Source organism: Erythranthe guttata, chromosome 11 (assembly GCF_056151865.1).
Source record: "Erythranthe guttata isolate IM_541 chromosome 11, IM_541, whole genome shotgun sequence".
NCBI lineage: Eukaryota > Viridiplantae > Streptophyta > Magnoliopsida > Lamiales > Phrymaceae > Erythranthe > Erythranthe guttata.
The window spans coordinates 569,736-832,140 of NC_142543.1; the positions used below are offsets into that span (position 1 = coordinate 569,736).

The 262,405-nt window shown below is 36.3% G+C and overlaps 67 protein-coding genes and 1 long non-coding RNA gene across 86 annotated transcripts in view; 37 read left to right on the forward strand and 31 right to left on the reverse strand.

Moving 5' to 3' along the window:
- Nucleotides 1-567: 567 nt before the first annotated feature.
- Nucleotides 568-1,643, reverse strand: LOC105976531 (Calcium-binding EF-hand family protein). The gene has a single exon (XM_013001767.2). The coding sequence runs from the start codon at nucleotides 1,438-1,440 to the stop codon at nucleotides 814-816; it is 627 nt and encodes a 208-aa protein (XP_012857221.2). The 5' UTR covers nucleotides 1,441-1,643; the 3' UTR covers nucleotides 568-813.
- Nucleotides 1,644-4,044: 2,401 nt separating this feature from the next.
- LOC105976707 (triacylglycerol lipase SDP1) lies at nucleotides 4,045-7,186 on the reverse strand. The gene is made up of 3 exons (XM_013001967.2): nucleotides 5,744-7,186; nucleotides 5,104-5,247; nucleotides 4,045-5,032 (listed from the first exon to the last, which is right to left on the reverse strand). The coding sequence occupies exons 1-3, from the start codon at nucleotides 7,184-7,186 to the stop codon at nucleotides 4,352-4,354; spliced, it is 2,268 nt and encodes a 755-aa protein (XP_012857421.2). The 3' UTR covers nucleotides 4,045-4,351.
- Nucleotides 7,187-7,514: 328 nt separating this feature from the next.
- On the reverse strand, nucleotides 7,515-11,594 carry LOC105976705 (N-acetylglucosaminyl transferase component family protein / Gpi1 family protein). 2 transcript variants are annotated; one of them, XM_013001966.2, is made up of 9 exons: nucleotides 11,173-11,594; nucleotides 10,243-10,617; nucleotides 10,013-10,153; nucleotides 9,839-9,939; nucleotides 9,544-9,762; nucleotides 8,766-9,260; nucleotides 8,229-8,647; nucleotides 8,007-8,103; nucleotides 7,515-7,921 (listed from the first exon to the last, which is right to left on the reverse strand). In XM_013001966.2, exons 1-9 carry the CDS (start codon nucleotides 11,359-11,361, stop codon nucleotides 7,786-7,788), a joined length of 2,172 nt encoding a protein of 723 aa, XP_012857420.2. In that variant the 5' UTR covers nucleotides 11,362-11,594; the 3' UTR covers nucleotides 7,515-7,785. The 2 variants fall into 2 exon arrangements, with proteins under 2 accessions (XP_012857420.2, XP_088681227.1); XM_088825101.1 differs by having other exon boundaries at nucleotides 10,243-10,605; nucleotides 11,173-11,532.
- An 8,291-nt stretch (nucleotides 11,595-19,885) lies between these two features.
- On the forward strand, nucleotides 19,886-21,947 carry ERD15 (dehydration-induced protein (ERD15)). Its single transcript, XM_013001986.2, has 3 exons — nucleotides 19,886-20,265; nucleotides 20,832-21,167; nucleotides 21,569-21,947. Exons 2-3 carry the CDS (start codon nucleotides 20,864-20,866, stop codon nucleotides 21,709-21,711), a joined length of 447 nt encoding a protein of 148 aa, XP_012857440.2. The 5' UTR covers nucleotides 19,886-20,265; nucleotides 20,832-20,863; the 3' UTR covers nucleotides 21,712-21,947.
- A 451-nt stretch (nucleotides 21,948-22,398) lies between these two features.
- LOC105976506 (putative F-box protein At5g04010) lies at nucleotides 22,399-23,411 on the forward strand. The gene has a single exon (XM_013001743.2). It carries the CDS (start codon nucleotides 22,556-22,558, stop codon nucleotides 23,324-23,326), a length of 771 nt encoding a protein of 256 aa, XP_012857197.2. The 5' UTR covers nucleotides 22,399-22,555; the 3' UTR covers nucleotides 23,327-23,411.
- Nucleotides 23,412-23,568: 157 nt separating this feature from the next.
- Nucleotides 23,569-26,622, reverse strand: LOC105976661 (zinc finger CCCH domain-containing protein 39). Of its 3 annotated transcripts, none has more exons than XM_088825338.1 (3): nucleotides 26,235-26,622; nucleotides 24,646-25,518; nucleotides 23,569-24,025 (listed from the first exon to the last, which is right to left on the reverse strand). In XM_088825338.1, the coding sequence occupies exons 2-3, from the start codon at nucleotides 25,457-25,459 to the stop codon at nucleotides 23,757-23,759; spliced, it is 1,083 nt and encodes a 360-aa protein (XP_088681464.1). In that variant the 5' UTR covers nucleotides 25,460-25,518; nucleotides 26,235-26,622; the 3' UTR covers nucleotides 23,569-23,756. The 3 variants fall into 3 exon arrangements, with proteins under 3 accessions (XP_088681464.1, XP_088681463.1, XP_012857369.2); XM_088825337.1 differs by lacking the exon at nucleotides 26,235-26,622 and adding an exon at nucleotides 25,848-26,005; XM_013001915.2 differs by lacking the exon at nucleotides 26,235-26,622 and having other exon boundaries at nucleotides 24,646-26,156.
- On the forward strand, nucleotides 26,290-30,106 carry ARP (apurinic endonuclease-redox protein). The gene is made up of 11 exons (XM_088825336.1): nucleotides 26,290-26,415; nucleotides 26,491-26,611; nucleotides 26,944-27,029; nucleotides 27,976-28,169; nucleotides 28,269-28,591; nucleotides 28,678-28,788; nucleotides 28,890-29,027; nucleotides 29,127-29,174; nucleotides 29,313-29,393; nucleotides 29,506-29,665; nucleotides 29,771-30,106. The coding sequence occupies exons 1-11, from the start codon at nucleotides 26,369-26,371 to the stop codon at nucleotides 29,890-29,892; spliced, it is 1,431 nt and encodes a 476-aa protein (XP_088681462.1). The 5' UTR covers nucleotides 26,290-26,368; the 3' UTR covers nucleotides 29,893-30,106.
- Nucleotides 29,950-31,506, reverse strand: LOC105976663 (AAA-ATPase ASD, mitochondrial). Its single transcript, XM_013001917.2, has one exon. It carries the CDS (start codon nucleotides 31,504-31,506, stop codon nucleotides 30,109-30,111), a length of 1,398 nt encoding a protein of 465 aa, XP_012857371.2. The 3' UTR covers nucleotides 29,950-30,108.
- A 937-nt stretch (nucleotides 31,507-32,443) lies between these two features.
- LOC105976771 (uncharacterized) lies at nucleotides 32,444-35,611 on the reverse strand. The gene is made up of 10 exons (XM_013002037.2): nucleotides 35,207-35,611; nucleotides 34,438-34,525; nucleotides 34,124-34,215; nucleotides 33,907-34,025; nucleotides 33,692-33,807; nucleotides 33,475-33,602; nucleotides 33,303-33,389; nucleotides 33,108-33,168; nucleotides 32,727-32,888; nucleotides 32,444-32,613 (listed from the first exon to the last, which is right to left on the reverse strand). The coding sequence occupies exons 1-10, from the start codon at nucleotides 35,554-35,556 to the stop codon at nucleotides 32,554-32,556; spliced, it is 1,263 nt and encodes a 420-aa protein (XP_012857491.1). The 5' UTR covers nucleotides 35,557-35,611; the 3' UTR covers nucleotides 32,444-32,553.
- A 2,226-nt stretch (nucleotides 35,612-37,837) lies between these two features.
- Nucleotides 37,838-39,951, forward strand: LOC105976507 (protein IQ-DOMAIN 12). Its single transcript, XM_088825339.1, has 5 exons — nucleotides 37,838-37,966; nucleotides 38,062-38,322; nucleotides 38,395-38,529; nucleotides 38,630-38,716; nucleotides 39,448-39,951. Exons 1-5 carry the CDS (start codon nucleotides 37,889-37,891, stop codon nucleotides 39,865-39,867), a joined length of 981 nt encoding a protein of 326 aa, XP_088681465.1. The 5' UTR covers nucleotides 37,838-37,888; the 3' UTR covers nucleotides 39,868-39,951.
- Nucleotides 39,952-40,222: 271 nt separating this feature from the next.
- Nucleotides 40,223-41,853, forward strand: LOC105976508 (UPF0481 protein At3g47200). The gene is given in 2 exon segments (XM_013001745.2): nucleotides 40,223-41,807; nucleotides 41,810-41,853. Coding segments are annotated over 2 exon segments (1,500 nt in total). The 5' UTR covers nucleotides 40,223-40,351.
- Nucleotides 41,854-42,041: 188 nt separating this feature from the next.
- LOC105976732 (pentatricopeptide repeat-containing protein At5g66520) lies at nucleotides 42,042-44,063 on the forward strand. The gene has a single exon (XM_013001992.2). The coding sequence runs from the start codon at nucleotides 42,125-42,127 to the stop codon at nucleotides 43,988-43,990; it is 1,866 nt and encodes a 621-aa protein (XP_012857446.1). The 5' UTR covers nucleotides 42,042-42,124; the 3' UTR covers nucleotides 43,991-44,063.
- A 143-nt stretch (nucleotides 44,064-44,206) lies between these two features.
- P5CR (pyrroline-5- carboxylate (P5C) reductase) lies at nucleotides 44,207-47,059 on the reverse strand. Of its 2 annotated transcripts, none has more exons than XM_013002025.2 (8): nucleotides 46,778-47,059; nucleotides 46,344-46,550; nucleotides 45,987-46,035; nucleotides 45,507-45,598; nucleotides 45,296-45,368; nucleotides 44,822-44,942; nucleotides 44,627-44,732; nucleotides 44,207-44,547 (listed from the first exon to the last, which is right to left on the reverse strand). In XM_013002025.2, exons 1-8 carry the CDS (start codon nucleotides 46,955-46,957, stop codon nucleotides 44,365-44,367), a joined length of 1,011 nt encoding a protein of 336 aa, XP_012857479.2. In that variant the 5' UTR covers nucleotides 46,958-47,059; the 3' UTR covers nucleotides 44,207-44,364. The 2 variants fall into 2 exon arrangements, with proteins under 2 accessions (XP_012857479.2, XP_088681466.1); XM_088825340.1 differs by having other exon boundaries at nucleotides 46,802-46,902.
- A 1,204-nt stretch (nucleotides 47,060-48,263) lies between these two features.
- On the forward strand, nucleotides 48,264-49,732 carry LOC105976714 (S-adenosyl-L-methionine-dependent methyltransferases superfamily protein). Its single transcript, XM_013001977.2, has 2 exons — nucleotides 48,264-48,859; nucleotides 48,969-49,732. The coding sequence occupies exons 1-2, from the start codon at nucleotides 48,710-48,712 to the stop codon at nucleotides 49,611-49,613; spliced, it is 795 nt and encodes a 264-aa protein (XP_012857431.2). The 5' UTR covers nucleotides 48,264-48,709; the 3' UTR covers nucleotides 49,614-49,732.
- A 22-nt stretch (nucleotides 49,733-49,754) lies between these two features.
- On the reverse strand, nucleotides 49,755-52,176 carry AUG1 (HAUS augmin-like complex subunit). Its single transcript, XM_013001976.2, has 7 exons — nucleotides 51,902-52,176; nucleotides 51,125-51,471; nucleotides 50,750-50,882; nucleotides 50,528-50,662; nucleotides 50,304-50,427; nucleotides 50,092-50,229; nucleotides 49,755-49,993 (listed from the first exon to the last, which is right to left on the reverse strand). Exons 2-7 carry the CDS (start codon nucleotides 51,420-51,422, stop codon nucleotides 49,886-49,888), a joined length of 936 nt encoding a protein of 311 aa, XP_012857430.1. The 5' UTR covers nucleotides 51,423-51,471; nucleotides 51,902-52,176; the 3' UTR covers nucleotides 49,755-49,885.
- A 64-nt stretch (nucleotides 52,177-52,240) lies between these two features.
- Nucleotides 52,241-56,427, forward strand: LOC105976698 (protein MAIN-LIKE 2). 3 transcript variants are annotated; one of them, XM_013001956.2, is made up of 8 exons: nucleotides 52,241-52,484; nucleotides 53,425-53,534; nucleotides 53,746-53,858; nucleotides 53,939-54,583; nucleotides 54,670-54,837; nucleotides 54,908-55,297; nucleotides 55,391-56,018; nucleotides 56,121-56,427. In XM_013001956.2, the coding sequence occupies exons 3-7, from the start codon at nucleotides 53,763-53,765 to the stop codon at nucleotides 55,955-55,957; spliced, it is 1,866 nt and encodes a 621-aa protein (XP_012857410.1). In that variant the 5' UTR covers nucleotides 52,241-52,484; nucleotides 53,425-53,534; nucleotides 53,746-53,762; the 3' UTR covers nucleotides 55,958-56,018; nucleotides 56,121-56,427. The 3 variants fall into 3 exon arrangements, with proteins under 3 accessions (XP_012857410.1, XP_088681468.1, XP_012857409.1); XM_088825342.1 differs by lacking the exon at nucleotides 53,425-53,534 and having other exon boundaries at nucleotides 52,247-52,484; nucleotides 56,103-56,427; XM_013001955.2 differs by lacking the exon at nucleotides 53,425-53,534 and having other exon boundaries at nucleotides 52,247-52,484.
- Nucleotides 56,428-56,641: 214 nt separating this feature from the next.
- Nucleotides 56,642-59,653, forward strand: LOC105976745 (putative disease resistance protein RGA1). The gene has a single exon (XM_088825341.1). It carries the CDS (start codon nucleotides 57,076-57,078, stop codon nucleotides 59,494-59,496), a length of 2,421 nt encoding a protein of 806 aa, XP_088681467.1. The 5' UTR covers nucleotides 56,642-57,075; the 3' UTR covers nucleotides 59,497-59,653.
- A 59-nt stretch (nucleotides 59,654-59,712) lies between these two features.
- Nucleotides 59,713-60,235, reverse strand: LOC105976744 (uncharacterized). The gene has a single exon (XM_088825344.1). The coding sequence runs from the start codon at nucleotides 60,103-60,105 to the stop codon at nucleotides 59,959-59,961; it is 147 nt and encodes a 48-aa protein (XP_088681470.1). The 5' UTR covers nucleotides 60,106-60,235; the 3' UTR covers nucleotides 59,713-59,958.
- A 1,167-nt stretch (nucleotides 60,236-61,402) lies between these two features.
- Nucleotides 61,403-64,627, forward strand: LOC105976675 (cystathionine beta-lyase, chloroplastic). The gene is made up of 13 exons (XM_013001930.2): nucleotides 61,403-61,609; nucleotides 61,875-62,025; nucleotides 62,144-62,274; nucleotides 62,397-62,467; nucleotides 62,545-62,636; nucleotides 62,770-62,857; nucleotides 62,938-63,049; nucleotides 63,144-63,240; nucleotides 63,338-63,419; nucleotides 63,528-63,645; nucleotides 63,841-63,948; nucleotides 64,037-64,139; nucleotides 64,275-64,627. Exons 1-13 carry the CDS (start codon nucleotides 61,541-61,543, stop codon nucleotides 64,448-64,450), a joined length of 1,398 nt encoding a protein of 465 aa, XP_012857384.2. The 5' UTR covers nucleotides 61,403-61,540; the 3' UTR covers nucleotides 64,451-64,627.
- Nucleotides 64,628-64,725: 98 nt separating this feature from the next.
- LOC105976676 (uncharacterized) lies at nucleotides 64,726-68,268 on the reverse strand. The gene is made up of 8 exons (XM_013001931.2): nucleotides 68,052-68,268; nucleotides 67,239-67,301; nucleotides 66,474-66,579; nucleotides 66,071-66,253; nucleotides 65,532-65,867; nucleotides 65,281-65,358; nucleotides 65,128-65,195; nucleotides 64,726-65,015 (listed from the first exon to the last, which is right to left on the reverse strand). The coding sequence occupies exons 2-7, from the start codon at nucleotides 67,287-67,289 to the stop codon at nucleotides 65,134-65,136; spliced, it is 816 nt and encodes a 271-aa protein (XP_012857385.1). The 5' UTR covers nucleotides 67,290-67,301; nucleotides 68,052-68,268; the 3' UTR covers nucleotides 64,726-65,015; nucleotides 65,128-65,133.
- Nucleotides 68,269-68,748: 480 nt separating this feature from the next.
- On the reverse strand, nucleotides 68,749-70,917 carry LOC105976770 (two-component response regulator ARR9). The gene is made up of 4 exons (XM_013002036.2): nucleotides 70,380-70,917; nucleotides 70,092-70,258; nucleotides 69,278-69,348; nucleotides 68,749-69,179 (listed from the first exon to the last, which is right to left on the reverse strand). The coding sequence occupies exons 1-4, from the start codon at nucleotides 70,480-70,482 to the stop codon at nucleotides 68,876-68,878; spliced, it is 645 nt and encodes a 214-aa protein (XP_012857490.2). The 5' UTR covers nucleotides 70,483-70,917; the 3' UTR covers nucleotides 68,749-68,875.
- A 5,257-nt stretch (nucleotides 70,918-76,174) lies between these two features.
- Nucleotides 76,175-82,349, forward strand: LOC105976633 (nonsense-mediated mRNA decay factor SMG7). The gene is made up of 8 exons (XM_013001885.2): nucleotides 76,175-76,524; nucleotides 77,383-77,538; nucleotides 77,673-78,284; nucleotides 78,378-78,500; nucleotides 79,005-79,237; nucleotides 79,357-81,238; nucleotides 81,433-81,553; nucleotides 81,766-82,349. Exons 2-6 carry the CDS (start codon nucleotides 77,470-77,472, stop codon nucleotides 81,209-81,211), a joined length of 2,892 nt encoding a protein of 963 aa, XP_012857339.2. The 5' UTR covers nucleotides 76,175-76,524; nucleotides 77,383-77,469; the 3' UTR covers nucleotides 81,212-81,238; nucleotides 81,433-81,553; nucleotides 81,766-82,349.
- LOC105976634 (uncharacterized) lies at nucleotides 82,300-83,286 on the reverse strand. Its single transcript, XM_013001886.2, has 4 exons — nucleotides 83,205-83,286; nucleotides 82,975-83,098; nucleotides 82,795-82,867; nucleotides 82,300-82,701 (listed from the first exon to the last, which is right to left on the reverse strand). Exons 1-4 carry the CDS (start codon nucleotides 83,227-83,229, stop codon nucleotides 82,453-82,455), a joined length of 471 nt encoding a protein of 156 aa, XP_012857340.1. The 5' UTR covers nucleotides 83,230-83,286; the 3' UTR covers nucleotides 82,300-82,452.
- Nucleotides 83,287-83,567: 281 nt separating this feature from the next.
- Nucleotides 83,568-87,199, forward strand: LOC105976723 (Transmembrane amino acid transporter family protein). Its single transcript, XM_088825345.1, has 12 exons — nucleotides 83,568-84,386; nucleotides 84,591-84,868; nucleotides 84,967-85,181; nucleotides 85,347-85,370; nucleotides 85,467-85,647; nucleotides 85,730-85,946; nucleotides 86,049-86,184; nucleotides 86,277-86,294; nucleotides 86,404-86,551; nucleotides 86,631-86,674; nucleotides 86,793-86,855; nucleotides 86,951-87,199. The coding sequence occupies exons 1-12, from the start codon at nucleotides 84,166-84,168 to the stop codon at nucleotides 87,041-87,043; spliced, it is 1,638 nt and encodes a 545-aa protein (XP_088681471.1). The 5' UTR covers nucleotides 83,568-84,165; the 3' UTR covers nucleotides 87,044-87,199.
- Nucleotides 87,200-91,896: 4,697 nt separating this feature from the next.
- Nucleotides 91,897-95,350, forward strand: LOC105976777 (nudix hydrolase 16, mitochondrial). The gene is made up of 4 exons (XM_013002042.2): nucleotides 91,897-92,145; nucleotides 93,104-93,218; nucleotides 94,560-94,643; nucleotides 94,752-95,350. Exons 1-4 carry the CDS (start codon nucleotides 92,075-92,077, stop codon nucleotides 95,043-95,045), a joined length of 564 nt encoding a protein of 187 aa, XP_012857496.1. The 5' UTR covers nucleotides 91,897-92,074; the 3' UTR covers nucleotides 95,046-95,350.
- A 2,561-nt stretch (nucleotides 95,351-97,911) lies between these two features.
- LOC105976621 (transcription factor-like protein DPB) lies at nucleotides 97,912-101,643 on the reverse strand. The gene is made up of 9 exons (XM_013001870.2): nucleotides 100,729-101,643; nucleotides 100,210-100,289; nucleotides 100,036-100,079; nucleotides 99,622-99,684; nucleotides 99,377-99,523; nucleotides 99,147-99,215; nucleotides 98,963-99,061; nucleotides 98,520-98,590; nucleotides 97,912-98,437 (listed from the first exon to the last, which is right to left on the reverse strand). The coding sequence occupies exons 1-9, from the start codon at nucleotides 101,001-101,003 to the stop codon at nucleotides 98,242-98,244; spliced, it is 1,044 nt and encodes a 347-aa protein (XP_012857324.1). The 5' UTR covers nucleotides 101,004-101,643; the 3' UTR covers nucleotides 97,912-98,241.
- Nucleotides 101,644-102,265: 622 nt separating this feature from the next.
- On the forward strand, nucleotides 102,266-105,477 carry LOC105976620 (transcription factor TGA2.3). 4 transcript variants are annotated; one of them, XM_013001868.2, is made up of 10 exons: nucleotides 102,266-102,682; nucleotides 103,070-103,173; nucleotides 103,257-103,321; nucleotides 103,415-103,606; nucleotides 103,786-103,863; nucleotides 103,958-104,017; nucleotides 104,135-104,252; nucleotides 104,415-104,686; nucleotides 104,774-105,013; nucleotides 105,114-105,477. In XM_013001868.2, coding segments are annotated over exons 1-10 (1,281 nt in total). In that variant the 5' UTR covers nucleotides 102,266-102,680; the 3' UTR covers nucleotides 105,264-105,477. The 4 variants fall into 4 exon arrangements, with proteins under 4 accessions (XP_012857322.1, XP_012857323.1, XP_088681932.1 ...); XM_013001869.2 differs by having other exon boundaries at nucleotides 103,260-103,321; XM_088825806.1 differs by having other exon boundaries at nucleotides 102,317-102,463.
- LOC105976618 (pentatricopeptide repeat-containing protein At1g80270, mitochondrial) lies at nucleotides 105,426-108,627 on the reverse strand. Its single transcript, XM_013001867.2, has 3 exons — nucleotides 108,414-108,627; nucleotides 107,398-107,959; nucleotides 105,426-106,927 (listed from the first exon to the last, which is right to left on the reverse strand). The coding sequence occupies exons 1-3, from the start codon at nucleotides 108,446-108,448 to the stop codon at nucleotides 105,683-105,685; spliced, it is 1,842 nt and encodes a 613-aa protein (XP_012857321.2). The 5' UTR covers nucleotides 108,449-108,627; the 3' UTR covers nucleotides 105,426-105,682.
- A 543-nt stretch (nucleotides 108,628-109,170) lies between these two features.
- On the reverse strand, nucleotides 109,171-112,297 carry LOC105976729 (pentatricopeptide repeat-containing protein At1g80270, mitochondrial-like). Its single transcript, XM_013001988.2, has 3 exons — nucleotides 112,042-112,297; nucleotides 110,912-111,488; nucleotides 109,171-110,648 (listed from the first exon to the last, which is right to left on the reverse strand). The coding sequence occupies exons 1-3, from the start codon at nucleotides 112,074-112,076 to the stop codon at nucleotides 109,395-109,397; spliced, it is 1,866 nt and encodes a 621-aa protein (XP_012857442.1). The 5' UTR covers nucleotides 112,077-112,297; the 3' UTR covers nucleotides 109,171-109,394.
- Nucleotides 112,298-112,791: 494 nt separating this feature from the next.
- Nucleotides 112,792-117,144, reverse strand: CRK1 (CDPK-related kinase 1). 2 transcript variants are annotated; one of them, XM_088825347.1, is made up of 12 exons: nucleotides 116,809-117,144; nucleotides 115,707-116,472; nucleotides 115,243-115,373; nucleotides 115,119-115,160; nucleotides 114,919-115,027; nucleotides 114,638-114,716; nucleotides 114,254-114,550; nucleotides 114,067-114,179; nucleotides 113,861-113,968; nucleotides 113,674-113,736; nucleotides 113,349-113,516; nucleotides 112,792-113,274 (listed from the first exon to the last, which is right to left on the reverse strand). In XM_088825347.1, exons 2-12 carry the CDS (start codon nucleotides 116,199-116,201, stop codon nucleotides 113,137-113,139), a joined length of 1,743 nt encoding a protein of 580 aa, XP_088681473.1. In that variant the 5' UTR covers nucleotides 116,202-116,472; nucleotides 116,809-117,144; the 3' UTR covers nucleotides 112,792-113,136. The 2 variants fall into 2 exon arrangements, with proteins under 2 accessions (XP_088681473.1, XP_088681472.1); XM_088825346.1 differs by having other exon boundaries at nucleotides 116,649-116,953.
- Nucleotides 117,145-121,105: 3,961 nt separating this feature from the next.
- On the forward strand, nucleotides 121,106-122,547 carry LOC105976610 (uncharacterized). The gene is given in 5 exon segments (XM_013001853.2): nucleotides 121,106-121,166; nucleotides 121,169-121,454; nucleotides 121,593-121,822; nucleotides 122,045-122,257; nucleotides 122,259-122,547. Coding segments are annotated over 5 exon segments (861 nt in total). The 5' UTR covers nucleotides 121,106-121,115; the 3' UTR covers nucleotides 122,340-122,547.
- Nucleotides 122,548-122,996: 449 nt separating this feature from the next.
- Nucleotides 122,997-124,555, forward strand: LOC105976609 (uncharacterized). Its single transcript, XM_013001852.2, has 3 exons — nucleotides 122,997-123,442; nucleotides 123,640-123,869; nucleotides 124,026-124,555. Exons 1-3 carry the CDS (start codon nucleotides 123,088-123,090, stop codon nucleotides 124,302-124,304), a joined length of 864 nt encoding a protein of 287 aa, XP_012857306.1. The 5' UTR covers nucleotides 122,997-123,087; the 3' UTR covers nucleotides 124,305-124,555.
- Nucleotides 124,556-125,713: 1,158 nt separating this feature from the next.
- On the reverse strand, nucleotides 125,714-128,421 carry LOC105962432 (uncharacterized). Of its 2 annotated transcripts, none has more exons than XR_001173207.2 (5): nucleotides 127,688-128,421; nucleotides 126,992-127,060; nucleotides 126,783-126,915; nucleotides 126,126-126,191; nucleotides 125,714-126,010 (listed from the first exon to the last, which is right to left on the reverse strand). It is a non-coding gene; the product is annotated as an uncharacterized LOC105962432 (long non-coding RNA). The 2 variants fall into 2 exon arrangements; XR_016034329.1 differs by having other exon boundaries at nucleotides 127,692-128,420.
- An 812-nt stretch (nucleotides 128,422-129,233) lies between these two features.
- On the forward strand, nucleotides 129,234-130,662 carry LOC105976509 (uncharacterized). The gene is given in 4 exon segments (XM_088825738.1): nucleotides 129,234-129,685; nucleotides 129,862-130,091; nucleotides 130,256-130,480; nucleotides 130,483-130,662. Coding segments are annotated over 4 exon segments (843 nt in total). The 5' UTR covers nucleotides 129,234-129,351; the 3' UTR covers nucleotides 130,537-130,662.
- Nucleotides 130,663-131,317: 655 nt separating this feature from the next.
- Nucleotides 131,318-133,151, forward strand: LOC105976529 (uncharacterized). The gene is made up of 3 exons (XM_013001765.2): nucleotides 131,318-131,732; nucleotides 132,123-132,352; nucleotides 132,662-133,151. Exons 1-3 carry the CDS (start codon nucleotides 131,387-131,389, stop codon nucleotides 132,938-132,940), a joined length of 855 nt encoding a protein of 284 aa, XP_012857219.1. The 5' UTR covers nucleotides 131,318-131,386; the 3' UTR covers nucleotides 132,941-133,151.
- An 864-nt stretch (nucleotides 133,152-134,015) lies between these two features.
- Nucleotides 134,016-137,870, forward strand: LOC105976717 (DNA/RNA helicase protein). Its single transcript, XM_013001979.2, has 4 exons — nucleotides 134,016-134,519; nucleotides 135,005-136,206; nucleotides 136,413-136,704; nucleotides 136,826-137,870. Exons 1-4 carry the CDS (start codon nucleotides 134,204-134,206, stop codon nucleotides 137,629-137,631), a joined length of 2,616 nt encoding a protein of 871 aa, XP_012857433.1. The 5' UTR covers nucleotides 134,016-134,203; the 3' UTR covers nucleotides 137,632-137,870.
- Nucleotides 137,871-139,243: 1,373 nt separating this feature from the next.
- Nucleotides 139,244-142,072, forward strand: LOC105976734 (putative mediator of RNA polymerase II transcription subunit 26b). 2 transcript variants are annotated; one of them, XM_013001994.2, is made up of 9 exons: nucleotides 139,244-140,009; nucleotides 140,101-140,169; nucleotides 140,273-140,355; nucleotides 140,625-140,680; nucleotides 140,773-140,897; nucleotides 141,016-141,043; nucleotides 141,198-141,421; nucleotides 141,516-141,606; nucleotides 141,739-142,072. In XM_013001994.2, the coding sequence occupies exons 1-9, from the start codon at nucleotides 139,509-139,511 to the stop codon at nucleotides 141,849-141,851; spliced, it is 1,290 nt and encodes a 429-aa protein (XP_012857448.1). In that variant the 5' UTR covers nucleotides 139,244-139,508; the 3' UTR covers nucleotides 141,852-142,072. The 2 variants fall into 2 exon arrangements, with proteins under 2 accessions (XP_012857448.1, XP_088681865.1); XM_088825739.1 differs by having other exon boundaries at nucleotides 139,297-140,009; nucleotides 140,767-140,897.
- A 2,835-nt stretch (nucleotides 142,073-144,907) lies between these two features.
- Nucleotides 144,908-147,587, reverse strand: LOC105976670 (tubulin beta-5 chain). The gene is made up of 4 exons (XM_013001925.2): nucleotides 147,378-147,587; nucleotides 146,356-146,753; nucleotides 145,987-146,256; nucleotides 144,908-145,790 (listed from the first exon to the last, which is right to left on the reverse strand). Exons 2-4 carry the CDS (start codon nucleotides 146,747-146,749, stop codon nucleotides 145,111-145,113), a joined length of 1,344 nt encoding a protein of 447 aa, XP_012857379.1. The 5' UTR covers nucleotides 146,750-146,753; nucleotides 147,378-147,587; the 3' UTR covers nucleotides 144,908-145,110.
- A 276-nt stretch (nucleotides 147,588-147,863) lies between these two features.
- Nucleotides 147,864-150,556, forward strand: LOC105976767 (G2/mitotic-specific cyclin S13-7). The gene is made up of 8 exons (XM_013002032.2): nucleotides 147,864-148,140; nucleotides 148,431-148,584; nucleotides 148,705-148,762; nucleotides 148,867-149,124; nucleotides 149,216-149,317; nucleotides 149,422-149,829; nucleotides 149,908-150,086; nucleotides 150,179-150,556. The coding sequence occupies exons 1-8, from the start codon at nucleotides 148,104-148,106 to the stop codon at nucleotides 150,345-150,347; spliced, it is 1,365 nt and encodes a 454-aa protein (XP_012857486.2). The 5' UTR covers nucleotides 147,864-148,103; the 3' UTR covers nucleotides 150,348-150,556.
- Nucleotides 150,557-150,961: 405 nt separating this feature from the next.
- Nucleotides 150,962-152,490, forward strand: LOC105976751 (transcription factor MYBC1). The gene has a single exon (XM_013002014.2). The coding sequence runs from the start codon at nucleotides 151,284-151,286 to the stop codon at nucleotides 152,124-152,126; it is 843 nt and encodes a 280-aa protein (XP_012857468.2). The 5' UTR covers nucleotides 150,962-151,283; the 3' UTR covers nucleotides 152,127-152,490.
- A 234-nt stretch (nucleotides 152,491-152,724) lies between these two features.
- On the reverse strand, nucleotides 152,725-156,025 carry LOC105976691 (uncharacterized). The gene is made up of 4 exons (XM_013001949.2): nucleotides 155,541-156,025; nucleotides 154,136-154,724; nucleotides 153,189-153,471; nucleotides 152,725-152,998 (listed from the first exon to the last, which is right to left on the reverse strand). Exons 1-4 carry the CDS (start codon nucleotides 155,707-155,709, stop codon nucleotides 152,945-152,947), a joined length of 1,095 nt encoding a protein of 364 aa, XP_012857403.1. The 5' UTR covers nucleotides 155,710-156,025; the 3' UTR covers nucleotides 152,725-152,944.
- Nucleotides 156,026-158,146: 2,121 nt separating this feature from the next.
- LOC105976641 (bZIP transcription factor 17) lies at nucleotides 158,147-161,272 on the forward strand. The gene is made up of 2 exons (XM_013001893.2): nucleotides 158,147-160,135; nucleotides 160,634-161,272. The coding sequence occupies exons 1-2, from the start codon at nucleotides 158,272-158,274 to the stop codon at nucleotides 161,077-161,079; spliced, it is 2,310 nt and encodes a 769-aa protein (XP_012857347.1). The 5' UTR covers nucleotides 158,147-158,271; the 3' UTR covers nucleotides 161,080-161,272.
- Nucleotides 161,273-161,336: 64 nt separating this feature from the next.
- Nucleotides 161,337-163,353, reverse strand: PPD6 (thylakoid lumenal protein (Mog1/PsbP/DUF1795-like photosystem II reaction center PsbP family protein)). Its single transcript, XM_013001895.2, has 3 exons — nucleotides 162,899-163,353; nucleotides 161,786-162,102; nucleotides 161,337-161,701 (listed from the first exon to the last, which is right to left on the reverse strand). The coding sequence occupies exons 1-3, from the start codon at nucleotides 163,218-163,220 to the stop codon at nucleotides 161,531-161,533; spliced, it is 810 nt and encodes a 269-aa protein (XP_012857349.1). The 5' UTR covers nucleotides 163,221-163,353; the 3' UTR covers nucleotides 161,337-161,530.
- Nucleotides 163,354-165,185: 1,832 nt separating this feature from the next.
- Nucleotides 165,186-168,816, forward strand: SEC15A (exocyst complex component sec15A). Of its 2 annotated transcripts, none has more exons than XM_013001954.2 (2): nucleotides 165,186-165,681; nucleotides 166,085-168,816. In XM_013001954.2, the coding sequence occupies exon 2, from the start codon at nucleotides 166,118-166,120 to the stop codon at nucleotides 168,485-168,487; it is 2,370 nt and encodes a 789-aa protein (XP_012857408.1). In that variant the 5' UTR covers nucleotides 165,186-165,681; nucleotides 166,085-166,117; the 3' UTR covers nucleotides 168,488-168,816. The 2 variants fall into 2 exon arrangements, with proteins under 2 accessions (XP_012857408.1, XP_088681816.1); XM_088825690.1 differs by having other exon boundaries at nucleotides 165,391-165,681; nucleotides 166,089-168,816.
- Nucleotides 168,817-170,352: 1,536 nt separating this feature from the next.
- LOC105976692 (protein NRT1/ PTR FAMILY 3.1) lies at nucleotides 170,353-174,380 on the forward strand. Its single transcript, XM_013001950.2, has 4 exons — nucleotides 170,353-170,760; nucleotides 171,420-171,637; nucleotides 171,743-172,305; nucleotides 173,013-174,380. Exons 1-4 carry the CDS (start codon nucleotides 170,610-170,612, stop codon nucleotides 173,905-173,907), a joined length of 1,827 nt encoding a protein of 608 aa, XP_012857404.1. The 5' UTR covers nucleotides 170,353-170,609; the 3' UTR covers nucleotides 173,908-174,380.
- Nucleotides 174,381-177,507: 3,127 nt separating this feature from the next.
- Nucleotides 177,508-180,061, forward strand: LOC105976774 (WAT1-related protein At5g07050). Its single transcript, XM_013002040.2, has 7 exons — nucleotides 177,508-178,039; nucleotides 178,143-178,205; nucleotides 178,315-178,431; nucleotides 178,541-178,793; nucleotides 179,218-179,376; nucleotides 179,455-179,606; nucleotides 179,703-180,061. Exons 1-7 carry the CDS (start codon nucleotides 177,843-177,845, stop codon nucleotides 179,926-179,928), a joined length of 1,167 nt encoding a protein of 388 aa, XP_012857494.2. The 5' UTR covers nucleotides 177,508-177,842; the 3' UTR covers nucleotides 179,929-180,061.
- A 1,200-nt stretch (nucleotides 180,062-181,261) lies between these two features.
- LOC105976540 (3'-5' exonuclease) lies at nucleotides 181,262-181,927 on the reverse strand. Its single transcript, XM_013001776.2, has one exon. The coding sequence runs from the start codon at nucleotides 181,925-181,927 to the stop codon at nucleotides 181,262-181,264; it is 666 nt and encodes a 221-aa protein (XP_012857230.2).
- Nucleotides 181,928-182,582: 655 nt separating this feature from the next.
- Nucleotides 182,583-185,709, forward strand: LOC105976677 (70 kDa peptidyl-prolyl isomerase). 2 transcript variants are annotated; one of them, XM_088825123.1, is made up of 12 exons: nucleotides 182,583-182,899; nucleotides 183,172-183,258; nucleotides 183,356-183,616; nucleotides 183,717-183,797; nucleotides 183,884-183,964; nucleotides 184,050-184,244; nucleotides 184,311-184,397; nucleotides 184,497-184,630; nucleotides 184,713-184,836; nucleotides 184,984-185,132; nucleotides 185,230-185,357; nucleotides 185,456-185,709. In XM_088825123.1, the coding sequence occupies exons 1-12, from the start codon at nucleotides 182,743-182,745 to the stop codon at nucleotides 185,553-185,555; spliced, it is 1,584 nt and encodes a 527-aa protein (XP_088681249.1). In that variant the 5' UTR covers nucleotides 182,583-182,742; the 3' UTR covers nucleotides 185,556-185,709. The 2 variants fall into 2 exon arrangements, with proteins under 2 accessions (XP_088681249.1, XP_088681250.1); XM_088825124.1 differs by lacking the exon at nucleotides 184,311-184,397.
- A 181-nt stretch (nucleotides 185,710-185,890) lies between these two features.
- On the reverse strand, nucleotides 185,891-186,911 carry LOC105976678 (3'-5' exonuclease). The gene has a single exon (XM_013001937.2). It carries the CDS (start codon nucleotides 186,800-186,802, stop codon nucleotides 186,110-186,112), a length of 693 nt encoding a protein of 230 aa, XP_012857391.2. The 5' UTR covers nucleotides 186,803-186,911; the 3' UTR covers nucleotides 185,891-186,109.
- An 887-nt stretch (nucleotides 186,912-187,798) lies between these two features.
- LOC105976756 (phosphatidylinositol 4-kinase gamma-like protein) lies at nucleotides 187,799-190,476 on the reverse strand. The gene is made up of 4 exons (XM_013002019.2): nucleotides 190,267-190,476; nucleotides 189,793-189,848; nucleotides 189,513-189,578; nucleotides 187,799-189,417 (listed from the first exon to the last, which is right to left on the reverse strand). The coding sequence occupies exon 4, from the start codon at nucleotides 189,297-189,299 to the stop codon at nucleotides 188,070-188,072; it is 1,230 nt and encodes a 409-aa protein (XP_012857473.1). The 5' UTR covers nucleotides 189,300-189,417; nucleotides 189,513-189,578; nucleotides 189,793-189,848; nucleotides 190,267-190,476; the 3' UTR covers nucleotides 187,799-188,069.
- A 573-nt stretch (nucleotides 190,477-191,049) lies between these two features.
- On the reverse strand, nucleotides 191,050-197,043 carry DPE2 (disproportionating enzyme 2). Of its 2 annotated transcripts, none has more exons than XM_088825348.1 (23): nucleotides 196,726-197,043; nucleotides 195,836-196,217; nucleotides 195,588-195,717; nucleotides 195,439-195,494; nucleotides 195,224-195,351; nucleotides 195,002-195,128; nucleotides 194,729-194,925; nucleotides 194,555-194,633; nucleotides 194,442-194,480; nucleotides 194,175-194,294; nucleotides 193,983-194,084; nucleotides 193,812-193,895; nucleotides 193,492-193,734; nucleotides 193,208-193,408; nucleotides 193,040-193,111; nucleotides 192,825-192,944; nucleotides 192,623-192,720; nucleotides 192,369-192,528; nucleotides 192,179-192,277; nucleotides 191,847-192,044; nucleotides 191,611-191,704; nucleotides 191,215-191,481; nucleotides 191,050-191,162 (listed from the first exon to the last, which is right to left on the reverse strand). In XM_088825348.1, exons 2-22 carry the CDS (start codon nucleotides 196,190-196,192, stop codon nucleotides 191,276-191,278), a joined length of 2,910 nt encoding a protein of 969 aa, XP_088681474.1. In that variant the 5' UTR covers nucleotides 196,193-196,217; nucleotides 196,726-197,043; the 3' UTR covers nucleotides 191,050-191,162; nucleotides 191,215-191,275. The 2 variants fall into 2 exon arrangements, with proteins under 2 accessions (XP_088681474.1, XP_088681475.1); XM_088825349.1 differs by having other exon boundaries at nucleotides 191,050-191,163; nucleotides 191,220-191,481; nucleotides 195,002-195,124; nucleotides 195,220-195,351; nucleotides 196,726-196,996.
- Nucleotides 197,044-197,639: 596 nt separating this feature from the next.
- LOC105976715 (hydroxyproline-rich glycoprotein family protein) lies at nucleotides 197,640-201,661 on the reverse strand. Of its 2 annotated transcripts, XM_088825147.1 has the most exons (6): nucleotides 201,125-201,498; nucleotides 200,491-200,603; nucleotides 200,041-200,391; nucleotides 199,006-199,645; nucleotides 198,843-198,917; nucleotides 197,640-197,655 (listed from the first exon to the last, which is right to left on the reverse strand). In XM_088825147.1, exons 1-5 carry the CDS (start codon nucleotides 201,363-201,365, stop codon nucleotides 198,847-198,849), a joined length of 1,416 nt encoding a protein of 471 aa, XP_088681273.1. In that variant the 5' UTR covers nucleotides 201,366-201,498; the 3' UTR covers nucleotides 197,640-197,655; nucleotides 198,843-198,846. The 2 variants fall into 2 exon arrangements, with proteins under 2 accessions (XP_088681273.1, XP_088681272.1); XM_088825146.1 differs by lacking the exon at nucleotides 197,640-197,655 and having other exon boundaries at nucleotides 198,513-198,917; nucleotides 201,125-201,661.
- Nucleotides 201,662-203,459: 1,798 nt separating this feature from the next.
- LOC105976684 (nascent polypeptide-associated complex subunit alpha-like protein) lies at nucleotides 203,460-205,665 on the forward strand. The gene is made up of 4 exons (XM_013001941.2): nucleotides 203,460-203,649; nucleotides 204,226-204,295; nucleotides 204,907-205,034; nucleotides 205,137-205,665. Exons 1-4 carry the CDS (start codon nucleotides 203,593-203,595, stop codon nucleotides 205,476-205,478), a joined length of 597 nt encoding a protein of 198 aa, XP_012857395.1. The 5' UTR covers nucleotides 203,460-203,592; the 3' UTR covers nucleotides 205,479-205,665.
- Nucleotides 205,666-206,239: 574 nt separating this feature from the next.
- On the reverse strand, nucleotides 206,240-210,776 carry LOC148766730 (putative receptor-like protein kinase At5g38990). Its single transcript, XM_088825797.1, has one exon. It carries the CDS (start codon nucleotides 210,628-210,630, stop codon nucleotides 206,431-206,433), a length of 4,200 nt encoding a protein of 1,399 aa, XP_088681923.1. The 5' UTR covers nucleotides 210,631-210,776; the 3' UTR covers nucleotides 206,240-206,430.
- A 1,410-nt stretch (nucleotides 210,777-212,186) lies between these two features.
- On the forward strand, nucleotides 212,187-215,325 carry LOC105976708 (putative disease resistance protein RGA3). Its single transcript, XM_013001968.2, has one exon. The coding sequence runs from the start codon at nucleotides 212,401-212,403 to the stop codon at nucleotides 215,161-215,163; it is 2,763 nt and encodes a 920-aa protein (XP_012857422.2). The 5' UTR covers nucleotides 212,187-212,400; the 3' UTR covers nucleotides 215,164-215,325.
- Nucleotides 215,326-215,516: 191 nt separating this feature from the next.
- On the reverse strand, nucleotides 215,517-216,758 carry LOC105976709 (putative E3 ubiquitin-protein ligase RHC1A). Of its 2 annotated transcripts, XM_088825289.1 has the most exons (3): nucleotides 216,587-216,717; nucleotides 216,438-216,482; nucleotides 215,517-216,341 (listed from the first exon to the last, which is right to left on the reverse strand). In XM_088825289.1, the coding sequence occupies exon 3, from the start codon at nucleotides 216,334-216,336 to the stop codon at nucleotides 215,668-215,670; it is 669 nt and encodes a 222-aa protein (XP_088681415.1). In that variant the 5' UTR covers nucleotides 216,337-216,341; nucleotides 216,438-216,482; nucleotides 216,587-216,717; the 3' UTR covers nucleotides 215,517-215,667. The 2 variants fall into 2 exon arrangements, with proteins under 2 accessions (XP_088681415.1, XP_012857423.2); XM_013001969.2 differs by lacking the exon at nucleotides 216,438-216,482 and having other exon boundaries at nucleotides 216,587-216,758.
- A 4,508-nt stretch (nucleotides 216,759-221,266) lies between these two features.
- On the forward strand, nucleotides 221,267-222,175 carry LOC105976549 (VQ motif-containing protein). The gene has a single exon (XM_013001783.2). The coding sequence runs from the start codon at nucleotides 221,323-221,325 to the stop codon at nucleotides 221,977-221,979; it is 657 nt and encodes a 218-aa protein (XP_012857237.2). The 5' UTR covers nucleotides 221,267-221,322; the 3' UTR covers nucleotides 221,980-222,175.
- Nucleotides 222,176-227,124: 4,949 nt separating this feature from the next.
- TFIIIA (transcription factor IIIA) lies at nucleotides 227,125-229,828 on the reverse strand. Its single transcript, XM_013001993.2, has 6 exons — nucleotides 229,526-229,828; nucleotides 229,235-229,366; nucleotides 228,179-228,467; nucleotides 227,846-228,081; nucleotides 227,597-227,740; nucleotides 227,125-227,504 (listed from the first exon to the last, which is right to left on the reverse strand). The coding sequence occupies exons 1-6, from the start codon at nucleotides 229,652-229,654 to the stop codon at nucleotides 227,349-227,351; spliced, it is 1,086 nt and encodes a 361-aa protein (XP_012857447.2). The 5' UTR covers nucleotides 229,655-229,828; the 3' UTR covers nucleotides 227,125-227,348.
- A 1,028-nt stretch (nucleotides 229,829-230,856) lies between these two features.
- LOC105976750 (Transducin/WD40 repeat-like superfamily protein) lies at nucleotides 230,857-241,442 on the forward strand. 2 transcript variants are annotated; one of them, XM_088825059.1, is made up of 17 exons: nucleotides 230,857-230,893; nucleotides 235,299-235,588; nucleotides 235,692-235,747; nucleotides 235,875-236,027; nucleotides 236,572-236,686; nucleotides 236,841-236,940; nucleotides 237,062-237,232; nucleotides 237,412-237,470; nucleotides 238,220-238,307; nucleotides 238,405-238,480; nucleotides 238,858-238,957; nucleotides 239,485-239,536; nucleotides 240,144-240,281; nucleotides 240,498-240,585; nucleotides 240,748-240,815; nucleotides 240,981-241,036; nucleotides 241,140-241,442. In XM_088825059.1, the coding sequence occupies exons 2-15, from the start codon at nucleotides 235,531-235,533 to the stop codon at nucleotides 240,793-240,795; spliced, it is 1,302 nt and encodes a 433-aa protein (XP_088681185.1). In that variant the 5' UTR covers nucleotides 230,857-230,893; nucleotides 235,299-235,530; the 3' UTR covers nucleotides 240,796-240,815; nucleotides 240,981-241,036; nucleotides 241,140-241,442. The 2 variants fall into 2 exon arrangements, with proteins under 2 accessions (XP_088681185.1, XP_012857467.2); XM_013002013.2 differs by having other exon boundaries at nucleotides 230,866-230,893; nucleotides 240,951-241,036; nucleotides 241,134-241,442.
- Nucleotides 231,594-233,049, reverse strand: LOC105970647 (uncharacterized). The gene has a single exon (XM_088825058.1). It carries the CDS (start codon nucleotides 232,984-232,986, stop codon nucleotides 231,646-231,648), a length of 1,341 nt encoding a protein of 446 aa, XP_088681184.1. The 5' UTR covers nucleotides 232,987-233,049; the 3' UTR covers nucleotides 231,594-231,645.
- LOC148766731 (uncharacterized) lies at nucleotides 233,691-234,888 on the forward strand. The gene is made up of 2 exons (XM_088825456.1): nucleotides 233,691-234,021; nucleotides 234,100-234,888. Exons 1-2 carry the CDS (start codon nucleotides 233,725-233,727, stop codon nucleotides 234,673-234,675), a joined length of 873 nt encoding a protein of 290 aa, XP_088681582.1. The 5' UTR covers nucleotides 233,691-233,724; the 3' UTR covers nucleotides 234,676-234,888.
- Nucleotides 241,443-241,467: 25 nt separating the features above from the next.
- On the reverse strand, nucleotides 241,468-245,350 carry LOC105976772 (alpha-L-arabinofuranosidase 1). Its single transcript, XM_013002038.2, has 17 exons — nucleotides 244,824-245,350; nucleotides 244,601-244,655; nucleotides 244,295-244,506; nucleotides 244,090-244,211; nucleotides 243,852-243,999; nucleotides 243,680-243,749; nucleotides 243,446-243,591; nucleotides 243,312-243,357; nucleotides 243,185-243,237; nucleotides 242,953-243,097; nucleotides 242,736-242,854; nucleotides 242,579-242,650; nucleotides 242,391-242,494; nucleotides 242,253-242,309; nucleotides 241,968-242,166; nucleotides 241,755-241,901; nucleotides 241,468-241,674 (listed from the first exon to the last, which is right to left on the reverse strand). The coding sequence occupies exons 1-17, from the start codon at nucleotides 245,001-245,003 to the stop codon at nucleotides 241,528-241,530; spliced, it is 2,022 nt and encodes a 673-aa protein (XP_012857492.2). The 5' UTR covers nucleotides 245,004-245,350; the 3' UTR covers nucleotides 241,468-241,527.
- A 690-nt stretch (nucleotides 245,351-246,040) lies between these two features.
- Nucleotides 246,041-249,534, forward strand: LOC105976645 (histone-lysine N-methyltransferase, H3 lysine-9 specific SUVH1). Its single transcript, XM_013001899.2, has 3 exons — nucleotides 246,041-246,300; nucleotides 246,603-248,893; nucleotides 249,212-249,534. The coding sequence occupies exon 2, from the start codon at nucleotides 246,705-246,707 to the stop codon at nucleotides 248,832-248,834; it is 2,130 nt and encodes a 709-aa protein (XP_012857353.2). The 5' UTR covers nucleotides 246,041-246,300; nucleotides 246,603-246,704; the 3' UTR covers nucleotides 248,835-248,893; nucleotides 249,212-249,534.
- Nucleotides 249,535-250,187: 653 nt separating this feature from the next.
- LOC105976511 (putative protein S-acyltransferase 1) lies at nucleotides 250,188-252,938 on the forward strand. Its single transcript, XM_088825290.1, has 5 exons — nucleotides 250,188-250,630; nucleotides 251,122-251,301; nucleotides 251,409-251,714; nucleotides 251,989-252,210; nucleotides 252,303-252,938. Exons 1-5 carry the CDS (start codon nucleotides 250,523-250,525, stop codon nucleotides 252,753-252,755), a joined length of 1,269 nt encoding a protein of 422 aa, XP_088681416.1. The 5' UTR covers nucleotides 250,188-250,522; the 3' UTR covers nucleotides 252,756-252,938.
- Nucleotides 252,939-253,549: 611 nt separating this feature from the next.
- On the forward strand, nucleotides 253,550-255,918 carry LOC105976512 (putative protein S-acyltransferase 4). The gene is made up of 5 exons (XM_013001748.2): nucleotides 253,550-254,102; nucleotides 254,362-254,556; nucleotides 254,643-254,954; nucleotides 255,044-255,265; nucleotides 255,368-255,918. Exons 1-5 carry the CDS (start codon nucleotides 254,046-254,048, stop codon nucleotides 255,755-255,757), a joined length of 1,176 nt encoding a protein of 391 aa, XP_012857202.2. The 5' UTR covers nucleotides 253,550-254,045; the 3' UTR covers nucleotides 255,758-255,918.
- Nucleotides 255,919-256,734: 816 nt separating this feature from the next.
- Nucleotides 256,735-259,645, forward strand: CRD1 (dicarboxylate diiron protein, putative (Crd1)). The gene is made up of 5 exons (XM_013001865.2): nucleotides 256,735-257,288; nucleotides 258,028-258,092; nucleotides 258,186-258,513; nucleotides 258,617-258,715; nucleotides 259,223-259,645. Exons 1-5 carry the CDS (start codon nucleotides 256,830-256,832, stop codon nucleotides 259,484-259,486), a joined length of 1,215 nt encoding a protein of 404 aa, XP_012857319.2. The 5' UTR covers nucleotides 256,735-256,829; the 3' UTR covers nucleotides 259,487-259,645.
- Nucleotides 259,552-261,111, reverse strand: SIP2;1 (small and basic intrinsic protein 2;1). The gene is made up of 3 exons (XM_013001866.2): nucleotides 260,599-261,111; nucleotides 259,966-260,226; nucleotides 259,552-259,866 (listed from the first exon to the last, which is right to left on the reverse strand). Exons 1-3 carry the CDS (start codon nucleotides 260,887-260,889, stop codon nucleotides 259,714-259,716), a joined length of 705 nt encoding a protein of 234 aa, XP_012857320.2. The 5' UTR covers nucleotides 260,890-261,111; the 3' UTR covers nucleotides 259,552-259,713.
- A 563-nt stretch (nucleotides 261,112-261,674) lies between these two features.
- Nucleotides 261,675-262,405, forward strand: part of LOC105976757 (putative cytochrome c oxidase subunit 5C-1) — a 1,973-nt gene continuing 1,242 nt past the window's right edge. The window contains exons 1-2 of the mRNA XM_088825419.1: nucleotides 261,675-261,757; nucleotides 261,836-261,889. The gene's annotated coding sequence lies outside the window, so the exon portion shown is untranslated. The remainder of the gene's footprint in view (nucleotides 261,758-261,835; nucleotides 261,890-262,405) is intronic.

Here is a 262,405-nt window from a genome sequence, read left to right on the forward strand (position 1 = left end):
AATGGTAATCTCAATGGCAATGGTAATGGTAATGGTAATGGTATTGGTATTGGTATTGCTATGGCATTGGCATTGGCATTGGTATCGGTACTGGTATCGGTATTGTTATTGGTATTAATATTAGTATTGATATTGATATTGATGTTAGTAATGGTCATGGTAATGCAATGGCAATGAGACTGTAATGTAATGACTATGGTAATGATAATGGTAATGACTATAGTAATGATAATGGTATTGGTATTAGTAATGATATTGATTTTGTAAGTGTATTGGTATTGAAATTGGTGTTGATTTTAGTATTAATATTAGTATTGTTATTAGTAAATTAATATTAGTTTTAACATATTAGTAATAATATTAGTATTAGTATTAATTAACATTAGTATTAGTATGAGGATTATAATTAGGATTAATACTAATAAAACAGTATTATGATATTTGTTTACTACTTTGTGTTGCATATTAACCATTCATTTCACTATTTCGAGAACGTTTTTATTATCGAATATCAGTTGAATCATCAATGCTCCGTGCACCGCACGGGTGAAGTACTAGTTTATTTAATTTTGTATGGAAACATGTATACATAAATTTGAAACTTTAATACAGAGCCATGCACACCTATTAGACCAGGTTGATTGTAACCTGCCACGTGGAAGGTACAGCAGATTGCCAAATGCCACGTGGAGAGCGCCAAAGCCAAATGAAATTCCACAATATCAACAATTGAAACGTACATCATTAAAATCCGAATCATCAACTTAATTATATAATTAATAATAATTCATGATGCTAATTAAATCATCTTATCTAATTGGTGCTGCGGTGCTGGTCCATCATAAGGCTGAAGTCCTCGAAGCACACGAACCCGTCCCCGTTTCTGTCCACGCCTCTTATCATGCGCCGGCAATCCTCTAACGTGCACCGCGCGTCCCCGATTGTTTCGAACACCCTGAACAGCTCCTCCGCCGTTATCTTCCCGTCGCGATCGGAGTCAAAGAAGTCAAACGTGCTCCTCAGCTCGCCGTCGCAAGTCGGCGGCGCGAAAGCCGACCCGATCGCGTAGAACTCCTCCAGGCTAATGCACCCGTCGCCGTCCCTATCCACCTCGCTCAGCATCAACTTCAGTTCCTCCCGGCTTGGCGGCTCGGCTCCGAGCCGGCTGAGCAGCCCCTCCAATTCCTCCTTCTTTATCTTCCCGTCGCCGTCTCGGTCGATCATTTCGAACGCCTGTTTCAGCTCCGAGCACAGGTCGGCGGAGGGGAGCACGCTTGTCGGAGTCGATAAGCCGCCGTTGGGATTCATGAAGGCGTCCTCGGTTGAAGATGAAGACGCCGTCGTCTGCGAGCCAAACGACGACGCTTCCGATCTGGAAACGGAGCGGGATTTCTTCTTCGATTTGAATAGGTTTCCGGGGATGATCTTGCTGAGTTTCATGGTGTAATTAACGAAAAATCTGAAAATCCAACACGTTGGAGAAGAAAGAAAGATAAAATTAAATGGAGTAATTGGTGGAAGAAAGAAAGAACAAGGGAGAGTTAAATGGACGGAGAGTATTACTGTAGGCAGCCATAGCCAGCTTCCTGGAAGTTTCTTAGAGAGAGAAAGAGAAGAGAGAGAGAGTGTGTGTGTTGTGATCTTGAAGCAAAACTAACAAAAAAAAAAAAAAAAATTCTAGGTTTTTTTTTCTTTGCTTTATATTTTAAGTTACAAGTATATATAAGATAAAGGGTGAAATTCATTTAGCACCCCTGTACTATGAGAAATGTATCGTTTACCCCAACCCCCCTGATGTATGGAAAACATCAAATACCCCCCTACATTTGACAGTCAATGGTCAAATTTTTAACAGTGTTAAATTTGAGTGTGCAATTACTATTGTACCCTGTTTTAAACGCCTTGGAGAATTCCTAAAGTTTTTCACGTTATTTACTCTCTATACAACTTTCTCTCTCTCTCTCTTGGTCTTCTCCATCTTTTCGATTTTGCAAGAAAACAACACCCAAAAGATTCATATAATTCTCAAGATTTTTGTGAAATTTGTTGAAAAAACTGTATGAGCATATTCGAGGGATGCTTACCCTAGAAGAAGGTACGGATTTTCGTTTTAGGTTTTTTTCTTTTTCTTTCCCAATTACGGGATTAACATTTGGGTGAACTGATTTTTTTGGGGTTCTTCAACACGATGAACTTAGAGGATTAAGGGCACGTTTTTAACTAAAAATAAGGTGTATTTTATGGATTAGTGACAATTTTCAGAATTCGTTCAAAGTAGAGAATTTTATCGATTTTAGTGTTAAGTTTGATTTTAGGGGTTTATGTTTAATTTCAAATAGCAGATGTAATTTTTTGCATTGCTATATAAATAGCAGGCGTAATACCTTGTTTGAATTCTCAACTTTATTGATTTTTTTAGTTTTGCCATAGTAACAGATTTCTCAACCTGTATGACATTTTTTATGCTTGGACTTAAAATGAATTTTTATTTTCAATGAACCTGTAATGTTTTTTTTTTCTTTTGCTGAGTGTACAATCTCTCCAACTCAGATTAAAAAAAATCTTATGCAAATTAAAGTCTGTAAATCATTGTTTTAAGTTTGCGGTTCATTAGAGTTTTCTTTTGATTTAAGATTTCTTTTACATTTTAGGGACTTTCACTTTTTTTTTTTGGGTATTGGGATCATAATTTGCAAAGCTTTATTTTTTATCGATTTGATTTTTCTTTTTTTATGCAGGAATAATGAGTGACCAATTGTTTACTATTAGGATTCATCATAAATGGAGATTCACAAATGGTGGTGAAAAGTATGTCGGAGGGGTAATGAAGAATTCAAGAACGAAAGAAAAAAAATGGGTGAAAAGAGTGAAAAAAAATGTTGAAAAGAGTAAAAAAAGAAGTCCGAATAAGTGGAAAAATTAGGTCTTAGGGATTATTGGGGGTAATTTCGTCAAAAAAAGTCAACGGGTCTTTATAACGGTTGGTCAAAGGATTTGACTAACTGATTCAAGAAAAAAGTTAACGGCAGGGGGGTATTTGATGTTTTTCGTACATTAGGGGGGTAAACGATACCTTTCTCATAGTACAGGGGTGCAAAATGAATTTTACCCTAAGATAAATGTTGTTCGAGCTTTAATAATACTGTTACGACTTCAAACGTGATTTTGATTATTTTTAATGGCGAATTTTGCAAAATCCGAAAAATAGAATTTGTAGTATTCTGAGTTAGTTTTCTAATCCAACTTGAATCACCAAAATTAGATGTCGGACGAGAAAGATATACATGAATCAATGGATACTGTCCACAACTTTGATGTATTGAAGTATCTAAAATACAAAATGTGACTCATTCATGCATAACTTTGTCACACGACATCCAATCTAGCGGATTTAAATTGTATTAGAGAGCTAACTCAAATGGCTACAATATTCATGTTTCGAATTTTGTCAAAATCAAAATAGAAATATGTCAAAATCAGGTTCGAAGTCAAAACGGCATTAGTAAAATTAAAACGACATTTAACATTTCAGAAAATAATTTTAACATGTGTAATAAATGTATTCTTTTGGTTAATTTTAAATTGTTGTTTTCAATTATAAATGTACACTTATAAGTATGATATATTATGAATATTAATGTATAATATAATTTCAAATATAAATAAATAATAAGCTAATTATACTCTAGTACTTACTAAAACATGTTCCCGGATTAATGTTGATAGGTACCTAACAAGAAGGTTCCTAGTTGTTATGCTTGAAAAACAATTTTATCTAATCATAATTCTTTTTCTATTTATTTTTTATATGAATATTTGATTCTAAAAGGTTTTGTAAAAAAATATTTAGGATTGATTTATTGCCAAGAGATTACTATTCTCACATTGGGGTACTCACCGCTCGATCGTAGGATTTTGCACCAACTTATCATTTCAAAATCAGTCGAGTTATATGCACGCTGGCTGTTGAATACATATGCTCTTGATTAAGCTTATTGTGTGTCATTAATAATTTATTTATATATACAAATACTTGTATGAATGTGTGTAAATGAATATATTAGTTAGCATGGTTAGTTTGAAAAATCGATACACTTTAATTTCATGCAAAATTGAAAAGATAATTTAAAAAAAAAAAAATCAAAATCAAAATGTAAACAAAGCTTGGAAGTATGTAGGGGGACTAATCCACAGTAGCAAACAAAAGGCGCCAAACACTGAATTATTACCAAATGACAAAATGCAATACATACATAGATTGATGTTTGACTACTCTCTGTCCATACCCTTTTTTCTTGGAGCTTCTTTCCTTGAACCTTCCTTTGATCCATCTCTTCCAACCAACAAGTTGCTACGTGGCGGTGTCAGCATCAACACAAACGTCGTCTTCCCCGACAACATCGTCTCCGTTTTCAGACATGGATTCATTCTCAAGGCTGTCCTGTTCCACAAGATCAGCAGCCGAATCATGCGGAGACGATCGCCTCCTCACGACGTTGAAAACGATTCCGTTTTCGATTCTCTCCGGCTGCAAGAGATCACCCTCACCCACCGTAATGCTCGCTGTCGGACCCTCCAAATTCCGCACGAAGTCGATGAACTTGTCGGCCGAGGTCGTCCTCATCAACGGCCCGCCGGTCCTCGTCCAGGAAGCGGGGTCCACGACGCTAGCCTCCGATTCGCTGTCGCTGTGATTCGACCGCCAATTCCGTCCGACCAGGTCTTCCTCGAGCGATCCGGTGGAGTTCTCGCGGGCGATGACGTTCCATGAAGGGATTCTCTTGGAGGCGTTAAGTTTCGCTACGCTGCTCGTCGGACCGTGGGAAGAAGATGCGGCTGCGGCTGCGGATGCTCTCTCGGAGCTTCTCTTCAGCCTGCGCATGTGGTTCAAAACGGCGACGCATTCGTCGAGCGCTAATTCGATCCCGCAGTTTGCTTTTATTGCGGAGAGCTTCTCCCAGGTGCATCTTCTCCCCTGGTTTGCCGACTTTTGTAGCTCCACGTACGATGGATTCTGTATTACTTTCGATAACTGCAATCACAAGATTACATTTTGTCTCAATCAAACATTATATATATACATATATATGTATATATACATACCTGGGCTAAAGTAGCAGGCATTACAACAGTAACATGACCTTCCCAATCCTGAGCAAAGAGTTTGGCAATACCACCCAATGGGAAACCAAGCTCCAATATCTGATTGCATCTGTGTTTTACCTCCATCTCAGCTAGTTGAGCAAGCTGCATTAATGATAATACTATTTAATTGCATAATCAATCGGGAAGTTAGATGCTACATCTAGTTACTTATACCGGGTGGATTTGACCTGTAGATTTGATTAAATAACTACGCACTAAGCACACATACACATGAGTGTGTGTGTGATTATGTGTAGATCTACGGTTTAAATTCACCAATTGTAAATAACCAGGTGTAGCATCTAATTTCCCTGATCGATCACAAGAATTAGGACATTATTTAAGATAATGGCTCAAAATTGTTTCATCATTAACATATATAAGTAGAGTTTATTGCATTTAGTACCCCTGTTTGCAAATAACTCCCTGTGATGCATTTTTTAAGCACACAACTCCCTAAATGGTGCATTTTTTGGGGGTACTTTGCTAATAAAATTGAATCACATGGGCAAAATTGCTAATATCTATAACACGGGGAGCTTTTTGACAATTAGAGTAAACACAAGGTGTTATTATAAATGTGTATATATATATATACCTTAGCTGCAAAGTTGCCTCCATAAGCTCTAACCATCTCCTTCAACCTCAGCAAAGGTGCAATATGAGGATTGGCCTGGCTCACAATGAAATGATTCACATTAAATAATTCCTTCAACTGCATCATAGGCAAATCAATCTCCAAGCTCCCATCTCTCCACCGTCTCGACGAAAACCCCGTTTTACCCCCCTCTTCAACGGGCCCCACATTAAACGGGGGATGATAAGGCACAATCTCGCCACTCCTATTCTTCGCCATAAGCTCCTGCGCCTCGTACAACCCCGGAAAGGCGCACGAAGCCGTCACGGCGCTCCATATCACGACATGTGGAGAAGTCAGGTAGTTGAGACACCTAGGCGGCTCGTGCTTACGTGGCGAACACACTGTAATACCCAGCACCCGCCCCGTCATATCGTACGCTTCTTGAAAAGTCAGATTGTTGGTCAAATGCCTCAACATCATCTGCAACTGCCGAATCTCGTGCACCGCCCCATGCATCATGATTCTCTTGAAAGCCGTAAAAATCCCTCCGATTTGATCGAAGAATTGGATCGAATGCCAGGAATCCTCGAAGAAACTCTGTAGCTCCGGCCAAGATCGAGTTGCCAAAACCGAACACATAGCGGACCCCACACTCGAACCCGCAATTATTCTCGGTAAAAGCTTGTGTTCGACTAAAGTTTTCACCACCCCAACATGAAAAGCTCCTAAAGAAGCACCGCCACTCAAAAGCAAAGCCGTCCGGCCAAAAGCGTGCCTCGTTTCGTGCATGAAAGCGAGCTTCTCTTCTAGAAGAAGCTCGTTCGAATCGGAGTCGCACACCATTCGCAACTGCATGGTGACTTCATCTATGTACTCCTTAATCAATTTAGGCACGTGGAGTTTTCCTTTATGGAGCTCGGGGTTGCACATGTTACCGAGGTTTCGGACCAAATCGGCCCTCATGCAGAAGATGATGTCACGGAGGGAGCACTGCTGGCGGCGGTGGCGGAGTTCTTGGAGCTTGTTTTTAACGAGCTCTTCATCGTAGAGGTTTTCTTGGTGGTTGTTGGAGGTTGTTCTGAGGGTTTCCTTTTCGAGCATTTTGGCGGCATGGGCCCACTCGTCGTGGGTTAGGGCTGACCTCATCATGTTCCTCCAGAACTTTCTCCTGTAAGCCATTTCTGCTCTGGTCTTGACGTTTGTGCATCGTTTTAGCAGGAAGGCGATTAGTGTGACGAGGAGTAGTATGCCTTGTGGGTTTCGAGGGTGAAGCCATGAGATTAGAGGGGAGAGGTGGTTCTTCAGTTTCTGAAGATGGGAATATAATGTAATGAAGATTTGGTGCTTCAAGTGTGATATGGATTTGCATAGTAGGATCCGGAACGCGATGGTTTGACCCACGAGGGTCGATGGCCCGATCGAAAACGGGTCGACACTTGCCTCGTTGCTTATTACATCCATGATTTCGTTTCTGCTCAAATATATGTGTTCTATCCTGCAAATTGGTGATTAAAACAGAGAGAGAAGCAAGAATATGTATGTATACACTATACATAAAATAAGGAGCAGCTTGGATAATTATTGAAATAAAAATAGTCAGACAAAAGTATTGGGATCTGCAAAAATAGGATCAGATTAGATAACGATATATCCTTTTGCAGCAATTTATATACAAAACAAGTGACGCCTGCTGGACTAATACAGCATGTAAGAAAACTACAGATAGATATATGATGGAAACAAACATAAATAAATAATAAATAAAAAGAAAAAAGAAAAAAGAAAAAAGAAAAAACAAGCATTTGATATATTATTACAGCAATGGTTTTGTCAGACAAATACATGACAGGGACAGTGATCATCGTGTATATATATATATGATTCTGAAATCTGATATTAATTAATATTTTTGCTAATATATATTAAGTTGAATTCTAACTAAAAAACTGATATTGCATCTGAATGGAGGATTTGAAACAAGGGTACATATCAAAACCATTATGAACAAAAAAAATCCGACATTCAAAGAAGTGGCGAAAAAATCAAGAACCGATATTTTGTCATTGAAGTGAATTACTAAACGGATATTCCCTGCATGCATAAACTGAATCACGGCAAAGACGCCAATATTCTTTCCAGGGTATTACTATCCACGGCAATTTCATAGGGAAACTAGGCCCAGGAGCGTATAGAGTGCTGCACGTGAAAAAAACATCGGGAACAAAATTAGCACCAGAGGAGACGGTTAATTAACTTTTCTAGAAGTTTTCTGGATGAATACCTTTTTCCAACGAGAAGCCCGTAAGCTGATGAGCCAATAGATGACTCCGACAAACTTGAATACGACAAGTATCTGTATTCTGGCCAGGCTACCTCTCCTGTAACACGTGTCGCAAATGAGCAAACTAATAAGACGAGGCACAATTGAAGGTTTCAAAAATTAGTTACCATCTAGACAATAGGAAAATAACTAGGTCTAAAGCAATATTCAATTTTGTCGTACCTAAGTTCAAATAATTGCTTTGCAGAAATGAAACCAAAATAGTGGATTTGCTAGTGCTACTTCCGTAATCTGCTTTATGCAGCTCCCCAGGGGATGAATTACTGCCATTAACAGCTTCAGTATCCGAAATTTGACATGATGCAACTTCAAACCATACACCAGATGGGAATCTTTTTCTCGTTTTCAACCAAAGGAAGACTTTAGCATATGTAGTGGCGTGGATAAAAGATATAGCAGCCTCGACAACTATGCACATAAAGCTCACAGATGTGTGCAAAATGGTGAAAAAGATATAGAATGCGGATGTTGTTGGTAGTAGAAGTAAAATCGGGGTGAATAGGAGGGAGCCCACTACATGTTGCTCAACTGTAAAATCATAGCTATCCAATCTGTGGCGCAGAGGATTACCCTTTATACCCCTGCAATCAATTTAACAATTTTCTCATTAGATTGAATACCTGGGTGTTGATGCAGTGACTGGAGACAAGCATATCGTAAACACAATTAATGTTACATGTTTTTTTCTACGTTTGTTACCTGAAAAGGCGCCACAAAGCTGATACCGCCTGTATCTGAGTCGAATAGAGAAGTGAAAGAAATAAATGAAGAGCCAAAACATGCATAGTTACTAGTGAAATTATGTCGACGATTAGAGCTGCCGCTGAAGTTAAACCAAAAATAATCCCACACAGAGCAAGTCCTTTGGTGAAATAAGGAAAGAGAAAACCCATAAAAACCCAAAGTGTAGACCAAATTTGAATGGCGTTAAGAGAAATCATGCCAAGAACTCCTGCTAGCTCGGTATTCAACTTAAAACCAGCTGGATTGCCCATCAGCCATACACACCCAGAACGTAACCAAACGTTAGTGAAGTCATGAGCAAAGTTCGTAACCCATAACCAAGTAGGTTCTGCCTTAAACCATAGGGGAATGCCAAAAAGATTTCCTAGAAGAACATCAACCAAAACATTTGACCATGTTAAGTGCTTGTGTAGTGCAGCTTTCTCTGCGAACTCAACAGATGACCAACTCCTACATAAATGGAAAATATTAATAAAACATTTCAACATTCCTTTTTTTTCTGGAAACGAGAACCATAGAAAGTTAACAAAGCATCACAAAATACATGGTTTGATTAATAATAGCAGAACACCATTTTGTTTAAATGTTTTAGTAATTATAATCAACCAATCAATAGCACGAGCATATTCAGTTAACATGAAATAGTTCACTGCTTAATACACTTAATTATGATGTTCACAAAAAATAATTGATGTTCACAAAAATAATTGAAGAAGCCAGATTGTTGTGTTACCTTAGACTCTGATCCTGGAGAAAGATAGGCCAATACAAGAGTTGACAGCAGCGGAATTGAATATTCTTCACGGTACTATGAAATACTTTGGCCAATATGACATCTATATATGTGTGGGACAACAAACTAAAAAGAATACTGGAAGACTGAAGAACAACGTAAATGGCAGTCGAGAGTGAAGCGACAAATACAGCAAATAGTTGCCATGTGAAGGAGAACCTGACAAGTCATAAAGAAGCTGTCACGTTGATAACAAAAAATAGAGGAAAATTGATGAAAGGTTTATTTTAGTTACATGCAAACAATGAAGAACTGAAGACCATGCTCAGCATGACGATGTCCATGAAACAACACTTGAGCTGCATTCGCGCTGTTAATTGCCTGGATGACGCTATCCTTTTCATAATGACAATTAAACTGATTCAGATAGTGAAACTCGTATTTGACAGATATTATTAAGAATATTTACCAAGTCAGGCAGTGAATCTCTTTGGTGAAGGTCGTCAAACCACTTCGGTTTCTTGCAAGGAGATCCCACTAGGTTGGATGAACTACGAGTAGCCAGGGAATAGTGGTGAAGACCAAAAGTGGGTACTTCATAAAATATTACCTAGAATTAACAGGAGACTGATTTAATCTATAATAAAACTACGGAAAAAATAAAAAAGCTTGTTGTACAGGTGACCATGACTTACATACGTGGAGATCTAGATGCGATATTCTTTCACTGTTCAAATGTAGATGATCCAATTTGGGGATGACAATGACTCTCCCATCCAATGTTTCAGAAAAACCGAATACAAGCTCTATCCACATGTTTTCTAGAGCAACATGTTTACATTGTTCTAATACCACATCATGTTTGGAGCACCCACGACTCCCACTTCGATGATTACTCTTGCATGTATTTTGATACTCATCACTAGTTGAGTTGACGGATTTATTTTTATCATTTCCACTTCCGACCAACTGGCTGTCTCCACTAACATCTCCTTCCAAATATCCCAGTAGAGAGAATTTGCTCTTATCTTGAAGAAGTGAAGGCATTTTCTCATTTATCCTCTGAAGGATTTCCTTAAACAAAGAAAGCAACGGAATACAGGTTAATTATCAAATATAACAGAATATCCAAGTTAATTATCAAATATAACAGAATATCCAAGTTAATTATCAAATATAATCCATATTCAGCAACTGTTTGGAGAGTCACTACAAATTCAAGCTGAGGAGAAATTCATCCACCCAAACCTGCACATGCATGCACAAAAGCCCGCAAATGTAGCCCAAATAAATTTTGAAATTCTCGCCGGAAGTAATAAATTTGCTTCCGACGGAGTGAAACTCAAACAGCATTACATCTCGAATATCAAATTGAGACCTCCAACTCCCAGAAAACAAACTCCAATCAAGATAAGCGTATAGTTCGACATCTCGGACAGTACCGGAACACCAATGCCGAAAATCGATAGTGCAATTGGAGTTTCAATTTATGAAAATGAACTGAATAAACCTACATATTAAGCTAACCCATACAAAATGTCGAGATATAAACAACATCTAACACCATCAACCAACAAATATGAAGAATAGCTATATTTAATAATTTCAAACTGGAACCGAAGTGTGTACCTGAAGATCAGAACGGCGATTCATCGAGGAAGTAATTTTCGGTTCGTCGGAGGCAAAAGCCACGACAACATCGAGTGAAACTTCCGATGAGGGAAAAAACCACCCGAACAAAAAACTGGAATTAGGCGGAGTTTGGGAGAAGAGATTATTCGGCCACCAGAGCCTACACTTCTTTCGTCTTCTTCCCATTTCTGCAAGCTCAATCAATTACCCTTCATCCGCCGCAAAACCTAGAAACTTGAGATCGGCGTGATTTTGCTGCGAGTATTGCCGGCGGCCAATAGCGGATCGAGGGCCGTCAAACCCGAGTCTAGCACATGTATTTTTATTTTATTTTTTATTTAATTTTGTTAAAGTGCTAATATAATTATTAATTAATGAGTTTTATTATTATTATCAAAACAATTGAGTTTTGTTGTACTACTAGTATTTCACCCGTGCGTTGCACGGAGGTCAGTTTCAAAATAAGAAAAATAAACTTATGTAAACGATTATCTCTTTATAACAATACCAATTCAAGTAAAACAAAATAGAACGAAATAAAAAACAAACTTTATCTTTTAATTTAGAATTGTAACATATAAAATTAAGTTAAATATTACAAATAAAAAAACATGAAGCGCGCAAAAGACGATATCAAGATTCAGTGAAATCGTTTAAAACATATGGTATCACTCTATTTCTTGGATTGCAATCTACTACACCATGTGAATCTTCTGCAAAATAATTAAGGTAACAAACAACAAACACGGTAGCAGAAAAGTAACACAATAGATATTCAAATAATCTGCAAGTTTATGACTAATGACGTTCAATTAGTGAGGCACGATACTCAAACAACAATAAAACTTATAAATATTGCAAGAGATATGATGTATACACCACTATTAGTACTGATACCAATGTTAATACCAATACCGATGCCAATACTCATACCAATATTGTAACCAATAGTGATATTAATTCAATTAATATTGATACTAATACTAATACTAATACTAATCTAATACTAATACTAATACTAATACTAATACCGATACTAATAATGATACTAATACAAACATTAATACTTATACTGATACTGATACTGATACTAATACTAATACTAATACTAATACTAATACTAATACTAATACTAATACTAATACTAATGCTAATACTAATACTAATACTAATACTAATACTAATACTAATACTAATACTAATACTAATACTAATACCAATACTAATACTAATACTAATACCAATATTAATACTAATACTAATACTAATACTAATACTAATACTAATACTAATACTAATATTAATACTAATACTAATAAAACTAATACTCATACTCATACTCGTACCAATACTAATACTAATACTAATAATAAAACTAATACTAATACTAATATTCATATTGATACTAATACTAATACTAAAAATAAATCTAATATTGATACTAATACTTACAATAATATTAATACTTACACTGATAATTATAGTGATATTGATACTAATACTAATACTAATACTAATACTAATACTAATACTAATGTTAATACTAATACTAATACTAATACAGATATTAATACTAATACCGATATTAATACTAATATTAATACTAATACTGATACTAATAGTAATACTGATACTAATACTAATACTAATACTCATACTCGTACTCATATCAATACTAATACCAATATTAATACTAATACTAATAATAATACGTACTACTAATACTCATATTGATACTAATACTAATACTAAGAATAATACTAATATTGATACTATTACTGATAATAATACCGATACTTTCATTGATAATGATAGTTATATTGATATCAATATTAATACTAATATTAATACTAAGAATAAGACTAATACCGATACTAATACTAAAAATAATACTGATACTTATAGTGATGCTAATAGTGATATTGATACTAATATTAATATTAATAGTAATACTAATACTAATACTAATACTAATACTAATACTAATACTAATACTAATACTAATACTAATACTAATACTAATACTGATACTAATAACAATAATAATTATGATACTGATACTAATACTTATACTCATATTGATACTCATAGTAATATTATATTAATACTAATATTAATACTGATACTGATACTGATATTTACACTAATACTGATACTCATAGCAATATTAATATTAATACTAATATTAATACTAATACTGATATTGATATTGATATTAATACCGATACTCATAGTGATACTCATAGTAATACTAATACTAATATTGATACTCATACTAATACTCATACAATACTGATACTCATACTAATATTGATACTCGTACTCATACAGATACTCACAATCATATTGATACTCATACTAATACTGATACTAATATTGATATTGATACTGGTACTAATATTGATATTGATAGTGGTACTAATATCGAAACTGATACTGATATTGATATTGATACTGATACTGATATTGATACTCATACTGATACTGATATTGATACAAATGTTGATACTGATACTGATACTAATACATATACTGATACGGATATAAATACTAAAACTGAAACTGATATTGATACTGATACTGATATGATATTTATATTGATATTGATACCGATACCGATACCGATATCGGTACCGATGCCGATACCAATACCGATACTAATGTCGATACCGATAATAATACCGATACTGATATTGATACCGATATTGATATTTAGACTAATATTAATATTAATATTAATATTAATACTAATATTAATACTAATACTAAAACTAATATTAACACTAATATTACTACTAATAAACTAATACTATTACTAATACTAATATTAAGACTAATACTAATACTAATATTAATACTATTTCTTATACTAATATGTTAATATTGTTAATGTTAATGCTAATGTACATATTCTAATGCTAATAATAATTTTAATGTTAATGTTAATCTGGATATGCTTATGTTGATTATGATTGCAATACTAATATTATCCAAATCCTTATCCTATTCCTAATCCTATTCATATATAACACTAATCATGATTCTAATCATAATCATAATTCTAATCCTAAACCTATTTTTAACATTAATTATAATCCTAATAATTTTACTACTAATAATACAATTGCTAATGGTAATGTTAATTCTAATTATAATTCTAACCATAATCATAATCCTAATGCTAATCATAATTATAATATTAATACATGTCACTAATTGTAGTACTAATCAATAATCATAATCTTAATTATAATTATAATAATAATCTTAATCATAATTATAATCCTAATCCTAATATTAATGATAATACTATATTAATCCGAATCCTAATCATAGTATTAATACTAATACTAATTCAAAGAATATTAATTATATTTTTATTCTAATGTAAATACTAATCACAATCCTAATTCTGATTTTGCATCAATGTTGTTGCAATTATCTATTATTTTGTATCAAAAACAATTATATTGAATCGCGCAACTTTTATATCAAATTCCGTATATGTGGTACCTGATACATGAAGAAACACATATTAAATATATTAGAAATTAATATTTAATTATATTATCAAACTGACATTTAAATTATTTAAAATAATATAAGGGTATAAGCAAACGTTAAGACGTGAAAAGAACGATAATTGTTGTTAATATGATAAATTACGAAAATCCTCATGAACTTAGGCTAAATTACGGAAAACACACCCCACTTATCGGTAATTACCAAAATCCCCAGATGTTTGTTTATGTCTTACACGACCCCCTTATGGTGTGATTTTTTACGGAATCTATTTTATTCCATGTAATATGTGGATTCTACCCTTGCAGACGTGACATTTCTTTTATCTTACCTTTTAAATACAAAAATTATCCTTAGGGGAGGTAATAGTAGTACTAAAAAGTTGTGAAAATGTTATTTAAGAAGAATAAATATTTCGTGTAAAGTCCCCCTCACGGTAATTTTTGTCTTTGAAAAGTACCATAAACAAATGTCGTGTCCAGGGTAGAATCTGCATTTTTCGGTGAATATTCCACATAATAAAAAAAAAATGCCGTGAAAAATCATACCATAAGGGAGTCGATGTAAGATGGAAGCAAACATTAGAGAAATTTTGGTAATTACCAATATGATATTAAATTAGTAAAAAAGATAAACATATTATCTGGTCATGTTCATGTAAAATGTATAATATCAAATGATTTATTATGCAATATTTTGTTTATATAAATCCAAGTTTATGAATTAAAATACACAATTTTCGTAACACCATCAATCATACAATTTTAATAAGTGAAGATTTTAAATTGAATTTAAATAAATTTAAATTAAATTAATTACTATTAAAATTAAATTAAAAAATAAAACTATTTAGAATTTCCAATAAAGTTGATATATTTAGAGCATTTTATAAATGGTATGATATAAATATATAATAAAATAATTAAATATCTTTTTAATTTTGGAAAATGGTGACATGTTTTTTGATGATTTATTTTCACCAATCAATTTGCCACATGGGATGAAATTAAGGACATGTCATCATTTGAAATTGACAAATGTCAATCAATTAGGCATGCAATTCAACTTTTATATATTATATAGATACTAATATTAATACTAATACTGATACTAATACTAATATTAATATTAATACTCATACTCATACCAATACTAATAATAATATTAATACGTACTAATACTAATATTCATATTGATACTAATACTAATACTAAGAATAATACTAATATTGATACTAATACTGATAATAACACCGATACTTTCATTGATAATGATAGTTATATTGATACTAATACTAATACTAATACTAAGAATAAGACTAATATTGAGACTAAAACTAATAATAATATTGATACTTATAGTGATACTAATAGTGATATTGATACTAATATTAATACTAATAGTAATACTAATACTAATTAATACTAAGACTAATACTGATACTAATAACAATAATAATTATGATACTGATACTAATACTATACTCATACTGATACTCATAGTAATATTATATTAATACTAATATTAATACTGATACTTACACTAATACTGATACTCATAGCAATATTAATATTAATACTAATACTAATACTAATACTGATATCAATATTGATACTGATATTAATACCGATACTCATAGTGATACTAATAGTAATACTAATACTAATATTGATACTCATATTGATACTCGTCGTACAATACTGATACTCATACTAATATTGATACTCATGCTCATACAAGTACTAACAATCATACTGATACTCATACTAATACTGATATTAATGTTGATGTTGATATTGGTACTAATATTGATACTAATAGTGGTACTAATATCGATACTGATAATGATATTGATATTGATACTGATACGCATACTCATACTGATACTGATATTGATACAAATGTTGATATTGATACTGATACTAATACTAATACTAATACGGATACAAATACTGAAACTGAAACTGATATTGGTACTGATACAGATATGATATTGATATTGATATTGATATTGATATTGATACTGATACCGATACACATACCGATACTGATGCCGATACTAATGTCGATATCGATAATTATACCGATACTGATATTGATACCGATATTGATATTTAGACTAATATTAATATTAATATTAATACTAATATTAATACTAATACTAAAACTAATATTAACACTAATATTAAGACTAATATTAATACTAATACTATTACTAATACTAATATTAATACTAATATTAATACTGATATTAATACCATTTCTTATACTAATATGTTAATATTGTTAATGTTAATGCTAATGTACATATTCTAATTCTAATACTAATTTTAATGTTAATGTTAATCTGGATATGCTTATGTTGATTATAAGTGTAATACTAATATTATCCAAATCCTTATCCTATTCCCAATCATATTCATATATAACATTAACCATGATTATAATCCTAATCATAATTCTAATCCTAAACCTATTTCTAACATTAATTATAATCCTAATAATTTTACTACTGATAATACTAATGCTAATGCTAATGTTAATTCTAATTACAATTATAATTATAATTCTAACCATAATCCTAATCCTAATGCTAATCATAATCATAATACTAATACATGTCTCTAATTGTAGTACTAATCAATAATCATAATCTTAATTATAATTCTAATACTAATCTTAATCATAATCATAATCCTAATCCTAATATTAATTATAATACTATATTAATCCGAATCCTAATCATAGTATTAATACCAATACTAATTCAAAGAATATTTATTATAATCGTAATTCTAATGCTAATACTAATCACAATCCTAATTTTGATTTTGCATCAATGTTTTTGCAATGATCTATTATTTTGTATAATAAACAATTATATTCAATGTCGCAACTTTTATATCAAATTCCTTATGTGTGGTACCTGATACATCAAGAAACACATATTAAATATATTAGAAATTAATATTTAATTATATTATCAAACTGACATTAAAATTATTTGAAATAATGTAAGGGTATAAGCAAACATTAAGACGTGAAAAGAACGATAATCGTTGTTAATAGGATAAATTATGAAAATCCTCATGAACTTAGGCTAAATTACGGAAAGCACCCCTATTTATTGGTAATTACCAAAATCCCCCAGATGTTTGTTTATGTCTTACACGACCCCCTTATGGTGTGATTTTTTACGGAATCTTTTTTTATTCCATGTAATATGTGGATTCTACCCTTGCAGACGTGACATTTCTTTTATCTTACTTTTTAAATACAAAAAATACCTTTAGGGGAGGTAATAGTAATACTAAAAAGTTGTGAAGATTTTAAGAAGAAAAAATATTTCGTGTAAAGTGCCCCTTACGGTAATTTTTGTCTTTGAAAAGTACCATAAACAAATATCGTGTGCAAGGTAGAATCTGCATTTTCGGTGAATATTCCACGTAATAAAAAAAATTCCGTGAAAAATCACACCGTAAGGGGGTCGATGTAAGATGGAAGCAACCATCAGGGAAATTTTTACGATACACATTCTCTGGTCATGTTCATGTATAATGTATAATATCAAATGATTTATTCTGCAATATTTTGTTTATATAAATCCAAGTTTATGAATTAAAATACACAATTTTCGTAACACCGTCAATCATACAATTATAATAGGTGAAGATTTTAAATTGAATTTAAATTAAATTAATTACTATTGAAATTAAATTAAAAAATAAAACTATTTAGAGTTTTCCAATAAAGTTGATATATTTAAAGTATTTTATAAATGGTATGATATAAAAATATAATTAAATAATTAATATCTTTTTAATTTTGGAAAATAGTGACATGTTTTTTGATGATTTATTTTCACCAATCAATTTGCCACATTGGATGAAATTAAGGACATGTCATCATTTGAAATTGACAAATGTCAATCAATTAGGCATGCAATTCAACTTTTATATATTATATAGATTGTTTAATCTCGCATCGTAAATTAATACCTGACGAATTATTAATTTTGTTTAAATAATATCGTTTTTCGGTAATAAATTAATACCTGACAAATTATTAATTTTGTTTAAATAATATCGTTTTTCGGTAAGAAAAATATACGAAATTAATAGTTAGCTAAATTTATAAAATAAAACATATTTAAAAAAAAATATATGCCCCATCTAAATATAAATTAATAATTCTCGGAAATACGCTTCAAATATATAGTTTATTACATTTTTGATAAATTTATAAAGAATCTATAAAATATGATTCAATTTTTTTTGTTTCTTCTTGAAGTTGAAAATGTCACCTTCCATATCATTCTTCATTTTTTTTAAGATATTGTAAAAACTTTCGGTGTGTTTTTGTCATAGTTCAACAAAAGAATATTTAGAGAACATTGCTCGTTTAGAAGCTCCCGCCCGAGATACGGGCATTGTAGTAGAATTATCATCTTTTTGCTTCATCCTCTTTATCAGCTGCCATGATGTTCTCAATTACTATTCGTTGGTCAATTATCTTTAAAATAATGTTGTTTTCTGCAGGATAGTTTAAGAGACATTCAACTTCCATTGTTTTACAACAATTCAACTCACAAATTTCTAGTGATTCCACCGTCCAATGGTTCGTCCGTAATTTTGGAAAAATATATTTATTGAGAATAATAAATAATAAAAAATATAATCATAAACTAAAAATAGTAATTATTTATTTTATGAATGAGATTCTAATCGAAAAAAAAGAAAAACATGTCAATTTTTGTTAGTAAAATTAGATTTGAGGACTACTAATAAATTTCCATTTCTTTTACAAAAAATACGAAATTTCTCGGCCCAAAGCCCATTCCCTTGGCCCGATAAAATTTTCGGCCCGCCCGTTAGCTTCCTATGAATTTCCATTTCTTTCATAATCCCAATTTCCAAGTAAATAAAATGCTTTTTAGGCCGTCTACCGACCAATCCAACCCAAACACATGCTTTCAGCCAAAGACCCGGTCCCACCACCAAACCAAATTCTTCCACTTTCGACCGTCAGATCAAAAGCGTCACCTCTCCTGGCCGTCGATCCTTCCCCAATCAGAAACGACAATTATTAGACCTGTTTGGTGGGGCCCACCCGGACCCACTAATAAATTCCAAATTCATGAACCGATACGCGCTTATCCTCTTGCGTCACCGGCTATTCCCGGTAACCTGACCGACTCATTATTGATAATTTGATGTACAACTTTTACAGGGTAATGTACAGTTCCTTATTACGGTGTTCGCTTTTGGCGTGCTACGGTCTGTTTGGGTCCGTAATTATTTGGAGCGTCACAATTGGATATACAGAGAGCAAGTTGCAGCTTCCAACCAAACGAGACCCTCTCTCTCTCTCTCTACTTTAAAATCAATCAGTGGGCAGGTTTGGGAAATACTCCAAACCTAAGGTTCGGTAGACTCAGGCTTGGATTTTACGGCCTATGTATATACTATTTCCTTCGTACAAGTTATCGCTCTTTACGTGTAAGCTCACAACTCGACGCTAGAGAGAGAAAGAGAGAGGAGAGAGAAAGAGGATATTTTGCCTTTGAAGGTACTATTCGTGGACTCAAATTTCGTCTGATTTTTTTCATTTTTATTGATGAATCTATGGATAGCGTAATGAACCTTTTGAATGCATAGATCTCGAGATCGATTACTCGTATTGATTTTTTGTTTTTGATTTTATGAATAAAGCATATTCAGCTGTTGCCGATCTTCTCATAGTTCTTCTCGGAACAGTTTTAGCGCACTAGAACAGCGTTTTAGTGTTTGTTAGCTGTAGTTTGTTTGGATCTTTTAATGGAAGTGAAATTTCAGAAGATCAAGTAATTTAGATTACTGAGGGTTTACCTCTGATCAGTAATCCTGCTGGAGTTTTTTTTTTTTTTTTTGAGTAAAATTATCGTTAAAAACAGGCTTAAAGCTTTGAAAAATTGAAGTAGTTTGTGTTAGCAAAGAGGGGAATAGCACTGATAAAAGTGGAATTGAATTTTTTCATGGATTTAATTTTCGATTTGGTGGTGGTTAGTTCGTCGGGGCTTTTTTCCCGGTGTGTTCTGCTTCTTAGTGATGGATTATTGAAGAGAACAATTATCTAATAAGTTTTTCTTCTGTTAGGTGTGTTTTGATCAAACGGCAGCAAATCGATCATGGCTCTTGTATCCGGAGGAAGGTCGACGCTGAATCCGAACGCACCTCTGTTCATTCCTGCCGCTGTGCAGCAAGTGGAGGACTTCTCGCCGGAGTGGTGGAACCTTGTCACCACCGCCACCTGGTTCAGGGACTACTGGCTGAGCGAGCACCATGGAGACGACATGTTCGGCGAGGAAGACAATGCAAACGATGTTGTCGGCTTGTTGCCTGATACCATCGATGTTGGTGTTGATGAGGATATCCTGAATATGGAAGCACAGTATGAGGAATTTCTGCAGTCCGAGACGCATCATCACAGGGGTAAGTTTTTTTACAGAAAATCGCTGAAAATAGTATTTAGTTCTGGATGAAACCGTATATCATTGTCGAATTGTAGTAGTTGTTGCTTTCTATATCATTTGATCTCGAATCTGAATTAACACTCAAATCGTTGTAGTTGTTTACGTTTCACGTCGCCGTAAGCTTTAGGTAAACACTAATTTTGAAAAAAAAAGGAATATTGCTACTAGTTTGATCAGAAAAAAGCCTCGCTATCAAATTAGGAAGGAAATAAACAAATCGGTCCGATTATATTACCTCACTTTATGAATATTATATCTTGTATAATTGGTAGATAAAACGATTGGAGAGTTTCAGTTATTGGCTTTTCTTCTTTTGGTAAAACATGAATTGTAGTTAATCGTACTTGGGTTGATGTTCAGGTTTCGGCAAGAATGCCGGGGTGCTAGTGAAGAACATGAGCTTTCCGAGAGAGAGAGGCCCGATATCTCCAAATTATGGGGAGAAGCCTGCGAAGATTGTTAGCCCAAGATGCGGGCCCCGTTTCATCCAGCAACCCCGTTGAAGGCCTACTATAGCCTTGTTTAGGGTCGTGTTAGTTCGAAGTATGGCTCAACAAAGCAGCAGCAGGTTTCTTTTTAGCGTTGTTTTTTACTTGTAAGTTTTCTGTATAGAGCAAGGTTTGAACTCTCTCATGTACTTTAATAGCCTTGTTCATATTCTGACGTTCTTCGTTTAGTTTTAACCGTTAAGAAAAATGTAAAAAGGGTGTTGTAGAAATGAGAAAAAAGAATTCCGAAACATGTCCGTTTGTTTTATCAATCTTGCGCCTGTAAAGGGTTTAGGTTAAATATTGCTCGAGCGACAATTGAATTGCAAGAGAGTACAAAAACAACACCAGTTTGAAAGAATTTTTTGACAAAATGTCGACAAGCCGGGAATGGACGTTTAAGTCAATTTACGTCAAGAAACATATGCATAGCAAAAGCCAAAAGGAGTAAGCAGAGCTGAATGCAAAGTTCGAATATTTTATAGAGCTTTAAAAAGTCCTGTATGAGATTGATTCAGTAAGCAATTGAGTCGAGCTCAAACGAATATTTTATCGAGTCGAACGCAAGCTTTTGATGATCGATCTTGATTCAAACCAATTGAGGGATTGTCTTTTTTCCCTTTTCTTCAAGTAATTTGGTTTAATTTTCAGTAAGATTCAAGATACGAGGTTAAATTTATACAGACAAACACATCCTTTTGGTAACACGTGGCAGATCCCAGAATCTACTTAGTCATGAAAAACCCAAGACGTGGCAAACTAGCACACAACACCACTCTAGCAAAAGACACCTGTCGATCGCTCATTCATTCCAAAATATAAATCTATTTAATCGACGGATTCGAAAAAAAAAAAAATAATGGTTTTGAATGAAATGATGAGAGAAGGTTCATCACCACCATGGCAAGTTCTTGATCTTATCGGCGACCACCTCGACCCAGAAACCCTAGCCACCGCCTCCTGCGTCTGCAAATCTTGGTCTGTTTCCATGTCCTCCGACCACCTCTGGCACCCCATTTGTTCCGCAACCTACCCATCTCTCTCCAACCTCCGCCGCGCCGCCGCAGTACCCTACAGCAAGCTCTACTCCCTCGGCCGCGCCGCCGAGAAGCGCCGCCTCCAAAAGCCCCCCAAACCCCGCCTCTCAATGGCCGACTTCGCCTTCGCCGTCGACATCCAGAACACCCGCGGCTCCTTCGCCACGGTGCTGAAGCCCGGCGCCCAGCTCAAGCTCGATAAAAACGGGGTCTTCCGCTTCGATATTGACGTGGATCAGAGCGGCGAATTGACGGCGTTCGACGAGCTGGACAGCTTGAGGATCACGTGGAACGTGGTGTTGCATGGGTTCGACGCCGTTTTCACGGTGATGGACTGCAGGGGGAAAGGGAGCTTTATACTGGGGTTGGAGGGGTGGTTCTCCAAGGAGCTGCCGGCGGCGGGGTGTTGCTCGAGCGGCGCCGCTAGTGGGCTGGTGGCGGATTTGAGATTGGGGCTGAGGGAGAGCGCCGCCGGGAAGGTGGTGGCGGAGAAGATGAGCGTAGGGCTGTTGAGTATAGTGAGCTGGAGATATGTGTGTGTTGATGATGCTCTTAGGTATTTGCAACATTTTCTTTTACCATGTAATTATTAACATCATATTTACCAGGCTAAATTACATCTACGTCCCTAAGGTTCACTAAAATAACTTTAAACTCCATATAGTATCGATAAATTACAATTATTCCCGAAACATCGTTGGAAATATCAGGGGTGTGGGGTGTAGGTTCAAGTTACCCTATTTATGAATTATGTAAAAAAAAATTGAATTATTTTCTTAATTAATTGAATTAATAATAAAATAAGGAATTTGAAAAAGAAAATGCAGGTATATTGAATAATCAATAATGAATTGAATTCCTTATTGAATAATTTTACAATATAAATCAAATAATTCAAGAATGAATTGAGACAAAGAATCAACTGGCAAAACCAAAAATCACTAACAACCTGTTGCTGCTAATTCAACTATGAGATAATATTCAAAAAATAATTATAAAAAAAATAAATAAAAGAAAGCTTAGTTAGATGTCTTCTTGGGTAGGAGAGTTGTGAGGAGGTGTCATATCATCTAACCAATCAGCATAGATTCGATTAATCTTTTTTGTTAGTTTCCATTTGGATAACTTCTTGCTTTCTTCATCTCCATTTGAAGTAGGTATAGCTGCCACTAGATTGTTAGCTGGTGCTGCGGTAAATGCTGAAACCGGGACGGGCTTTCTCGGAATCGAGACGGCTTCTTTCGCCGGTTCGAAGTGAACCGAGTCGCTAACGCTGACATGTGACTTCAATTCTGCAGACAAATCAATAAACCGTATCAGAACTTCTGTTTTGATCAGCCAAACAAGTAACATTGTGTATATAATAAAACAATGGATTAGACAAAGTTAGAATATGATAGCAAGAATCAAGCAAAATATCCATCTTCAATAAGCAAAAGAAACATATAAGGATGCTGGAAATCGGATGGATCGGAATTAGCACTCAAAAAAAATGCGGATGTCAATTTGGTTTAGAAAAAAAGCAAAATCGGAAATTGGAATGAAAAAACATGTTGCAGAATCAGAAATTCTTGAATCAGAATCAGCGGGATCCGGAAATTCCAAAATTTTAATCACTATCCGGAATTTAATAGGAAATTTTGAAAACATTTTTGGAAATTTAAATCGGATCGAAAATCAGAATATCAGAATGATCTAACATGTATCCCAATCCCATTTTAAAAAATGGAACTTTTGAGAATTCAGAATGAAAAATAGTTCCAAAGTCCGAAAATTTCAAATCTTAATTCGTTGCAAAATTCACCCCTAATCGTAATCATTCGACTCAGACTCCTATACAACCATAAAATCAATACAATCAATCAGATTGAAATACAATAAGAAAACTTATAAAAACAATCTCGATGCATACCTGACTGCCCGTGAGCATAATGGCAACGATCACCAAACGGACACTGCCCCATCTCCCATTTGCTACACATTCTCGTTTTCCAGAAAACCTTATTATGATCAACATCCGCACCGGCATTCCCCCTCGAAGCATCCCATGTCATTCCAACGTTGATAGCAGAGCTCTCCCTCTGCTCGGGTATATCATCAGCCCTAAATTTCCGCACCGGAGGGGACAAAGGGCGCTCGTGTAGGAAGTTGCACTTGTCCCCGTACGGACACTCCTCCCCATTGTAGAACTTCTTGCAAATCTTCATCCTATGAATCATCGTTCTCCGATCATCGCCGCCATTGCCTCCGAAAGAAGTCGCGTTGTTCATCGACGCTCTGTCCTTTTCTCGGATAAGCTCTTGCCAGTTTGGAGGGGGCTGACGTAAGTCTTCGGGGCCGTGAGCGAACGAGCATTGGTCTCCGTTCTCGCACTTGCCTTCGTTGAATTTGGAGCAGATTCGAGTCTTGAAGAATATGTGGCTTGTTCCTTTGTTAACCGGAATGTTCGGTGGATTCATTCTCGGATTCGTTTGTTGTACGGGAGGCGGGAAATTCGTCGGCTTTTCGGCAATTCTCGGTCTTTTGTAAGGTGGGCGGTCGAATTGGGACATTAAATCAGGTTGTTGTTGTTGCTGTTGCTGTTGCTGGTGCTGGTGGTGTTGATCGTTGTTTCCGGTCCAGAATCCAGGCCAGAATCCGGCGGCGGGGGCGGCGCCATCGCCGCCGGCGAAAGGTGGTGGTATGAATGGATACGTCGGAGGAGGTGTAGGATCTGGATAACTCATCGCGGAGAATTTCGATCGGTATCCAATTTGCTTGTTCTGAATGATTTTTTTTTTTTTTTCTGGAGAAATCGATCAAAATCAATACCAAAAAGGGATCTCGAATCAACAATCAGAAGAACAAAACAAAAAATTGTATATGTAAAAATCACCCACGAAAAATCATCAATGGCATGGAAATCAATTGAATAATAACAAATCAGTATATAAAAGAATCAATCAAAAATCCAGAATCGCAATCCAAAATCCAAAATCCAAAATCCAAAATCCCAAATCCCAAATCAGGATACGCGATCAAAAAATCAAAATTTTAAATCGGTAATTAACAAAATCATCCAATTTTTTTTCTTCCTACTAACAATTCCTATGAAGGATTCAGGAATCGACGAACCTGAATCAAATCCAATCAAATCAAATCAACTTCCCCAAATTCAAAAATAAAGAATTGTTTTTTTTTTAATTTTGGAAATTGATAATCCAAAATTAGAGAATGAAGAGCAGATTCTGTACAAAAAAATAATTAATAAATAAACAAGTATAAGAAGGGGCGCCGCCTCAAACCCTAAATCGAAGGAATTAAAAAAGGAAAGTTGAATTTTTCTATAGTAATTTGGCGAAGAGATGGAATACCAAAACCCTAAAGACGCCTAAAACCCCCCAACAGTTTCCTCGTATTAGCCTTTTGATTAGGATTAGGATCATTAATTAAATCGGATTATTAATTTTTAACTATTTTTCAATCAATCAATAAAAACTGTTTCTTTACAGGCCCGATCACCTAAAGATATGGGCTTTTTAGCCCAGGATAAATAAGCCCAAATCCAACTTCTCCCGCTCGCGCCACTTATTTTTTTTGGCGGTTTTCCCTCGATTCCCGATGCTTACGTAGCTCTCCATCTTTGGAATTTCCAAATGGTTTTTGCTCTTAAATTAGGGTTCTTCTGTTCAAGTGCAGGGTGGTACGTATTATTCATAAATTTCTTTTTTGAAGAGCTTTCCATTTCTCTGGCGATTGATTGAATTTTTTGTCGCAGTTTTTATGCAGTGAATTCTAGGGTACCTAAATTTCACAGACCGATTTGTTTGAACTTCAAAATGTCCTCAAAACGACACCGTTTCAGCTCACCAGCATCAGCTACAGAGAGTTTGGACGAGGTAACATGCATATATTTACATAAGTTTCGTACACTGATAGTTTTATTTGGGCAAATTACGGTCACTCCTTGAGGTATTGTCAAATTACGAAAAAACCCTTCATTCGGTAGATAAATCTAACACAGTAAGGGTTCGATGTGTAAGAAAATACATAGTTGAAGGGTGATTGTAATTACCCAAACATGAGGGTTTTTTTCGTAATTTGACCTTAACTCAGGGGTGGCCGTAATCTGCCATTTATTTTATGTGTGTTTGCATTTTGCAAGTTGAATTAGCTTCTAATTGGGAGTTCTCTTGATGTAATAGTGACTGTATTTTTGTTTGGAATATAGGCAAGTATTATTAAAAGAGGGATTCTTGAGGATGATCCTGCAATTATCGAGAAAATGACTCTTCAGGAGATTAAAACAAAGTTAAGGTAAATGAAATGTTAAGGGTTTTTTTTAGATGTTTGTGTTCTTAATTTATGAATTTCGATTTGGGTTTGTTGGACGGTGGTAAGAAGAGAGTCGAGAGAGGCTATATGAAGTTTGAAAACATGTTGTTTACGATGACGCTTACGAAATAAAAAACGGAAAGTAAATGCTAGTTGCATATTTTGGAAAGTGGTTATTAGACGCTCGACTATGTGAAAATGTAGTTGTTTTTATTTACTGTTGCGATTTGGTCATTTTGTGAACCGTAATTTCTATTGATTGAACGAGCACAACAGAGTCGTATTGCATTGGGTGGTCTTGTGGATTATATTTATTAATCAATCAGATGTTTTGCAAGCTTCTATTCTATTGTTCACATCGCTATTTGTTTGCCTCAACTTGGTTTTGTTCTTCTTTCGACTAAGGAAAGAGCTGGAAAACTACGTTTGTGCTTGATAGTTTGCATGCAGAATCGATATCTCGGACGGCCGTCCGAGTTTCATGTACAAATCTCGGACGGCCGCCTCACTTTCTGAGACGTTCTGCCAAGTTTTGCAAAATCGGACGACCGTCCGGTTTTGTAGTGTAATTCTGGGACGGCCGTCCGAGGCTTCTTCTTTTCTTCGGTTGGCTTTTTGTCCATTTTAGCTCGTTTCCGCCCCGTTTTTTACCGTTTTGCTCTTATATCGCCCTATTCTCTATTTTGCACCTAAAACATATAAACCAAGTCTTTAAGTACCATGTATTTGCTAAAATATTACAAAAATCTTCGTAAGAGAATATAAATCGAGTGTAAAATATACACTCATTCAACTTCACAATTGATTGCTTTAAGACGATTCGTTATGCGTTTATATATTTGTTTTCCTAGTATTTTGCTTCAGGTAAATTTTTTTTGCACCAGATTGTTTATTTGAGTTGTCGTTCCATTTTTTTCTGTACTTGTAGAAGTATAGGTATCCCTGCGAAAGGTGCCAAGTCTGAACTCGTCTCTGTCCTGAAGAGTTGCATTAAACGTCCAATGGATGGCACTAAAAGCTTATCAGAAAGCGATCATGTTCAAATAGAAAACGATGTTAACATCAAATCCTCACACCACACAACCGAGCAGGAGCTCATCATCGAATCAACTAAAACCGAAGGTGCTGTAATCTTTCTCTTGGGATGTGCTAAAGCCGAAGCATTGTATTCTTCACATTCTGCAGAGTGAGTATAAACGATTGTTTTGCTAATAATATCAGGTGAAAAATCCATCCAATCGAGAAAGAGAATCTCTTCAAGAATCAGCACCACCAAAACCGACACGCGTGTCAATGCCGATCTTCCTATTGTGGAACCTTGGACAGTTCTTGCTCACAAGAAGCCGCAAAACGGGTGGACCGCGTACAATCCTAAAAGTATGAGACGACCTCCTATTGGTGCCGATACGCCACATATGAAGCTAATGTCGTGGAATGTCAACGGTTTACGAGCTTTGTTGAAGTTGGAGAGCTCCCCTGCTTTTTTTCAACTTACACAAAGAGAATCTTTTGATGTATTATGTTTGCAAGAGACGAAACTACAGGTGAGTTTTCATTTTGTTTCTAAACTGTCGATTTAAGTTTGTTTATTTATTTATAAATATGATCGTAACTTCACTCTCTGAATCAGGAGAAAGATGTCGATGCAATCAGACGGTCTCTCCTAGAAGGTTACGACAATAGCTATTGGACATGCAGTGTCTCGAAATTGGGGTATTCAGGAACAGCTATCATTTCCCGAGTAATTTTTTTTTTCCTTCTTGTTCGCTCTGATAGTTACTGTTGCATTTTATTATTGAAGGATAAACGTAGTTTACTTTCTACTTTCTCGATCTTTGGCAGATAAAACCACTTTCTGTACGATACGGTTTGGGCATATCGGATCACGACAGTGAAGGACGCCTTGTGACAGTGGAATACGATAGCTTCTATTTATTGTGTGGCTACGTTCCTAATTCTGGTGATGGTCTCAGACGACTGGTATAAAACTCGAGAATTTGTATTACATACACCTTCTTATGCTAATTCACAGTTCTTTAGACTATAAAATGGAGGATGATTAATCCCGTTTTTCCATAGTCGTACAGGATAACTGAGTGGGATCCTTCTCTCAGCAACTATATGAAAGTAAGTCTCGGTAGTTATTGTCTTGTGTTCATTTCTTTGGAAGACGATTTTTTTATACGAGTTCTCGTTGAATTGTAACAACCGATGGACGTAGATTTGGTTCGTTAAATATTTTATTTTGAAATTGTGATTTTACAGGATCTGGAACGGTCGAAGCCTGTGATTCTGACCGGTGACTTGAACTGTGCCCATCAAGAAATTGATATTTATAACCCAGCAGTGAGTAACTTGCTTCGTGAATATTAGCCGATGAATTTCTATTGTTTTGGAATTCTCGTCTATAAGGACTGGCTGATCTGAAATTGCCGATTCTCGATTTTTATTATTACAGGGAAACAAAAGAAGTGCAGGTTTTACTGACGAAGAGAGAAAATCATTTGAAATGAACTTTCTTGAAAAAGGGTTTGTTGATACTTTTCGTAAACAGCACCCTGACGTCGTTGGCTATACATATTGGGGCTACAGGCATGGTGGACGCAAGACAAACAAAGGTGTGTTCCGTCGTTTTTTTCTCTCTTTAATATCGACCAATTAAACAGTAGACACGTTATTTTGCTCTTTCCGTCAATTTAACTTTATAATTGTGTTCTAATTAGGGTGGCGGCTCGATTATTTCCTTGCCTCGGAATCAATTGCAGACCAAGTACACGACTCGTACATTCTCCCTGATGTTGGTGGGAGTGATCATAGTCCAATTGGCCTCGTTCTCAAGCTATAGGCTCGTTTTTCGCTCTTCTTCTACGATATTAAAAAACACGATCGAATAAAACGCAACTTGAATCGAATAGCATTTTGAGATTGAATTCCTTTGGGCCTTATATTAAGGAACGCTAATTCCATCGGAAATTCAGTAATGTGTAAATTTTCACCGAGTTTTGTTATCTCATTACACTCTACTCTCTCGGGCTTGAAAATTTAACGAGTTTGCGAAATATCAGGGCATAATCTTGTCGGAAACAGAGACTTGCTCTGTTTCAACTTGTGCAGCAGTTTCCATGGCTGAAATCAAATTCTTCAAGCAAATTTCGGCATCCCCCACGATATTTCTCGGCATCAAACACTCGGCAACGTCAGCCGGAGTAATCTTCACTTCACCCAACAAACCCTCGATCGTATCAAACAATTCGTGCCGCTCCAAATCGAGATAATTCTTCGCCAAAACCTTAAACCCTTCGAACCCACAATAAGACAGCTCCACGTGCTTGTCCATACGCCCTCTTCGAATCAAAGCCGGATCCAACTTCTCGACGTAATTAGTCGTGAACACAATAATCCTCTCACTCCCACAAGCCGACCAAAGCCCGTCTATGAAATTCAACAACCCTGAAAGCGTAATCTTGCTGGCACTCTTCGACTCCGTTTCCTCTCTCGCCATTCGCCTCAGAGGGTCGCTTTCGTCTTTCTTCTTAGCAGGCGGGGACCTCTGTCCGGTGAGGTCAGCCGAGCAGTCAATATCCTCGATAACGATAATGGCTTTACTAGAAGTGGCGATCAGCAGCTTCTTCAACTCGGTGTTGTCCTTAACCGCGGTTAGTTCGAGGTCGTAGATATCGTAGCTTAACAGATTAGCCATGGCGGCAATCATGGTCGATTTGCCCGTTCCGGGCGGGCCGTACAGAAGGTAGCCTCGTTTCCATGCTCTGCCGATTCTCGAATAGAAATGCTCGGCTTTCGTGAACGATGTGAGATCATCGACAATATCCCTTTTCTTGATGGGATCCATTGCTAGGGTTTGAAACGTGGCGGGGTGCTCGAACGCCACGTGGCTCCAGGATGAGCCGTTGTTGGTGAAGAGCTTTCTCTGTCGGTTCTTCACCTTGATTGCGTTCCCCTCTTTCATTACATGGCTGAGGTAAGTTCCGATGATGAAGTTTCTGTGTTTCTTGTGGAATCTTAGGCTGTAGAATCTTTTCTCGTCGGTGATTGGCTGGAAGGAGAAAGTCTGGTTCTTGGAGGTGGTTTTGCCGGAGGCCCACCAGAGTTTGACGCCGTTGAACTCGTCGGCGACTTCTTCGTTGTCGTCCATGCTCAGGGAGAGGGTGTGGGTGCTGTTCTTGAGTGTCTCCGCCTTGAGCCGCCGCGCCTGGGCGGAGGAGGTGGTGCTCAGGTAGGTTTCTATGGCGGAGTAGGCCTCGCTGCGCATGAGACGCTCGCCGGCGAACTCGCTGAAGGTGATTTGGATGTACGGTGAGAGGAAGCTGAAGAGCTTGCCGGAGTGTTTTCCGACGGAGATTCTGAGCTGGGTTGGGATGTATTGATCCAGAATCGCTTTGAAGAACATGAAAGCGGCGATTGCGGAACCCAATTGAGCGAATAATTCTCCAAACTTCATTTCTTGCAGCAATTCTTTATTTTTTTCTTTATTCTTCTTGAAATTAAGTTTTCGTTACAAAAAATGATAATTGATAAGTGTGAAGTCAGCAGATTGAGGAAAATAATATATATAGAGGGTAAATGGTCACACGTGAGGTGATATCAAATTACAAAAATACCCCTTGTGTTTGGGTAATTACAATCACATCCCCAACTACAAATTTAATGGAACCTTATAGATTATGTGAAATATTATCCAGTTTATACTCGTTTTAATCCATTTCAGCTCCAGATTCTGAAACAAGATGATTATAAGATGTGACTATTGGCTTTTAACTATCAGATTGTGGTGCATCATAACCTATATTTTTACACAAAACAAGTACATTCTATAGAATCTAGAAGAATATCTTGAATTTGACACCACAATAGTGGGCGTGTAAGAAGATTCATAATTTATGAGTGATGACACCACAAGAGTGGGCGTGTAAGATTCATAGTTTCTGGATGGTTGTAAATTTGTAATTTATCAAACAAGAGGGGTATTTTTCGTAATTTAACCTTACTCATTTTTCGCAATTTAACCTTACCTAGGGGTTGTCGTAATTTATCCAATATATATATAGTTAAACCTCTATAAATTAATACAGTTGAAACTTGCAAAATTCTATTAATTTAGCGAAAATTAAATTATTGAGTTAATAATTTAATATATTTTTACCGAATCGGAGTATGTTTTTTTCCGCGGTCATCACATGTTTGTTATCTAGTGTGAAAACTCTTGTACCAAGCAATAGAAAAAAAAAAATCAGTGTCGTTGTCTTGTCTTTTACGTACACTTTATATAACATTATTTTGAGGTCGGTGAGGCAGAGAAATATCAGTTCGTGTTGGATTTGGTTTCTTCTTTTTTGCTTTAAACAATAAATTTGATATTTCCTGTCAAGAAAAAAAAGAAAAGAAAATTGATATATTATCATTTAATTTATATCATAAAATTCACAATATAAGTAATGCAGCCACTCTGGTACTTAGTTAAAATATATCTGGAAATAGCAGAAACCAATCACTTGTACCACCCTGTGAGGAACCACCTCAGCAAGAAACAGAATCCGCAGCACACGCCCTGTAATGTAACCCATAAATCGAGTTACGTCACTTCGTTCGAATGTTTCTCCATCAGTTTATATTCACATTTGTGTACAATGATTCCAACAAAAAACGGATTGATGAATATACCTGGAAAACTAAGAGTTGAATACAAAGGGTTTTCTCAGACATCCGACCAAATTGTCTTAGGAATAAGTTGACAAGTGTCCCGTCATTTGTCCCTGTTAGAAGTCCCGACTTGGGGTCGAACTTTGGCAGTCTATGCCTCGGACAAGGTATAATACCAGCCAGCTGGCAGAATTATTAAAATAATAGTCATTAATCTATACGTTTTCTTTGGTCACTCATTGTGACTGTGAGAAGTGTAGTGTGTGTGTGTGCGCGCGCGTGTGTGTGTGTGTGTGTGTGTGTGAGAGAGAGAGAGAGAGAGAGAGAGAGAGAGAGAGAGAGAGAGAGAGAGAGAGAGAGAGAGAGAGAGAGAGAGAGAGAGAGAGAGAGAGAGAGAGAGACCTGAGGGAGAGAAAGCAGAAAGTTCAGAACTTGTGGAGCGAAGAATACCAAAAGTGTTTCGCTGAAATAGAATCATAAAAAAATTCGACGAGTTATCCAAAAGTTAATTTTTAACGAAGAAAAACCACAAATAGAAAGAAAGTGCGGTCTAAAACGACTCATAAAGTCAATCAATAATGTATGAAGAAACAATACCTAAAATGGCCTAAAATTCCAGCAACAGCCATAGCCATCCCAGCAAAGTAAGTGTAGGTGTCCCCAACGAAAACCGAAGATGGATACCTTTCACAAAAAGACGAAAACTGGGGATAATTAGCACGCAAATACGGCTTAAACTCTAAATCAAAGGAAGAGCAAGAATCATTACCAGTTATAAGAGAGTAAAGCTAAAGAAGTTGCAAGCAAAGGTTGAACAAGGTAAATCGAGAATGCATGTGCTTGTTTGTATTCCGGATCGCTAGACGCCCCTATTTGTACGATATTATGTATCAAAATCTGTAAAAAAAAAATACTATGTTAGATTCAACACAAGCAATCAGGTCTAAATAATGCAAAAAAAAAAAAAAAAAAAAAAATTCGCTTACAGCACAAGAGATAACGACTGTCTGTCCAACTTCGAGGCCATTGATGCCCGCATGAATGTTTATCGAGTTTGTGCAAAATACAGCTAATAACCCCATGTAGAGCTTATATATCCACCCTATTAGCCAAAAAATACGTATTTAATTAAGGTGAAATATTTTATTGAGAAACGGGTTCTTTATAACATCTAACTAAAAAAGGAAAATTGACAACTTACCTAAATCTAAAATCTCTAATCCAACATAAGGAACGAGTGGCTTTGGTATAATTATAGTTGTATGTCCAGCGTAAGCCATCAATAACGGGAGAGCGGCAATAGATGGCAACACTAATTTCCTGTCTTCAAAAATTTCACAAGGGCAGATAAGTTATTAAGCATATAACGCAGAGGTTATTTCGAAATACTGCTGAATGGGACATTCGAGAAAACTCACACTCTCCAAGGTACATCAAGAACGTCGTCGACAAATCCAAGAAGAATCATGAAGCAAATTGACGCTAGTGCAGCGTTGTATTCAACGAGCCACTTAAGGAAGAAAAAGAAAACAAGTTCAGATAACGTAAAAATATCGAGTAGGGATTATAACTTAGGTCCCACATCTATACACATTCTCATCCACTATTGCTAACAACATCTACGACACTACGATACTAAATTACATCATCCCGATTATCCATACATGTTTCATTATGTAAGAAACGCAAATCTTGACAAAGTGTGCAAGCGTAGGCAATAAACGATTCTTACATTTGAATCTGCAGTGAAGTTGAAGTACTGAAACAAGATCGCCACAACTAGAAAAACTATCCCGACAACAATGCCCAACGATTCAGGCCTGCGAATCATCAAATTACAAACTTAATGAAAAGACATCCACATCGAAGGTTGAACTCCAATTCCGAGTTTGTTTTTTTTTTTTTTAAATTTGCACCGGTCGAGAAATTCTTGCTAAGTCAACTGCTATATTAGTTCATTTAACTAGCGAAACCGATGTTTAATACAGATTCAACCAAACAAGATTAAACTCCAAAAGGCTAATGTAAAATAGTCCTTAATTATCTTGATGCACTGAGAAAACCTCTGTCAAATCAATTAACAAGACAAAATTTTCAGTCGATGAATCCACATTTCAATAGCTCATTTAATTTAGAAAAAAAAAAATTGTAATTACAGACATTTCAACTCAAAACTCAGTAAACCCACAATTCATAATCATAATTGCAAACTTAAAAAAATAAAAAAATCAGCATACTAAAATTCAGTAAACCCACAATTCATAATCATAATTGCAAACTTAAGAAAAAAATTAGCATACTAAAATTCAGTAAACCCACAATTCATAATCATAATTGCAAACTTTAAAAAAAAATTAGCATACTAAGATTCAGTAAACCCACAATTCATAATCATAATTGCAAACTTAAGAAAAAAAATTAGCATTCTAAAATTCAGTAAATCCACTATTAATAATCATAATTGCAGAATTAAAAAACAATGATCAGCAAATTAAACTTACACTTTAATGGATCCATCAGGGGTACCTTTCTTATTAATATCATACCCAAATAAATTCCTTCTCAATACATATTTAGACGCCACAGGAATCATTTTTACCGTAACGAAGAACCCCATCATGCTGACGAAAGCACTGATCGAGATCGATTTCTTGAGCTCATAATCAATTTTGCAGTGATAGAAAATCAAGTAGGAATATGGGATCAAAAATACGAGCAAAATTTTGAGAATTGTTGGGAATTTCGGAGGTCGAATTGGGGGATCCGATGGCGGGCTTTCGGGCTTGGGTTTCTCGGGTTCGGGTTTCTGGGTAGCGTCTGCAGTTGCTGAAGCCCGCTTCCTTGCTGCCATTATTCTTCTCTGCAACTCTTTTCACTACCGATTAATTGTTCAAATGTTTGACAATTTTTGATTAATTTAACTTTTTATTTATTTATTAAAATTAGTGAATTAATTAACTTTTACCCTTGAGGTAATTTTTTTTTGAAATTTGGTCCAAAACGGCGTCGTTTTGGTATTTAAAGGAAAAAAATTACCAAATTGGAGATGCAAAAATTGCATACATAAGCTTATGTATGTAATGTACCATTAACTAACACACAAAGTTTGCAAAAATTAAGTCTGAATATGAGAATAAGTTCCTCTTCTCACGGTGTACGCTCGGTTTACGGGCCTCCGAAATCACCGAGAGTGCACCGTAACCGCACTGTACCTGCACTTATAGAAAGCGCAAATAGCATGTGTTAGTGCATATGACAAAAAAATGCCAAATATCATAAAATCATCACCAAAATCATGGAGAGTTACGATAATCCAAACATAATTCAAATCAACCGAACAAACAAGTCCTCGAGCTCAAAAAACACTTATCCAATCAAGAAACTTCCGTAATTGCCATGCATTAGGGTTCACGATATTCTCAGCACAGTCGAGATCCATGAACAAATCGGAATCAGTATTATCGATTTCTTGGATGTAAAGATTTGGACCGGCCGTACAACTGTATGCCACACGAAATCCCGTTTATGTTAACCAATAATACTGTTTTTTTAGCATTGTTGAATGCTTCTTCGCATGCTGATTCGTCCGGTTATAATGACATTATCGAATAGGTGCATGTACGTAACTCTTTATCTGCAAGAGTGTCGTTCCTCACTTCATCGATTTGCAGAATTCCTTTTCCCATGAAGGTAATTCCCATTATTACTTTCGGTTGGCTAACCATGCATATATAAATATCTAGATAAAGTGAATCTAGCAATCGACAAATATAAAATGCACTTCAAAGTCGTTGCAAAAATATATTGTGAATGAGAACTCCTCTCATGAACAACTAAAAAATAAATTCGAGCTCGAAAAACTCGAGTTCGAGTTTTTTTGAGTCGGCTCAGCTCGTTTACCACCTCTAGGTCCAATTAGTATACACTTATTTGGGCTTCAGAGGCCCAAATATGTTAGATAATCAGTCCGCAAATTCCGCATGGGCCAATATTTAACAGTATTTGATGGGCCCATCCAAATCACGTTAGTTATAAAATTATTTAACATTTTATAAGTTATAAACTATTTATTTAAATGAAATAATTTTGTCCAACTCCTAATTTTCTCAAAACAAAAAAAAAACTCAAAATTATTTTTGCACCATGTACTAATTTATTCAACTCATCATACCAAGTGCTCAGCTCCTAAAATTTTCTTGGTTAAGAAACTATTTTATATATTAAAAATACATTTTAAATGTGCAATACAATGTGAAAGTACCAAAATAACCTCCTAAACAACACGTTTTTTGTTCAGCTTGAAACCTGTCATGACACCTTATATTAACAACAGTGCCACGTGGCAAAAAAATGGGAAAAGGAATAAAAAGACAAAGTAAAAAGAAGAATCTTTCACTTGAAAAGGTTGGTAGAGTGTATTTGTCTTTGGTTAACTAAAGTACAACAACAAGAGTATCATCAGAAGAAAAAAAAAAAAAAAAAAAAAAAAAAAATCTTACCTTATTTTTTTACAGTAATTAAATAAGTGTTGTCCTTCATCACTGTACTATGATATTACATTTACACAGATTCACTGCAACACATTTTGTCTGAGAAAACAATTGTCTCAAGGCTCCATTTACTCTTGTGGTGAAATTGACCCTTAGAAGAAAGCACAATGCCCATATGGTAATTAAAGCAACTGAGTCATTTTAGGGTAAATTACAACCATCCCTGAGGTATGGTCAAATTACAAAAAATCCCTCGTGTTTGGATAATTACATCTACTCCTCAACTATGATTTTTTTCTTACATCTCCACCCTTATGTTGTCAAATTCAACATAATCATCTAAATTTCGTGGAATGTGCTCTAGTTTGTACTCGTTTTGTCTGTTTTCCTCTGGAATTTTTCAGAAAAAGGAGCAATCTTGCACCATCACCATTGAAGAGTTACATCCAAGAAAATGTTTGCACATATTTACCAAAATGCTTGACTTTATAAATTGATGACGTGTCCTTTCTTTTGCTTTTCTTTGTCTCTTGCATGCATCAAATGAATTTAGTTAGGTGTATTTCCCTTCTGTCTTCTTCTCATCCCCTCTTATTAATTCAGAAAAAAAAATGTTTTTTTTTTTAAAAAAATTCAAGAAATAAATAAATATAAATAGAGATTCAAAAGATTAAAGCCATAAACACAATTGAAATGGGAAATAAGAAAAGCTGGTTATTCACTTATGTCAAGAAGCTTCTCTCTCCTGATTCACAACCAAAATCTCAAGAGGTAAAAAGAAAATATATATTACACCAACTTTTGATCTTCACTTAATTATTTTTTATTATTATTATTTTTTTTGTGATGATCAAAATATTTAGCAGGACAAGAAATCCAAGAATCGGAGATGGTTTATTCCGAGGTCGAAATTCAGACAGTATCCTGTAACGGAAGCCGAAGAGGAAAGGCGAAAGCATGCAATGGCAGTTGCTATTGCAACAGCAGCTGCTGCAGAAGCTGCTGTGGCTGCTGCAAACGCTGCCGCAGAAGTCGTACGCCTCACTAACAACATCCCGCGTCGAGTCGAAATGACGCATTTGCCCTTGCCGGTTATCAAGATCCAAAGCGCTTACCGGGGGCATCTTGTAAGTTTTATGTTATATACAATAGTCTAATATTATTATAACTTCAAACAAAAATTGGAATACTTATTGCAGGCAAGAAAAGCACTAAGTGCACTTAAAGGAATAGTGAAGATTCAAGCATTGGCTCGAGGCGAACTAGTGAGAAGAATCTTCGTTAGAAGACGAGCATCGTTAAAAGAATATGCCATTTTTTCTCAAGAGCTCAATGTAAGTATTTTTTTTTCCTCATCAATCAATCAATTCAATCCCTCATATTTGAAGTAGAAAACGTCGTCTCATTTTGTTCCCTTTTTTTTTTTCCGGATAGATTCACTCGAATAAAAAATTCTCGAATCGGGATTTAAGCTCGTTTTCGATCGAAGCGGTTACTAAAAAGGACTGCATGAAGAAAAGGGTAACTTTGATATTCTAGTTATTGGAGATATTAATATTAAATGATACATTTCACTAACAGCTTAAGCTTTTGGTTGAGATGGTCATTCAACATGGTATCAGAGCCAGGCCAAATGAAAGGTCCTGAGTTCGAATCCCACAGCCACCCATTTAAAAAAATATTTCAAGTGCAAGGCCTCAAATGTAATTCGCCTGCACTTGAGGGGGCGTATTGGAGATATTAATATTAAATGATTCATTTCACTAACAGCTTAGGCAATGTTTGGAACCGTTTTGGATCTTATTTTGAGGAAATATGTTTTGGGGGAATAATTTGAGAATGAAAGTAATGTTTGTTTGTATTTTGGAAGGAGACAAAATACACTGTAGAAGTCAAATCATGTTTAAAGGTGTTAGAAAAAGATATTTTTGAAGAAGAAAATTGAAAGGTGAAGTGATGTTTATTTGTTTTTTAGTGAAGACATAGCAGTCACATCATGTCTGGAGGAGAGAGAAACTTTTGAAATTGTTTTGAGAAAATGATTTGAAAAGTGTAATAAATCCCATTTTGTTTTGGGGAAACAATGAGAACAAAATAAAAACAGTTCCAAACATTGCCTTAAGCTTTTGGTTGAGATGGTCATTCAACACTAGTACGTGCTGCTATACATATGACCAACACTAGTACGTGCTGCTATACATATATGCTATAGTATCTTATTTTCCGATGATTTCTTGATTTTTCGGTTGAAGGAAAGGAGTAAGCGATTTGATCGTGAAGAAACGGAGAAGTTGAAGCCTATGTCTTATTCAGACACAGTTGATACAACTAGGCTGGCACAACTGAAGATGAGAACTCCAAGAAAACATGGGATTACAGAGGATTCGACGTTTTCGCTACCGAGGAGATCTTTTTTTAACGTGAAAGAGAAGTCGATTGGAGAAGAAAGATCTTTACCGAGTTCACCGGTTCTAGCAGGGTACATGGCTGCTACGGAATCTGCTAAGGCTAAGTCGAGATCGCTCAGCACTCCGAGGCGGAGATTGAGGTTGTGCGAAGAATATTCCGGTCAAGATTCTCCTCGCAAACTCAGTTTTTCTTCACGGAGTGATGAAATAATCAGCAGCCCTTATAAAAGAAACAGTGTTTCGTTGCGATTAGCAAGAGAATAATCAGTCACTTTTTCGTTTTTTTTTTTTTGGTTCTTTTCTGTATTTTAAAGTGAGGATGATATATATGAGAAGACTTTTATTGAATTTTCGCATTGCTTCTTACACACCATTCAAGAATCTCGACTCTTCAACCGCATTTTCCACCGTAGATGCTGATCCTAGTACCTAAGATCACATTTACATTTTGGGGGCAGAAGAAAATATTATAAATAGTTGACATCTAAACACAATAATTGACATCGTGTCCTTGTCGACAATTTATAAAAAAAGACTTTTGAGGAACAAGTTGAAGAGGAGAATAATAATAATGCAGAGTCACGTAGAGGATGGATGTATGATCTGTACGAACCTCTCGACGGTTTTGACTTTGCCATTTCCGTAAAATAATCTTACAAATCTTGCTGCATAATAGGTGCTTGCTGCTGCACCGTAAACTCAGGTCAGGTCGTGAGCAAAACCGAGTGCTTGTGATATTGATTTGGCAATGGAAGAAATCGAACGAGCAAGTGATGACGAAGAAAGTCAACAAACGGTACGAGCTGTAGTAACTATTCAAGAATTCTCGGAACTTGTTGAACCCTTGGCAAGAAAATGGCTACCAGGATGGGGGAAGCGGTTAATACACGGAGTGCCACCACACCTACGGGAGAGGCAGCCCAACAAGCACGTGTACGATCCGGAGATCATTTCCCTTGGCCCTTACCACCACGGAAAAGCATCGCTCCGCGAGGCAGAGGTATTTAAGTATCTTTGCCTGGATTGGTTCGCGGAGGGCGACGAGAACAAAAAGCTCCATCTATACAACAAGGTTCTCGAGAAAATCGATGACATCAGATCCTGCTATGCTGACGTCACCATTGTCGAAGTCGAAAAGTACGATGACAAGAGACTAGGTATGATGATGCTTTTGGATGGATGCTTCATAATAAACTTGATGAACAACTGCACAGGCATCGAGAACAACAACCACTCGGATTGGCTTGCGTGTTGCGGTATGGCTGCATCCATCCAAATCATGATTTCCGATGTCTTTGTGCTCGAGAATCAAATCCCTTTCCAGGTTATACAGTTGTTACTACAGGAGCGCAAACAAGAAACCGTCGAAAGTTTAGTTCAGCGTTTCATCGGTTGGACCATGAAGATGCAGGTCCAATATCAGTTCAACATTGTCAGAGAAAACGAAGAGCCTCCGATTCACATATTGGAAGCTTGTCGAAGAGCATTTGTCGAAACACCCAAATCCCGACACAAACGCAAACCCAAACCAAAACCCAAACAGCACACCGGAGTAATCAGGGAAAATGAAGAGCTTCCGCCTATTCACGTCTCGGAGCAGTTGTCCGAACACACAAATCTCCGCGAAAACGAAGCCAAACAGCCGACTGGAATAAGAGCGCACAAGTGGTTGCGGTGCGGATTATCAAGGAAAATCTCAGAAGTCGAAGTATCCCACACGTCGTTTCGTTCGGTCATGGATCTGAAAGCAAAGGGCATTCACTTCAAGCCTAGACGTAGTCACTCGGTCGTGGACGTTACATTCAAGTCGCATGCTTTATTTGGCCAACTTAAACTCCCGATTCAATACGTGTCCCCTCAAACCCGAGTCACATTATCCAATTTGATAGCGTACGAGGTATCGCCAAACAGTGGGGCGACGCCTGCCGTATTGGCGTATGTCATCTTCATGAAATCGCTGGTCGAAACCCCCGCGGATGTGAAGGAGCTGCAGAGGAAAGGGATACTGATAAATAGTTTCCCCACTCACGAAAAAGCTGTCGAGGTGTTTAGTGAAATCGATACGTTTGGATACGGGGATATCGATACCTTTGCACAAGTCAAGTCTTACGTCGAAGCGCATTGCAGAAACCGAGCAAAAACGTGGCTCGCGGATCTGATTCATACCCGATTCGAAACTCCTTGGTCTGCTATTGCATTGTTTGCTGCACTTTTCTGCAGACATGGTATACCATGCACCCTGTCAAATAATGATCCTTTACGTACGGTGTTCTTCGTATTCCATTATGTAGTGTGGTTTGCTGCGGTTCCTTCATTTAACCAAAAAAAAAAAAAGAAAAAAAAAATGTTTTATTGATTGATTTTGAATTCTGTTTTTTGTACTTGTTTTCTCTTTTGTTTCTCTGTAACAAAAATGAAATTTTAAGCCCTTCTATATATATATATATACACACACACACACACACATAAGCCCTTTAATTATTAAGCACTTCTACACCTCTCAGCAGAGAGAGAGGGTCCCATGTCTGCAATCCATTTCTTCCCAGCCACACCCATGGCGACCATATCTACAGCCAAGGCCACACCGTTCAAGAATCTCGAATCTTGCTCAACCATGGCCGAGCTCAAACAGCACCACGCCCAAATCATCAAGCTCGGCCTCTCCTCCGACAACGACGCCGTCGGCCGCGTCATTAAATTCTGCTCCCTCTCCCAATCCGGCGATTTGAACTATGCCCACCAGCTGTTTGATTATTTGCCCCACCCAGATGCTTTTATATACAACACCATGTTCAGAGGCTATTTACAAGCACAATTGCACAGAAACTGCATTATCTTGTACGCCCATATGCTGGAAAGATTCGTCACCCCAAATAAGTTCTCTCTTCCTCCCGTTATACGAGCTTGTTGCTCCGACGGTGCTATTGAAGAAGCTAAGCAAGTGCATGCTCATGTCGTTAAACTCGGGTTCGCCCGGGATTCGTATTGTCAGAACAATTTGATTCATATGTACGTAAATTTCAATTCGTTGGAGGAAGCAAGAAGGGTGTTCGATAAAATGGATAAAAAGGACGATGTTTCTTGGACTACGTTAATCAGTGGCTATTCGCAGTACGGATCTGTAGACGAAGCATTGTCCGTTTTCGAATCGATGCCCGTTAAGAATTCTGCAGCATGGAATGCTGTGATTGCAGCACACGTGCAGAATAACAGATTTCACGAGGCGTTTAGTTTGTTCAGTAGGATGAGAAACGAAAACGTGGCGATGGATAACTTTGTGGCCGCGAGCATGTTAGCAGCTTGTACAAGGCTCGGTGCATTGGACCAAGGCGAGTGGATACACAACTACATTAAAACCCGTTCGATCGAAGTGGACCCCAAATTAGCAACTACAATTATCGACATGTACTGCAAATGCGGTCGCATAGACAAGGCTTACGAGGTATTCGATAGCTTGTCTAGCAAAAAGGTTTCATCTTGGAACTGCATGATTGGAGGATTAGCAATGCACGGTAAAGGTAAAGACGCAATTGCCCTTTTAAAGAAAATGGAGGCGGAGAAAACAGTAACTCCCGATTATGTCACGTTTGTAAACGTGCTTAGCGCTTGTGCGCATTCGGGTTTAGTACAAGAAGGAAGGTACTATTTCTCTTACATGACTGAAGTTTATAGTATTGCTCCAAGAATGGAGCATTACGGATGTTTGGTCGATTTACTAGGAAGAGCTGGATTATTAGAGGAGGCGAAAAAAGTTATAAACGAAATGCCGATGAGAGCTGATGTAGGTGTTCTAGGTGCTCTTTTGGGAGCTTGCAGAATCCATGGAAATATCGATATAGCAGAGGAAATAGGGAAGCAGGTCATCGAACTCGAGCCAGAAAATAGCGGGCGCTACGTTTTATTGGCTAATTTATACGCGAAAGCCGGTAGATATGATGAGGTGGCGAGTATTCGAAAGTTGATGAACGACAGAGGAGTGAAGAAGGTAGCTGGATTCTCCATGATCGAGTTCGAAGGTACCGTGAGTGAGTTCATTGCAGGTGGGAGAAACCATTTACATGCGAAGGAGATTTACGAAAAAGTCGAAGAAATGATGGCTCGTATTAGAGAAGAGGGCTATGTGGCGGATAACGATGGAGTTGTGTACGAGGAAGATTTGGAGAATTCGTTGAATTATCATAGTGAGAAATTGGCTATTGCGTATGGATTGTTGAAGACGAAAGCAGGGGAGACGATTCGAGTGACGAAGAATTTGCGTGTGTGTAGGGATTGCCACGTGGCGAGTAAGTTGATATCGATGGTTTACGATAGGGAGATTGTTGTGAGGGATAGGAATAGGTTTCACCATTTTAGAGGTGGATTGTGTTCTTGTAATGATTACTGGTAATGGTTGTAATATGATAGGTAACCAAGGATGCTCTGTTTTACTATTGAAAAATGCGCTCCGATTTCGATCGCTAGTCGAATTGATCAACATCGGTACGTAAGAATTACCAGTATAAGATTTCGATCGCTAGTCTAAAAGAGGAAACAAGATCAATCCATCTAGCGAACCACCATACGAGAAAAAAATATAAATAAATTTTTTTAAAAAAAATGAGGATTTTCGGGGAAGAATTACTATGATGGTTCAATACAATGTCATAAAAGCCAATGGAACTATTTTATTAAATATATAAGAATGAAAAGAAAAGGAGAAATAAACCTTATGGAAGCATCGAAATGTCAAACATAGAAAGAAAGGAAAAGACAAACTTAACCCTAAGAAAGTTCCTTGCTTCGTTTAGCAGCAGCAACAACTGCATTCATCAGAATTCCACGAAAACCTGCCTTTTCCAGCTCATGGATTCCTGCAATAGTTGTCCCGCCTGGCGATGCCACATCATCTTTCAGCTGACCTGGATGCTTCCCCGCATTTCCCACCATTGTTGCTGCTCCCAATACCTTCACCACACCATTCAATTATTAATAATAAATTAATTAATTAATTAATTAATAATTTCATGTAAATGCAGTTGCTTACAGTTTGAGAAGCTAAACCGAGAGCAAGTTCTCGAGGTAGACCAGCAGCTACACCTCCATCGGCTAAAGCTTCTATTGCTAAGTATATATACGCAGGTCCACTACCACTGCACATTTCAAGAAAACGGGATTTTATTAAATACAATTATGAGTTATTTAGGTTTAAAATATCGAATCATGGGATAAAGGGTGTTACCTTAGGCCGGTGACAGCATCAAACAGTTTCTCATCGGCTTTCCACACTTTACCGATTGCTCCAAATAACTCGGAGATTAATTCTCCATCTTCGTTAGTTGCTGCGGCCCCCAGGCTAATAACTGTTGCATAAAATAAATAAATAAAATTAATCTAAAATGTGCACAAAAAATATTTCTTGTGATTTGGTGAAGATGTTGACTCTAAATTGTAATGCACTTTTTAGTCGCACATTAAACTTGTTTTTTTCTAAAATGGCCAATTTGGCAGGGATGGAATTCAATAATCGAACTGATATTTTTATTTACTACGAAAAATGATCCAGTGAAGCATATTATCTTAATCGAGACGAAATTGCAAGAGAAAAATAAAACGAGAGTCAGGAATTGATATATATATATATATATATATATATATATATATATATATATATATATATATATATATATATATATATATATATATATATATATACCTGAGGCAGCCACACCAACAGCAGCAGGGGTGTTGGGCATTACTCTTATAAACCGATTATGACCCGCCCACTCCTGTATAAATCAAGTTTCATACGTCACAATATTGAGAAAAAAACTTGCAGCACGAAAAAAAAGAAATTACACCTTTTGAGGGTGTCGTGTACACATACGAAATGGAGAGAGAATATGGAAAGAAGTCTAACGAATAACCTGCAAATCCTTTAGCTTTACTCCGGCAACGACAGATACCAAGAGCTGCTTCTCTGACAGGAGTGGCTTTAACTGTAGCACCACATCTTTAACTACATATTTGAAACGAAAAAAAAAAAAATCAAGAGTATACAGGCAAGATGGTAGACAATCGTAGCTTGCTCGATAAGAACGGCATTAACTTTTCAACGCACATTAGCAAATGAAACTATACATTATACATTAGGAAATAGTCTTTCCTTGTTGAAAATTTTGCTTGCAAGAAAACGAAAGAAAGAAAACGATTTTCTTTTAATTTTTAATTTGTTGATTCTACAGTGTTGCTTAGGCTAACATACACTTCATAAATCAAACGACACAAACTGAAAGTACTAGCGTTTCTTATCCTAACAGTAAAGCAGACAGCTTAAAATATATAGGAAGAGGAAGCGACAAAATAGCAAACAGGAGCAAAGCGAAGCAACGAGATAGAGAACATACCAACTTGAGGTTTCACAGAGAATATAACCACATCGCTCTGTTCGACAACCTATCTTCGAGACATAAAAGCGAACTGAATTATAATCATAACAAAAGTAATAAAACTCTTTATGAAAATTATATTAAGAAAAAGAGCCAAGAAGTTCAGATAAATTGGTTAATTTTAACAATCCCGATCGGAATAAGAACAAAAATGCCCAATTTATTACAGGTCTACAGACAAATGGAAAAAAGAAATCGGCACTATACGAGGATTCAACAGCACATGATCATCTAGGTTTCCAAATGAAACAAACACAACTAAATGTAACAAATGCACAACCGCACCGATTGAAACAGTCCAAGTATCGAGAATACCTGACTGTTTTTATCGAGGACTTTGACGCCGAACGATTCGAAGGCAGTACGACGAGCGGTGCCGAGGTGTGCAGTTCGAATATGGGCGGCGGGCAATAACCCCGATTTGACGATACCTCTGGCAATGCTCTCAGCCATTTTTCCAGCACCAATGAATCCAAGCGTGTAGGGTTCAGTTGTAACTGGTACAATTTTAGCCGCCATTATCTGAGATAATAAAAAGCCATGAAATTTAATTCATGTTATATTTGAAAAGAGAAGATAAAACATAAACCCTACTCATGAGTTTGTACAATCATGAACAGAACAGAACAAAAGCAAAGGTACAACCTTTTTTAGAATCAGGTACAACTAATTGAGTATTGTTGCTCAATCAATACAGCATCAAAGAAATTTAGATGAAAACGGAAAAATAAATCAACAAATAGATGTACCCTTCTTTCTTCTTCAACGGCTACAACTGATTGTACGGCGGCGGCGGCGGCGCGTGGGCAGGAAAAACTGGACTGTGAGGTACATGCGTGTATAGAATATATATATACACAAATATATACGTATATCATGGGGCAAAATTCAAAATCGCCCCTGAGGTTTGCTCCCAACTTCAAAATCATCCCTGAGGTTCTATTGAACTTCAATTTCGTCCTTGAAGCCTTATTTCTTTTTTTTTTGAAAAAAAAAAAAAAAAATTATCAAAGAAAATTTATCAAACTCCCAAAACTGCCCTTTACCCCTTTTACCATTTATTTGGCTACATATTTTCAAAAGAAAAATAATATTTATTATTTTTCTCTTTAAACATTATTTATGATTTGATGTTTTAACATGGACACTTATTACAAATCAATACACATTTTTTTAATATAAAAACTTAATAATTAGTCTCTATAATTCTACCATTAAAAAAAAGTAAGTTGTTATTTTGTTCCAATTAATTTTCAAATGATACACATTCAACTACTTCCTCTTACATAACCCACATAAATTGCATAATCATTAACCTAATTAAAAGAGTTTCAATAATCAGTTTTTAATATATACTGTTTTAATTAAAGTTTATAAATATTTATTTTTTATGGCAAATTTTAAAAAAGTCAGGATTCTGCCTCTAAACCCCATAGATATTTAGTTTATTATTCTAAGTTTCGGCTCGACGGTAAAATATTTATGGATGAACGCATGGTGTATTTCGATGGATTGTTTGTGTTCATATTTATCCCAACATCTATTTTTTCCAACAACTATTTTTTCCACTAAATTAAGGTCACTTCTTAATAAAAGGGCAGTCTTGGTATTTATTTTATTTCTTTCCAAATTTGCCGATGAAATGAGGTTAAATGAGGTAAGGAAGGATGAAATTGAAGTCAAATAGAACCTCAGGGATGAATTTGAAGTTGAGTGCAAACTTTGGGGATGATTTTGAATTTTACCCGTATATCATGTAAATGCCGTTTGGCTCCAACAAAGCAATCAAAAAAGGTAAAACACTGAATTACCCAAAATAAAGCCCTAAAAATCACCAAAAAATAAAAGCACTGATAATTTATCAATAATATATTAATTTAAAATTTTAGTGATTTTCTCTTATTTTTTTCCATTGACCAGTCAAGTCATGAACTGAAATAAATAATTGTTCCGATAACCAAACTTGTTTTGTTTTGATATATACTAAATAGGGCCTTTCTTGATTTATTGATAATTTAATTTATTTATTATTTTGCTTTTATTAATTAATTGTCTTTTTCTTATTTATCTACTAAAGTAGTAGGTATAAGTCACATGTTTTATAGTAAACAAATCGAGTCCACCCAAACGTTAGAATTGCGTAGCAGGCATCTTTATGGAATAATCGTGTTTGAGCTTAGATCTAATAAGCAATCGAGATTTAATATATATTTTTGTAATTTCTTTTTTCTAATCGAGTTTGAGTTCGAGTTCGATGTGAAGTTATTATTCAATAACTCATCAAACAAACCCTAAATATAATAATAGAGAAAGAAAAGAAGAAAACAAAGTCTTGTTTCTCCACCAATAGACAATTAGGACACTCTCATCTCATCTTATCCCCACTATGACTAGTCAAACCTCGAGAGAAGGTTTATTTACAAAAAAAATCCCCTCATATTTTCATAATTACACCCACCCCTTGAAATTTTAAGATTTCGTACACCAACACTCTTTTGTAGGGGGTGGCTGTAAGAAATTTATAAACTGCAAGGGCCAACATGTAATTTCTACAAATCAAGGGTTTTTTTGTAAATCGACTTTACCTGAAGGAGGTGGTTGCAATTTAGTAATTTACCCTCCTATAAATAATAAACTTCAGATCCCACAATCTCACAAAAATCCCACAAAAAGAGTGAAAAATGGCAGATTTGTTCATCAAACAGGCAAAGCAGTACTCAGAGGGCAGGCCTTCTTACCCGCAGCAACTCTTCGATTTCATTGCTTCCAACACCCCGTCTCACGACCTTGCCTGGGATGTCGGCACCGGCACCGGCCAGGCGGCAAAATCGGTTAGTTTTCCACTTCCGTTTCACCGTTTCACTGTGTGTGTTCTTGTGTGTGATATAGTGACATACTACTGTGTGTTATACTTGTACTAACAAATCAATAACAATACAGCTGGCTAATTACTACAAGAATGTAATAGCAACAGACACAAGCCCGAAGCAACTAGAATTCGCAGCCAAGTTACCAAACATAACATACCGTTGCACTTCCGCCACCATGTCCGCCGATGAACTCCGAGAAAAAGTCGGATCCGAATCCAGCTTCGATCTAGTAACCATAGCTCAAGCCATGCACTGGTTCGATCTCCCCACATTCTACCAGCAAGTGAAATGCGTTCTAAAGAAGCCCGATGGGGTCATCGCTGCATGGTGCTACACTACGCCGGAAGTCAACCCTTCTGTTGACTCACTGTTCCAGATATTCTACAATGTTGGTGCCGGTCCGTACTGGGAGCCGGCGCGTAAGTTGGTTGAACAGAAATATGAAACCGTTGACTTCCCGTTCGAGCCAATAGATGGGCTCGAGCATAACGGGCCGTTTCGATTTAATTCGGAGAAGGTGATGGATTTGGAGGGCTACTTTACGTACTTGAGGTCATGGTCTGCTTATCAAACTGCTAAAGAGAAGGGTGTGGAATTGTTGACCGATAGTGTGGTCGAAGATTTTACGAGGGCTTGGAATGAAGATGGTCAATTACAGAAGATTGTCACGTACCCGGTTTATTTGAGGATTGGGAAAGTTGGCTCATCTATTTGATGATGTTTAGGGAAGATATATTCATCTTCTTGTAATAAAGATGTATCGTAATTTATGTGTGTTTTCTGAAAGTACTATATATGTTCGTTTAGAATTCTGTGTTTTTCCGAAGATTTCCAGAACAATGCTAAAAACATCACGTTAACACAAAAAAGGATCGTAAAATCGAGAGGTAATGTCATTTCTACAAGAACAACGTAATCAAGAAGTAAAACTTACATCAAATCAAGAGTGAAAGAATAGAAGCCACATATAGTAAGTAGTCGGGAATATCACTCGGAAGAAGCGAGAGCTGACTGTAATACATCTTCAAGGTATTTCTCAGCAGCAGTATATTGCCTCTTCTTATCCTCGATTGCCAGTGCTGCCAAAGCCTTGTCCTGGATGAAGTAAGAGTCTCGAGATCAATATCCGATAGTTTCAGAGTTAGGAAACGAGAAAAAAAAAATTCAGATAATTAGTCGGAAATGAAAATTACGGGAGGCAAATCTTGGTAGCTTCGTAGTGTGTCGAGAATTGGTTTCGTTTTCTTCTCCAGGTCCTTCTTGTGCTCTGCCATTTCAACCAACACCCCGTGACTAATCTCGGGGCTATACCCCGCACGATTGAGCATTGCCTGTGATAAACATGTAACAATTAATACGCGTAATACTTTTTCTTTGGCTCGAAGCACAACTAACATGATTGTACCTTATAGTTAGAGTACTGTTGCAGATATTGTCTTTCTTTTGATTCCATTATCGTCAAATTCGTTTTCCAGTGTTCCATTTGAGCTTCGCAAGGAGGAATATCATCTTCCAATTGTGCAAATGTTCTGACAAGCATATAAAAATAATTAAAGAAATTTAATATTGTTCGGATTCAGATCAATCGGAGTTTAAACAACTATAGAAAGAAAGAGCTCGTAGATTCACCTCTTTAAATAAGTCAATCTTGCTATTGCCTTTCGTGTATAGTCGAGAAGCTCTTTGGATTCTTGCTGCACTTTAGCCCTCTTCTCTTCCACTGCCGTTTTTCTCAAAGATATATCTGCCATTGCTACAAGAAAACTAAAACATTTCTCCTTGTAAGTCGGACGTAACTCCCCCGTGTAAATACTTTATATTAAAATATAATTAAAACGGGAAAAAACCCACCTACTTAGTTCGGTATCCCGAATATTCAACAGATTCGCCACACTGGCAAGAACTTGGGAAGACGACACCACGTTTGATGGTAAACTCTCTTGCACTAACCCCACATGCTCTAGAATCTCTCTTATCCTAGCAGCTGTGGTCAATAAAAAATGCATTAAAAGAAACCCAGAGCAAAATCAACGAGGATCACTATGAAATAATTCCGATTAGTAAAAACCACACCGATTAGAGTGATAAACCGAAAGAAATCAATCACTAATCCATTATTTCCAGACTGTAACGCAAGCTACATTAACATATACGAGAATGGAAAATCGCTCAATACAAATGAAGCTAGAGAAGAAAGACAATACAGCATATACTAGACAAATGAACCTTGCGAGCGATATTCTATGGCTTTTTGACGAAAGTCATTTGCAACAATGGTAGCAGCCTGAGTTTTGGCTTGGGAAAGGGTGGCAATATTGTGTAAGTGGCTAATACTTCGAGGAGTATATTCGAACTCGGGCACGTCTTTTCCAGCTGCGTCAAATTGAGAAACGAGCCACGCTTTCACTTCTGCAATTCGATTAGTATCAAAGCCCGTGTTACCACTGCTCTTCGACGATTCGGACGAGGCAACCGAAAGAGGAGGAGAAGGAGGATCGGATCCCCCAACAACAATTTCACTCATTCTTCGGCTCCGATATTGCTTCGCACTTTACAAAACCTCGATCAAAACCCTTCACCACAAAACAAAATAAACGATTATACGTCAAATTAATACAGCACTCTTCAAACTTAGACTTGATTTTCACCAGCATTATAACTAGAAACACGACGACACGACGCAGTTTATCAAACGAGGAAATATACTGTAACATTTCTTCTCTCAGGGTTAATCTTTTTCTTTACTTTTATTTTTATTTATCAACAGAAATTTAATAAAGTAGATCGAACACAAAACTAAAAAGGCAAAAATCAAAATGCATCAATCAACCCAGGTTCGAAATTCACCAGAAACACTGTGAGCGAGACAATTACAACCTGAACCTCGTATGAATTGGATTGTCATTGTGTTTAAAAACAACAAGAAAAACAATAATCATGAAAACTGAACCTCAAACTTGAACAAACGTTGCAAATTAGAACTGAAGAAAAAGTGAGAGAAACCTGTAATTGAAGAGCGAGACCGACTGAGATGGCGGATCGCCGGCCGGTTTAATACTGTATGTTCGGTTGTTCCTTGTTCAGTGAAACTTTCCTTTCTGCAACTTTTTTTTGAATTAGATGAATCGGAAATCAAAATTGGGCTTTAAATTTTTATTTTTTTTAATTCTTGTATATAACTAATTGGGCTTTTTTTAATCGATCAAAATCTGGGCTTTATTTCATTCAGATACATATTGTTTTCACATAACCCAACCCATCAACCAATACCCCTCTCTCTCTCTCTCTCTCTCTCTCCTCATTCACTCTCTCTCTTCTTTTTTACCTCTCCGTCTCCTCCTCATCGGCGTATTCTTCTTCTTCTTCGTCTTCTACCGGCGTCCTTGTTATCTATATTCAACCCTAAACCTTGTTCGGACAAACCATTTGCTCTAATTTTTTTTTTTTGGGTTTTGGTGCATTATTTATTGTCAAATTCCGCTTTTATTTACGGCATTTTTATTGGGGTTTCCAACAGAAGAAGGGCGAACGAACCAAAAAAACCAATGCACTGTCATGAAGTCCGAAGATTATTACTATGCATCTAGTAAGTCTACTCTGTCTTTTAAATGAGAAAATATTTACTCTTTTTTTTTTGTACAGCAATTGTCTCCTTTAACGTTGTTAATTTTATTAATTTTTGCTTTGAAATTATCGGGGTTGGAGTTCTAATTGATTGTACCAGCCAGAAATTTTTACATGGGGGGAAGAATTAAGGTTATACTGCCCCATTAGTTATAAATCATTTGACCGTTTGTTTTAAATCTGTATCCTTTGAATTGGTAGTGGAATTTCATACTGATATGTGTGTGTGTGTACAGTTGAAGATAGTATGAATCCGTTGAGTGCGTATCTTTGCTTTATAACCCGATTATACAGTAGTTGTGTTCTTGGTTTTATATACGTGTGGATTGTGAGCTCGGATTCTTATTAGGGGTTGTGAGTTGTGACGTAATTAGATGTTTTGGATTGTGCTGCCTGATTCGTGGTAGGAGTGAGGCTCGTCTTAGGATGTGCAGGATGCTGAATCTAGAAAATTAAGTTTATGCTGTTATGAAATATTTTTTTGTTTTGGTTTTGCGTATCTTCATAATGCCTTGACGGTTCCATGCATGTGAAGTTCAACTCTGTTTATTAGATACACATGTCAAGAATATGTCTGAATGTACAATGTCGAGTGAAGTTTCGAATGGTGAAAGATACTATTTTCTTGAGAATTTTAGTGGATAGGAGAAATAAAATCTAATGGTTTAAAATCTGATATCTAGATTTTATTATTCTCTGGATTCTCGAATGAATGTTATATCAGGGGTTTTATCCTTCAATGATGTGTGGGAGGTATACGAACAACTGTTACAATATAATAGGAGAACGGGTTGTGTTGTGTGACGTGGCCTTTTTTTGCCTGTTCTTGAGTTGAACTACGAGATATTCTTGAATTTTCGAGATGAAATGATTTCATCTAATGTGACAACATATACATACAGGATGTCGGTGAAAAGTGGAAGAATAACACGCACTTCTTGTCTGGTCCGGTATATAGGATATTAAGCGAGGAAGAAAAAATCAACGTAGCATCCATAGGGTATCAAACGAGGTTTAGTTTGGTATCAATGCTTGCGACGAGTGAATATATTTAGTTACCTAATTTGGCTTTTTGATGTTTTGCGTAGTATGCTATGTGAATAGACAACTCTCAGCCGTGTCCTGTTTATTTTTTATTTTTTCTTCAATGTATGTCGTCTCTCCTGATAACTTCTGTATATCGTGACATGTTCTAAATATCGCCTTTTCTACATTAACTACAGATGTAACCAATATCAACATGATGGATTACTATGCAGCCAACCCTGGTCCAGTTGACGACTCCGTTTTATATGATCAAGAAAAGCATGTTTCAGCTGCTGTTTGGGAAGGGCAGGTGTTCATTATGAAACCATTTTTAATACTCTCGTGTATTGTTTCACTCGCAAAATTATTTCATTTCTCATTTATTAACAGGAGCGAGGTGCACTCAGGTGCCACGAACACACTTCAAAGCTCGACCGCTGGTTACTCACGGACAAACAAATCGAGTTAGTGAAAAAGGCAGGCTTTGGCTATCTGAGATTGATTCCAGCTATAAGTCTCGATAATCCACTTATATCTGCACTAGTCGAGAGATGGAGGAAAGAAACAAACACATTTCACATGACAGTTGGAGAAATGACAGTATCGCTCGAAGACGTTGCTTATTTGCTCGGACTACCAATTGATGGTGAGCCTGTCATAGGGGTAACTTACACCACATGTGATTCGATTTGTGTTAAGTACTTAGGTAAATCACCGGATTCTGGTTACACGAGCGGTGGAATGGTGAAGCTGAGCTGGCTGAAAGAGACCTTCTCTGAATGTTCTGAAAATGCCTCGATTGAAGAGATTGAGTGCAACACACGTGCGTACCTTCTTTATCTTATTGGAAGTACGATTTTTTCGACTACTACTGGTAATAAAGTTCCGGTTATGTACCTCCCTTTGTTTGAGAATTTCAACGAGGCTGGAAAGTATGCGTGGGGTGCAGCTGCACTGTCTTTCTTGTACAGAGCATTAGGTAACGCCGCACTTAGATCGCAGAGTACTATTAGTGGATGCTTGACATTATTGCAGGTGAACGAAAGTAACTTCTTGTTTTGTTTAAAAAAAAAATTAATAAAAAGTATTGCCGTTGAATATTGTCTTTTCGTTTCTTGTAGTGCTGGAGTTACTACCACCTGAATGTTGGCCGGCCTAAACTTCACCACGACCCAATCCATGAATGTTTTCCTTTTGTACTTAGGTGGAAAGGAAAACACAGTGGGCCCACTTCGAATCGTGACGTAGCTTTCTATCGTAAAGCTTTGGATTGTCTAAAGCCCACTGATGTGAGTTTAAAATATGGTTGTATATATAAGTATAAAAACCATCCGACACTTAATATGGTTTTAACTTCAGGTTGATTGGTGTCCTTATGCGAACATAAGCCATACTGTAATACCGGAGAATATCTTAAATCAACTCATCCTAGGAAGATCGAAGACAATGTTGATATGCTTCGACAAGGCAGAAAGACACTTGCCCGATCGTTGTTTAAGACAGTTTGGCATGCATCAAACAATACCCGAAGAAGTGCATATGTGGGAAAGGAAAACTCGTGGTGTTGATGGTGGTGTAAATCTCTCTGGTAAATTGGAAGCAGAGCTTAACGAATGGGCAAATCGTCGTTTTCACGTTGTTGAGGCTGAGGAAGACCTGGACGAGGGTGAATACATGAACTGGTACTTTCGAATTACACGCAGAGTCGTGGGGAGGCCTGTATCTATCGCAGCCGAGTTTGAAAGATTGGTAAGATTCTAAATAGCTCACGTGTATGTATGTATATATATATTTTCAAGAAACGAGTTTTTATTTGAATACAATTTGTTTTGCTGAACGTAGAATGCTGCATTGAGGGATATTGCACATATAGCGGACACGCTTTCAACGCACGGGATGGATGAACAGCAAATACAATCTGTGACGAGGATTAGGTATAAAGCGCACGAGTGTTTGCGGGATCAAATTGGAAGCTCGATAACGGTTAATGTGGAAAATTCGGAAAACGATGTGGGAAAACGAATTAGAGGGAAAGAAAGGGTTAGAAGAAGGTCCGTGAGTAAACGAAGAAGGAAAGATGATGACCCTGACGAATACTATGCATTAACCAGTTGCACGAATAATAATAATAATGCCCAATCCCACTTATATTCGCCAGCTGTCGCTGATGACGTGGATGGAGGACAATTGTACCATGTGGAAAACGAGGTTGTTCTTCCTCCTCAGCATCTTTGTCTCGACGTTAATGATGTGGCAAAGGACTGTGAAGAAGCAGCTGCTGAAGAAGCTGACGTGGACCAACTTTCTCATGGATCGGAAGAAAGTCCGGGTGGGCCCCATGCTGCACACTCGTCTCTAGAAAACACCGAGGACGTCACTTGCCAGACGGATAATACCGTTGCAGCTTAAGACAGTTGACTTTTGCAGTTCTAATTATTTGCTGGGTGATTGATTTCTCCGGTTCTTTAAGGTGCGTCTCTTTGAATTTATTTAAAAAAATTATACGGTCATCTAAATTGATTATATTATGCATCTGGATATAAACGAAAAAAAGAATCATATGTTCATGCAGGCATTGGAGTATCTAAGACAAAGTGCCGAGTTACTATTTTGGAGCTCCGTGGGAAGTTTTAGTTGGGTGTAATTAGGTTTAGACCATTCGGATGATTTTTTTTTCTGGTTTTCTTCCTCCAATTATCAAGGGTGTAGCAAATTTTTTTCGACAAAAAAAAAAAGGTATGCTTTTGTAATTAATTCGACGATTTTGCAAATTGTTTTGCAGAAGCCAATATCTAGTTAATGTGTAGCTTTTTGCTTCTGTAATGAAGGTGGTTATTATTTACAGACACTGCAAAATGAAAGCATGTGAGCTTTTTACAGTCTGTAATGTTTGGTATTACAAGAAAACCATGATAACAGAATCTTATATTCGACAGTCATTTGTAGCCTTTTGTTAGAAGTTTGTTTCCAGATTGATCATACTTGATGCCATTTTTCGTTCGTTTTCCTTCGACAAAACGTATTGAAACACGAACAGAGAAAACATGGAATTGATAAAATCAAATCAATATTTTGTTAAAACTCAGTGAAAACACAATTTAATTACTTATTATTATACAACATCAACACAAAGATGGAATTTTTCGACCTAAAAATGTAAAAAAATGACGAATACCGCGAATACATATATGAATCATCTATACACGAATTAAAATAGAAGAAAAAAAACATTTCTTTTGAGCTTAAATGACATCAAAATCGCCGATGTTAGTCGTTTTTTTCGAGTTTAATCGACTTATTTCAGAAAAAAAATGAAAAAAAATTGGTTCACATTATATTATGGGATGAAGGGCAAAATAGTCACAACCTATTAATCAAAATGTTCCTCATCTACTCCTTGAGCAAGTCAACTCCACCAACCAACAGCCAAGAAAATTCCTTTTCTGGATGAATGATCTCATTCAAACTCAATTCACCAATAATTGAATTACTAAAAAAATCACCATCTTTTTCTTCAGACAACAGCCATGGCAGAAACATTCTTGTTCCTAATCACAGAGAGTGTCTTGTCCAAAGTTACTTCCCATGCTCTAAACCACATCGGCACAGCTTCGAACATTAAAACAGAGGTGACGAAACTCCACAACACTCTCTCCACCATTAGAGCAGTGATCCTCGACGCAGACGAGCGGTCCGATAACCACGAGGTCAGAGACTGGCTCGACAAGCTCAAAGACGCTGTCTACGACATCGATGACGTCATCGACGACCTCTCCACGCAAGCTCTGCAGAGGGACGCGGATTTTCGAGACAGGATTTTGATCCTGAAAAAGGTGACGAGATTCTTTTCCAGCTCAAACACTATTGCCACTAGATTCAAGATTGGTCGGAGAGTAGAAGCGGTGAGGAAACGACTAGACGAGATTGCAGCCGACAGGAACAAGTTCCACTTCACCGAAAAACGCCATTTATCGATACTGGTAGAGCAAACTCACTCCTACGTAAGACCCTCTGACATCATCGGTAGGGACGACGATAAAGAACAGATTGTGCAGCTTCTTGTTATGAGCTCGAACGATGAAGAAGAGGGCGTTTCGGTCATTCCTATTGTAGGAATAGGCGGTCTTGGCAAAACAACCGTTGTTAAACTAGCCTACAACGATGATCGGGTGATTCAAAGCTTCGATCTTGGGATGTGGGTTTCTGTGTCCGAAAAATTCAGTGTCGGAAAAGTTGTCGAGAAAATCTTGAAATCCGCGACGGGCGGTGAGAGTTTCGCCCATCTTGATATGGACCAAATGCAAATTCGATTGGCTGAAGTTTTGAGCAATAAAAAGTATTTGCTCGTGTTGGATGACGTGTGGAACGAGGATCGGAACAAGTGGATGGATTTGAGGGAGCTTCTGATGAATTGCCGCTCGGGGAGTAAAATCATAGTCACCACGCGAAGCAAGAATGTAGCTTCGATTACAAGTACAAAGCCACTGTATAATTTATCAGGTCTTTCGGATGAAGACTGTCTATCGTTGTTTCTGAAATGCGCTTTCAGAAACTCCGACGAATATTGTCCCCCTAATTTATTACCGATCGGAAAGGAGATTGTGAAGAAATGTGGTGGTGTCCCGCTAGCTGTCAAGACGTTGGGAAGTTTGTTATACATGAACACAGATGAACAAGAATGGTTATATATCAAGGAAAACGACATATGGGAAATTGATCAAAAGCAAACCGATATTTCACCTCTGTTGAAGCTGAGTTACGAGCGGTTGCCGTCTTATTTGAAGCAATGCTTCGCATATTGCTCGATGTTACCAAAGGGCCTCGAGATTCCAAGGGAGGTGTTCATCAACCTTTGGATCGCTCAAGGTTTCATACACTCGATAAACGGGACTAGACAAGTCGAAGATATCGGGAATCAGTACTTCAACGAGCTTTTGTCGAGATTCTGCTTTCAAGAAGTGGTGGAAGCTTTCGATGGGGAGATACTGGCTTGTAAGATACACAACCTCGTACACGATCTGGCACAATCTGTGGCGGGCCCGGATAGGGCCCGCCACATCTACTTACACGAATCACCACCTAAGCCGTTGATCGGATCGAAAAAGGTGAGATCTTTGAGATATGCGTTCAAGATTAAACCTTCTAAAGACGAGGCCTTCATTACAGCGATTGCTAGGAGTTTCAAACGACTGCGTGTCTTGATATTGAACTTGCTCGAACTCAAGGAATTGCCGAGTTCTATCGGCGAATTGAGACCGCTGAGGTATCTTGATCTGAGCCAGAGTAGTAACATCAAGATTCTTCCGAATTCGATCTGCAAGCTCGTGAATTTGCAGACACTGAACCTTATCAACTGCGAAAGCTTCCAAGGTTTGCCTAGGAATTTTGGCGACTTAATCAGCATGAAAACACTTTACTTGACTTGCCAGGAGATGTCTCTGAGAAAGCGAGGTCCGAAAAGCTTCGGTTCTCTACAGTTCTTGCTTCTCTACAATTGCGACTTTGTGCAGTTGCCATCGGAAGGATTGCGCCACCTCACCTCTGTTCGAGTTCTACGCATCTACGATTGCCCAAGATTAGCTTCACTTCCGAGTAGTATGAAGTGTCTTTCTTCGCTTGAGAAGTTGTGGATTTGGAACTGTGAAGAGCTCGATTTGTGCGAGGGAGACGGATTAAAGGGGCTGAATGGACTTCGATCGTTGCTTTTAATGGGGCTACCTAAATTGGTCGATTTTCCGGTGCAGCTGAGAGAGAACGTGTCGAAAAGGATACAGTTTCTACGTGTTGCGAACTGTGCTAATTTTACGGAATTCCCAGAGTGGATTACGAGCTTCACATTACTCCAAAGGCTTTATATTGAAGACTGTCCTAATCTCTTCTTTCTTCCAAATGGTGTCCGCAGAAATGTGTCGAAAGTGCATATTAGTGGCTGTCCAAAGATTTCATGAAATTATCATTCTTGATTTATTCGGTTTACAGATTCACCGATAAACCGAAACTGAAATTTCCTTTCGATTATAAACACAGAACATAAGTTCTAAGTTCTAATCATGTAATCATAAGTTCTCGACAATAAAAAAATCAAAGCTTTTAGCATCATTCCACGATATACTCTTTAACGGTTACGCATCGTGAATAAATCAACAAACGAACGAAATCGCAGCTAGAAAACCAACATAATATACTCATTAAAAAATAAACAAGACAGAGTTGAGTTAGCATTGCAATTTCTATAGATCTAAGTATACATTACATAACATTTGTTTCTGATCTGAACAAAGAAATTAAGACAACTAAAATTCAGACACACAATCAAAAGAAAGAAAGGAAAACAATGTATGAAAAAACAAGTGGATCATCAACAAGCAAACAAGAACTAGTGATTGTAAAAAAAATCGTATCTTTGTTAATCAACCAGCACCGAAAGGACCGATATCACCAGTTCGAATCGAGCCCGCGATTTCATCGGCAACGATTAAGCAAGAAACCACCCAAGTACTCAATGCCATCCATATCATTCTTCCCACCCAAACTGTCATACTCCACCCCACTGCCATTTTTTCCTAAATCAAATCCTCCCAAAATTCTTTTTTTTCTTCTTCCCAATTATTCAAATGCTTCAATCAAATTAACCGAAAATCGAAAACCCACGTTGCCTGATCGACCTTCCAAGAAATCATCAATCAATTTAGTTTTTTTCCTTTTTTCTTTCTTCCTCACAAGTCAACCCAATATTTTCTCAGACATAAGATAAGGTTATGAACATAACAGATCAGTTTCAAGACAACAGCTTTTCCCACTTGATTCTCTTGTTTTCTTCATGAATCAAGAAGACAGCAGCAAATTTTCTTGATTTAAGAAATAACCCATTTCAAGATTTTCCATTTTCACCTACCTCTGTCACTGTGGCGGCAGCCCCACGAAGATATTTTCCCCAAATTTGAAGAAAAGTCAGCCGAACCAGAAATTCCTAAATTAATACAATATTTTTCATGCGTATTACTTTGGCAATGGGTTTTGAGTGTAGACAAAATTTGGTAGAAATTATGAACAAAGATCACAAAACGAGATGGCACGAGTCATCGTTCGTAGTAGCTCTTTTGTCTTATCTTCTCGTTTGAATATTGACTTCCATTTTTCTTTTCTTTTTTTTTTTTTCTTTTTTCTTAATTATTATTATGGCAAATTACCGCCAGCCCCTTGAAATAAGCTCAAATTATAAAAAATCCCCTCATGTTTGGATAATTACAACCATTCTCCTCAAATATGTATTATCATATGAAAAAGTCCCTTCTTCAATAGGTAAAGTTGACAACGGAAGGATAAACGTATAAGATAATACATAGTTCAGCGGTGCCCGTAATTTGCCCTTCTATTATCAAGAAAATTGAATTTGAATATATGCTAACTTGGTTTTTGTGACTTGAGCCGACATCATAAATTTCCACCCCTTGCCTCAGGGCTTGTCTTGGACAATACGAGGTTGAAATAAATTGTAAAACAGGCTCAAACGTTTGAGTTTGAGTTTAATTGAGTTTTCAAAATAAATTGTGTACGAGCCCTAGTCAAAACAATAGCTCCGAATGAAGTCGTAAAACGGGCTTTTAATATTTTTAACGAACAATTACGAATCAAGTATCAAATGATTTGACTTAATTTTTAGCCATAATCATAATACTAATGATTTTTTTTAAATAAATGAGATCATTGTCATGTGTAAGAATTCTAAACTCTAAACAACAATATTTCCAAGAAATAAAAGGAATTGTGAAAATGAATATAATGAAAAGAGGGGGTTATGTGCTCTTTATTTTAATTCTTAGGGAGCTTGTAGTAATTTATTATTATTTTGGGGGTGCAATTGCTATTTCTCCAAAAATACCTTGCCCTCAAAAACATTTCCAGCTCTTGACTGGTTCCATCAGACACACACAGATAGATACACATATACATACATATACAAACACCCCCAACGGTTCTCTTCAGCCGACAATGGCGGCATCTACTCTTTCTCTCAGATCATTCTTCACCCCTCTTTCTACTGACCTAACTGATCAACATGTAAGTAATTTCTCTACTATTTTCCGCATTAGGGTTTATAAATTTAAGGGTTTTGTTTGATTTGCGGAAAAAATCGCTGCTTTAGCTTAGGTTAGCGCCATGGGTATTCAATTTCATACTACAATTGGGGATGAATTTTCTGGCTCAGTGATTTTATAAAGTGAAATAATGATTAAATATATTTCATAATAAAACTGAAATATCATATTCATAATTTCATATCCATTGAATATTTTTCTAATACAAAACTGTTAATGGTTTTTAGGCTGTTCTGAACAGTAATCTTCCCTCGCATTTCGGGTGCAAATCGATAGCTCCGAAAAAGGGAAATTTGAAGTTAAATTGCTTGAGAAACAAAGAAATGGATGTCAGTAGATCGGCTGTGGTTGGCAGTAATGCCGACTGTGCTTCAATCGGTAAGTGCAGTTCAAAATGAATACAGTCTCGTTTCGACTAAACAAACAGTATTTCAAATTTCGAATATCGTTCGGTATTTAGTGAATAAGCGTAACCGTATTAATTAATCTATGGCAGAATCGGAGACCTTACGGACGAGTGACGAAGTGGAGCCGAGTGTTTCGACGATGTTGATGAATTTCGCCTCTGAGTTTGACCCTTATAGTGCATTGAGCACGCCTCTGTATCAAACAGCAACTTTCAAACAGGTCAATTTTCAATCCGACATGTTATTTTTTTTATTTGAGTCTTTTGGTTCAGTAATTGATGATTTGATGCTCTGTAACGAAGAAATCTCGTAATATTTTGTATACTTGTGACTATTTTGCAGCCTTCTGCAACAGAAAACGGGGCTTATGATTATACAAGAAGTGGGAATCCAACTCGGGATGTTCTAGAAAGGTCTCGAATTCACTTATTTTACATTGCTCGTTAATCGTTATAGCTGCAGATTTCAACTTTTCTTTCTTTGTTATTAGACTTCTTGCGAAGCTCGATAAAGCTGATCGAGCGTTATGCTTCACTAGTGGAATGGCCGCCTTGTCGGCAGTTACTCATCTTGTTCGAACGGGTATTTCACCTTTTTTCATCTTTTGATTTTTCATTTATTTGTGTCGGATATGAAGTCCTTGTTCGTAGCAATTTCGGTTTGTGTACTTAAAAATGATTACAGTTGTTTTGTTTACCGTTTTTCATCATGGCAGGTGAGGAAATAATTGCTGGAGACGACATATACGGTGGTTCTGATCGCTTGTTGTCGCAAGTAGTTCCGAAATCCGGAGTTGTGGTTAAGTTAGTAACTACTATTTTATTGTATTTTATTTACTGAAAAAATCTATTTTATTTTTCTGAATAATGTATTCATTGTGCAGGCGAGTGGATACAACAAATTTGGAAGAGGTTCGATCCGCCATTGGCCCATCTACAAAGCTTGTGTGGTTGGAAAGTCCGACGAACCCACGTCAACAGATTACCGATATTCGTGTTGGTCCTATTTAATTTATTAAAAATATATATTTTCTTCATAGGACTTGGCATTTATTTATTTAATATTTTTTTTTTTGTGATTGTCATTTAGAAAATAGCTGAGATGGCGCATGCTCATGGTGCACTCGTATTAGTGGATAATAGCATCATGTCTCCTGTATTGTGTCGACCATTGGAACTTGGAGCTGGTAATAATGGTTTATGTTCGATATTTTTTCTTGGTTCTCAGAAGAGAATATTATGTATGAATTATGATGTGAACAAAATATGTCAATAAATTTTCAGATATTGTGATGCACTCGGCTACTAAATTCATATCTGGTCACAGTGATCTCATGGCAGGTGCCCTTGCTATTAAGGGAGAAAGGTTTGACCGACGAATTTCAATATAACGAGCACTTGAATTCTGCATATATTCTTCCTTTAGCGCATAAACTGATTCGTAAATTTGTTTATTTCGTTTGTTGCTTATCAGTTTGGCGAAAGAGCTGTATTTCCTACAGAATGCAGAGGGCTCGGGTTTAGCTCCATTTGACTGTTGGCTCTGTTTAAGAGGCATCAAAACTATGGCCCTTCGTGTCGAAAAACAACAGGTATTTTGTCTGAACGTCTTTTTTTTTTTTTGTCGTCTAATCATGGTTTCTTGTAGTAACTACTGTCTATTTTCTCCCAAATTAATCACTTATTGACTTCATAAGATTGAAATAACAATTTATGGGATTTACCACTTAAAAAATTCCCATTTTTCCCCCATGTTTCGAGTCTTATAATATTTGACAAACGAGCAGGAAAACGCACAAAAAATTGCCGAATTTCTGTCATCTCATCCGCGAGTTCAAAAGGTCAACTATGCTGGCCTAACCAGTCATCCAGGACGATCATTACACTACTCTCAGGTAAACAAAAAATCACACCCGACTTTCATTTCATCGGATTAATCTCGACTTTATTATATATTAATTTATATATTCATCCTTGTTGCAGGCAACGGGTGCAGGGTCAGTGCTAAGTTTCTTAACAGGTTCATTAGCACTCTCTAAGCATATAGTCGAGACAACCAAGTATTTCACCATAACCGTCAGTTTTGGTATATTCTTCTTTCTTGCCCACGTATTATTTTGATGCGACAAACTATAACGTTTTTTCTTAATTCGAATTTGATATCATTAGATTATAGTTTTATGTTTTAGCTAATGGTTATTTGATTTGGTATTATTGGCAGGAAGTGTGAAATCACTCATCAGTTTGCCTTGCTTCATGTCTCATGCAAGTATACCTGCTGCTGTACGAGAAAGCAGAGGTTTGACTGAGGATCTTATCCGTATTTCTGTCGGAATCGAGGATGTCAATGATTTGATCGCTGATTTAGACAACGCCCTAAGAACGGGCCCCGCGTAATGCGAATATACTCTCATAATTTGAGTTGTAGGATATTTCATTTATATCCGGTATTTGGTTTTTTCCCAAATACTCGGAGAATGTTTGGAAGCATTTTAGGGATTTGTTTTCATTTCGTTTCGGGGGAATAATTTGAGAACGGAAGTAATGCTTAATGAGAAAGAATTTTTTTTTTAACTGTTTTGAAAAACTTTATAAATGAATATTCGTTTTGATGAAACAGGGGAAACAAAATCAAAATGCTATCAAACATTGCAAATATTAACAAAATCAAGTGAAGTTGCAAATCTCAAGTCGAAAAAAGGGAATATAATTCGACACTGTTTGCTCATGTCGAAAATTAATCCTGCTAATAATTACAGTTAATATCTAACTTGCAATGGTTTCTATTGTTCAACACAAGAATAATTGTCCAAAAAAAAACTAACATGGGCAAGCTTTTGCTTGCAATGTATTCCGACTTTATTCTACGACTAGAATGGGCATTAATCATGTCTAAATTATCAACTTCGATCACGGAAGCTTCTATAACTCTAGAACCTATTCACAGAACAAGCTGTTGGCCCTGCAACAACAATCACAAACAAAAATGTTCGATTTTATTATATATGTATATGTATGTATGCGTCTACGATTTGTGATACAATTATGTAAATAATTGAAAGTGAGAGGAGTACCATTATTTAATCACTGCCGAAGTCTTCATAGCTCAACCGCTCTGATATTGTGTCCATCCTCCTAATATCTGTATACATGTAAATCATAAACTATACCATTTTTTTTTTTTTCGATAATCAGAGACAATTTATCGTGTATGTCAAAAATGGTACCTTGTTCAACCCTGATATGAGGGTCTAGGAAGTTTGCATCTGTTCCCCGATATGGAGATCTCATATAGCTCTCTATATCTGAAGAGGTTAAGTTAAATACATCAATTCATATTGCACTTTCTTCTTGTCTCATAGAGCGCGTGTGTGTGTGTGCGCGCGCGCGTGTGTGTGTGTGTGTGTGTGTGTGTGTGTGTGAGAGAGAGAGAGAGAGAGAGAGAGAGAGAGAGAGAGAGAGAGAGAGAGAGAGAGACCGGTACTATTAGAAAAATCAGCTGTCAAATCCGATAAACTGAAGTTTCGAGGCATCTGTCCCACAAAACCAAAGGAGTTCATTTCAGGGTCAAAAATGTTCTCGTTGAGAGGTTGCGAACTGGACTCACCGCCATTGAAATGAGAAACCGATGCTTCTTCTCCCATTACATTACCACCAAACATAAAAGGGGAGTCGCCTGCATAATAACCCTCTGGTTTAATCATAACACCATTGGTGTAAACATTAGGTACAACACTAATAGCTTGGTGCATGTTTTCCGGCCCTATAGCTGGTCCCACATGTTGTGGAGCCTGGTAAGCCGAGTTGTTATGCACTGCCAAATGTAATAAAAAGTATTAAAACTCGGATAAAGTCAAAGAACCAAGAACATACAGCACATACGAGTAAAGCCATAAATGCCAACAGAATATACAGTCGAATAGTCCGGATATACATTATACAAACAACTAAGCAATGTGTATGTATACGAGTTATTTTCTATATGAAATTACCATTAGCATATCAAAGAGAACTTACTTGAATGAATCTGAGATCCATTAGACAAAGAAACGGAAGCAACTCCGGACTGGCATACTTGGTGAATTAGATCAACCTGTTTCTCAAGCAACTGATTAAATCGCAATATCTGGTCCTTCACTAACAGCCTCAGATGATATGCCCGGAAAAATTCCTGATTTTCCGTTTCAAGTTTTTGCCACACTGGAAGGAGAGCCAGATGTTAATGTCTGAATGATATAACGTGAATTACCAAGGGCGTCAATAACAAATCAATACTGAATATCTAAACCCAATTTTATGATATAATGTTGATTGTAGTCGTTTAAATTTTTTGTTTCCAACTACTTCATTGATTATAATACGCATGAAAGTAAACATTATATTAAAAAAGCAGATAGATGAAGACAGGAAATTTAATTACCAAGTTCAGTGAAACCAGGCTCGATTTCCGCCTGCTGTAACAAAGTGCTCACAACTTCCCTCTCACTCATGTAAAGCTGAAGACACCTTTCTATAAGATTTTGAACCTGATACCAGAAAGGAAGACAATATTAGCAGCAAATATATATAAATATAAAACAAAATCAATAAAAAGGCGGGAACGGAAAAGAAGGCTACAACTATTGAATACAATAAATGCAGCTCGAATGCGACAAATTTAGCTACAGAGAACCATCATTTATTGTATATGCCAGAGTAGGTGAATGGCTCAAAATGCTTTGATTAAACCAAGGTAAAAAGAATCCACCTCAATCAAAGAGTAATTTTAAGGAATTTGATATTCTTTATATAAATAAAAAATAGGACAAAACAGTGATTAAAGATTTTAGCATCACGGGAAAAAAGTAATTGTTGCACCATGAGAATACCTACACGAAACTTCTTTATGCAAACACGAGAAGGGATATGATTGTTCTCGTAGATCCAATGGGTTATAATGAAATGGAAGATCAGCTTCAGTTCGAGTTATCAGTCATAAGATTCTATCCTATCTCAAGTGTTTGAGGATTTCTTATCTTTTATAAACTTGACTATACTGAATGAACAATGTACAGTTCATCTACTTAATGATTTACAAAAGGTACAGTTCATGCCCTTCCTCCCAGTTTAAAAGATACAATTTATCATAATTGCAGAAAAAACGAGATATATAAATAATATATACACGCTAGAGTAGAAAACTTACCAACTGTATATCCTGTCGTGAGACTTTTCTTCTGACTTCTCCATTTGACATTTTGCAAGTTCCCTAAAAAGATAAGATTTATTTTAGAAGGCCAATTTATCACACCACAACAGGTAAGATACACGCTTCTCAGATTCGTAGTTGCTTATCAATGTATGTCCAATGCATAAACAGAAAGAATAGAGACAACGACGCGAACCACTTAATAAATGGTTTCAAGAAATGCATTCTCAGATTCTTGGAAGAGTACTTTCGATGTCAAGAAATGCATTCAAAACCGAAAGAATGGTTTCATCGTGAAAGGAAAGCTCAAATTTTATTCCAGCGCATTAGTTTCAATTTAAAACAGCTTGCTACAATCTAATCTTTCCGACAGCTTCTCGGAAACGACAAAACAAACATTTTACACACGTGTAATTCGTGTTTTCCGGACCGACATAAATACAATTCAAGACATAGTTATGTTCATGCCCCTCCCCTTCCGCCCTAAAAATTACGACCCCAAAAAATCCCATGAATCACTAGCAATTACATCATAGAAAATCAAATTATTATTGAATATCACACAGCCCTTCAATTTCAGCTGTGATCATCCCTGAAACAACCCAACCCACCACCCCACCGCCGCCGCCCAGAATTTCGACTTATCAGCGGCGTAGGGCAGGGAAAAATTGATCATTTTCAACAGGAAAATCACACATGCACGTAATTCAAGCAATTGCGCGACAAAAAGATAAAATGCAGCAAATAAACTTGAAACAATTACATGAAGAAGAAGAAAAAAAATGAATCTTTAATTTTGCAGAAGAATACCTAGGGTTTTTCAGACGGAGCTTTTGGTTCCGGTTGCAAATAGAGAGAGAATTCAGAGAGAGAAAGTGATGGGGCCGGGGGCCGCCGGGCTGCTTTAAATCATTAACCAGCCGCGTTTCAATATTTCCAGGTAGACTTTCGTTAATACCTAATCAGCGTACAACGCCTGCTCCCTAAGGTACAATACACTCATTAGGTTTACTGTACTGGCAGCGACAAACGCCAGATCATAACTAATTTCCTATTCTATTCTCAAATAAATGTACCACTATTTCTTCGAAACGTACAACTTTGTTATGCTCGTTTTGTTCTCAATTGGTTGGGTAAGTGGCATTTTGGTCCCAAACTTTAGTGTCGTTTGCACATTACCCCCTGAACTAATTTTTATTTACAATTTTTTACCTGAACTCGTAAACTGTTGGCACGGTGCCCTAAATTTGCCGGAATTGTTCAATTTTCACCGGAATCACACTCACATTAGTTGCACATGAGATATTTAAAGGTATAATTGTTAATTTATATCAAACTAAACCCTAGCCCTCTTATTCTCTTATAGGGTCTAAATGAGTCTAGTTGAAAGTATGACTGTTCAAGCTTTAAAAGTTGTGTTTGATCTGATATTATAAATAAACAACCGAGTCGCACGTAGTTAAGCTTCTAATCGAGCTCGAGCTAGAGCCAAATATGCATATCAACATTGAATACCAAATATAAATATGCCCAAATGCCATTATAGAAAATCAAACACCTCATATATATATATACATATACATTTTCTCCTTGTACTAACTACTCAAAAAAAAAAAAGGATGACGTGTCAGGCATTAATTGGACAAAACAGTAAGAGCACCATTGTATCTGGGCCTAGCTCTGTCTAGTGGAAGACCATCATCCATTGATTTCCTCTTATTATTATTATTATTGCTGTTGTGTTGCTGCAGAGATTGTTCTTCTGTCGGTAATCTGATTAAATCAGAATCTGATTGCTCAACTTTAAAATCATGTTCTTGATTTTCTTGAAAATGATTCTTGTTTTTCATCATCATAATCATATGTGGCTTCAGTTTATTCACATCTGTTAATCTCACTGGCTTCAGGAAAAATTCCTCTGCTCCTTCTTCCAAACATCTGTGTTCAAACAAAAAAAAAAATCAAACATTAATCATTTATAACAATATAAATAAATACCCTTTAATTTAATAAATACAAGATAATTAATTAATTACCTGGTGATTCTTGATTGCACATTCTCAGATGACATGATCACCACTGGTATGTTTTTCAGATATGAACATTCCTGTCAATTTTAAGGATATATTCAGCATGTAATTAACCATAAAAATCAAATATTTTTTTCATTTATTTATTGAAACTAAAATCGGAACAGCATGTAATTAACCATAAAAATCAAATCTTTACTTCATTTATTCATTGAAACTCAAATTGGAACTATAGATTTATGAGATTTAACCATAAAAATCAAATCTTTTTTTTTTTCATTTAAGCTCGGATAAGTAATTATTGTTGGCAATTTGTTTATCTCTCACACACAAACAAGAGAGAGATAATTACAATACCTTAATTTTAAGGTTGCCCTTGTTATATTCAGCATGTAATTAACCATAAAAATCAAATCTTTACTTCATTTATTCATTGAAACTCCAATTGGAACTGTAGATTTATGAGATTTATTAACCATAAAAATCAATTCTTGCTGGCAATTTGTTTCTCTCTCACACACAAACAAGAGAGAAAATTAGAATACCTTAATTTTAAGGTTGTGCTTGTTATATTCAGCATGTAATTAACCATAAAAATCAAATCTTTACTTCATGTATTTATTAAAAACTCAAATTGGAACTATAGATTTATGAGATTTACCATAAAAATCAATTCTTGCTGCCAATTTATTTCTCTCACACACAGACACACACAAACAAGAGAGAGAGAGAGAGAGAGAGAGAGAGAGAGAGAGAGAGAGAGAGAGAGAGAGAGAGAGAGAGAGAGAGAGAGAGAGAGAGCAGCAAGAAATTAGAATACCTTCATTTTCTTGAGCAAATCATAGCCAGTCATCCCAGGCATACAATAGTCTGTAATAACAAGATTAACTTCCACAGAAGTCTGATTAGAGCTGTGTTTCCTCTCACCATCTTCATCATGCCACCCAAGAAATTCCAGAGCTTTGCTACCAGAATCAACTGTAGTAACTGCCACAACCAAATTCAAGAATCCCAATTAAAAAATCAAAACCCCAATTACAAAAATCCACTGATTTCAAAAGAAAATCAAACCCCATTACTAAAAAAAATCAAGAAAGGCAAAAATTACCTTGGAAAGAAGAGATCTTGAGCAACCTCTCAATGAGTTTTCTGTCAATCAAGCTATCATCAACAGCAAGAACATGAAACTGAGAATCAGCAGCCACCCCCATTGCAATTAATTGATTATATGATTTCCTTAAGAAGGCCAAATTAAAGCAAAGATCTGATTTTTTTTCCAAGTTGCAGATGAACTGGGAGCTAAGAGAAATAATAAAAAAGGAATCTTGAACATGGCCTCATTTTCATTTCTTCTGTATCTATATCTATACTAATTCAACAAGGGTATATTTGACACACACAAATATTCTCTCTCTCTCTCTTACTCTACCATTTTCTTGTTTTCACAGGTGTCTTTTCTTTTTATCTTCCTCTCTCTCTCTCTCTCTCTCTCTCTCTCTCTCTCTCTAGAATTTGTAGTAAAAATTAATTGTGGTTAGGGACCCAAAAATCAGGATTAGATAGAGATAATGTCAGCAAATGTAGCCTTTATTCATAGTGAAATCATGTGCGTTTACCATATCTTTGAGCAGGTGGGGAAATTCTCCAAAGACACCCCAAATTTCTTTTGATCCTCTTTTTAGATTTGCTTCCCCACCACTCCCTATTGCAATTATTATTTACTTATTTTTAAATAAATTGTTTTGTCATTTTTTTCCATTTTAAATATTATTATATATTTATCATCTTATCCACTTAACATTAATAACTGTCTTTTCTTTGTTTAAAATTAAATGTAAATAGATTAGAGCAACTCTAACGAAGTTATTAAACGGGATATCAAAATTTTTAACCACTATTTTTAACTTCAATATAGTTGGTTGTATTCTGATATTTCATCTTTTGGGTGTAAAAAAATTACTTATTTATCAAATTAATTAGGCACATATTATTTGTTTAGTTTAATATAAATCACTTTCTTAATTGAACAAAATTTAAGTGCAGATAAATAATAAGATCTCATGATGTGACATTATTTCCAGAATCTACCAAACAATTAAATTTGAGTGTTTTTATTTAAATAAAAATAAATAAATAAATGGAACAATTGCTTATACAGATCAATATTTATATCAGGACCACAAAAGACTGTGACTGGTATATAATAATAAGGGACAAGATCCAAGATTGCAGATTTTTTCTTCAAAGGGTAAATTTCAAGAAAATTACTGTTAATTTTCTTGAAATAAAATATGATTTTTTTTTTTGAATTATTAAATTGCTTTATTTTACTATTTAAAATGGTGACGAATTTGATAGTAGCCCTTTTATTAGGACAGTGTCCCTCAGAATTTAGGACAATGGAATAAATCAAGAAACAAATAGATCCCTGCTAGATTTATGTCCACACATTAGGAACCTTACATATGTTAGCCAATCAAATTTCATCATTGTTTTGACCCTACATTAAATTTACTATAGATACTGACATTCTTCTGCGCTGCTAAATTTAATGATCATTAAAAATAAAATTTAAATTAAAAACATTTACTCCCTCCTTCCCCTATTAAGTGTCGTTTTTTGATTTGCACAAGGATTAAAAAGTTCAATAAATGTGTCTTGATTTTAGGTAAAATATATTAGAAAGACTAAAATAACCTTGATTATTTAATGATGTGATAAGAGAGAGTTAATATTTATAGTTGAATTAATAAGGTTTAAACAGGAAAAAATGCATTTAATGTAGTATTGGAAATCTAAAGTGACAGATAATATGGAACAAGAATATTTTTAAAAAGAGACAGTTATTATGGAACAGAGTAGACACGGCCTCGGGTCGGGTCGGACCCGCCGGGTCCGGGTACGAGTTTTAGAGGACCCGAAACCGACCCGCGGGGAGGCGGGTCCGGGTCCGGGGCGGGTCCAGTCGGTTCCGGGTCGGTTCCGGATCCGGTCCGGATTTTTTAATTTTGGCCAAAATGTAATGTGTGGGATTCCAAACCACTGAGACAAGGCTAATAATTGTGAAATTACTTGCAAGAAATATATATAACATAAACAAATAGTATAAAATGATTATAATAAATAATGTTAAAAAAATTGTTAATTATCATATTCATAATTATTAAATAATTTTAATTAAATTATTAACAAATATAATATAATATAATAATTGAAAGGACTTGAGATTAATCCATTTAAATCATAGGATTCGATTCTAATATTTGAATAAAATGTAAATGTAAAAAAAAGGATTAAATCATATGATCTACAATTTAATTCTTACATTTTTTAGAAATTAAACCAATTATTAAAAGAGAAATTACATCATAATATTTTGATTATACTAGTCATATATAATGTTATTTTGTAAAGTAAGAATATTAATTGAAATGAGATATAATCTATTTTTGTTAAAATAAACATCATTTATAGTTTTAAATAATCATCTTATGATAAAATACTCAATAATATTAATAAGTTCTTGTCAACAATAGAGGTTAATCGATTTAAATTAATTGAAATGAGTTATAATCTATTTTTTTTAAATAAACATATTATTTTATTTTTCATTCGATTTTTTCACGCTATCGATTTTAATAATATAAGTGAATTTGTAATAAGTCAACACATTTGTTTATATATTGAATTGATTCAATACTTTATATTTTTCATAGTGGAGATTATATTGATATAGTAATTAATAATAGGTGTTTTGAAGTATTGAACCGTGATTATATATATATATATATATATATATATATATATATATATATATATATATATATATATATATATATATATATATATATATATATATATATATATATATATATATATATATATTAAAGTTTCTTATATTGCATTTGCTAATTATTTTAAGGCGCAATGGTCTTAAAGACCAACTATCTCCAAGTTCAGAAATTTTCAAATCCAATATCGGGAAAACGAATGTGACATGAATTAATATGTTTGCGTGAAATAAGGCGCAATGGTCTGAAAGACCAACGGTCTCCAAGTTCGGAAATTTTCAATGCCCTTGCCATGTGTCAAAACGGATCGAAGGTGTGGGTCCGCTGAATGGGCCCGGTGATTATAGGAGTAAAAAAGTGGTGCTCTAATTGGATTTTTCTCTTAATGGGGCCTTTATCGGGCCAATCGGGTTTAATGTTCAATTGGGCACGATTTTTAAATGAAAAACACTTAACTATGTTCATATGAGTTGTTGAAATGATTTCTTAAGTAAGATGCATTGAACCTTCCTAGGTGGGGCTATTTGTTTAAGAGATATGCTTTGTGCATGAAATCTACCTTAATTAATAATTATATATATTAATTGACTTCATTATCTTCAACATTTTTTTAATCATATTATTATATTCTACATATTAAATAAAATATGATAATATTTTAATCCAGCTTGTAAAACAATAATATAGTCAAATATACACTTGTCTTCCAACAAAATAATCCAATTAATTCAAAATAATATTAGAAATAAATAATAAATAAAGAAATAAATAAAAATAATAATCATGCACACCACCAAAAAGAGGGAAAATGAAGGGGAAATAAAAAGAGAAACATACTCCATGTACAGTTGCTTTCTTTCTTTTATTGAAAGTAAATCAATTCTTCAATCACAAATTAACACAACTTTTATTGTTAAATACTCCATCCATTTTTAAATAGGTGTCGTTTTTTTATATCAGCACAAACTTTAAGAAACTCAATAAATAAATATTTCTTGATTTTAGGAGAATATATATTGTTAGACCAAAATACCCTTGTTTACTACTTAATTCAGAGAAAGTATTCGAGAGTTAATAAGGGCATAATTAATAAATATGTAATGAATGCAGTATTTGAATTTCTGAATTTCTAAAATAACAGATAATACGAAGTGAATGTAACAGAGGAAGTACAATTTAGTTGATTTACAAAAAAAAAAAAAAGTGGTACATAGTAATAACAAATTTTAATTGTGCATATTATTATGATTGAATTTTATTATTGTTTGAAGAAGAGTTAAATGAGATGGTCCCAAAAACTCACATTCCAATGAAGGATTTGGTCTTAAAAACGAAGGATTCTTGCCGGGTATTGTGGGTCATCTCACCTTTCACTAAAGAACATGCCCCAAAAAATAGAAAAGATAAAAAATAAATATTTAATTGTAATTCATATTTTCTTAACGATGAAATAATATATATAAAAAAAAGTTTATTCAAATATTCGAAACACAAATGTATAAGTGGTTGGGCAGATATGATATTCGATATTCAGCAAAATTGGGTGGTCGGGTTGGATAAGTAATCGGCCGATAATTGCCCGACCCAACCCATGTTCAGCCCTAACTGCAAGACCTCTTCTTATTCATCGTGACTTCCATTTATGATTTGTGCGGTTATTTTTGTACAAAATTCAACTTAGGCTCGGGTTAAGTAGTAATAATGAACATTATGAGAACAATAATTGAATGATTTAATATTGATTTAAGTATAATTTGTACCCCTTGGAAGAGATGTTGGGGCAAATGTTGTCTCTAACAAGTATTAAGGAGCACTTTCTATGTTACACACATGTGATAATTATTTTATTTAACAAAATTGAAAATTCCGAACATTTAATAGTGGTTATAAGAATAATTAATTTTAATGTGTTATGATTATATTAATGAGGTATCATGGGCTTAATTGTATTATGGGCTTAATTTTATATTATGGGCTTTATTGTATTATGGGCGTTTTGTAACGAACCATTTACTTTTGTATGTATAAAGCCCATTTGTTAAAATTTGTTTGACCTCGATTTAGTAACATAACGAACAAATTAAACACTTATTTTTTTTAAAAAATAAAAAAATAAATTAAGGTTGGTTCAAATTCAATTTATAAAATACATAAATATAAACTAGCTATATACGACCAGTTCGATTTAGAGAAATATTGAGAAGTAGATCGAATTTGGTCAAATAATATCTCGTGCTTTTGCTTCACTAACTAGGCTACCCTGCACCAAAAGTGATTCAAAATAAACTTAGAATACCTTTGATGAGGGAATTACTAATATTTTGGTAAAGATCGATAGTAATAGTGGTTATAGCTTGATGGGGTCAGATCGGCAAGTTTGGGACAAATTTCCTCTAAAGTTGGGCATTCAATAATAAGTAAAGTGGGCCATGATAAATAAGGGGATTTGTGGGGCCGAAAAACCCATTAACGTAAGTTATAGACCACAAAGAGCTTGCAGTTTAAACAAGATGAGCTCGCTATCAGAAAAAGCGCCAAAAGAAGAGTTCGTCGGAAATGTTGAAGGGCACCAAGGAAATGAAGATTCGGAGGAAATCAAAGGTGTGGTACGTGGCGAGTTGACGAAGAGCCGTTAGAAGAGCAAGACGTGAGATTATAATGATTAGAAAAGTAAATCAAGCAATATAAATCTCGATATTCCGATCGTTAGATTGTCTTCGCCGGTCATAGTTCCGACGTTACGTGATCTTTCCCAACAATCAAGTGAGACGTAATTTGGAAGAATGTCTTGAGGGTACAGATTCTACACCATAATTACTTTCGATACCCCTGTATTTAACAATTAAAAGATGATTGTGGTAAGTTGTATTAAAAAAAACATGATTAATGCTCTTCTTAATTGATCAGATAATCCGTAACTACTCAAAGTGCATTGAATAAAATTAGTTCGAAAAATTGTTTTTAAATATTTATAAATCAGTAAATATATTTACAATCTTGAAAAATTCAATCACTCAATAGTAATATTATAGTATACTGTATACTACATAGAGAAACATAAGAAAATCAAAAAATAGAATTAATAAAAATTCACTATAAAATAAAATCATTGGTTCGATTATTTTCACACTTGGAAAAAAAATAAAAAATAGAATTAATAAATGCAATTAAAAAAAGCAAAAAACACCAAAGAGTCATCCCCATTTCTTCGTCTCTTTCTGCCACAAAAATCATCCGCTTCTATTCTTCTTCTTCGATTCCTCGTCAGAATTAATGGCATCCGAAAACCCTTGTTATTTTTTGTTTTTCAGCTGAGAATAAAAGAAGACCCGTAAAATTGAATCCCCTAATTAGAAACCCTAGCCCAGATTCTGTTTGTCTGCATGTTTATGTATTGAATTGGGGGTAATCAAGTGCGCTCCTGTTCGGATCTTTGCAGATCTGGTGCTGTTTTTTGTTGGGGTAAGTTCCTTTTGGTTTATTTTTTTTCTTTTAATTTATGTTTTGTTTCTTGATTTCTCGTTTCTTATTGGAAGATTATGTTTGGATTTTCTCGTTTTGTTGATTGTATGAAGTCGGTTGATTTTAGGGTTTTGAATTCGTTGACTTATATGTGTTAATTCCTGTGATTGAATTTGATATTCTTTTTTTCTGTTAGTTTTCTGAAGTTCTGCGCGGTTTGAATTTTTCCTATTGCTTTTCTTTTTTCACATGTCGGTGGATTGATTTTAGGGTTGAAATGGCGTGTTTTTGTAGGACAGTTGTTTTGTGAATTTGTTGATCTCAAAACTGAATGAGCACATATGTTTGTTTCTTGTGGGGTGTAATGACTGAATGGGTTCAATATTACAATTGTTTTGGAATTAAAATCTTTGCTCGATTGTTTTTCTTTCAACTCAATCTATAGGAAGTCTTGATTAGCGCAGTTACATGGACAAATATGTGGATATTTTGTCATTTACGCCCCTGTTTGAGTCTCCAGCTGTAAAGATACATTGGATAACGGCTAGTCGCATTTAAACATATAGTTACTTAATCATTGGAACCCGTATATATTTTGGCTATTGGTTTATGAAAGGTAGAATTAAATGCGTTAGGTATCTGCCAGAAATCGAAATAGCAGTTTGTAACTTTGTATTCACATTTTTGGAGTTACTGCGATAAGTTTTGGCTTTATTCCGTTTACTTTCTGTGTTTCAACTTTATTTCATATTTAGTTTACGCTTGTCTTTTTGGTGCACGTGGAGCAGAATGGCTATATACAGTTTTTTCTTTATTCTTCTGTCAATTTTCATATCTAATTAAAAGTTAATGCCACAGGCAGTTTCTTGTGGATTAAATGTTGTATGTTTCTGCGGCAGCAGCATATTGTGGACTTCATTTTTGTGAGACTTCGTTTAATGGAAGATGACCATGCTGATGGATAACAACATAGAAAATTCCTCAAGAGAGCGTGTGCAGCGCCTCTTAGACAAGGTGTGTTATCGTGAAGTTCCATTTTATGGTGGATTATTCTATGCTGACACTCTGCATGTTGATCCGCTATCTTTGTGCTTTCTTAGAAACTCAACATACTGTCTGTTCTGTTGTATGATTTTCTCTTGGTGTAGAATACTGAGTTGGAAAACAAAAGAAGGAAAGCAGCACAAGCCAGAATCCCATCAGATCCTAACACATGGCAAAATATGCGTGAAAATTATGAGGCCATTGTCCTTGAAGACCATGCCTTTTCTGAACAACATGAGGTGGAATATGCTCTGTGGCAATTGCACTATAGGAGGATTGAGGAGCTAAGGGCACTCTTTAATGCAGCTCTAGCTTCAGCAGGATCAGTTGCATCCCAAAATGGGAAAGGTTCAGTTCGTACTGGACCGGACCGACTTTCAAAGATCCGTTTACAGTTTAAGACCTTTCTTTCCGAGGCTACTGGATTTTATCACGATCTGATGTTAAAAATACAAGCAAAGTATGGTCTGCCATTGGGATTTCTTTCTGACGATCAAGACAGTCAGATTCCGATGTCAAAAGATGGAAATAAATCTTCTGATGTGAAAAAAGGCATGATATCCTGTCATCGATGTCTGATTTATCTGGGGGATCTTGCTCGTTACAAAAGCTTATATGGAGAAGGGGATGCTAAAGCTCGGGATTTTGCTGCTGCTTCAAGTTATTATATGCATGCTTCTTCCCTTTGGCCTTCAAGTGGCAATCCACATCATCAGGTGCATTTTTTGACTTATTCCTATTAGCTTTTATTTGACTTGATTTTTGTTTCTGGGTTATCTAACTTGGAAGTTATCCTCAACAATTTTCAGCTTGCTATACTAGCTGGATATTCGAACGATGAACTTCTGTCGGTTTATCGTTATTTTCGAAGTCTAGCAGTTGAGAATCCTTTCATTACTGCAAGAGACAACTTGATTATTGCATTTGAGAAGGTAAACTCAGTACTAAAGAACTGCAAATGCATAAAGTGCATTAGACTTGTATCCTATAATTCAAGTCTTGATGCTTATAAATTGCTCTTTGCCCCGTTACTGGTCATTATTTTTTGCCTATATCTGCAAAGCATATATTTAGCATAAAACCAGCCAGCCAAAACCCCAGTTTTAATTTTGGTTTGGTACAATTAGGGAGGTACAAATCAAACTATTAACTGCAAGTGTGCGAATCATGCATTTTAAGCTAATATCTCTGATCTTAATCAACGTTTCTTTTTATTCCTTTCTGCCACATTGAAATTGTTTTTGCAAGGATATTGGTCGATGATTTTTTCTTGGGTGTTAGTGAATGATAATTGCTGACTGTTTATTCACTAAGCAGTTGGGTATTTTTGAGCATTATGTTTTTTTGAAAGACAATGCGATGGATGCAATAAAACGAACATGACTCCTTTATGTTGTCAACTGCAACTAAACATATGTTTTCCCTTCGCTGCGCAGAACCGTCATTATTATTCTCAGTTGGTTGGTGATGCCAAAGCTGCTACAGTGAAGACGACACCTTCAAGGGTGAATGGGAGATCAAGAGGCAAGGGGGAAACAAGGCCTTCCCTCAAAGAAAATAAGGTGGAAGCTAGTGCAGTCAAGGAGGGTGCTTCAAGTAAATTTGAACTCTTTAGAGTCTTTATGACACGATTTGTTAGGCTGAACGGCATTCTCTTTTCACGTACAAGGTTTGTTCTGATTTCAATAGTATTAGAAGATTGAACTGCAATTTGATCATTTTTGACTGATACAACTAACATCAAAATGGTAACCGTTTACTGATATTTCTTCTCATGGTTTAATTCAGCCTGGAAACTTTTGATGAAGTGTTCTCAATGGTTAAAAAGGATTTATTGGAGCTTCTTCCTTCTGGTCCAGATGAGGAGTTCAACTTTGGTTCAGCTGCTGCTGAGTGCAGACTTGCAATTGTCAGGATGGTCGCTGTTCTAATATTTACTGTACATAATGTCAATAGGGAAATTGAAAACCAATCATATGCCGATATTCTACAGCGTCCAGTCCTGCTTCAGAATGCTTTTACTGCGACATTTGAATTTATGGGCTGCATTCTTGAACGATGCAACAACTTGAAAGATCCCTCATCAAGCTTTTTTCTGCCTGGAATTATGGTTTTTGTTGAATGGTTGGCCTGTCACCAGGAGGTTGCAATTGGCAGTGAACTGGAAGAGAAACAAGTAAATGCAAGAACCTTTTTCTGGAAGAGATGTATCTCTTTTCTAAACAAGCTTTTATCAAGTGGGTGTATCTGTATTAGTGAAGATGAAGACGAAACATGTTTTTCTAATATGAGCAAGTATGATGAGAGTGAGACTGCAAATCGTCTTGCATTACATGAAGACTTTGAATTGAGAGGGTTTCTTCCTCTTCTTCCTGCCCAGCTCATCCTTGATTTTTCAAGGAAAAACTCATTTGGAGGCAATAAAGAAAAGATGGCTCGCGCTCAGCGGATTATTGCAGCTGGAAAGGCTCTTGCTAACATCGTCCGAATTGGTCAGGAGGGAGTGTATTTCGACGGTAAACTGAAAATATTTGTTTTTGGTGTTGAACCTCAGACACCTGATGATTATGTGCTCACTAGTCATTTGGAACCCAATTTGAGTGTCGTGTCAGACATTTCAAAGACAGATGTTGGCAGAGAAGCTGAGGACGAGGACGATGAGGTCATTGTTTTTAAGCCATCCACTACTGAGAAGCATGTGGATGATTTCTCTTCAAAATTGGCTTCTTCAGAGGTTCTTGCTTCTGTTGGTGGGACTTTTGGGAATGAAAGTGGGGTATTCTCTGTTGCACATGGTAACTTCCTATTGCAGGGTCCATTAAATGCAAGCTTGAAACCACTTGCAACCGGTACCGACACTTTTGCTAATGGCACTTCTCAATATCTGCACCCTGTCCAGCCCAGCATGTCAAAATGGCCGGTAGAACAAGTACCAATTGTGAATGGTTTGGCCCACTTGAATATGATGGAAAATGGATCTTTGATGAAGTCTGAGCTGCAAGATAAGTTTGGAGTTTCTCAACCGGCTTCACATTCTGTGCCCTACCCCCATTTTGTAAATAATGGGATCAGCCATAATTATCCGATTCAGATCTCACAAGGCTCGATTATGTCATCTGGAGCATCTTCTGGCCTATCTGTGAGACCCTTTTCTGTCATGCCACCACCAGGCTTGAAGAAGAATCCAGTGAGTCGACCTGTTAGGCACTTTGGTCCACCACCTGGTTTTAGTACCGTTCCTTCTAAAGTTGTGGATGAGCCATTGTACAGCACGGCCTTGAATACCGAAAATCTCATGATTCCGCAGATCGATGATTATAGCTGGCTAGATGGATACCAGTTGTCTACATCAAATCAAAGTGTTGGATTCACTAATTCAATCAATCAAGTGGGCCCCAATTTACCTTCTGCGAGCAAGAGCAATGAGCCAATGGGGGTAGCGGCTTTCCCTTTCCCTGGGAAGCAAGTCTCAACGGTGCCAGTCCAGAGTGAGAACCTGAACGGCTGGCAGAGCAACCATTACTTTTTTGAACATATGAAGGAGCAGGAGCAACCATTCCAGAACGGAAACCAACAACAGTCTGTCGGGCCTCCGCAGCAGTATAATGGACAGCCTCTCAGGGAAGGTCGTTTCTTTGTGTGATGATTCAAAGAGGATTGATGCCAAAAGGTAATCTCTCTATGTTCTTTGTGTAATGTATTTTTCTACTTTATATTGGTCAGAAAAAAAACCCTTTTTACTATGAGTTGTTGTCTTGTTGAAATCATGCTATCAAGTAGTTGACTCATTTTAAGGTATTTTCTACCTGAATATCTTTTCCACTATGTTTTTCCTGTATTGAGGCTGTCACTTATTTACTGCAGCCAATATCCATGGCGGGGGGCTATTATGTCAATTATCGTTGTTGAGGAGTGGCCGATGTTATTAAGTTTTTAATGGAGCATCGTTGGTCTGGGAGTATTGCAGGCACCTGCTGTTGAATAGGTCGGTCTCTCTCTCTCTCTAGTAGTTCATCATCTCAAAACTTCCGAGTGGCACATGATTTGTTCGAGGAGAACGAAATGAACTATTTAGGCTGTTACTGCACTTAATTTCTAATGGATCTCGTATTTTGCAATCTTGTTTGCAGTTGTCGAATTAATTTGTTTGCATACTAGTTTAACAAGTGAAACTGTGTTTTCCATTGCCCTATGCAGCTTGTGCCGAGCTTTACCAGATTGGTTGGATGAAGATAATGATTTCAATAGGTGAAAGTACGTGGAAACTTTATAAACTGGACTGCGTATTTGCCTTGTCTGGTTTGCCAAGTGATTCTTGAGGGATATCGGATTGTGGCGGACAGTGATGCGTATCTGTAAGGAATTTGAAAACAAGTGTTAGAGAAAGAAAAGCCTTTTTATTACAACACCTCTTACGGCTGGTGGAGGTTTTTCATCTGAAACCTTTGTGTAGTAGTGTCTGCCATGACAAGATTCAAAAGCTTAAAATTTCTGTGATGCAACTCTTTGCAGTTGTATCTCAACAAGTTCGAGTGGAATTTGCTTGAGTCGTTTTTTTTTTTCAATGTTAAAATAAGTATGCGATTATGGACGCAATTAGGTATTTCGACTTTTTCGTGGTTGATGTTTTCTTTTTGTTGTTGAATGTTTGAAATACTTTTGCGATGATGATGCTTTTATCGGTTAGGTTTTGGCATTGGTCTTCTTACGAAATCGAGTCTATGTAATGAGTTACTTCAACGACAAGTATAATAACATAATACACCGAGGTTTGTATCTAATATTTTCGTAAATGTTATATAGATTTCAAAGATATATATATAAGCCAAATCATCAATCAAGACATAATTTTTCAGCAATAAGGAGAAAAAAGAGTGGTATAACTTAGATCTTATTGAACTTGGCAAGAAGAAAAACGGTGGCAGAAGTAACGAGAGGGATGAAAGCTTTGTTCGGGATTAGATTAGGAACCAAACGTTGCTTGATGAACAAGGCAGTTGCAGGCACCCCATATAGGTAGAATAACATGTCTTTTGCACCAACATTTGTAACACCTGTATCAAGAATCACTTGTTGAAGGATCTTTTGAAATTCTTCTTTGGTTAGTGATTTTCCTTTGCCTTGGTGATGTTTCTGAACAAATAAATATAATAAATTGGAGACGAAAAAAATCTGCATCTTGATCGGTAAATAAGTACATATAGTTTCGGATTGATAGTTAGTTACTTTGTATGCATGCTCGAGTGTGCTGGTCTTTGGCACACGAAATTGAGTGCTACCAAGGGTTTTGTTAATGTCTCTGGAAAAAAAAACGAGTTACAACAAAAAGAAAATATGTTTCTAATTTCCATAAATAGCTATCTTTTTTTCGTACGTAAACTAAAAAATGAATTATGTAAAATATACTCGACGGTTTGGCAAACGGCATGGCAGAAGTCTGCTGAGTTCCAATCGTTAGTGTTTACGAAGTATCTATCATAGCATTCTTCGATTACAGGCCCGATTTCCATGCCCTTCTTCTCCTCTTTTGCTGCAAAATAAGAGTTCAAACATAAATAACACAATTTGTGATTAATTTCATGAGTTAATGTATGTATTTGTGCATGAACTATGCAAGTATGGAAGAAATGAAGTACCAAATTTATTGAGGGATTGGCCCATAATTAGAAAAACTTGGCAAAGATGAATTTAGAAGATTGAGGGTTGTTTCTTTTGTTTTCAAAGTTTTGGCTTTTGAGTCTATTTGTTGAGATTTGGAAGAGTATATTAAAATAGATAGTTTTAACACCAAACAAGGAATATATTTTCTTTTTTTTCTTTTGATGATAGGTTAAGAAAGGAATAACTATGGGACTGAAGAAAGTGAAAACTCGGTAGAAGTTTATCGTAAAATTATGCTGTCTAAAGGTTTTCCTTCGTCGCTCTTCGAAACTGGATCTCTTTCCTCCTTTTTCTTTTGCTTTATTCTTCTTTTACGTCTTTGTTTCTTCATTTTCGTTGTTCTGGTTTGCTTCGTTTGTATTGATTCAGGAGTTTTTGTTCCTTGCGTCTTTTCGTTCGTTTTTTGAAGAAAAATAACTGAAAGTTGAATTTTGAATTGTAAGTGACAACGAATAGGAAAAATAGAGAGAAAATGAGGAGATAGAGAAAAGAAAGAAGAAAGAGAAATAGAAAAAAAAATACAATAAGGACCTTATAGGGACTCATCTGGATGTTAAACTTCTGAAATGGGGCCTGATAATGTTTTCGGAAACTATATGGGCATGCATGGAAAATATTTTCTGACCAGTTGTGTAAATAGCGTAAATACAAAGGGCACAACTGCAAAATCAGAAATTATCACCTAATAGTCATTCTCCCTCTCTCAGGCCTCAGCCACCCGTACAAGAGCCTTTCTCTCTCCTCTCTCTCCTCTCTCTCTCTCTCTCTCACACAGACACACAGTTTGTTAGATAAGACATCTTAAATCCACGTGTTAACTGCATGCCGAGCAAAAATCGCCCTCCATTTTTCTTTTTCTTCTTCTGTTCATGATTTACCTGTGATTGAAACCGGCTCTCGAATTCCACTATCTAGAATATAATCAAGCCTCGAGAAATGGCGGCGGAGAAGAATAGGTATTCGTCGGAGTATTTCCTGGAAGACGGTGAATATGGCTGTGACAGTAGCTCGGAGGTGGCGGCGGGGGAAGGCGGCGGCATTGAAGAAGATGAAGAAGAAGACGATGATTACGAGACGATGGGTTCTGTTGATAATGAAGGTGGTGGTGGAGGCTCCCCTTCTTCCTTAACTTCACAGCAATGGCCTCAGAGTATCAGGTAAATCAGCCTTGATTATGGATTAGGGTTTTAATTTGGGGGTTTTTTACCCGGTGCATTTATATATGTATAACTTGTGTACATATATGTATATATACTTTTTTCCTGAGCTCCATACATATGCAAATCTCAAAAAAAAAAAATGCAAATTAGTAATATTGTCTCTATCTTACAGCTTCCTATAAGCATATAATTTCCTTGCAGAGAAACAACCGATATATATTCGATAGCTGCATCGCCAAACTTTGGGGGACTCCTACGAATATCCGGTGCTGGTTCGTTAATCGGTAGCCAGCATTTCTTGGAGGGTAATGTAAGAGCGCCCTTCCTTTCCGATTACAAGAAGGGGTACGTGGGCCATGACATCGAGAAAACTAGAGCACATTCCATATTCTCGAATAAATCTTCGTTCCTAAAGCCGCAGCCCACAGGAGAATATCCTATTACCTACGGGTGTAGCGTTGTTCAAACCGTATTTAATTGTGAGCTATATATAATAAGATCACGAAATTCAATTCTTCTACAGCTTCTTTTTTTGTTTTGTGTTTGTAATATTGGTGGTTATACTGTTATGGTGAAGGTATTAATGTTATGGCTGGTGTCGGGCTGCTTTCGACACCGTACACGGTTAAACAAGGTGGATGGGCTAGTCTGCTTATTCTTGTTCTGTTTGCATCTGTGTGCTGTTACACGGCAACTCTTATGAGACGTTGCTTCGAAAGCAGAGAAGGTATTTTGACGTTTCCCGATATGGGAGAAGCAGCTTTCGGTAAATGGGGACGTATTTTCATTTCAGTAAGTTGATACATATATACATATATACATATAACTTGTTTAAATTTTCTTGCGATTGGACAATCGTAGGCACACACTCTTCTTGTTAGAACAGAGTAGGAAAAAAAAGTTTGATGATGCTGGTTTGTGTTGTACTAAAAATTGATCTTGTTTTTAATGTTGCAGATAATATTGTACGCAGAATTATACGTAAGCATATAGTCTTTTTGCTCGATTCTTCGGCAGATTGGTTTGCCTTATATTTTACTCGTGTCCGTTTTTTTTAACCTGCGATCGATAATGCAGACATCTTGTGTGGAGTTCATCATCTTGGAAGGAGACAATCTTACCACAATATTTCCCGGAACATCGTTAAATATATTTGGCTACGAACTAGATTCCATGCATTTATTCGCAATTATCGCTGTTCTCGTCATTTTACCAACTGTCTTGCTGAAAGATCTTCGCTTGATTTCTTATCTTTCAGGTTCTTTACAGTACTCAGCTTCTCCTTCTTCGTCGTCACACTCTTATTTTACTGTAATATTTGAAGGTTTTTTTTTTGGCAGCTAGTGGAGTACTTGCAACAGTTATTGTAGTTATATGTTTACTTTTTATCGGCACCACAGAAGTTGGATATCATCAAAGTGGCAAACTCGTAAATTGGAGAGGTATTCCTTTTTCCATCGGTGTCTATGGGTACTGCTACTCGGGACACTCGGTTTTTCCCAATATTTACCAATCAATGGCTGATAAAACCAAATTCACTAAAGCACTACTTATATGGTACGGAAATTAAAATCCTTATTTCGTGCATTTTGTATATATATACACACACACACATACATACACACAATGAATCTTTGGAAATTTTGATTTTCCGTGCAGTTTCCTCATTTGTGTGGCGCTCTATGGTAGTGCTGCGACTATGGGATTTCTTATGTTCGGTGAAAGCACACAATCGCAAATTACTTTGAATTTACCTCCGCATACAATCGGTTCCAAAATTGCACTATGGACAACAGTGAGTACCAAATATCTACAGCAGAATATTGCATGAATACTCGATAATACACGATATTGATATTGATCGCTTTGCTCATGTATCTTTTTCAGGTTATCAACCCACTTAGCAAATATCCTTCTCGAGATTTACGTACTTTCTTCCTATAAGTATACTGTTAAAATGTTATAATTTTGCATTTGTTATATAGTAATTATTCTTTTTCCTTAGCTGAAAATTAAGTATGCGCTGTTAATGAATCCACTAGCCAGAAGCATGGAGGAGCTGCTGCCGACTAACTTGTCTAATAATTATTGGTGCTTTCTTTTTATTCGGACTGCTCTTGTAATATCTTCCCTCGTTGTCGCTTTTCTTCTTCCGTTTTTCGGTATGTGTTTCTTTCGACATAGATCATACATTAAATAATGCAATTAGACAAGATTTATTATTAAATGTTTTTTTTGCAGGAACTGTGATGTCTCTGATTGGTTCTCTCTTCAGTATTCTTATGGTAATCTCTGATTGGTTCTCAATTTTTATTTTCTTTTAATTCTCTTTGGTTTAAGTTTCTTGAATATTATGATGATATATAATATATATATATATATACACGTGGGATTTCCACGCAGGCTATAATACTACCGACTGCGTGTTTTTTGAGAATTTTGTGGAAGCACACCTCGTCGGTGCAGGTATACTACTTGAAAATTACACAACAGAAAAATGCTTTAATATTTGTTCGTCGTTAGCATACCGACGTATTCGTTATTTATTTGGATATTTGCAGATTGTGGTGTGCATTGGGATTATTGCATTGGGCAGTGTCAGCTTAGTTTTGGGAACTTGCAGTTCATTGTTAGAACTTGCAAAGAAATACTGATGATATGTTGTACTAATACTCTCATTTTTGGATAATTAATTGAATTAAATAGCTGCATTTGAATTATATTCTTGAATATTTTGGAGAGGGATGCTAGATTACCTGTTTATTATATTTTGATTTCATTTTGTATTTATTAAATCTGTAATTTATTTATTTACCTATTGTTAGGTCCGGTGGATGCAAAATCCAAAACACAAACGATTTTGTTTCGATGATCACCATGATCAGCATCTCGTGCTGATTACGTGTCGTAAAATGACTAATTTAATCTTTTTGGGTTTGATGAAAGTGGAAATACATAAAAACGTATATAACGAGAATAGGAAGACAGTAAAATCAACAATACAAGAGAGACAATTCGTAGAGAGATTTTATAAATTATTGCAATAATCTAATATTTTTTTGATTTTTTATCACTCAAATGTATATATGTATATATATAATTTGATTTTTGAATACTTTAATACTCAAATATATGGTATAAAATATATTTATTCGTATAGGGTCAATAAATTATTCTCTGAAAAATTATTTAATTTCAATTTTTTTTAATATTTGTTAACCCAAAATATTATCGTAATTCTGAAAAAATAATAAATTAAAAATTTGATTCGCCAATATTTATTTTGGATATATATAAAAGTAAAATAAAATAAAGAATAGTAAAAGTATATTATAAATTTAATTGAATGGAGTGAGAACAGCAAAATCGAAAAGGGTTTATTAGAAATAACCCCTTGTTCATATTTTCTAATGAGGTAGATCCAATTTTTTTCCCCCTTTTTGAGATAGACCCAATTTTGCCAACTTGACAAAATATATTATATAATTTTCCTTTAATACCCCTGTTTTATTTTTGAACGGCATTTATTTCCTTAACTACGTGATATGAGATTTGCTGATACGTGATTCTAAAATCACAGAATAAATTTACGTGAGATCATTGGCCGTTCTATCAAATCGTGTAGAATTTTTTTTTTGAAGATTTATCCAGCGTTCCATCGTTTTAATCGCCTTTGAAGATTTCTTCACCGTCAAGCGGGTATGAATGCGTCTTTTTTGGCTTTTATTTTCGCTGTATGTACAGGATTGTCGTGTACGGTGGTTAGACATTTTTAAGAGTTGTGTTCATACTTGATTCTATTAAGTAGAACGTTTTTTAACAAAATTACGTCGTCATATATACATCGTTATTTTTGGCGGATGATGTTTGTTTGGAAGAGGATTGACAGAGTTAGAAGAGGATGGTTCACGCAGATCGGACCAGAGTTGTTTTATATGAGCTTCGTAGTTGGTTTATGCAATAATCGGAATAATTGTCCGTTGTGGTCGAGTTCATGTTTTTGCACCCGATCGATAGTTGGTTTATTTGTTTATAACAGCCGATTTAAGTGTGTTGGGTAGTACATTAAAATATAGTTCGTAGTCTTTTTTAATTCAGTTTCCATATATATTATTATTTTTCCAATAGTCAATTAACTAAACCCATAGTCGAATTAGATACATGGAATAGTCTATTAAAATATATGGGATAGTCTATTAATTTTAAAACACCAATCCGCCGCCGTCACTTCTCAAATGTAGGGTTTTGATGATTTTTCGGCCCATAGTCGATTAACGAGATCCATAGTAAAATTATACCAGTGGGATAGTCTATTAAATGATATGGGATAGTCTATTAAAAAAATGCATAGTCCCAAAACATAAAAACCCGAAACCCCTAAAACCCTCCTCTCTTCTCGCGACAACTCTGCCTCAATCGGCGTTCAGTCCATCCCGATGACAATGTTAGCTATTCGGAGAATGTTTGGAATCTCGTCTCCCTACATCCGTCATTACTCCGCCAAGATCTCCCACGAAGCTCCGATCTCCTCCGGCAACCCTCCGATCCACCCTTCCGAGCCCGCCCCCAAAGTTCTCTTTTTATGTATTCATCCCCACCGCATTTCATCAGCTCATGTTTTGATTTGTTTATTCATTTTTATTTTGAATAAAAATTGAAATTAAAATTTTTAAATTTTTATTCTTGTTATTGGGTCTCAAGTGGGAAGCCCCACCGATGGGAAAACTCAAAATATCGATGGATTATTCAGCTAAGTTTATGGAGATTAAGGATAAATCAAATTCTACAAGTCAGGGCCGCATCGTAAAAAAAGCAATTCTTATGGGTGAGGGCGGTGGTGCCGTAATCAGAAACCACCTCGGGGAGGCGCTTCGTAAACAAGTTTGAAAAAACACATCGGGCAAAACCAATGAAGGAGAGCTAGAGGCCTTTTCGAATAGTTTGGTGTGGTGCTTAAAACGTTTTCCGAAGAAAGAAGACAGAGAGAAATTAATTTTTGAGACAAATTCCAAAAACTTGGCTTATGTAATCAACAATGGGAGATGCTACAGGGATGCGGATGCTCAAGAGATATTAGACAAAGTGCGAATTGATATGACAGAGTTCAATGTTACTAGTATTCTCCACGTCGTAAGGGAGAAAAATCAAACAACAGACGCTTTGGCCAATCTAGGCCGACTTGGTGCAGATATCACAGATAGCACGAACATGGAGGTCGATGAGACCTCTAAATTTGAATTTGATGAGATAGATCACTATAAAAAAAAAAATATACCAAACAGGTTGAAGAAGACAAAAATGGCTTGTCGCTTCTCTTTTGAAATTATGAGATTATTAATGTCTCTGTTGAAAAAAGGGTTTCATAATTTCAAAAGAGAAGCGACAAGCCCTTTTTGTCTTCTTCAACCTGTTTGGTATTTTTTTTTTTATAGTGATCTATCTCATCAAATTCAAATTTAGAGGTCTCATCGACCTCCATGTTCGTGCTATCTGTGATATCTGCACCAAGTCGGCCTAGATTGGCCAAAGCGTCTGTTGTTTGATTTTTCTCCCTTACGATGTGGAGAATACTAGTAACATTGAACTCTGTCATATCAATTCGCACTTTGTCTAATATCTCTTGAGCATCCGCATCCCTGTAGCATCTCCCATTGTTGATTACATAAGCCAAGTTTTTGGAATCTGTCTCAAAAATTAATTTCTCTCTGTCTTCTTTCTTCGGAAAAAGTTTTAAGCACCACACCAAACTATTCGAAAAGGCCTCTAGCTCTCCTACATTGGTTTTGCCCGATGTGTTTTTCCAAACTTGTTTACGAAGCACCTCCCCGAGGTGGTTTCTGATTACGCACCACCGCCCTCACCTGTAAGAATTGCTTTTTTTACGATGCGGCCCTGACTTGTAGAATTTGATTTATCCTTAATCTCCACAAACTTAGCTGAATAATCCATCGATATTTTGAGTTTTCCCATCGGTGGGGCTTCCCATTTGAGACCCAATAACAAGAATAAAAATTTAAAAAATTTAATTTCAATTTTTATTCAAAATAAAAATGAATAAACAAATCAAAACATGAGCTGATGAAATGCGGTGGGGATGAATACATAAAAAGAGAACCTTGGGGGCAGGCTCGGAAGGGTGGATCGGAGGGTTGCCGGAGGAGATCGGAGCTTCGGGGGAGATCTTGGCGGAGTAATGACGGATGTAGGGAGACGAGATTCCAAACATTCTCCGAATAGCTAACATTGTCATCGGGATGGACTGAACGCCGATTGAGGCAGAGTTGTCGCGAGAAGAGAGGAGGGTTTTAGGGGTTTCGGGTTTTTATGTTTTGGGACTATGCATTTTTTTAATAGACTATCCCATATCATTTAATAGACTATCCCACTGGTATAATTTTACTATGGATCTCGTTAATCGACTATGGGCCGAAGAATCATCAAAACCCTAGATTTGAGAAGTGACGGCGGCGGAGTGGTGTTTTAAAATTAATAGACTATCTCATATCTTTTAATAGACTATCCCATGTATCTAATTCGACTATGGGTTTAGTTAATTGACTATTGGAAAAATAATAATATATATGGAAACTGAATTAAAAAAGACTACGAACTATATTTTAATGTACTACCCAGCACACTTAAATCGGCTGTTATAAACAAATAAACCAACTATCGATCGGGATAAAAAACATGAACTCGACCACAGCGGACAATTATTCCGATTATTGCATAAACCAACTACGAAGCTCATATAAAACAACTCTGGTCCGATCTGCGTGAACCATCCTCTTCTAACTCTGTCAATCCTCTTCCAAACAAACATCATCCGCCAAAAATAACGATGTATATATGACGACGTAATTTTGTTAAAAAACGTTCTACTTAATAGAATCAAGTATGAACACAACTCTTAAAAATGTCTAACCACCGTACACGACAATCCTGTACATACAGCGAAAATAAAAGCCAAAAAAGACGCATTCATACCCGCTTGACGGTGAAGAAATCTTCAAAGGCGATTAAAACGATGGAACGCTGGATAAATCTTCAAAAAAAAATTCTACACGATTTGATAGACACGATTTGATAGAACGGCCAATGATCTCACGTAAATTTATTCCGTGATTTTAGAATCACGTATCAGCAAATCTCATATCGTAGTTAAGGAAATAAATGCCGTTCAAAAATAAAACAGGGGTATTAAAGGAAAATTATATAATATATTTTGGCAAGTTAGCAAAATTGAGTCTATCTCAAAAAAGAGAAAAAAAAATTGGATCTACCTCAATAGAAAATATGAACAAGGGTTATCCCTAATAAACCCAATCGAAAAATCCCAAAACAAGCTCCTAATCTTTCGGTACCCTCCCACCGTTTGTTAACAAACACTTAATTACCAACTTTTTTTAAACTCCTTTTCGAATTAATGCGAAATTATTCTATATTTTTTTTTTCTTTAATTATTATTTTTAATTTTTTAATTATTTTTTTTTTGGGGAAAACAAGTGAAATTAGATTTTGTAGAACCCAGTTTCAGTAATGATTTCTTCTTACTTCGTCTACATCAATCAAAACGGCAGCTTGTGATTCGTATATATCTATACATATATATTTATAGAGAGAGAGAGATACAGATATATAGGGTATTGATTCATATAATTTGGTTTTAATATTATTCTGAATAAATGTCTGAATTGGTGGCTCGGACTGGCCGGCATCAGCAGCGTTACGAGGGTGGCTACCGCCTCATTGCTGGGTACCTTTCATCTATTTCTCTTTCTCTCTCTCTATATATATGTATGTATTTTTGTATGTACGTGCATGCTTATTTATCAATTGGGGTTTTTTGTTTGTTTGTTTGCATGAGGGATTCCTTTGTCCGCGTTTTAATTGGGGTTAATGTGTAGATGTTGGAGTTGGGTTTGTGATGTGCTTCTCGATTCTTTTACCGGTTGGATGAAAATCAAATTGGATTTCAATTTATTATGCTGATGATTTTTTTGGGGGGTTCTGTTTATTGGATTTCCTGGGTAGTTGTGGCTACTAGGTTTTGGCGAAATTGGAGAAATTGAGTTTATTTTTTGATGAATGTTGGGTGAAATTTATTTTTTACGAGTTTGTCGATGTGGCAGGTTTGTTTTTATTGGCAATGATGTAAACGAAAATGACGTAAAATCCGAACCGGAGATGATATTGTGTTTGTAGCTTAATTACTGATTTTCGTTAGATGGTATACTTGACAGTAAAAACTGTACACATCAATTGAATCTTCATTGTACCTGCAGTACATTTTCGGTTTTTGCAATTAGGGTTCTTTCTGAAACATAAATAAGACAGAGCAGGAAAAATCTCCAAAGTTTCGTTTTACCTGCAATATATAATCTGTTGGCACGGTTAGTTGTTTTTGTGTAGCTCAGAATTTTTTAAGGTGAAAGATACTTTCTGGCTGATCTTTTTTTTCCAGTGAACGTATAAAGAAAAAGAATGGGATGCATTGAGTTGTAAGCACAACGAGCAGTTAGAAAAAGGAAATTAGGAAATCATAAATTGTCTCTGCATATGTGTCTGTCCTAAACTATTACCAGGCATGTAGTTCATAATTAGACGAGAAGGCGGATGATTACGAGTTTTTTCTATAATTTCTTCTGTGCTAAGAAGTTAATTAGGATAAACACGCATCATATTCTGTTCTGACCTGTGGAGTCAACTGCCAGGTGTATTCCCTTCAAATATAGGAATGTAACGGAAAATGGTGATGACACATCTGAAAAGATGGTTGAAGTGCTAATGATCAACTCTACCGGTGGGCCTGGTCTTCTATTTCCGAAGGTGAGAATTCTGGATTTATGTGTCCATAAATAATTGTTGCAGATTGCGTAAATCGTTTTCCAGTTCATTTTTCTCCTTGTGTGGGTTACACTGTGTTGGATTCTTGATGATAAGATTGTATCGGGAACATTTGTTAGCATTCAACGGGACCTCAAATTTTGCTTTAAATTAGAAGGATGTTGTATTTTACTTTTAGGAATTGTGAGTTGTAATCTTATGGCAAATGATTCATTCCAATAGCCTTATGTTCTGAATTTTCCGTTTGGCTGTCTCCAAAAGATAGGTGCTGAAAGATTCTTTTATTTATTTATTTTTTGCTTCATGGTTGACTTTTTACTTCGCAGTCTTCTTTGTTTTCTTGGGGTACGGTGAAATAACTGTCACTCAACTACTCAACTAGACTGGATTAATATGTAAAATGTTAACTTCCTTCTTGCTAATTCTAATTGGGTTTCGATAGCATTTAAGATTAAGGTTCTGGGATTAATACTTGACACGGGGTTTTCTTGAGATACGGTTGTTTGACTTCTTTCAGTAGTAGCTAGCATTGAGTGTCTTCTGTGTGTAAGATCATAGAGTTAAACATGAATTTTGATAGCTGTTTCGGTCTTTGATCAGTTCACCGTAGATGTTGCAAATTTCGTTTCAATGTCACCGTCTTTATTATGATTTTGTCAATACTATCACATATTTTCCACTTCCATTTATCTCGCTCTAGGAGCAAAATCTAAAAAAATAAGAATCCGTGACTTTTGATTTATTCGTCTCTGTACTTAGAGACGTGGTGCACACAAAAGTTTGGGAATAATTTATGTACTTAATTGGATATATTTATCGATTTCAGATTTTCGAGTTATTTCTGGAAGAGATATGTAAGATATATGAATGGGTATATAGATATTCTTCTGATTGGCACTGAAGCTACTGAATACTGTTGAATGATGCCAATTTAGTATCCATTAAATGATGTAATATGTATATGAGATGAATTTACGATACAGCTAATACATCGATGGACTGGGAAAACAAACTTGATCCGGCTATCCAGTTATATTTCTTTTCTTATATTTTACCACATTGACGTATTCTTGTTTTATGCCATGTTGAAGTTCGGTCTTTCAACATTATTTAAGGAAAAACTGGAAGTACATGTAAGTTGTCCTAGTGTCCTAAACAGAAGATTAAGTAGATGAATTCCTAACGAATCTTAGGTTGTATGCATCCAATTCAACCTGCCTATGACGTAAATAGATTAACTTATTTTACCAAAGATTAATACATAATAGTAATTATGTTTAAGATAAAAAAAAATCCCGTTTTTTTTTTTTTGGTTTTCGATAGGGTGGGTGGGAGAATGATGAAACAGCTGAGGAGGCAGCGGTAAGGGAAGCCATGGAAGAGGCTGGAGTACGAGGCGATTTAGTGGTAAATTTTATATCCATCCTTTTTTTTTTCTTTTTTTTTTTTAATTCTTGGTTATATATTTTATGCTTCGATTTCATAAACCGTTCACCTCTTTTATTTTTTTCCCAGCATTTCCTTGGAAATTATTCATTCAAGAGCAAAACCCTACAGGATGAATATAGTCCAGAGGGTTTATGTAGAGCTGCTATGTATGCTTTGAATGTGGAGGAGGAGTTGGAGTGTTGGCCGGAGAAAAGCCACCGTCAAAGAAGTTGGCTTACAATTCCAGAAGCAATTGAATGCTGCAGACATGCTTGGATGAGAGAAGCTCTCGATCAAGGTTTCTCTAAATGGTATGCCGATGGTATGAACCGTACTTTGCCGAGACAAGGTTCTCCCGACTCATCTTCCGATCCGCAATGAGATATATTCATATATTTTATATATATATATTTTCGTAAAAGAATTCTCTAGTTATGATACCGTCCGAAGCTGAGTTTGTACGTACATACGTACATTCTTTGTTTTGGCTCTTTAAATTTCGTTTGGAGATTAGGGATTGGGAGTAAGATGCAAATACTTTTTCGTTGGTTTTTTTTTTAGGTGTTTTAAAATGTTCTGATGATCGATGACGTTTTTTTCTTTTTAATATTTTTTTTGGGGGGGCTCTTTCGAGTTTTAATGGAAAGAGGAACTATTGCATTGAATTCTCTTGTCATTCTTGATCATCTCTTCTTAAGTGTGTATGAGATGAAGTTTATCATTGGTATCGATAATTTTCTTTTTCTTTTATTCTAACTTGTGACTTATGAAAAAAATGTTCTTCTGTCCCTAGACGATTTTGGGCCTTCAAGTTGAATTTATGGGCCCTTTATGAGCTGAATTAAGGCCCGTAATATGAAATCATGGCCCAATTTGAGTTGAATTTAAGCCTTCAGTTTGAAGTTATGGGCCCACAAGAATTAAATTTGGGCCTGTAATTTGAAGTTATGGGCCCATAAGAGCTGAATTTCGTTTTAATTAATTCATGTTTCGTTTAGTTGTCGAGATAAAATTATGCAATTAATCTTAATTAATCTTTTAATTAATTCAGAATTAATTAATTTAATTCTTGTGACTAATGAAAATACAATAAATCACTATTTGAGGAAAATTCTAACTCCTGACTTATGAAAAAGATGTGGAAATTAATTCCCACCACCAATTTTTTTTTAATATTATATAAATAATTAGAAAATGGATATGGTTTTAATTTCCAGATTTGCATTACTCAGATAATGACTTCATATATATCTAAACCTTTCAATTTTAGTAAAAAAATTGGTCTATGAAATGCTACATCTGCTGTATTTCATCAGATGATTTTAAACCGTAGATCTATATAAATAATTATCCACTAAACAAATATACACCGATACACAAGGGTATTTGTGTAATTATGTGTAGATTAAAGATCCAACATTAAAATTATACTGCAATTTTTTCCCCAAAGGCTCACTAAAATTTGTAACTATTAACAAACAAGCAAAACAAAAAAAACCTCAATAAAAAATAAAAATAAAAATCAACAAACATAATATACATATACATACCAAAGCATATATATATCAAAATAATATTATTACATATGTAACAAAGGTTTTGAGAACATGAATCAAGAAGGTTTGAACCCATTAATCCATGAAAAATATGTATCATCTGTGGATAAAAAAAAGACATCATTGTATAACCCGATAATCGACGGGTCGGACTCGGATCCATATTTGTGCACCGCATCAGTATTAGCAGGGTGCCCTAGTATATAATTTTCCGACGTCGTCGTCGTCATCGTCACTTCATCATCATCTACCGCAACATGAATATCGTTCTCATCAGCCACTTTCACGGCGTCGTCCGCCGCCTCTCCTCCTCCTCCGCCATCATCCGCCGGAAAACTGTTTGGCTCCGGCGGCGGCGTATCGGCGGCGTATTGGCCGGTGAGTTGTTGCACGAGGGCCCTGAATTGAGAAGCGCTGGTTTTGAACTTGATAGGGTTCGTTATGTAGACAATCTTGAGTGGCGGCGGCTGTCTTTTCTTCTTCTTCTTCTTCTTTGTGTGTTTGGTTGCGCTTGTCGGATTCAGGGACGCCATTTTTTCCATGTTCAAAGCTCAAAATGTAAGAGAGAGGAGAGTGGGGAAGAATAAACAAGTGGGATTTTTTGTATCTTTTGATTTAAAGGAGAGATCTATCTGTTTGTTATAAATGCATGCATTTGCTTGATGCCAACGCGCCTGCATTTGTGTGTAGATAGATGAGAGGTGCTCTAAGTATATACCTTTTTTTTTTTTTTTTTAATTATTAAAATTATCAATACCATTCACAATTTAAATATATATATATATATATATATATATATTTTATTTATAGATAAGTCGGTCTTATCGTTCTCTGCAAATGAATTATTTTAACATATATACTCCTCTCTACGATTTACGAAATTTATGAAATAATTTTCTTGTATTGAAGTGCTACGGAGATAAGTTAATTGGATCTGAATTAATTTGAATCTTGTTTATAATATTTAAAATTTAAATATTTTATCCAATAAATGAACACAAATCGGACTGGATATATAACACTTTCTTCCAAATGGATACTCGGTGCAAACTTGTGTGTTCCATAATGTCATGATTCGTCGTCTGATTAAGTGAATTACACCAGATTTGGACATTCACGAAAAAAAACGATCAATTTTACGTATGATTAATTCTAATTATAACAAAAATAAAATATTATTGATAAAAATGAAATGTAAGAAATGTATATATAAAAAAAATTATAAGAAAAAGATAGACATCATAAATGTGGCAGTCCCAAGTCATTTATATTAAAAATGGAATTTTTTCTTGAAAAGAAAGAAAAAATAAAATAAAAAATAAAGTGGAGCTGGAAAGTAGAGACACGCGCAGGTGCAGAGAGTAGCATTGTTCCAAACGTTGGTACCACTTGTTTGAGCATGCAAACGTGGCGACAAACCAACGGAAGAAACTCGGTGATGATGTCATCAGATCCGCAGCCGATGACGTTATCAGCCGAGTGTCGGCTTCCTACTTGAGCTGGTGGCCGACCACATGACCACATAAATAAATGAAATATTATATAGAGATAATAATATACATCTATTTTTATTTATAATATCTGCAAATTAATTTCCTCTTGATTTTTATTTATTTATTTAATTATTCAAATTATAAATTAAAAAACAAAAAGGATATAAAAAATGGTAAATTACGGTTGCCACCCTAAGATTTTATCTAATTATAAACAAGCTCTTCTTATTTAAGGAAATTACAATTACTCCCCAAAAGTTTCTAACCAGGAACAATAGTTAAGAAAAGATTAGCTAAAAAATCAAATAAAATAAAATAAATAAATACATCCTCCAGATTAAAAAATCTATGATCCAATCAAAAGTATTCAACAAAACATAGGGAAGTGACAAGATAATCCCTACTTCTTTTACCTCCCATTCCAACAGCCAATACAAAAAAACCCCCTCACCCCCACGTGCGGGTCCCGTTTAGTAAATTATATACATCACCGTCAAATTCAATTCAAGATTCGAGGGGGGGTCCCACCTAATGCTCGTGCTTAAAGCGAGCCTTGAGTATTCCGGGAAGAGGGGGTGAATTCGGATGCCTACCCTGAGTATTATTGCGTTGGGCATGTCTCGAGCTCTCACCTCCATTTTGTGATGCCCCGCTAATTTCGGGCTTTTCACAAAATTTCATCGCCTTTAGAACGTAGTTATCATCATGCAGCTCGAACGGGGTGCTGCGGTTAACAAATTTTTGCGTTACTAAATTTATGGTGAGAGGGAATCTTCATTATCACTACATTTGTATCATTGGCTTACCTATTGAAATCGAAATGAACCAGCTGCATATCTTCCGATATTTCAACCTCGACCGTTGCATGAGGACGAGTCTGTCATTTCAAAATAAGTGCAACGGGAATTAGTTCCCGAAGTAATGTATCACGGAGGTTCAAATATTAATTGTTATAAACTATAAAGTATTTCACAAGCATGACAATGAACTGGATACAGATTCATGGGTGGTAAAGCGAAAGTGTGTCAACGTAATGTATCGAAAGCAGAATTAAAGATTAAAAATATATCAATCATATCGAACAATAATGTCTTACTTTTACAGTGGTCAAAGGAACTTTTGGGTTGCAAAACACATATTTGATGCACTTTTTTACGTGTAATAATAACCGACTGAGAATGTAAGAAGTCTAGTTTGTGGCAAGAATCGATACCAGAGGGGATTATCTCTGTATACCATTCAACTCTACCTGGACTAAAATAAAAGGCAATGCAACTCCACCACTCGGAGCATTTCCCGATCCAAAGAGTTGATTATTACGCTCTACGAGGTTTTGAAGACCAACGTGCTGCACCAAAACATTTAGTGCAGAATGGTTAGATTATTAAATTTGATTCGATATCCTTGTTATATATCATCTGAATAGTTCTTACTTGTTCCTCCAGCTCATTCAGATATGCTGCTTTCTTTTCAATTCGGTTTCGAAGTCCGACACGTTCACTCTGCAATCAATTTTATGTTAAAAAAAAAGATATTTGGATTCGTTGATGCAGGTCAACTATATTTGACACATTGAGACTTACTTTTGTAGTGACGGAGAAAAAAAAAAGTTACGGAAGGGAAAAAACGAAGGCATAGTCAAACGAAGGAAGAGAAATCGAACCTTGAGTTCATCCACGTCATCGACACTGGTCCGAGGTAGACCCTTCCACTGTATTTCCTTTTTATCTTTAGAGATTATATCCATCGCCATTAGCACATTTAGAGCATCGTATACCCTCCGACGTATATTCTTCTCATCGTACTGTTGCTGCATTGTATATTTTGACAATCGAAACTATAGATCGACTACTATGTTTCACAACTAATATACGCACATGACATCAACAACTGAAAACTACAATAAACCTGGTCCGGAGTTGTGACACCATTCCCAGGTTCAGCAAATTCAGCAACAAGTTCATCAGCCACCTAGAAATAGACTACTATGTCAGATTTAAACGATACCCGATAACACGCATTTCAAAATAATAAAACGCAAAATGCAAAATTAGTCGAGCATCACATGACTCCAAACTGTTTGTATTCCCAGAATGGATGCATTATTAAATCAATACTGCAAAGTGACGTGAAAGCTATTGCTGCATGAGGGAAATAACCAAATCAAAATTAAATAAGAGAGAAACACGTATACGTGTGAATTTATCAATAAACGGAAGGGTCTCCACGCCCGTGTTAATTTCAGCTTACTGTCTATGCAACACCTTCCGAAAGATTCTAATAAGGATCGTATAATCAAAGATTGAACTGCGAAGCTCTAACCTCGTTATATGTAGTTCTCCCTTTGCTTTCCACTTTCTCGCACACTATCCATATCAAGAACAAGAAGTTAATCACTGTGAAACTTAGAAACTATGTCGAGGAAAAATACACCTCAAAGAGTTCTGACACACTATTGACGAAGAAAACAGATAAGGGGAGACAAGGAACAAAAACCTTTCATGCTAAATTGACGAAGCCCTCGACCACTCTTATCACCTCCTGTTGCACGTTGTCCTCTCTTCTTCTTCTTGTTGCTGTTCGGATTATTCGATTAGATACACTTGCAGATAAATAAGAATTAACTTTTTTCGTAGACAAGAATAAGTTTTCACACTTGTGCAATGAACATCTAAAAGACTTGTATCGTGTAAATAAGAGATGCATGCCACAGATGCTTTGGTGCAAAACATGTCTTACTAAATTCCGATCCCAATTATCTCCCATACACTACATAATTCAATTTAACGAAGTATTGCTCTTATCATATGAAAATTTAGAAAACGAGATCCATTCAGCTTCATCTTCAATGATTATTATTCGCTTACCAACAACCTAGAATATATTTTTCAAAGTATACCGTTGACATATCAAAACTTCACATATATAATCGACAAAACAACAAAAACAAGTCAACAGAAATCATGCTTCTGAATAAAAACACGAAAAATTGAAACTAAAGGCACAAAGTCTCACTTAGCAATCCCCTGAGATCCTGCATCGTCAGCGTGGATATCAAGATTGTCCAAACGGAGGAACGTACTGTCGCTGGCAGTAGCCGCCACGGCAGCCTCACTCCTGCCGGAAGGGGAGCCCACACTGCCGCTAGTCGACATAGATTGACCAGAAACAGTAGTGCCCCATGACCTGGTGGCTCCTCCACCACCACCACCACCGCCTCTAGAAAGTGCCGATCGATTCTTATCCTCATCTTCCATATTACTACTGCTTTTATTACTATGATTCACCATTTCCACATAAGACCATATAAAAAACTTGTGAAAAACCTAGACAACAACTCACAAATTCAGCGAATTTCGACGAATCTATGTGTGTGAAGTGTGAACTAAAATACTGGAATCGAGATAAACCTAAAATACTAACTAAATAATGAATTCGATAAAAAAAAAAAAAAAAATCCTCCAAAAACCTATGCACAATTTAACAGAACCGCATTACGAAAATGTGGCAAAGTAAGCTGTATCAATGCCTGAATCGAATCGATAAAAAAACCTAAACGAATTTCAGAAAAATCCCCAGGTCAATTTACCAAGCAAAATTTTCTCAAAAAAAAAAAAAAAAAAATTTACCAAGCAAAATAAGGAAAATTAATACGACTGAAACTGTTTAGAATATCTATATATATGTGTGTATATATATAGAAAACAAAGAGGAAAAAAAGAAAAGAAAAGGTAAAATCAATTGTCAATGGTGGTTCACTGGAAAAAAGCAAAAGGAAATTGGGGGAAAAAAAGTCAGAGGGTTGTGTGTTTGATCTGTTTAATAAAAGGAGAAAAAAGAAGAAGAAGAAGTGCGATTACAGACTCTCTCTCTCAAGCAAAGAATCATAAAAGAGACGGTCATAAAAACTTCTGCTTTCTTTTTTATTTTATTTTGGGGCAATAATATATATATATATATATATATATATATATATATATATATATATATATATATATATATATAGCTATCGCTGAGGTAAAGTCAAATTACGACAGAACCCCTCGTGTTTCGATAATTACAATCAACCTTAACTTGTATTTTCTTACATGTCCTTTCTTATAGTGTCGAATTTGCTTAGCGAAAGAGAGTTTTTTTTGTAAGAAATACATAGTTGATGAGTGGTTGTAATTATCCAAATAAACGAAGTCTCTTCGTAATTTGATCTTACATCGAGGGTTGCCGTAATTTGCCCATTTTTCTAGTTTTTTCTTTCTCCTCCCTTTAGTTGGTACTTGGTAGGATCAAATTTCAATAATATTAGTAGTTTCTATTTTTTCCATGGTCAACAAAAAAAATTGTAATTAATATATTATTATCTTATATATTAGAGAAAAATACGATTACATTAGATACGTAATCGTATATTTGGCTTTTAAAACAATTTATCGAACATAAAAACTTATTAATTATTAACTTATTAATTATTTAAAATAAATTTAGCCAAACGAGCTCCTCTATAATTTTTTCTCCATTGACGAGTATATAATGTTAGAAGTATAAAACACACTACATATTTAATATATATCCAAATAAAATAAATTCTCTCGTTTTTTATATTATTAATTATTAAAATCATAAATTGCTATTTATTGGTTTCAAAGGGTCAAAAACGATCCAATCTTACCTTTTGAAATTGAAGTTCTTGAACAAATTTCAGCGCGCGTGGGTTGATTATCACTCAGTTCAGTCGTATGAGTTGATTTATCAGGTGGGACTTAATTAATTTTGTAAAACAGTCCGATTTGTTTCTGAAATTAGGTTTTCCGGAGCAATTACTCTTCGTTTTTAGTCCAAAGATTTAATCTTTTTTTGGGTTGAGTTCGTAATTTCTGTGACCCATTTGAGTTGGGGTTTGATTCGTGGGCGCAACAGTCAAAAATTGCGATGGCGAGCTTCATTTCTCAGACTGCGGTTTCGTAAATCATATGTATGTATAATTTCATTTGTTTTTTGGTGATTATCTGATGTTAATTATTTATTAATCAAGAACTCTGAGTTTTTGTTAACTAACCTAATATTTAGTATTATTTCTTGCTTTGCTGTTGTGAAAAAAGTGATATATAAATTCAGTAGCTATGTTATTAGGTTTGGTAAAGAAACAGAGGTGGTAGATACACAAAGTTAAAAAATCTTGTTAATCGTTCGACCGGCTAATTGTGTTTCGATTAAAATTCGTTGCGACTTTTCTGACGTAGTTTTGGCATATAATTTTGTTTTGGTTTGTTGGTCTTGTATCCACTCAATGTAGTGTTGTTGCATATGCTCGAGTAATTTATCGGTTTATTGGATTTAGTTTCGTGGTTTGAAATTGCAGGGATAAAGATGTAAATAGAACACAATCTTCAAGAGTTTCTGATTTTGGGCTACTCAATCCGTATCTTGGGTTTCGTATTGGAAATGCTGCTAATGTCACTCGAAGTAAGTTTCACGATAATAAATCCAATCGAGCTTGTTTTTAGACTTAATTATGTTCGATAATAAAACAAGTTCTTCTTATGCAGCAGCTCCAGTGCTTAATCCGAGCCAAACAATGAGCCCCGATCTTCAATCTGGTGCAATCAATAACGTAACTATCACTTATCTCAATAATTTGTAACTACTTTTACTTTTATATGTAACTTTTTGACAAATTCTTTTTTACATACATTTGAGAATGCAGCCTCGTGCTTCGACCAACACAAACTTTCCCGTAGCTTTTCTGGGATCACAAGCAGTACAAGCGCAAAACCCGAATCTAGTAACTGCATCGGGTTTTCAGCTCGAGAATTGGGGAGAATCTAGCATGGCGGCAGATTCCAGTTCCCGTACAGATACTTCAACAGATGCGGACCCCGATGATAAAAATCAAATGGTGATTTTTCCTTATACCCCGACATTCTTTTTTTTATTTTTTAAATCGTCTCCTTTTTCAGAAATTGCACCGTATCAAAGTGGGATATTCAGAATGGGATTTGTTGGTTTATACTATTATATGAATAAATTTCCTTCTATTGTACTTCTGCCTATAATGTATTCGTGCCATGTCTGCAGATTGAAATGGGTCAATCTGCGGGTCCCGCAGTATCGGATTCCAGCGACAAATCGAAAGAAAAAACCCTAGATCAGAAGGTTGCACCTTTATACTTACATATATCAGTATACTTCTGTATATCAGTGGAGTGAATTTATGATTCTTTTCTTATGAGATTATTTATATATACAGACACTGCGAAGGCTTGCACAAAATCGTGAAGCTGCTAGGAAAAGCAGACTGAGGAAGAAAGTACGTTTTCCGGAGTCGAGATTCAAAGTTCATTTCTTTCTAATTTGATTTTGCTAAGAAATATATGTATATATTTTTTATTCCGAGTAGATTTATCATTTACGTGTTACTTTACAGGCCTATGTACAGCAGCTGGAGAGTAGCCGTATGAAGCTAACTCAATTAGAGCAGGAGCTGAAGCCGCCACGTCAGCACGGTGCATTCGTTTCCAACAATGGAGATCAATCTAATGCAGGTGAGAATGTTATGATTTTTTTTATTACCAGGCATATCGAGACAATATGCATTATGTTTCAGTCGTGTTAAAAGGTCTATTTAAACTTTATGCGCTATAAAATGGGCAGTGGAGTATTATTCGTCTTTTATCTTTCTGATTTATCAGCTTTTCGTAATGTAGGGGCCTCTGCTTTCGATGTGGAATACGCGAGGTGGATGGAAGAACAGAGCAGACGGATAAACGAGCTGAGGACAGCTGTCACTTCGCATGCGAGTGACACTGAACTTCATAGTATCGTGGACAGTGTTAAAACGCACTTCAACGATATTTTCAGGCTGAAAGGCAATGCAGCAAAAGCCGATGTTTTCCACATCTTATCGGGAATGTGGAAAACACCTGCAGAAAGGTGTTTTCTGTGGCTCGGTGGCTTTCGCCCGTCTGAACTTCTCAAGGTGGGACCCACAATGTGTATTTATGTATTTATTTATAAAATAAAATTATATCGACACAATAATAAAAGAAAGGTTTTTTTTTTACAGCTTCTTGTGAACCAATTGGAGCCTCTGACGGAGCAGCAAATGACGGGATTCTACAATTTGCAGCAATCGTCACATCAAGCGGAAGATGCACTTTCACAAGGTATGGAAGCATTACAACAATCTCTAGCCGAGACTTTAGCTAGTGGGACCGAAGGCTCGTCTGGAAACGTAGCTAATTATATGGGACAGATGGCAATGGCCATGGGCAAGTTGGGTACTCTTGAAGGTTTTCTTCGACAGGTAAATTAATTGGTTACCGTCGTGCAATATTATATTATATCTCGAATAAATTAATTAATAAAAAAATATTGATTTTTCTTTTTGTTTTTGAATGTGCTAGGCTGACAATCTGAGGCAACAAACGCTGCAACAGATGCATCGGACATTGACAACAAGACAATCGGCTCGTGCACTTGTGTTGATAAACGATTACTTTTCGAGGCTTCGAGCCCTTAGTTCACTTTGGCTTGCAAGGCCACAAGAACGATGAATGCTCGAAAACTAACAAAAAGATTTGAAGATGAAAATGCTCTCTGCAAGATTACTACACACACTTTTGAAATATTTGTATTGTTTATGGCTGTGTTGTGTGTTTATTGTAGTAGAATAGGAATCAATAGTTTGTGCTCTTGATTTAATTGCATACTTTATGTCCGTAAGCTTTGAGGATGTCTGAATAAATAAAAATTCTAGGTTTTTTCCCACACCAGAGAGATAATAGGAAAACAAAATCGCAAACGAATCTCGCCAACAATTCGTCGAGCCCGTCGCAGCCAGTGCAACTATGTGGTCGCGGTTCAAAAAGAAAAAAAAAAAATTAGCAAGAATAAATGAACTATATATAACCCATTCTAACAAGCTAACCTTAATTTGCAATCTTATTAATGAAACAATCAATCCCGGTTCCCATTACTCGAGCAGCTCATCCAGTGGCGACTTTCTAAATGCATCCGTTCGAGCCAAAAGTCCAACCAAAGCTGCATTAGGTACAACATTATCGCCCTTCATTCTCTCTCTAAACCCGTAGGATGGTGCTTTCGCGTTTATGTAAGCATAAAGAAGCGATCTGTAAGGCCGAACCCTTGAGGCGAATCCAGCTTCTCTGATCTTTACGAATATCTTCTCCGCGTTGTGTATATCTCCTCTGTTTGCATATTCATCCAAGATTGTCAAGAAAGAGCTACAAAGAGGCTTTGTCGATTTCTGCTTCACAGCCTTTTCGAGTATCGAATCAGCCTTTTCCACTTCTCCAGCTCCGACGTACAGCTTCACTAACGCATCCCATGTCAGCGGCCCCACACTGCACCCACTCTCCGACATTCGTTTCACTAAACCCTTCCCTTTATCCAACATTTTGTGATCTGCATAGATTTTTATCAGAGCAGCAAAATGCTTCGAAGTGGGCTTCTTCAAAATTTTCATCATCTTATCGAAAGCTGACTCAGCATCTTCGATTCGCTTGAGCTGCCCCCAAGCTTCGATGGCAGCAAGACACTCCTTCGTTCGAAGATCCGATTGACATACTTTCCAGATTCTTTCGACTTCGTCTTCCATTCTTAGTGAAGCATAAATCGGGAGCAACACTCCACAAGCCCAGCGGTTCTTCGTTATATCTTCTCCTTCTATCTCCTTACATACAGCTTTGGCTTTATCTTTCAGACCAGCAATAGCATAGTATCGAGCCAACGATACTTGGATTATAGTATTAGGTTCCACCCCTTCAGTCTTCATTTTCTCGACGATTTTTTCCATCCCACTAATATCATTGGACAACCCTTTGGCACTTATCAAAACGTGGTAAGTGAAATAGGATGGCTTGATATTTTCTTTCTCCATCAACGACAAAACGTTGGAAATTTTCTTGTTGTCGGTTCTCTTGTACAGAAGTAACAACTGATTGCAAGAAAAGCATGTGATAGGGAATAAGCTCTTCATTTTGTTGAAGAGATCTTCGGATTTCTTCACATTGCCTGTAGAGACGCAGTTTGCCAGTAGAGTACGGTACACAATTTCACCTCTAAAAGATTCGGGGATTCGCTTAATGTACTCTTCTGCCTTGGGTATACCATGAACTTTGACAATTAAATCAACACGAGAGGCGTAATTACTCTCGTTAAACTCAAGAAGCTTTGTGTGCTCCAACCACTCCGACATCTACCAAAAATATAAAGTGGAAAAGTTAATTCCCCATCCAAATCTCGTATATCCAGAGACAAATACATGCATATTGCATCAGCCAACTTATAAAAGTAGAAAAACTTTATACGATACCCATGCAAAAGAAATCTGAATCTTGATTTGGAAAACAAGCTAAGCCAAATTATTTCTTTCATGAGAGCATCCTACATCATCTTAACTGACTATAAGTTTGTCAGTAGCATGTCAGAATTACGGGACACAAAATTGATTGATTCTAATCGAGACTGAGGGATCTCTCCAGCCAAACAAAGGCTCTCAATTGGCTACAAAGTGAAAGATTCGTTCACCGTTCTTATATAAAATAAACTCAAGAAGTTCAACCACATCACCGTAGCTACCTCTTAAATCTTGAGTATGATACAACAAAAACCGAAATGAAGACTAAAATTTTATACAGTAAAAAAAAGTCTGAAAATAAAACACACCTTCAAGGCCTTGACGAACATTCGCCGCTTCCGAAGATTAACCATGGTTGACGACACTTCTGGTTTAGTCAGCTCGTTTCCTTCTTTGACCCATTGATCCAAAACCTTGACCACCGATACAATCGGAGCACCCAGTACAGCCTTTGTGAATGCTGAATGAGGATTAGTTTTGGGAAAACTTTTCTTTTCAGCATCACCCTCAGTAGTGACACTCTCACCCTCGTACAGATCTGATTCAGACATTAAATCATCTATGTCATCTGCAGAAGCAGCTTTTCCGACTGCACCAAGTGGAGCTTCGAGTTCAGAAAAAGCATCCTCCAAATCATCATCTCGCTCGACTCTGCTCTTTGCACCGGCTTTGGAAAAAAGAGTGCGTACATTCATATACGAGTTTGAAGAACTTGGTGATGCGTTGAAAGATCTCGTTGAATACACCGATGCATCTAACAGGTTTCTATGAGATTCCACAATTTCAGTATTATAGTTTTCGGAATAACATATTGCCGTATCTGATTTCACAGAGCGTATTCTAGCAATCCCTGAATTTAATTCTCGATTCCTGGATAGAGAGAGAGAGAGATGTTTTACACATCACAATAATGACATTACAATAAGCCACCTAATTTCAAACGAAAATCAGATAGGAATACATAAATTAACAGAGACATCATAAATAATTAAATCTGCAGGTCGAGACAAAATCAAGATTGGGTTTCATCATAAATTGCTCTGCCTTTTATTAATGGAAAAGACTTGCCCAAACACACACACACACACACACACACACACACACACACACACACACACACACACACACACACACACACACAACACAACGTTGAAAAAATGGTCGCAGCTAACAAATTAACAAAACCCTCGCCGCGTATGTAAAATGGATCACAAAAATATCATGAAATCGCACATCAGAATATACGGGGAAAGAAAATTGCATTTCAAGCACATAAATCAGCTGACAGATGCATATATGTAAACAAAGATAAGAAATGATTTACCTGATATGAATCGAAGCTCTGCGAAATGCCCACATTCTGATTCTCGAAACTTCAGTAATCACAAGAAATTTGAGAAATGCTACTGAGAAATCGTAAAGCCCTAAAAACCCTCAGTGAAATTACATATTAGTCCATCTCAAAGTTTTAATTATATTTCTGATCCTTTTTTTTTTCCTTTTTTCTTTCTTATTTTTAAAAATAATTTCTACTCTTTTCTAAAATTTAATATTTTTAGCCTAAAATAGAAATTTTCATATTTTAAACATGGTTTTTATTTTCTTTTTTTTTTTATATAAATAAATTCATATCAAATAAGTGCACACTTTTTTTTTTAATAATCAAACATCCACCGAGCTTCGTTCCGTAAATTCATTTTGCAACAAATTTGGAATCCATGGCTATCAACGACTGTCGTTGAGTTCGTCGCAGCGCACATGTGCAGCAAAAAAAAAAAAAAAAAAAAAAAAAAAGCTGAGTTCCCTTTATTCCGGCAACTCGGCTACTGTCGACTCTCTAAATGCATCCGCTCGAGATAATAGTTCAACCAATGCTACATTCGGTACAACACTATCCTCCTCCATTCTCTCTCTAAAACCGTAAGGCTGTGCTTTTGCATTTATGTACGCATACAGGAGTCCTCTGTAAGGCCCAACACATGAGGCGAATCCAGGTTCTCTAATCTTAGCGAGCATCCTCTCGGCATGTGTTTATTCATTTCCCGCCATTTTTTTCATTTAAAAAAACTGCCATAAAATCATATTCCCAAAATACCCTCTCGAGTTTCATCTGACACAAGTCCGTATACAAGATTTGAAGAAAAAAAAACAAAGGAAAATAATAAATACACATCCATCGAACCGAACCGGACCGCCTGACCACTGCCACCAGACCTCCGCCGCTGACGAACGCCGCCGCCGGCCCACCATGGAAGCACAAGATTTTACTTACTATTCTAATCTTACTATGGCAACATAATAAAATCTAAACGTCCAACAAATTTTGACTGGACTTAGTCAAAGCCTTCTTCCCGAAAGCATCAACTCTAGCTAACAACGCACCCAAATCCGCATCAACATTATCCGCCTTCAATCTCTCTCTAAACCCATACGCAGGCGCTTTCGCGTTTATATAAGCATAAAGCAGCGATTTATAAGGCTTAGCACGCGCAGTATACCCAGCCTCTCTAATCTTCATAAATATCTTTTCAGCGTTATGCACATCTCCCTTATTTGCATATCCATCCAAAATAGCCAAAAACGAATCACATAGCGGTTTCCCCTTTCTACCCTTGATCGCCTTCTCTAATATAGAATCCGCCTTCTCCACTTCTCCGGACCCCACATAGAGCTTCACCACAGCATTCCACACGAGCGGGCCCACACTGCATCCACTCTCAGACATCCGTTTCACCAAATCCTTCCCCTTTTCCAGCATTTTGTGGTCTGCGTAAATCTTTAGCAAAGCCGTGAAATGCTTCGAAGAGGGCTTCTGCAATTTCTTCATCATTTTATCGAACGCTGACTCAGCATCCTCAATTCTCTTGAGGTGGCCCCACGCTTCAATACCTGCCATGCACTCCTCGTGTCGTGGATTGGATTCGCACACTTTCCAGATTCTCTCCACTTCGTCTTCTCGTTCGAGGGAAGCGTAAATCGGAAGGAGATACCTACATGCCCAACGGTTTTTTACGATATCTCCCCCCTCCATCTCTTTCAAGACAGCCTCGGCTTTGTCTTTCAGACCGGCGGAAACATAATTTCGAGCCAACGATAGTAGAATCTTGGTATTGGGTTCCATTTCTTTAGATTTCATTGTCTCGACTATTTGTTCCATCCCAGTAATGTCCTTCGACTGTCCTTTCACGTCGATCAAGATTTGGTAAGTGAAGTGGGACATTTTGACATTTTCTCTCTCCATTAGCGACAAAACTTCTGCTATTTTCTTCTTGTCGACCCTCTTGTACAGTAGCAACAATTGATTGCAAGAGAAGCATGTGATCGGGAATAAGCTCTTCATTTTGTTGAAGAGCTCCTCTGATTTCTTCACGTTGCTAGCGGCTATGCAGTTAGCCAACAGGGTGCGATAGACTATTTCGCCCCTGAAAGATTCGGGTATCTTACTAATGTACTCTTCTGCCTTGAATATACTACGGACTTTGGCAATTAGATCAACACGGGAGGCGTAAGCGTTCTCCTTGTATTCAATGCTCTTGGACGACTCCAACCATTCCGAGAGCTGCAAAATATACGAAAGTGACAAAATAGTGAATTTCCTCTCAAGCTAGGCCAAATTATACGGAAAATGGCGAGTTATGAATTGTTTATGTTCTTTTGTTGTATTACTCCATTCAGCACCGGGAAATTCAAGAAACGGCATAATATACTATAGCATGATGCAAAGCATTTAGATACAACAAACTTCCAAATCATATGATAACAAAAGCCAAGATTGAGTAAACAAAATCAATCTGACACGGTAAAAAAGATTAAAAGACACACCTGCAAGGCCCTGACGAACATTCGCCGCTTCCGAAGATCAAACATGGCCATTGATGCTTCTGTTCGGGTCACTTCATTTCCCGCTTCAACCCATTTATCCAAAACCTTTCCCACGGGTAAGTTGTTAGAAGCGAGTATAGCCTTAAACATTGCTGACGTAGCCCTAGTTTTAGATCTTCTCTCTCCAGCATCAGTCTTGGTCTCTAAGGTATCTAACTCGTTTTCTATATTCTCACCCTCGGATAGCTCCGCTTCAGACATAGACTCGTCAGCTTCATCTGCAGAAGCAGCTTCTTTGACTGCAGTAAGTGGAGTGTCGAGCTCGGTAAAAGCATCCGCCACATCATCAGTTTGCTCTTCGTTGCTCTTAGCACCAGCTTCTGAAGAAAATGTGCGAGCTTCCATGTACGGATTTGAAGAACTCGATGTGTTGTAAGCTCTTGTCGAATGTACGAATGTGTTTGATAGGTCTTTATGAGAATCGACAATTCCAGAATTACAATTTTCCAAATAGCATCTTGCTATCTCTGGTTTCGCACAGCAGATTCGAGCGATCCCTGAACTTAATCCTCGATTCCTGGAAAGGAAACAAGATACAATATCACAACAGTGACAAGATGATATTAAGTATAGAGCATTCCCAGTTTCGAACTACATAAGAAAGAACCAAATATAACAGTAACAACTAACGCAGCACACATTTAACCAAAAGCTGGTGTACAAATGGAAAAAAACAACCTCCAAAGCTGAAAGAAATCCAAAAACAAAAGGAAACACACACACACACACACACACACTCTTCCACAGCACACATATACATATAAATATACATGAATTGCAGAACTAATTTAATTCCACGGTGTGAAGTACGAACACTAAACTTCTATCATTTAAATCAGTTAACCAAAGAAAATGAAATATAAACTCCAGATTACGATAACTATCTCTCACTTATGCTTCTTACAAATACCTGCAACGAACACAAAAACAACCCAAGGCACGTACGTATAAACCTGATTACAAAACGCCATTAAAATGCAGAACAGAAGAAATAAATTGCATTTCAAGCACATAAATCAGCACACAGACAACAAGAGGCGCGCATATGATTTAAGAGAAGAACGAATTACCTGAGATTAATCGAAGCTCTACGAAGTGCCCACATGCTTATCGTCGAAATTTCCAATTTCTGTTCGCAAAAGGTAACAGCAGTACAAGAGAAATTGCAGAAATGCGAATCGGAAGTCTTAAAACCCTAAAACCCTAAACCCCTTTTGGGAGTGAAGAGAGTATTATTAATTTGCAGGGTGCTCAATTTTATATAATTACATAAAGGTCCACCCTCAAGTTTGTATTCCTATTTATTGCCCCCTTACATTTCTTGATAATTAGTTTTATTTATTTTCCATTATTTAACAACATAGAAAATATGAGAAGTTAATTTCTTATTTTCAAATTAAAATCTTACTTATATTAGAGTGTTCATTAATTTGTTTGCTTATTGTTTTTCTTAGGTGATAGATGAAACCTGCAGCCAACCAGATAGGTGCATTGGTTGAACTTCAAGGTAACTTCTATTGCCGAATATTTACATTTTTGCCAAATCTTTTCCGAGCCTGGTGTTTTTCGTTTTCGAGTTATTACCGTATTTTAAGATTTTTCATGTACAAGTTCAAGAAGTTTGCGTCCATGCGCGACGAATGGGCTATGAAAAACCAATACTTCAATCCAGGTAAATCCAATTGTAATTTATATCGTGTAGCAGCTACGTACGTAGCCTTAAGTTCGTACTTTTGGCAATTAACTTCGAGCACGCAAGTTTTTAAATTAAAACTTACCGATTCGATTTAAATGAAGGTTGAGATAAAAACCGTTCGGCAAAGCGTAAAAGAATATACGATTTTATTTTAAAAGTCACCACACACAACCCCACTAGAGCTTGCATCAGTCTTCTTGCTCTAAAATACACTCTTTTTTTCCCATCTACACTCATCTGTACAACTCTCACCGAAAGGAAAAAAAAAATTACACGAAAACGAAACATATTCTGAACCGAGTTTTGCTGCAAATGGCTACAGCTACAACTTCCATCGACCTTCTGTGCAAAAATTTAACATGCAATAATAATCCCATGCTTCTTTCTTCCAAACGGCCCTTTTAATCGGGGCAAAAATACTGTTGATTTTCAGGGGCAATTATGTCCCAAAAGAATAGAGAATTCAGTTTCACGCCTTCTGAAATGTTCGTGCGGACACTCCATGCAGAAGTCTTACAAAGCCCAAGAAGCTTAGTTTCCCGTCTGAGTGTCTTATCCAATCCTGCAGAACTACGTGCACTGGTACAGATGGACTAAGTCCGAGCTCCTGTTTAGAACAAGAATCGACGGTCAGGATTTTCTTAAAATAAACAAAAATTCGATCAAGAGAGAGAGGCGTACAGAGGCAAGTTCTTCGATCATAATGGGCCGATTTCCGTTCTTTTCAAAAAGTTCGTAAGCGTTGCGTGCGTGTTGCTCCCAGCCTTCCGATCCTTCTAGCTGATGCACGCTTATCGCTGCAGCGCAGTATTCTTCGAAATCCAATTTTCTGTACTGAAGAGAACTCACCTGCACGACACAAGCAATAACATTTTTTTTTTTTGATTTTTTTTTTGCAGTTAACTCAATCAAGACGAAGATGCAATGGTCCTTGTCGGTTTGGTACTTATCAAACTATTTAACAACATTTGAACAGAAAAAACAAAAAGACAACCGAAAGTTTTACCACATTGACATAATCCACAACACGTGATTCTTTCATTGCATCAGTCGAAATCTTCGCCATAGCCTGCAGACAAGTGATTCAATTGCAAAGTAAGGTACAACCCAAAAACAGCACAAAGTTTGTGTGCGTGTGTGTGTGTGTGTGAGAGAGAGAGAGAGAGAGAGAGAGAGAGAGAGAGAGAGCTGACAGTTTTGAAGTTTTGTAGGGATACAAAACCACTCTTATTTGGTCCTAACATTGCAAACTGATCTCGGAGATAGGCTAACTGCGGTACTGTCAATGTTCGTGCAAGAGCCTGTACATTAAATAAAGGAATTAGTCGAATAAGATGTCTTCCTCTTAGCAAAGAGAATTTTCTCTAAATCCGAAAATACGCATTGCATGCATGCATACCCCTAAAGCTGTTTTCCTCAAAGAAGTCGAACATATATAAGCTTTCACAAACTTATACGTTATCATATCCATTGGAATTTTCTCTTCGTGGTGTCCAGTCAGCCATGGATGACCTATACACGCAACAATCCGTTTATAAAAAAAAATCGATAAATGAAAAAAAAATAATATTAATCGAACTTCTTACAGAGAGCCTGAGCTGCAGTTAGCCTTTTACGATAGTCCTTGTTTAATAACTGTTTCACAAAATCTATGGCTTCGAGAGAAAGTGTGGGCCATGGGGCTTCCTCGAAATTAGGGTCAGCCTTTATTACAGCCCGGAAGATTCCGGATTCTGTTCTTGACCAGAACGGTCTACTTCCACAAAGAAGAATATAAGCAATCACACCAATGCTCCACATGTCAGCCTCTGTGCCGTACGATCTATGCAAAACTTCGGGCGCCACATAATACGCACTACCAACAATATCGTTCAGCCTTTCATCTGTCGAAAATTTATTCATTTCGTCAAAATCTAAATTCCAAGAAAGTAATTAGAAGAACAACGGAAGTATTTAGAAATAGAGTTAACCTGGCTTTACGTAATCAGAGAGTCCAAAGTCGATTGCCTTCAAAGAGGAATGCTCGTCTTTCGTAACAAAGAGAAAATTCTGAGGCAATTTTGAGAAAAACCCATGTCAGTTACATACAGATAAGTGAAAGCTGTTACGTAAACTTTCGAGATATGACATTATTCAATTAATAACCAATGCACGGTCGATACTCACAGAGATATGCCTAACCAGAGCCGAATTTAATAATTGAATAAGATAAAAATATCTGTCAAATTGTTAGGTACAATAGTCAATGTACCTCGGGTTTTAGGTCTCGGTGAACGACACCTTGAAGATGGCAATATGCCACAACACTCAAAATCTGCACCATAATGATTTTCGCATCCTCTTCCGAGTATTTTCCACCCCTAGTGAAAAGAAAAAAAAAATAATAATTGGAAGGCCTGGACAAACTGTGATCGACAGTTAAACATTAGTATAATAAATGATCGAGCATACCTCGAAAGTATACGATCAAGTAGTTCTCCTCCTTTGCATAACCTGAAAAAACGAGAAAAGTTACATACTTTATCGAAACAGAGCCCCGATAGATGAGGTGAAAGAGTCCAAAATCGAAACTTACTCCATCACTGCGTAGACATTGTCTTCATCTTCATAGGCATCGTAGAATTGAACTAAGTTCTTATGTCCAGTCAGCGCTTGTAGAATCTTTACTTCTCTTCTCACATCTTCTATGGCAATTGCTGTAGTCATCTGCACAAAATACAAAATATTACACTCCGACCTCGACTATATATATGATAGTCATTTCATGCAATCCCTTACATAATTTTGTATTACACAAAGATTATTCAAGAAATTTATGATAAATTGGATATTACATCAAATCCAATTCCTTATAATTTTGCTTCATGCAATGATGCATTCAATGATGTCCGCACCTATGTTTACGATTTACTAATGCACACAAAACGTAGTAATGAAAAGCGGACATAAATTTCGAGAAAAATCAGAGGCAATCAATCCACAGCAAAATTGTCACATTCAACATAAATCTTCGAAAACGTAAATCAAATCGAAATTGACCTTTGATTTAGGAATAACTTTAACAGCCACATCTTGCCCTTTCATGCTTCCCTTCTTTCCTTTAGCATAACAAGTGTACCCAAAGTGCCCTCTACCCACTTCTTCCCCAAGTTCATAGTGGCTAACGAAATTCTTCGAAAACCCGAAATTTTTATCCAACCCAATAATCTCACACTCACTCCCTTCGGGTATAGTAGCCTCGTTCGGCTTAACGGAGCCATGCCTCCTTGCAAGCAAGGCCTTAATGTGCTTAGCTGGCGATGGGGGCGGAAATGGACGCTTAAAGAAACGGAGAGGGGTCGAAAGGGCACTGCTCGAATTAGCCGGGGAATTCTTGAATGCACTGTGGAGTGGACTTGGGCTGTAAAATGGGAATTTGGGTGTTTTCCCAGTTGAGGGATTGTTCAGTGTTGGATCATTGCTTTCAGCTGGGATTATTGGGTTTTCGGACAGGTTTTTCGGGGGTTCGTTGGGTTTTCCATGACAAAGTCCCATGGAATCAAGAAAGTATGTAATACAGCAAAAAAGTTGGAAAATTAAACAGCTTGTGAATTCAAGAAAATGGAGGAGCTTCAAACCATTTGAAGGGAAGTTGGAGCAAGAAATAGATTATAATCAAGAACAGTTTTTTCCCCCAAATTGCTTTAAAAACTTAATCTTTTGGAACAACAAATAGATTAGAATCAAGAACAGTTTTTTTTCCCCCAAAATTGCTGTAAAAACTCAATCTTTGGCACAATCCTTTCAAAGATTGATCAGCAGAAACCTGAAAACAACACAAGGGGATTCACAACTGAAATTAAAACACAAGTAGGGGCCAAAAAGAAAAAACAAAAACACAATTAAAGATCTTGTCAGATGAAAAAAGGGGTTCTTTTGCAAAAAAAAAATATGGAAGAAACAATCAAGAGGAAAGAATGAATGAATGAACAACTGGCTTACAGCTGAAGAAATGGGTAGAAATAGCAACTTGAGTAGAGATAATCTTGACCAAATAAAAAGAAAAAAAGAAAAACAAAGAAGAAGGTAAAGAATGGGAACTCTGAAAAAAGAAAAGTGATGCTAAGCAGAGGCTGCAAGAAAAGAGAAGTGGAACCACTACCTCCTTTCTTTCTTTCCCCTGCTTTTTCACTCCTCTCTCTCTCTCTCTCTCTCCTTTTTTCTTTTTCTTTTTCATTTTAATTTTAATTTCTTCTCCCACTTTAATTTATTTTTTAATTGGGTAGTTTGTGGAGAATAGATACATCAATTTTTTTGTTAGAGGCCCTATTATTAATTATCAGCAATCGATTATAATTTTGTGGTGGGGTTTGTGTTTGGATCCTTCCAGCCTGTCCTTGTTGAGAGAGAAAGTGTGTGTGTGTGTGTGTGTGTGTGAGAGAGAGAGAGAGAGAGAGAGAGAGAGAGAGAGAGATTATGTGTATAAACATCTGAAAACAAGTTAACTAACCACCATTTTCTTTTCTTTGACTAGCTTTTTTTGGTTCTTGAAATATGGAATTTTCTTTTGGGAATTCCCAAAAAAGAATTGATTTTTAGGGTTTTTATAAATTGTGCAAAAAACAAGACTTTCAAAATTCCCATTCTTGATCTCGAGGGCTTAAATTAATTAAGCAAGATTTGTTTTTCTAAATAGTAGTAATATGTTTCCAATTAAGTGTCATTTATTTACACATGGGACGATTGCATGTGGGAAAGGAGTTGGCTAAGGGCCACTTTGCAATTAATTTTGGAAGCCTCCGGTGGTATAAATGCTGGCTAAAAACTTTTTTTAGGTAAAACTGTACATTGTAAAAGTTTTGGGGCAAAAGTGTGATCTTATACATTTGTGGTAATTTCATAAAATGTCTAAGAAATATAAATATATAATATTATGTATTATAAAAAGTTGGTGCAATATGGTTGCCTTCATTAATTAGTAGGTATAGCTACTTGTAATCTTCCCTTAATCCATCAATATCAATTGGTCAAAAACCTTTAATTAGCAATTAAATGAGTTATCAAAAAAAATTGAGTCTTTATTTGAATTATACTAAACTTCGATAAATTAATATTCTTGTTTAAATAATATTTTCTTCATGTCTCAACTCGGTAAAACGTATTAAATTATTAGTTCGATAATTTATTTGCTAAATTAATAGAATTTTATTAGTTTCGATGTAATTTTTACCTTTCATAAAAATATTTAAAATTCAACTTTGCTTTTTTCAAATTAAATTAAATTGAGTCAATATATCAAGTTTCAATAATTAAACCACGACCTCTTCATTAGTACGTACGTATGAATTGGGCATAGTCAAATGACTAAAAACTTTAATTTAATTAAGTGTAAAATGATGACTAAAAATAAAACAGCTCGACTACATAATTAAATAATTAATTATGGATTAATTGTTTGGTTTGCAAAATCAATGCTTGTCTCATCTTATAATAATATAATTAACAATTCTTTATATTACAAACTTTTTTTAATTGAAGTTGGTGACCAATATACATGTTCCTCGTGATTGTATTATTTATATAATAATATCCAAATAATTACACCATTTGCATGTAATGTAATGATCCAAACCATATTCAACTATCTGACAGTTGGTGCTAACATGTATCTCATGATTTAATTATTATAAATAATTAATTTTCCATTATTGTCATTGTATTTCTTGATTCTATCATCAATTATATCAATTGTATTTTAACTATTGACAGCAGAATAAATAAGACAAGAATTTAAGTCGGGTACCAAAAGGTTACGATCGACTTATGCATCCACGGGGACTTGGAAACAAAATTTTATCAGTTCAGAGTTTAAATTTTCATTAGGTTTGGACATGCGTATACGTGGCATTTACATGGAAGTTGGAACAATTACGAGTCATATTTTTTTGTATTACTTGTAACTTTATTGTGTAATATTTAATTATTTATAGTGTGTTAACTATTAAAAATTTATTTATTGTAATTAAAAATAAAATAAAATAAAAATGGTTGAAATGAAAAAACAAAAAAGTTGGTCTTTACTCTTTAGAAGTGATGTGTGCATAGGAATTTATTCCCCGTTATCATGATTGAATTTCTTTATTGATTCCCCAAAATACCGATTCTACCCTTTCAGACGTGGAACAAATCGAAGGTAGCCAAATTTTGTGAAAAACACACTGTAAGAGGGTTGGTGCAAGACAAAAACATAAGTGGAGATTTTGATAATTACTGATGGGTGAGGGGTTTTTTTTTTTTTGTAATTTAGCCTAAGTTCAGGGTATTTTTATAATTTACTATAATTGTTATCGGTAATTATTTAATACATATTCAAAGTTTTACAAGCAAAAGAGTTGCACATTTTCAGAAAAAAAAAAGAAGAAGAAATTCTTGTCATATTTTACACAAATTAAAGTGTGGAGAAAAAGGTTGAAAATACAACAAGTTGATTCTGACTGCTTTTTGTTAATTAATCCATTTTTTCTCTAAATTAAGGAATTAATTATTAAAAAACGATTAAGACACTAAACAACTCGTTAAAAATTGAGTAATTAATCTTGTTTAGAAGCAAGTGATAGAATTAGAAAAAAGACAATCCTTGTTTTATATGATTTTTTTTTTTTTTTTTTTGAATTCTCTCTTTTGAAGGTCCCTACACATAAAGACTAATTTAATCACTAAGTAAGATTAATTAACATCCTCATTCACAATGTAATGACAAATCTCTTGAAATTAAAAAAGGGAAACCCTAATTAATTATGAGAAGAAAACCCTAATTATAGTGAAAGCAAACAAAGAGTTGCCCCCCTTTTAGGCATAGTGGGAGCTTTTTGTCAAAGACCAAAAAAGAAAGAAATTCTTATTCTTTGATGCCCTTCCTCTCTCCTCCATATCTTTAATTGAGGAATAAAGTTAATTTAAAAAGAGGGAATAACATATTAATAATACTAATAATAAATAAATATATAAAAAAAAAAGATGTTTTTTTTGGATATATATTCCCTCACAAACACAAATAGAATAAGAAGTTGTTGAGTGTTATTAATTAAAGAATTGGAAATGAACATGGAGGAACATGGGTTACATATGATTTTCTATTTTATATTTTTTTGTTAGAAAAAAAAATTATAATATTTTATTAATTACTTCATTTTTCAAGAGACAATTTTTCAGACAATATCAAAAAGCACGAGGTGAAAAGTGATTAATTAGCTATCTCAATGGTCTAATCACCATTGATTAGCTCACAATATATGATTCTATGCAGTGGATTTCAATTTACAATAGTCCTAATTAATCAAGTTAATAATATCATTTGTTGCAAGAAAACATCCGTTAATTACTCCATTTAACTTAAGAAATTTACTTATTTTTTCCCCCACCACATCATTACAACACTGTTAGGTGACCCGCTTTGACCGGTCAACACCGGTTAGTTGGAGCTCGATCGTAGGGGATAAAAAACGGAATCATTAATCAATACATAATAACACAAACACTCATATGTATGTGTACTTAGTGGATAATTATTTATACAGATTTATGACATAGGATCACCCGATGTTTTTCACCGGGTGCAGCATCCACCTAAAATTACTCATAATTCCAATTAATTCATATTTATTAATTACTTGAAATATGATTTTTGTTAATCTAAAATAAAAAAACAAATTTTTAATGTTTCGACCAATAAGAGGCAAGCCCACTAGTGAATCTTCTTAGGACAAAAGACCCACTAGTTATCATAACAGAAAGCCCATTAAGACTTTGAGGAAAGCCCAAATTAAATTATTTCTCACCAGAACCCAATTTCATTAAGGTGGTGTTAAATATCAGGACAAATTACGACCACCTCGAAGGATAGTTAAATTACGGAAAAATCCCTCTTATTTGGATAATTACAATCACCTCTTCCTTTTAAATATTTTTACATAAAATTTATGTAATTCGGTTATTTATCAAACCATATCGTATATTCAGTTCGGTAAACGGTAGCGTACCGAAATTTCGGTTCGAAATTACCGTTTTAACATCCCTAAATTTCGCTCTCGTACATGCACAATAAGTTGCAACACGTGAGCTTTTAAGTTATCGAATGTTCAGCTGATCATAGGTAATAACTAGCTTTAACTAACCTTTATAGTTAATTATGAGCTAGCATATAATGCACAATAAGTATTGTTTAACCTAATTGTACGTACATGCATGCAGTTGGTGTAAGTACGTTGCAACACAACACGTGAGCTTTAAGTTATCGAATGTTCAGCTGATCATAAGTCATAACTAACTTTAACTAACCTTTATAGTTAGTTAATTAATAAATGCCTTTGTTGCAGCTGTAGTAAAACCTAATACAATGTACAAAGCGTCGTACTAAAGACATAAAAATAAGAAGGGAAAAAAATTAAAGCTTCGTTCGTAAACGAAACGATGATACTCGAGCCATGGAGTCGGTTGGAGGGCAAAATCGTCATGGTCACCGGATCGGAGCATCTTCCGGTCTCGGTTTTTTTTGCCTCGACTTGGCTAAGGCCGGTTGCAGAATTGTGGCTGCTGCACGTAGAGTCGAGAAACTCGATTCACTTTGTCAGCAAATCAATAACAACAAAATGGAATATTCGATGTCGTTAACGATATATGGGACCCGTTTAGCTGTTGCGGTCGAGCTCGATGTCACGGCCGATCCCGCGGCGATCGAAGCTTCTGTTTGGAAAGCGTGGGATGCATTCGGGCATATTGATACTTTGATTAATAATGCTGGTTTCAGAGGTTGAGTTTTTTCCATTTAATTAATTAATTTGGTTTCTTTTAAAAAAAAAATTAATAGTATTGAATCTTATTGATACTATTTACTAACAATACATGCATAATGTAATTCTAAATAAATAAATAAATAATAATAACTAGGGCAAGTGAGATCTCCTCTAACATTGTCGCCGGAGGAATGGAATCAAGTGGTGAAAACAATCTTGACCGGATCTTGGCTTGTCGCCAAATCCGTCGGCAAACGGATGCGCGCCGCCGCCCGTAACGGCTCAATCATCAACATCTCATCAGTTTCCGGCCTTAATCGGGGCGTTTTCCGCGGCGGTGTTGCCTGCGATTCCTCAAAAGCCGCCATCGACACCATGACCAAGGTAATTATATTAATTTCTATTTAATATTCATCTGTTCTATAATATCTGTCACTTTTGAAACACTTTTTTTTTTTTTTTATTATTATCTGTTACTTTAAATTTTATGTTCTTATTAACTCTTTAATTTCCAACATTTTTTCTAAAACTAATTTCTCTTTCTGATTAATCGTAAGATTACAAGGTCGTCATTTTAGTCTAAAAACATACATTTTCCTAAAACAGATAGTGGCACTTGAATTTGGGGATTACAAAATTAGGGTTAACTCGATTGCTCCGGGGCTATTCAAATCGGAGATAACAGAAAATCTTTTCAATAAGAAATTAGGGCTGAAAAATGCGATGAAGAAATTAGTGCCGTTGGGAGAATTTGGGGAAGGCGATCCGGCGCTGACATGTCTTGTCAGATATTTAATCGATGATTCATCGGAATACGTTTCCGGCAACATCTTCCGGCAACATCTTCATTGTTGATGCTGGTTTTACTCTCACAGGCCTTCCAATTTTTTCTTCTCTCTAAAATTAACGGAGCTATTAATTCATTAATAAGCCCCTTAATTAATTTTTATGTTGCAAAAAAACCCCCATATTTTACTGTTTGTGTTTGGTCTTGTTTGGTCTTATGATCTTATCTTCTATGTATTGATTGTCACATTGTTTTGGTTGTGTTCATTTTTGGACGTTTACCTAAACATTGTATTGAAAATAAATTAGGAAATGATTTAAATGAATATACAGTTAAATATCTATTAATTAATATAATTAATAGAATTGAGACTAGCAAGATTCTACTAATTTTGTGTAATGTTAAACTATCGAACTAGTAATTTAGTAGATTCTTCGTATCGAATTGGGACCGGAATTTACTATTGTTTATTAATTTATCGAGTATTAATATCTTTTGTATACTTTAAAAAAATCATCGGCCGACCAACTTTCAAATACATTAAAAATCGCCAACCGACCTGTGTAATATGAGTCGGTTGAATTATTGGCCCGACTATAGTGGGTCGGGTTGTGGGATTGATTATTAACGGAGGACGACAAAATAGGGTTTTTATAATGAATCGGTTGACGGGTTTTATAAATGATTTTTCAAGAACATATTCACCAAACTCGAGGATACAAAATGTGTGGTCTATATATAACCTCAAAAGTAACTAAATTTGGCCTATATAATGTACAACCTTAGTACTCATTATATATAGATGCACAAAGAAATTTAATTAAAAAAAAAAAGAAAAAAAAAAAGGAAATCGAAGTACGAAATGGCAAGTGGAAGCCTAGACCGATCAACATTCGAGCCATGGTCTCAGCTGGAGGGCAAAATCGTCATGGTCACGGGTGCATCGTCTGGTCTCGGTTTGGAGTTCTGCCTCGATTTGGCTAAGGCCGGGTGCAGAGTTGTGGCTGCTGCACGTAGAATCGAGAAACTCGACTCTCTTTGCCAACAAATCAATCACGAAATGGAATATTCCGATGCCATTTACGGTGGGGCCCACCAAGCTATTGCGGTTGAGCTCGATCTCACGGCCGACAGTACGGCCATCGAAGCTTCTGTCCGAAAAGCTTGGGATGCATTTGGTCATATTGATGCTTTGATTAATAATGCTGGTGTAAGAGGTAAAGTAGGGTTACATACATACATACATATATATATATATATATATATATATATATATATATATATATATATATATATATATATATATATATAGACATATATTTTATACATATATATTGGATTCTTTTTTTTAAATTTTGTTATGTGTATACTGTATATTAATACTTGCAAGTACATTTGAATGCAATAAGTATAGGTTCGATAAAGTCGTCTCTGAATCTGTCGGACGACGAATGGAACCACGTGGTGAAAACAAACTTGACGGGATCTTGGCTGGTCGCCAAATGCGTCGGCAAACGGATGCGCGACGCTGCCCGCGGCGGCTCAATCATCAACATCTCGTCGGTTTCCGGCCTTAATCGAATGCAGGTCCCCGGAGCCGTCGCCTACAGTTCCTCGAAAGCTGGCCTCCACCTCACGACCATGGTAATAAATATTATGATAAGGCCTAATTATTATTATTATTTTTTAAATAGTACATTTAATTAATAATATTTAAAAATTCTTGAAAAATATGTTGGATGGATATATGAAGTTAGTTATTTTGTTTAATGCTAGAGTAACAAACAAACAAACAAACAGGTAATGGCATTGGAATTGGGAAATTACAAGATTAGGGTGAACGCCATCGCTCCGGGATTGTTTAAATCGGAGATAACCGGAGATTTGTTGGAAAAGAAATGGATGAAAAACGTGACGGAGAGAACCGTGCCACTTAGAGTGTTAGGTACAACCGATCCGGCACTGACATCTCTCGTCAGATACTTAGTTCACGATTCGTCAAACTATGTTTCGGGCAACATTTTCATCGTCGATTCCGGCTACACTCTCCCAGGTTTCCCCATTTTTTCTTCTCTCTAACTCTATTTTGTGATGTGATAGAGAGCTTTTGTCCCTTTCTAAGTGTGTGTGTGAGTGAAAGAGAGAGTGTGTGTATTATTATGTTTGTGCATTTGTTTTCGACAAGACATTGGATCGAATAAGGACCGTTTGTTTCAGGTTTATCATATCCTACACTCGATGAATTTAATCGAGTAATATTTCAGATGCATATTTAATTTTACATACGTTTGTCTGTGTGATGCATTTTATCGGATGTAACATCTACAAAGACGGTTGATTTGTATGTATTGTATTTGTACTACATTTTTGTATTCAAGTTTAATTTACATAAACAATTCAATCATTAAATATGAGGTATGAAATGTGGAATACAAATTAATACAGTATCGGAAGTAGGGAAATTCTATTAATTTAGCGAATTATTGAATTATCGAGTTAATAATTGGACACTTTATCACCGAATCGGGACCGAGAAAAACTATTATTAAGTTATTAATTTATCGATGTTCATCTAACCTAAAATTACTCATTTTTTTTTTTTTTGAGTAAATTCAAGTCGATTACAAGGGGAAGTAGGGGAGGGGGGGACTCGAACCCTAGACCATTACCCTATTGGTAAAGGCTAGGTACCAACTCTCCTAATGAGGGTTGGTTACCTAAAATTACTCATAATTACAAATAATTCATATTTATTACTTGAAATATGATTTTTGTTAATCTAAAATAAATAAATAAATGACACCTATAACTTTCGATTACTATACTGAAAATCTTGAAATAAATAAAACAAAACATTTTTTTTAATGTTTCAACCAATAAGAGGCAAGCCTACTAGTGAATCTTCTTTGAACAAAGCCCACTTATTATCATAACATACACTACAAGAAAAAATGGTTTTAGGGACGATTTGTTATGGTTGCTAAAAGCAAGATAATGGTCGCTGAAACTTATAACGACCAAATTAGGCTTGGTCACTTGTGGTCACAACAGGGTGGCTACTAAAAGTATTAGTGACCAGCAAATCAGTTGGACGCTAAAGACATAGATCTAGCGACCATTCAATAATGGTCATTAAAGATGTAATTATGAGCGACAAATTTTTTACTCGCTAATGTTAAAATTTATGGTCGCTATAATATTAATATGGTTGCTATAGGTATACATACAGTAACCACATATTTTTGGTTGATAAATGATATTCTTTTAACAACCGAGTACGTGGTTACAATAGATTTTATATGGTCACAAGCGTAACATATTTTAGTGACCACGTTGCGACCAATAAATTCGTTGCTCAATATAATAATTTAACTACAAGAATAGTTGGTTGCAATAAATTTTAATTTGTCACAAATATACCCCAATTGTTTGCATATAATAACCAAAAATAACAATTAATAATTCTTATTTGCAAAACAATCAAATAATGAACGAAAAACAATTGTTTATTGCTACTAATGACAAAAACCAAATAATAATTGTGAGGAAAAAAAATTGAATTGATAGCTGGTTACTACATATTAGCACATAACTAATTAATTGTTGACAAGTGAATTAAATCAGTGATCAATCTATATACAGTAGCAACCAAAGAAACCAAACACTGCCTCGCCGATTAAATTGAACTTAAAACCGCTGACAACATTCACATCTGGAACTTGATTGAAGTAATATCATTAGCTTCAACTGCCTCTGCCTCTCTACGGGTGCCTGAAATTGGGTGCCTGGAATTGGATGCCACAAAGAATCAGAAGATATACATGCAATTGTTTTCCAAATGTAGTGATCATATAACCAACAAAAGCAACAAGGAAAATCTTATGTAATGAATTGATTTACCTTATCAGTAGAGCCACCAACTAAACTTTAGCCTCAACTGCAAATTTGGCATTTATAAGTTATAACCTACATAAGAGATGAAAACAGGGATTCAAGTTTATGAGAAACCAAGTCCAATGAATTTATCATAAGGAAACATGAAACCAAGAGTTGACTCGTGTTTGTTTGACGAGTTCTCGAAACAAAGGTTTAAAACATTTGTTTCCAGAATTTCTTTGAAAAATCATAACAATTGGTACGATTATCCAAATTGGGAACGTAATATGCCAAATGAAAGCTAACAACTGCACCTACATGTTCACTGAAGACTCTCATCACAAATTATGATCCTAGCATATTCAAAACAGGCCCAAAAGATGATTACAGAAAACTGCCAGAATTTCGGATAAATTCTTTTCTGGTATAGTTTATTGTAAAATTCATAACTATTTGTAAAGTTATCCAAATTGGCCAAACAATTTACCAAATCAAAGCTGACAACTTCATCTAAAAGTTTACGAAAGAAATATATCCCAAATTATTATCCTAAGACGGTAATAAAACCCAACGGAGATGATTCATCAAAACTGCCCTTTTTTTGGCAGACTCACTGCCGTCAAATTCTCATCTCTAAAAGGCTATAAAACTTGCTCGAATTAGAAGCAATTTAACACTTACATATAATTATCACGGTCCTCGACGAGTTTTGTGAAGAGACTGATTCGAAAATCTCACTCCAAACCCTTCGATTTCGACTCCAAAAACAGGTGCGGCAGAAGGTTTACTATTTCTCATAATTTCGCCAACATAGCTGTCGGGTTAAATTTGGTTATATAACTTGAAGAAATAACTAACAAAGTCTTTCTCAAATAACAAAGTCTTCTCACCTCGAGTTAGCACCAAAAGCAACATCATAGACCAAAATTTTCTTAGGTACACAACCACGAATGACACACCTGAAATAAGAATCCATTAGTTTCTTAAACTTCACCTTCGATCACATTACTTTAAACTTGTTGCTCAATGTGCATAAGACAAATTTCAAATAACTAATGACTCAAATAACTAATGACACATATAGATGCTAACTATGGACAGTAAACTAGAAGCCAACGATATTTGTTGTCACATTTTCTTCCAAAAATCGTAGCAGGCCGTACGCTTATCCAAATTGGGAAAACAATATACCAAATAAAAGTTCACAACTTTATCTACAATTGTGATGAAGATACCAACCCCTAATTACTAAGATAACACAACAATAACAGCCCATAAAGTTGAATACATGAAACTGCCAAAATTGTTTTGGACAAACTTGTTTGCTGTCACAGTTTATTTGAATAATCATAACAATTTGTAGAGTTATCCAAATCGACCAAATAATATACCAAATCAAACCTCACAACTCAATATACAAAACACCAGAAGACACATAGCCTAAATTATTATTCCAACATAACAAAAACAGCTCCGCATGATGATTAGGAAAAACTGCCCTGTTTTTTGACAGATTCGTTGTCGTCTGATTCCGACCCCTAAAAGGCTATAACACGTGCTCAAATCGGAAATAATTAAACACTTACTCACAGTTTTCGAGGTCCTCTACGAGTTTCGAGATGGAATGATTCCCAAATTCACACTCCAAACCCTTCGATTTTGGCTCCGAAAACAGATGCCGTAGCAGATTTTATTTCCCTTTCCGGTGAGCATGCTGAATTTCACACCAAATTTCGGCGACCACCGTCGAATAAAACTGCCTAGCACCACCATTAATGGGAAGCTAACTTCTCGAGGTTTGTAACAGTACCTTCTATCATCAATACTCCACCGTTAACACCTCCGTTCATTTAATTCTTTGAAGAGCCAAAAGTTGAACACCAGATAACGGCCACCATCGGCGACCTCTGCTGGAAATCACCAACACCGGTGTACATTTGAACCCACAATTATTCCAAAGGTGGGTCCTGATCGACGAGATTCATTCTCGAAGGTCTCCAAACTATTATTTTTCCTTAAAACCCAAATCTGAAATTATCTTTTCAAATCCCCAATTCTTTTCCTGTAATCAAATCTTCCGAATCTCCTGAATGAATTCGAGAATTCTCGAACAGGGGTAGGAACTAGGGCTTGGAGAAATTGGGTGAAATAGGCGAATATTTTTGGGGAAAACAAAAGAGGTAAGATAAGAGGGATTTTGGTGCAAACATAATGAAGAAATTAAGAGAATTTTTTCTTGATTTTCTGTAATATTATGCGAGAATGGGTAGAGGGAGAAAGAGAGCGTAAGGAGAGAATGAACGGAGTAATATTCTGTGATGAAGAAACGAAAGAATTATAAATGGCTGTATTTTTTTTATTATTTGCATTTTCGCCCCCATCTTTATTTTATTTTCTTTTCTTTCATTGATTTGTTTAAAAACTAAACTAGTGACCAAATCCATTTGATTTCCGTAAGTAGTTTCATAGTAACCAAATTCAAGTAGTTGCTAGCAACCCAATTAAATGGTTGTTAATAATTAAATTAAAGACTCGTAGCAACCGTAAAAAAAATTGATGTTAACTTGGTCACTATTGACACTAAGTTATAGTGACCATAAAAATTGTCGCTACAAACTTTAACTTTAGTTGCTACAAGATGTCCAACTATTAGTGACCACATATAGCTACCAAATGCTCGCTGGTCGCAAAAAGATTTAACCCTTCCCACTTTTGCTACAAAATTACTTTTGGTCACTAAATGTGAACATTCAGTGACCATTTATTTATGGTCGCTAAGAATTTGGTCGCTGAAACTAGTTTTTCTTGTAGTGATAAAGCCCATTAATTAGATTTTGAGGAGAGCCTAAATTTAATTAATTTCTCACTATAACCCAATTTTATTAAAGTGGTATTAAATATTAATTGTATTAGATAAATTTCGCTCCAATATATGCACAATAAGTATTATTTGACCTAATAATACGTACATGCATGCAGTTTGTGTACGTTGCAACACGTGAGCTTTAAGTTATAGAATGTTCAGCTTAATTATCATAACTGACTTTAACTAACCTTCATAGTTAGTTAATAAATTAATTAATGCCGTTATTTCCGCTGTAATTAACGCTAATATAATGTACGAAGCTTCGCAACAAGAGAGAGAGAGAGAGAGAGAGAGAGAGAGAGAGAGAGAGAGAGAGAGAGAGAGAGAGAGAGAGAGAGAGAGATTAAAGCAAAGGACAACTCATCCTAGTACGTAAACGAAACGATGATACTCGAGCCATGGAGTAGGTTGGAGGGCAAAACCGTCATGGTCACCGGAGCATCTTCCGGTCTAGGTTTCGAATTCTGCCTCGACTTGGCTAAGGCGGGTTGCAGAATTGTGGCTGCGGCACGTAGAATCGAGAAACTCGAATCACTTTGTCAGCAAATCAATAACAACAAAATGGAATATTCCGATGCCATTAACGGTGGGGCCCGCCGAGCTATTGCGGTGGAGCTTGATGTCACGGCTGATCCCACGGCCATCGAAGAATGTGTTCGAAAAGCTTGGGATGCGTTTGGGCATATTGATGCTTTGATTAATAATGCTGGTTTTAGAGGTAAAGTAGAGTTATATATATATATATATATATATATATATATATATATATATATATATATATATATATATATATATATATATATATATATATATATATATATATATATATATATTGGATATTTTTTTTTAAATTTTGTTATGTGCATTTAATTTGTGTGAAATAACTATCTATAGGTTCGGTAAAGTCTTCGCTGAATCTGCCGTCGGAGGAATGGAATCAAGTGGTGAAAACAAACTTGACCGGATCTTGGCTTGTCGCCAAATTCGTCGGCAAACGGATGCGCGCCGCCGCCCGTGGCGGCTCAATCATCAACATCTCATCAATTTCCGGCCTAAATCGAATTCAGGTCCCCGGAGCCATCGCATACAGTTCCTCGAAAGCTGGCCTCCACCTCATGACCAAGGTTATGATAGTAAATATGATAAGACCTAATTTTTATTTATAAAATTAAAAAAAAAATCATTTATTTAGTACTGTTTAAAATTCTTGTATGTCGGATACATGAAGTTATTTTCTTTAGTTTAATGGTGGAGTAACAAACAAACAAACAAACAAACAAACAAACAGGTAATGGCATTGGAATTGGGAGAGTACGAGATTAGGGTGAACGCCATCGCTCCGGGAATTTTTAAATCGGAGATAACCGGAGTTTTGTTGGAAAAGAAATGGCTGAAAAACGTGACGGAGAGAACCGTGCCACTTAGAGCATTAGGTACAACCGATCCGGCACTGACATCTCTCATCAGATACTTAGTTCACGATTCTTCAAACTATGTTTCGGGCAACATCTTCATATCGTCGATTCCGGCTATACTCTCCCAGCTTTCCCCATTTTTTCTTCTCTCTAACTCTATGTGTGTTATGATAGAGAGCTTTTGTCCCTTTCTAAGTGTGTGTGTTTGTGTGCGTGTGTGTGTGTGTTTTGGCAAATTATTGGATCGAATAAGGACCGTCGGTTTCGGGTTTATCATATCCTACACTCGGTGAATTTAATCGGGTAATATTCAATTATACGTTTGTATATGTTCGGTGCATATTTTACACGTGTGAATAAATTTATGGTGATATACCACGCATCCGATGAAGTTTATTAGATCTAGCATCTAAAAGACGGTCGATTTGTATGTATTGTACTACATTTTTCTATTTAAGTTTTAACAATTAGAGCCGAACATGCAACATCCGATCGATTATCACTTTGGTTATTGAATGAGACAGAAAGTTTTAGTAAATTACACCAATTTTTATTGATAAACGAGAGAAATTTGATGAACGGAGGCAAGATGGTCATTTTTCAGACGACAATCGACTTTGAATTCGAAGCAAATTTATTTAAAATAAAGTGAATGATCAATGAATGCCATCTTTATTCGTGAATCAGAGTAGGTTCACCACGCATGTATGACAAACTCGACCTAATGACTTTTGATAAGGATCTCGAACTCGGGTCAATTAGCACAAATTCACTTGCTACAATGTTACGACATTCGTTACATTTATACATATGAGGTAATCTGACTAAACCATGACTTAATTTCTTATTCTCAAGTCATAATTTAATACTTTTTTAGTAATTTGGTATGAGCAATTATTTCATTTTGGCAAGGGCATTTCCGTCACACGCCAACTATTTTAAACAATTCAAAACTGTACAAACATTATTCTTAGAGAGAGAGAGAGGAGAGTGAGAGAGAGAAAATGGAGGGGAGAAGCCAGGTGGCGAGCGAATTGGAGCCGTGGCGCCGGCTGGAAAACAAGGTGGTGCTAGTGACCGGCGCATCGTCCGGCTTCGGTCGCGAGTTCTGTCTGGACTTGGCTAAAGCCGGCTGCAGAGTCGTAGCCGCGGCTCGGAGGACGGACCGGCTGCAGTCACTGTGCGACGAGATAAACGGCGCCGGGATCGGCTCGCCAGAACACCAACCGAGAGCCGCGGCTGTGGAGCTCGACGTCAGCGCAAGCGGGCCCACCATTGAAGCTTCCGTTCAGAAAGCCTGGGCTGCGTTTGGACGAATCGACGCTTTGATCAATAATGCTGGTATTAGAGGTCAGAATTAAACATGAACAAATCAAAAACAAAATTCAACGAAGATTAATTTGTTTTATGTTTTTTTTATTAATCCTTGTTCAGATCAATTAAATTAAAATGCAATTAACTTGATTGAATAGCTAGTGCCGTGTTTGGTTGTACAGATCTCCACGGATTTGAATAATTCCCATCAGAAATTTTGACTAATCTTTGACTAATTGGAGGATTATTTATTTGGTTTTTATAGGATTATTTAATCTTAGCCCAATCTTATTTCAGAAACCAAACGAGGTCATAAGTTTATATGATTCTAAATATCTAATAAATAAGACATATAAATTAGCTTGTGTTTGCTTATTCGATCACTCGATCTTGTACGATTTCACAAAAAATGTATTGTAATCGTAGGTAAGATCCACACTCCACTTGATTTGACGGAGGAGGAATGGGACATTACGATGAGAACAAACCTAACCGGAACATGGCTCGTCTCGAAATACGTATGCACGCGTATGCGTGATGCTAAGATAAGCGGGTCCCTCGTTAGCATCTCTTCCATTGCCGGTCTCGAACGTGGTCAACTACCCGGTGGCCTCGCTTATGCTTGCTCGAAAACCGCCATCAACACAATGACTAAGGTATTTATTTTTTTTCTCGATTTTTTCGACATGTGATTTGAATTGACCTCGGGGGCCATGGCCCCCACCATATTTCAAGAATCTGTTATTTTTACGTAGAGATTTGTTATGTTTTGAATAGTGAAGTACGATTTGTTGTTATAAGAATAAAAGTGATAAGAAATAAAGAAGAAGGATGGTTTTAATGAGCTTTCTTTCAAATTTCAAATGATTTAGAGAGATTTTTCGTCTCGTCTATGAGTTATAAGACGAGAAATAGAATAGACAGGTTCATTACATTGTCTTGCTTTTGATTTGTGTCTCGATTAGGTAATGGCATTGGAATTGGGGATTTATGGAATAAGAGTGAACTCGATATCGCCGGGGCTTTTCAAATCGGAGATAACACAAGGGCTAGTGGAGAAGCATTGGCTAAAAAACGTGGAAAGAAGAACGGTTCCTCTGAGAAGTTACGGTACGTTGGATCCAGCGCTGACATCACTCTTGCGATACTTGATCCATGATTCTTCCAAGCAGGTCACGGGGAATCTTTTCATTGTCGATGCGGGGACCACGTTACCTGGTGTTCCCATTTTCTCCTCCCTTTAGAATGTTTGTTCTGTTGAAGGAGGATGAGAATGGGGAGGAAGGCTGTGTTTGGCTCATTTTAGAAAAAATCTTTTCACTCTATACCTAAAAATAAGTTTGTGTTTGTTTAAATTTCCAAATTGAGAATCACAATTCTTTTGTGGGGAATAAGGCCCCCTAAACCGGGCCAAACAGAGCCCAAAATTGAATGAAATTTTGTATAATTTTGTCCCGGTATTCTCTGAAGTGGTTAAATACATTTTGCACCCCTAAACTATAATACTCGTAAAACTTACCCCTCAATCACCATTTAACATGTATCTTAAATTTTAGTAAAACTCTTAAATTTTCTCCTCTTTTATTAAATCGAATTATTGAAATTAATTCAGTTAATTTATTAAAAAAAATAGGGCAAATTACTGTCAGACCCTGATGTAAGGTCAAATTACGAAAAAATTCTTCTTATTTGGATAATTATAATTACTCGCTCAACTATGTATTATGTTACGAAAGAATTCTCATTTAGTAGGTAAATTTAGACACCGTAAGGATCGACCCGTAAGACAATACATAGTTGAACGGAATAATCATAAATACCCAAACATAAGAGATTTTTTTCGTAATTTAACCTTGCGTAATTTGCCTTTAAAAATATTAATTGAAAGTTCAAAGATTGTCCCACCCAGTTTTATGCTGTGGAAAAAAATGTTTATTGGGTGGAAAATTCATATAAGAAAATAAAAATATTAAATTAAATTTAAATCCTCCATCAAATTGAAATATAGAGAAATTAATACAATTGAAACTTGTTTCAAAAAAAAAAAATACAATTGAAACCATTAAAATTCTATTAATTTAGTAAATTATATATGAATTTTTTAATTCTTGAATATGTATTTTCTTAGCAAATTATTAATTTAACACGTTCTCTTTAAATTGGAAATGGAAAAAAAAATTATTTACGGGGCTATTAATTTATCGATGTTCTACTGTATCATAATATTCACCTACTAAATATAATATTTTAATGAATGAATTAATTAATTACTTAATTTGATAAAACCCACAGTGGTGACGTGTGTCATCCCCAGTCCCTTTCTAGACCCGCCTTATTCCCTTTTTTCAAAACCTTATTTTCTCCAAAAACTAACCGTTCGGATTGGAGAAGAGAAAAATCAAAATCAAAACCCTACAAAAATCCCCTCTTCAAAACCCTCTCCAAAAATCAAAATTAAACCTCGAAATCGAAATCAGGATCGAAAACCAGCTGCCCGCAGAAAACAAATGGTGGAAATTGAATCGGAATCTGAAGATCAGCAGGACCCAGTGGAGGCGTTCATGAGCTTGGACCGGTGGCCGTCGTCTCCGGTTGAAACATTTCTCGTCGGCTTTGTGATTGTCAATGTGGTGGGGCTCCGCCACTACGAAGGAATCATCAGCGGCCGGGAAATCGTGGGGTTGGTCCGGGAGGAGTTGAACCCATACGACGAGAACGCTATCAAAGTTCTGAACATGAGGTCGGTTCAGGTGGGCCACGTCGAGCGCTCCGCCGCCTCTGTGTTGTCCCCTCTGATCGACGGTGGTTTGATTACCGTTGAAGGTGCTTTGTTTTTACTTTTCATTTGATTTTGTGTGGGTTTATTTTGATTGTTTAATTTTTTTTTCCTTTTTAGGAAATTAATTTTTGCGATTGCACTTTTTCTGAGTGTCTGTGAGCTTCGATTACTGGTGAATTTGGAATGGAATTAGGATTTAATGGATGAGGTTCACTGATTGTTTGTTCCAATTCTTCTTAATTCGATCATTTTATGTTTATTTAAGGGCATGTGGTAAAATTGTTATTTCGGTGCCATATTCACGATGGATTTGGAGTGGGTTGGTTTGCATTATGTGTGTGAAGATTGATGGGGTGAATAGAAAATCACACCTTTTGGTCTCGTAACTTTTTTACCCTGAAGTGACTGTACTCTTGCTATATGTTGGTATCTGAACTTGAGCTATCACTTATCGTTGAGCTTAAAGGTTCGTTTTCTCCTTCTCTATTCAGTTCTTGTTTGACTTTAACATGTGTCGAGTGTGTGACAGGTATTGTCCCAAAACCACCAGGCAAGGGAAGTAGATTCAAGATGCCCTGTCAAGTTCACATTTTTGCTAGGATAGAGGAATTTGAGAGAGTAAAGTTGGCCATTGCGGGAGGCGGGCTGCAGTTAATTGCGGATAATAATGCTTCTTTCACATTATCAGAGGCAATGGCTGTAAAAGAGACAAAAAGTACTCTTGGGGAGAAGAGTGTCGATGAGATATTCAAACTGTTGGACATGAAAGTTGGTAAGCAAGGGGTATCGGAGGCGTTGGACCCACCAAAAGACATGATAAAATCAGAGCTTTTTTCTCATCAGAAGGAAGGACTGGGATGGTTAGTTAGTAGGGAAAATTCATGCGATCTGCCTCCTTTTTGGGAAGAAAAAAACGGGGTGTATGTCAATGAGTTGACCAATTTCCAGACTGATACAAGACCCGATCCTTTGCAAGGTGGCATTTTTGCAGATGACATGGGCTTGGGCAAAACTCTTACATTGCTCTCATTGATTGCTCTTGATAAATGGGCTCATCTCGGACAATCATCCGGGAATATTAATGGTGAAGATGAGGAGGAATTGGGTGAAGAGGAATATAATCCAATTCTTGATAAAAAATCAAAGAGGGGAAGAGGGAGCAGAAAGGCTGATAATTCAAGAAAAAAGAGAAAAACCGAGGATCTTAATGCTAAGGAAATGGGAAAAAGGCCCGCCTTGGGTGAATCCTCTGTTTTGGAGCCAAAGACAACACTAATTGTTTGTCCCCCTTCTGTCTTTTCGTCATGGATAACACAGTTAGAAGAACACACAAGACAAGGCACTTTTAAGGTGTACATGTACTATGGTGAACGGACTAAAGATGCGACAGAGCTTGGGAAGCACGATATTGTACTGACAACATACAGTACACTAGCTAGTGAAGAATCTTGTGAAGGATCTCCCATTAAGAAGATTGAGTGGAGACGAGTTATATTGGATGAGGCCCACGTGATTAAGAATGTAAACACTCAACAAAGTCGAGCGGTCACTAATCTGAAAGCTAAGCGTAGATGGGCTGTTACAGGGACACCCGTGCAAAATAACTCTTTTGATTTGTTTTCCTTGGTGGCTTTTCTCAAGTTTGAACCCCTTTCAATGAAAAGCCTTTGGAATAGTCTGATACAACGCCCACTTACTCAAGGAGATGAGAACGGTATCTCTCGGCTGCAGGTCAGTTCACATGAAACCATCTTTAGTATTTGAGATCGACACTTTCTTATTCGTACTTTTGTTTAATGTTTTCCTTTTCCCAAAATGTTATGCTGTACAAGTTCGAGAACAGAAAAAAGAAGAAGATCAAGACTTAATCTCTCTAATCTGCCCTTTAGATATGTATCTATGATATCACAATATATTCCTATGCGTTGGGCTTTCAGGTTCTTATGGCAACTATATCTTTGAGGAGAACAAAAGATAAAGCCATGGTTGGTCTGCCAACTAAAATCATCGAGACCTTTCTCGTGAACCTCCACGAAGAAGAGCGCAAGGTTTATGATCAGATGGAAGATGAGGCCGGCAAAATTGTTAAAAACTACATTTCCGATGAAAGTGTTGTCAAAAACTATTCTAATGTTCTTAGTATACTTTTAAGGCTTCGTCAAATTTGCAGTGATTTGTCCCTCTGCCCAGCAGATCTCAGAGCTCTACTTCCTTCAAGCCAAATCGAAGGTACCCTCTCAGATTTGATTACATTATACTCTGTGTCATTGTATTTTAGTTTGTTTACTTATTTATGTTGATTTTTTATTTTTTTACGTGTGATTGATTGATACTGATGGAATCTATGCAGATGTGGCGAACAACCCAACATTGCTGCAGAAATTGCTTTTAGTGTTACAAGATGGAGAAGATTTCGACTGTCCAATCTGCATATCTCCACCCACAGACATCATAATCACATGCTGTGCTCACATTTTCTGCGAATCCTGCATCCTTAAAACAATCAAACGAACAAAACCCTGTTGTCCAATGTGCCGCCACCCACTTTCCGAATCCGACCTCTTCAAAGCCCCTCCAGAATCTTGTCACTCATCTACTACCGAAAAGGGTTCTTCGTCAAGATTATCATCCAAAGTTACCGCACTCTTAAAACTCCTCTCTGCAGCAAGAGAAGCAAGGCCATCTTCTAAATCAGTCATCTTCTCTCAATTCCGAAAAATGCTTCTTTTACTCGAAGAGCCATTGAAAGAAGCTGGTTTTAACGTGATTCGCCTAGACGGTTCGATGAACGCTAAAAAGAGAGCACAAGTGATTAAAGACTTTGGAGTGCCAGCTCCAGTGGGGCCCACGATCTTGCTTGCGAGTTTAAAAGCTTCAAATGCGGGAATAAATCTTACAGCTGCTTCGACGGTTTATTTAATGGAACCGTGGTGGAATCCTGGGGTTGAAGAACAGGCTATGGACAGAGTTCATAGGATCGGTCAAAAAGACGATGTAAAGATTGTGAGGTTGATTGCGAAAGATACTATAGAGGAAAGAATATTGCAATTGCAGGAAAAGAAGAGAGTGTTGGCGAAGAAAGCTTTCGGGAAACGGGGGCAAAAGGAACAGAGGGAGATTAATAGAGAAGATCTCAGTGCCTTGATGAACTTGTGAGTCTTGATTTTTGATAACTTAACATTTTGGACAAGAGTTTGTCTTGTTTTTTGAAGTGGTATCTGATAATTGCAAAATACCAAAAAGAACCCTAATGTTTTTTGAGTTATTTTTTGGGTTGTGAAGTTGTATGCTTTGATGTATACTGATGGAATGTGACTGTTCCATTGGTGTATTAGCATTTTTTGCCTGTGAACAATATGAAACGGTGTCGTTTAATACAGACCACAGTTAAATTACATTTGTTGGTTTATGGAATTTTTTGGTTCCAAATTATTTTACACTCTGAGATTTTTTTTTTTTTTATTATATATAATTGTATTTTGGTTCATCACACCACCTTGGCCAACCGTACATAAACCCTTTCGCCGAACCCGGCCCGAACCCGACCCACGTATTAGGTCAATTAGCTTCTAATATATCTCTAATACACCTCAAGAGCAAACGTGAATCCTTTTAATGAGTCGAGACATGGTAACAATGCGATTCCAGTCGCAATAACAAAACTCGTGTTTTGACGACTTGAGCACTGCTTTTGTCCAATCCAGCGAAGTCGACCGAAACAGAACATCCATATTACGTTAATCGGAATTTTTCGTTATGCCTTCCGCCAGAAATTGGATACCGTAGACAACCCTATATTCCACTTATAAACATATAAACATCTCATAAAATAGTTTTGGATAAATAACACTTAACCCCCCCTGTGGTTTGAGTTTTTTTGCACACATGACCCTCTTGTACTATCAATACAAGTACATAACTCCTATGTTATTCCACTCTGGTTTGAGTTTTTTTGCACACATGACCCTCTTGTACTATCAATACAAGTACATAACTCCTATGTTATTCCACTCGGTAAATAATCATGTTCATTAGAGGAAGATATAATTTTTATTAGTCATAACTAGGGGTGTAAACGAGCCGAGCCGACTCGTGAGCTCGAAGAGCCGGCTCGTAAAAAGCTCGAACTCGGACTCGAGATTTTCGAGCTCGAGCTCGCGAGCTCGAGCTTTCTGATGAGCCGAGCTCGAGCCGGTTTTTAGTTGTTCATGAGCTCGCGAGCCGGCTCGCGAGCCGGATTTATTATTATTTTTTTTATTTTTTATATGTTATTTTTATTTAAATAATGTATAATAATGTAAAATATTATAGAAATAAATACAAATATTAAAAATATATATAATTACAATTTAGTTTTTATTTTTTATTTTTTTAAATAATTTTTAATAATAAAATAATAATTAAAAAAATATTAAAAAAAAAAAAAAAAAGACAATGGGCTCGAGCTCGAGCTCGACAAAATAAACTCGAGCTCGAGCTCGAGCCAGCCAAAAGAGGCGAGCTCGGCTCGTTTACACCCCTAGTCATAACTATATTGTGCTTAAATTAAAGGGATCATAAGTCATAACTATATTGAAAATACAAGGGTTACATCCACAAAGTTCAAACCGCCAGGTAATTGCTATTTTACCCAATAGTTTGTTTTCAAATATATACAATGAAAATATTATTATACAAAATAAAATCATAAATAATAAACCTAAAAATAAAATGAAGAAAAATAAATATTATATATCTTTAACCCCACGGAAACCCGGAAAAAAGGGTTAAAACAAAATCCTACAACGAATCATTGTATCGTATTCTAGAGAGAGAAAGAATTTAGAGAGAGAGAGAGAGAGAGAGAGAATATATATAGTCAGTCGCTTTTTCTTTTTCTCTCGTCCGAATTTCCCTCAATTAGCCGCACACAAACCTTTTCCTCTGGATTTTCCCCCTTTGATTTTCCAACAAGCATACTCCAAAAGTTCAAAACCCTTTCTCCGATTAGGCAAAAAAATTCTAGCTTGATTCCTCTTCTTCCCCTATTCGCCATGGCGGCCAACACCCCGGCGGCTCTTCTCGATAAGTGGAGGGATTATTTCAGGGGGGCGAATTCCGATATATTCAGTATAATCGAGCACGCGATCATTGTCGCCGCTTCCGATTTCCCCTACGATTTCAAGTTGAATCGGGACCGAATCGCCGAGATGCTCTTCACTTGCAAATCCACCAAGTGCTTCGGCTGCGACAGAATCGAATTGTCGGTGCCGCCGTGCGCCGCCGTCGGTTCAACCAAAAGCGGCGGCGGCGGCGATTGCGATGATAATCAGCTCAAAAGTGGGACAACGGAGAGCAAAGTGAACGGCGCTGGGAATTACGACGAAGACGATGATTATCACAGAGAGGTTATGGTAATGAATGTGAATCAGATTAGCGACAACAGTTATGGAGACGACGACGTCGTTTTACTGACGGATTTGATCGATGAGGAGAATCAGTTATTCGAAGAAGTTGTAAGGATCAAAGAAATTATTGAGAGAAGTGAACAAGAGGCATGTTTTATCATTCATTCATTGCTGTTTGGTTCTTAGTATTGAAATTATTGATAGATTAATTCAATATGTTCTGTTCTTTTATCGACAGTCTGATGAAGCGTTGTTCGATTCACTAAGGAGACTTCAGTTGATGCGTTTGTCGGTCGAGATTTTGAAGGTGATTAGTGGTGTTTAATTTGTCTTAGAAGCTAATTAATTGTTAGCTATTTGATCTACATTTTGTGATTATTCGGAACTGATGGTTTTGTTATCGAATTCAGGTAACGGGGATTGGAAAAACCGTTAACAGTCTACGGAAGCATAAATCGCTGGAAATTCGGAATCTTGTTAAGACATTGGTCAAGTACGTTTCTCGTTTCGAAATTCTAAAAAAAGTATATGTTGTTTGATAATGAAGTTAATTTGACTTGGTATAATGTATATTCTCTTAGATTTCTCGAGAAATATTAGCCTAAAAAGAACGGCTTTGATAGCACGAATCTTGATCTTAATCTGTTCGAGTAATTTCATTCGTTGCTTTATTCTCGTGTAGTGAATAATCTTTAAATTAAGTTATTTTAATTTTAATATTTTTGTTGGTGCCGTAATCTGATCCTTTGCTCGGAAATGTAGGGATTGGAAAAGCATGGTTGATGATGCGTGGGCTGATGCTAAAGCAGCCACATCGGGTATTTTTTTATGACTCGAAGTTTTGTTTTTATAGCAACGTAAAATTTGCTAAAATTGACATTAACGAATTAATCGTATTTGGAAGGTGCAGATGTTACAACAGAATGTGGGAAAACATCGGCCGTTCAACAAGAGGAAGAAGAAGCAGGGCTTCCATCTCCCCCGTTGGATGAAGGAGCTTTCTTTGCTACTCCCACTTCAATGGAGTTTTCTAAGGTGTTATTATATTCTCTTTCTCGTTTATAAAAAAGTTGAGCAACTTTGGAATCTTTTTTCTTAATGGGCTGACGTAAATTTCCTTTTTCTTATTGTTCCTCGATCGTGATCCACAAAGTTCTTTGATGGCATTGATGATAATGGAAGTGAGATTCTTGATCTTGATCCTTGACTATTCCTTGAACTTTATACTCTGTTTTTTCGCTTCGACTTTTTGCCATTCGGTTCTTTATTCGAATTCCCCACTAAGAAGAAAAGCGAAAAGAAGGTTTATGATTTATGGTTGGAATATTGTTTCAGATCCGCAAAACAGTGGGGAATTCGACAAGAACCGAGAAAATGGCAGAGAGCGAAGCATCGAAGAATCTGTATTGAACAAACAAGTTCGCCCCGTTAAACCGAGTGGGCCCCACAATGGAGAATCTGGTCCAGGTAGACCAAAAGTAGCTTTGCAATCGAAGGTACAGCAAAAATCCGATGGAGACGCAGTGCAGAAGAAACCGGTTCCTAATCATCAGCAGGCGGTGAGTATTGACTATTGAATACAAAAATATCGGTATTTTGTAGTTGCTACTTCGATTATTAATCTTACGGCTATAAAAAAATTTCTTGTTTTAGAAATTAAATTTTAGCAATGAGGATTCGGTTCAGACGAAATTAGAGGGTGCCAAGAGGAAACTACAGGAGCGATACATGGAAATTGCGAACGGTTAGTTTGCCTTATCTTTGAAATTTAGCAAAATTTCGCCAAAAAAAATAAATTAAAATCAATGATAGTTTATTAAGTGTGACGATTATGGCGTTAAATTTGATTCGAGTTATAATATTTCCGAAACAACAGCCAAGAAGCAGAGAACAATACAAGTAGTGGAGTTGAACGATCTCCCGAAGCAGAATCTTCAGAAGAAGAACCAACATACGAGGCCTCGCAACAATAGATTACGTAATTGCTGAATGTAGTTCCAAATAATTGTCGAGTTTGACTATATTTCGGATTAATTTAGTCACGGGAATTGATAATTCCGGTCGATTGATCGATTTTCTTTGGCGGTATTGTTTAATTCAGAACAGATGTAGCAATTTATTAGTTGATAATTAACTTAATTGTAACTTATAACATAGACATTTATGTAATTACTCAATAGTGATTAATAAGTTTAATGAAATTGAGTGAAGAAGTATTCCAATATTTTATAGACAAAACTCGTCATACATGATTTATTCGATATTTACCGTTGATTTACACACACCAACGTGGGTGTGTGTATATGAATAATCGATATATCTGGTGTATTTCACCCGATGTAGCATAATATAAACCAATTATGAATATATTTTTTTTGGATTTGTTCAAAGGTCTGCAAAGTTTTGACCCCACATTTGGCTGAATTATTTGTGAAGAATTAGTATTGAATGTTGATGCATGAACAAAAGGGTACTAAAAAAAGGTAGCTTTTACTCTACTATTCAACTGTATTTCTTTATTGCCATACTTTTTTTCTTTTTTCTTTCTTATTTTATTTTGTCGTTTCTAAAAAAACTTCAACTTAATTGTAACTAAAAGCTGGCAATAGGACATCATTTTAATGATTATAAAAGTGAGGATGATTAAAAGAAAATAACAATGTGCATTCTCTTGAAGATGAAATATTAGAATCTAGTCCGAAAATATAAAATTAGGTGGACGGTAGACCAGACAAAATAAGGTGGACCATATTATCTTTTATTTTATTTTATCTCCTAAAACATTAAAAAATAAAGTCTTAATTACAACCATATCCCTGAGGTAAAGTCTATTTACAAAAAAGACCCATCATTTTTTAGAAATAACATACACCTTTCCAGTTTGTAAATTTCTTGCACCGATCCTTTAGAAAAGATTGTTAATGCAAAAATCTACAAATTATGAAGGATGGATGAAATTATAAAAAAATAAAAGGATTTTTTAGTAAATAGAATTTGAGGCTTGGAAATATATAATGTTAGGTAATGATTTTTGTGCAAGTGTTTTTGTATTGTCTTATCTTATTTGTTGTCAAATCTCCACTTTGATATTGTAAATGGATAAGGGTTGGGTACCATGTTTATCCTTATTCTCTTCAACTAAAACAAGTAACAACTCTCCCTTCCAATCTCCTATGTTACATAATTTTGATTTCATGTAATTATGTATTTCACACTTTATTGTATTGCAATAAACTACACAATAGAATTGTGGTGGTCTTAAGAATAGACTGTTTAGACTGAAAATAGACACCTTAGATGGAGAATTTGTTTTAGATGAACGTAACTTTTTTTCAGTAATATTTGAGCGGAAATTAGGCAGTCGACGGCATGGAACTAATGAGGAGAGGCGAAAGAATGGATAAAATGCCATAATATTTTTAGTGAATGTGGTTCTAAGGACGGATAAGTCGGAGAATAATAATGTATTTTCAGTTTAAAATAATTATTTTCTAATCAAACTCTATAACTAAGTTGTCCGAGAATTTTTAAACAAAATGCGAAAATATGAATACCCTGATTTTAAAGGATATTAGTGGTGAGGAGTATTTAGCAAATTGCCCCTAAATGAAGAAAAGGTAAGAGTAACAAATCCATGAGTACTACTTGCACCAAAAGGCGAAATCCCTCGCCCCCAGGGCCCCCATCCCTTGGCCCGACAAGGATTGATGGAGGAATGTAAATCATGGTAACTCAACGGCCCGTTAAGGTAGCGGACCCGGACCTGGTGCCCACAAGGAACCAACTCATTGAAGTTGAAATTCCCACACTGCGGCTGCCAGGATTCGATCCTAGGACCTTGCACCAACTTACCACCTCCGGAACCAGTTGAGCTACACCCATGCGGGCTCCATGAGTACTACTACCATAGTGGTTCCAAGTTTGCTGTCTTCCATCATCAATAATGGATTCATTTGCTTTTTGTGTGCTGCACTGATTTCTTAATACTATGGTCTTTTTTTTTATGATTATAACATTGATTATATTATATTACAAAGTAAACTAAAATGAATGCCTACATATTTTTTACCACATAGAATCTTTACACGACACCTTTTGACTTTAACAAATCTACATTATCACATATACTTTGACTTTTGTATTTGTGTGACCCTACAAATAATCACATGTTATTTATTGGGTCTTGCCGACATGGACACCAAGCACGTGTTCTATTTTGATTTGTTTATTTAATTTTTCTTTTTGTAATTAGGAGTGGTTGAAGCAAATGTTCTATTGACTATAGTAATAAATAATAATCCATAATGAACTTAAAATTGATATAATTATTATTAAGATTAATGGGCCTATAGAACAGCCCATCAACAGTTTAAGAAGCCGAACAAAGCCCAAACATAGTGCAAAGATCAACCTACCACCACTACGAACGCCAAATAATTTACAATAGTAAATTAGTCAATTGGTATACTATTGGATCCGGGGTGAAAATTGGAACGGAAATTTCGAATTCCACTTATTTTGATCCAATATTTTCTAGTTTTCAGAAAGGTTCCGATTCCTATTTTTCTGATTCATTTTCGGAACGGAATTGGAACATAGATTCCGATGTTCGATTCAATTTTAATTTCCAAAACATTGCACTTATAATATCAAAAAAATTATGCATTTTGTATTAAAGATGACTAAAAATTTGGAATTTTGGAATTATGCCAATCCCGATCCGGACATAATCGGAATTTCAATTTTTTGAACAAGTTTTTTCGATCCAATTTCCAAAATTCTGATTTTCTGATTTTCTTGGAACGAAATTGAAATTAATTTTCCACTTCAAAAAAAAATTGGATTTTTTTTCCTTTCAAAAATGCTAATTTCTATCCAATTTGTCCGATTCCACCCCTAATTCTATCTAAATAAAGAAAAAAAAAACCATTTAAATTGTTTAATTTTCAAGCTCAGATTACTAATTGATTTAAAAACTGCACTACCAATCCAACATCAATAGACTTTCACAGCAGAATGCAAATGTTGTTTAGCACATTAATATGTAGTAATAAAACACATAATGGCAATAAGTGAGAGAAAGCAAGTTTTCCAGACACATCAAAACACAGCCAGGAAAAAACAACCAACAACAACACAGATATAAGAAATTCCCAAATTACATACTCAAGAAAAAAACAAAGCACATAAAATGCAAGAAATCAGATAAAAGGGAGTTGGCAAAAAGAGATCTTATCTTATATATTCTTCAAATGTCCTCCACTCCATCTTCTTCCTCATCCTCGTACTCGCCTTCATCGTCCGCTGTAGCATCCTGGTACTGCTGGTATTCAGACACGAGATCGTTCATATTACTCTCTGCCTCGGTGAACTCCATTTCATCCATACCTTCACCAGTGTACCAATGCAAGAAAGCTTTCCTTCTAAACATAGCGGTGAACTGCTCGCTCACTCGCCTAAACATTTCTTGAATCGAAGTCGAGTTTCCGATAAATGTCGAAGACATTGAAAGCCCTCTTGGTGGAATATCGCAGACGCTCGATTTCACGTTATTGGGAATCCACTCCACGAAATAGGATGAGTTCTTGTTTTGGACGTTGATCATTTGTTCGTCTACTTCTTTTGTGCTCATTTTGCCTCTGAACATGGCGGAGGCGGTGAGGTAGCGGCCGTGGCGGGGGTCGGCTGCACACATCATGTTTTTGGAGTCCCACATTTGTTGGGTGAGCTCTGGTACGGTGAGAGCGCGGTATTGTTGTGAGCCGCGGGAGGTGAGAGGGGCGAATCCGACCATGAAAAAGTGCAGACGGGGGAATGGGATTAGGTTGACTGCTAGCTTTCGTAGATCGGAGTTGAGTTGACCGGGGAATCGGAGGCAGCATGTGACTCCACTCATGGTTGCAGAAATCAAGTGGTTGAGATCGCCAACTAGATATTAAACAAAAACAAAAACAAAAACAAAATTCAAATTTTCACCGGGTGATTCTCTAGAACCAATATAAACTCAAGCATAAATCAGTTTACCAATTAATAAAAAGAACTAAGAGCGATGCAGAGCAGATAAAAATAAATTCCCAACCAATACGACACCTAAAGACATTGACTATCGATGAAATATACTCACAGCTAGGAGTGGTAAGTTTGAGCGTCCTAAAGCAAATATCATACAGAGCTTCATTGTCAAGCACCATGCATTCATCAGCATTCTCAACAAGCTGATGCACCGAAAGGGTCGCATTATAAGGCTCGACCACTGTATCCGAAACCTTGGGTGAAGGGAAGACAGAAAAAGTCAACATCATTCTATCAGGGTATTCTTCCCTTATTTTCGAGATGAGCAAGGTGCCCATTCCAGAACCAGTTCCTCCACCAAGTGAATGGCACACCTGAAAACCTACATACAAAAATGAAGCATAATTTAAAAAAAAACAATTACATTGAAAATTGAGGCAAGAAACTAGTAAAATCCAAATTTATATGTTATCCAATTTACCTTGAAGGCAGTCACAATTCTCAGCCTCCTTTCTGACAACATCAAGAACCGAGTCAATCAGCTCAGCACCCTCGGTGTAGTGCCCTTTCGCCCAGTTGTTTCCAGCACCAGACTGACCGAAAACAAAATTATCGGGCCTGAAGATCTGACCGTATGGACCAGTTCGAACACTGTCCATGGTTCCAGGCTCAAGATCCATGAGCACTGCACGGGGCACAAATCTGCCGCATGATGCCTCGTTGTAGTACACATTGACACGCTCGATTTGCACATCTGAAGTACCAACATAACGCCCAGTTGGATCTATCCCGTGCTCTTCACAGACAACCTCCCAAAACTTTGAACCTATCTGGTTCCCGCATTGGCCTCCCTGAATGTGAAGGATTTCTCTCATTTTCCTGTAATTCCAGAAAAATATCAGAAATCAATTACAGCATTTCGTTCAACTATCAATGAAATTGAGACTTTGTCTCGTAAATTCGCAATTACACCCGTACTAACTTGAATTCTTACATCGTAAATATTTATAACACACAGTCATTAATAAGCAGCCAAATCTGTGGTATGAAAGTTAAAACCAACACGTACGACAAGTCGATAACCAGAAGAGTGTAAAAACTAGCATTAAACTACAATAGCTGAGTCAAAAACTGAGTTCACTCATAGATTTCTGCCAGAAAATTGCTAATAATCACATCAAATATTAATTACTTGACAGATCTCAATTGGATCTGAAGATTTCTGCAACAGTCGACTTAGCATATTAATCCTCATTCATTAATCGGAAATACGACACTAAATCACTTCAGAAACCATGAAAAACTTCCAGAAATATGCGATAAATATCTCGATCTACGAATTCAACACGATCCACCAGCATTTACAGACAAATGCAACCTCAAATTCCACGAAATATAAAATTCCTTAAAAACAGAACAATTAAGAAAATGCAGATTATCACAAATTGATCTAAATTTTCATTAAATAAAAAAAACAAGGAGGGAGAAGAAGAAGAAGTATACCGTTAAATTTTGCAGATGAAGAACAGGGAAAATGGAGATCCGATGGAGTGAAGAATAGCTACTCGATTCGATGAAGTGAGAAAGTGACGAAATGTTGAGCCAAAGAGGGAATTTATATATTTGTGGAAAGAGATCAACGGCTCTTATTTTTTCCCTCCTATTTCTGGGTGGTATTCGATGGCAGGCGATTGCAGTAATCTAACGGCTGTTATTGGATGCTCAAAAAAAAGTGTGACGTAGATTTCAAGGAAACGTTTGGGGATGTAAATTGACGGATTTACCCTATTGATTAAAAGACTATAATGCCCTTTGACTAGCAACAGTGGAAATGAGTCCGACGAATGTCTGTCCATTTCTGAATTGGGCCTGAAGGATTAAGAATAAATATATATGGGCCCACACAATTTATTCATTTGGAGCTCAACTGCTAAACGCAGCGTTTTGATCTTTTTATGGAAACATAAATTGACCGTCGGATCTACTTCTATCCAACGGCTGCAGAATGAGACAAAATAAGACCGTTGGAGATTGGAGAAGTAAAAATATAAATTGCCTTGTACTACTCCTCTTCTTCAAGAAGGCGCTTATTTCTCTGAGATCAGAAAGATAGAGAGATATAGAGAGAGAAACAGAGAAACAGAGAGAGAGATAGAGAGAGAAACAGAGAAAGGGAGAGAGATAGAGAGAGAAACAGAGGGTTCAATCTATTTTCAAAGATTTTGAGTAATGGCTTCAAGGCAGGTGATCCAGCAACAGAAAGCAGGTACAGAAATTCATCTGTGATTATAGAAGTGCGTGCGCGTGTGTGTGTGTGAGAGTGTGTGTGTGTGTGTGTGTGTTTATTCTCTGTCTGGTTTTTTTTTACCGTTGAAAATGGCCTGATTTTCAAGAATCGGATTGAAGAAACGATTATGATCAGATTCTTGATTTTTTATTTTTCTAGCTTGTTATTAAACGATTTTCATTCAGTTTTTGGATCGAAAACGGCGTTTTGTTCGTAAATTTTGTTTTGGGGTTTCTGTTTTTTTGTGATGAAATTTTTGTACCGTACAGGAGAGGCAGTAGCTCCGGCAGGTATTAAGCCCAAGAACATGGCGGCGGAGAGGAAGAACCGCCGTGCCCTTGGAGATATAGGGAATGTAGTAACAGTTCGCGGTGGTGTAGAGGCCAAGCCGCTTCTTCCTCAGGTTTCTCGACCAATTACAAGGTAACAACTAATCTCTTACAAAATAAAAATAAAAATTAATTAATTAAATTAACTAATCTTGAATGTGATTATTGATTCTTGATCATGTGTTATATTCTTTCGGCGTGCTTAAATTTTCAGGGGTTTTCGTGCTAAGTTACTCGAGAATAATACACATACCACAGCAATCGAAAACAAGGTTCATTTCTTGAAATTTGTACATGTTCTTGTTAATTATATTTAGTTTTTTTTATTTATTTATTTTGAAATAATGTGTTTTTATTAATTCGTTTGAATTTACAGAGTTTGTTGGTACCGAACGGGGCTCTGCAGGAGAAGAAAGCCGTGGCGAAAAAGCCGATACAAAAGAAAGCTGTTGTCATTAGCAAACCTAATCCCGAGGAGAAAATCGAGAGTAGCTCCGATTCTAATGTAGTTGGTGACAAGGCAAAAAAGCCGGTTATCATTATTCGCAACGAAAACGATAAGCCGGTCGAAGAAATGTCGTCTTTGAAAAAGAAAGCTCCAACTCTTACTTCAACTCTCACTGCTAGAAGCAAGGTCAATTTTGTTAGAATAATTCGGTTGTCGATTTTTATTAATTAAAAAAAAAATCGTATATGATTTAATTTTATATTTTTTCGATTCGCAGGCTGTTCTTCAGATAGTCGACATTGATGCTGATGACGTGGACAATGACTTGGCTGTTGTCGAATATGTCGAAGATATGTACAAGTTCTACAAGTCAGCTGAGGTGAAATAAGCAATTAAACCGAAATTCGTCTATTTTTATATATATTTTTTTTTTATTCAAATGTTGGGCTGATTTTTTGTATCTATATATGATGTTATATATAGAATGAGGGAAGAGCTCATGGTTACTTGTTCATACAACCCGAGATAAACGAGAAAATGAGAGCGATACTCATCGATTGGCTTGTTCAAGTACACCAAAAATTCGATCTTTCTCCCGAAACACTTTACCTCACAATTAACATCATCGATCGATACCTCGCTTCGAAGACTACTCCGATGAAGGAGCTTCAATTAGTCGGGATGAGCTCGATGCTTATAGCTTCGAAATACGAAGAAATTTGGGCCCCACAGGTTAACGAGCTCGTGTCTATCTCGGACAAAACTTACACTAACAAACAAGTCTTGACTATGGAGAAACGGATTTTAGCCGAACTGGAGTGGAATTTGACTGTCCCGACGCCTTACGTTTTTCTCGTCCGGTTCATTAAAGCTTCCATGACAGGCTTGGATGTAAGAATACTTACTTTATCGATTATCCGACGATTGAAAAAAATTACCGTGTCTGAAAATTAATAAATTTATCGATAGGTGGAGAATATGGTGTACTTTCTTGCGGAGTTGGGAATGATGAACTATGAGATACTTACGTACAGCCCTTCGATGATTGCTGCATCGGCGGTGTACGCAGCTAGGGCGACGTTGAACACGACTCCACTGTGGAACGAGACGCTCGAAATGCACACGGGCTTTACGGAAGCGCAGATAACGTAAGAAGAATTTTTTTCTAAAGACTCGATTTTTATTACTCGACGTGTCGTTTACGATTTCTTTGTAATAATAATTTGTTTGTTTTTATTAGGGATTGTGCCAAGGTTTTGGTTAGATTTCATTGGATGGCAGTACAAACACAGCAGCAGAAGCTGAGAGGGGTATATAAGAAATATTGTGCTTCTGAGAGAAGAGGTGTTGCAGTTTTGCCACCAGCTAAATTTCTTTTGGATGCTACTCATTTATCTACTGATAAATGATTTTTATTGTATTTTTTGATTTTTTTGATTTTTTTTAATTTTTTAATTGTGTGAAGAAATATAAAGATATTTTGTTTTTTTCTTGATCAGTGTCTGAAATTGAGATGGTGTGTTGGATTTGATTTTCATGATGTTAAGTGTTTAGTAGTTAACATTGGATATTGAAAATATAGTGCAATTTTATATATGTTGATGTGATGGTAAATAAATAGTTGGGTAAATTACCGACACCCCCTTGAGGTACGGTCAAATTATGAAAAGACCCTTTCTGTTTGTGTAATTACAACCCTTGCGGTGTCAAATTTAGTAGACTATTCTACAGTTTGTATCCGTTTTTACCGCATTCGAGCTCGCACATTTTTGAAACAAGATGATCATAATTGGCTTGTAAATATCAGAAACTATGTTTTTACACAAAACGAGTACAAACTAGAGAACATTCCACGGAATCTACAAGTTTTTGTTGAATTTGACACGATAAGGGTGGACGTGTAAGAAGATCTTTAGTTGAGGGGTGTGGTTGTAATTACCTAAACATGAGGGGGGTTTTCGTAATATTACCGAAAATATGAATAGAGTTTTTAACTGATTAAAATGTAAACTGTACTAAGAAAAATGTACACAAGAATGAGAATAAAAGGGCTACAGTAATAACCTTAATAAAAGCTGAAATGTAAGAAATAAAAAGAAAAGAAAAAAACAAGATCCACCTCGATCCACACACGAAACCGTTCTTACAATCTTTCTTCACCAAAAGAAGAACTGTTCTTTCTCCCACTCTCTCTCTCTCTCTCCTCTCTTTCTCTCTCTAACTATGAAGATCTTGAAACTGTAAAAAAAATGAAAGGGTTTTTTTTCCTTGTTTGTTAGCTTCGAGATACCAAAACTTCTGCTAAAGACGAGATTTTTATTTATTTATTTTTTTAATAATCGGAGATGAGGGAAGAAGATTCCAATTGGTTTTCCAAATGGGAAGACGAATTGCCGTCGCCGGAGGAGCTGATGCCCTTATCCCAAACCCTAATCACCCCCGATCTTGCTATCGCTTTCAACATTCCCACCCCCCACCACCACCACCACAACACCCTCCACCACCACACGCCGCCTCCGCCGCCGCCGCAGGAATCCACCGCCGTCTCCTCCCAGCCCAATTCATCCCCCGATTACGACTCCCCGGAGCTGAGCGGAGCCGGAGGCGGAGCAGGCGGGTCGGACGAGCCGGCGAGAACCCTCAAACGGCCCCGCCTCGTGTGGACCCCACAGCTGCACAAGAGATTCGTCGACGCCGTCGCCCATTTGGGGATCAAGAACGCCGTCCCCAAAACCATTATGCAGCTCATGAGCGTCGACGGACTCACCAGAGAGAACGTCGCCAGCCATCTCCAGAAGTACCGCCTCTACCTCAAGCGGATGCAGAGCATCTCCAGCGGCGGAGGCGGAGGCACCGCCGCCGCCTCCGGCATCGACGCCGCCACCGACCGCTTGTTCGCCAGCTCGCCCGTGCCGGCCCATTTTCTCCATCCGGGTAGGGCGAATTCCGACCACCACTTCATGCCGTTTGTGCCGGTGGTCCACCACCACCACCAGTACCCACAGCAGCAGCAGCAGCAATTCCGGCATTTCGGTAATTCACCGCCCAACGGGGGGCATCAATTTGACAATCCATTTATGAGACAATCGCAGCAGCAGCAGGTGCAGCCGAGGAATACGGCGATGCCGCCTATACATAGCAGTAATGGCTCGAAAGTTCTCACCTTGTTCCCGACCGGTGAAGATTGATTATGTTAATAATCGTCGAACAATTCGGCTTCTTTTCATTGTGAAAAAAACAAAAAAATCCAGTCTTTGGTGGGTGGTAATAAGTAGTGACATAGTTTTTGTTCCAAGTCAATTTGCTGTGTTTTTTTACTCTGTTGTTCTTGATGCTATAGGTTGATTACTGTTTTTGTTTCTTTATTCTGCTCTTGTTGTTGGTGTTTATGTAAGCTCTATTGTCAGTGAATTTTGATTTGATCTGTCTGAAGTGTGATCGTGTTTTCGGTAGCACTCTGTTAGTTTGATCTATGTAGTAGACGTTCAGTTGTACGATGGATTGTATCGAATACAATGTAATAAAATTTCGTGACGAAAAGCGATCAAGAAAGCATGAGAAGTAGCCTTGTTTCCTGTGGAGTTGAGGTTTTTAACTGATTTTGAAGCGAATTTTTATAACTGTCTGGATTTTTTGAACGATACTTTCGACAAGAACTTAAGTTGTACTTTCGACAGCACCCGTTACTCATGTTCGACTATTTTATGGGCTATAATGCATGGCCTAATCACTATTAATGCAGGTACATTACCATAATAACGCCTTGTCGAATAAAGAACAACATAGTAAGAATCAAGAATAGCAAAGAAGCTGAATAGAGATATGTGTCTGGTCATCCAACAAACAATATTACTTTTGTGCATAAAATGAAGTTTCAAAATCACCTGATAGAACAAAAAATGAAACAAAAAACAAAATGGCAACTGTCTTCAACACACTAATACACCTAAACAAATGACCTCCCTAAAGTAACACAGACATTCCCCGATTCTAACTTGCGCAGCCATCACCGGAGATTGTGGGAGTAATCAAAACTTAGAGGCTGCTGACAGGTAGGCGCCTGCAATAAAATCATCACTTTATAAATTCCAACACAAATCATTAATTTAAAAAAATAAAGGGAACATAAAAATCTGTAGCTAATAAGAGAAGATACGCGTTAATTGTATCCTTGAATAACATATAATCCACTGGTTATTTCAATATGGCAGTTAAGAAAACGAGAAATAGACGGGGAAGCTGAGAACTACCTGAAAATAGGCATGTCTTAGTTGATCGTACGACTGTGCAGCATACATCATGGATTGAGTTGGCCACTGGACATACAAGGCATCTCTAGAGCTATGGTTCAATCCCATTGCACAGTAAGGGCTCATTACAGGGCTCCTGTAGTTAAACGAGGGTTGTGGGGCAGGCATCTGACTCATCTGTGGGACAAACGAATCGTAATGCACAAATGGAGGCTGGAATTTTGGCATATGTAATAATGGTCCTTGGTTGAAGCTGTATGTCTCGGGAATGCTCTTAACATATCTACACCATGCCAGAAAAGGGAAAAAAGATGTGATGCAATGGATTAATAGCAATAATCTACCAAAACAGCCTTTGGTTTATAAAACAAGTCATGGTTAATTAATGGGATGTGCTAAATGTTGTTTCAATTTTATTTATACCGTTTCGACTTTAGATGTAATTTTGACCCTTTTCCGTCCGAATTTAGCAAAACTTAAATACAAAATTTGTAGTTCTTACTTCTTTGAAATGGCCTTTAATCCAACTTGAATCATCTAGATTCGATGCCAGGTGAAAGAGTTGCGTGAATGAGTTACAATTCGAATTTGGAAAAACTCCAAACATCAAAGTGTAGCCAATGTTCGTTCATTCATTCATAACTCTCTCACCCGACATCTAATCTTCCTAATTCAAGTTGAATTAAAAAGTCAACTGAAAGAACTAAATGTTTTTTTCTTTTTTTTTTTTGACTTTTGCCAAATTCGAACTAAAGAAAAGGTCACCATCACAGCTAGGGTCGGAATGGTACCGTAAAATTAAAACGACGTTTGACATTTCAGTTAATTAAACGTTTTGTTTGATTTTTGGTTAGTGCAATTATACAATTGGAATCTCACAAGATTCAATAATTTATCTTGCTAATCTGATACGTTACTCAATCAGTACCGAGTTTCTAAGCACGTACCTGACATAATTGCGATTATAATCAGGGTCAGTGCGATCTTTCTCCCTGTCCCTCAAAATTGCTACTCTAGAAGTACCATCCACACCATAATTCCTCAAAACTTCATCGTCATTTACATTCACATTCAAATTCCTCCCTTCAGAAGAAACACGAGTCAAGGCATCTTCGGAATCGGAACTACTTTGACTACTGAAGATGCGGGCCCGCGCTCTATCGTACTCCTCTTTCCTCTCTTCTACAGATCTCACTGGGCTGCGTTTAAGGCCCAGTTCATTGGGGTCATTTGAGGAAGATTTAGGCCTCGATCTTATGACAATTTTCATTTGATCAAGTTTGTCGTTTTCTGACTTCTTGGCTGGTACATCGGATAAACAAACTGCAGGAAACTTACTCTCGGGTCTTTTTATTACCAAGATCCGGATTCCTTGGGCATCTATTGTATTATCCTGAACCATGGTCTGCAAACCGTAGTGTTGAGCAACACGGTGGGCTGCAAGACGAAGATACGAAGTAGGGAAGTGTGGGAACTCAAACTGATGCATATCAGGATTCTGCAGGAACTTCTGCATATCGAGCTCCATTCGAAGAACTGACAAATAATAAATAGAGTAAAAAAGGTAAGAAATAAATTTACTTACCAAAAACATAATAAAGAAATTAACCAAATATCAAGCACGTGCAGATCTCAACAGCCACGTAGAAGGGTTTTACAGTCCTCGACACAATGTGCAACGTGACAACAAGAGATGACAGTTTGGAAGTTTGGATTTCTACGTACGTTGAGGAAAAAACAACCAAAGCAAAAAATTACTATGAGCAATTAAAGAAATATATCGGTAGAAGAAACGAATGTAACATAACTATAGTTCTCTTAGTCATGGTTATATACATGTGATTTTTTTACGTTCTTCTTCAAGCTATAGATCATGCTCGCCTGCATTTCAACTCTAGCATTCAAATAATCGTTACTAAATACGGAGTATCACAAGCATCACACAAACAAGATTTTGAGATAAAACAAGAAACAAATACATCAATATTAGCTCTAGTAATTCGCTCTCCCGTATCAAAATTCTGTTCTCAGTATCCCTCGATTTTGTTTGCCAATTCAGAGGGACCAATAAGCTCAATGGTACATAATTCACATTTTCCAAATCCGGATCTACATCAACTAGCACCTAAATTAAAATAATTAAATAAAACGAAGAAACTCATTCGTAGAATCAAATCCCATTAGATCCAAGTGAAACTAATTCAAACTTCAAATCAGCTCCAACCCTAACAAGTAACAACATATAGCAAGATACAAATCTCAAACAAAACCACCAATAAACAATTAAGAAAAATCAAAGCAAAATTGAACTAAATTTAAAAATAAATTTTAAGGGGAAGAAGAAAAGCTAACTAGTTAAACGATGACGAGGGTTTTGAAGAGCCTCGACGAGGAACGGATCCACGGCTGAAACATAGAACGGCAGCGGCTCCACCGCCGCATCCTCCACCACCTCCTCCGCCGCCGCCTTCCGCCCCAGGAAGGCACCAGATTCAACGGCTGATTGGGAAGTCAAATCCATAATCCTAGATACTAACACAATTAAAAAAAAAAAACTATGAAAAGTAGATACGGTGACTCATCCCACAGCGAGCAAGAGCAGAGAGAGAGAGAGAGAGAGAGAGGGAAAAGGGGAATTGAGAAAAGGGAAAAAACCCTTTTCTCAATTTTCCTCTTTGGTTATCCTCCCGCACCACACCCACAACGATCGAAGAGAGAAGAGTACGAGCGGTGAATAATTGGGGTTTGATTTTATATGGAAACTTTTTTCTGCGTGTTTTTGGGTGTTTCCTTTTTTCTTCTTATCTCTTTTCTTTTTCTTTTCTTTTTTTCCTTTTTTTTTGGTTTTTAATTTATTTAATTCCGTTTTAGTGTAATTAAAAATCCCAAAAAAGACAAAAATAATTCCTTGGAAATATCTCTGGTCAACGTAGGGTATCAAATATCTAATCGAATAATCGAATTGTTAAATGTCGTTTTAATTTTATTAATACACTTTTGATTTCTAATTTGATTTGACATATATGTGGATTGATTTTATAATATTTAAAAAACAAAAGCTGCAGTTCTTGGTGTTAGCTTTTTAATTCAGTTTACATCAGCCAGATTTAACGTCGTATGATTAAGTTATGCAAGAATATTAGTTAACTCAAAATATCAAAATTGTGGATAGTATCTATTGATTAATATATATTTCAAGTTGATTTTTAATACTAACTCAAAAAACTGCAAATTCTATTTTTCGGGTTTTGCAAAACTTGGAGTGAAAAATTATCAAAATTACATTTGAAATCGAAGCGACGGTATTGATATTATTTTTACCAATTTCTAGAATTATTTTTACTATTGGTTATGATGGGCTATGGCCCAAAAATAATAATACACTTAAATTAAATTCAAAAATATAAATATAAGCCCAAATTTTATAGCCCACTTTGCCCATTTGAGTCAATTAAGCCTAATTAAAAGCCCAAGCCATGTTATTTGAATTAATAAGTACATATATAAATTTTCTGGTGTCACATTAACATACGCGTAGCGGCCGAGCAAAATAAAGTTAAAAAAAATAAACCTAGTCAAAGTTGAGAAGTTTCTCGACATCCATAAGAAAAGAAGTCAAACTATATCCCGGTCATCGCATCTTTTGATGTTTGTCTTTCACGCGCTCACCAATCTATTGTTTTTTTTGGTAAATTGCAACTACACCCTGATATATACTAAAATAACTTTAAGGTCCATATGGTATTGAAATTGAAGTCACACCCCTGAAACAATTACCGGAGCCAAGATTTTATGTCTTGAGAACCGATATGCACTATATTTGTTTCGCGCGGGGCCGATTCTACCATGGAAGACAATTTATAAATCTTATATAGTAAAATAATAAGGATATAAGAAATGTTAGGAGAGTCATGTCACTCCCTAGCTCTATCTTGTCTCCGCCACTGCCTGAAACTAATAGACGGTTATGGTTTCTAACAATGTTTTCAGGGGTGATTGTAATTATCGATACTACATGGATCTTAAAGTTATTTTAGCATACCTCAGGATTTTAGGTGTAATTTATCCTTTTTTTTAATATAATATTAACCTCCTCTAGTTAAATTGAAAATACAGATTCTTACGTCTCTCGTACAGTTTGCAAGCTATTATACGAGAGTATATATTTATTCAGTTAATAACTTGATTGCGAATTCTTTCATTACAAAAAAATATATACACATATTCTTTTAACTATTATGAACTTGTAATTATAAATATAAACAAGTATAAGTCACATAGTGCAAGTATGATGAAAATGTGTCACTTAGTTTCCTTTTAAATCAACTTCATTGTTAGACTGAAAAACGAACATATTGATTCATAATTAACATCTTGATTTTATTTTTTTACTATGTAGTTTTTCTAAGAATATCAAAATTCTCAGAAGTATTTTAAAAAATTATGAGAGGATCTAATATATTCTATTTCCAATCCAAAAATAAGACACCTTATTTCAGAAATACTGTTTTAAAATCGAAAAATGTCAGATATGGATCTAAATTGAGCAAAATTTGATCAGGAAAATTACGAAAATTTCCTAAACTTAGATTAAATTACAAAAACCACCTCCACCTATTCGTAATCATCAAAAACTCCCTAAGGCTTGTTTCCGTTTTACACCAATCCCTTACAATGTGACTTTTAACGGACTTTTTTTGATTTCAGGGAATAGACTGACACAATTTCACATATTTTCTTTTATTTCTCATCTATTTAACAAAAAGTATAATAGACTGTACATATTTTCTTTTAAAAAACTCGATCAACAGTTAATCCATGGGGATTTTGGTTATTACAGATAGGTGGGGGTGTTTTTCATTATTTATCCTAAGTTCAGGGGATTTTTCGTAATTTACCCATTGAGTTTTTTTTTTCCAATTTCCACCTATACCCTTAGTGAAACGAAGATGCGTCAATTACACGCTTGCTTAAAACGCGTCACCTAAACCTAGACCCACTCTTCCTGATCCTGAGAAAGTCCGTCTCTTTGCCCCAAATCAATTTTCTCCAATTTCCTCACATTTTATTTCCGGCCGAAATAATGGCTGACGCCACCGCGGTCTCCGTCGATCAGCCGCCGTCTCAAACCGCTGATTACGATTGCGGCCTCTCGGTTCCACCTTTTGATGCTGATTTCTTTTCTCAAGACCTAATTGATAACGCCGGTGGTGCCCTTGGCGACGACCTCGATTTCGATTACTCCTTCGACGATCTATATCTCAATTTCGACGACGGAATCGACGGCCTCCTTAACCCCGAACAAATTATAGGTTTCGATTCCCAGCCGGGGCAGAACGCGAGTTTCCCCCAATTCGAACCGAACGCCGACCAATTTAACGCCGTTTATAAATCGACTTCTTCGGAATTATGTCATATTTCAGGAGAAGGCGATTTTCTTGGCGATCGCAGCTCCAATGGCTCGGGGGGTCTGAATTCAACGTCACCTTTGTTGGAGCAGCACCATACTTCCGGCCATCTCAATGTGCCGTCGCCCGAATCGAAAGGATCAAATGGCGGGAACTCCGATAATTGCGGTGGTGATACAAAAGGATTAAATTGCGCTTCACCAGAATCTCGGGGTTCAGGTAATTGCGGGTCTAATGTATCCGAGCACTCGAATAATTGCGTGACCAGGTCGGTGAGTTCTTCCCCAAATTCGATTAGGGTTGGAGCTGTTAATCAAATTAAGTCAGAGGAGCCGCCCAAAAACAAAGTTAAAACCTCTGTTTTGAAAAGGAAAAAAGATTCAGATGATCTGCCCAATAAAACCGTAGAGTCAAGGATTAACAAGTATAGAAAATCTAACTTGAATTCAGAGGATAGCAATAAGAACGAGAACGACGATAATGGGGGGATAAGTGAAGAGGATGAGAAAAGGAAGGCCAGGTTGATTAGGAATAGGGAGAGTGCTCAATTATCGAGACAGAGGAAGAAGCATTACGTAGACGAGTTAGAGGACAAGGTGAAAATGATGCACTCGACTATTCAAGACCTAAATACAAAGATTTCATACTTCATGGCGGAAAATGCGACTTTGCGACAACAAATGGTTGGTGGTGCTGTCCCACAGCCTCCTCCACCAGTGGCGGCACAGCCCCTTCCTGGAATGTACCCCCATCCAGCCATGATGTATCCATGGAATCCATATGCTCCACCTTATATGATGAAGCCACACGGATCTCAAGTGCCTTTGCTGCCAATCCCGAGATTACCACAACAGCCTGCACAAGTGCCGAAGGTGAGCAAGAAGGTAGAGAGTAAGAAGAAAGATAGGCCAAAGACGAAGAAAGTTGCTGGTGTTAGTTTCCTCGGTTTGCTGTTTTTCGTTATGTTATTTGGAGGCTTGGCTCCACTAGTCAATATGAGGTATGGAGGAGTGAGGGAGACATTGATGGGCGGAGGAGAAAGTTATGTCGGAGGTGGGTTTCACGAGAACCATCGAGGTAGGGTTTTGATGTTGAATGGGACTGGGACTGGGAATGGTGTGAAAGATGGTGTTAAAAGTGATTTTAGTAGTGAAAGTAGTATACATTGTGGTCGAGTAGGTCATGATAGTGGAGCGAAGCCAAACGCAGATGATTTTGGTGGACTGGGCAATGGGAGCGAACCTCTTGTCGCGTCGTTGTATGTCCCTAGGAATGATAAGATGGTCAAGATAGACGGGAACTTGATTATCCATTCAGTGTTGGCAAGTGAGAAATCCATGTCGTCAAATCGGAAGGGAAGTGGTGAGACTGGTTTGGCAGTTCCTGGAGATTTAAGTCTTACTGTTCCAGGTGTGGGTAATAATGGTGCTAGGCATCCCCATCTCAGGGCTCTTGGTTCGGGCTCAGCAGACAAGGATAGTAGACAGCCAAAAGCAACTGATGGCGTGCTTCAGCAATGGTTCCGTGAAGGCCTTTCTGGTAATTATTGTCCTTCCTCGTGTGATATATATATACGTCTATAGACTATATGTTAAATGAATGTCTCTGCCTTGTTAAGTTTTGATTTAAGCTTCAAAAACTGCTCTCGCTTGCTTATATAAATATGTATAGTTACTTGAATGCAAGAATAATGACACTACTTGTGAAAGTAAGATAGTTCGGGTTTCGGGAAACGAAACAGTTGTTCGTTGTGCACGGCTGTTTGCATGCAACTCAAGCTTTGTATCTGTAACAGTATTAGTTTGGCCGCTTTTACAAAGAGATTATTGTTTTGTTGAAGTCTTAGTTAGATTACATATTCGGAACCTAAACATATGCTAATTAGCTACATGTTTTTTGTGTTTAACGTTTTTCTGTTATGGAACTACAGATTCCAGTAAAGAAATCTTGCCCCCAACGTGCGAATTCTTTCTTACGAGTTCTCGATTTTCTCTCTCTCTAGAAGCATAACACTGTCGTTATGTACTTAATATTCAGGTCCCATGTTAAGCTCCGGCATGTGTAGTGAAGTTTTCCAGTTTGAAGTGTCGCCGGGGGCCATAATCCCTGCTTCTACTACATCAAGAAACACTTCTGAGCAGAAACAGAACTCCACTCGACTGAGCAAGGGAATGAATAGAAGAATTCTTCGAGGTCTTCCTATTCCACTTCCTCAATCCTCGTACGATATTTCCAGACAACACGCCGGAACTAACTCACAGAATAAGAACTTGAATGGTAATAATTCCGTCTCTCCTCCTATGGTGGTTTCTGTGCTTGTTGATCCTAGAGAGGCAGGTGATGCTGACGTGGATGGTGTCATGGGAGGAACGAAATCCCTCTCGCGAATTTTTGTCGTTGTGTTAGTTGACAGTGTGAAGTACGTCACATACTCGTGCATGCTTCCGTTTAAGGGATCTGCCCCTCATCTAGTGACTAATTGAGTGTTGAAAATGTTTATGCCGAGTCGCTTTTGTAGATAGCGGAGACACTTTTGGATCTCATATGTTTTAACTTATAATTTTACCTTGTGTAATAATTAATGACTAATAGGTACTGTAGACTGATGCTCTTATGAACTTCGTCTGTAAATCTTTACCTTGATTTTATATTCAGCTGTAACTTTCTTGTGGAAAATCCACGACGGTAGATCTTTCGAGCGCGCAGAAAATATTTACACATAGATAAAGATACATAAAACGAATAACATTCAAATAAATTCACTCATTCATCGTAATAATTATCTTGGCAATCAGTAATTGGAATATTGACATACAAAATGAACACACATTCTGGGTTCAGTGAATTTTAATCCATATTATTAAAAAAAATATATGACCAAAAGCAAAAGGTGTGTGTTTAGGTTTGAATTCTGTTTTCTTGAAAATGATTTTACTAGACTTGAAAGGAATCAAGTATTGCCTGCAAAGTTTTCTGCGACGATTGCCACTGCTTATCGTTGGCACTGGCGACAAAGAGGATTACCGTGCTGCCTTTTGCTGTTGCCTTTGCAATATTGTGTGTTCCCGTCAGAGCAAATGGCGTCTCCAACACGTATTTGTAATACTGCATTCACATTAAAAAAATCAAATGTAAGAAATACGGCTAAGCAAAGGAAGCATGTATATAAAAAATCAGAGAAAATCATACCGTTTGATCGCCAAGTTTTTCAATAGAAGTTTCAAGAAGTTCATCAGGGTCGAGTGTATTTCCAGTGACAAATGGACCGAGAGAAGCAATGAGTTTCTCTGGGCTACCGATATCTTCGATTCTTGCATTAGGTTTGTTTGTCAATCGTATCAAAGGGGCAGCCACAACTTGAATTTTCCCCTGTTTTTCGTCTTCAAATTTGACCTCTATCCATGGCTCTGCACACTTTGGTTGGCAATAGTTTCCGGATAGTATGTTGGCTATACGCATCTGTTTCCATGTCGGTGGCAGCATGAACTTATAGGGCTGTACATTTCCTGAAACAAACTAGATTCACAGCTTTCATAAGCATATACACAAGTTACAAAGTACACAAGTAATACAGAAACAAATATTTGATTTATTTTTTTGGCAGCCATCTAAATAAGGTTTACGGGTGTGATCTAAGAGTTTTTCAAAGATCTAATCAAGAAACTTAAAAAGATAGGATTAAGGACCTCTTTGTTAACTGAGTCACACACCACTCACAACAATTTAGAAGAGTAGAACCTTCTAATCATGTTAATTTCTGTTTTACTTCACTATATCTTTGACGTTTACGTAAGTTTCTCTACGATGTCAACGAGAAGACATTTATCGAATTTTAAAACCTTTCACAGAAGTAGCTAAGCCAGTTAGTTATATAGAGTCGAATTAGCTACACATAATAAATCCCTCAAGCTTCATTGCTATGTTGAATAACAACTATCAGAATTGCTCTTCTGAATAATAATAATAATAATCGGATTCGGAACCAAATTTTACGTGTTACGAAAAACCGTTCATTCTTCCCTTCTTAGAGATGATTTGATTTTATCTTCCCATTTCCCCCAATTGAAGGCCACAGCAGCAAAATGCAAAATTAAATCCCTAAAATCCACATTAAGATTTAAGAACCAAGCATAACCCCCAATCGAAAAACCCTATAAACCACTATTCACTAAACTGTGGAATCAACATTAGCAACCACAAAATTGAACCAATTAGCATATAATAATTCATAATATCTGTGTGTGTGTGTGTGTGTGTGTGTGTGTGTGTGTGTGTGTGTGTGTGTGTGTGTGTGTAAATTACCTGCGCGCAGAGCAGGGGTGTCTTTAGAAGTGGCGGTGAAGAGGACAAAAGAGGGGTCGGTAGACGAAGCGGGGAGATAAGATCCGACCTCAACTTCTTTAGCTAGTGAAGATGGAGGATTCGAAATGTTGATTAATGGCAGCAAAACTGCTGATCCGTTCAAAAAATCTCTTCTCGAAAGAGCTGTTAGCTGAGTGCTGCTCCATTTCTGCTCGCTTTTGGGGGAAAAAATCGGGGAGGAAAGAGGAACGGAGAATCGGATTTTGGGGTTGGGGTTTCGAGTTGGGAGAATTGTGGAGAGTGATGAAGAAGTTGCAGACATTTTTGTGTGTGTGTCAATGTGTGAGAGAGAGAGAGAGAGAGAGAGAGAGAGTGAGAAGAGGAGAGAGAGAGATATGAAGGGCAGTTTGGCTCCCGCTTTCTGTTATCCGTTTCGGATATATTATGAGGTCATTATCTGCTTTCATTTTTTGAACAAATTTGGTCAAATCCTACTATTTTTTAGGGTAAATTACAAAAACCCCATAAACTTAGGCTAAATAACGAAAAATACTCTCACTTATTCGTAATTATAAAAAATCTCCCGAAGTTTGTTTCGGTCTTACACCAATCCCTCTATAGTGTGACTTTTCACGAATTTTTTTTATTTCATGAATAGAATTTACACAATTTCATATATTTTCTTTTATTTCTCACCTGTCTAACAGAAGGTAGAATAAATTGTACACATTTTCTGTTACAAAACTCGATCAACAGTTAATTAGATGGGGATTTTGGTTATCACTGATAGGTGGGATATTTTTTGTTATTTAACCTAAGTTCAGGTGATTTTCGTAATTTACCCTTTTATTATCATTATTATTATTATTATTATTATTATTATTATTATTATTATTATTATTATTATTATTATTATTATTATTATTATTATTATTATTATTATTATTATTATTATTATTATTATTATTATTATTATTATTATTATTATTATTATTATTATTATTATTAATAATAATAATATTTTTTTGAAAGAACTATTTAAAAAATATATATGTATATATAAATCATATTTTTTCACCCCTCAAGTTTGCACTGAGATCACATTTGATCCTCATGTTCATAAAATATACATTTGGCCTTTCATGTTTCAGTAATTTAACATTTTTGGTAATTTATCATTAGTACGTCTGTTAAAGCGGTCATGAGCACATGCTTAGTTGCGTTAGTACGAACGGAAAATTGACGGAAATAACTAAAAGTATTGAATTTTTGAAACATGAGGGATTAAATGTACTTTCTATGAACATGATAGACCAAGAATGTGAAATTTATACAAATTTGGGGGTGAAATTGATGTATATTTTTCCCAATTTGCTTCCAAGAAATTTTGCGGCCCATTAAGCTTCGGCGGCAAAAAGCCCATGCGTAATAAGAAGGGCAATAGGGTCAATGCTCTCATCATCAAAAGCCCACTTTCCAATTTTTATTTTCTTAATTCAAACTTTTTAATTTTATTTATTACGGGTAAATTGATGCCACTTTCTGAGATAAAGTCAAATTACAAAAAAAACTCTTCATGTTTGGTAAATCCAACCATACCCTTTGACTATGAATCTTGTTACACGTTTAGTTTTATTGCGACAAATTCAACATAATCTTCAACGTTTCGTGAAATATTCATCTAGTTTGTACTCGTTTTATGCAAAAATGCAATTTATAATGCACCACAATCAGATATTTACAAGTAAGAGATATATATTATAATCATCTTGTAAAAAAATCATAATTAAGGGAGATGGTTGTAATTATCAAAACATAAGGGTTTATTTATTTATTTGACATTACCTCAGAGTGTGCTCATATTTATCGTAATACTTAAGAGTCGGCCGAACAAATTACTGAGAATACTAAACATTAAATAAAGTACAACTATTTAGTTAACAAATTCTCAAACATTAAATAGGGTGCAACTATTTAGTTAATAATAACTCATCTCCGGATCCAAACGAGGCCTTAATATATAAAAAAAGGTAAATTACACCCACACCCCTGAGGTATGCTTAAATAACTGTAAGGTCCCTGTGGTATCGATAATTACACTCACCCCCCTGAAAGGTAGTTAAAAACTTTAACGGGATAATGCATTGGATACATTATTCCGATAGGGTTCTAATGGACTATTACTTTTAGCTAGTTGTGGAGATAACATAGAGTCATGGGGAGTTATGGGGTGACATGGCTCCCCCAATATTTTTTAAATCACCCATAACTCTTTGTTGTCTTCACCACTTCCTGAAACCAATAGTCCATTAGAACCCTATCGGAATAATGTATCAAATGCATTATCCCGTTAGAGTTTTTAACTACCTTTCAGGGGTGAGTGTAATTATTGATACCACAGGGACCTTACAGTTATTTAAGCATACCTCAGGGGTGTGGGTGTAATTTACCCTATAAAAAATTAGAAACAACAAAATTAAACCAAAATGTTTGCATCATAGAAAACATTTGGGACTGTTGTCTTTGCTTCCAAGTGAGAATGTTTTTTTCCCCTAATTTAATTATTACAAATAGACCCCTGTACGCCATCATCGCCCAATAATGGAAACTCCGGCTCAGTATTAATATCACACACACACACACACACACACACACACACACACATAAACAATATCGACAAGAATTGGGCGTTGGATTCTCCGACGAGAAGAAAAACCCAAGAAAAAAAACGTTTCTACGGAAGGCGAATTATTGGATTCGTTTGTTGATTTGCTTCGTTTAAGGTAAAAAGGGCTAATCTTTTGTATTTCTATTTCTATTTCTATGCTTTAATTGATGGAAATCTAACTCATTTTGTGAAACCCCCTTTTTGCTTCGACTGTGATCGCCCAACCCTAGTTTTGGAAATTAATTTTGCCAGAATCTTGTAAAGGAAATAGATCTCAAACTGGAATTGTGTGTGTATGATTAGTGACTTCCCGTTTTGCCCTTTTGCTTTGCTTATTGTTGTCACTGTTAGAGATGAAACCGAATATGCTGTTGAAATAATTATATGCTCTGTTCTCTCTCTCTCTCTCTCTCTCGACTTGCTCTGCTTTTTTTTTGTTTGTTTTCATTATCAAGAATTTCAGTGTGATCCTGTAATGTTACTGTAAAAACTCATTGATTGTATGGGTTCTAATTTAGACAGGGATTTTCGACAAAAAAAGAATTCCAAATATGACCTCGAAAACCAAGAAGAGAATCGTGACGGAAAATGGCGACACAGGCGAGGATTCGGTTCTCGCAACTATGGTCAGTAATGGCGAAGATTTAGGCCCGATGGTCAGGCTTTCATTCGAGACGGGCAAACCCGAATCCCTTTTGCAGCAGCTTAAAAACTTAGTTAGAAAGAAAGAAGTTGAGATCGAAGAGCTTTGCAAGCTCCACTACGAAGAATTCATCGTAGCTGTAGATGAGCTGCGTGGGGTCCTTGTGGATGCCGAAGAGCTCAAAAGCGAGCTCTCGAGCGATAATTACAGGCTGCAACAAGTCGGGAGTTCCTTACTCATGAAACTTGAAGAGCTTCTAGAATCTTACTCGATCAAGACGAATGTTACGGAAGCTATTAAAATGTCGAAAAACTGTGTCCAGATCTTGGATCTTTGTGTCAAGTGCAATATTCACGTTTCCGAAGGTCGATTTTATCCGGCTTTGAAAGCGGTCGATTTGATCGAGAGAACTTACATGCAGAATGTTCCTGTTAAGACGGTTAAAATGATGATAGAGAAACGAATACCGTTACTTAAATCGCATATCAAGAAGAAGGTTTGTAGTGAAGTTAATGAATGGTTGGTTCATATAAGGAGTGCTGCGAAAGATATCGGACAAACTGCTATCGGATATTCTTCGTCCGCTCGTCAGAGAGACGAGGAAATGCTGTCTCGTCAGCGAAAAGCCGAAGAACAGAGCTGTTTGGGGTTAGAAGACTGCACCTACACATTAGATGTCGAAGAGATCGATGAAAACTCTGTCCTAAAATTCGACCTCACCCCTCTTTACCGAGCCTACCACATTCACAACTGTCTCGGAATTCCCGAACAATTTCGTGACTATTATTACAAGAATCGGTTTCTGCAGCTCAAATCTGATTTACAGATATCATCTGCACATCCATTCCTGGAATCCCATCAAACCTTTTTAGCTCATATTGCGGGTTATTTTATCGTTGAGGATCGGGTTTTGAGGACAGCTGGGGGTCTTCTTTCGCCGACAGAGCTCGAGACAATGTGGGAGACAGCTGGCGCGAAACTAACCGCAGTCTTGGAGGAGCAATTCTCTCACATGGATGCAGCTAGCCATCTTCTCTTGGTTAAGGACTACGTGACTCTCTTCGGTACAACGTTAAGACAGTACGGTTACGAAGTGGGCACAATTCTCGAAACTTTGAACAGCAGCCGAGAGAAATATCACGAGCTTCTCTTAGCAGAGTGCCGTCAGCAAATTACGGATATTTTAAGTAATGACACTTGCGAGCAAATGGTGATGAAAAAGGAGTCAGATTATCAGTCGAACGTGCTCCTGTTCCATCTCCAAACTTCGGATATAATGCCGGCTTTTCCCTATATTGCCCCTTTCTCTAGCATGGTGCCCGACAGCTGTCGCATTGTACGCTCGTTTATTAAGGATTCGGTCAACTATCTATCTTACGGGTCCAACATGAATTACTTCGATTTCGTCCGAAAGTATTTGGACAAGCTTTTGATCGATGTCTTGAATGAGGTCATACTCAATACGATTCACAATGGAACAATAGGAGTTTCTCAGGCGATGCAAATTGCCGCCAATATCTCCGTTTTGGAGCGGGCTTGTGACTATTTCCTCCAGCATGCCGCCCAACAATGCGGGATTCCCGTGAGATCGATCGACAGGCCTCAAATTGGATTAACGGCCAAGATCGTCTTAAAAACTTCGAGAGATGCTGCTTATCTTGCTCTATTGAGTCTAGTGAATTCCAAATTAGACGAATTTATGTCACTAACAGAAAACGTGAATTGGACATCCGACGAGACAGCTCAGCACGGGAACGATTATATAAACGAGGTTGTAATATATCTCGACACAGTTCTGTCGACAGCTCAGCAAATCTTGCCCTTGGATGCTCTGTATAAAGTCGGGAGCGGTGCTTTAGACCATATATCGAACTCCATTATGGGGACATTTCTGAGTGATAGTATCAAGAGGTTTAACGTGAATGCTGTGACGAGTATCAATCTTGATTTGAAGGCGTTGGAAACTTTTGCTGACGAGAGATTCCATTCGACGGGGTTGAATGAGATATACAAAGATGGAAGCTTCCGAGGGTGTTTGATAGAAGCGAGGCAGTTGATTAACCTTTTGATGAGTAGTCAACCTGAGAATTTTATGAACCCTGTTATAAGGGAGAGGAATTACAATACTTTGGATTATAAAAAAGTGGCTACGATTTGTGAGAAGTATAAAGATTCGGCTGACGGGCTTTTTGGTAGCCTTTCGAACAGAGCGTCGAAGCAGAGTGCGAGAAAGAAGTCGATGGATATGCTCAAGAAACGGCTAAGGGATTTCAACTGAGAAAAAATAAAATAAATTCGGAAAATTTCTGTTATGGTTTAGTATTAGCTGAAATTTTTAGTTTTAAGAAAAAACTGGTGGGTCCCGTTTCTGTTGTTGGTGCCGGCCGGTATTCTGTCAGAATATAGTTCGACATTGAATTTTTTTTTTTTTTTTTTTTCGAATGTTCTTGTTTCGATTATTTTTTGTTACTGAGGTAATTTGGATCTGAGCAATTGTGGACTGCTTTCATTTAGTGATCAAGAATGGATGTGTACACTGTGTGGACTTGGTGCATAATTTTCTCCAGGTACTTTACGAGTTTACGTATTAAGGTTTCGATTATTTTTCGATTATGGAGTTGATATGCCTGTTGTTTTTATTTTATTACATCTGTTGAAGCTTAATTTCCTTATTCCTTCTTGTTAGTGATTGGGAGAACAATAAAATTTATTTGAAGCATTTTCTTTTTTGGCTTTGCCTTGATTGAAAAAAAAAAAAACACAGTTGTAAAAAAAAATGTGCTGAAAATCGCGCAAAACGCCCAAATGTACTGAAAATCGCATAAATCACCCCCAAATTGTGCTGAAATCGCACAAATCACCCCTAAATATGCCGAATATTGACAAATCACCCCAAATTGTGATGAAAATCTCAGAAATCACCCAAATTGTGCTGAAAATCGCACAAAGCACCCCAAATTGTGCTGAAATCGCACAAATCACCTCTAAATATACCGAATATTGACAAATCACCCAAAATTGTGCTGAAAATCGCACAAATCACCCCTCAATATACCGAATGTGCTGAAAAGCGCACAAATCACCACAATTTGTGCTAAAAATCGCACAAATCACCCCTAAATATGTCGAATATTGACAAATCACCCCAAACTGTGCTGAAAATCGCACAAATCACCCTTAAATATGCCAAATATCGACAAATCACCCCCAAAACAACTGTCGTAAATACCGTATCGTATCAGATCGCGATATGGAACGATATTTATCAGTATTTGATTACGATTGATACATATGCTTAGATGTATCGTTTCCACAAAAATCGTATTGTATCACGATACATATCGCGGTATGTGGTGATATACACTGACTACACTAGGTTTATTCCCTAATGTGTAAGATGAAAAGAAAACAAATAGCATTCATGAGTTTAGGGAGAGTGGGGACAAATTAAAGTAAGAAAATAAAATATATATATATATATATATTTGTATCCATACAGAAGATATGTTTCTTGTACTGTTGTTATTACTTATCAGAATTCAGACCCCCAATCCCCCCCCTCCCCCAATCATTTGTGAGTTTTGACGTAAGCAAGTACGTCAGCAAATCCAGCAATTTTCTCTCATACCCTCTCATACCATCTACCATATATATATACATTTTCTTTCTCTAATTAACGTACTAATTACACAGATACCATCAAGCAGAAGGGGTGTGAATGAGCCGAGCTCGGCTGTTTTGACAGATCCGAGCTCGAACTCGCTCATCGAGTACTTTTTTTCTGTTCGAGATTTTGACGAGCTCGAACTCGAGTCGAAGCTCATTTTGATTTTTTTGAATTATTAAAAATTATTTCTATTATTACATAAAAAAATTACAAAATAATAATGAAATATATATATATATATATAAAGGAAGGCTCGCGAGCCGGCTCGTGAGTTCACGAACAACTAAAACAAAGTTCGAGTTCGAGTTTTTTTCAAGTCGGCTCAGCTTGTTTACCACCCATAATCTTAATGGACACATAAGCTCCACAAATAATTAAATAAAAGGTATGTATAAAATAATTTCCAATATATATATATATATATATACACAATATCAGGACTGAATAATCTGATTTTTTTATTTATTTCAGTTATAAAGCAAAACTGGAGAAATATTGGTAGAAAATGAGGAGGCACTTATTAAGAAGAAGACAAGCTGAGTAAATAGAGTTCACCGATTTATATTTTAATAGAGACAAAGGATCACATGCAAATTAAATCAACTTCTTTTTATTTTCTTTTCTTTGTCCCCACCAATCACATTTGTCTTCTGCCAGAATAAGGAATTTATAGATTAATACTAATTTATTACAGCCCATCTACTGGTTATAAATACAAAGAGTTCTTGTATATATGTTGCAACACACTTTAGAATATATTATGGAGAAGGCTGATAATTTAGAGACAAAAATGTCTGAAAATGGAGATGAGGAGGGAAAGAAACAAGATGAAGTTGTCCAACTTAAGCAGCTTGGTGGTGTTAGAACAATGCCATTCATTCTTGGTAACTCTCTCTCTCTCTCTCTCTCTCTCTCTCTCTCTCTCTCTCTCTCTCTCTCTCTCTCTCTCTCTCTCTCTCTCTCTCTCTCTCTCTCTCTCTCTCTCTCTCTCTCTCTCATTTTTAAATTTTCTGGTTACTAAATGAACTTGATGTTTCATGAATGTAGATAAGTTGCACATAAATATTAATATACAGGGATGTTAAATGTTAATCATGGATTAATTTAATCTACAGTTAACTAATATCTCTTTGTATTAGCACATTGAGAGTTAATAATTTAATGAAGTTGGTAAGATTTTCCATCATCTCAATATTTACTAATCCGAGTTTTAATCGAAATTAGTCGACTTTTCGATCGATTTCGTCTTCGGAAATACCTAAGATTTCCTAGTTTCTCTCTCTATATATGTGTGTGTGTGTGTGTGTGTGTGTGTGTGTGTATCATTTTCTTAGGATGCAACTATTAATTAATATATGAGCAGCTGTCATATGTTTTCTTTCTTTCTTTCTTTCTTTATTTATTTTTAAATTTTGTTGGTATATTTTTCTATTTACTTCTGATATAATATGAGCATGTAGTAATGAATGCAATCTACATGATAAATTGAAAAAAAAAAAATTAATTAGCAACTGCTGCATCAATGAAAAATTTGTTGTTACAGCAAATGAAGTATGCGACAGATTCGCAGCCTCCGGTTTTCACGCCAACATGATAACATACCTAACTCAAGTGCTGAATCTGCCACTTGTCGAAGCATCAAACACTCTCACAAACTTCGCCGGAACTTCGAGCTTTACGCCGCTCATCGGTGCTTTCATCGCCGACTCCTTCGCCGGTCGGTTTTGGACCATCATCGCCGGTTCCATTATCTACATCTTGGTCCGTCTCCAATTCCTCTCTCAATCAATATAGGGGAGGCCGTGGCCCCCCAACGACCGTTTTTTTTTTAAGTAATATTATTTTTCTCTTTTTTTTTTTTGGTAGGGGATGATTACAATTACAATATCGGCAACAATGCCGGACCTCCGCCCTCCACCGTGTCCGACTCAAGAAAACTGCACCGCCGCCACGAAGACGCAACTGTGGGTCCTATACACTGCCCTCCTCCTAACTTCTCTAGGAACCGGCGGCATTAGGCCATGCGTCGTCACGTTCGCAGCCGACCAATTCGAAATGACGAAATCGAAAACCGAATCAAGAAGTTGGAACTTCTTCAATTGGTACTACTTCTGCATGGCGGTCGCCTCGCTCTTAGCTCTAACGGTCGTCGTTTACATCCAAGACAATGTCGGTTGGGGGTGGGGCCTAGGGATCCCCACGATCGCGATGGCCTTATCTCTCGTCGTTTTCGTTCTCGGTTCCTCACTCTACAAGAAAGTTAAACCGGGGGGTAGCCCTTTCGTGAGAGTCACGCAAGTGATTGTTGCGGCCGTTCGAAAGAGAAAGATCGTTTTGCCGCCGAATGATTCGACCGCATTGTATCGGAACAAAGAGCTTGATGCTAATATCTCCACCAATGGGAGGCTCCTCCACTCGAATCAGTTCAAGTAAGCTATGCTCTTTTTATTGCTAGAGAAGTATCTTATTGTTAGCATAAATCTTCAGGTAAATTACAAAAAAGTCCATCATGTTTTCATAATTACATCCACCCCTGTAATCTGTAGATTTTTTACATTAACACCCTTTTGTTGGGGTGGATGTAAGAATTTTACAAACTACAATGGGCTGGATGTAAAATCTCAAAATGAAGGGGTCTTTTAGTTACACTTTACCTCAATGAGATTGGGCCAATTGTAATTTACTCTAAATCTTCATATAATACATTTCTTTAGTTCACTATCCCTATATAAACAACACTTTCACAATCTCTCCAAAGAGCATTTTGTTAGTTATCGAAGGGCATTTATGTCATTTGAACTTAATAATCGAGAGTCGCAAATTTCACGAGTGGGTTACACATTGACCTCCTCGGGTTCTACTTACCTTAAACATTCGATCGAATCGGACTTTAAGCTAATAAAAATATCACGAGGTTTTCGTTCTTGTTTTGACAATTGCACTAAGTATAGGTGGTGACGAACACCGATTCGAAGGGCATTTATGCGTTTCAACTTAAATAATCGAGAGTCACATTCGCGAGTGATGCTCCTTGGGGTCTATTTGCCTTTGACTTTCGATCGAATCGGACTTTATGCTAGCAAATGAAATTCGAAGTTGAGTACTAATCGAGTTTTTTGTTTTGATTTCCGGAAAGGTGTCTCGATCGTGCGGCTGTGGTATCGCAATCGGACATGAAAGATGGATCATCCAACGAACCAAATCTATGGAGATTAGCAACCGTACACAGAGTAGAAGAGCTCAAAACCATCATACGAATGCTGCCGATTTGGGCGGCGGCGATACTGTTAGTGGCGTCACACTCCCACATCGGAAGCTTCACAATCGTACAAGCCAGAAGCATGGACCGGCATCTCTCGCCGGAGTTCCAGATCCCGCCGGCGACAATGCCGATCTTCACAACCCTAACAGTCCTAACATTCCTACCGCTGTACGAGCGCCTCTTCGTCCCGTTCGCCCGCTCCTTCACGAAGAATCCCGCCGGAATCACGTGCCTACAGAGGATGGGGATCGGATTCGGAATCAGCATCTTCGCCACCGTGGCGTCGGCGCTCGTCGAGATCAGGCGGAAATCGGTGGCTAGGGCTTTCAATTTACTCGATCATCCGGCGGAAATTATTCCGATTAGTGTGTTCTGGTTGGTGCCGCAGTATTTCCTGCACGGATTGGCGGAGGTTTTTATGGCGGTGGGGCATCTGGAGTTTCTGTACGATCAGTCGCCGGAGAGTATGAGGAGCACGGCGGCGGCGCTGTACTGGATAGCGATTGCGATGGGGAGTTATGTGAGCACGCTGGTGGTTTCGTTGGTGCACAAGTATTCGGGCGAGAGGGGGAATTGGTTGCCGGACCGGAATTTGAACCGGGGCCGGTTGGAGAATTATTACTGGCTCGTGACCGGTTTGCAGGTGGTTAATTTTTTTTACTATGTCACGTGTGCGTGGTTTTATAAGTACAAACCGGTGTGTGAATTAAGTGAAGATGAAGAAGAAGAAGCCATTGTTGATAAGAGGAAGCCATTGTTGGATGCATAGTTTATTACAGACATCTCTGTTTTCAGTGAATTCAGATTGTACGGAAAATTATATTTTTTACCCCTCAAGTTTTCACTAATTTCACATTTGATCCACTAAGTTCTCAAAAATCACATTTAATCCATTATGTTTAAAAAATTCAACACGTGTAGTCTTTTTCGTCAATTTTCCGTTAGTACTAACGGAATCAAACGTGTGCTCACCACTGCCTTCACTGACGAACTAACAGTAAATTCACGAAAATGACCAAAAGTGTTATATAGTTGAAACATGAGGGACTAAATGTGTTTTTTTGTGAACATGAGGGACCATATGTGTAATTGGTGCAAACTTGAGGGGTGAAAACTATAATTTCCGCCAGATTGTCAGTTTCTCATTTTTTCGTGAACGGGGATCGCTATTAAATTTTTCGGAAAATTTCTAATTTTTTTCGTGAGTTTATGAAGAATCGTTATAAGCGGAGTTTCGGAAAACTTGTGACATGTATGCCCATCTAAATACTTATCATGCCTCAATATCTAACATATATTTGCATGGGCCTGGACTTATAAATAGATTACATTTCAATATGCATTCCATAGGCCCAATTATTATTTACTTTAGCCCACTCAAAAATACAACTCCAATCGGAAAATCAGAATTTTGGAAATCAGAACGAAAAAAAAGTTCCAAATTTTTTTCGAAACAGGCGCAAATTGGAGATTTTGTTTCACATTCCTCTAACCAAACAATCCCTTAAACGTCACACTACTTTTTAACCTTTTCTTTATTGGCAAAAAAAAAAAAAAAAAGTAATAAGGAATTAATGGTCCATAATACCCTTGGAAGCAATCATTTTGCCTTTATTAAATGAATTGAGTGAGGAAAATGGAAACGAGTCATACTTCACTAAAACCTTATTATTATAATTTATATATGACAATGAATTATTATTATAGAGGCTTCAATTGTGGCCAACACTTTTTGTGGCTTAAAACAAATTGACAAGTGTTTTATTTTGTGTGTGACTTTTGACTCATCACATATTCATTCATTCATAATATGCTTATCTTCTAAACTAGTTCACATTCTTTATCCACTTTCCTACCCTTTTTTAAAATATTTCAAGAAAATAGTAAAAAAAATAAAAATTGTAATAACGGAACTCGCAGCTACCTGTATAGGTGCATTGAGTAAACCCACATTCTTGTATAATAGCTTGCAAACAATACGAGAGACGTAAATCACCCTGTAATATAGTAATCTTGCTATGATTAAGATAGTTCTTGTAATTATTATTATGAATATTATTATTCCAATTACAAGATAACTAGAATTGCTAAGAAACTTTTGACCAATATTATTTTGAAAGCAACGAGGTGCTTTTATTTATTGAAATCAATATGCATGAAGACAATATATTTAAGCTTTAATTATACAAGACAAATGACCAAAAGTAGGAAAACGAAAGAAATAAAAATAATTAAAAAAAAAAAAAAAACTTGTGGCATTCGATAATAATGCATGAATACATCGCATAAAAAATAAAAAGAAAAGCTAATTAAAAGTATTTGATGAAGACTGGTTTGGATATTCTAAAATTCAAAAGTATGCATTTTCTTTTTTCAATTATATAAAAGAGAATTCGATCATGGAGATAAATAATTGAGCTCAGTGATTCATTTTATTTTTATTTTATTTTAGCTCTCTTTTGACATGATTAATTAAAAACTTCATGTAATTAGTATTCATAATCACCCGTTCACAAAAATGTAATCAATATTTATGATCGGATTAGCTTTTGTTTGTTTAAATTTAAAAGAATGAGTGATAGTGCACCAAATTGCGTAATTATATGTAATTATACAATGCAAAATCAATTAATATATTTTATCGAATGTAACATTTTCAAGATCAATTGAATTTCACTCTATATTGAACCATTTAACCTATACAATTAATTGGTCGAATACCTCACTTGATTTTATTATTTCGACAAAAAAAAGATTATATTATATTACATAATTACATTATATTTGCCGAACCATAAGAATCACGAGCGCAAACAAACATTCGTGTATGACGTGTTTATCACCTTCGTATCTTTTCAAAGTCTCTCGTTTAAAAAACACAAAAAAATTAAAAATAAAAAAAAAGAAGTCGATGAATTAATGGTATAGCCTTTTGAGCCACGCAAGAAAGATTTTTGTTATATGAAAAAACAGTCACAAAAATATACAAACATTGAAAACTTTTGGGTGACCCTTCACTTCCCCCACTTCTCCCTACAAAACCCTAATTTTGTTTCTTTTCAAGTTCGACTCCCGTTTGATTACTATTAGGACCATGTGGAATGCAAGTACTCGATCCAACTTTGTTCTATATATATGCTATATTCGGTGAATTTTGTCAGATTATATTCTACTATATACATAAATCAGTACATATTTTACGCACATCCATATGTATTAATTGTCTGTAAATCAAACTGAAAAACTAACGAGGTGTAACATCTTTCTTGTGCCAAAATACAACTTATCGAATTAATGAAATACGTCGGGTAATATTGTACTATTGATCTATATATAATAACACGCACACGTGTATGTATATTTAGTGGCCGGATGACTATTTATATGAATCTACAATTTAAAATCATCTGATATACGACACCAGAAATAACATCTCGTAGATCGCGCATTTACTAGGAACCAACTCATTGTTTGACATGACACGAGAGTAATTAATTGGGGGTGAATAGATGCCCATTTTGAGGTGCTCCACTTTATTCATACTAAATCCGAAAACTACGACCACCCACACTTTTGTTTTCTCAAAAGAAAAGACAAAAACTTGTCTTAACACCATTTGGTCTATTTTGGTAATTTTACCTCATCCAACATTATTGAATCTTGAAGTTCTCATAAAATAACAAAAAAAAAAAGAGAGAAAAAAAAAACGATTACCGACATACTCTCGACAATCGTCTATTTTTGTTTTGGTAATGAATGAACCTACAGCTAACTGTGTATAGATGCACTAGGGTAATTAAATCTACAGTACTCTCGTATAAATAACAAACAATTACGTACTTGAATTCATCTAAAGGCGTTTTAATTTTATACACTTAAACAAAGCATGAGCATATATAGAAAGAAAAATCATCTTATATATATTTGAACTTTTTTTATATGTTATCTTGATATTGCTAGGTTGCCTACCACATCAACTCTAGTTGTTTAATCATCGTCCAAATTCAATCATGTCATGGGCTAGCTATTATATTAGTGGAAATTACTTAAGCAATTTGGATTAAAAGTTTTGCAATTAAAGGCTAGCTAATTATATTATATTAGTCAGTCACACATCAATTTTAATTGTTGGGTACGCCAAGACCGCCGCCGCAGCGGCGGAGCAAAGGCGTCGGAGTGCCGCGTAGGGGCTGATATATTTAATATCAATACGTGGATCCCACCACCTTATATATAAGAGGTTTGCATGCACTAACTCACCTTTGTTTTATCACTTTTAAAATCACTTGCCCACTATCAAGAATTAATTAATCAATTAAATAAATTAAATTAAAAGCAAATGGAACCCACGCAATACACATATACATACAAAATCAGAATATTCAATTACCCTCTCTCTCTCTCTCTCTCTCTCTCTCTCTCTCTCTCTCTCTCTCTCTCTCTCTCTCTCTCTCTCTCTCTCTCTCTCTCTCTCTCTCTCACACACACACACAAACACACACACGCCAGCCAAAGTGCTTATAAATATGCAAGTTTCAAGACTTGAGATAACCTAGGACTAACACAAACACCTCTTAGTTATAAGTGTTTTCCTCTCTAGCTATATAGTACAATTAATTAGTACTACTATTTCTCCTTTCACTTAAGTATTATTATAAAATAGACTTACAATAATATATATATTAAGTTATTAACAAAGAGAAAATGGATACAAAAAAAGGGAATTTCATGGAAAAAGCAAAACCCTACATAGCCATGATCTGCTTGCAATTTGGTTATGCTGGTATGAACATCATCACCAAAGTTTCACTCAACAGCGGCATGAGTCACTACGTCTTAGTCGTTTATCGTCACGCTTTCGCCACCGCCGCCATCGCTCCCTTCGCTCTTCTCCTCGAAAGGTAATTAACGTCCCGTTCAAATCAACTCGATTACCCTCTCCACGCATGCATGCATATATGCATGTCTTTTTTTTTCTTATACCCTAATAATGAAAATTTGCAGGAAAGTTAGGCCAAAGATTACATTCACTATTTTCATGCAGCTCTTTGTCTTGGGCCTTCTTGGGTGAGTTTAATTTCTTCTTATTTTTTTAAAATAAAAAAAAAAAAAAAAATTCCCTATATTCTAAAATCAAGAATCACTTATTTTAATTTAATTTCTATGATCACTTCAGGCCGGTGATTGATCAGAATTTCTACTACGCCGGATTGAAATACACTTCGCCGACGTTTTCGTGCGCCATGAGTAACATGCTACCTGCAATGACATTTGTTATGGCAGTTCTCTGCAGGTATACATATATATACATACACATTACACACACATATATATATATAACTAAAGAATTCATTAGAAAAAACAAGGAATTTAAAATTAAAATGATTATTGTATTTTTTTAGGATGGAGAAGGTGGATATAAAGAAGGTGAGGTGTCAAGCAAAAGTGATTGGAACAGTAGTAACAGTTGCAGGTGCAATGCTGATGACTGTGTACAAAGGGCACGTGATAAACATGTTTTGGTCAAACTACATTCATCCTCGGTCAAACAATAATAATCCTAGTACTCCTCAAAATGCTGACAAGGACTGGTTGATGGGCTCCATTCTTCTCATTCTTGCCACTCTTGCTTGGGCTTCTTTCTTCATTCTTCAGGTATATATTAATATATTATATATAGGTAACTTATGAAAATCCCCAGAACTTAGGTTAAATAATGAAAAACACCCTACATATTCGTATTAACCAAATTCCTCCTCTGATTAACTAGTTGATCGAGTTTTTTAACAGAAAAAATGTAAGGTCTATTATAACTTCTGTTAAATAGGTGAGAAATTAGAGAAAATATCTGAAATTGTAAAGTCTATTCCTTAGAGAGAAAAAAAACCCGTGAGAAGTGACACTGTAAGGGGTTGGTGTAAGACGATCAATTAACCTGGGGGGTTTTGGTAATTACAAATAAGTGAGGGTGTTTTTCATTATTTAGCCTAAGTTCAGGTTTTTTTTCGTAATTTACCCTAAATATACATATATATAAATATATATATATTGATTTATTGAAATTGTGGAAATTAAATAGGCAATCACATTGAGGAAATACACAGCACAGCTTTCACTAACAGCAATTGTGTGTTTCTTGGGAACACTGCAATCAATTGCTGTCACACTTGTGATGGAGCACAAAGCTGATGCATGGAAAATTGGGTTTGACATGAACCTACTAGCAGCTGCCTATGCTGTAAGAAATTTTTAATTTTATTAACTAAAAAGAATTAATTATTTAATTAATTTTAATATATGGTGATGGTGCATGCAGGGTATTGTGTCATCAAGCATAGCATATTATGTGCAAGGGCTTGTGATGCAGAAAAGAGGGCCTGTCTTTGTTACTGCATTTAGTCCACTAATGATGATTATTGTGGCAATTATGGGATCTTTTATTTTGGCTGAAAATATTTATTTGGGAGGGTAATTTTCAATAATTCAAGAATATCTTTTTATATATATTAAAAAAAGGTCTATTTATAATAAAAAAAATTTTTTTTTGAAAATACATGCATGCAGGGTTCTTGGGGCAGTATTGATTGTGATTGGGCTGTACTCTGTTTTGTGGGGAAAATACAAAGAATTTAAGGAAAAAGAAGAAGAGGAAATTCAAGAAATAGTGAAAGGTGGCAAAGGGGAAAATCAGAATGAAGATATTGAAGCAAATTGTGGTGAAATTCAGAGAAATGAATTAAATAATAAAATGTTTTTTCCTATGACAGCCCTAGAGGAACCAAAATCTTAATTAAAATGATTTGTTAGAAATTAAGATAGTTTTGTTTGGTTTTGATTTATTTTGTATTTGTTTTTGTAATGTTTGGAGAGAGTGGTTTTCTTTGTGGCCATTTTGAATGAAAATTTGTGTCAACTTTAATTTATTTGTTTCTTCTTTTAGACAATATATGCTGACGTGTTATTCAGAAATCCCACTCACAAAATCATGTTGTTGTCCAAAAATCAAGATTGCAAAGAATTACAATCTTGATTCTTTGAATATTTAGTCCAATTATATCCTATGCTGCATGGACACGGATACGTAGACACGGTGATACGCGGATACGGACACGGTGATACGGCATTTCCAAAAAATTAGGATACGGACACGCGGGGATACGTGTAAATATAAAAGATATAGGGGTATATTTATAAATAATAAAAATATAAGGGTACATTTATAAATAGTAAAAAATATGTATAAGTCATCATCGCATAAGAGAACCGCTCGCCCTTGTTGCTCGTGTTCTTGGTCGCCGTCGCATGCTAGACTTTTGGAGTTTTTGGTGGACTCACAAAGAAAACAGAGGAAATCTGTATTATAGAGAAAAGAAAATGCGCATTTTTTTTATTAGGGCTCTCTCTTAAAACGTAAGAGAAGTGTCCCAACTTTTTTAAAATTGTGGACACTGCCCGACACAGGTAACCTACTTTTAGCGAAATTACGACACGGCCCGACACGGATGTCTGAGAAGTGTCCGGGGGTGTCCGAGTGTCCAGGTGTCGGATACGGGGACTCTTCACCTTCTAGAAGTGTCCGTGCAGCATAGATTATATCTTTATCTTCAATTATGAAAATAAAATAAAAATTATCTTATCTTATCTTGGCTTACAGAGGAATTATTCAATATTGTAGCCTTCCCTAGCTCAAATATATAGTTCCATCTCGTAAGATTATACAACTTTTTCTTTCTTTTTTTAATCTCGACAACCAAACGAGGCTTTAGATTTAGTTCGAGAGAACATCTAATTCCAAAATAAGAAATACACTTTTCGGTTAATTTTCCTCCAATGTATTATTATATTGCATTTCACAACAGTATACATTGCAACACGAAAGAGTACAACACAATCCATAACGGGAAGTTAGATGTCGTTACACCTATTTATTTACATCGAGTGGATTTGAACCGTAAATATAATTAAATAACCATCCACTAAGTACATATAAATCTGTGTGTTTGATTATGTGTCAATTTACGGTTCAAATTCACAAATTCAGTGAAGTGTAGCATCTAATTTTCCATGGTCGACAAATAAAAAATATTATTATGTTAAAACCAATTTTTATTTATTAAATATATTTAGGCAGAAGCATTAAGAAAATGGCCAATTTCAAAGCAAACAAAAGAATCAATACAAGCAAAGAGTACATTAGGGGTGATCCACTGGTTTTCCATCAGTGAAAACCCCTCCGGCTTCCGTACATCCATCCCCACCGTCATCGTCGCCACGTCATTCAACCCGCCACTCACCAGCTCCCTCATCCCGTACCTCGCCGCCGCCAGATTCCTCAGATCCACCGCCTTCATCCCGTACCCAATCGAATAACACCTCTTCAGATTTTCCACATCCTGTTCCACGCCGATCCCGACGAAAGTGTGGTTAGGGTTTGCCAGGAAATTCACCAGAGACGAGGGGATGGTGGGGCCGCCGCCGCCGGAGATGTGAATCGGATTCAGATGGTAGACGAGACAGCTCCGGCCGACGCAGAGCTGGAGCGTCGCCGCCGGCGGGTTGTTTGTGCTCGGATTGAAGGATGGACGCCACTCCACGCACACGCTGACGAGCAGCTTGCCGATGCGCCGGGAGTTGTTGGCGGACACCACGTCGGAGATCCACTGGGAGACGATCTCGGGGGCGCGTGTGACGGTTGTGCGCACCATGGTGCTGTACACGCAGACCTCGAATATTTCGTGTGTGTCGAAGGGTAATTGGTGGGGTATCACATCTATGTTATGCAGTGCCATCTCCGCTGCTACGTGGTGGTGGTGGTGGTGGCGGCGGCGGCGGCGGAGAGGAGGTTTCTTTACTGAAATGAAGGGTTTTTCCAGTTTTATCATTGATAAAGTTTAGTCATGACTCTTGAATTAAATGGAAAATTAAACCTACACCCCTTGAGATGAGCTAAAATAGCTTTAAGTTCCCTGGGTTATTGGTAATTACTGTCACACCCCTGAAACAATTACCGGAGCCAAAATTTCTTATCCTGTGAACCGATATGCACTAAATTTGTTTCCTAAACTCTAATAGCACGTTAGAATCCTAACGAAATAATTTATCCAATGCATTTTTCCGTTAGGGTTTCTAACAATGTGTCAGGGGTGATAGTAATTACGGATATTATAGGGACCTTAATGTTATTTTAACATAGATCAGGGGTGTATCTGTAATTTACCCACAATTAAATTGAAGAATTTTTTTATCAGAAATATATTATCGAATTTTTCATTTTGATGGGTTGATGAAACTCAATTAAATTATTATTAAATATATTGGGCTTCAGTTTACTAATTAAACATATATTGGGCTCAGGCGCAATTTAACCAAAACTCCAAATTCTTGAACAGAGGCCCAGTCTGTAAGTTAGTTAACAAACTGAAAGAAAAATCTCAACAGAAAGACAACCAAACTAACGACTTATCTTCAACACAAACTGTAATAACACACACACACACACACCCTTATCTCTCTCTCTCTCTCTCTCTCTCTCTCTCTCTCTCTCACCAGAAAAACACACACACTCAAAGGTGAAAGGTACATTAGTTTCTCACACACAACGACAATGGCAATTTCTTGCAGTAAACCAATCTCCATACAGAATACAACAGAAGCAGCTTCGGTTTTACCCGAAGCCATTATTGGAGCCAAAGGCCTGAGCAAAAGAATTCTGCAGAAAGGAATTTCATGGCAAACTCCAACCCCCGGTGATGAAGTTGAAGGTACATTTTCTTCGGCTTTCGAAAGTAAAATACGAAGAAAAAAAAAACTTTTTATAAGCATGTTCGTGTTAATATTAGTAGTATTCGTAAAAATTTATTCCACGAGAAAGTGAAGAAAAAGGTCGATGATGATGATCTATACTTCATTTTTATGGTAGTCGAAGAGTCATTTATAGTATTTAGAGTGGCTGAGAAATGTGAAATAATTCAAGAATCGAAACTGTGTTTATTTTATTATTTAAGAGGTGTTTCCCTCTGTTTTCTTGCTCCAGTTCATTACAATGTGAGCCTGCAAGGAGCGGAATATTTCGATTCGAGTCGAGAAAAAGGAACTCCTTTCAGATTCAAATTAGGACAGGGTATTTCCTCTGCTATATTTATTATTTTCGAAAACAAATTAATTTTCTTGGAGATTATTTTTTTTATTAATTTTTTTCCCGGTGAATATTTTGACAGGTGAAGTTATAAAGGGATGGGACGAAGGCATTGCTACTATGAGAAAAAACGAAAGAGCAATTTTCACAATTCCACCAGAATTGGGATACGGTGAAATTGGATCACCTCCTTTAGTTCCTCCAAACTCGACTCTCGTTTTCGACGTACAGCTGATTTCTTGGTACCCAATTAGAGATATTAGTGGAGATGGTGGAATAATTAAGAAGATAATTAGCGAAGGGAAGGGGTGGGCTACTCCCAATGATTTAGACGAAGTCTTCGGTAAAAAATAAAACATAGTATTTACTACATTCTTGATTTCACAGTCAAAATCGCCCGTTAAGGATTATCCCATTATTTTTTTTATTGTTTTGCCTTGTAGTAAAGTATGTTGCTGAATGTGAGAATGGAGTTGTGATCTCTAAATCTGATGACGAAGGTTTGGAATTTTCCTTGATAAGTGGTGAGTCGAATTTTTCTTTTAATTTTTCGCCGTTTTTTCGTTGGGAATATAATAATAATTTATGTGAGTGTTTTCGTTTTGATTAGGGCATCTCTGTCCTGCTATGAGCAAAGCTGTGAAAACAATGAGGAAGGGAGAGAAAGCAGAGCTGTCTGTGAAATTCTCCTGTAAGAATATATATATATATATATATATATATGAATAAGTTATTATTACCATAATCAAATCTCAATTTTTACAGTTCTTTTGCAGATGGTCTTATGTATTGTGAAAATGAGACTTCAAAAATTGACGATTTTATTCCAACCTGTCCGAATCTTATCATTCGTCTCGAACTAGTAAATTGGAGAACCGTAGTAGATATCACCGGAGATAAAAAGATCTTGAAGAAAATAACAAAAAACGGAGAATCATTCAATCGCCCTAACGAAGGATCCCTCGTGAAAGGTAATTGATTTCAACCGACATTTTCTTTTTTGACATTAATGTAAGTCTGAAAATCGATTTTTGTAGTGGTTTACATCGGTAAGCTTGAAGATGGTACGGTTTTAGAAAGGCGAGGATCCGATAAAGAGCCCTTTGAATATATATGTGCAGAAGGTGCAGCAATATGTGTACAAGTTCTTGAAATTATGCAAAAAAAATAAATATAAAAAAAAAAAGTCGGGCTAAATTGTCGTTCGACGCATTTCTCTGCAGAAAAAATCCATGGGCGATTGGATAGAGCAGTATTGACTATGAGGAAAGGAGAAGAAGCCATAGTGAAAATCAGCTCTGATTTCTTGAATTCTGCAGCTCCAATGGTGTATGAAATCAAATTGATCGACTTCGAGGTCTATTTCCATTATATATTTACAAGAGTCGAAATTCGGAAAAAGAAAAAAAAAACGAGACGAAATGATTTGATTATTGCAGACGAAAAAGCCCTTTTGGAAGATGAATCCACAAGAAAGAATAAGTGAATGCGAAACCAACAAGAATGATGGGAATATACTTTTCAAAGACGGAAAGTTTGAGCTTGCGTCGAACAAGTATGACAAGGAATGTGATCTCTATCTATGCTACGATATATATCAATATTAGTAATTACGAAAACGAAAAAAAGAAAAAAGGTAAACTTGATGCGAGATCCTTAGTTATAGTTCCTCGGACTAACATAGTTCTGTCAATTTTCTCGAATATTTGCAGGCTGCAAAATACGTTGAATACAACCATTCGTTCAGCAACGAACAAAAAATTCAGGCAAATTCTTTGAGGCTATCGTGTTACTTGAACGAAGCAGCATGCAAATTAAAAATGGGAGAATATAAAGAGGTCACGAAACTATGCACTAAGGTCGACTTTTTCAGTCTCTCTCTTTTACTTCATATGTACTTCTATTGCAGAAAAAAATAATAGGCTATTAATTAGCAGATTTTAAGGTAATTAACAGGTTCTAGAACTTGATCCGTACAACGTTAAAGCACTGTTTAGAAGATCACAAGCGTACATGGGAACATCGGATTTAGAGAAAGCTGAGGAAGATATTAACCGGGCTCTATCCATTGATCCAAACAACAGGTTTGCGTATTTTTGTTTTTCGAATCGTTATTTTCTTACCACTTTTCGAATCCACATAGTAATGTTGTTGGATTTGAATTCTTGAATTAAATTTTCAGAGATGTGAAGATCAAACATAAGGAGCTGAAAGATCAACGGAGGGAATACGCCAAACACGAAGCCAAAATTTTCAGCACGATGATTTCAAGAATAAGTTAATCGGGGCCGACCAGCCTTAATTTCCTTGTCCAAACATTTCGTGTTTGTACCAAGTTGTATTTACGTGTTTTCCCTAATCGTGATAAAGAGGTGTACAATCTTCTGAGCATGCTTACGTGCAATCAAATATGATCATATAAAAGCTTCACGTAAATTATCACAGTAACGCAGAAGTCATTTTCGTTATATCAAACACAAAAGGACAATCCAATGTCGATTCAATTAAGCTACATTCGATTTTTTTTCTTCAATTTTTGTGCTGCGTTTGTTTGTAAATTACGAGAAAACCAAGTATCTTAACAAAAAACGACAAAGATCCACATCAAAACGGGGGCTTAAAAGAACATTCGATTCGAATTCACCAAGTATCTAGAGATCAATTAGCATCTTCACACACACACTAACTAAGGCATACTCCAAAAGAGTTCAGTAAACGAAATCAAATCGACCAAATCATCGTCTATTCACAAAATAGAGCAAGTGTTCGAGAAGTCAACGAAAGTCAAACCCTTTCAATTTTCATGAATACAGGTAAAAATCTAACCTTTCAATTTTCAGAAAGAAGCAGGTATGGAGGTAGCAGTAGAAGAAGAAGAAGCATTCAAAACCCTTCCGATTTCGAAGCAGACGAAAGCATCAATGCAGGCGTACTGAACCTGCGGCGGCGTGAGCCATTGATTATCCCATCGGCTCATCGTCACTCTCTTCGGCTTCTCCAATTCTCTCCCCAGCACGGTTAGGGCTAGCGATTTCAGCCCCGAGTTCAGCAATTCCCTCCTCCCGTACGCCGCCGCCGCGGTGTTCCTCAAATCGACTGTGTTCGTGTTGAATCCGAACTCGTAGTCCTCCTCCAGCTTCTCGATGTCGGCTTTGATCCCGATGCCGACGAAGGTGTAGTTAGGGTTCGCGAGGAAGCCTATTAGGGCGGAGGGGATCGACGGCGCGTGGATGAGCTGGAAGATCAGGCAGCGGCGGCCGACGCAGAGCTGGAGCGTGGCGGCTGGGTTGGTTATGTTGCGGCTGAAGGAGGGGCGCCACTCGACGTCGAGGCCTACGATGAGGGTGCTGAGGCGGCGGCGGTGGAGGGACTCGACGTCGGAGATCCACTGGGTGGCGATGGTGGGGTCCTGGGTGACGGTTGTGTGGACGGAATCGGAGAAGAAGACGACGTCGTATGTGTTGTGGCTGTCGTAAGGCAACTCGTGGTCAACGATGTAGATATCCGGCGTTGACTGGTAGTGCGCCATTGTTGCTTTTTGGGGCTGAAGGTAAAAGGGCTCAATTATTATGTTATTTATTGGAGGCTTTTGGTGGGAATAAAATTAGGTCACGCGCGATGATTGGCGCGTTAACTCTTTTCGTGAAAAATTGAAATAACATATAATATTAGTCAAGATATTTTAAAGACAAAATGCACTTCAACCCCTATAAATTTCTCGTTTTTGCATTTTTACCCTACAAGTTCAGAAAAGGATATACTCCCCCTTTGAAATAGGCTGAATTTCACTTTGCACCATTAAAATGTACTCTTTGGCACTTTGCACCCTCAAAAATAATTTATGGCATTTTGTACCATCGGAACATGTTTAATCGTTCAAAGTGCATCCTATTTTATTTTCGGTCATGAATTTCCATTGTTAACCTGTTTCCTGGCTATGAACGTAGTCATTTTCGCTCGAAAATACATTATCACTTTTCATCCTGAAGAAAAAATCAATTGAATAGAAAAAATTGACCATGTTAACGATAAAAAAATAAGTTAACGACGGAAAATTATGGCCGAAAAATATACTAGGGTGCACTTTGACGATTAAACATGTTTTGAGGGTGCAAAGTGCCATAAATTATTTTCAGGCGTGCTAAGTGCCAAGATGGTACATTTTAAGGGTGCAAAGTGGAATTAAGCCTTTCAAATACTAATTTGGTTGCACTTTGCCCCGAAAGCCAATTTTAGGAGTGCATTGTGCAATAAAAATAAGATTTTAAAGAGGCAACGTGCAACAAAAATAACATTTAAAGGGGCAACGTGTAACAAAATACTTGGTTCCAATGAATAATCCACCGTAGTTTTTCTATTGGGGCAATGTGCAACAAAAATAACATTTTGAATGTACACATTCATTTTTTAAAATTTTGAGGGGGTAAAGTGCGAAAAGTAGAAATTTACAGGGGGTGATGTTCAATTTGCCCATATTTAATGAACTACAAAGTACTTCAGGACAAATACCTAATATAAGCAGCTATTGTAATAGGTTGTCTTGTTTCACAACTCATCCTAATATGCAATATTTTGCTACAGTTAAGTACCCTTACAAGGTCTTATATAGAAAAAACCGAGTCCGAGGTTAGAACATAAACTTCGTACGAAACAAACAAACAAACAACCGAAAAAAACAGAACATAACACAGAAGGAACTATAATAGGTACACATAGCCTTAAACGGAAAGGATGGCATCTCTCGCCTTATCCCTTTTCCTCGTTACTTATTATACACACGCATTCGATACTTACGATCAGTTTCCAAACTCCGATAAACCGACCGATTTTCTCTTCTCAAAAGCTTTCGGCAAAAGCTTTTCGAAAATCTCCAAAAACGACTCCCACTCCTCATCATCCAAGTCCTGGAAAGATATACATTTTGTGGCGTGAGGGGTATTATCGTCATTTACTCCCATAGCAATCAAGCACAACTTCTCCAACGAACTCCAATTCTCCTCCCCTCCACGAAACTCTCTAGTCATCATTTCGCCTATGTCGGAAAGGCACATACCGTAAGCAGTTGCTTCCTTGAGAAACACGGTGCAGAGCATAAGAACCCTAATCGAAGACTCCCTAATAGACGGAAGCTCGTTCCTCAAAAGCTCCGCATCTTTATACATATCAAGACTCGATATATAGTCAACTTCGCCCTCGGAAAAGGGCACCGAAGCCTGCGGCCAATGCAGCCACTCGAAATACGGGTCGTCGAGCGACTCAGGCAAGCAAAACCCATGATCAATCGGCACCAGCTCGGCTTTCTCGTTTCTTCCTTGCCTCACAAGAATATTCCCTGCATGCCTATCAAGATTCATCAATCTAACATCGAGTATGCCAATATGGTGCACAGAAGTAACCGAAAAGCTAGATGGGCCCAAATCACCCGCATCGGAATCATGGTCCACGAATCTTTGAAGCGACGCGATTTTATAAGGTGGGGGCCGATCCAATTTCGACCTAGTTAAATCGAATTCGACGTGAGAGAATTTGACCAACGCAGTAGGCGGGACCCCCGAAAAGCCATCGTGGTCAAGAAGATAAGCAGCCGATTCACGAAGGCCCGTTTCGCCTACCCTTATCGAATTCTTCATGCCAGCTTCTTCATCGACGGGCTTTGCAACAGCTATAGTTTCTCCGTTTTCTGCGTGCAAGAAGTAGGCCCCACTAAGCCCGTTCGAAGCTGGCTCAGGGCTTAAGCCGTAGGCCATAGCTACTGCAACTTCGACCACTAGTGTGTGCACACGTGGCGCAGTTTTGCCCACGATAATTTCGATTGTGGAATCTTTTGTGTTTTCATCGAGTTTAGAAGGGTGGGATAGGCATGGAGTGGAGAAGCTCTTGTGGATGTAGGTCAAGTTGAAGGAATGTTCTAGAGGAAAGTCGAGCATTTTTTGGAAGTCAAGATGAGTGAAGGACTGGCGGTCGACTTTCGGGGGGCGGGGTAGCGGCTTGAATCCTCCGTGGAGTTGAGTGATGGCTACTGCCATTTTGACGAGTCTTCACTTGGTGAGAGTGTTCGTTGTGCATGCTAAAAAACGATCTTTTTAGACGGGGTTTTTTTTTTTTTTTACTTATTTCTGCCTTGGGAGATTAGACATCACATTTCTGCAATCAAGAAGTGTAACTCTTTAGTTGATCAATCGGAAACGTAATACAAAGGGATAACGAGAAAAAGTACGAACTTAAATAAAAAAACTTACTACAAATTCACCGAAAAGAAGCTGCAAAAATCAACAACTAGAAATGTGAAACTAATCTCCGTACACCTACAATATATCAAACAATATGATCTTAAAGCTTCTCGAAGTCGAAGATACGTATACAGTTTACGTTCATGGCTCAGTACAAAATTGCAAATTACTAGTGTATATAAAAAACACCAGCAATTTGTACCAAATACCAATAACTATAGAGTGAAACGAAAACGAGAAAAAATAGAAAGAACGAGTGCTCGAATCACGATATATATATGTACGTCACCTTCTGTCTTACAAAGGCCCTCTCTCGCTCCTCCGCTTAAAAGTTGCCACAATGAACTGCAGGGGAGGGATAAAAATGTCAATTCCCCAGTTTTCATAATTCTTTTTTCCCCAATTGACACTAAAATTGAAGCATACAATTAATATTTAGAAACAAAAATCCCAACATTACACAAATTTTGCTTTGTGGAACAAAAGAGCATCATTGCCTTTAAATTGAGATTATTCTGTGATTCTGTCCTCAAAATTTCTATAGTCAATTGAAATTTCACCACAAACACAAACACACACACACACACACACACACACACACATATATATATATATATATATATATATATATATATATGAAGCAGAAATCAAAATTGAGTCGGATGAACAGAACAATCACATATTTCCTTATATCTCGAAAATCAGAAATTAAAATCAGAAAAAAAAGAAACGAGAAATAAAATGGAGAAAAAAGAAATGGTACTCTGAACACTGGTGAGGCGTCCAGGGAGACGAAACGGCAACGGGCGAGCGTGAGAGCAAATTTACTCCGTCGCCTACGGTGATTAAAAAAAAAATATTGGAAAATGCCTTTTTTCTTTTTGTTCTTTTCTCTCTCTAGAAAAAAACGGGTGAAAGAATTCTCTCTCTCTTCTTTCTCTCACCACCTTCCGATGTTTCTGGGAAAATGCCCAACTGTTTTTCATTATATATGGATTGGATGGTTACTATCATCGTATTTGTCTCATTCCTTCAATTCTAGCCGTTGGCTTCTATTCAATATATTTTATTAAATTAATATTTATGGCAAATTACGGCCACCCCTGAGATATAGTTAATTTACGAAAAATCTCTCTTATTTGGATAATTACAGCCATCGTCTGAGTTAATAATTCTGAATTGTGCGAAATGTCACAAAATACAACCTTCGCTTTAAATTCAAACCTTATGTAGTATGTAGTATGTACGATATCTATATGTGCGTTCTTCATTACACAAATCAAATAAAAGAAACAAATTTATATAGGATATGTTCCTCTTCGGTAAGAATCGACCATTCATTTAACCGGTGCTAGAATTGTATACACGAGAAGAAATGCACATTTTGAACATTGGTGCTGAGAATAATAGAGTTAAGATATGCTCGTGCAACTTTTTTCCGTTTAGGGGATAAAGTACAAAAACATCCAAAGTTTAGGGGATTTTTTGCAGTTAACCCTCTTTTTTATCCCTTCCGGCCTTGAGTTAAAAAAAAAAAAAAAAAACATTTGAAGCAATAAATGGGGTAACTTGTGTTGAAAAACAAATCAAATTACATTGATAGTTAAAAATAATAATTTAACCTTAATTTATTCTTGAGAATAAAATGGTAAAGCAAAAGTATATATATATATATATATATATATATATATATATATATATATATATATATATATATATATATATAGACTAAAATGATTTATTATTATTGCCAGCAACAAGAAATTAAAAAATCAGACTGTAACTGCTTCTTTGTTTGCAAGCTTAGAAGCAGTGAATTGGGCTTCTTCTTTCTTCCCATTTTCTACGCTCGGTTTTTCCAGCTGTAATTCATCGTCCTGTGAAGGAGGGTACGATCTTCCGCTACTGCGGACCAGACCTTTTATAACTGATACAAGTTCTCTATCCTTTAGCAATGACTCTATTGTCACGTGTACTCCTGCTCAATTACAAGAATGCAACAATAAGAAACGATAAAACAAAAGTTTATGACTGGATAATCTTACTAAGTATTGTGTGTGTGTGTGTGTGTGTGTGTGAGAGAGAGAGAGAGAGAGAGAGAGCATACGGAATCGCCAATAGTGTTTCGGATTAGTCGGGTCATTTATCGTCTCCTCTACAGCTGGACGCGTCGTGTATTCTTCTTTCAGTGCTAGTAAATCCTGTACAAAATTTATTTTTAATGAATAAATAAATAAAATAGTGAGTATACTTTTAATTTTAAAACATTAAACAGGAAATAAGTAACTATTAGGAAATAAAAAAAGAAAGAAAAAAGAATAGTTTGCAATGCTGTTGAAATACCTGAAGCGGAAAAATTGACCACATGGACGGAGATTCGACATGCTGGCGCAAAACAAAGTGCGCAATTTCCGGAGTGCACCTATCAGGTGGTGCCACATCAGCGCCCACCACATTCTTGAAATATCTGCTTCTTCTCTCTTCGTCTTCTTCCCACCACGCACGGAGGGTCGAACAGTCATGGCATGACGGTGCGTTTACCTATAAATAGTAACAAATTACGTGTAGCCTTTAATCGCAACGATCATTTCTTTAAAGAAAAAAAAGAAGAAAAAAATAATTATATATTAAAAAGATAAAATTGGTGTAGCAAAATACTACGAAACGGAACTTACAGTCATATAACTGTACTGCGAAGGAATACCGAATTCCAGACCAGGTTCGTTGGGCATTCGTTGTATACGTAATCCAATTAAGCCCAATTCTTGCATCACCTATATCAAAGTAAGTCACGCGACAAATCAACATTTCAAACCCATTAAAAATAATTAGTACGTAAAAAAGGGTAAAAAGGTAATCTCATACAGGGTAGACACAAGAAGGAATCATGCCAAGATCCTCTCCACAAGCCAGCATATCAGAAGAGTTCATAAGAACAGGCAACGTTTTTAGTGCATTTTGACGCCACATAGTTTCTTGCCGCTGGAAATAGTAATCGTAATATAGTCTTTTCATTACATCTTTGCTGCAAATTAAAAAATATATATATTAAAACATAAAATAAAAATAAAAAAAATAAAAAATAAAAGGTAATATTTACCACTATTTTTTTTATTTACCTGTGATTATCCAAATCATTAAAGCTTGATGTATCCTCAAGGTTGAAACGGGGGTAAAACGATTTTGAATCTTCCGGGTCTCTAATAAGAACTACATTCTGCAATAGAATAATAATAATAATAATAAATAATAATAAATAAAAATATTATTTGCTCGACTAACGTGAATTACGAAACTAGACTTTCCATAATCGAAACTTGCCTGAAGAAGATCAAACAGGTTGCGTCGAAGCTTTTCTTCACTCTCCAGCAAGATGGATTTCTCTAAGCAAGACTTCAGCTTTGACGCAATTTTCTTTTCTGTATTGCATTCCTCCTTGAACTACATTATATTACATGAATTCGTAAATTAAAAAGTCGTAAACAATTTACCCAAAACAAAAAACTTTTTTTTTTCTCCCAAATATAGATCATCACCTCGTAATGGTCTTTTTGGTATTCATCGAGGAAACTGGAGGCAATAATAGTCCAGGAAGCTCCAAATTTCTCCTAATATAAACATAAACGGAAAATATATAAAATAAAAAAATCGAGAAAAAAAAATACCCAAAAGAGAAAAATGAAATACACGAGGCTTTTATATACCTGCAACATTTGTTGCCTAATATACGGTCGACTCAATCGATTAAAGTCCCATAGTCCTTCCCTTTCAAGTTCTTCCTGGCTTAGAGGAATCGATGGTCTGAATTTTCCGCAAAGACCGGTCAACGAATGTTCTGGAAGCTCCCAGATTCTGAAGAACCCCAGTATATGATCAATCCTATACGCCGTGAAGTACTTCGCCATCTGTTTAACAAAAACCAAAAAACTAAAATTATATTACAAAAAAGAAAAAAAAATGACAAAAAAAAATTCAGCACGTTTAGCACCTGTGTTAAACGATTACGCCACCAAGCATAATTATCTTTCGACATTTCTTCCCAGTTATAAGTAGGGAAACCCCAGTTTTGTCCGTTTTTATCGAAATAATCTGGTGGTGCACCGGTGGAGGTGTTCATGCGGAACAGGCGCGGGTACACCCAAGTATCCACACTGTTTCGGTCAACTCCGATTGGGAGATCTCCTTTTAACACTACTCCTTTCGCTCTTGCATATTCGGAAGCTTCCGATAACTGTTATAAACGGACATTGACCAGTCAGTGCTGAGTTGGCGGTTAAGATATTTAAAAAAAAAACACTAATAAGTCACCTGGATGTGTAAATGGAATTGTATATAGTAATGAAAACCAATTATATCGTAGTGTATGCTGTCTTTCGAGACTAGTTTCTCGAGCTGAAAATAAAAGGTTAAGAAAATGTTAGCGTTAATGAGTTTGGTATAATCGAAGATTTAGAAAGATGTAATTACTAATTAATTTACCTTGTCTTCGGAAAAATGAGAAAAGCGGCCCCACTGGCTGTGATCCGAAGTTTCGAAGAAGTCCCGTAGAAAACAGAAGGCTGCATACGGTTTTAACCATTCCTGTATGCAAGAAAAATGGTAATGCAAAAATTTTAATTTGCTTTAAAAGAAACGGTTGAATATTATTTTTAATGAGCAGATTTAATTAACCTGATTCTCGGAAAAGAAGTTCTGGTAAGCAACTGAACTAAATACGGTTTTCTTCTCCACCGAGTAAATTTTCTTGGCAATTGAAAGTTTTGCAGCCATGGCACCCTCGTAATCCACAACCTGCAAACACAAACACCAAAAAAATCATAAATCATGTTTTCTGTGATAAACGGGTACTCAATTGAAACTAATCAAGAAAACATACGAATAATCAAGAACCTTCTTTAAAGAAGAAAAAAGATTGAAAAGTGAAAACGAAACGAGTACCTTTCCATCCAGCTGTTCTCGGGTACGTTGTATCTCTTGCTGCAGAAGAAAGTAACGACGTCATTATCGAAACGAAAATTTCATGCATTTTCCTTTTCCAGGAAATGAATTACCTTGATATCCTCCGAGATATTATCTGAAAGGGCCTGCACTCTTAGGTATAATGGATGCAATGCAAATACCGACAGAGAGCTGCATGCCAAGACGAGCAGGAAAGTGCCTCATAATACATATTCGATAACGAATTTTACGATCGAGTAAATATATTTGATGTGTTTATGTTTTACCTGTAAGGATATGAATCCCACCACATTCCGTGTACAGATGTATCGTTAATCGGCAATAGCTGAACCAAATGGAAACCCGACTGAACTGCCCAGTCGACTAGTAACTTCAAATCAAGAAACTCACCCACGCCCACGTCAGCTTCTGATCTTATCGAAAACATCGGGATCGCTACACCAGCACCCCTCCAAGGCATTTCCTGACAATATAAATTCGATCAGGCAAATCTTTTATTTTTTCTTTTTTTTTTAAAACTAAAGGAGGAAATAGCTTACTCGCATTAGGCCATCTGAAAGGACAATGTACTTGGGTTGACTAGTCGAAAAGTCAACAAAGAGTTCCCTATTACCGCCGGTTTCCACAGAAATCTTTTTAGCTTTGTCAGATTTGCAATATCTGTATGTGAACAGCTATTAAGGAAATAGACATGTGGGACTTGTCTCGTTTACAGAGTCGGAAAACACACACGAGAATGAGTTTATAAAGTGAAAGGATATTTTATAGGAAAGTCGTCCTTTGTCAATGCAGATTCAGCTAGCCAAACCGATTCACCGGCATAACTGAGTTTAAGTGCATCTTCGATCTTCCATTTCCCCAGCTTCGAAGAACTACCAATCACATAAATCTACAAATATTTACAAAAGAAAAAATGAATTAAGAATAAAACTCTAAAGGTTCACGAGGGTGATTTGGTAAATACGATATTTCTTACCGATGTGCCTTGTTCAACATTCGGGCAGCAAATTCTGAACTGCACCACGACTGAATCTGTTCGACACAATCGAGAGTAAAAATGAACTTCTTGATAATGATATTCCAAACACAAAAAATAATCAAATTTTTTAAGAGAAACAAAATTACCTTTGTCGTCCGACGGATCCTGAACCGGCTCAAGGGGTTTCTCGACTCGTCTCTCAGCTTCTAGATTCCAGCTTTTACGAAATATCACATTCTTAAATGCGCTTCTTAACGGTAAATCATCAGAACCAGTCTGCAATTGAGTAAAGCACGTCCCGATTAACAGTTCTTGATTATGCAAAAAAAAAAAAAAAAAAAAACAACGCACACCACTTACAAACATGCATTAAAATTTAAAAAAAATTAATCACCTGCCATAGATCATGAAACTCAACCAACTGCCCAATTCGAACACCATTAGGTAGTGACAATTTTCGCGTTTTACCAGCCTCCGATCTTAAAACGCTTTTCTCATCGTCCACAACATAGTAACTGTACTCGGAATTAAATCCAGCTGGCACTGACAGAGTACCGGACCATATTAGCTCGTCTCCTTCGTGAGAAGGCTTCAACAGAAGGCCTTTCTTCACATTCCATGCCCCGAGTACACGTTCAGAACCACATACTAGTATTTGTTGCCCCCAATGAGTAAAATACGGTATTCTGAAGCTCACAATCACCGAAGAATTCGATGTTTTACTCCCATATAACAATCCCATGTTAGCCATCCTGATGGGATTGATTCCTCGGAATCTGGGAATACGGCAAAATCAAGAAACTAATTAATCAAGGCTTACATCTCGAACGTTTCGTCCAACCGAAAAAAAAAGTACAAAACTCAATGGCAATCAAATTCATAATTCCGATGTTAGATCGAACTTGACTAAAGTCATTCTTTCTTAGGAAAGCCCTTATAGAATCTCTATGAAACCCGAAACCGAACATACAGTAAAACAAAAACACCCAAATACTAAAGTGTGGATCAAAATGAATATGCATAATCATGATGGGAAAAATGACAAACAGCATCCATACAGAATAATAGAATCTTGGAATCTCGATAAAACAGTATATTAGAATTTTTATAATAGAATCTTGAAGAAAACCCAGAAAACTTATAACCCCATAAATATTACTGTATCATCAAAATGGCAAGAAAAATGCACGCCGCATCAGCCCATCAACAATTGTAATGAAGCAGAAAGAAATAATTAATTAACACACAAAATAAACCAATCGAAATACAATTTAAACAGCGTACCTATTTCTTGCAAAGATTCAAAGGAAAAATACGCTGCAATAAAATGAGTAGAAAATGAGTGTGTGTGTATGAGGAGTAATCTTCTAACAGTGAAAAGTGCCCATTATAATTTTGTATTTATTTTTTCATTAAAAGATATTTTGGCATGTGAAGAAGAACCCTGAATCGAAGCAGAGGAATTAATTCTCCGATCAATTGTTAATAATAATCAAAATATATATATATATATAAGCTGACAGGTGGGCGTCTCTCTTTCACATACAACACTGTTGCCTTTCTTTCTTGATAATAAACTTTTAACTTTTTTATCTCTATGCTGAATTTTATGTTTTGTTTTGGGCTTTTTAGGCCTTTCTTTGGTGCAATTAAATGATTATTTTTACTATGTGCACTAAACCGGGATGGAAATTATGGAATTTCCGATTTTGGAATAATATTTTTTATTATGAATCTTGAATTGTTCGATTCCAGATTTTTTTCAAAAATAACTGGATCGGAATTGGAATTTATATGTGATTCGATTCTTGATCCAATTTTAATTTCTGAAAATAATTTTAAATTTTTTTTTTAAATTACACTTGTGACGAGTTTTTTTCATTTTGATTTTCGATTTGATTTAATTAGTGAAGATATAACTTTATAATGTATAACGATGGTACGTGGGAGGCTAGTCCAAAAGTAAATTTGTCATATCCCGTTTGGACAATGAACATTGTTTGCACTAAAGAAAATATGATAACGAAAAAGATGATTGTAACTCTTTACTCATTACCATCCTCATAATTCTTTTAGGCATATATATATATATATATATATATATATATATATATATATATATGTGAAAACAACAAAACACGTGAAAATGCAATATGACAACTAGGGGTCAATTTGAAGATACTTCCACTCGTGTCAACTTGTTCTTGTTTCGTGTCATTTTTTGTGACACCTAAGTTATTGACCGTTATAATTTATAAGAATTTGTTTGGCTGAGCTTATTAAATTGTTAAAAAGATCTTATAATGAATAAAATAACTTATAAGCTTATTATTCAAAATAATTTAAAAAAATAAAAAAAATTATCAGACTTAAGATTTATTAACTGCTTAAAATAAGTTTGGCCAAGCGTGCGACTTAAGTATAGTTTCGTGCGGATTTTAAAATTTCTAAATCTTGTTCTTGTTGTTTGCATAGCCATTCGAGTCGGGCTTGCTCGGTTCATACACAAAATCCAGCAAATAAGACCCACTAGACTTATTTTATAATTTTCAATATACTACAAATATTAAATTTTTTTATGACAAAAATTTAGAAAATTGAATGAATCGCAAAATTCACGGGGTTCTCTACCGATTCTAATCGACCTATTCACATATGACGCTCACTATTTAATTCCAACCATTAATAAGTTATGAAAACAATCAATTTGAAAATTACAACAAATTCAAGTGTACAAATTCTGCAATAAATTATTTGCACTCTGTCAACACTTTACTATTCCTTTTCTGTGTTTTCGGAGTTTCAATCTTTTTCTTTGAGTGATTGAAACTCCGTGTGCTAGAAAACTGGAGTTCGACCGAGAGTGTTCTTTTGACTGGTTGACTGTTCATGTGTTGGTGAGTCAACTCAGTGTGAGTTTTGGATAGATCCAGGGTTTGTTGGGTTGAGTGGCTTGGCTTGGTGTCCGTTTCTGATCGGAGTCGCCACCATCTTAGATTTCTGAACTAAACACGGGACCAAAAGTTTTTCTTCTTTTTTTAAATAATCAAGGATGACAAGCTTGTAAGAGATTAGAAACAAAAGGGTGGTATTGTTTTACACTTGTTTGATTCCCCCTCCTTAAACTTACGAGGAAAAATTATCATACACAATTTCGTGGTAGTTCACTACGCCGTGATAGGGCCCGTCACCTCTGTGACTTTGACCCTTCACGAAAGTCAACCACCGCACTTTTTTTAATCGAATATTTACAAGCAACAAAAGTGACATATATATGCACTCAACCGCGGTTTTGGCATTTGCTCACACCGTGAAAACTCCATCATGTGATGCCGGAAGCATTTTTCGAGGGTTTTTTTTTTAAGGCAGTCGTAATCCAAATGATTCTTCTCGTTTCGTGTTTTTCTAGAAATGCATTCCGAGTAATATAAACAGTGGTAGGGCCCACATATGGGAGGCGAACCTTCCTGCTGAAGCTGCACACAGATATACACCGTCAAGGATTACGATATTAACATTGCTCCTACAATTCTTGAAATTAGTACGAGAGTATTTTATACTCACATTGAGAAGAGTAGGGCGAAATTAACGGCATCGAATCTGGTGACCTGGCATGAAACTCAACCTTTGGTGGGGCCCGCCTAGACGGGGTTTTTGCATGAAATGGAGAAATTTTGGGTGCGAGTGTGATGTGATCTTTTTGCTTCGGCGGTGATGAAGAAGAATGTGGTGCATAAACTGGTGCAGTACGAGGATGTTTGTACTTCCATGGACAAGCGGTGGGTCCTGCTTCTTTATTTTTCACGGGCGCTGGTGCAGGCACGGGTGCAGATGCAGGTGATCTTACCCCAACTGGCGGTGAAGGCGAAACGGTAGGAGAAAGATGATGGTGGTGCTGGGGGTAGTGGTGGTGGAATTTCGATGTAGGAGATGCTGTTGGTGACGGCGATGGTGACGGGGATGGTGTGGGTCCCGCACCGAGGGAGTGTTGTAGTATAGACGAGAGACGAACTTGTTTGACCCGACCAAATACCGTGTTGTTCAGTCCGAGGTTTTTAGTGTCCGAACCTGTGATGGTTTGAGCCAACACCTTTAACCTCGATTTTGAAGGGTTAATACCCACTGCCAAGAGAACTTGCGCTTGTATTGTCGTAGGTGGAGCTACTGTCGAGCCCTTCAGATTCGTCAGCTTTATGTACAAGTTCTGCATTTCACCCACAAAAAAAAAAGAATCAGAAAACGAAAAAGAACTTTTATGATACGATGGAAGTACCATTGTTCCAGAATTGGTTTATTGCATTCAGTACCCTCAGGCCTCGTGTTTTAGTCTAGTTGCTAAAAAACTTCTCGTGTTATAAATATTTGCTAGATCCCCCCTAAGATGCATTTTTTTAGCAAACTAATCCCTAAAAAACTCACCGTTTAGGGAGTTGTGTGCTAAAAAAAATGCATCATAGGGGGGGTTTTACTAATATTTACGACACAGAGTTCTATAGCAATTCGATATAATACAGGGGGTACTAAATGCAATAAACTCTATTGTAATCGAAACAAGAGGGGAAAAAAAAAAAAAAAGAATGTCGTGTCCCATGTGCACACCTCGTATGGAGCCAAATGCAAGCCCGTTTTGAGTTGGCTAGTGAGTTCGTCGAAATTATTTACTATTTCATCGATCGAGAAGTTCAATGTGAAGTTGAAGAGGATCTGAACATTTTGCATGAGGAATGCCTTTTGGACCGGGCTAGCAGTAATCCCTCCTCTGAATTTGAGCACATCGAAAGAAAATGGATCTCCGAACAAAGATTCCGTCAAATGAAGAAACGACTGGTTCGTAATTAGAGACACAAACGAGGCTCTGATTAAACTCTGCGTTGTTGCATCGGACTCGACCGCAAACACAACCTTTGTCACGTTCGATCCAGCCGTTGATTCTAAAGATATTATTTCTATCTGTCAAAAAAAAAAAAATACAATTACGATTAGTAGCATTTTATAGTATCCTTTCTGGAAGAGAAACGAGAAGGGGCAATAAAGTAAATAAATGATTACCTTGGTCGAAGAATAGCTCATCTCGTCAAAAATATCGTCCTCGAGTGTCAATATGTAGTCCTTGAGAAAAGAAGCCGGTTTCTTTAGTGTAAAACTTGCCACTATATCATGGCCTGGCGAATATCAAATAAAATATCTTATTACATCTAATAAACGACGAGAGAAATGGAATTTACAAGGACTAAATAAGAGTGAATTACCGAATTTAGAAAAATAAAATACCAAAGAGTGTAATACATAACCTGTCGGATTTCGGAATGTAAATTACCAAATTCGAAAACGCTTTCGAATTTTTAATACGTATGAATGTGGATCGATGGATTAATTTCGGAAACTACATTTGCATTTGTACATCACATATCGGTTTAGCATCGAAATCCCGAGAAATCGAAGACTCTATCTATATAAGTAAAGCAAAATTAAATGATTGGCAATCACAGTTTACTAGTGATTCAATTCAATACAAGTAAGCAAGATTACTACAGTTCAAATACCTAATTAAGAAAGAAAAAACATCTCTAAATCCCAAAATCAGATCTGCATGCACTGCATAATGTTGATAATCAATTATCCCCAAAATCAACAACTTCTATTTATATATTTTATAATTAAATAAAAAAATAATCCGACGAACCTGCATAATCCAGATCCAGATCTTCACGGTTACCAAAATGGAAAAACGGCAGCCAAAAAACAGCAGACAAAAACACAGCAACACCAAGCAACAAAGCGAAAACGCATCTGAAATTCACCAGCTTCTTCAACCTAATGCAGCTCAAGCAGCACCGATTGCAGCTCCCCGCATTTGGGGGTGTTGTACCACCAGCTTCGAAAGCTGTACTCGGCAGAGATTGCCTATCCTCCGCCTTCCCCATTGCAGAAAATATCTTCAGCAATGCTCCATTTTACTGGTGCGGCTGCTTCTCAGAAAATGGCTGCTTTTTCCATTCTTTTTTTTTTAATTAAATTTAATTTACTTGTTTGTGTGTAGACAGACAGATGGGAAAAATTGGGTGAGTGGTTAATGGGGTGGAGAAATGGAATATTTATTTTTACTTTTTATTTATTTTAGGGTTTTCAAAAAAAATGGAGTAACTTTTTTTTGGAGAGCAGATCAACTGTTTTTTTCCTTACTAGTTGTGAGATAAAGACAAGTCAATTTTGTGTTGTCATGTTTTCTTGTGGTAATAATCAAGTCTTGATCATCAAAAACTATTTTTGTTTATTGAACAAGATTGCGTGTTTCTTTTAGATTTCGAGTTTTTTTTCGGAATACTAATTTTACACGACCATTTAGATGCTTACACCTGGATCGGATATTCACAGTAGATCTAATTAAATAATTACTTATTAAGCACGAATACACACGAGTGTGTACATCGTGATTATGTGTAAATTTACGATTGAAATACAATCAGTGTAAGTAATTAGGTGTGGTGTGGTGTCTAATTACTCAATTTTACACTAAATGGGAGTTAGTTTTCACTACAATCGCTCCTGAGGTAAAGTTTATTTACGAAAAAACCTCAATTTTTTATTTTTTTTTTGTAATTACATCCACCCTCTTGTAATTTGTAGATTTCTTACATTAACAACCTTTTGTAAGGGTGTGAATGTATGAAATTTACAAACTGTAGAGGACTAGATGTAATTAAAAAAATGAGGGGGGCTTTTGTAAATAGGCTTTACCTCAGGGAGGTGGTTGCAATTTATCCTTTTTTTCTTTTTTTTCTTTTTGCTAAGTGGATCAAATGTCGGCATATATTAATTAGTAGCTAATGAAAAAAATGGCAATAAAAGCTTTTCAGTTGTGTCAAACTAAATTATTGATTTTTTGTTTAAATTTGTAATTCATCTTTTGTAAGAAATACATAATGCCACGAGTGGATTTTTATTTAATTTTTTGTTTTGTAAAATTTTATTCTTCAATGACAATTAAAATGTGTAGGTCAAATGTCAAAGGTTTACTTCAATCACACATTAAGTCAAAGACAATCTTTTATTAGAAAAAAGAAAAAGAATAAAAAAGAGAATTGGCTATTATTATTTTAATTTATTTAATTGGAAGAAGACGCTCAACCAACCTATCACTCTTTTCTTTTCTTTTCAGATAGAGAATAAAGATAACCATTTTTTAATTTTTTTGGAGTGGTAAATTAATAAACAACAAACACACACACACACACAAATGTGTGTATTAATATATATATATATATATATATATATATATATATATATATATATATATATTATTATTATTATTATTATTATATTAAAATATATGTTTTAAGATATTATTTTGTTTGAAAAGTGAAACCTTCTGTTAACATAACCATTTTTTAGACATTTTCTCTAACGCTACTAAAATATTTTCGAAAGGGTTAAATACGGTTTAGACATCTAAAATATACCCTTTGTAATACTTACCCCTTGAAATATCATTTGTAACACTTACCTACCTCAAGTACAAATTATTTTTTATTTTAAATTCCAATACCTTAAAATTTTATATTCTATTAAAAGAAATAATGTTGAAATACAATATTTTAAAATTTAAAAACATTATCTTGCTTTCGATACATACTTAATAAATAACATTTAATTGTTGTTGGACCAATTAATCGAATATATTCATATCGATAAATTTTAAGAAATCGATACATAACTAATAATATACAATATAAATATTACTTTTTAATTATTTTCCAATAAATTTAATTTTAGTTAGTTTTAAATTTTATATGATCCAATAATTATTAGATTGTTAGGTTTATTATGTTTTAAATTTTAAAATATAAAATAATTGATGTTGATGGGTAAGTGTTACAAATGATACTTTAAGGGGTAGGTGTTATATATGCTATACTTCAGGGGTGCAAAACGTATTTAACCATTTTCGAAAAATGAAAGCGCAAAAACAAGCACGACTTTAGTATACCGACGATCAAATCGTTAGGTTTTCTTACAACAAACCCGCTTTTACGGCAACTCGTAACCCTTAAATTTGTTGCAAGTATTTCGCCACAAACATTTCTCTCTCTCTCTCTCTCTAGGGTTTTAAGCATCTCTCACATTTCTCTCAATTATCTGCAAGAATCGACCATGACACAATCACAAGAAGAGTTGTTGGCCGCTCATCTCGAACAACAAAAAATTGATGTAATCTCTCTCTCTCTCTCTCTCTCTCTCTCTCTCTCTCTCTCTCTCTCTCTCTAACACACACACACACACAAGCTATGGGTTGATGCAAGTTTGAATATTTTTGTGGGGTTTTGAATTACATTTATTTGGGGTTTTGGGTTTATTATTTGCATTATTTTGCTGATTTGAGTAAAGGAGAAAATAGATGAGCTATGTAGAAACTTCATTTAGGTTTTGAAGTTTCTTATTCTTTCCGATCTAGGGATTTTCTGCAACATATCATGGGTTTAATATATAAATCTAAGATGTAGTGGTTCATGTTTCATTTGAAATAGGAAAAAAATAAGGAAAAATAAATCATTTTAGAATATTTTTTTAATTGAATATATAAGAAATGACCGAGTATAGTTAAACATTGATTGGTGACTGATTTTTACAATGTTCGGCTTTCGATTTGACGCTGTTTGAAGTATTAAACTAGATACATTTTCCCTCTCTGTATGATAAAAATTAGCATTACTTCATGTTTGTTGGGATAGGGGTAGAATTGTAATATGTGATAGTTTGTTGATATAGTTTGTTTTTTAATTGCAGCATGACGAGCCTTTGATTGAGGACGAAGAAGATGATGATGAAGACGATGAAGATGAAGATGATGCTGAAGGTATTTGTACTCCGTTTTATGCCCAATTCCGTTCTCCATGTTTTGTCAATATTAAACTTTTATATTTCCGTTTATCTTCATTTACACTAAGATCTGCAGTATCGTAGAATATCTGGTTATTGACATTAATTAAGAGGTGAAACATCTATGCTTGCTGGTTCTTGGTAGGAATTATGTAGACGATTTCTTTTGTTATCTAAGTTATGGCATCTTTATTCGCAAATTGAATTTTGGCGTAGTTGTTTCTCATGATTAGAAGGACAAGAATGCAGTTGTTTTCGAAATTTCGAAATGATGTTGTTCTTTAATCACAAAGATTGAACGAGATACTAAAAATTGTTAAATTGTCTCCTTAAATGCATGTAGTGCTTGTCTTTCAGATTGAATAAAGCCTTTTTCTGTGATCGGTAACTTACAGAGGACAAACAAGTTGAACAAAATCATGCTTAAACTAATCCATATTAACCAAATGAGAACGGATTTGAAATTCTTAGCTCCCGTTTTAGATTTATGTTTTGAGCAATTGGTATGGATGTCAAATTCATTACATATTTCCATTTTGTCATGAATACGACCCGGGATAAAACATCTCGTTTGTTTCTTTTTATCAGGACAAGAAGATGGCAGCGGTAGGTCGAAGCAGAGCCGAAGCGAGAAGAAGAGCCGCAAGGCAATGCTAAAGCTTGGAATGAAGCCCATCCTTGGGGTTAGCCGAGTCACCGTCAAGAAGAGCAAGAATGTCGGTTTTCCCATCAACACCTATTCAATAATTTTCTCAATAATTTTTATTTTAACTTCCCATCGACCCTTAAAATTGTTTTTCACACGGTATTTTTTTCAGATCCTTTTCGTAATCTCGAAGCCGGACGTTTTCAAGAGCCCTAATTCAGACACATACGTGATCTTCGGCGAGGCGAAGATCGAGGATCTGAGCTCGCAGTTGCAGACACAAGCTGCAGAGCAGTTCAAGGCCCCCACTGTCGGTAGTGCCGCTCCAAAGGCGGAGCCCGCCAGTCTAACACCACAGGAAGATGATGACGCGGATGTTGACGAGAGCGGTGTTGAACCGAAAGATATCGAACTTGTGATGACTCAAGCTGGTGTTTCGAGAGCTAAGGCTGTCAAAGCTCTCAAGGAATCCGATGGTGATATTGTATCCGCTATTATGGAGCTCACAAACTAGACGAATGTTTTTAGACTCGTTTTATTTCTTGTCAAGTTAAACGGTCACATTTTTTCTTTTTGTGTGTGTGTACTTTGGAACGTCGTTTTGGATATTTGAGCGGTTGTTGTGCCTTGTTTTTCGTTGTTGGATGTTATATCGTATGGCAAATTTATCGGAGATAATTCTTCTTCTAGTTTTTGTTTAACTAGACTGAGTTATTTTTTGTTTTATTTATGTCAATTTCTTTTCCTTCCTTTGGTTTCTACTAGGAATCGAAATTGGATTCTAATTACTATTAACAATATATTAATCTGTGTCATAAAATTAAGATTGGGGAAACTTGTACGGGGTAAAACAATTACAAATTGGAGAATATTCTATTAAATGTTGCATACGCCTTTAGGTCGGGGAAACATGTCACAATGGCTCCCTTGTTTCCCGAAATTTTCCAAAATTCCGATTCTTGTTAAACTCAACGAATGTTCTGCTAGGTGTGTTTGGTTTGAAATCTATTCTTTTAACTTTCTATACACAAAAAAAAGTATATTTCTTTATTTTAACTATTAAAAAATGAGAATATAAATCGAAATCATTTATCAAGAAAACAAAAGGGCAAAGAGAGAAGGTTGAGTTGAAGGGTTGGTTGTAATTATGCAAATAAGAGGAGTTGTTTCGTAATTATACCTCAGGAAGGTGGCCGTAATTTGCCCAAACATTTGATGAATTTTTATTCAATGTATTTCTCCTCTTTTCTTTTATATCTCCGAACCCTCGAAATCTTTCGCCTCAAATAATTTTTATTCAACATTTGATTACAACATATATAAAACCAGCAATAAGCTGTAACATAAATAAACTCAGATTATTTACATTTTTATTTTAAAACATATATTAGTAAACCAGAGACAGTTTTAAGACAAACTCAGATAACCTAAAATAAAGATTAACAAAGTCCAAGACAGAGAGATAACTATACAGATACCTTTTCATTGTCGATGTAAAAGGCAGGCACACGAGCAACCTTCGACCAATCTTCGCATTGTTTGTTACAACACCGTTCTTTCAATTCGGGACAATCTTTAATCATCAACGACTCAAGCGTGAGTGGTAAACCGCCCTCGGGCAAACATGTGATCTTTGGGCAGTAACTTATCTCCAAATGCGAGAGAGAGCTCAAATGCGAAAGAAATGAAATGCCAATCAATTCGGGACAGTACTGTATAATGAGGTAACTGAGACAAGGGAAGTCACCTTCCTTCAAGCCTGTCCACTGTTCTAGTTCGGACATCGAATCGAACGACAATTTCTCGAGCTTAGGAAATGCCACGTGATGCTCGTTACTTTCTTTCCTGCAAAAGAAACTGTTGATTTCTTTTACCTCATTATTTTCAATGATGTTGAGAAGTTTCAGAGAAGGCAGTTCGCCGAGAGACGGCAGTGTATCGCAATATCGACACCTGTAGAGGGTTATATTCACTAACTCACTGAACGATGGATTGCTTATCCAAGATGGAAAAACCCCGCCACTGTAAAAGAGTATTTTCAACTCTTGGATGCTAAAAGGAGGTTGAATGGAGTTCAAGATTTCCTCTTCATTCGGATTCTTTTCATCTTGAAGATCGCTCCATTGCAGCTCGATCTTTTTAAGGCCGTGTTTCTTGCAAAGGTAAGCCTCTGCAGCTTCCTCTTTTGTCGGAACATTTTCGAGATTCAATAGACGAAGTGACCCTCTCAAACTGTTCATGTTCTTGAGCTCTCCAATACGAGTACCGTCTTCTTCACCTACCAAAAACGCCCCTAGCGTTCGTAACTTGGATAACTTTCCAATTCCTGTAGGCATTGACTGCAGCTGGCGCACGATATCAAGAACCAAATGCCGCAAGTTGATCAGATTACTCGTGCATTTGGGCAACCCGACGAGGCTCAAACAACCATCGAGTTTCAAGGTCTGCAAATGCCCAAGGCAGAGAATGGACTCGGGCAACCACTTGATAGGTGTCTCGGACATGTCAAGATATCGCACTTCTTCTAAATTTTCAACGGAACTTGGTAATTCCTTTATGTTAGTATGACTCAGATTCAAAATCTTTAAGGCCTTAAGCTCTAGAAAAAGATCAGGCGGGAGATAATTTACTTTAGAACCATAGCAGCGATGAATGATCAGCGTTTGAAGACGAGTACACTGTTTCAGAATCCTGAAATTGATGTGATCAATTTCCTTGAATGCCAAGGACAGGTTCTCAACTTTGACCATACGTCTCTGTTTACCCTCCAAATTATTTTGAAACTTGGGTTCTAACAGTTGATTTTGGAGAAACATAGTCATATTGTGACCAACTTTATACTTTACTTCATCGGCAAAATGACAATATCCAGAGGGCACAATGAAATCCAAGTTCAACAATTTATCGAAGCACTGGATGTATACTTCCTCGATTTCATCTTCACTCAAATTTATCAAGCTTTTAGCTACCCATTGCCAAACTAACATATCCTTGGTGAATTCATAACCAGATGGGAACACTGAGCAAAATAAGACGCACTCTTTCAAATTTCCCTCATGGCTATAGATCTTATTCTGCTCTTCATCTTCTTTTGTTCGAATAAAAAGAGGGTCATCCACAACATACTCATCAGGATCCACAACATACTCATCAGGATGATGGTTGTCATTAGAAACTCTTGCTATCTGATTCAACGCCGAAACTTGTTTCGCCTCCTGTTGCTCAACGGCCAATTCAAGTTGTGACACAACTTCGGACATTGTTGGCCGTTTCTTCGGTTCATCATGCAAGCATCTTTCAACAACCTTCAAAAATGTCTTGAGGCTATTTGGTGAAATCTCTTCTCTCAGGCTCTCCGATATGATTTCTTCAACTTCTCCTTTGTTAATCTTATCTTGAGCCCACCTGGACAAAATCTTCTCATCTTCTGCAGCCATTGTATCTATTGCAGGCCTCCCGCATAATACTTCCAGCAACACCACCCCAAAGCCGTATGTATCACTTTTCCTTGTTAGTTGACCGGTGAGGAAGTAACTTGGATCAAAGTACCCAACCGTGCCCTTGACTAGTGTGCTAACATAGCTCTGTGACTTGCTTCTGTTTTCAAGTCTAGACAAGCCAAAATCTGAAACCTTAGCTACAAAGTTTTCATCAAGCAGGATGTTTGAAGCCTTTACATCTCGATGTATGACGCCACAGCCCATGTGAAGATAATCTAGTCCGCGACCAGCTCCAATGCAAATATCAAGGCGTTGTTTCCATGTGAGAGTAGAACAACTATTGCTTTTCCTTGCAAGTCTATAAAGGTGGTCAGCCAGGGTTCCACATGGAATATATTCATAGACAAGGATCCTTTCTCCGTGCTCATTGCAGTAACCAATTAGAGAAACTATATTGACATGTCGTAGCTCAAAAAGAGTCTCGATCTCTGTCCAAAATTCACTTTCCCCTTGTTTGGAGCTTGATTTCTTCAACCTCTTTACAGCAACAGTACATTGTTCTTCATCAATGTGGCCTTTGTAAACATTACCATATCCACCCCTTCCAATTAAAAGTGCATCACTGAAGTTGTTAGTGGCTAATCGGATCTCATCTAGTGAAAACCGGCGACAAAGACGTTCAGCCCCGGATGATGACTTTGGCTTCTTTTCCTTGTAACTAATAATAGCTTCCCAAGTTTCCTGCAACTGTTGCTGAAAGTTGGATGATGCCTCTGAATCGTTTATCTCCTCACTACTATCAGTTTCCGAAGTTTCTTGCAAACGCCCAATCCTGGATGATGACTTCCACCTTTTCATCTTCTCAAAAAAATTGATTTTCTTCTCAGTAATAATAGCTTTCCAAGTTTTCCACGACTTCAAAACAAAGATAACTCGCAAAAAGTAAATAGTAAATACAAGGATGAAAATTGTGCTAGTCGTGCGAATAGAAGCCAAGAAAAACGACTCGCCAGATGGTGACCAAGCACTATTATAAGAGTTGATCGCCTTAAATATTTCAACTCCTGAAACAAGTGCAGGAGCATCTATAAGAGAATCATATGACTGCAAGCGAATGAAGATATGTTCACCCTTCTCTTTCATCATCACCATGGAGTCGCTATACGAGGGAATGTTATTTCCGTCACTTCCTCTAACAAGTTGAACGTTAAAATCAGCAACGATTTCATTAGCAATGTCTTTAAACATTACATCAATAAGTTCATCATATGACTGCAAGGGAATCAAGATATCACGTTTACCCTTGTCAGTGTTCCCTCTCACCACCACCGTGTAATCCCTATACGGCGGGATGCCATTTCCTACACCAGCTAATGCAAACTTGAGTCCCTTCTCCAAAAAATGAACCCTGACCAGGTACTTGAATCCCACATCCACCGGTATCTTCCATGTGTTATATTTTGCATTCTGGCTTATCGAAAATGGAAATGGATGCGCATACCCAGAATCTCCAGCATACGGAACAGAAATCTGTTCCACCTCGAGTATTTCAAGTGCAGTGCTGTAATCTCCGTCTTGGAAGTAGGAAACACTCGAAGGCGGCGGCACTGAGAAAATCTCGATGCCATTTACGAAAGCATACGTATCCAACGATTCACTGATTCCAGGGGAGAAAATTATGTTGAGTCTTTCATATTCTGGTATGTTTAAAAGGAATTCCTTGACAAAAAAGCCAACACCGAGAGCATCAGCAGTAAGGGAGGGGCTAAAATTACTGAGCAGAGTAAAAGGACCGGCTTCAACAGTGAACAAGTCCTTTAACCCTTGAAAACCTCTGTACTTGGTGGGATTAAAGTGAAGGCGGATTATGTTCTGACCTGGCATCACCAGAAATGCGTAGACGAATTGAGATCGAGAGATTCTCGCCCTCTTGTACGGAATTGGATCGGCGGAGATCGAATTTCCGACGAAGGCTGAGATCGTCGACGCTCCCTTCACTTGCAGCAAGTAAGGATATTCCGGCCACACATCTCCGATCCATACCCTGCCGCTGCGCGCTGCTGAGGTGCCTGTTGAACCGCAATTGACGGAAATGCCCCTTGTTGCGTTGCTGCTTACGGCGGCGGATTTTATGAGGAAGCAGGAAAACGACAGAGCAATTAAAACTGGATACAGATTCGCCATGGATTTTGGTTTGTGTTTCTCTGAATCATCATTGACATTCATCCAACCTTCATACTCAACGGTTGTTTAGTCAATGCCTATCTAGATTTCTATTAAAAATATCCCTTTAGGCCAATTACAAACAAGCCCTAGAGTATGCTTAAATTACGAAAACCCCCTATCGTTTATAAAATATATCTCTAGTGTCTCTAAATAAATATAAAAAACCGGAAAAATAGTAAATATAACTACTAAGAGCAACTCCAATGAAGGAATTAAAATGGGTATCAAACTAAAAAACTACCACTTTGATGCCACAAAATTAAAAAATCCTCCTCCAATGGAGGCATTAAAGTGAGAATCATTTTGATACTCAACCAACCCGAGGTGCAAAAATACTCTCAAGAAAATGAGGTATCAAAAATATAACCACTCAATTAACCTATCACTATTTGACACGTGGTATTTAAAAATATAATTATTCATATACTTAAAATTTGATAATCTATTTGATACTTGTGATTGGAGTGAATTTTTTTTCAAGAGTATCAAAGTATTATATAAAACATCAAATGAATATTTAATGCTCCATTTTGATATCTCCCATCGGAGTTGTTCTTACAAGTTACAAATGATACATATTTAAGCATAATTCCACTTTGCACCCTTTAAATAGAGTTTTTTGTCTCTTTGCACCCTTGAAAATTAATAATAACACTTTTCACCCTTAAAACACAATAAATCATTCACAATGCGCCCTGAATTGAATAATGAAGGCATTTTTTTTTATTGATTTTTATTGTCGACATGCAAAAAAAAATTAAATTATTATTTTTTTCAACCTCCAACCTAATTTCGCTGCACGAAGTGCGAAAAAAAAACACCGGACATTTTTTACTCGCATTTATTCTTTTTTTTTTCTCAATGAAAAAGCATAAAAAAATTACTAATCTCACTTTGCACCCTCAAATTTCTTTTATAGCATTTTGCACCCTCGAAACACAATAAATCATACATAATGCACCACGAATGATTTTCTAATGCTAAAATTAAGATAGTTTGATATTTTGAATGGTATTTTATTGAATGTCAAATCATTTATTTTATATATTCATCGATCCTTTTGAAACTACAAATTGGAAACATAAAATATACATCTCACCAACATATTAATTTTTTTTTCTTCACAAAATAATAGTTTACAGTAAATAAAGAGAACAAAAAAAATTCAGCTATTTTACTATCATCAAATTATTTGAAAATTATATTTTCTTTCAACGATTTCTACTAATTTATTTTCATTAATTACAATAAAAATCCATCAACCGAATAATTTAGTGAGAAAAGTTCTTTTTTTTTTTAAGAAAGTATATAGTTTTTTTCAGTAATTCGTTGCGATTTTTATTTTTTTCCCATTTTATATGGTAAAAATTACGTTGGAGGTGAAAGATTTTTTATTTTACTTCTTGCACCATGAAAAAAAAACGAATAAAAAATAAAATCATCCTCATTAAGTTATAAATATTCAATTCAGAGTTCGTTGTGGATGATTTATTGTGTTTCAAGGGTAAAAAAGGCTATTAATCTTTTTAAAGGGTGCAAACTGCTAAAATGGCACATTTCAAGGGTGAAAAGTAGGATTAAGCCTTTTTATTGTACTGACCACTCCAAATCGTTAGTTCCACTGCTTGTCCAGTTTCCAGGCAAGTGGGGGTGACTTTCGAGGCAACCGACGGTGAATTCTCTTTTTAGCGTTTACTTTGAAATTCTGAAAAAAATCATAGCCAAAAAAAAAAAACTGCAACTTCATTCATTTCCGGCCAAATATTGAAGATGGGCGATTCATCATTTGCATCGGGCTTCAAAACCGGGTTCGGGTCGGCCTTCCTGCAATTCGCGCTGGAGAGATTTGCAACATTCGGTTCTTTCGCCTGGAAAGAAATAGGTGTGATATGGGGCGTTGAGGCCGAGCTCCGCAAGCTGCACAGAACTTTCTTGAAAGCTCGAGATTTGGTGGACCACATCGACGGCAGCCCGTTTAGGTTTTCGGGCTGGAGCAGCGCGTGGCAGATGTGGTTCGAAGACATGAGAAAGCTTGCCTACGATGCCGACGCCCTTCTCGACCGAGTCTCCCTGCATCTCTCCAACTACTGTGCAGAACAATCGGAAAACAACGCCGCCGCCGCCCCCGCCGGCCGACAAAATCAGGTCTTCTCGATGGTGCTTTCGTCTTTTAAATTCGACCTCCCACGTGAGATATCTGCAATGCAGAAGAAACTCGAGGAGCTCCTCAGAGAAATGGAGAGTCTGAATGTGATCGAGAAGGCCAAACTTGATGCTGCCGGTAAAACTGTTTCAACAACTTCGCGTTCAACGGTGTCGTTTGTGGACGATAGAAATGTGGTCGGGAGGGCTCGAGATAAAGCGTGTCTGGTGCATTTGCTTACGGAGGAATGCGATATCGATAATTTCTCTGTGATTCCTATAGTCGGGATGTGTGGACTTGGCAAAACCACTTTTGCTCGACTCGTGTTCGATGATGACACACTGAGCAGCAGTTTCGGGAAGAAAATGTGGGTGTCCATCTCCACGAATTTCGACGCGGTTAGAATTACAAAGTCGATAATCGAGTGCGTAACGCTTTCTCCTTGCAGTTTATCGGATTTGTACTCCCTTCAGAAGGAGCTGCGCAATTTGTTGCGTGGGGTGAAGTTTTTATTGGTTCTAGACGACTACTGGAGCGAGAAGCACGACGATTGGGACATTCTTTGCTCGCCTTTTAGATTCGGTTCTAAAGATAGCAAAATTGTCGTAACCACGAGAAGTGCTAAAGTCTCGTCAATCGTGAGCTCTTCCGAAGCATACAGGTTGAAGATTTTATCCGATGACGACTGTTGGGAGTTGATTAAACAAAGGGCGGCCACCGGTGCAGAGGCAAGGGCAAGCACAAGCACAGTCTTGGAATCAATTGGCAAACAAATTGCAACAAAATGCAAAGGCTTGCCGCTAGTGGCCACGGCGCTTGGAAGTATGCTGCGCCGCAAGTGTACCGAACAAGAATGGAGTTCCGTATTGGAGACCGAGTTGTGGGATTTGCCGCACGACAAAAATGTATTTCCTGCTTTGTTGCTCAGTTATCTGAACCTTCCGCGACATTTGCAAAAATGTTTTGCTTACTGTTCCCTCTTTCCTAAAGATCACGAGTTTGACGTCGACGAACTGGTACTCTTATGGATGGCGGAGGGATTCATTCAGCCAATAGGAGCTAGGAGACTCGAAGATTTGGGCAGTGAATACTTCAATGATCTACACTCGGCATCTCTCTTCGAACGGTGTGGAAGCACTTCGAATCGGATAATATACAAAATGCACGACCTGATTCACGACATGGCTCGACTTGTCTCGAGAGATGCATGCTGCCGCGTGAAATATAGTATGTTAAAGCACTATCCCTTATTTGGCAATGCGTGTCATTTTTCTTTGCTTCGTGATGGTATTCAACCATCAGCGCGGCTACAAGCATACCAGAAAAATGAGAGGTTAAGGACTTTCTTAGTGATCAGTAATAATATAACTACCGGAGGAGTTATCGATCGCCAGTTGTTCTTATATTTGCAGTGCCTGAGGGTACTGGATTTGAGTCGTCTTGGCCTGAACGATCTCCCAGATTCTGTCGATCGGTTGGAATATCTTCGCTATCTTAACCTCTCTGAAAACCGCATGTTCCGTCTGCCGGAGTCCATGTGTAAACTAGTGGCATTACAAACACTGAAGCTGAAAAATTGCTCCCAGCTTATCGAATTGCCGCAAAATACGAGGAATCTCTCAAATTTACGGCATCTCGAGCTGGACACAAAAGGCCAGCTTCAGTGCATGCCACTAGGGTTCGGAAGGTTGACTAGTCTTCAGACTCTTTCTACGTACGTCGTAGGTCGAAAAAAGGGACACGGCATTGAGGAACTAAAGGATATGGATTGTCTTAGAGGATCACTCTGCATAAAAAATATCCAATACGTCTCAAATGCAACGAGCGCCGAAGAAGCCAAGTTAGGCATGAAAACATGCCTAAACAAGCTTGAACTGCAATGGATAAAATTGCCAGCTGGATCACCGCTCCTTAACCAAAGAATGAGCGAACAAGCTCAAGTATTGGCAAATCTTCAACCGCACGGAAACGTAAGAGATTTGGTCATCCAAAACTACTGCGGCGTTATCTACCCTAATTGGTTGAGCGAATCGTGGCGCAAATTTACGAGTATTCATTTGCAAGGGCTTAAATACTGCGACAGCCTTCCGTCTCTTGGTCAACTTCCGTCTCTCAAATCTTTTGCTATCTCGGACATGCCTCTTTTGCAGTACGTCGACGATAGATTCTACGGTACGGGCAATCATGTGAAGTTCCCTTCATTAGAGTCCTTTCAACTTCATGGTATGTCAATGTTGATACAATGGAGAAACGCGAGCAATGCTGACATGCCCTGCCTGAATTCTTTCACGATTGAAGATTGCCCGAATCTGATCAGTTGTCCAACAATATTCCAAACTCTCGTGCAGAATTCGAATATCGCTCGATGCCCACTCCTTCGGTTCCCCTGAAAACTACGATTGTGATTGTTGATGCTTACGGCGACATGCAGAATCAAAGGTGGGCTCGCATAAAAATCGTCCGTTTATTATGTTTAGCACTTGTAATTTATATATATACAAATTTGCCTTTATATTTACATAAAATTATCAAAATGGTAATTTTTTTTTTTTTTTTTTTGTTGTTGTTGTGAAAATTAGGAGCAAAATGATCGTTGTGGTTATCGTTGAATCGTTAAGGTATCTAAGAAAATATAAAAAGATTATCATCGATCTTGAATAACTAATGTACATTTCCAAGAACATCATCGATGAAATGAACAAATATCGAGCATGAGCTTATTACATAAATGAAGCTCCGACGATTGGCAAATATAAAGTACTTGTTATTTATTGGCTGAAGCTAAACATTATTGTCACAATAAAACTGAGAAAAGGATGATATACGAAATTAGTCGATACACTATGACGACACTTACATGTATTCGAAAAACCGACCAATTGATCGCATAACTCCTAACGGTATGTAAGTGAACTAGGTTCGATTCTTTCGCCACGATTATCATTGGCACGAGACGACGAACCAAATGGCCACAACGAAGACCATAGTCGCCTCTTGACGGACCCGTTAACCTTTTGCTGACGTGTCACCTTCTGACGGCAAACGGGGCACGAGCTCCGTTGCTCTAGCCACGGCCCGATACATTCCGAGTGATACAAGTGTTCGCACGGGAGCTTCTTCACTCGAGTGCCCGGCTCGAATCTCTCTTTACACACAGCGCAGGTGGATTCAGCACGCACGTGCTTCCTCGAAATCTTGACCGTCGACAAGTCGTCGATCGACGATCTTGAAGCCGGTGGAGGACCGCGCCGGTTGTTGAGTGTGACGTGGCGGAAAAATTCTTCGACACCGGGACCGATGAAGTAGTCGCCCCCGTTCTCTCGCCTGAACCCTAGGGTTTCGTTGAGGAACTCCACGAGGCCTCCGTCGCCAGCTGGCATCCTAGCTGGCATTTCTCCGCTGTAAATAAGGAACGAGTTCCAAGAATTGCCGGAGATGCTGCTGCTTCTGACAGCTGTCTGCTGATGTTGACTCAGGAAATTCGAGACAGCTTCCATAAATCTCGGATTCTGGTTGTTATGTTGTTGACTGTAACACAATTGAGTTCCTCTGCCGCTTGCCATCTCAGCTATTATCACAAGAATGAATTTTTATCAGCTCAAGAAATTAAATTCAAATACTAAATCTGGAGATCAAGTCAAGAATTAATTCTAATTTATAAAACCAACAACCCATTATAGCAATTAGCAAATCAAACGAAATTCATTCCCTAAAAGATAAAAAAAAAATTAAATTTTTTTTTTTTTATAAATAAAAAAGAAATAAGATAAGAAGTAAAGAAAGAAAAGGGAAAGTAGGAATATATGTTCATACCTTTGATCCAGGGTACGAAACGACAACAATAGAAAATTCTACAGCATATAAAGTTAATTACACATTATTCTAAAGGAATCTATATAATCTCTGTAGAGAGAAAGAGAGAGAGAGTAATGGGGAGAGGGAGCTGTTAACTAGAACTTGACATCGCTTTTAGACATTTTTAATTTATTTTTTATTTATTTTATCGAAAATTGCAATTATGACCTATAATTAAGTAAATATTTTAAGGTTTCTCAAAAAAAAAAAAAAAAAAAAAAAAATTAAGGGTAAAATACAACCACCTCCCCGAGGCTAAGTATATTTACAAAAGACCCCTTATGTTTTAGAAATTACAAAAAGACCTATTCAGTTTAAAAATTTCTTACATATACCTCCTCGAAAGGGTGTTAGCGTAAGAAATTTACAAATTGAAAGGGATGGATGCAATTATAAAAAGATGATATATATATATATATATATATATATATATATATATATATATATATATATATATATATATATATATATATATATATATATATATATATATATATATATATATATATATATATCGCACTCTACATGTTCGATGAAATGCTTGTGAGAACTCTTGCACTATAATTAATTATTATTTTTCTGAATTACTTGTCGAATTTTTATTTGGTGATGTATGTGCATTTCGATCGGAGTTGCGGTATATTTGGTCGTTGCTTCACTTGTGAGCTCTTCAGAAGTGTATATATTTGGTCGTTGCTTCACTTGTGAGCTCTTCAGAAGTGTACAAGTAGGAGCCTTTGTCCGATGATGATTGTTGGAAATTAATTCAACAAAATGCTGTCATGGGTATTGAGGCAACCCCCGATTTGGAATCAATTGGTAGACAAATTGCAAGGAAGTGCCGGACTTGCTACTTGTTGCTTGCCTATTCAGTAATCTTTTGTACTCCAAGCCCACTCAAGACGATTGGCAATCGACATTAGTCAACGACTTGTGGGATACGCCGAAGGAGAAGCAATTTTTTGTTCCTTGCCACGGAGTTATCGACATCTCCCATCCCATCTTAAAAGTTGCTTTGCGTATTGTTCGATTTTTCCTGTGAATCATAAGTATGACGCAAATGAGCTTGTTTTATTGTAGATGGCTGAAGGATTTATTAATCCCGGAGGAGGTGGAGCGGGAGTGCATACAATGGAGGATTTGAGCATTGATTACTTACAAGAGTTATGCTCGAGCTATCTCTTTCATTATTATGTTACCACTTCAAAGACGAGATTAACAAATATGTACATCATATTCCGCGCATGATCGCGGAATGTATGCTCACATTGGAATAGTAATGACCCCTATTTCGTGGTTTTCATATCGGTTTGATTCACAATGACAGTGAACTAAATACCTTCTTAGTTGAAGTCATTTGAATTTATGTTCATTATGCAAAGTGGAGAAATTGAACTAGACATGCACGACGAGCCCTGAACCGCAGGTTTTGGCCCGTAAAATTGCCGGTTCACGGTTGTGAACTGTCGGTTTCAGGCCATGAACCATATGTCAGCAATTCCAAATTGAGGACACCTAAACTGCACCGAATATCCCACGAACCGTGAAATTTGTATTTTAATTTTTTTTTATTAAATGGACGAAATAAATTAAAGGACTTAATTTTTAATACGAAGAAATCAATTTATTAAAGGACAAGATTTTAAATAGGGGAAAAAAGAAATAAATTGAAAGACTTAATTTTAAATAGGGAAAAGTGAAATAAATTAAAAGACTTAATTTTAAATGGGTGAAATAATATTATAAATTGAATGACTTAATTTTAAATGGGATAAAAAAAAAGACTTGAACTAAGCTTTAAATTCAAAATTAAAAAAAAAAAATCACTTAAAATTAGTTATTAAAGAAATCATTTAGAGCACCAAGCATAATCTTTATACGTCATGCGCGAATGTCGTCCAATGATTCAAATATTTTTATGTTCAATACTGGTATATTTAAACTCGTGTAAATTACTAGATTGTAAATGTAATTGAAAAAAGAAAATATATACATTTAACATTTATTTTTTACATGGGCTGGACTTGGATTATTATTTGGGCTCAATTTTGCAATCCATAACAAATAGACAAATTAAAATTTTCTAGTGAAGCAACATTACTATAAATAGAGTAACGAGCACGATTGTTTAATCCAACTAAATTTCCAAGCAAATTATATATATTTTTCTTTTATTATAATATAATTTTCTAAGCAAGATATTATTTTCATAATTGAATATTTTTTTTTAAATAAGACATCATGCCTCTCTCATAATGACGTCATTGCTGAAGTATTTCACATTAGCATTCAATAATTGAAAATGAATTTCCCAATTTTGACCTTCATCTAGAAAGGCATGCTTTGGATTAACAAAACAAAACAAAAAAAAGATATAAAATAAGGAATTGATAATGATTGATGAATTGACGAAAATGACACTACAATAATAGTCCACTCCTCCATCTTCCCCCTTTCTCAATCAATTTTTATGCCACCAAAATTCCAAACAAAAATCAAATTAAATATTTCATGCAAATTCATGCTTCTTAATTATAATTTTGTTACGTATTATCTATCATTTTAAATTTTTAATTATGTATGAGTGTTTTACTATTTTAATCTTATTAATTTAACTTTATGTATTTTTTTTTTTTTCTTGTCCAATCATGAAATGATCAGTTTATTTCAGAAGTTCTTAAAAATTAAAATACTCATAAAAAGAAATTTATTTTCCGAATAAATTAAAATAAATCAAATATGTAATAACATAAAAGAGGGAGACAATCCAGTCTATCCGGACCCGGCCCACACGGTATATCTGCCAGCCAACCCACATGACCCATTGGGTCACCTAATTCGGGTGCAGTATTGGATCCGTTTTGTCAACTGAAAACGACGCCGTTATCTGGTTTTCTGTTTTTTTTTTTTAAATAAATAAAGCCATTTTAGACATCACATAAGAAAAAGGAAATATAAATTTATATGGCTCCTTCGACCCTAATCCGGTGATAAACACCGGGTGGGTCTTCTGCTGCCACGTGTTTTTTTTTTTTTTTTTTTTCCTTTCTAAAACCCCTAAAGGTAAACTTTAGCGGAAAATATACTATAAAATACAAAAGAGACACGTGGTAGCAGAAGACTCACCCGGTGTTTATCACTGGGTGTAGGGTCGAACAAATCAAATATATATAGGCTTAAACACACTTTACACCCCTACAATATATCCTGTTGGAATTTTCATGATTTCCAATAATTAATATTGAGTAATATTAATTAAATTATGTAAAGATTAATTTCATTTATTTACTTGATCATAATCATGAAGTAAAGTGAATGAAAATTGTCTTGAGTAAATGGTTAAAATTCAAAAGATGTGCGTTCGATGTGATCGAGTAATAGGACTAGTTTGGGTTTATGTGTCTACAAATATTACTTTTGGGGACATTTAATAATTAGTCAAATTAATTGACCTAAAATCTAAATACAAAAATATTTGGCCCAAACCAAATATTTAATTAATTGGCCCATGACCAATTAATTTTTCTACACTTTTTTGAACTCGTAAAAAGAAGAGACACAACCTTCTGGTTCTTTTCCAACCATTGCAACCATCTGTGAATGGATCTCTACAACCTATAAATAAAGGCATAATCTGGCCAATTCTGTACTGAATTTAATCGGCAATTGAGAGATAATTCTTCATATTTTTCTTTCTCTTCGTCAAAGTTCCGTTCGTTGTTCAAGTTCGCCGTGGGTCGAATATTCGTGCAAATATTCGACAACCGATCGTTGTACCTTGGGAGACTACCGGGAAGAGACTGTGCACCGTTGACAGCCCGGAAATATTGTCTTAAGGGAATTGCTTTGGAAAGCCTCGATCGTTCTTTGTGGTTTTCACAATTCCTCTTTTCGACAAACAAGTAAGTATTTTCGTTTACGCAGATTGTTATTAATTATACCAACATATCCCATGTAACACTTAACCCACTCAAGCACTATTTAGTTTGTATTTTAAAAATTTTAAAACCCTTAAAATTTTCTCTTCTATAGGAGGAAATAATAAAAAGAGTAGTAAAAATTATATTATTACATATATCTATTGGAAAAAAACGCAACATTTAAAAATTTAAAAATGTTATCTTGCTTTAGTAACATATTTAATAACATAGCATCTAATTTTGTTGGACCAAATAAAATTTAAAAATAATCAAGAATTAAGTTATTGACCAAAAATCCTAATAAATCAATGAACAATACATTTATCGAATAGTTACCACTAATAAGACACGTTCAAAAATCATTAAATTGCAAGTAGTAATTAATTATTCTTTAATTTCTACATCATTAATTTCATGAAATGTCTATACAAAATATTATATTTTCAAATTTAAAATACAATTACATTGATGTATGTGGGGTAAATATTATATAGGCTATACTTCAGAAGGGTACAAAGTGTATTTAACTCATAAATATATAACTAGTGTGAGAGTGATACATTTTGGCGGCCAGTCAAAAATCAAATGGCAACTAAATTAATTAATTAAACATTGTTTGGCATCCGTACATAATAGATTGCCACGTGTCCATATGCCGAAGCAACGCGGGAACCACCGCCCTATTTATTCACTCACCACCCTACTACGGATCTGCAATTTCTTATATATATTGTTAATATTTTTTTAGAGGGAGGGAAAAAAATTTAATTAAATATGGCTTTTAATTACGATAATTTGATGACGGAGCAGACGTGGCAGTTCCGGCCGGTGTTTTCCGATGCTTGGATTTCCGACGTCTTCACTCGGGAAAATGAAACCCTAGCGAAAGCTCTGCAGAATTCGTTCGCCGGAGTTTCCTCCGGCCACGGCGATGTCTGCTCAGGGGAGATGTTCCAGTCTCTGTATGTAAATTCCGATGCGACGCCGCTTCAGACTCCGACGGTTTCCGGCGTCTCGGAGAGCGATTCGCCCGTGCCGAAGAATCAGCGGAGGGGTGGATTTCCGGCAAGCGGTGGCAGGGTTGCGAAGCGGAAGCCGCGGCCGTCGAAGCGAGCGGCGGCGACGACGTTTATCACTGCGGATCCGGCGAATTTTAGGCAGATGGTGCAGCAGGTGACCGGCGCCAGATTCGGCGGCTCGACCGATCAGCTCACGGCAGCGGAGGTGTTGAAGCCCGAAACGCGTAGCGCGGGAAATTACCAGGCGTTTGGATTGCCGACACTCGACACGTCGGCATTTTTTTCGGACGGCCCAGCTTTATCTCCGCCGTCGGCGGTCGTGGCCGATGGTGGCGCAGCCGCAGCTGCGGCTGAGCTTTATTATGACTCTGTTTGTAGCTTTCCCACTCTGGAATCATGGAAAGCTGTGTAGCTTGGTGTAACAATAATTCTAATTTTTTTTTTTTTTTTTTTTTGCAAAATGTAGAGGGGTAAAAATGGAAGATGTGTTAATATATGTGGGCCGGGTCGGGCCGGGCCGGGCTAAGGTGATGAATGATTGAACTTCGATTTTTCCTTCTTTTTTTTTTCCATCATTTTATTATGAAGGGTGTTTGGTTAATCTATGATTCTATGGGCATAATATTTTTATTTTACCCTTTATTTATTTCAAAATAACCGAATTTACAAAATTAATTATAATTAGGATCTTCACTAATTAAACATCCCTAATTGAATTATTTAATTATCATTAATCAAATTGTGATGTCATAAAATATTCTTTTGGCCCCAGCAGTTTGTTGACTTGTTCAAAGATACGATTTTAATTGATTAGTGTAACGATCATGCAGTACTCAAATAAATTTCTTTATTCGGATTATAAAATTGCAAATTGATTTAAAATAAATTAATTAAAAAAAAATAATGCCTCGAATGCTTGCTGAAAGTCAATATGTATCAGAGGCTACGTACAATATATACCATGTTAGGTAACAGCAATAGGTTGACTTTGGTCTTCACATTTCTTTGGTTTTCATCCACAAAAGATATTGTTTTATATTAATTTAAATTGACCTTTTTCTTTTAATTATTTAATCAATTGTTTTATTATAATCTTGGTCATAATTTCTACAATTAGGTATAGTTTATGCATATAATCAGATATATGATATATCACTTGACTTCTAAGTCTACCATATATCAAAAGAGTCAATATAAATATTAAAAAAAAAAAATCTAAAAAGAAAAATGTGTCACTTTTAATTATGCATCTGGTAAAGTCGATCTATGAGATGATACACTCGATGAAAAATATTGGGTAATTTTGCATCATAGATTTATATGTTGGGATGTCTGTTAGATCAATGGTGCAGGATCACCCGATATATTTCGTCGGTTACACATCTATAAAACCGGTATGGTAAGGGACTGCGTCGACCTAATATTGGTTTATCGTTAACTTTACTTTAATTTTTTTGCTACGTGTATCATGTACTATAGTCGTGTATTAAAAGTTGTATTAATAATTTAATACTACATTACTATAAGTCTATAACTATTGTAAAATCAAATTGAATTATTTTCTTCATCATAGTAACTAATTAATAAAAACTTTGGACTATTGTTAAATCAATTGATCAAATGGACAACTTATAAAGTTTTTAGTTGAACCATTCAAAGAATCGAATATTCCAATTTAATTACACATAAAAATCACAATTAAATGATTAAATAAATAAAAAGGGAAAAGAGAAACAAATAAAGTCACATGTGCGTGGGAACTCAATAAATAGCACATCCACCGTCCAATATTCATAACTGACTATCTGACGGCAGCTGTTTAACGTTGACTCTCGTCCGTTAAATAAATGATATATACTATATAGTTGTTCTTGTTCACACAATTGAATACAAAAAATAAATATATATATATATATATATATATATATAATAATAATAATAATAATAATCCCAACAAAAAGTCTAGATAACACGTCCATTTAATGCTTCATGCCTCGTGGAATGATTTGATGACAATTCATAATTTTCATAACTATATCCCCACCAAATTGATAACTAAGTTGCTAATATTTTAATTAATAAATAATAAAATAAGTTGTTTCCGATGCTAGCCCGTCGAAAATCGTTCACTGGTATTCAAAATTCATATATTGAAATAACTTAAATTAGAATTAGGAAGATGAAATTTTGTTGGAATTTGCATATAACATGATCGATGCAGTCTGATTTATATTTTTCGTACAATTTACAAACTATTGAATACAAGCGTAACTTTTTTTTCTTTTTTTTGGTAATGCAGGAACCCGCAGCCAACCATATAGGTGCACTGGGTAAACCTACACTCTCGTATAATAGCTTGCAAACCATACGAGAGATGTAAACCACACTAGGCTAACCATGTGTGACAAGCTCGACCTAGCGACCGTTGGCAAGGGGATTCGAACTTGGGTCAATTGACCCAAGCTCTCTTGCTCCAACCGCTAGGCCACCCTTGCGCGTAACTTTGTTCGATAAATCTTTAGATAAACTCTTGCGAATTATACACATTAAAAGTCACGATCACGTGATACATTCAATGATATATTCCACGACAAATTTGGATGAATAGTTGATTTTTTTAATATTTTTTGTTATGGACGAAAAAGGAAAAGAAAATAGAGATGGGATATTATTATTATTATTATTATTATTATTATTATTATTATTATTTAGAGAGCTGCAGTCGTTAGTGGGGGAGGTTGTTGACTAATTGTGGTCGTTGGTTTTGTAAGCAGTGACGTGGTGGTTGACCTTGTCTTGGTCGTTTTCTTCATTTTTATTGAATTGAATTGAATGATAATTGTATTATTATTTGCATGTAACTATCACACATTTTTTTAATATTGTTTTTGCTGTCAAGTAAAACTCATGACTTCATGCTTACTCCACCGTGATGTCATTAATTTAGGTGCACCATATTCATATACTACTTAAAAATTCTATAATTATATTTATCATATTATATATATAAAGATGACTTAGGTTTCGAGCAACGAGTATGTATCAATTGACTCATGTTCGAATTTCTTTGCCAATAATTATTGTCGTGATTCGCTTAATGTAGTTTACGTCTTTCGTATAGTTCGCAAGCAGGGGCGGAACCAGGATGAAAACAAAGGGAGGGCGAGCAAAATTTTCGAGGTTCGGGGTAGCGCCACGAAAAAATTTTAGTGTCGCAAGACATTGCAAAAATAAGTTTATATTGCTAATTTTAATTAAAACAATATATATTATAATCTTATCATATTTGAACCATGCAAAAAATAAAATCTAATTAATCTAAATGATTCTAATAATTTATTACACTTAATATTTTGGTTGAAAAAATTAAGTAAATATTTATAAATTTTACTTAAAAATAGTAAAAAAATTAATCATTTTATCTTATATTGTTAGTATTAAATATGATTTTTGTATCTATAATTATATAAGATTATAAAGAAATAATATAAATAAAAGGATTAAGACATGCATTTACAAAAACTTTGAGGGGGGCAAAATTAATATTCAAAAAGTATAAGTGCAAAATACCTAATTTTTTTTTTGGGGGGTCAACAGGCCCCCGCCCCTTTATAGTGTCGCCAGTATTTACACGTTATTATATGAGAATGCATTTATACAGTGCAACTATATGGTTGATTACGGATTACTCATTACCAAAAAGAATAAAATAAAACAAATTATAATATAATGGTGGACAATCTAACAACTCCAATTCCATAAAAAAACATAAGACCTAATACGAAGGACTTGGTCTAAAGAGGTCCAAGTAAAAGTGGGCTTGTTAGCAAATTAGAAGGAATATTCTTCACCCATATACTTTTTATTTTTTAAAAATAATTGTATCTAATCTTTTTTAGGCTAACAAGTAATAATTGATTTGTAAGAGTTTAAGCCATTTTGACTAAGGTGGCAACTTCTCAACTTGGACGGGATTCAATGCGGATCCATGTGGATGGGATCTAAAAGGAACCAAATTCAAAATCAATCTATATGAATGGATTTAGTGTGGATCAAATTAAGACCGATCCGAATGGAATTCACATAGATTCATTGCATTTTTAACCTAAGTTATGAGGTTGAATATCTCAACTTTTAAGGATGTGTATCATATGGCTTTATATCTCAACATATGGTTTTATATCTCAACTTTCAGAGCAACAAACACTCACTAATTTCACACACACATACTAACACATATTCGCACACACTAACACACACACACTAACACATAATTCGCGCACACAGACACAACTTACACATATTCACACACTAACACATATTCACATACACACACACATACTTACACATATTCACACACACACACACACACACATATTTGCGCACACACACACACACATACTTACACATATTCACACACACACACTAACACATATTTGCACACACAGACACACACACACACACATACTTACACATATTCAGTATTCACACACGCACACACTAACATATTTGCACACACAGACACACACACGCACACACAGACACACACACGCACACACATACATACTTACACATATTCACACACACACACACTAACATTTTTTATAAAATGAGATGACACTAACACATATTTGCACACACAGACACACACACACACACACACATATTCACACACACACACACATTTAAAAAACACACTAACAAATATTCGCGCACACACACACACACATATTCACACACATTGACACACACACACATTTCACACATATTCGCACACACACATGTACACTCACTTACACATATTCACACATACACACACATACTTACACATATTCACACACACACACACTAACACATATTTGCACACAGACACCACATACTTACACATATTCACACACACAGACATACTTGCACACACAGACACACACACACGTACATATTCACACACACACACTAACATTTGTTATAAAATGATTTTGATTATTATTCATAATTAAAATAAAATAAAAATAAAATATGTTTGACTTTTGTTTCGAAAAAATTGTTTTAGTATTTATGATTGGATCTAATATGGCCCACTTTGTTTTTACTTGAACTTTCAATGAATTTAAAGTGGATCCACATGGATCCATTTTTTGAAAAAAATCAACTTGGTCCGATCTGATTTATTCCAACTAGATTTAATCTAAATTGAATCCATGTGGACCGAACCGGATCTGATCAGATCCATAGACCGGATCTGATCAGATCCATAGAACCAAATCCAAATTGCCACCCCTAATTTTGCCCATCTCACTAAGTCCTTAAAAATGTATCAAGGCATTTTCAAAAGGCTGAAAAAAATTAATTGAATGAAACCAGAATTCACCAGTATTTTCTAAACAATTAAAATCGAATAAAATTCAATATTTGTGTTAAAGAAACAAATAGCTCTCTTTTAATTAACTTTAGTAAGGTTATTTTGGACCATGCCAAAGCAGACAATTAGTTAGCTAATGATGAACCTTCATACATAACTTCAAATTACTATATAAAGTGACATTTAAATACACCCACATTCAAACAAAATATATTATATAAACTGAACACAACAACAATATAAGATATGGCAGCTTCATGCCTGCATATATACTACGAATCTACGCATGTTTCTCCCAAAAAAACTACTCGATAGTATATGATTTAAATACTACATATCAACAACACGTATAATTTAACTACTATATTCAGAAATCACAAAGATTAGTACCCAGTCAACCAATACTTTGACTCGGTTAATCCTCAAGATTGGGTAGCGAATGCTTCGTTCGAACCAAGTTCAGATTCAGTAGGTGGGCAAACCCGTTTCCGCATAAGGGACTCGATTCCTGGATAATTTCTTTTCCGACCACCCCTTGGTCTTGATCGAAATTGCTCATCCGTCTCTTCAAAATCGCCCTGTTAATTAAAATAGCCATTATTCAGATTAGTGACGACGATTACGTTTCCTCTGGAAAGAGATGGAAAAAAAAATCGATCAAAGAACTTACAAGAGTATGTATGTGGCACCCAGATTGTTCATGGTGGTCACGTACATGTTTGAACGCAAATCTCATTCCACAGCCGGGTATGGTGCAGGCGAATGGTTTCAGTTCCAAATGTACAGCTTTGATGTGTTGATTGAGATTTGATGTCTGTATACAAGGAAACGTCGAATGAGAAAATGCCCAATTAGGAAAAAAATATTGGTAAATTAAATAAAGTTATTGATGATGATTTGAAATTATTAGGGAGCTTACATTTGAAAACGTCAGTGAGCATCCCTCCACACTACACTTGATTCTTTCCGAGGAAACACTTTCTTCGTGCATGCGCATGTGTCGCTTGATGTTCTTCTTTAGCTGCTTCGAGCCACATTCATCGCATGTAATGTACTGATGACAAGACCGAATGTGCTCTTTCAGGCACTGCTCGTTAGTGAAGTATTTCATACATCCTGGTTCTGCACACAGTGCCTCGACCGAATCCAACTTGACTGCATTCAGACAAAATTTAAACAAGACAGTCAGAAAGTGGAACTTCGTACATATCTCGATTAACTACAGTAATATCAAGTCATAAGCAAAACTTACCATGAGAGTCCTCGTGCTTACGCAGCTTGGATAGATACTTAAACACCTTTCCACAACCATGTTCCGAACAAACGTATCCCTCCTTATTTTGTGTATCAGTAGCACCATCAGATTCGTCATGGAACTCTTTTATGTGTCGTGTCATATTACTTTGTACTGTGAACCTACTCTTACAGTCCTTGACAGGACATTCGAACAACTTTCCTTGATGTTGAAGCATATGTCGGTTTAGATGATCCTTCCTTCTATAACTGGAGTGACAATCGTCGACCGAACATGTGAAAGGCCTCTGTAACATAACACACTAACTATCAGGAATTACGGTACCTAAAACTTCTCTCCAAAGGGTATACTCGGAGTTCTAATTCAATGTATTAAACAAGAATCGGCAAACCTCGAACAATTATATGGCGTGACAGAGGCTCACTTGATGGAGCTTCTCAGGCAGTCACCTGCCTGGTACTGGTCCATTCAAGATTATGTTGATTGCCTCTCGCATTTTGGAGTTCTTTTAATGGGATCCAATGCTTCACACCGGGCAATTAATCAATACAATGTTTTTCCAATTCTCTTCAATCTGCAATATTTCGTATTCTCAATCGACATATACCAAAAAACAAGCGGCAGAAACAACATCTCTTTTTCCGAATTTAAACAAATAAAAACCTGAACATGCCAAAATTAAAATCATAACCAAGGGTAAAGGAGGAAGGCCAGACCCTCAGCAGCACGCGCAATGATAATTGTATAAAATCGAGATAGTTATTGTATGTGATACAACATTGGAACAATCGAGATAACAATTATGTACTAGCTAATATCCAGGGCACCGTGCAAAGTTAAGTACTAATAAATTCTTATGCCCAAGAAGATAACAGAAAAATAAATATACTTCGAATAATATCATCCGCGATTCAATTCAATTCAATATCTAGGTTGTTCCTACAAACAATCGATATATCATGCGCGATTCAATTCAATATCTAGGTTGTTCAAACTTAACGAAATTCTACAGAGCGAAAACTATTATATACATAATCGAATAAGAATGTCGACCTCGAGAGAATGCCCTTGCATATGCTGCTTCAGATGAGCAGGCTTCTGAAAACTGGCCCCACACTGCTCACAAGTATTCAATTTCTTCCCTGGCTCCTTTTCTTCATCCCGCTCCTTTTCCTTGGCTTCCTCCTGTAATTCACAAAATACATCTTATAATAATGACCATAAACAAGCAATTAACAGTGCAAAATTACAATACGAGCTTCTGTTACTCCCGATTCAAAAATTAAAAAAAAAAACACAATTTTCATGAAAAATATATAACAATTTTGAAAGGAGAACACATACCGCGTGGTGTGTGAGGATGTGAGAGGCGATTAAGGTTTTCTTCGATCGGCATATGCCACAGTACTCGCAGTAATATCTTCTAATATCTCTGAATATCGGAATTCGCTGCTCCTCTCCTTCCTTCTCCATCGAGCTATAACTGTACGTACGTCAGTATAATAAAAGTGTATGTATATGTGTATCTATATATGTATAGAGATGCAGAGATCTGGAGAGATGAATGAGTCGCAGAAGAAGAAGCTCTCGCGGCACGAAGCAGCTCAAGATTTAGGGTTAGCTATTTGTAGTGTAATAATGTCCCAAGTATAAATCTTTATCTTCTATTAAAAAAGAATTGGGCTTTGGCTAAGGCTGGACTAGGATGACAATATGGGCCTTGAGCCAAGGCCCAAGTTGATATGCTAATAGAAAAGTATAAAAAGAAATTCGTTAATTAATTAAGCCAAAATAGGTGAAAATATATAAATATCGACGAATGAAATTTCGCATAAAATGAGAGTACATTCTTGGTCCCGACCTATATAACCATAATGCCCGATTAATTCAAATTCTTCATTCGACCCAAATCAATTGTTAATTGTCTTATAAGCATGTCGAATTCAATAGTTCGAAATAATATAATTGAACAAAAAATTTTGACTGAAGAGTAATGAAGTGCCAGTTAATCTTAACTAAGTCTCCATGCTGTAAGATTCATGCGAATAGAACACACGTAAACTAAGCTGAGGTTGATCCGGCGGAAACCCCTCCAACGCTCAAGTCAGATGTACGAATTGTGGAAATTGTAGAGAGAATGTAAAACTTGACTAGCTCTGAATAAATAGAACGTACCTTAACAAATGAGTAAAAACTTTTATTTATATGTTAATGATCAGGTTGGATTTACTTTGTTTAGCCCAAGCCTTATTTGAAGATTTTTGGGCTTTTGTTGTAGTGGTCTTTTAAATTAAATTTGTAGCCCAGTAGATAAATAAATTGCGGACTCGTTGGGTCGGCCCAATTAGGATATCTAACCGATTTTAAAAAGAACTATGATGATGTCATCCAAGACATTACAAGGAGCCGACTTGTGTAATCTCTTGTATACAATATATAGCCTTGATATGAATCAAATGCAATCAAATAGAGAGAGATACAATGTGACAAAAAAACAAAATTTGGATTTTTCTAGTGTGTATTCTTGGTGAATCGTGTGTGCGATTGTTGAGAGTTGATGTATTATGTAACACTTTTGATCAATGTATTGTTTTTTGTATCGTTTAGGGAATGTTAACTCTCATTGAGTCGAACTACGATAAATTGAGCGTTCAATTGTGAGTGATTCACTTTGTATGAGATTATTGGACTAATTGAGATTATTCTGATGAAGTTACTAAGACCATCTCCAATGGAGATGGGGGTGGGTAGGGGTGAGGAGGCAAAACCACCTCCAATGGAGGTGGGTAATGGGGGTGTGGGTATGGCTTGGGTATGGGTGGGGAGGAGGGGAGGGGGTGTTTAGCTTGAGCTGCCCCCTTCCAGCTCACTTGCTGGAAGGGGGCGTGTGCCCACTCTCCATTTACTTTTTTTTTTTTTTTTTTTTTTTTTTTTTTTTCTTTTTTCTTTGTTAACCGATTGTTTCTTTTTTTTTTTTTTTTTTTTCTTCTTCTTTTTTTCTTTTCTTTTTTTGACATGTCAAATTTGTTGATTTTTATTTCTTTTTCTTTTGTATTTATTTTAGTATTATATCATTATTTTATTTTATTTCATTTATTTAGTTACATAATTTAATATCACATAATTTCAATAAAATCAACACTTTGTAAATAAATACTTTTATTTTTTTTCATTTCTTTCTTTTATTTTATTATTTCCTTTTAAATTATATTTTTATTCGTAATTTTATTATTATTTTATTTTGTTTCTTTATTTGGTTTTATTTTATTTTATTTTTTAATATATTTCTTTTATAATTGTAAAAATTAGAAAAAACAACAAATACGATTATTTTACTTTTTATTATAAATTCGAAATAACAACATAATCTTAATAAAACCAAACACTTAATTCAATTCGAAATAACAACATAATCTTAATAAAACCAAACACTTAATTCGTAAATAAAAACTTAAGTAAAATTATTACACATTTCCATTGTGTCTTGCCCACACATGAGCTATTAAATCACGCTGAAGGTTACGATTTACTTCAACCGATCGCATTGTGTGACGACGCCTCATATAATCAATTATGGATATACCGCTTGTTCTTGGGTTTAAATCTAATTCCTCATTTCTATCATAACTGTTGGCACGAGCTCTGCGAGATGTGGCTGGGTTGTTGTCATCGTCATCTGACTCAGCATCAGCGTATTCATCTCGTTCGTCTTCCACAATCATATTGTGGAGTACGATACATGTCATCATAATATTTCTTAGGTCCTTCAGATTCCACCCTCTTCCAGGCTGCTTCACTATAGCAAATCGGGCTTGAAGAATTCCAAAAGCTCGTTCAACATCCTTGCGGTATGCTTCTTGCATTTTTGAGAACAACTGTTCTTGATGTGTTCTCGGCTGCTTAATAGATTGAATTAACGTACCCCATTTTGGGTATATGCCATCAGCAAGATAATATGCCATGTAGTGATCTTTTTCATTTACCTGATAGTGAACTCTTGGGGAAATTCCTTGAACAAGGTTGTCGAACAAGGGTGAACGACCCAAGACAGTGATATCGTTTTGTGAACCGGGTACGCCGAAGAATGCATGCCATATCCAAGTGTCAGATGAAGCTACTGCTTCAAGAATAATTGTGGGTTTATGTTTTCTTCCCGAAAAGCTCCCCTGCCATGCAGTTGGACAATTTTTCCATGTCCAGTGCATACAGTCTAGTGAACCGATCATTCCAGGGAACCCACGTCGTTCCGCTTTGTCAAGTAGCCTTGTCATATCTGCGTTTGTCGGAGCACGGAGGTACTCATCTTTATACAACCGCAATATTGTTTTGCAAAATTCGCGCAAGGTCTCGGTTGCGGTTGTCTCTGCCATATGGAAAGTTTCGTCAATTGAGTCAGCAGAGTATGCGTAAGCCAACATTCGCATAGCAACTGTAACCTTTTGGAGTGATGAGAATCCTAATTTCTGGGCCCTATCAAGTTTTCTTTGAAAATATGGATTCGAGCGCTCGCAATCCTCAACCAAACGTAATAGTAAATGTCGTTTCATTCGGAACCGACGTCTGAAATCATCTGCATCAAAAACAGGATTGTCAACGAAGTAATCATTCATGAGTTGTTCGTGTTTACCTTTTCGGTCGCGAGGTTTATATTTGCGTCCAGGAACAGAGCCACCGTGTACAACCTCTTGATTAACGGCTGCTTCATAGTGTAGACGAGCAAGTGTATCTGCTTCGTTGTCTTCTTCAAGTATTTGCTCATTATATGCAACCCAATCGAATTGATTAGAACTCGAACCATAATTCATTATTGAAATATTTTGCTCGTAAAATGATTTAATGGATATATTGATGATGAAATATTTTATTGATTGAAACACATTTAAATAGGGAAGACAAGACATTAAGTAAAATTATTTGTAGACGTAATATAGAGAACAAATCACTTGGTGACACGTAAATTGAGAGATGGTGTTGATAAAGACTATACAAATTTGATAGTGACTATACATAAATTTGAATTCAAATTTTACTTTTTTCTTTTGCAGATTTTACTTTTGCAGACAACATCTATATGATTTAATTGAGAGATAATGTTGACAATGACTATACAAACTTGATAGTGACTATACATAAATTTGAATTCAAATTTTACTTTTTTCTTTTGCAGATTTTACTTTTGCAGACAACATCTATATGATTTAATTGAGAGATAATGTTGACAATGACTATACAAACTTGATAGTGACTATACATAAATTTGAATTCAAATTTTACTTTTTTCTTTTGCAGATTTTACTTTTGCAGACAACATCTATATGATTTAATTGAGAGATAATGTTGACAATGACTATACAAATTTTACTTTTGCCCTTTCGAAATTTACCCTGACCTTTCATATTTTACTTGTGCCCTTTCAAATTTTTACATTGTCTTCTACACTTCTTTACACACAATGATTTCTCTATATAATGAGAAGGGATATGTTAGACAATAATTCACATCTCCACATCTACACTTATATAAGAAAATTATCTATTTTTTATATGGCTCCCACTAAAGGTTGGTCAGAAGATGAAGATGTAGCTCTTACAAAAGCCTACATTGCGGTCTCGGAAGATCCAATTCACGGGACTAACCAAACTGAAGGAGGTCTGTGGAAGAAGGTTATGTCTACCATGAAACAAATTCTTGATGAGGAGGGGATTGCATATAATATTAGAACAAAAGATGCCGTACTCAGTCGGTGGAGAAAACAAATTTCTAAGTATTTGAACCACTGGTATTCGGCAACTAAAGAAGCATCAAGTGTTTGCGGTAGCGGAGGAAACCTGGTCGATGAGGTAAATGTTATGATAATAGTATTTTGTATTATTTATATATTTGCATAAAGTATATTAATTTTTAATTTGTATTTGTAGTATACTCTGGCATTGAGTATCTATCGAAGAAATGCTAAAAAAGCTTGGAACTTGCAACGTTGTTGGGAAGTTGGTAAGGACTGGGTGATGCTAAATGCGCAAGAAGATATGGTGGATGAAATTGAAACGGAGTTATTTCATTCGCAGTCCACATTTCCTTCATCTCAACCAATGAATTCCCCACCAAGTTATTCTCCACAACCGTATGTTTTACGGGATGAGCTACCACCAGTGGATACACATACTGACCAACGTAATAAGAGACCTATCGGATCGAAAAAAGCCCGTAAAGGCAAAGAAAAGGCGTCGCCTAGTTCTAATGCGGAAATTAATTATAATAATCAAGTAGATATACTAGAGGCCGGACGAAAGCTTAGGCATGATCAAAACATTGCAATCCAACAAATGCAAGAAGAACACAGAGTCATGGCAATGGATACAAGTAATTGCACTCCAGGTACAAAAGCATATTGGAAGTCGAAAAGAAAAGAGATACAAAGGAAACAAATCGCAAAAGACTTATTTGAAAGTTCTTCAGCCCATTTAGACGACGACGGATTTAATCCGTTTGATTGATCTCCCTTGTTCGATTTATATGGGTACTCTTTTCCTTGTGTCGGCCCACAAGGTTTTTGACGAGGCCCATTCGCATAAATATAAATCGCATAACAACTTTTTGGCCAAAAAATCCAAAAAAAAAAGAAAAACAAAAAAACCAAAAACAATTCCTTGTTCAATTAATTATTATTTTTTGTTTGTAGTAATCGTTATTATCCTAGATGTTTTTGGATTCTTGTTATATTATTCGGTTTTATCCTTGTTGTTTTTCAAATGTTGTTTTCGTGGTTATTATTCTTGTTTTTTTTCAATTATTGAATTAGTTGAAGATTATTTCTTTACTTATATTTGAATATTGTATTATTATAATTAAATTATTATTATTATTATTATTATTATTATTATTATTATAATAATTATTATTATTATTATTATTATTATTATTATTATTATTATTATTATTATTATTATTATTATTATGGTTGTTATTATTATTTTATTATTATTATAGTGGTGAGAGTGGGGATTGGAAAAAAAGTAATATAAGACCGAACGGTTGGAAACGACGTAGGTAGAGGGAGGGGGAGGGGGATGGGGAGGGGAGGGGGAGGGGAGGGGAAAACCCCCCCTCTCCATTGGAGATGCTCTAACGGTGTTATGTTCTAGGTGGGCAAAAGAGGCATTCGTTCCGTTGCCTTTTCCGTCAACTGTGTTAGAGAGAGTGAGACCCGTTATCTTCACCGACGACATCGTTTTGACTTGGGAAACAAAAACCCTGGCGGGAACTAAAATATTACTCACTGTGAAAAAATTATAAACCCTACTCTCTCTCTCTCTCTCACACACAAACACACAAACACACACTCTCGCACTATGCCGTCGTTCCCTCAGCCGGGCACCGTCACCATTTGCGAAATCAACCGCGAATTCGGTACGAAACTCTCCACCCCGTGCTCCCAATTTCAATCCATGTTGAATTTCACGGTGTCGACCCTCGAATTGTTTTCTAATTTTTGTTTAATTTACTCACGCAGTGACGTCAGATCACCTCAGCGATGATCAGGCCAAGGAGACCTACGCTAAAATTCTCGTACTTCGTTTCACTCGATACATTTTCTGTTCTTAGATTCAATATTTTTGAGGGGGTTTTGTTTTTGTTTTTGTTTTTGTTCGGTTGATAGGTTATTAATTGTACAACCCACTGATTCTAATTGCAGGGAACTGTTTTTAGTCCCATCCCGTTCGAACCAGACAACCTATTAGGCACGGTAACCGAACAGGAAGAGAATTCACGAAAGAAAGGCGTCTTATCAGCGGCATTGCAGGCTGTGCTGAGTGGCTCTCTCAGACCCCTTTTCCAGCCTGCTGACGTAATTGTCCTCTTTGACATCACTTTTATTTTACATATATGTGCTTAATTAGGATGGTTTAGCATATCCAAGCATAAGAGTTGTTAGAGTTGGTAGTTGTTGGACATTGGGTAATTTTCTACAGCGAGGGTTAGTAACTTGAATTGCAGAATGAATGCATCAAAATGAATTAGGTTTGTTCTGCGAATGTATGATATGAATGCAGTAAACTAATGTTGAGAAATTGGTTTGAGTTATAGTGTCATATGGAGAAATGTTTTCTGCTATTGGTATACATTTGGAATGGATCCAGTTTTTGATATTTAGTGAAGACATATTTGTTGGTTTTATTTAAGCAAATTTTAGAACTGGTTGACTAAAACTTATTTGTTTGTTTTATCGACATCTTTGGTCTTTGAAATGAATGAAACTTGAACATGCACCTAGTAACATTAGTCAGAAAGAAGCTGATTATTTGAAAGGAAAGGGACACGGACTAGATATAATAGATTCTTTAAATGTGCTCCGAGTATTGAGTTTTTTAAATGTTTAAATATTTTTTCAGGTAAAATTATTACAGGATGTCGATCTTCATAGTGTAAGTTGGCACCAGCACAAACACATTCTAGCCTTTATTTCTGGACCCCATCATGTGACAATCTCTGACTACAGTGATTCTGGTAATTACAATTACTACTTAGTTGATGCTCCGTTCTTGGTTGCCCGTGTGATACTTCAAGCTTCAAGTCCCCAGCCCCCTAAGGGGTTCCTTCTTGCTTTTTTACATTCATTTAATGCTCTGGCAAATGTTTTTCTGTTTCTGTGTCAAATCAGATGGAAAGCCTCCTTGTGTCTTGTCCCACGAGTCCCAGAAAGATGTAAAAGTTCTTGAGTGGAGACCAAATGGAGGGAAAACCCTTTCTGTGGCATGCAGGTCAGTCCTACCATATCAACCTCTTCTTCATTTCCAACAGAGTTACTTACTTATATCTTGAACTTACTCGTCGTCTAGTTACCACCTTGTAACTTGCTGATGATATAATATTTGGTGATAGGGGCGGCATTTGCATCTGGGCTGCTTCCTATCCTGGTAATGTTCCATCTGTGAGATCAGGGATCACTTCAAGCACACTTTCAAGAGGCTTGAGTAAATGGACTCTGGTGGATTTCCTTCAAAGTCTCGATTCTGAACAAATCAGTGCACTTTCATGGAGTCCTGATGGAAGATATCCTAATCAACTATTATTTATCTGTTAGGCATGAAATAGCCTTATGGTATTTCCATCTATTATTTTTGTAGCTATTTACATTCAGCAGTCTATTATCCACTGAATTTCTATTAAATACAGCTCAGCTATCCTGGGTAGTACATGTTGAATTGAATTATTCCTTGACTCGTTTTCACATATTTAGCATCAGCTTCATTTGAGAGTTCATCTTTCACCATTTGGGATGTTTCACAAGGTACACAACTTTCTCCTTACATATTTTCTATTCATTGAACAACGTACTACAAAAAGTGGAACTGGATGCCTTCATAAACATCAGAATGTTGTAAGTTCCCCTGTCCCATTTGCATGCAAGTCCCATGTATTTTGATGTGTGATGGGCTAAAGATGGAGTAGTATTCTATGCTGTTTTAAGAAAATATGGGAATTTTCCTTTTCAAGAGCGGGTCGTGCTTTCCTTTTGTGGCGAATGACTGTCTTCAGAACTTGGACCAGTCTTCCATAGGTCTTGAGAGTCTGGCAGAACATGGCAGTCCACTAACAACTCCTCATGAGAAGAATGTATTAAGTGGTGCCATTAATAAATACCAAAATTTGTTGAAGGAAGTTCTTTCATTGTTAGATTGTGAATGCTTCCGCGGAAACTAACTAGATGGTGTAGGAATATCTTGACAAAATGTATACAAGATTGGTTTAGGTGGTTGCTATCAGGGTATATCTTTCTTCATGACCAGGAGAGACAATATTGATGCTGATATACCTCTGACTCATAGGTTTTTCCTTGTATTAGCATACTGAATGTTTCATGTCAAATAGGCATACCACGATCTTCTTCACTATGAGTTAGCTATTAATGGCTTGTAGTTGTTTTAAGAACGAATATTGTAAACAGTACGCTATGACCTTTAAATTATGCTCTGGCATTTTTTTGTATTTTGCTATAGCTTCCATTTTGGCTATGCCACCTAATACTTTTAATTACAGGGCTAGGCACCCCTATACGAAGGGGTTTAGGAGGCATATCGCTGTTGAAGTGGTCTCCCACAGGAGATTATTTCTTTGCTGCAAAATTGTACTGTTGATTACCAGATACTTCAAGTTTCATATGCATGTTGCTAGCCTATAAAAATGCAACAATGTTATTGATAAGGAACTTTTTTTTGACGCAGTGATGGAACATTTTATCTCTGGGAGACAAACACATGGACATCAGAAACATGGTCCTCAAAAAATGAATTTGTCACGGTTGGTGGTTAATCTGCTATTTGTATTTTTAGGATGAGTGGCCTCTAGGCCATTTTTATAGTTATAATGTATTGTGTTTGTTGATCATTTTTGCGTGGCTTCTTGTAAGGATTTTTATTTCTTCACTGGAGAGTCAAAAGAATCAAGTGGATGATGAAACACAAGATTGTTAGTAGACATGATTAATATAAAATGGTAGTTATTGCTATAAGCATTTGTTGTAGACAATGTTCGGTGTACTTCCCTCTTTCTGGAATTGTGACTTTAGCTATGCACTCTTTCTTCTTGTTTATACTTGTGGATACGTTTATATTTACTGCTCGAAACTGCTTTTGGAGAGGTAAATTTCTGATTATTTCTCTTAATGTTGATGATAGGGAGCAACATGGGATCCCGATGGCCGTATGATACTTCTTTCTTTTTCCGAATCTTCAGCATTAGGTTCTATTCACTTTGCGTCAAAACCTCCATCACTAGGTATCTAATTTTAAGGTTTTTCATGAATTCTATTTCGTCAATGTCTATTGTGATTGTGATATGATTTGAAATTGTCTTGTTACTTGATAGGATATGGGGGCCCAAGATATGAGTTGATTAAGTAGTAGGTTGAAATAAGTAGATAATGTACAGTTGCAGAATTATAGCGTATAAGTTATAGTATGTATGAATATCATTGACGCAGTCAGAGACTTAAAAGGTTGTTTGGGAATGCTCCATGTTTCTTGACGTGAAGACTTTGCTTTTCAGTAAATCTTCAATAAATATCTTGAAAAGAAGGCAGATGAACCGTTTTTCTAACTTTCAAGAAAAAAAGCCTTCAGACCTAACCTATCTTACAACAGAAATGTTCTACTGTTTCTTTGTTGCCTTGGTGTATGTACTTCAATGCATTTTAACATGTTTTGATATGGTCTATTATGTAAATAAGTATCCGTTTGACATTATATTCCACATTTTTCCGACTCATTTTGTCTTTTTATTTTTTTTGCGACGATTTTCTCCAGATGCACACCTTATACCAGTTGAGTTGCCAGAGATTAAATCATTGACTGACAGGTAGAGAGATCCTTTAACTAAACTGTTTTCGGCCCAGCAGTAAATTACTACTTCAAAGAATTTAGGCTTATTAATTTCCGGTTGTCCGGAACTAGTGAACGTCCTCTATCTTATTGAGTTGTTCTAATGCGATATAATTGCATTTTATTTCTTTCATGCAGTATCAGGATCCCTTTTTTTACAGTAGTCACTTCAAATATAGCATTATACTTCTTTAAAGTCCTACACAGAAAGCTTCTTTAACGAACCACAGTCCACAGCCGTTGGATTAGTTCCCTGTTCTTTAGCCACTCTTTTCTTTTGTTTTTCTTTAGTCTCTTCTTAATGTTGCAAATTCAAGCTTTAGCATGTTACAGACGTGTTTTTCATCAGTGGTTCTGCACACATTTCATTTTTAGACCAGTCTTCTTATTTGGTCGCGTTCATGAATTGTCCTCTGAGAATATCAACACGTGCTAGCATTTATTTCCCTCTATCCCTGTGGTATACATTTCCCGTTAAAGTATTCCGTGGCAATAAAATTTTTATTCTTCGGATTATCAGCCCTTGGACATGTGCTAAAAACTTCTTCATGGTTGGCGTTACTAATTTTATTGTCATTCTACAGCCAAGTTATCGAGAAGATAGCATGGGATGCTTCAGGAGAGAGATTGGCAGTATCATATAAAGATGGAGATGAATTATACAAAGGGCTCGTAGCCATATTTGATGTTAAAAGAACTCCTTTAGTCTCAACATCTTTGATGTAAGTGCAAATCTGTAGCTTGATCATCACTTGTATTATTTATTTTCACTTGCACTTTCTTCATCGGACTCGTATATAAGTGAAAAAGGTAACTGAAAAAGGCATACACAAGCACGTAATACTGTCTGCTAATAAACACTGTTTCCGATTTTATTGATGCTCGTGTTTCATAATTATATATTGAGCTCATTGTAACGTGTATATTTGCAATTAAAGTGGATTCATCCGAGGTCCTGGAGACAACCCGAAGCCAGTAGCATTTTCATTCCATGACAAGTTCAAGCAAGGACCATTGCTTTCTGTTGTTAGTCCCTTTTGCCCCTTTCTTTTGCCCTTTTTCCCTTCTTTCGTCTCTTCTATTACTAATCAGCTTGACTCGGCTAATAATACAATTCCAGTAATATTGCTCATGCATCTTATTTCCACCATCACTCAGCCTCTAGACTAACTAAAAAATCGTGTGCAGTGTTGGAGCAGTGGATTTTGCTGCACCTACCCTCTTATATTTCGATGAAATATTCTACCGTAGTTGAGGTACTGCTCTAATCAAAATTATTTATATTTATATATACATGCTATGCTACTCCTCTCTTAAAAATAATGTCGTCTCACAAAATATATGATTTACGAATATGGATATTTTTGAACTGATATTAACTTGTTGATCAGTTTATTTTGGTTTATCATAATAATATCTAGGGATCAATTAAAGAAACTCAAAATGCAGATGAGCAAATGTGAACAGTCCCTACAGTGTGAGTATCGACTATCAATTCTTGAAGTTGACGATTCTAAGTAATAATTCTGCTGATTTATTTTCTTCCTCTTACCGTTGCTGAAATTTGTTTCCAGTTTCAGGTTATGCGGAGATTTATGTTATGAAAATTGATTGTATATTGATAAGAATTATCTGTTTGCTGATGCGTTGAATCAACTGATTTTCCGGCTTCTTTTTGGAGTTACCAGAAACCCTGCCAAGGGTACTCGTTTTATGGTAATAGAAACTGATTTCAAAATTTCATAAGAAGCACCCGTAAATTGAATGTAATACTTCGTTTGCGGTCTTCATAGCATTAGCATTCGCCTTTCCGATTACTTTTTATTTATATGGAACTGCTAATCATTTATTTTATGTTATCAATCATGCTGAATTCATTGAAATACGTGTTATTATTCGTTCAGAAAATTGAGAATTATTTCGAAAATGTCATGAAAAATAAAAGCATATATTTATTCATATAATAAATTATATTGAGGTATGGAGAGCTTCAGATTCTACAGGCTCTATAAAGTTTGATTTTCTCAGCAAATCAATACAAGTTAAAGAATGTGGAGCTAGTATAAGATTCATTTTGTTGCTGACTTTTCCTAGTGGATTTGTGATTGGAGCCACCTGCACAAACAAGATAATTATTATCATTACACACACACACACACACACACACACATATATTTGTATAGAATGGAAACTACCTTCTTTGGCTGATTGAAAGAATTTTCATCCATCACATTTTGAGATGTCAGTGAAGTTATTGTAGAACCTGCTGCTTCGATCGAACTCTGGTCCATTCCGTTAATCGAGACATTAAGAATTACTCTGTTGCTTCCAAAATTCACGACCTGGACAATATATACTCGTAAATTTTAGAATGAGCTAACGGATGTATATATATTAAATGTTCGAACCTTTATCCTCAAATAGCTTCTGTTATCTTCCGGATTGTTCCAAGAAATAGCGGATGCGAGAAGAGAAGTTGAAGAGCTAGGTTGCAGTTTGGAATCAATAAGAGTGGCTCCGTTTGAGTCTTTGAAGAAATGCTGCATCCAGTAAGTAGGAGTACCGTACACTTTTGAAGAATCGAAAACTATTGCATCTGGCGTGAACCTAAAAACAACGAACTTTTGTTTTAGGAAAAAAAAAACTCGATGTAGAGATGAATATTGAGGGGATAAAGGATCGAATAAAGATACCTCATGTCGTTCGCATTCACAAACAAAGGAGCATTACTCGCCATTTCAACAACATCGCTGCAAGAATAAAAAACAGTTGCATTTGTATGATTGTATTTTGTAGTAAGAATTAACCGAAATGCAACTATAAATAAATACCTGTTTGTCTCGAGTCCGAGAAGGAAGCCAGCTTCGGCAAGCGCTTTCAAAAAACTTCCTCTGCCAGCATCATTTCCCGTCACGGCATATTCACTCACAAAAGCCTGAAATATTCTCTGGTAATTATCGTAAAAAAAGAAAGAAAAAAAAAATCGGAAATAATCAAGAGACGCTCGGAAAAAGAAAACCTTCGGTCCACTTCTTGATGTGTGATCGAAGTTGTGAGCCATCGAAAACATAGAATTCGCGTTCGTGTAAACCTTATATCAAAGAAGCATGACATTAAAGACATTAAATAAGATAACATTAACGCAAGAAATTTTTTGCTTTTTGAGAAATTCTTACATGAAAATCGTACAAATCCGCTGGATGATCCAACCGTTGAACAGAACCATCACAGTTTGAGATAATCTTGATATCCGGATATGCCCCTTTTATAGCATCGTAAAACTTCATATAATTCCCTAAAATATACGTATAACAATATAAGCGATTAGAAGGCTTTATACATAGATTCATGATGTACACGATGAAAGAAGATATATATTCTACATATATATACCGTGATAATTCTTATTTCCACAGTCTTGATTTCCAATAGCAACGTATCGTAGATCGAACGGTTCCGAATGGCCCATGGAAGCTCGAACGTAACCCCATTTAGAAGTGGGGTCTCCCTTTGCAAACTCAAGTGCATCAAGAATATCCTACAGAATATTCCAAAAAAAAATTAAACTCTCTAACGAGTAGTGATTACGGATATGATACGAAAAAAGAACTTCGAAAAGACATACTCGAACGAAAGGTAAAATGATCGAAGTATCAACTTGTTCACTTCGACTGACTCCTACACAGTCGAGAGTAGAATAACCGTTAGTGAAATAATTTATCAACTAGTGGCTTAAATGTAATTGTTAATACCGTTATTGAAAACCCAAACTGGCAATGCACCTAAATCTTCCGCGAGCTGCATAAAAATAAACAATTAACGGTTTACATGTGAAACGGCGAACAATAACATGGAATTTTTTTTTATTTTTTATTTTAAATATTACTTGGAGATATTCGAAATAACCAAGTCCATCGTCGGTCCAATATTGCCAAACATCTCCGAAATGGCCAGGTCTTTCTTCCCATGGTCCGATACTCTCTCTCCATCGAAACGCATTCACTAGCCATTCTCCTTCGACAAACGAACCGCCTTTTTACGAAGAAAATCAAACATGTGCTTCGTTAAAATTCCTCGTTTTTTTTATACGAAGTTGGATCGATTACTCATAGAAGGGTACCTGGAAATCGGATAAATCCCGGCTTCAAATCAGCAAGCATGTTAAAAAGATCGTTTCGAAATCCATGCCCCTGCAGCCACATGTTAAAGATTGCATTTTTCTTGAATTAAACCGAGGAAAAAATCGAAATAAGGGGTTAAACGAGACGTATGTACGGATACATTTACATTACCTTGTGTGTGCTTAAAGGCATAGCCGAGACTTGATCGAGCCATACAGTACACTTTTTCGTCGTCGTCAATTGCAATCTTGAATTAGCATCCGTTCCCTTTGCTTCCAACGTAATCTCCTTTTTCGTCCACTCTCTTACATTACCATCTCTGCATAATCAATTCTTCAACTATTAAGATATATATTAATAAGTTTCCATAAAATCGAACACGGCAACTACTCTAAGCCGTATATCTCACGTTATATCAGCTGTGGCTAGCGTACGCAATCCGTTCGAATCAACGAAAGATACAGACATTTCCATTGGTTGCAAAGAACGAACGTAAAAGGTAACTTTATACGTCTTTCCTTGCTCAATATTCTGCGATAAAATAAAGAAATTCAGACATTAATTAATTCGAGACGAAAAGGAAATTAAAAAAAAAAATATAAAAAAATTATTACCATGCCCCAGAATCCAGGGTTGTAAACTCCAACTCCTCCAGCCGGACAAATATTTCGACCATTTCCGTCACACAAAACCTCCATTCGAAGTGCGATTTTATTTCTATCGAAGCACGATGAACGGTCGGTTGATACAAGTATCGATGACTTATCGCCTATAATGGACCAAGGACTAATATTCGATGGAATATTCTGACCCCCGGCTTCGAAACCTGGAAATATGTAAATTTCGAGAGTCACAATTTTTTTTTTTTTTTTTTGCAAATTTATTCGTCGGTTTCAAAAGCTACGGAAATTTGTGCGGACCTCTGTTGCTAACAAGCTCTGCCCATAATCCACCAGCACCCGAGTGATTGATCTCCTTCATAACATATTACACAATTACGACTCGAACATATCATTTATCGACTGTCCAAAAGATTGATTTACGTGCGTTTTCAATTAGTTCATTAGCAACATATCAAATGTAATTTTGCAGCATATTACACAGACGAGACAGCATAACGAGTAGACAAATGACAAAACTGACCTCAAACGACAAACCAAACATTGTCTGCGGTATTTTTCGAACACGACTGTCTGAAACGTTTACGGACAACCATGCTGTTTGACTTGCATTGACCACACTTGCATAACAATTATAGAAAGTGCAGAATGTAACGAGAGAGAAAAGCAGCACTTTTTTACGAGCAGCGTAATGCGAGTCCATTTTTTTTTTTTTTTGCTAGATTATGCGCCTCGTACGCCAATTTAAACCCGAACGAGGCTATGTTGTGATCGTAATCAAAACAAGAAAAGCTGTGATGGCTGAAGAATCTATTTTTAGATATATATTCTGTTAGCTTCAACAGAAAAAAGTAACTGCATTGGATCAGCAAAATAGACAACATTTAAGGTAAGAAGTCAGCATCCAAACTGATTTAGCTTTGAAGCAGCAGAGTTTTGGAAAATCATCCCTTGAAAGTTTCTTTCTTGACCCTACTTATCCTTTTCCCACAATGCTATTATTAGCCTTATTTATTTCAATACTGAAAAACTAATTCCAATTTAATTTGCAAAATTGTGAAAATCGAAAATTCGATATATAATATATCAATTAAAAAAGGGTAAATTACGAAAAAACCACTCATGTTTGGGTAATTACAATCAGTCCCCTCAACTATGAATTTTCTTACACATCCACCCTTGCGATGTCAAAATTAGTGGAATCTTCTAGATTACGTGGAATATTCTTCGGCTTGTACCCATTTTACCCCATTCGATATATAATTTATCAATTAAAAAAAATGGTAAATTACGGCCACCCCTGAGGTTAAGGTTAGATTACGAAAAAAACCCTACTGTTTGGATAATTATAATCACTCCCGTCAACTATGAATCTTCTTACATCTCCACCATTGTGGTGTCAAATTTAGTGGAATCTTCTAGATTATGAAGAATATTCTCCCGTTTTATCCCATTCGAGCTTCACATTTTGAAACAAGATGATCATAAAATGTGAATCTTGGCTAGTAAATATCAGATTGTGATGCATCAGAAGCTGCATTGCATTTTTACACAAAACGAGTACAAACTACAGAACATCCCACGGAATCTAGAAGATTCTGTTGAATTCGACACAATAAAAGTGTGGACGCGTAAGAAAATTTATAACGGAGTGCTAATTGAAATTACCCAAGAGGGTATTTTCGTAATTTTACAACAATAATTTACCCTAATAAATTTCAATGAAAAAGAGGCATGAATGTACTATTTGGGAATTGTTTAATGCATTAGAGTGTTGGAGGAGGAGTCATCGACAGAGCACTATTTAGAAACAGTAGTCTGACTACAGACCCTCGAAAAATACGCAGAAAAACGCTTTTATTATCACTCTCTCTCTCTCTGCACAAGGAAAGAAAAATAAAATTCACAGTTACAAAATCTATTCGAATCGCTCTCTCTCTCTCTCTCCGTTTCAAGATCTAATTTTTCTGCAAGCATCTGATCTGGGTTGTTGTGGAAAGGTATAAAGTTAATTTCTTTTTTTTTTTTCTCCATTTCGTAAAGTTCTTTCTTCTCTCGCTATTCGCACTTCGTAGATGTGAAAGTGAAAATAATAAACGAATTAAATTGATAAATCTTCGTTGGTTATCTCTGGGCAACGCAATTTTTGTGTTTTTGAGCTTCGTTTGTGACTAATTTTGGTAATTGGGTTTTTAGGAATTCAGAAAATCTAGGTTTTTACTGTTCATGTTTCTACAGATTTGATTTTTCGCTCGTCTTTCTTCTATCTAAATACCTAACTAAATACCTCTGCATGTTGCAGGAAGCTTTTGCTTTGAGCTATGACTCGTTTGTAATCTTCGCTGTTTGATTTGTTGCTGTTAGAAAAACACTTCCTCTGCATAATCTCTGTGTTGTTAATTTAATGGAGCAAGGTTTGGGTTCTGATTCAAATCACCATGGGCCAATTGACAAATCTAGGGTTTTAGATGTGAAGCCATTAAGATGCCTTGTCCCAGTTTTCCCCAATTCATCACAGGGCATGTCTTCAATTTCAACTCCTCAGCCCTCTCCATTTGTCTGTGTACCTCCCTCCGGCCCATTTCCCTCTGGGGTCCAACCATTTTACCCGTTTTTATCTCCAAACGATTCTCAAAACGGTGCTCAACAAAACCAACCCGCTAATTTCGGTTTCGGTGGCAGTATCCCAGCTCCAGTTCCACTGAATTCATTCCGAACCCCAACTTCTCACGCAAATGGGGTAACGGGTCGACCCAAGCGGGTCCCAAAAACCCGCGCATTCGGATCTGGATCTGCCGCCGGAGACGATGACGTGTACAGCGACTCGCAGAATCAGAGCGACCAATACACGAGCGCTGACATGGCGGACACCACTAATTCCGGGAAGCAAAGGGGCAGGCCAAAGAGGGGCCGATCTGGTGGGCCGGGCGAAGACTTCGATGTCGAATTGCTTGTCAACGGCTTCTTGACTTTGTTCAAGCTCAAGGAATTCGATGACTTCAGAAGAACAAATGGGGACAAGGATACAGTTGGCACGATACTATTGGTCTTCGATATGCTCCGTAGAAGGCTGACTCAGCTCGAAGAATCGAAGGGCGTGACGGCCGGAATCGCCAGACGCCCGGACTTGAAAACTTGCAATCTTCTCATGACAAAAGGTGTTCGAACAAATAACACAAAGAGGTTCGGCCATGTGCCTGGAATTGAAGTCGGCGATATATTCTTCTTCCGGATGGAGTTATGCCTTGTGGGATTACATGCACCTAGCATGGCTGGAATAGACTATATGAGTGTAAAGGTAACCATGGATGAAGAGCCATTAGCTGTAAGCATCGTTTCTTCAGGTGGATATGATGATGATGGGAATGACAGTGATGTCATAATCTACAGCGGTCAAGGTGGGGTCCAGAGAAGAGATGGGCAAATGTTCGATCAGAAGCTGGAAAGGGGAAATCTTGCCCTCGAAAAGAGTCTCCATCGAGCCAATGATGTGAGAGTGGTGAGGGGTATAAAGGACATTGTTGGAAATGGGAAGATTTACGTTTACGACGGTGTGTACAAAATTCAAGAATCTTGGGCGGAGAAGAATAAATCGGGCTGCAATGTTTTTAAGTATAAGTTGGTTAGGGTACCTGGTCAAGCAGAGGCCTTTTCGATTTGGAAATCGATTCAACAATGGAAAGACGGAACTGCCACTAGGCCTGGGGTTATAATTCCCGATTTAACCTCCGGTGTAGAGAGCCTGCCTGTCGCCCTCGTAAATGACGTGGATGGCGAAAAGGGGCCCGCTCATTTCACCTATGTTTCTGCTCTCAGATACTCACAGCCCTTTTCGAATAATAACAAACCCTTTTCTGGTTGTCACTGCTTGGGTGGGTGCCAGCCTGGCGATACAAACTGCCTGTGCAGTCACAGAAATGACGGTGTGCTCTCTTATTCGTCCGTAGGGTTGCTTTACACTAGCAAGAATTTGGTGCACGAGTGTGGGCCCACTTGCTCTTGCCCTCCGAATTGTAGAAACCGTTTGTCTCAATCGGGTGTGAAAATCCGTCTAGAGGTTTTCAAGACCAAGAACAGGGGGTGGGGGCTTAGGTCGTGGGACCCGATTCGTGCGGGGGGTTTCATCTGTGAGTTTGCTGGAGATGTTGTTAAAGTGACCGATGGTGACTTCGTGAATGCGAATGATGATGATTATATATTCGATGCTACAAGGTATTACGAGCCGTTGGAGCTCGTTCGCGATTCTAACAAATCCAAGAAAGCTCCTTATCCACTAGTTGTGAGTGCGAAGAACAATGGGAATGTGGCTCGATTTATGAACCACAGTTGTTCCCCGAATGTGTATTGGCTGCCGGTTCTGCGCGAGAGTAATAATGATGTGTTCATGCATATTGCCTTCTTCGCTATTAGACATGTTCCCCCCATGCAAGAGCTGACGTATGATTATGGGATAGTTATGCCTGAAAATGGTGGAGACGGAGGAAAGAAGAAGTGCTTATGTGGAAGTGACAAGTGCAGAGGGTACTACTATTGATGATGTGGCAGTTATTGCAATGGATGGGATATTTTGGTGCTCTGTTACTTTGGAGAAAGGTTAGTCATTATCGTTTTTTTTTTACGTCTGTTCTGATTTTTATTCCAGTGGATGGGATATTTTGCTTGGTTATTGTTTCTCAGTCTTTGAAAATTTACTTTCTTGTTTCGATAAATCCTATTTCTGTTCCTCCCAATTTTGTAGCGTAGTTTTTTTCCAGCTCCTCGAGATTTTGTATACACTAGTAATTAGGGTATACGAAATTATATGTTTGTTCAATCTTTAGTATGGAGTATGATGTGATCTTTTGATGAATAAAACATAAATGCCTCGATAAATCCGTAGTCTGATTAAATGTTTTGTTGCTAATTATGCAGGTACGATGTAAGCTGTCATTTTGTATTATGTAGAAGTCGAAGATATGCAGTGTTTTCGACGTAGTAGGTTATGGAATCGGCGATTAGTAGTTTGTGATTCGTGTAGTTTGTAATATTGTACCATAATGTTAGAATTGTGTTTTGAACTTCTAATGGGGGGGTCAAAACTTCTGGAAACTTCCTGTTGTGTTTGGCTGCGGCCCCCTCGTGTTGTTTTTAGTAGGTCTTAACTTCAGGATGGTTGGAAATTTGGAGGAGACCTGTGCTTTTGTAGACTAATAATCATTTGTGATGTTAATGAAATATTTAGCCTTGTTCCTAAATAACCAAGATTCAGTCATTGGTTTGTCTGAATATCCGTGGACAATATGCAGTCTTCGACAATGGTGGAAATTGGAACGAAATCTCTATTTTTTAATTTTGAATTTTGAACTTTTTTTCACTGCGATTTCCAAAATTTTGGTTTTTGATTTTTTTCGATTTTTTTGGAATGTTAAGATTTCAGTTATATTTTGCTGATTTTGGTATAAAGGACTCAGAAATCTTGTTCAAACTTGTATGAGTTTTATTGAGTTTTTAAAGTTGTGTATCTTGGTTTGATAAAAAAAAAAAATCGAGCTTGAATCGAGCAGAACACAATTCGCAGCTTGAGGAGCTTCATTTCTTTACATATTTTCTTTGTAATTGAGTTAGAACTCGGCATGTTTTAACTAACAATGTCAAATCGAGTATCGAGTAATTTAGTCTAAACGATTTCCACAGCTGATTACTACTGATTCCTTAAATAATATTGATATTTTCACATCAACCTTTGTTTTAATTTCCTTAAAATTAATTACCGTGTCGTATTCGTGTCGCAGACATGCAAGTTCTTCAGTCATGTAAACCCCGAAACGTCCGCTCGAATTCGGAGAATCCTCAAAACTAAACCGTTGCAACTTCCTAATAATAGGTTGGTCTGTAAGAAATCAAGAGAGAGGAGAGAGAAACAAGAGAGAAGAGAAGAGAATGTCAAAAACATTATTATTGGAGAAATCTGTGTTCAGAGGGGATCTAGAGAAAGCATTGTAATAAATCTTTCTCTCCATTTTCTCTCCTCACAAAATCTTGATCTCCCTTTCTCTCTCTCTCTCTCTCTCCTCTCTCTTTCACCTATTCTGTGTATTAAATTATTTTTATTATTTTTGCATTATAGTAATAGCAGAATAAAGGGTAGCAAGAACACAAGAATTAGCCCAGAAATTAAATTAAAAAAAAAACAAAAAAAAAAAGAGGGAGAATTAAATTATAGAAAATAGTTAGGTCTTTTATATGGGTGGTATAAAAGATCAAGATTTTGTTGCACCACCCTCAACATGCATGGATTCTTCATTCCCCAACAACAACAAGAGGCTTTACCAAATTTGGAAGGGTCGCAATGTAATTACACCTCTTCCTCTTTCTTTCTTTATTTATTTTCTTTTAATTTTAATAAATTTGGGTTCTTTTAACATTTAATTGTTGCCATTATCTGCATTGTGATTCTTGATTAGGAATTTTGAATTTTGGAGTTTTTTTTTGGTTGAGGTTTGGATTTTGGGACCTCGAATCCCCCTTTTCCGATATCTTGTTATGCGAGAAGGATTAACAGTTACGAACTGCATAGTTGAACTCTAGATTGTTTATAACATTCGTCATTTTCGAATCGGTAGTAGTTCGGTTCTCGAACTAGATTACTCGTCGTTTATCTTCTCTTACCAAATTAGTATATATATTATATACCAATATCCTTTTAGAATGTCGATAAAACTATCAGTACAAGTCGAGATTTCGATTTTTCTCGACTATCACTACTTACCTTTCCTAATTCCTATTGCTCGTAGTAAGGTTTTCGTTACTGATTTCTTACCGATTTCGTTACCGGTTTTCAGAAATTTTTATGTGGCGGGAGATTAATCTTCGGTCCCGATGCATCATCGCTCTTTTTATCAACCTTCCTAATAGGAGGTCCTGCATTGACTTTCTGTATCAAGACGTTTTCTAGGCTCTCGAATGTTGACTTCTTATACAGTCAAACAGTCCTAATCGTCGGACTTGTCCTAACACTTTTGGTAGGTAAAAAATCGATACATTTTTTTTTCCGATCAAGAATATATAGTAACAGCTAATTCTATAAACTTACACCATTGCAATTTTTTTTTTTTTTTTTTGTGTGCAGGATTTGATTTTTCTCTTCATGACATCTTCGAGAAATCCCGGAATAGTCCCTAGAAATAATCGGCCGCCAGAATCCGACAGCACGTCGAATTCCACGTCATCAATGGAGTGGATCAACGGTGCAACCCCCGACTTGAAACTACCGAGGACAAAGGACGTTTTCGTAAATGGCTACACAATTAAAGTCAAATATTGCGATACTTGTTTGTTGTACCGCCCCCCACGCGCATCTCATTGCTCGATATGCAATAATTGTGTCCAAAGATTTGATCACCATTGCCCTTGGGTGGGCCAGTGCATCGGAGTCGTAAGTATATATTATGATCAATCCATTCTTCTTAAGGCCTCGTTTGGTTCATAAGATTTAATAATCTAATGAAAACAAAATTGTAGCATTGGACCATATGATAAAATAATATTTTCGGGTCGACCCAGAAAGTTATTAGGTTTATCGAACATCAAACACAGTCCAATTATTTAATTAATCAGGGCTAACATCCCCAACCAAACGAGGCCTTAGAGATTCTCATGAAATTTATAGTGATATCGTACTTGATCTTTAATACTCTCGATTAATGCAGAGGAATTATCGGACTTTCATCCTATTTGTAACGACATCGACAGTCTTGTGCATGTACGTGTTTACGTTTTCACTATTGCATATTCTAGAAGAACCGGGGCACATATGGACGGTGATGTCACACGATGTCATCTCGGTTATTCTAATAGCTTATTGCTTCATAGCCGTTTGGTTCGTCGGTGGGCTTAGTGTCTTCCATTTCTATCTCATGAGCACAAATCAGGTACATTTTCAAGAATCGTTTTTTTTTTTTTTTAAATTAACCAGTAATTATTTGATACTAAAATGTTTTTTTTTTAAATAATTAATTAAAAGACGACGTACGAGAATTTCCGGTACCGATACGATAAGAAGGAGAATCCGTACAATCGGGGGATGATAAAAAATATCAAGGAAGTGTTTTTCTCTAAGACGGTACCTTCTCTGGTGAATTTCCGTGAGTGGGTGACGGAAGAAGACGATGACTTGGCATTCGAATCGATAAGTAAGAAATTCGGGGGTGACATCATCAAATCGAGCATGAAGGTGGATTTGGAACTCGGTCTGTTTGGCAAGGACGGTAAACCGATTCCGGAAATGCTGCAGAATTTGGACTATAACGGAATCGAAGACAGTTTGAAGAAGGACAGAGGTGGGAAAATCGATCCGCTTTTCTTAACGCCCGATCAAGAAGATAAATACGAAACGGGAGATAGTGCCGTTGATGATTGTGGGTCCGACGATGGATCCCACAGAACATCGTCGGTTGTTTTTCACAACCGAGGATGACGACTCGGGCTTTAAATTTGATGATTCTTGAGAATTTGGTTAAGTGAAAAAGTTGACATTGTGAGAAAGGAACCAAGCTGTGAATATTTGAATCTTGTAAATTTATCTCCTACTTTTTTTCTTTTTATTTGGTTTCTTTTTGACAAAAAAAAAATTTGATAATTGCATTAATATATTAATATAGCTTTGGGTAATAATTTTAATACATTCATAAATACAAATCATCAATCCACACAAGTTGGAAATCGGACAAATTGGATCAGAATTAGCATTTTCTGAAAATTTCTAATTATTTCCAAAAGTTTTCAAAAAATTAGAAATCAAAATTTTGGAAATTGGAAATCGGAAATATTTTTATCCGAATCAGTAGAACTCTGAATTTTCATTTTTTTCGATCACCTATAAAGTAAAATACAAAAAAATATTGATATTACAAGTGTAATTCTCGAGAAAAAAAATGAAATTCTCGAAATCAATCGGCATATATATATATATATATATATATATATATATATATATATATATATATATATATATATATATATATATATATATATATATATATATATATATATTACGTACGAGGCAAAACATAGTATTGTAAAAGAATATTTATTTTGAGCGGTTTCCAACAAGAACAACAAAAAATATAATAAGATAAGAAAAATAATTATTATCACTATTTACATAATAATCAATCATATTGAAATAATATCATTTTACCCCAATTAAAATTAAAAATCATGCTCCTCTTCTTCCCCCAATTTAAATCTCAATTTCTATTTTGCACACACGAGAGAGAAACAAAGAGTGAGCAAGCGTCACCTTTTAGAGAGAGAAACATAACTGAAAATCAATTTTTCTAGCGAGAGAGAGAGACACATAGACATACAACACAGAGAAAACAAACATGAATCAGATTCATTGATACGAACAAAAATTCTTGTTCTTCCTAAGAATTCCCGTCACAAATGGCAGCTGTTTCTTGATCGTCTCGTACGAATTGCATTTTCCCCTAATCATATTCTTCTCTCTCTCTCTCTACCCAAACCCTATCTCACTATTTCTTGAAATTCAAGCCCACTTACAAAACTCCTCATCCATGGTTTTGCATGGATGATCAACAAAGTTGATGAATTTTTTAGATTGCTGATGAATTTAATCGATGTGGGGTGTCGCAAAGGAAAAAAAATTAGGGTTCATAAAGAAACGATTTTTATATGTGATTAGGATTAACAACAATCTGAATTGATTTTTGTGTTGTTTGCTTTTCAACACTAAAAGATATATATGGACGTAAAAGAACCCAAACCACAGAGGATTTATCAAGCTTGGAGAGGAAGCAATGTAAGCCCTTCTTCTTTTAACCCTAACCAAGAAAGGGGGATTTTCTGATTTTTTTTCTATGTAACTTTACTTAAATCAAGAAATTAGGTTTCTCTTGTGCCGGTGGAAATCGATTTTCGCCACAGATATTACATTGCTTTGAATTTTTTTCACTAGATTTTTTCATATGGGATATTGAATTTTCTGAATTCTTGCAAATGATGCATGTATTTTGGTTTATTAATTATAATTCATTGTAGTTGTTGTAAATGTTATACAGACATTCGTATTCGGAGGAAGATTGGTCTTCGGTCCCGATGTATCTCCTTTGTTTTTTTCCACGTTCTTAATAGTCGGCCCTGCCTTTGCATTTTGTGTAAAGATCTCGTTTATCATCAAACATCGGACGAACAGAAACGAAACTGCTCTCCCATGGTGTTATGTACTTACTGTGGCTATACTTCTTACCATATTGGTAAGCATATATTTAAAGCAAACGAAATTGTCAAACTCGAATCTTTTTATAGATATCCAAATAAACGCAATTTTAATTTTTTGCAGGATTTGTTCTTCTTGTTCCTCACATCGAGTAGAGATCCGGGAATTATTCCTAGGAATACTAAACCACCCGAGTATGACGAAACTTTCGAAATCGACAGTACCCCTTCGATGGAGTGGGTCAACGGGAGGACCCCACATTTAAAACTACCTCGTACCAAGGACGTTTTCGTAAATGGACACGCAGTGAAGGTGAAATACTGCGATACGTGTTTGTTGTATCGCCCCCCTCGCGTATCTCATTGCTCGATATGTAATAACTGTGTCCAGAGATTCGATCACCACTGCCCTTGGGTTGGCCAATGCATCGGTATAGTGAGTAAAATGAGACGATGACTTAAATATTTAATCTTTTTTTTTTCTTTCAAGAAACTGAATTTTTAATTAATATTCATCTTTTGCAGCGTAATTATAGGTACTTTTACATGTTTATAACAACATCGACGGTCTTATGCGTGTATGTATTCGTGGTTTCTTGGATCAACCTTGTCCAAACGAAAGGCAAAGCCACGCGAGCTATGTCGAGAGATATTTTATCGGATTTTCTTATTGTGTACTGTTTTATTGTTGTTTGGTTCATTGGTGGACTTACGGTTTTCCACTTTTATCTGATTAGCACTAATCAGGTGACAATCTTCATTAAATTCTCCATGCATAAATGAGATACTTAGTTTTTTTTTTTTTTTTTTTTTTTTGATAAAATTAATTCGTCTTCCTTTATTATGCAGACTACGTACGAGAATTTTAGGTACCGGTATGATAGGAAATCGAATCCGTATAACAAAGGGATAATCGAGAATTTTCGAGAAGTGTTTTTCTCGAAAATTCCGCCATCAATGCACGATTTTCGAGCGTTTGTTAAGGAAGATGACATCATGGCAATTGAAGCCACAGACGATGATGTGGCGAAAGGAAAAATCGATATTGAAATGGGGAATAAGTTTGATGATGAGGGCGATAACGTCCTTTCGCTTCCGAAGATTTTACGAGGTGTAGAATTTGAGGGCATCGAGGACATTCTGGAACACGAGGGAGGGAGCGAAAGAGCCGATTCGGATAGGTTTGTGGTTCGTGTTGAAGTTGTGGCTAATGCAGAGGAGAAAAATGCCATGGTATAAAATACGAAAAAAGTCGAAATTTGAGAAGCTAGTTCTTTTGTTATAGGATGATAATGTTCAGAATAATGCAGGATATATAAATTGCAAAAACAGAACAAGGGTGTAATTGTATGATTCTGAAAATTGCAGGATCAATCTTATAATGTTTTTTCCCTTGTCAATTTTTATTTTTTATTTGTTTATTTTGACTTGTGTATGAATATGTTTTGTGCCATTTCCTCTATTTGGATTCCTTCACTGTTCAAAGAACCAGGGAGTAATTCTGTGAGATGTTATATTTGATTATAGGTTAAATTACTGCCACCTCTGAGGTAATGTTAAGTTACGAAAAAACCCTATATTGTTTGGGTAATTACAACCACCTCTCAATTATGAATTTTCTTACACGTCAACCTTTGCGGTGTCAAATTTAGTGGAATCTTCTAGATCACAAGATGTGTCTGGCTTGTAAATATCAGATTGTGTGCATCAGAATCTATATTTTTGCACAAAATGAGTTGTACAAACAAAAGAACATTCCACGGAATCTAGAAGACTTTGTTGAATTTGACATCATAAGGGTGGAAGTGTAAGAAGATTCATAGTTAAGGGGATGATTGTAATTACTTAAACATTAGGGATTTTTTGTAATTTGAACATAACTCAGGGGATGACCGTAATTTATCAAAAAAAAAAGACAATATTATTTGGACAATGAATTTTTTTCGAGGGAATAAAAATCTGATCTTTAAGAGAAAAAATAAAAAATAAAAAACAAGAAACCTCAAATTCTTATTTAAGAAAAAAAAATCATTGAAAACCTAAATGTGGAGAGAGGTAGACCACAAGAACTCTTGTCTTAAATGGCAGAAGAAATGAACACCAGAAAGAAAAAAAAAAAAAAAAAAAACAAATACGAAATCAAGCAGGCCAATAGGAATCAGCCACGTGTCGCCCTCCCCATGTAACTCGAGGATTTCATCAGATGAGATTAGATTCAATCACTTATATATCCAAATTATTTATTTATATAATCTCTCTCACCACTCACTCTATCTTCTTCAGGCTGAGAGTTCCACCAATCAAAAAAAAAATGGCAGCAGAAATGGCGCTCCTGAAACCCATTTCCAAGTTCAGCCCAAGAATCGGGACCTCAACCCGAGCCCCATGCACGAGGTTCGCCACCGTAAGAATGTCGTCCGCCGCGGCGCCGCCGTCAGCTCCGGCGAGGAGCAACAAGAAGGGACCGAAGAAGGAGATAAAGGAGACCCTTTTGGCGCCGAGGTTCTACACCACCGACTTCGACGAAATGGAGCAGCTCTTCAACACGGAGATCAACCAGAACCTGAACATGGCGGAATTCGAGGCGCTGATGCAGGAATTCAAGACAGATTTCAACCAGACACACTTCGTTAGGAACAAGGAGTTTAAGGAAGCCGCCGACAAACTCGAGGACCCGTTGAGACAGATTTTTGTTGAGTTCTTGGAGAGGTCTTGCACTGCTGAATTCTCTGGGTTTCTTCTCTACAAGGAGCTTGGTAGGAGGCTCAAGGTCTGTTTTTCTTCTAATTCTTGAAAAAAAAAATTAATCTTTTTTTTTTTTTTTTTTTTTTTTTTGATTTCCTGAAATTATTGAATTAGTACATTCTGGGAGTAAGTTTTTTTTAATTGGGTTAGAGTATAGTGGGAGCAATTATTATCTGCTTTAATTTTTTGCTGACTGTGAGAAAATTTCAAGAACTTGTTTTGAGGGGTAAGAACAGGTATCAAATGAATCTGATATTGATGTTCTTTTGTTGTATTTGAGCTTGAAGTGAATATTCGAAAATTATTTTTTTATTTTTTAGTTTTTTTAATTTCCTGAAATTAGTGACTTGTTACATTCTGGGAGTATGTTTTTTTTTTATTGGCCGGGTTAGAATATAATGGGAGCACTTATTGTCTGCTTTAGTTATTTTGAATTTTTTGCTGACTGAGAAATTTCAAGAACTTGTTTTAAGGGGTAAGAACAGTGTCAAATAAATCCGTTATTGATGTTCTTTTGTTGTTGTATTTGAGCTTGAAGTGAGTATTTGAAGGCCAAAGATCGAAACTTTCTTATCGATTGTAGCATTCGCTTAAACATTTTCGATATATTAACGAATTTGCATCTCCACTTGTAAAATGTGCTTAATGATCTTCACAAGTTACTACATTCAGTTGGCTCTTTCATTAGTGAAACTTGTTACACAAATACTAGGTTGTTGTCTCAGCCCTCAACCTAATAATATATAGATGATTTGTCTGTGCAGAAAACCAACCCTATTGTAGCAGAGATTTTCTCTCTCATGTCCAGAGACGAAGCCCGTCACGCAGGGTACATTCGACTTTTCCTCCACTCCCATCACGTCAATTTATTTTTTCCGTTGATTCTGATTTTTCATTTTTGTTTTACGGTTCTTGATCACAGGTTTCTGAACAAAGGTTTATCCGATTTCAATTTGGCTCTCGATTTGGGATTCCTAACAAAGGCAAGAAAGTACACCTTCTTCAAGCCTAAGTTCATCTTCTACGCAACTTACTTATCCGAAAAGATCGGATATTGGAGATACATATCTATATACAGGCATCTGAAGCAAAACCCAGAATTCCAATGCTACCCAATTTTCAAGTACTTTGAGAACTGGTGCCAAGACGAGAATCGACACGGCGATTTCTTCTCTGCTTTGATGAAGGCACAGCCACAGTTCCTCAATGACTGGAAGGCCAAGCTGTGGTCCCGCTTCTTCTGCCTTTCGGTAATTAAAACATATAAATATATCGACATCGAATAATCAATGACATACATAGGTTACTTTTTGTTTGGTTTTCTAACATATTGACGAAATCGAATGTTTTTAGGTTTATGTGACGATGTACCTCAATGACTGCCAAAGAACAGCCTTTTACGAGGGGATTGGTCTCAACACTAAAGAATTCGACATGCATGTTATCATTGAGGTAAATGTCTTTTTGTTCTCGATATCTTCTTGCATCGTTTTGTTCGGGATGTGATAACTGTCGTTTCAGTTTTATTTCGACTTCAAATGTTATTTTGACCATTTTCGAGTCTGAATTTGGCAAAACTCCAAACACGTAGCTTGTAGTTTTTTGAGTTAGCTCTCTAATACAACTTGAATCACAAAAATTGGATGTCGGGTGAGAAAGATATGCATGAATCAATGAACACCGCCCACAATGTTGATGGTCTGAGTTATCTGAGAATAAAAATGTAACTCATTCATGCATAACTTTGTCACCTGACATCCAATTCAACCGATTCAAGTTGGATTGGAAAGCTAACTCAAAGGACTACGGTTTATGTCTTTTGAATTTTGCCAAATTCAAACTAGTAAAGGGTCAAAATCACGATTGAAGTTAAAATTGAAACGACATTTAATATTTCAATTTTGTTCTTACGAAACATATATATGGTTCATTTTTTCTAAACAAAATTTGTTTGTGCAGACAAATCGAACAACTGCAAGAATATTCCCAGCGGTACCAGATGTTGAGCATCCGGAATTCAAGAGGAAATTGGACAGGATGGTGGTAATAAACGAGCAACTGCTCGCCATAGGGGAGACCGAAGATATACCTTTGGTGAAGAACTTGAAGCGGGTCCCACTCATTGCAGCTCTGGTTTCCGAGATATTGGCTGCCTATCTCATGAAACCCATCGAGTCTGGTTCAGTGGACTTTGCCGAGTTCGAACCACAAATCGTGTACTAGAATTTTTTGTCCGTGTAAAAAAAAAAAAAACCGTGCTCATTTCCATTGTTCTATAGAGAATGCAGTTTATTATGTTGTTGTATAAAACCTGGTAACATTTTATTGCAAGAATCTTGTCACTCGTATATGAAATCTTGAATAAGTGTTGCGACAAATAAATGAACCGTTAACTGATGTACGCGGCATGTATACACCTTTACAACACAATGAATCGATGAATTATCCTATCAATTTAGCTTTTCGGGTTTGAGCTTTTCGGGCCGGGCCAAGATTCGGAACACCCAAACTGCAGCTACAGTGGCCTCAATTGGAGCAAGCCAATAAACAATCAAGTGTTGTTTAGTAATATGCTCTCCATTAGCAAAAGCCCATCCAATTACCTAAAGAAACCAGACGTAGATTTCACATTAAATATTTAAATCAGTTACGAAAAGTTTCAAATATCGAATATATTCAAGAAATCGAACAGATATACTAACCGAGGCTGGATTCATGCAACCACCAGTTAGGTCAGAGCCGAGTATGTGAAGAGTAAGCTTGGATAAGCTCGAAATCCAAGTTTTCATGAAGAAACTATCTTTGACTTTCCTAGCAAGCCAGAGCGAAACGATGACAATGGCGAATGTTAGGAGACCTTCTGTCAACGCACCCTTTGCAATGTCGACGCTCAAGTGGGGCCCACTTCCTATTCCGGGAAACATTCGCAAGATTAGCCTAACCCCATAAACCGATCCAACAACCTTTCGTATAGTAAAAAAAACAGCAAAACGAACGGAACACATATATTAGCTACTGAATATTCATAAAAAAACGAGTTTTAAAAATCGAAACTAATCCACATTGTAACACACAGCTTGCTTCAACATAAACAGTAGCTAACAGAGAGTACTGATCAAATTATCATCTTAATCCGATATTTTCCGGCTTCGTCGCTACATGACATAAGCAATCGGATCAAAATTAGGCAGATAATGGATATACAATCACATAATTAAAATGCCCTGAATAAATTTCAAGCAATAACCACCAGATCCTGTAAAAAACCCTAAAAATTGAGATTTACAAAAAGAGCAATAATTTGCCAATTTATATAAAGACAGCAACTTTTTAACCTGGGCAGGGATTCTGGCGCCAATGGTGAAGAGGAAATCGGAGAAATCTCCAGAAATGGCGGCGGACAGAAGAAAGAGGGGGTTGTAGGCCCCACCATCGGTGATCTTGCCCATGAATGCAAAGAAGAACATGTTCAGAATCGAAACAGCATATCTGATGATTTCTCCGTTAAATTCATGAGCGCCGTAACCCAAAATTCTGTGCACGAGAAACTTGTTTAGCACACCTGACCAAACCCACATCAAAGATATAATGAAATCCGCCGCCGGCAATCGCCATCCCCACGCCATTTTTGGTGCACTTTCTCTCTCTAGAAAACATACAGGCACACACTCGGAGCAGGCTAGAACTTCTAAGGACGATGAATTGGAACCTAAGTTGTCGGATTTTTTTAATGGGTAGACTCGCGTTGGGACACGCGCCGCCGCGTATTGACTAATATTCCATGTGTGGGTTTTTGCCGGATTTTCCACCCGCTGTTGTTCTGTTGAATGATATTTTATTTGAGCTAATTGCACGGAAACCCCTGTGTAATCTCGAATGACTATAAAAGACCTTCATCTTAAAAATATTAGCACATATCCCCCTATATTATTTTTGACAAGATAAATTGCCTCTTATTTCGAAATTAGCAGTTGACTGACGTCGAATGACTAAACTAACCTTGATAATTTTTAATAAATTTTCAATAATAGATAAATAATTTTTCAAATTTTCCACGAGCCTTGTGCTTTTGATATTGGTTACATAATTTTAATTTGATCAAATAAAAATTAGAAAAAAGAACTTTTTTTTTTAATAATTAGGGTGAAAATCAAACAAAATCAACATTTGGCTCGGATTGACTGTTAAAACCTCGTTTTTTTTAACCTATCGAACCAACCAAATTTGAATACATATTTCCGTTGGGTAAATTATAAAGTCCGACTTGAGCTCGATCGAAAAAAGAAAAGAAAAAAATAGTAAAATAATGTATAAGACGTCAAATTTGATTCGTGTCCGGCTCGAATAAAATCCGTTCAAAGTTCAAATTCGACTCGATTTATTTACACATCTAATATAAATAACTAATTAATGGTACAATACGACGTCGTGGCTTATCTTTCGCTATTTATTTCAGAACTATTTCTATTTTCTGTTCAACCAGACAATTTTAGGGTAATCTCCCACAACACAAACTCAATCCGACTGGTGAAAATTGCGTAAACGATTTCTTAGCCTTGGTTTTTTTTGCAGGTTCTGCGGATCGAAGAAAGCGTTGCTTTCGATTTAGGGTTTTTGATTTTGGGGGTACGATGTTCATTTTTCACTTCTTATCTGATTTTATTGAATTTACCCTAATTGATACGATGATTTCTCTTCTCAGTTTCCGTTCTTCATGATTCATGCGTTAGGGTTTTGAATAATGTATTTTGATGGAACTATGAGCTGCTTTCACCTGTGTAGTGTAATCTGATTTAAGCTGAATTATTTGTATTTTAGGTTACCATTTTGCTGCTGTTTGACCTTGCACTGATAACCAATCATTTATTGCTTAGAAGACGAATAATAGGATTTTATTGCTACTTATTGGAAATAAATAAGACAGAGATGTTGTTTGTACAAATTAATGTGGATAGTTATTGCGCGTCACTGCTTCGTAAACCGTTTTAGGGCTCGGTATTTAGCGTGGGTCTCTTCCATTTGGTGTTGGGAATGTTGATAATTTTTTGTTGCTGAGCGAAGAATAACATTATACATCGAATTAAAACATTCTGAAAAATGAGGATTTGAATTTAACCTTGTTTTGATCGCTAGATTCCTATA

Excerpts from the sequence above, each read along its gene's own strand:
- LOC105976531 (XM_013001767.2), bottom strand. The coding sequence starts at position 1,440 with ATGAAACTCAGCAAGATCATCCCCGGAAACCTATTCAAATCGAAGAAG.
- LOC105976707 (XM_013001967.2), bottom strand. The coding sequence starts at position 7,186 with ATGGATGTAATAAGCAACGAGGCAAGTGTCGACCCGTTTTCGATCGGG. Across the intron at positions 5,248-5,743 it reads GAGGCAACTTTGCAGCTAAG|CTTGCTCAACTAGCTGAGAT; the intron begins GTATATATATAT and ends TCATTAATGCAG. Across the intron at positions 5,033-5,103 it reads TGCCTGCTACTTTAGCCCAG|TTATCGAAAGTAATACAGAA; the intron begins GTATGTATATAT and ends TTGTGATTGCAG.
- LOC105976705 (XM_013001966.2), bottom strand. The coding sequence starts at position 11,361 with ATGGGAAGAAGACGAAAGAAGTGTAGGCTCTGGTGGCCGAATAATCTC. Across the intron at positions 9,940-10,012 it reads GAGATTCACTGCCTGACTTG|GATAGCGTCATCCAGGCAAT; the intron begins GTAAATATTCTT and ends CATTATGAAAAG. Across the intron at positions 8,648-8,765 it reads GCTTTGTGGCGCCTTTTCAG|GGGTATAAAGGGTAATCCTC; the intron begins GTAACAAACGTA and ends AATTGATTGCAG.
- ERD15 (XM_013001986.2), top strand. The coding sequence starts at position 20,864 with ATGGCTCTTGTATCCGGAGGAAGGTCGACGCTGAATCCGAACGCACCT. Across the intron at positions 21,168-21,568 it reads CGAGACGCATCATCACAGGG|GTTTCGGCAAGAATGCCGGG; the intron begins GTAAGTTTTTTT and ends GTTGATGTTCAG.
- LOC105976506 (XM_013001743.2), top strand. The coding sequence starts at position 22,556 with ATGGTTTTGAATGAAATGATGAGAGAAGGTTCATCACCACCATGGCAA.
- LOC105976661 (XM_088825338.1), bottom strand. The coding sequence starts at position 25,459 with ATGAGTTATCCAGATCCTACACCTCCTCCGACGTATCCATTCATACCA. Across the intron at positions 24,026-24,645 it reads TTATGCTCACGGGCAGTCAG|AATTGAAGTCACATGTCAGC; the intron begins GTATGCATCGAG and ends ATTTGTCTGCAG.
- ARP (XM_088825336.1), top strand. The coding sequence starts at position 26,369 with ATGGTTTTTGCTCTTAAATTAGGGTTCTTCTGTTCAAGTGCAGGGTG. Across the intron at positions 28,789-28,889 it reads GAACAGCTATCATTTCCCGA|ATAAAACCACTTTCTGTACG; the intron begins GTAATTTTTTTT and ends GATCTTTGGCAG. Across the intron at positions 29,175-29,312 it reads CTCTCAGCAACTATATGAAA|GATCTGGAACGGTCGAAGCC; the intron begins GTAAGTCTCGGT and ends GTGATTTTACAG.
- LOC105976663 (XM_013001917.2), bottom strand. The coding sequence starts at position 31,506 with ATGAAGTTTGGAGAATTATTCGCTCAATTGGGTTCCGCAATCGCCGCT.
- LOC105976771 (XM_013002037.2), bottom strand. The coding sequence starts at position 35,556 with ATGGCAGCAAGGAAGCGGGCTTCAGCAACTGCAGACGCTACCCAGAAA. Across the intron at positions 34,526-35,206 it reads CCTGATGGATCCATTAAAGT|GCCTGAATCGTTGGGCATTG; the intron begins GTAAGTTTAATT and ends GATGATTCGCAG. Across the intron at positions 34,216-34,437 it reads ACTTCACTGCAGATTCAAAT|TGGCTCGTTGAATACAACGC; the intron begins GTAAGAATCGTT and ends TTCTTCCTTAAG.
- LOC105976507 (XM_088825339.1), top strand. The coding sequence starts at position 37,889 with ATGGGAAATAAGAAAAGCTGGTTATTCACTTATGTCAAGAAGCTTCTC. Across the intron at positions 38,323-38,394 it reads GCGCTTACCGGGGGCATCTT|GCAAGAAAAGCACTAAGTGC; the intron begins GTAAGTTTTATG and ends TACTTATTGCAG. Across the intron at positions 38,530-38,629 it reads TTTTTTCTCAAGAGCTCAAT|ATTCACTCGAATAAAAAATT; the intron begins GTAAGTATTTTT and ends TTTTCCGGATAG.
- LOC105976732 (XM_013001992.2), top strand. The coding sequence starts at position 42,125 with ATGTCTGCAATCCATTTCTTCCCAGCCACACCCATGGCGACCATATCT.
- P5CR (XM_013002025.2), bottom strand. The coding sequence starts at position 46,957 with ATGATTTTGAAGTTGGGAGCAAACCTCAGGGGCGATTTTGAATTTTGC. Across the intron at positions 45,599-45,986 it reads CTCTGTGAAACCTCAAGTTG|TTAAAGATGTGGTGCTACAG; the intron begins GTATGTTCTCTA and ends TCAAATATGTAG. Across the intron at positions 44,733-44,821 it reads GATGCTGTCACCGGCCTAAG|TGGTAGTGGACCTGCGTATA; the intron begins GTAACACCCTTT and ends TGAAATGTGCAG.
- LOC105976714 (XM_013001977.2), top strand. The coding sequence starts at position 48,710 with ATGGCAGATTTGTTCATCAAACAGGCAAAGCAGTACTCAGAGGGCAGG. Across the intron at positions 48,860-48,968 it reads CCGGCCAGGCGGCAAAATCG|CTGGCTAATTACTACAAGAA; the intron begins GTTAGTTTTCCA and ends ATAACAATACAG.
- AUG1 (XM_013001976.2), bottom strand. The coding sequence starts at position 51,422 with ATGAGTGAAATTGTTGTTGGGGGATCCGATCCTCCTTCTCCTCCTCTT. Across the intron at positions 50,428-50,527 it reads AGATTGACTTATTTAAAGAG|AACATTTGCACAATTGGAAG; the intron begins GTGAATCTACGA and ends TATGCTTGTCAG. Across the intron at positions 50,230-50,303 it reads AACAGTACTCTAACTATAAG|GCAATGCTCAATCGTGCGGG; the intron begins GTACAATCATGT and ends TGTTTATCACAG.
- LOC105976698 (XM_088825342.1), top strand. The coding sequence starts at position 52,454 with ATGAAGTCCGAAGATTATTACTATGCATCTA. Across the intron at positions 52,485-53,745 it reads AGATTATTACTATGCATCTA|ATGTAACCAATATCAACATG; the intron begins GTAAGTCTACTC and ends CATTAACTACAG. Across the intron at positions 55,298-55,390 it reads CAGCCGAGTTTGAAAGATTG|AATGCTGCATTGAGGGATAT; the intron begins GTAAGATTCTAA and ends TGCTGAACGTAG.
- LOC105976745 (XM_088825341.1), top strand. The coding sequence starts at position 57,076 with ATGGCAGAAACATTCTTGTTCCTAATCACAGAGAGTGTCTTGTCCAAA.
- LOC105976744 (XM_088825344.1), bottom strand. The coding sequence starts at position 60,105 with ATGGCAGTGGGGTGGAGTATGACAGTTTGGGTGGGAAGAATGATATGG.
- LOC105976675 (XM_013001930.2), top strand. The coding sequence starts at position 61,541 with ATGGCGGCATCTACTCTTTCTCTCAGATCATTCTTCACCCCTCTTTCT. Across the intron at positions 63,241-63,337 it reads ACCATTGGAACTTGGAGCTG|ATATTGTGATGCACTCGGCT; the intron begins GTAATAATGGTT and ends ATAAATTTTCAG. Across the intron at positions 63,949-64,036 it reads GATCATTACACTACTCTCAG|GCAACGGGTGCAGGGTCAGT; the intron begins GTAAACAAAAAA and ends TCCTTGTTGCAG.
- LOC105976676 (XM_013001931.2), bottom strand. The coding sequence starts at position 67,289 with ATGTCAAATGGAGAAGTCAGAAGAAAAGTCTCACGACAGGATATACAG. Across the intron at positions 65,359-65,531 it reads TGATTTTTCTAATAGTACCG|ATATAGAGAGCTATATGAGA; the intron begins GTCTCTCTCTCT and ends TAACCTCTTCAG. Across the intron at positions 65,196-65,280 it reads TCATATCAGGGTTGAACAAG|ATATTAGGAGGATGGACACA; the intron begins GTACCATTTTTG and ends ACATGTATACAG.
- LOC105976770 (XM_013002036.2), bottom strand. The coding sequence starts at position 70,482 with ATGGGGGTGGCTGCTGATTCTCAGTTTCATGTTCTTGCTGTTGATGAT. Across the intron at positions 70,259-70,379 it reads CAAGATCTCTTCTTTCCAAG|TTACTACAGTTGATTCTGGT; the intron begins GTAATTTTTGCC and ends TGGTTGTGGCAG. Across the intron at positions 69,349-70,091 it reads ATTTGCTCAAGAAAATGAAG|GAATGTTCATATCTGAAAAA; the intron begins GTATTCTAATTT and ends TAAAATTGACAG.
- LOC105976633 (XM_013001885.2), top strand. The coding sequence starts at position 77,470 with ATGACCATGCTGATGGATAACAACATAGAAAATTCCTCAAGAGAGCGT. Across the intron at positions 78,285-78,377 it reads GTGGCAATCCACATCATCAG|CTTGCTATACTAGCTGGATA; the intron begins GTGCATTTTTTG and ends AACAATTTTCAG. Across the intron at positions 79,238-79,356 it reads ATTCTCTTTTCACGTACAAG|CCTGGAAACTTTTGATGAAG; the intron begins GTTTGTTCTGAT and ends GGTTTAATTCAG.
- LOC105976634 (XM_013001886.2), bottom strand. The coding sequence starts at position 83,229 with ATGGGCCAATCCCTCAATAAATTTG. Across the intron at positions 83,099-83,204 it reads CCAATCCCTCAATAAATTTG|CAAAAGAGGAGAAGAAGGGC; the intron begins GTACTTCATTTC and ends CTTATTTTGCAG. Across the intron at positions 82,868-82,974 it reads GCCGTTTGCCAAACCGTCGA|AGACATTAACAAAACCCTTG; the intron begins GTATATTTTACA and ends TTTTTTTTCCAG.
- LOC105976723 (XM_088825345.1), top strand. The coding sequence starts at position 84,166 with ATGGCGGCGGAGAAGAATAGGTATTCGTCGGAGTATTTCCTGGAAGAC. Across the intron at positions 85,182-85,346 it reads GGGGACGTATTTTCATTTCA|ATAATATTGTACGCAGAATT; the intron begins GTAAGTTGATAC and ends TTAATGTTGCAG. Across the intron at positions 86,675-86,792 it reads CTCTCTTCAGTATTCTTATG|GCTATAATACTACCGACTGC; the intron begins GTAATCTCTGAT and ends ATTTCCACGCAG.
- LOC105976777 (XM_013002042.2), top strand. The coding sequence starts at position 92,075 with ATGTCTGAATTGGTGGCTCGGACTGGCCGGCATCAGCAGCGTTACGAG. Across the intron at positions 93,219-94,559 it reads CTGGTCTTCTATTTCCGAAG|GGTGGGTGGGAGAATGATGA; the intron begins GTGAGAATTCTG and ends GGTTTTCGATAG. Across the intron at positions 94,644-94,751 it reads GAGTACGAGGCGATTTAGTG|CATTTCCTTGGAAATTATTC; the intron begins GTAAATTTTATA and ends TTTTTTTCCCAG.
- LOC105976621 (XM_013001870.2), bottom strand. The coding sequence starts at position 101,003 with ATGGTGAATCATAGTAATAAAAGCAGTAGTAATATGGAAGATGAGGAT. Across the intron at positions 99,685-100,035 it reads GGAGAACTACATATAACGAG|GTGGCTGATGAACTTGTTGC; the intron begins GTTAGAGCTTCG and ends GTCTATTTCTAG. Across the intron at positions 99,062-99,146 it reads TGAATGAGCTGGAGGAACAA|CACGTTGGTCTTCAAAACCT; the intron begins GTAAGAACTATT and ends GTTTTGGTGCAG.
- LOC105976620 (XM_013001868.2), top strand. Across the intron at positions 104,018-104,134 it reads AAAGCAGACTGAGGAAGAAA|GCCTATGTACAGCAGCTGGA; the intron begins GTACGTTTTCCG and ends GTTACTTTACAG. Across the intron at positions 104,253-104,414 it reads TGGAGATCAATCTAATGCAG|GGGCCTCTGCTTTCGATGTG; the intron begins GTGAGAATGTTA and ends TTCGTAATGTAG.
- LOC105976618 (XM_013001867.2), bottom strand. The coding sequence starts at position 108,448 with ATGTGGGCATTTCGCAGAGCTTCGATTCATATCAG. Across the intron at positions 107,960-108,413 it reads AGAGCTTCGATTCATATCAG|GAATCGAGAATTAAATTCAG; the intron begins GTAAATCATTTC and ends CTCTCTATCCAG. Across the intron at positions 106,928-107,397 it reads TGTTCGTCAAGGCCTTGAAG|ATGTCGGAGTGGTTGGAGCA; the intron begins GTGTGTTTTATT and ends TATTTTTGGTAG.
- LOC105976729 (XM_013001988.2), bottom strand. The coding sequence starts at position 112,076 with ATGTGGGCACTTCGTAGAGCTTCGATTAATCTCAG. Across the intron at positions 111,489-112,041 it reads AGAGCTTCGATTAATCTCAG|GAATCGAGGATTAAGTTCAG; the intron begins GTAATTCGTTCT and ends TTTCCTTTCCAG. Across the intron at positions 110,649-110,911 it reads TGTTCGTCAGGGCCTTGCAG|CTCTCGGAATGGTTGGAGTC; the intron begins GTGTGTCTTTTA and ends TATATTTTGCAG.
- CRK1 (XM_088825347.1), bottom strand. The coding sequence starts at position 116,201 with ATGGGACTTTGTCATGGAAAACCCAACGAACCCCCGAAAAACCTGTCC. Across the intron at positions 115,161-115,242 it reads AATGTCTACGCAGTGATGGA|GTTATGCAAAGGAGGAGAAC; the intron begins GTAAGTTTCGAT and ends TCGTTTTTTCAG. Across the intron at positions 113,737-113,860 it reads CCCTACAAAACTTCAAAACT|GCTATGGCGAAGATTTCGAC; the intron begins GTCAGCTCTCTC and ends ACTTGTCTGCAG.
- LOC105976609 (XM_013001852.2), top strand. The coding sequence starts at position 123,088 with ATGGCAAGTGGAAGCCTAGACCGATCAACATTCGAGCCATGGTCTCAG. Across the intron at positions 123,443-123,639 it reads TAATAATGCTGGTGTAAGAG|GTTCGATAAAGTCGTCTCTG; the intron begins GTAAAGTAGGGT and ends CAATAAGTATAG. Across the intron at positions 123,870-124,025 it reads GCCTCCACCTCACGACCATG|GTAATGGCATTGGAATTGGG; the intron begins GTAATAAATATT and ends ACAAACAAACAG.
- LOC105976529 (XM_013001765.2), top strand. The coding sequence starts at position 131,387 with ATGGAGGGGAGAAGCCAGGTGGCGAGCGAATTGGAGCCGTGGCGCCGG. Across the intron at positions 131,733-132,122 it reads CAATAATGCTGGTATTAGAG|GTAAGATCCACACTCCACTT; the intron begins GTCAGAATTAAA and ends TTGTAATCGTAG. Across the intron at positions 132,353-132,661 it reads CCATCAACACAATGACTAAG|GTAATGGCATTGGAATTGGG; the intron begins GTATTTATTTTT and ends TGTCTCGATTAG.
- LOC105976717 (XM_013001979.2), top strand. The coding sequence starts at position 134,204 with ATGGTGGAAATTGAATCGGAATCTGAAGATCAGCAGGACCCAGTGGAG. Across the intron at positions 134,520-135,004 it reads TGGTTTGATTACCGTTGAAG|GTATTGTCCCAAAACCACCA; the intron begins GTGCTTTGTTTT and ends AGTGTGTGACAG. Across the intron at positions 136,705-136,825 it reads TCCTTCAAGCCAAATCGAAG|ATGTGGCGAACAACCCAACA; the intron begins GTACCCTCTCAG and ends GAATCTATGCAG.
- LOC105976734 (XM_088825739.1), top strand. The coding sequence starts at position 139,509 with ATGGCGGCCAACACCCCGGCGGCTCTTCTCGATAAGTGGAGGGATTAT. Across the intron at positions 140,170-140,272 it reads TGTCGGTCGAGATTTTGAAG|GTAACGGGGATTGGAAAAAC; the intron begins GTGATTAGTGGT and ends TATCGAATTCAG. Across the intron at positions 141,422-141,515 it reads TTCCTAATCATCAGCAGGCG|AAATTAAATTTTAGCAATGA; the intron begins GTGAGTATTGAC and ends TTCTTGTTTTAG.
- LOC105976670 (XM_013001925.2), bottom strand. The coding sequence starts at position 146,749 with ATGAGAGAAATCCTTCACATTCAGGGAGGCCAATGCGGGAACCAGATA. Across the intron at positions 146,257-146,355 it reads GAATTGTGACTGCCTTCAAG|GTTTTCAGGTGTGCCATTCA; the intron begins GTAAATTGGATA and ends TTTTGTATGTAG. Across the intron at positions 145,791-145,986 it reads CAAACTTACCACTCCTAGCT|TTGGCGATCTCAACCACTTG; the intron begins GTGAGTATATTT and ends TTTAATATCTAG.
- LOC105976767 (XM_013002032.2), top strand. The coding sequence starts at position 148,104 with ATGGCTTCAAGGCAGGTGATCCAGCAACAGAAAGCAG. Across the intron at positions 148,141-148,430 it reads GATCCAGCAACAGAAAGCAG|GAGAGGCAGTAGCTCCGGCA; the intron begins GTACAGAAATTC and ends TGTACCGTACAG. Across the intron at positions 148,585-148,704 it reads GTTTCTCGACCAATTACAAG|GGGTTTTCGTGCTAAGTTAC; the intron begins GTAACAACTAAT and ends TTAAATTTTCAG.
- LOC105976751 (XM_013002014.2), top strand. The coding sequence starts at position 151,284 with ATGAGGGAAGAAGATTCCAATTGGTTTTCCAAATGGGAAGACGAATTG.
- LOC105976691 (XM_013001949.2), bottom strand. The coding sequence starts at position 155,709 with ATGGATTTGACTTCCCAATCAGCCGTTGAATCTGGTGCCTTCCTGGGG. Across the intron at positions 154,725-155,540 it reads CCCTCGTCATCGTTTAACTA|TTCTTCGAATGGAGCTCGAT; the intron begins GTTAGCTTTTCT and ends ATTATTTGTCAG. Across the intron at positions 152,999-153,188 it reads TAAGACATGCCTATTTTCAG|GCGCCTACCTGTCAGCAGCC; the intron begins GTAGTTCTCAGC and ends ATTTTATTGCAG.
- LOC105976641 (XM_013001893.2), top strand. The coding sequence starts at position 158,272 with ATGGCTGACGCCACCGCGGTCTCCGTCGATCAGCCGCCGTCTCAAACC. Across the intron at positions 160,136-160,633 it reads GTTCCGTGAAGGCCTTTCTG|GTCCCATGTTAAGCTCCGGC; the intron begins GTAATTATTGTC and ends CTTAATATTCAG.
- PPD6 (XM_013001895.2), bottom strand. The coding sequence starts at position 163,220 with ATGTCTGCAACTTCTTCATCACTCTCCACAATTCTCCCAACTCGAAAC. Across the intron at positions 162,103-162,898 it reads CACCCCTGCTCTGCGCGCAG|GAAATGTACAGCCCTATAAG; the intron begins GTAATTTACACA and ends AGTTTGTTTCAG. Across the intron at positions 161,702-161,785 it reads AAAAACTTGGCGATCAAACG|TATTACAAATACGTGTTGGA; the intron begins GTATGATTTTCT and ends ATGTGAATGCAG.
- SEC15A (XM_013001954.2), top strand. The coding sequence starts at position 166,118 with ATGACCTCGAAAACCAAGAAGAGAATCGTGACGGAAAATGGCGACACA.
- LOC105976692 (XM_013001950.2), top strand. The coding sequence starts at position 170,610 with ATGTTGCAACACACTTTAGAATATATTATGGAGAAGGCTGATAATTTA. Across the intron at positions 171,638-171,742 it reads GTTCCATTATCTACATCTTG|GGGATGATTACAATTACAAT; the intron begins GTCCGTCTCCAA and ends TTTTTTTGGTAG. Across the intron at positions 172,306-173,012 it reads CTCCACTCGAATCAGTTCAA|GTGTCTCGATCGTGCGGCTG; the intron begins GTAAGCTATGCT and ends ATTTCCGGAAAG.
- LOC105976774 (XM_013002040.2), top strand. The coding sequence starts at position 177,843 with ATGGATACAAAAAAAGGGAATTTCATGGAAAAAGCAAAACCCTACATA. Across the intron at positions 178,040-178,142 it reads TTCGCTCTTCTCCTCGAAAG|GAAAGTTAGGCCAAAGATTA; the intron begins GTAATTAACGTC and ends GAAAATTTGCAG. Across the intron at positions 178,206-178,314 it reads TTTGTCTTGGGCCTTCTTGG|GCCGGTGATTGATCAGAATT; the intron begins GTGAGTTTAATT and ends TGATCACTTCAG.
- LOC105976540 (XM_013001776.2), bottom strand. The coding sequence starts at position 181,927 with ATGGCACTGCATAACATAGATGTGATACCCCACCAATTACCCTTCGAC.
- LOC105976677 (XM_088825123.1), top strand. The coding sequence starts at position 182,743 with ATGGCAATTTCTTGCAGTAAACCAATCTCCATACAGAATACAACAGAA. Across the intron at positions 183,965-184,049 it reads GCTGTCTGTGAAATTCTCCT|ATGGTCTTATGTATTGTGAA; the intron begins GTAAGAATATAT and ends GTTCTTTTGCAG. Across the intron at positions 184,398-184,496 it reads TGAATATATATGTGCAGAAG|AAAAAATCCATGGGCGATTG; the intron begins GTGCAGCAATAT and ends ATTTCTCTGCAG.
- LOC105976678 (XM_013001937.2), bottom strand. The coding sequence starts at position 186,802 with ATGGCGCACTACCAGTCAACGCCGGATATCTACATCGTTGACCACGAG.
- LOC105976756 (XM_013002019.2), bottom strand. The coding sequence starts at position 189,299 with ATGGCAGTAGCCATCACTCAACTCCACGGAGGATTCAAGCCGCTACCC.
- DPE2 (XM_088825348.1), bottom strand. The coding sequence starts at position 196,192 with ATGGCTAACATGGGATTGTTATATGGGAGTAAAACATCGAATTCTTCG. Across the intron at positions 193,409-193,491 it reads GGCGTAATCGTTTAACACAG|ATGGCGAAGTACTTCACGGC; the intron begins GTGCTAAACGTG and ends TTTGTTAAACAG. Across the intron at positions 192,278-192,368 it reads TTCCTTCTTGTGTCTACCCT|GTGATGCAAGAATTGGGCTT; the intron begins GTATGAGATTAC and ends ACTTTGATATAG.
- LOC105976715 (XM_088825147.1), bottom strand. The coding sequence starts at position 201,365 with ATGGGGAAGGCGGAGGATAGGCAATCTCTGCCGAGTACAGCTTTCGAA. Across the intron at positions 199,646-200,040 it reads TGCATTTGGCTCCATACGAG|AACTTGTACATAAAGCTGAC; the intron begins GTGTGCACATGG and ends GGTGAAATGCAG. Across the intron at positions 198,918-199,005 it reads TTCGCCCTACTCTTCTCAAT|CTTCAGCAGGAAGGTTCGCC; the intron begins GTGAGTATAAAA and ends ATCTGTGTGCAG.
- LOC105976684 (XM_013001941.2), top strand. The coding sequence starts at position 203,593 with ATGACACAATCACAAGAAGAGTTGTTGGCCGCTCATCTCGAACAACAA. Across the intron at positions 203,650-204,225 it reads TCGAACAACAAAAAATTGAT|CATGACGAGCCTTTGATTGA; the intron begins GTAATCTCTCTC and ends TTTTAATTGCAG. Across the intron at positions 204,296-204,906 it reads AGATGAAGATGATGCTGAAG|GACAAGAAGATGGCAGCGGT; the intron begins GTATTTGTACTC and ends TCTTTTTATCAG.
- LOC148766730 (XM_088825797.1), bottom strand. The coding sequence starts at position 210,630 with ATGAATGTCAATGATGATTCAGAGAAACACAAACCAAAATCCATGGCG.
- LOC105976708 (XM_013001968.2), top strand. The coding sequence starts at position 212,401 with ATGGGCGATTCATCATTTGCATCGGGCTTCAAAACCGGGTTCGGGTCG.
- LOC105976709 (XM_013001969.2), bottom strand. The coding sequence starts at position 216,336 with ATGGCAAGCGGCAGAGGAACTCAATTGTGTTACAGTCAACAACATAAC.
- LOC105976549 (XM_013001783.2), top strand. The coding sequence starts at position 221,323 with ATGGCTTTTAATTACGATAATTTGATGACGGAGCAGACGTGGCAGTTC.
- TFIIIA (XM_013001993.2), bottom strand. The coding sequence starts at position 229,654 with ATGGAGAAGGAAGGAGAGGAGCAGCGAATTCCGATATTCAGAGATATT. Across the intron at positions 227,741-227,845 it reads GCTCACTGACGTTTTCAAAT|ACATCAAATCTCAATCAACA; the intron begins GTAAGCTCCCTA and ends CCTTGTATACAG. Across the intron at positions 227,505-227,596 it reads GGTGCCACATACATACTCTT|GGCGATTTTGAAGAGACGGA; the intron begins GTAAGTTCTTTG and ends TTTAATTAACAG.
- LOC105970647 (XM_088825058.1), bottom strand. The coding sequence starts at position 232,986 with ATGAATTATGGTTCGAGTTCTAATCAATTCGATTGGGTTGCATATAAT.
- LOC148766731 (XM_088825456.1), top strand. The coding sequence starts at position 233,725 with ATGGCTCCCACTAAAGGTTGGTCAGAAGATGAAGATGTAGCTCTTACA. Across the intron at positions 234,022-234,099 it reads GAGGAAACCTGGTCGATGAG|TATACTCTGGCATTGAGTAT; the intron begins GTAAATGTTATG and ends TTGTATTTGTAG.
- LOC105976750 (XM_088825059.1), top strand. The coding sequence starts at position 235,531 with ATGCCGTCGTTCCCTCAGCCGGGCACCGTCACCATTTGCGAAATCAAC. Across the intron at positions 238,308-238,404 it reads TATTTCTTTGCTGCAAAATT|TGATGGAACATTTTATCTCT; the intron begins GTACTGTTGATT and ends TTTTTGACGCAG. Across the intron at positions 239,537-240,143 it reads ATTAAATCATTGACTGACAG|CCAAGTTATCGAGAAGATAG; the intron begins GTAGAGAGATCC and ends GTCATTCTACAG.
- LOC105976772 (XM_013002038.2), bottom strand. The coding sequence starts at position 245,003 with ATGGACTCGCATTACGCTGCTCGTAAAAAAGTGCTGCTTTTCTCTCTC. Across the intron at positions 242,310-242,390 it reads CTCGGACTCGAGACAAACAG|CGATGTTGTTGAAATGGCGA; the intron begins GTATTTATTTAT and ends TTATTCTTGCAG. Across the intron at positions 241,675-241,754 it reads CTTTCAATCAGCCAAAGAAG|GTGGCTCCAATCACAAATCC; the intron begins GTAGTTTCCATT and ends TTGTTTGTGCAG.
- LOC105976645 (XM_013001899.2), top strand. The coding sequence starts at position 246,705 with ATGGAGCAAGGTTTGGGTTCTGATTCAAATCACCATGGGCCAATTGAC.
- LOC105976511 (XM_088825290.1), top strand. The coding sequence starts at position 250,523 with ATGGGTGGTATAAAAGATCAAGATTTTGTTGCACCACCCTCAACATGC. Across the intron at positions 250,631-251,121 it reads AAATTTGGAAGGGTCGCAAT|AAATTTTTATGTGGCGGGAG; the intron begins GTAATTACACCT and ends ACCGGTTTTCAG. Across the intron at positions 252,211-252,302 it reads ATCTCATGAGCACAAATCAG|ACGACGTACGAGAATTTCCG; the intron begins GTACATTTTCAA and ends ATTAATTAAAAG.
- LOC105976512 (XM_013001748.2), top strand. The coding sequence starts at position 254,046 with ATGGACGTAAAAGAACCCAAACCACAGAGGATTTATCAAGCTTGGAGA. Across the intron at positions 254,103-254,361 it reads AAGCTTGGAGAGGAAGCAAT|ACATTCGTATTCGGAGGAAG; the intron begins GTAAGCCCTTCT and ends AATGTTATACAG. Across the intron at positions 254,955-255,043 it reads TTGGCCAATGCATCGGTATA|CGTAATTATAGGTACTTTTA; the intron begins GTGAGTAAAATG and ends CATCTTTTGCAG.
- CRD1 (XM_013001865.2), top strand. The coding sequence starts at position 256,830 with ATGGCAGCAGAAATGGCGCTCCTGAAACCCATTTCCAAGTTCAGCCCA. Across the intron at positions 258,514-258,616 it reads CCCGCTTCTTCTGCCTTTCG|GTTTATGTGACGATGTACCT; the intron begins GTAATTAAAACA and ends GAATGTTTTTAG. Across the intron at positions 258,716-259,222 it reads ACATGCATGTTATCATTGAG|ACAAATCGAACAACTGCAAG; the intron begins GTAAATGTCTTT and ends TTGTTTGTGCAG.